The sequence below is a fragment of the Cervus elaphus genome, chromosome 11, assembly GCF_910594005.1.
Source record: "Cervus elaphus chromosome 11, mCerEla1.1, whole genome shotgun sequence".
Lineage (NCBI taxonomy): Eukaryota > Metazoa > Chordata > Mammalia > Artiodactyla > Cervidae > Cervus > Cervus elaphus.
In genome coordinates this window covers 99232958-99521315 of record NC_057825.1, presented here as the reverse complement: position 1 = coordinate 99521315, position 288358 = coordinate 99232958, and the positions used below count along the sequence as shown (strand labels likewise).

General features: G+C 43.4%; 4 protein-coding genes, 1 non-coding gene and 1 pseudogene across 8 annotated transcripts in view; 2 read left to right on the top strand and 4 right to left on the bottom strand.

Moving 5' to 3' along the window:
* Positions 1-39157, top strand: part of C11H2orf92 (chromosome 11 C2orf92 homolog) — a 53762-nt gene extending 14605 nt beyond the window's left edge. Inside the window, exons 3-10 of the mRNA XM_043918678.1 lie at positions 4165-4227; positions 16426-16509; positions 22448-22540; positions 23622-23693; positions 28151-28228; positions 34842-34955; positions 37202-37352; positions 38733-39157. Of these exons, the coding sequence (XP_043774613.1) occupies positions 23681-23693; positions 28151-28228; positions 34842-34955; positions 37202-37352; positions 38733-38865 (489 nt within the window). The 5' untranslated portion in view covers positions 4165-4227; positions 16426-16509; positions 22448-22540; positions 23622-23680 and the 3' untranslated portion in view covers positions 38866-39157. The remainder of the gene's footprint in view (positions 1-4164; positions 4228-16425; positions 16510-22447; positions 22541-23621; positions 23694-28150; positions 28229-34841; positions 34956-37201; positions 37353-38732) is intronic.
* On the bottom strand, positions 8273-8379 carry LOC122704080. The gene has a single exon (XR_006343713.1). It is a non-coding gene; the product is annotated as a U6 spliceosomal RNA (small nuclear RNA).
* A 14026-nt stretch (positions 39158-53183) lies between the features above and the next one.
* LOC122703995 (tyrosine-protein kinase ZAP-70) lies at positions 53184-83370 on the top strand. Of its 3 annotated transcripts, none has more exons than XM_043918671.1 (13): positions 53184-53337; positions 67431-67881; positions 68632-68792; positions 74732-74870; positions 74972-75053; positions 75139-75185; positions 75386-75437; positions 76336-76528; positions 77044-77250; positions 78964-79156; positions 79233-79373; positions 79472-79584; positions 81338-83370. In XM_043918671.1, exons 2-13 carry the CDS (start codon positions 67480-67482, stop codon positions 81459-81461), a joined length of 1854 nt encoding a protein of 617 aa, XP_043774606.1. In that variant the 5' UTR covers positions 53184-53337; positions 67431-67479; the 3' UTR covers positions 81462-83370. The 3 variants fall into 3 exon arrangements, with proteins under 3 accessions (XP_043774606.1, XP_043774607.1, XP_043774608.1); XM_043918672.1 differs by lacking the exon at positions 53184-53337 and adding an exon at positions 53390-53665; XM_043918673.1 differs by lacking the exons at positions 53184-53337; positions 67431-67881 and adding an exon at positions 68074-68219.
* On the bottom strand, positions 62064-63708 carry LOC122703996 (annotated as a pseudogene).
* LOC122703997 (short transmembrane mitochondrial protein 1) lies at positions 76675-91118 on the bottom strand. The gene is made up of 3 exons (XM_043918674.1): positions 90713-91118; positions 76748-76754; positions 76675-76685 (listed from the first exon to the last, which is right to left on the bottom strand). The coding sequence occupies exon 1, from the start codon at positions 91111-91113 to the stop codon at positions 90970-90972; it is 144 nt and encodes a 47-aa protein (XP_043774609.1). The 5' UTR covers positions 91114-91118; the 3' UTR covers positions 76675-76685; positions 76748-76754; positions 90713-90969.
* A 25561-nt stretch (positions 91119-116679) lies between these two features.
* Positions 116680-281375, bottom strand: TMEM131 (transmembrane protein 131). 2 transcript variants are annotated; one of them, XM_043918669.1, is made up of 41 exons: positions 280629-281375; positions 230522-230583; positions 218824-218864; positions 210522-210590; positions 193420-193543; positions 182609-182725; positions 180020-180142; positions 175119-175199; positions 172532-172682; positions 172384-172440; positions 171423-171484; positions 162594-162702; positions 159443-159551; positions 158468-158621; positions 158206-158376; positions 157121-157231; positions 156893-157027; positions 153817-153921; positions 152433-152519; positions 150718-150870; positions 150542-150617; positions 150268-150385; positions 148107-148245; positions 147883-147992; positions 146936-147002; positions 141826-141977; positions 141278-141420; positions 140653-140839; positions 138872-139057; positions 137915-138073; positions 136735-137303; positions 132004-132179; positions 128744-128871; positions 124322-124446; positions 123989-124138; positions 121580-121745; positions 120759-120880; positions 120563-120659; positions 119671-119768; positions 118917-119077; positions 116680-117729 (listed from the first exon to the last, which is right to left on the bottom strand). In XM_043918669.1, exons 1-41 carry the CDS (start codon positions 280810-280812, stop codon positions 117445-117447), a joined length of 5619 nt encoding a protein of 1872 aa, XP_043774604.1. In that variant the 5' UTR covers positions 280813-281375; the 3' UTR covers positions 116680-117444. The 2 variants fall into 2 exon arrangements, with proteins under 2 accessions (XP_043774604.1, XP_043774605.1); XM_043918670.1 differs by having other exon boundaries at positions 121580-121700.
* Positions 281376-288358: the final 6983 nt, after the last annotated feature.

Below are 288358 nucleotides of genomic sequence, written 5' to 3'. Positions count from 1 at the left end.
TAGTGGAGGACAGGGAAGCCTGGTGTATTGTAGTCCATGGGGTCGCAGAGAGTTGGACATGACTTAGGGACTAAACAACAACAACAATTCTATTATGTGATGCAATAAATAACGATACTTTTGTAATGTGATATGTTGATTTGTCCTAAGATTTTTCTGGCTACTGTAGCTATTTACAGTTCAGTTAAGTTGATTTAATTGAGTTTTTGTCACTTGCAACTGAAGAGTTCTGGTTGCTTCCAGGAGGCGGTGCCTGGGGATGAAGGAAGGCAGTGCAGAACCCAAGAGTGAGTGGAAAGGCTGTTGCCTTAAGGTGGCCTCTCCCTTTCCCGTGCTGGCCCACAGACACCACCCTCCCCCTTCCCACTGTGGACCTGCCCAGCCCCTCGCTTCCGTTTCCGTTTCCGGGTGTGACGTCACAGACCGTCGGTTCTGAAGTATCCTGGAGTTAAAGGCTGTTCTGTCTGAAGTATTTTGGGAGATTGCTTCTCAGTAATGGTACACAGACTATGGCAAAGAAGAGAGGAGCAGAGACCCTCTTCTTTGTTCTCTTCCTGGATTATTGGCAAGGTGCAGAGCCTCACCCTTCCCATCTGACCAGAGGTACCGCCCCAGGTGTATTGTGGCAGGTGGAGATGCGTGTGAAGACTCGTCGTGAGCCTGAATCAGACAGGAGACGGTGCTCGCCTCTGATGGGTGCGGGAGTGACCGCAGGGTTTCTCCTCGCTCTACCTGCTTCACCTCCCCGGATCTACCTCAGGGATTCTTTGCAAAGGAGAAAGAAATTTTATCAGTATTCCTAACTTTGTACACTACTCAAAATCCAGAGCTCCGTGCGAGAGTAGCATGCTTGCACATTTTAACCTTTCCTTGTGAAAAATTTCAAACATATACAAAAGGAGAGGGATTAGTATTAATATAATGAACCTATATGCGCTAATCAGTCACATCTTGTTTTGTCTATCCCCTCCTATATATACACACACACTATGTTTTATTTTTTAATGTTTTATTATTTTTCACACTTTTTTTTCTTAATTAACTTACTTTTGATTGAAGAACAATTGCAACATTATGTTGGTTTCTGCCATATAGCAACATGGATCAGCCATACGTCTACATTGTCTTCTCCCTCTTGAGCCTGCCTATGGCTTCTCATCCCATCCCACCTTTCTAGATTGTCATGGAGCCCGAGTTTGAGTTCCCTGAGCCTTATAGCAAATTCCCACCGGCTCTTCACACTCTGTACTTTAAACAATAGCTTGGTATATTAGTTACATAACATAAGATACACCCTTTACAGTGTATATTCATGGGGTTGTGAACCACCACTATCTAATTTTAGAACATTTTCAGCACTCCCCAAAGTAATATCATACCCACTTGCTATCAATCCCCATCCCCCATTTTCCACAGACCCTGGCAACCACTAACCCACTGTCTGTCCTACGGATTTATCTATTCTGGGTATTTGTATATGGAATCACACACTGTATGGTCTTTTGTGACCAGTTGGTTACATCTAACACATTTTCAGGGTTCATCCACATGGTCGCATGCCTCAGGAATTCATTCCCTTTTATGGTTGAATGATAGTCCATCACATGGACGTGCCCCATTTGGTTGATCCATGTGTCAGTTGATGGACGTTTGGGTTGTTTCCACCTTTTGACTATCTGAATAGTGCTGTTATGAACATCTTATGAATGTGGCTTTTTCAAAGTGAACATTAGATTTCCATGCTCTACTTTTAGGATCTTACTGCAATTGGAAGCACTTGTGCTATTTACTAAACTGATTGGCTGACCACATTCTTGGACATTCTCTCAATGTAAAGAAATTGGGTCTATGGAGAAAAGCAGTAGACGCAATCCTTATGATAGAGGAAACTATAGTACTGTTTTCCAAAAATTCAGCAGACCAAGAGTACAAAACAGTGTCATCTGTCATGAGGGACAGAGGTACATTATACAGCAGTCCACCAGGGATGACTTCAAGGAAAGGGAAGATAGTAACTCTTCTTGTCCTTGTTATTGTTTTTTTTTTTTTTTCCTTGTTATTGTTTAGTCACTGAGTCCTGTCTCACTCTTTGTGACCCCATGGACTGCAGGCTCCTCTGTCCTCCACCATCTCCTCAAGTTTGTTCAAATTTATATCCGTTGAGTTGCTGATACTGTCTAACCATCTCATTCTCTGCCAGCTCCTTCTTTTGCCTTCAATCTTTCCCAGCAGTAGGGTCTTTTCTAATGAGCCAGCTCTTTGCGTCAGGTGGCTAGAGTATTGGAGCTTCAGCTTCAGCATCCATCCTTCCAATGAATATTCAGGGTTGATTTCCTTTAGGATGGACTGGTTTGATCTCCTTGCAGTCCAAGAGACTCTCAAGAGCCTTCTCCAGCGCCACAGTTTGAAAGCATCAGTTCTTCAGCGCTCAGCCTTCTTTACCGTCCAACTCTCACATGCATACATGACTACTGGAAAAACCGTAACTTTGACTATAGGGATCTTTGTTGGCAAAGTGATGTCTGCTTTTTTTTTTTTAATGTCTCTGCTTTTTAATACACTGTCTAGGTTTGTCATAGCTTTCCTTCCAAGAAGCAATCATCTTTTAATTTTGTGGCTACAGTCACTTTAAAAACCAAGAGTTTTTGTGAACAAATATTTTACTTCATGGGGCTTACTTACACTTTCACCTTATTGATTCTTAGTGATTCACAACTGTCTCAGCAAGAGAAAAATTTTTGTTCTGTTCATACACCAAAAAGCCATCATATCCATGCACTATTAACCACTAATTAGCAATTTCCCTGTGGAGTGGGAACCTGTCGTGCACATACTACTCAATGTCTCTGCAGACTGAGGAAACCAGTGTTGTTTTGACTTTGAGGCAAAAGTCCAGATTCTTGAGGAAACTTCATGAATACTCTGTGGAACTTACAACTCAGGGGGAACTCAGGGGGCAGGGGGTGGGGCACTGTGGCCTAAAACGCTTTTATTAAAGCACAAGTTTCTCCTCCCTGATGGGTTTGCCCACTCCTCAGGGGCCAGAAAAAAGGGCTGACTTTGAATCAGGAAAATGTGTCACAGACATCATGACCTCCAAAAAGAAAAGCCTGATATTGTAGCTCAAAGGGCTTCCACAGTGGCTCAGTGGTAAAGAATCCGCGTGCAATGCAGAAGACGTGAGTTCGATCCCTGAGTCTGGAAAATTCTCTGGAGGAGAAGATGGCAACCTATTCCAGTATTCTTGCCACAAAAATCCCATGCACAGAGGAGCCTGGAGGGCTACAGTCTGTAGGGTCGCAGAGAGTCGAACATGTCTGAGGGACTGAGCACCCACACACATAGCTCAAAATTTTCCCAGATCGCTACAGTCTTTTTGCACCATTAATTCATGTCCTTGATGTAGCCACATGTGGGTCAACAGGAGTCTTAACACCCATCCATGCTGTCCTAGGGGAGATGGCTGACCTGGTTCATCTCTGTTTGCATCTTCATTTTTTTCAATCCTGAGGGACAACATCAGGAATTCCTTGTATTTATCAAGTCAAATCAGGATGACTTAGGCCCTTAAGTCCTTCCTAAATACAAAATCCTCAGTGAGGATCAGTGCAGAGCATGCAGCAGGATTGTTCCCTTTATTCCAAAACGAGAAAGCATCACATTTCCAGAATGGTCAGACACTGCCCATTGACCTCATTACCTGTGGAGGGGAGAGTTTTTGTTGAATATCTCCCGAGACGTGTGTCCATCTGTCTCCGTTCCTCCCACAGCTGAGTACTGAGCATACCCTTGCTTGGAACCAGCTCTGTTAACTGTGGTCCATCATAGATAATAGCACTGAGTTGGAATGAGGGGCGAGCATTCTCAGTCTGAAGGTCACATTGGTGAATTTCCTCCCCCTCCCCACAGCCCTCCTCTGGTCTGTCCATATCTTTCCCTCCAGCCTCAGACGAGAAAACCACATCCCACAGAACCTCACTGCCTGAGGTCACGCAGTGTTCAAATGTCCTACCAGAACCCAAGCCCAGTGCTCTTCCCCTCGAGCAGGCCAGGTGCAGGATGCTCCTCTCAGAATACCATCCAAGAGAGTGTTGATTTCAGAAGAATCACACACAGCTCCTAAGTGAAAGATTGACTCACAGCTGAGGCTTATCTTCCCCACAGGTTCAAATGCTGAATTTTCATCAAATTCAAAAATTTTGGACAAAGGTCTGGCTAAACTCTTTGGTAAGTACCTCTCTCACGTGAAATGGTCAGGCTGTGTTTGAAGTCTTGTGCTCGTCCGTGGTGGTCTCCTAGATAACCTGTCCCTGCTGCTGCTCTGACGGGAAGGAACGTGCTTTGCCTTGAGGCCAGAACAGATTTTCTAGATGTCAGAATCTCAAGAAATTAAATAAATCATTGAAGATAAGTAGTTGGAAAGGATTGTGCTCCTTAAAGAGGGGTCTGTGTAGCAGCAGCAGGGCCCCCATCTGGGAATGCTACTGGAAATGCAGTGTCAGACCCCAGCTGAGACCAGCTGCGTCCATCTGTTCAGAGGATTTTTGCTTGTGTTAGGGATGGGCAGGGCTTCCCAGGTGGCACAGTGGTAAAGAATCCATCTGCCAAGCAGGAGACACAAGTTCAATCCCTGGGTTGGGAAGATCCCCTGGAGAAGGAAATGGCAACCCACTGCAGTATTCTTGCCTGGAGAATCCCACGGACAGAGGAGCCTGGCGGGCTACAGTCCATGGGGTCACAGAGAGTCGGACGCGACTGAGCTGAGCACACAGGGATGGGCAAGGCCCCAGCTAAGATAATCCTTCTTGGAGGTACTCAGCCTTACTGCACATGAGAATCCTCTGGGGAGATTGTTAGAAAGGGATACCCAGGCCCGCCTCCAGTAATCAGATTCCTTGGTGTGGGGTGAGACCCTTGCATAAGTAGTTTTCTAAGCTCTTCAAGGGATTCTGTGCTGGGACTTACTGGTCTACTCCAAGCCTCTCACTTAATATTTGAGAAAATCTGAGGTCCAGGGGGGTCATCTTTAGCTGACGAAAAACATTAAAAATCAGTCCTCTGCTGAAAGAAGCCATCTAGATTCTAGAGAAATATTTCCTTTCTGGTGGCTGTGTCATCGTGAGTGGACACTGAGAGTCGTCTTTGGTCTGAGAAAGAGCTCCCAGGTGTGTAAGTGTTGATGCTTCCTCTGGGTTGGGAGCTGTTAGATGTTCTGATCACAGCAATGCCTTCCAGCCCTGCTTGGAAGGAGGACTTCTGTCTACACGAGATGTGGATTGTTTTTCCTGTCTCTTGTCAGGAATTCTCTGAGTTTGGCCTTTTTCCATGTATGCTATTAAAGAAGCTTCATTAAATCTTCACCAACTGTCTGGCTGACTGATCAGTGGTCTGTGACCATGATTGAGGGGCTTTCCCCATGGCTCAGCGGTAAAGAATTCACCTACCAATGCAGGAGGGGGGGGTTCAGTCCCTGGGTTGGGAAGATCCCCTGGAGGAGGAAATGGCAACCATCTCCATCTCCAGTATTCTGGCCTGGAAAATCTTATTGACAGAGGAGCCTGGCGGGCTACAGTCCATGGGGTTGCAAAAGAGTCAGACATGACTTAGCAACTAGAAAACAACATATATGTACATATACACACACTGTAAGTTAGGAGTATGGAATTAACAGATACACACTATTATATATTAAAATAAATAACAAGGATTTACTGTCTAGCACAGGGAACTATTGGACTAGGAAATGGCAACACACTCTAGTATTCTTGCCTGGAGGCTTCCATGGACAAAGGGGCCTGGCGGACTACAGTCTTTGGGGTCACAAAGAGTCGGACATGACTGAGCGACTGAGCACACACATGGGGAACTATATTCAATATTTTGTAATAATCTATGATGGAAAAGCATCTGAAAAAATGTGTATAACTGAATCACTTTGCTATGCACCTGAGACTAACACAATGTTACAAATCAGCTATACTGCAATTAAAATTTTTTAAAAGGGAAGGAGAAGTTAATGTACTTCCAATATGTAGCTATGAAAGAGTAGTAACATTTTATATCTGTGGGGACTCAGTAGGGGCTGCCGTATCTGACTGATACCTTATTCTATGGACAGGAGAGGCCTTGAAGGGCATCTCACTAAATATCATTGTCAGTTGGATTCTGAGCTCAGCCTACCCGACAGGGCCCACTGCTTGCTCCTGCAGGCACTCAGCCTAGTCTGTCCCCTGCTGCCTTGGCTGAGCTGACTGTCCTCTCCCACGTGCTGCCGGCCCTGGCCCATTGCTTTTGGGCGGCTGTGTTGGTGTGTCTGGTCATGTCTTTGTGTATTTATGGCTCTCCTTTGTGTCTGAGGGGCTCAGGGACACAGACCAGGAGGCAGATCTGTCCTCTTTGTTTTGTTTTCTTTAAAATATTTAATCATTCATTCAGTGCCTACTATGTATGTTATACAGAGTTGATTTGTCCAATTTATTATTTTTTTATTGTTTTTAAAACGTTAGTCATTTTATATATTTTTATTTATTTATTTACTAATTTATTTGGCTGCATGGGGTCTTAGTTGTGGCGTGTGGAATCTTCCATCTGCGTTACAGCAGGCAAACTCTTAGCTGCAGCACACAGATTTAGTTCCCTGACCAGGGGTTGAACCCGGGCTCCCTGCGTTGGGAGTGCAGAGTCTTAAGCACTGGGCCACCAGAGAAGTCCTATTTGTACAATTAGATTGCAAATGTTTATTTTGACCTTGTTAGTTTTAAAGTTAGACCACATTTTACCCCCAAACAGTGCTACTAATAGTAAGCCTTTTCCCACGTAGGTTCATAAAAAGACAATCACCTTATGCACTTCCAGCTTTATGAGCTATAACTGGTACATAATATCATGAAAGTTTAAGATGTAAATGTGATGATTTGATACACTTATACATTGCAAATTCAGTAACACCATAGTGTTAGCTAACTCCTCCACCATGTCACATAATAACTATTTCTTTTTTGTTGTGAGAACATTTAAGATCTACTGTCTTGGCAACTTTCAAGTATCTGATATAGTATTATTAACTGTAATGACCACACTGTATATTAGATCCCCCAAACATACTCATCTTATCACTGGAAGTTTGGACTCTGAGCTATATCTCGCCGTTTCCCCCACCCCTGATTCCTGGCAACCACCATTCTACTTTCTGTTTCTGTGGAGTTTGACTTTTAGATTCCACCTATAAATGAGATCATATAGCATTTGTTTTTCTATCTAACTTATTTCACTTAGCATAATGCCCTCAGAAATCCATTCAGGCTATTGCAAAAGGCAGGATTTCCTTCTTTCTCATAGCTGAACAATATTCCATTGTGTTGTGTGAAAAAAACATATTACCTCTTCTTTGTCCATTCATCCACTGACGGCCACTTAGATTGTTATTGTGAATAATGCTGTAATGAACATGGGAGCGCAGCTATCTCCTTGAGATACTGTTCTCGTTTTCTTTGGATGTATACCCAGAAGTGGGATTGCTGAATTAAGGTAGTTCTATTTTTAATTTTTGAGAAACATCCATATTGTTTCCCACTGCAGCTGTACCAATTTACATTCCCACCAATAGTGCACAAGAGTTCCCTTTCTACACATCCTTGTCAGCACTTGTTATGTCTTGTCTTTTTGATGAGAGCCATTCTAACGGGTGTGAGGTGACATCTCATTGTGGTTTTGATTTGCATTTCCCTGACGGTTTGTGGTGTCAGGCACTGTTTCATGTATCTGTTCATCGTTTGTATGTCTTCTTCAGAAAAATGTCTATCCCATTCCTCAGCCCATTTATTTATTTATTTATTTTTTCATTTATTTTTACTAGTTGGAGGCTAATTACTTTACAATATTGTAGTGGTTTTTGTCATACATTGACTTGAATTAGCCATGGATTTACATGTATTCCCCATCCCGATCCCCCCTCCCACCTCCCTCTCTACCCGCTCCCTCTGGGTCTTCCCAGTGCACCAGGCCCGAGCATTTGTCTCATGCATCCAACCTGGGCTGCTGATCTGTTTCACCTAGATAATATACATGTTTCGATGCTGTTCTCTCGAAACATCCCACCCTTGCCTTCTCCCACAGAGTCCAAAAGTCTGTTCTGTACTTCTGTGTCTCTTTTTCTGTTTTGCATATAGGGTTATCATTACCATCTTTCTAAATTCCATATATATGTGTTAGTATACTGTAATGGTCTTTATCTTTCTGGCTTACTTCACTCTGTATAATGGGCTCCAGTTTCAAAAATATGGAACGCTTCATGAATTTGCGTGTCATCCTTGCGCAGGGGCCATGCTAATCTTCTCTGTATCGTTCCAATTTTAGTATATATGCTGCCGAAGCGAGCACTCCTCAGCCCATTTAAAAGTCAGATTGATAATTTTTTTTTCTATTGAGTTGTATAAATCGTTTACGTATCTTGGATATTAGCTCCTAGCAGCTCTGTGACTTTCATGCATTTTCTCCCATTCCGTGGGCCGCCTTTTCATTCTGTTGGTTGTTTCTTTGGCCGTGCAGAAGCTTTTTAGTTTGATGAAGTCTCATTTACTAATTTTTGCTTTTTTGTTGCCTATGCTTTTGATATATCCAAAAAATTGTTGCCAAAACCAATGTCAAGAAACTTTTATTCTGAGATTTCTTCTAGATTTTAAAGATTAATGAGCTGACCGGTTGATTTTTGCCGCCTCAGGCCTCAGCTGCGGCGTGCAGTGTCGTGTGTCGCAGAGCTCCGTTGCGCTCTCTGGCTGCTCTTTAGCTGGGGTGCGTGTGCTTGGTCGCCCATGGCTCTAGCAGCCATATAGTTTTAGCTCTCGTGTTTAAGTCTTTAATTCATTTTGAGTCAAATTTTGTGAGTGGTGTTAGTGATCAAGTTTCAGTCTTCTGCTTGTGATTATCCAGTTTTCTCAACACCATTTATTAAATGACTGTCTTTTCCTTGGCTCCCTTGTCAAATATGAGATGACTGTATATGCTAGGGTTTATTTTGGCTCTTGATTCTGTTCCGTTGGTCTATGTGTCAATATTTATAATAGTACCATACTGTTTTGACTGCTAGAGCTTTATAATGTACTTTGAAATCAGAAAGTGTGATGCCCCTAGCTTTGTTCTTACTTCTCAGGATTGTTTTGGCTATTTGAGATCTTCTGTGGTTCCAAATGAGTTTTAGGATTGTGAAAAAATGCCATTGGAATTTTGATAGGGCTTGCACTGAATCTATAAATGGCTTAGGGTTGTGTGGACAATTTAACAATGTTAATACTTCTCATCCATCGACACAGGATATATGTCAATTTGTTTGTGTCTTTCAATTTGTTTCATCAAAATCTTGTACTATTCACTGTATAGATAGATCATTTACCTTGTTGGTTAATTTATTCCTAAATGTTTTATTGTCTGTGATGCTGTTGTGAATGAGATTTTTTTTCTATATTTCTTTTTCAGATATTTCATTGTCAGTGTATTGAAATGCAACATAATGTTGATTTTGTATCCTGCAACTGTGTTGAATTTGTTGATTAGTTCTAACAGTTGTGTGTGTGTGTACGTGGAGTCTTTAGAATTTTCTCTATATATGATCATGCATGCTAAATTGCTTCAGTCATGTCCAATTCTTTGCAAGCCTGTGGACTGTAGCCTGCCTGTCTCCTCTGTCCGTGGGATTCTCCAGGGAAAAATACCGGGGTGGTTGCCATGCCCTCCTCCAGGTGATCTTTCCAACCGAGGGATCCAACCTGTGTCTCTTAGGTCTCTTGCATTGATAGGCAGGTTATCACTAGCGCCACCTATCAACTGTGAAAAAAGAGATGATTTTACTTTTTCTTTTATGATTTGGATGCCTTTTATCTCTGTCTCTTGCCTGGTTGCTCTGGTTAGACTTCCAGCACTATGTTGAGTAGGCACGATAAGAGTGGGCACCCCTGTCTTGTTCTTAATCTTAGAGGAAATGTTTTCAACCTTTCATGGTTGAGTATGGTATTAGCTATGTGTTTGCCATATATAGCTTTTTATACTGTTGAGGTATGTTCCTTCCATACACGATTTGGTGAGTGTTTTTATTGTGGAATGATGATGTATTTTTTCAAGTGGTTTTTCTGCATCTGTTGAGATGATCATGCAATTTTTGTCTTTCATTCTATTCTAAACATAATATATCATGTTTATTGATTTGCGTATGTTGAACCATCCTTGCATCCCAGGGATAAATCCCACTTAATCCCCTTGCTTGATCCTTTTCATTTGCCGTTGAATTCAGTTTAATATTTTGCTGAGAATTTGACATTTGTATTCATTCATCAGTGATACTGGTCTATTGTTTTGTTTTGTTTTTGTTGTAGTATTCTTATCTGGCTTTGGTATCAGGATAATGCTAACCTCATAAAATAAGTTTGGGAGGGTTCCTGCCTCTTAAATTTTTTGGAACATTTTGAGGAGGATTGGCATTAATTCTTCCTTGTTTGGTGAAATTCAACAGTGAAGCCATCTGGTCCTGGGCTTTCCTTTGTTGGAAAGTTTTGATTCAGTCTACTTATTCATTATTTGGTCTATTCAGATTTTCTATTTTTTTCATGATTCAGTCTTAGTAAGTTTATTGCTAGGAATTTATCCATTTCTTCTATGCTCCAGTTTGTTGATATATATTGTTCATAGCGATTTCTTATTATTCTTTGATTTCTGTGCTATCAGTAGTAGTGTCTCCTCTTTTATGATCTTGAGTCTTCTCTATGTTTTTCTTGGTTGGGTTAGCCAGAGGTTTGTCAATTTTGTTTATCTTTTCAACAAACTGACTCCTATTTCTGGTAAAATTTTCTGTTATTTTTCTGGTGTCTATTTCATTTACTTCTGCTCTGATCTTTGTTATTTCCTTTCTTATTCTAACTTTGGGCTTACCTTGTTTTTCTTTTTCTAGTAACTTAAAACAATTTTTAAAATTATTATTTAAAAATATTTTGGCTGTGTCATGAGGCTCGTGGATCTTAGTTCCCTGACCAGGGATTGAACCTAGGCCCCCGGCAGTGAAGGGCTAAATCCTAACCAATGGACTGCCAGGGAATTCCCCTTTTCTAGTTTCTCGATATGTAAAGTTAGGTTGTATTTCATTTCATTTTATGTCATTTCCCCTTTTATGGAGCTATAATTGACATATAGTGCTGTATAAGTTTAAGGTATAGAGCATAATTATTTGATTTACATACATCATGAAGTGATTATCATAAGTTTAGTGAACATCCATCATCTCATAGATACAAAATTAAAGAGATAGAAAAATTTTTTTCTCTTCATGAGAACTCTTGGACTTGCCAGGTGGCTCTGTAGTAAAGAATCTACCTGCCAATGCAGGAGATTCAGGAGACACAGGCTCCATCCCTGTGTCGAGAAGATCCCAGAGAAGGGAACAGCTCCCCACTTCAGTATTCTTGCCTGGGAGACCCCATGGACAGAGGAACCTGGCGGGCTACAGTCCATGGGGTCTCGAAGAGCTGGCCATGACTGGGTTACTGAGCAAGCTGTGTATGTACATACACACACTGCGTCTTCTTTATCCATTTACTATTAACGGGCACTTCGGTTGTTTCCACGTCTTGACAATGAACATGGGGTGCATTTATCTTTTCTAATTAGTGCTTTTGTTTTCTTTGGATCAATACCAAGTGTGGAGTTGTTGGATTGTACAGTAGTTCTATTTTTAATTTTTTTCCCACACTTTTTTCTGTGGTGACTACACAAACTTGCTTTCCCATCAACAGTGTACGAGGGTCCTTTCCTCCACATCCTTACCAACACTTGCTGTTTGTCGTCTTATTTATTTGTTTGGCTGTGTTGGATCTCTGTTGCTGCGTGCGGGCTTTTCTCTAGTTACGGCGAGCAGGGGCTACTCTCTAGTTGTAAGCAGGGGCTTCTCACTGTGGCATAGCGCAGGCCCTAGAGCTTTCAGGCTTCAGTAGTTGCCTACATGGGCTCAGTAGTTGCAGCTCCCAGGCTCTAGAGCACATGCTCAGTAGTTGTGGCACACGAGCTTAGTTGCTTCATGGTATGTGAGATCTTCCCGGACCAGGGATCAAACTTGTGTCTCCTGCATTGGCAGGCAGATTCTTTACCACTACACCACCAAGAAAGCCCTTGTTGTCTTTTTGACAATAGCTATTTTGACAGGTTGAAGTGATAGCTCATTGTGGTTTTGATTTGCATTTCACTGATGCTTAGTGATGTTGAGCATCTTTTCACATGTCTGTTGGTCATCTGTGTGTCTTCCTTGGGAAAAAAGTCTATTCAGATCCTCTGCCCATATCTGCTCTCAGGACAGGAGGTAAAGGGGGTGTGGAAGTGCAGCCTCAGCATTACCTTTGCATCCATCTGGAGGTCTAAGAATCTTCCAGGGTCCCAGGGGTCTTTGGAAGAGATGTGCATGTCCCACTGCCCTCCCTCCTGCCAGGGAGCGTGGAAAGGAAGTGTTTTTCTGAGGTCGGGTCCCTTTGTTTCTGGTCACAATTAGGCATGAAAGGAGGTGAAAGTGGCTGGTGATGGAATGCTGTAGAATCTGTGGCAGATATCTCTTTTTTCTGTCACATACTAACATCTTTGTTTTTTGTGTGTTTTATGTCTTTCTTCTTCCTGCATATCATTCCACTTGCACAGGGTTCCAATGAGCAGAAAACAAGCAATTAATACTAGCTGATCAGGGGGTTCTTTGTTTTTTTTTAGAGTTTTATTGATTGATTGATTTATGGCTGTGCTGGGTCTTCATTGCCTCGGGGGCTTTCCTTTAGTTGTGGAGCGTGGGGATTACCCTGGAGCTGTGATGTGCAGGCTTCCCTTTGCAGCGGCCTCTCTCGTCGCGGAGCACAGACTCTAGGGTGCGCGGGCTTCGTTGGTTGTGGCACCTGGACTCGGTACTTGTGGCTCCCGGGCTCTAGAGCACCGGCTCGGTGGTTATGGTGCGTGGGCTTAGGTGCTCTGCGGCATGTGGGATCTTCCCAGATCAGGGATCGAACCTGTGTCTCCTGCATTAGCAGGTGGATTCTTTACCACTGAGCCACCAGGGAAGCCCTGGGGGTTTTATAAGTAAGATGATGATCAGTAGTTTCCAAATACTCGGCCTTTGTTGCATGGTCCTCACACTGGCACTGTGTGTTGAGCGCTTTTACAAACATCGTTTTATTTACTTTTCACAAACATTCTATGTGCTCAATGATCATGTGCCCATCCTTCCAGTGAGGCAATTCAAGATCAAAGAGGTGGAGTTATTTGCCCAAGATCACATCTTGGTAAACAGTAAAATCAGGATTTGCTTCTGGGTCTTTGCCAAAAAGGATCTCACTGTGAGAAGCTTTCTGGGAGAGGCATTAGGTTTCAGTGGCAGAAAATGATGTGTATCTTGTGGAAACAGGGAAGAGGTTTGTTCTTATAAAGGGACAGCTTGGGGACAGTCTTGGAGGAGGGGAGAATGGCAGCAGCAGGAGCAAGAAGAAAAATTATGATGTTAAATATTATGAGATCCGGGGCAAAATTTGTAGTTGCATATTTACAGAAGGTAATGTTTCCTGAATCAACCATCTAGTGTAATCACAAAGATTCAGAAATGCTTTAGATAGACCAAGTTCCCCTTTTTAAGACAAGGTATTGTATTGCATTTGCATAATTTATTCACCGTATTTGTAGACTACTTGATACAGAACAGAATATGCTAATCCTAGACTACTGGTATTAACATGCCTTTTGTTGCTTCACTTGAGATGAAATTCTACTGCAAGTGTTTTCCAAAGTTCCATTAGAAGAAACAAGAAGAACAGCAGACAGATCAATTACAAAGAGAGACATGCAAGAAAGCAAGTATATGTCTTTAAACTCTTAAGTACACATATTTCTAAAGGCTGATGTACAAGCCAGACCTCATATTAGTGCGCTGTGCTTTATTGCTTTTGGCAGATACTGTGTTTTTACAAATTGAAGGCTTGTGGCACCTCTTCACTGATCATGTCTCTTGGTGCCATTTTCCCCAACAGCATGAGCCCGCTTAGTGTCTCTGCATCACATTGTGGTAATTGTCACGATATCTCAAACTTCATTATGATTGTATCTGTTATGTAATCAATGATCTTTGATACTATTACTACAACTCACTGAAGGCTCAGATGATGGTTAGTATTTTTTAGCAATGAAGTTTTTTAAAATTAAGTACATGATTTTTTAGACAATGCTACTACACACTTAATGGATTACAGTGAAGACATAACTTTTATACACACTGGTAAACAAAAAATCCTGGTGACTCGCTTTACTATTATATTAGCTTTATTGAAGTGGTCTGGAATAGTTCAACCTGCAATGTCTCAAGATGTGCCTGTATTGTATTATTTTTACTACTCTATCATTTTAGCATTCCTTAAACCAGGTAGGTATGGGGCAAAAACAAATTGAGATATGGAAGAAAGAATCACTGCCTATGGAATTTATGGCCTAAAGTATGAAGAGCCCTGTATTTAAGGGTGATCCCTGAAGTTTAAAAGTCAGACAGGTTCTGTCACTCTGGAGGCTGTTCAGGGGACAGGAACTAGACTTTCCAGTGGTGTCCTTTATTTCTGGTAAAATTTGTAATGACTCTTTATTCAGCGACCCATCATAGTTTAGGGTGCATGTGCTCTCCTCACTGGCTTCTGAGAAGGAAGCCCTCCCACATCCCTTCCCATCACCTGCCCCCACTGCAGCCACTGGAAAACATCTGCACTGGAAGCCGAGCTGATTTCTCTGCTCACACTGATGCTCAAATGCGGAGGCTGAGAGAAAGAAGCTGGTCACAGATGCCCAAAACATGGACATTAGCCCAGATCACACAAGGGACTGAGAAGTCCTTTAAGGTGACACTATGTGCATTAGGATAATATTAAAATTAGGTAATTATTTATTGGGATGAGCCAGGCACGCATGCCATGTTGAAATTGCAGAGCTGTTGGCAAACCTGTTTTATAACTAATAGCCCTCCTGGTGCATTTTATAAGCCACATGATTAAAACAGTGAATTTTGTACTATGTAATAGTGATGGTGTGTCCCGCACAATATCTTATTACGCCATTGACTGACACTGTGTGTTGAACACATTTTAGAAAGTGCTTGCTTCCCAAAGTGATTAAGTGTGTCTGTTCCCAGTAATTCACCAGCGTCTCATTAACAGAGACATGGGCGTTTGTCATTTACTGGATCACAGTAGTCACACTTTAATCGTGTGGCATGCACGAGGTCGGCCTTCCTATCAGTTGTTTCTTTGAGAGTTGAGAGTTGCCAAGTGCACAGATTACTCAGTGGCTATGCAGATTATGAGGAAACCATGAGAAAACTGGTGTTATTGCTGGTTTTGAGTTAAAAGTTCAGATTCTTGCAGACACTTCATGAATGCTCTGTGGCATTCAGAATAGATGGCTTCTGTGGTCTGAAACACCTTCATTAGGGCACAAATATAGCCTCCCTGATAGGTTTGCCCTCTCCCCAAGGGCCAGAGAAAAGGATTGACCTTGATCTTGAATCAAGAAAATGTGTCCAGACCCTGAGACATCACAACCTTCATTAAAAAAGCTTGATAATATAGCTCAAAATCTCCACAGGTCGCCACAGTCTTTTGGCACAGTTAGCTCATGTCCTTGATGTAGCCACATGTGGGTCAGCAGAAGTCTTAACACCCATCCATGCTGTCCTAGGGGAGATGGCTGACTCAGTCCATCTCTGTTTGCAACTTCATTTTTTTTCAGTCCTGATTGACAACTTTAGGAATTCCTTGTGTTTATCAAATGAGTCAAGTCTGGATGAATTCAGGCCCCCAGGCCCCTCCTAAATGTAAACCTACAGTGAGGATCAGTACAGAGCATGCAGCAGGATTGTTCTCTTTCCTTCAAAGCGAGAAAGCATCACATTTCCAGAATGGTCAGACACTGACTGTTGGCCTCATTGCCTGTGGAGGGGAGAGTTTTGGTTGAAGAGCCGCCAAGACGTGTGTCCATCTGTCTCCGTTCCTCCCACAGCTGAGCGCTGAGCATCCCCTTGCTTGGAACCAGCTCTGTTTACTGTCGTCCATCATGGATAACAGCACTGAGTCGGGGTGAGGGGCGAGCACTTTGAGTCTGACGGTCACATCGGTGTATTTCCTTCCCCTCCCCATAGCCCTCCTCTGGTCCGCATCTTTCCCTCCAGCCTCAGATGAAAAAGTCAAATCCCACAGAACTTCATTGCCCAAGGTCACACAGTGTTCAAATGTCCTACCAGAACCCAAGCCCAGTGCTCTTCCCCTAGAGCAGGCCAAGTGCAGGATGCTCCTCTCAGAATACCATCCAAGAGAGTGTCGATTTCAGAAGAATCACACACAGATCCAGCAAAAGATTGACTCACAGCTAAGCTTTATTTTCCCGTAGGTTATCCTCCACAAAAGAGCTCAAGAGAAACCGACTTTGCATTGAGTTCAAATAAGCGAGATGAACATTTGGCTAAATTGTTTGGTAGGTATCCCTTCCATGTGAAATGGTCAGGCTGTGTTTGTAGAATCTCGTACTTATCCATGGTGGTCTCCCAGATAACCTGTCCCTGCTGCTCTGATAAGAAGGAAAGTGCTTTGCCTTGAGGCTAAAACAGATTCCCTTGATGCCAGAATCTTAAGAAATTAAGCAAAACATAGAAAATAAACAGCTGAAAGGATTCTGCTCCCTAAAGAGGGTCCCATGTAGCAGCAGCAGGGCCAACCATCTGGGAGCTACTGGAAGTGCAGTGTCAGACGCCAGCTTGGACCAGCTGCATCACACCAGTCTGGATGAGGTCCCCAGGTGATTTCTGCACATGTTAGAGATGGCAAGGCCTTGAGGCTAAGACAGACTTTCTCCCAGGTCTTCAGCCCTAACTGAGCATGAGAATCTCCTGGGAGTTCATTAAAAAAGAGACAAGTGATCAGGTTACTTGGGGTGGGATGAGATGTTTGCATCAGTAGTTATTATAGCTCTCCAGGTGATTCTAGTCTGGTACTTATTGATCTCTTCCAAGCTCCCCTGTAACATTTGAGAAAAACCAAGGCCTAGGTAGAAGATGGTGGGGGTAGGAAGTTCTAGGAATACATCTCTTAACCGAAGCTACACCTAATCTGGGAAGAACTATCTTAAGCAACTAATTTGGAGCATAATCTATCAATTGAACACTTGCATTGTCCTGAAAAAGCTTGATGAAGAGACTAATAAATTTTAGTGAATTTTAGTGTTCCATTTAGAGTCTACCATTCTCCACCCTCCAGCTCCACGGCAGGTAGCCAGGTGGTTGGAAGCCCACATTGGCAGTGTGCTTGCTGGTGCCAGAATGGGCAATTGGGAACCTTGTCCTTCAAAAATTTGAGTGTATGTTGATCACTGCCTTTGATCACTGAGGGCTGGCACTGAGGCTTGTCGTTGTTTCACTTTCATGAGCTGAAGAGGCTTCCAAGAAACTCTGTCAAGGATTAAAGAGATGGTGTTTTTTGTTTTTCTCCTTTTGAAATACAGACACTTAAGGAAACCTTTGTCAGGTTGCTGAGTGACAGCAGACATAGGGAACTAGAAATTCAGAACCCATACACAATAAGGAATACACACTTTGCCAAAACAGTTTGGAAAAGCCAAACTAAGCCTTAGCCAAACGAAGGCTGTAGCCCTTGAAAGCAGAAATTGGCCATCCCTGAGGACTGGGAGAAGTAGATTTCCAAATTTACCAAAATATAATACTCAGCATGTTTAGCTCTCAACAAAAAATTTTACAGAACATACAAAGAAACAGGACAGAATGGCCCATTCACAGGGTAAAAAAAAGAAATGGATAGAACTCATCCCCGAGGAAGCCTAGAAATTGGAATTATTCATCAAAGATATTAAATCAACTGTCTTCCATATGTTTAATGAGTAAAGGAAATGATGGACAAAGAACTTGCAGAAATCAGGAAAACAAAGTAGGAATATCAATAAGCAAATAGAAATTATAAAAAAGAGCCAAATAGAAATTCTGAATTTGAAAAGTACAGTAACTGAAATGAAAACCCCCCTGGAGGGATTTGACAGCAGATTTGAGCAGGCAAAATTAAGGATCTTTAACTTTGACCTGGGACACTTGAAATAATCCAGTCTGAGAAGGAGAAAGGAAAAGATGAACTGAATACACAGGGCACAGGGGACCATGAGACACCATGAAGAGCAGCAGCATCAACTAACACATCTTAGAAGTCCCAGGAGGAGAGGCGAGCAGGAGACAAAAAATGTCAGGAAGCAATGCTCTAACAAAACTCCCCAAATCTGATGACTATTCACATCCAAGATGCTCTACAAGCTCCGGGCTGGGTAAATGGAAGAGAGCCATGCTAAGGCACATTAGAGTCAAATTGTTGAAACCAAAAGACAAAGAGAATCTCGGAGCATCAAAGAGAGAAGCAACTCATTATGTACAAGGGATCCTCAATAAGATTAATGGCTGACTTCAACATAAAAATCTAGGAAGCCAGAAGCAGTGATATGACATAATTGAAGTCCTAAAGGAAAAGTACTGTCATTCAAGAATTCTGTAACAAAACTGTTCTTTGATCATGGAGGAGAAATCAAGACTTTTCTGGATAAACATAAGCTAAGAGATCTGCCCTGATAGAAATATTAAAGAGAGTGCTTCAGAGTGAAATGAAGGAATACTGGACAGTAACTCAAAGCCATAAGAAAAAAATAAAGAACACTGGTAAAGGTGACTATACAGGTAAATATAAAAGCCAATATTATTGTCATTTTGGCTTGGTTTGTGACTTTTTCTAGTATGATTTAGAAGACAAGTGCATAAAACAATCTGTGTAATAGATTTATAACAAATATTTGTGACATAGATTTATAACAAATCTATGTTAATAGGCATGCAATGTCCATAGATGTAATCTAGGATAATAATAACATAAAAGAGGAGGGATGGAGTTGTATTAATACATGAGCAGTATGTTTGTATGCTATTGAAACTAAGTTGGTACTTTAAACTAGGTTGTTATAAATTTAACATCTTAATTGTGATCCTCAAGGTAAATATGAAGAAAATTTAAAAATACAGAAAAAGGCATAACAGAGGCAATCAAAATGTAACATTGCAGAAAACCAAAAAACTCCCAAAGAAAAGTCATAATGGAGGAACAGAGGAATAAAAAATATATAAGTGGAAACAAATAGCTAAATGGCATTAGTAAATTCTTCCTGATCAGTAATCACATTAAATGTAAATGAATTAGATGCTTATTAAAAGGCAGAAAGTAGCAAATTGGATAGAAAAAAAGAGGATCTCTTTGCTGTGTACAAGAGACTCACTTAGGGTAAAAGGATACAAAGAGGTTGAAAGTAAAACAATGGAAGAAGGTATTCCATGCAAATATTAACCAAAACAATATAGCTGGAGTGGCTAAAAAAAAATAGATTTCAAGTAAAAAAGTTTACAGGAAACAAGGAAGCACATATATTGATAAGAATTTCAGTACAGAAAGAGGGCATAACAGTTATAAACACATATGCACACAGCAACAGAGCCCGCAAATATTTGAACCAATAATGGACAGAATTGAATGAAGAAATAATTCTACAATAATACTTGGAAACTTTAATATCCAAGTTTAAATAATAGATAAGACTATATAATCAATAAAAAATAGAATACTTCCCTACTATAAGCCAATTAGACCTAACAGACTTATGCAGAACATGCCACCCAACAACAGCAGAAAATACATTCTTATCAATTTCACATATAATATTCTCCAGGATAGACCATATGTTGGCCACAAAACAACACCTTAATACATTGAAAAAGATTAAAATCATATAAAGTATATTTCCTGATCACATTAGAATGAAACTAGAAATTTATAACAGAAAACTGGAAAATGCACAAGTATACAAAAATGAAACAATGAAAAACTGAAGAGGAGGGAATACTTTCTAACTCATTTTAAAAGGCCAGTATTACCCTGATACCAAAGCCAGATAGAGACACTATAAGAAAACTACAGAGCAATATCACTTGTCCATGTAAATGCAAAATTCTTCAACAAAATGCTAGGAAACCTAATTCATCATCCTATTAAGAGGATTATACACTAGACCAAGTGGGATTTATTCCTGGAAGTTAAGACAGTTCGGCTTCCCATGTGGCTCCCTGGTGCAGAGGTAAAGAATCTGCCTGCAATGCAGGAGATGTGGGTTCGATTTCTGGTTTGGGAAGGTCCCCTGGAGAAGGAAATAGCAACCTACTCCAGTATTCTTGCCTGGGAAATCCTAGGGACGGAGGATCCTGGCCGGCTACAGTCCACAGGGTCACAAGTGTCCCATGAGACTTAGTGACTAAACCACCACCAAGACAGTTCAACATAGGAAAATCAATCAATCAATGTAACGTACTACTAAACATTAACAGAATGAAATAAAAAACCACATGATCATCTCAACTGATGCAGATAAAGCATTTCAGGAGTTTCGGGTTTGTCCTTATTCCATGTGTGAGATAAGGATCAATAATTCTGGCTAATTGATCGTTGGTAAGTGACCATGATTGAATGATTGAGTAGATGCAGATAGCTCTTGGAGTCACTCTATCCAGGCTTTCAGAAATTCCCATCTAGGAATGAAAGCACATTTCTCTTCTTAGCAGCTCCCCTGTGTCTCTGAATCCAGCCCCGCATATGTGAAAGGGGAGTGGGTACATCTGAAGATGGTGTCTGGTTCAGAGTTGGGAGGGATCCCATCACCCCCTTGGGTCGACTGACATGCCCACTGCCAGGCCAGTGTTGACCTTGGCATTGGTGGGCCACCAATAAACTTGCCAGAGTCTCTCTGAGCAATCGTTCAGGAACTGGTAGGTCATTGCATTCATCAAGGAAGGGGCTGTGAGAACTCCCCATCTTGAATGAGTGAATGTGATGGCTAAACTTTGTGTCCTTATTGTAAGCATTTAGTCCATCAGGTGAGTAGACCCCTCATCAATGTGCCAATGTACCAACAACTCTTGAAAAAGGATTCAGAATATACACAAAATAAACTGAATTTGTGATAACTATTTTCTGTGGCTTTGCAAAGTCAACCTAGAAGGACAAACAAAGCTGCTGTCCCCAGGGAAAAGTAGAAGACTGAAAATTTTTAAAAGGGAAGGAGAGAGACTTCCCTGGTGGTCTAGTGGTTAAGAATCTGCCTTGCTATGCATGGGACATGGGTTCAATCACTGGTTGGGGAACTAACATCCCACATGCCGAGGAGCAACTAAGCCCATGCTCCTGAATTAGAGAATCTGCCTGCTGCAGCTAAGACCCAATGCAGCCAAATAAATAAATAAATATTTTTTAAAAAATAAGGGGACTTCCCTGGTGGCGCAGTGGATAAGAATCCACCTGCCAACGCAGGGGGCATGGGTTTGATTCCTGCTCCGGGAAGATTCCACATGCCATGGAGCAACTAAGCCCATTCACCACAACTACTAAACCTGTGTTGCAACTACTGAAGCCTGCATGCCCGAGAGCCTGTGCTCCACAATAAGAGAAGTCACTGCAATGAGAAGCCTGTGCACCACACCAAAGAGTAGCCCCTGCTCGCTGCAACCAGAGAAAGCTCTTGAGCAGCAACAAGGACCCAGCACAGTCAAAAATAAATAAATAAAATAAATAGTTTAAAAAGGGAAGTGTGTTAGTCACTCATTCTTATCAAACTGTTTGTGACCCCCATGGACTGTAGCTCACCAGGCTCCTCTGTCCATGGGATTCTCCAGGCAAGAATACTGGAGTAGATTGCCATTCCCTTCTCCGAGGAATCAGCCCAACCCAGGGATTGAACCCAGGTCTCCTGCATTGCAGGCAGATTGTTTATTATCTGAGCCACCAGGAAAGCCCTAAAAATGGAAGGAGAAATGCAGATATTAAAAAAAAAACTGTAACATTAAAAATTTGGAACAGTTTATAAACAGATTTCTTTTAAAAAACTTTTTATACACAGAGGTTTTTCTGGCTTAAAGATCTATTCTGCTTTATTTTTACCCTCCAGACTTCACCCATTGTTATGGGCTGTCCTAGGGAAAGTGTCAGAGGTGGGTCAAAATGACAGGAAAAAGAAGGAAAATTATGACACTCCGTATTATGAGATTTGGGAGAAAGTTTCTAGCCACATATCTTTAGTGGACAATTTTTACTACCCAGGACATCTAGTGGAATCACAATTTTTCAGAAATGATTTATGTCATTAGAAGTTCCCTTCCAAACAGAAAGACTTTGCGAGTGTAATTTCATGTATTTGTTGAGTTTGTATTATTTATTCACTGTATTTACAGAGAAAAATTGTAATTTTTTACAAAATTTTTTTACAAAAAATTTTTACAAAAAATTGTAACACCCCTGCTGATATGAATACGCCTTTATTTACTTCTCTTGAGATGAAATTCTACTGCAAGTATTTTCCAAAGTTCCATTAGAAGAAACAAGAGCAGCAGCTGGCAGATCAATTACAAGGAGAGACACAAAAGAAAGCAAGTATACGTGCTTAAAACTCTGAGTGTGTATTTTTCTGTTGGCTTATATTCTGTGTTGTAGGCACTGTGCTATCATCTTACCATTCTTTAGAATAGCTACTTGTGCGGCAAAGACAAATTGAGATATGAAGGAAAGAACTGTCTGAAATTCCCTCTATAAACCTCCAAGATGAAAGTGTGACTGTCCCCCTATTTGGGGGAAATCCCTCAAGTTCATGGGTCAGACAAGTTCTTACTTTCTGGAGGCTGTTCAGAGGGCAGAGACTGGAATTGCGAATGGTGTTTACTGTTTCTCACACCCAGAGCCCTGAGTGGCGTAATAACTTTCTGCTGAACATGCTTTGTAGTTCCGCGTGTGTGACATGGCTTGAGGGTAATCCCAGCCCTGGGTGAGAGCTGGTGCAGTCATTAGAGCTTCATTCCATGGATAAGATCAAGGACAAAAATCACTTGCCCTAGGGACATCCCTTTAAAGCAGCTTCATAACATTATTATTATTTTTTTTTTATTAGTTGGAGGCTAATTACTTCACAACATTTCAGTGGGTTTTGTCATACATTGATATGAATCAGCATAACATTATTATTTTTGAAGGAACACTTTGAGGATTAGGCAGATCACAGGTCACAAGGATGGAACTGTGTGTCAGGAACTGCCAGCAGAGCCACAGAGCAGTGAGCGCTGTGTTGAAATTTTTGCGTAAAGATGTGAACTTCGATTTCTGAGGTTCCATTCCCATGGCCTCTGCAATCAGCAACTGGCTGGTGCTTCTCTCCACAATGACATACAAACTTCCAAACACACATTTCCAAGTACAATTTGCTTTCTATATTAGCATTTCAGCCCTGGATTGGGAGCTGCTTGGGATTAGTAGGTGCAGACTAGTATATATAGGATTAATAAAAACAAGGTCCTACGGTACAGCACAGGGAACTATATTCAATATCCGGTGATAAGCCATAATGGAGAATAATATGAAAAATAATTTTAAAAACACTGAAAATATGGGCCTAAGGTGCTTTTAAGGATGTACTGATAAATTTTTTTTAAATTTTTTTCATGTGTTTCATCATCACAGGAGCAACCGTTGATGGGAATTCTCATGAACCAGAACTTTTCTTTGATAGCACAGACAGAATGTCCAATAACGGTAAATGCAGATGGATAAAAGTGGAGTTAGGGGTCAAAAAGTAATACATCTTCCTTTTGCCCAAGTTCAGAACAAAGTGTGACACTAAGCTAAAGCCCCAGCAGATGGCGCTCAGACCATCTTCTCCAGGAATACTTGGCTGGCTTCACCTGAAGCTAGGAGGGGTGCTGTGATCACTGGTAAGGTTTAGGATGCCCTTGCCTTCTTCAGTTCCCTCCACGAGAGATGTGGCTTTGTAAAATTCATAGCATAGAGGAGCAGATCAAAATGTCTGCTGACTGCAGAGAGAGAGAGGTAGAGAGCTAGAGAGAGAGAGGGAAGGAGAAAGGAGCCAGTCCCAAGCACCTGAATCCTCCCAAACTCACCAGTGAAGTCCCTCCCCTACCCCGGGGGGCGGGGCTAGTGAGGGGCTGAGCACTTCCTGGAAGGGGTACCCAGAGGCCTTTCTCCACCCCTTCAGAGGATGAGCAGACTCATCTCAGATCCAATTAGGATGAAAGCAAACAGGGTGAAGACAGGATAAGGAACTAGAATCTCATGCAGCATTTCTTACCTTGACAGATTTAAAGATTTAAAAGGAAAAATAAGGACTTCCCCTGGCAGTCCGGTGGTTAGGCTCAGCACTTCCATTGCAGGGGGCACAGGTTTGATTCCTGGCCAGGGAACTAAGATCCCAAAAGCTGCGTGGTGCAGCCAAGAAAGAAACAAAAACAAAAAAGGCCAAATATGTCACTGTCTGAGCTGGCAACTCTGTAGGCTTTTCTGGGTGCAGAAATAGAAACTAGGTCAGTGGTTCCCAATCCCAACTATGCATCAGCCACAGGGAAGAGGCTGTGGAATGGAAAGAGCTTATTAAATATCCTTCTTCTGGGACTTTCCTGGTGGTCCAGTGGTTAAGACTCCATACTTTGATGCGGGGGACAAAGGTTTGATCTCTGGTCAGAGAACTGAGATTCCCACATGCCGCCCCCCACCCCCGACCCCCAGCCAAAAAAAAAAAAAAAATCCTTATCTCCAGAAAGTAGAAAGTGTTAGTGGCTCAGTTATGTCTGACTCTTTGTGATCCCCTGACCTGTAGCCCGCCAAGCTCCTCTGTCCATGGGATTTTCCCAGGCAAGAATATTGGAGTGGGTTGCCATTTCCTTCTCCAGGGGATCTTATTTCCAGAAGTGACCAGGAATCTCTGGACGTGGAGTCCTGGTTCTGCACATCTTTTCATATTCTCTGAGTGACTTGGCTTCAGTCGGTCAGACGCCAGCCCCTGGCATTTGGAACCATTGGCTTAGATGGTTTTCGAAGATAAATTTACCACAGAATTCTCTTTAAAATAAATAGTTCTAATATCCCTGAATTTGCCCTACACATTTCCTTCTGTAAGTTGCATGATAGTCATAAATTAGATATGGTTGGACATCTCTTTGGTATCTGGGTCTCAACTGAAAGAAGCGAGAGGATGTCTTTGTTCTGAGGACCACACACGGGCGAGAGTGGCTTTATCAACACAGTCCACGTCATCTCATTTTTCTGTGACATGACTACCCAGTGTCCCTTTTAAGGACACCCGGAAGAACTTTTAGGCAAAAGAGTTTCACAGACACCACAATGAGCATTAATTTGCCATTGCTCCTGACTAATCCTTACATTTTCTCACTAGACCAGCTGCCCAGTATTCCCAGGGCAAGACCTCCTTCTGTCTTCTGCTGAGTGGGCTCCACCCATGCTGCTGATGTGCCGGAAACATTACCAGTGGAGAACAGTGAGGGCAGCATTTTCCTCTCAAGTAATTGCCATATGAAAGAATTGGCAAAACAAACAAACAAAAAAAAGAATTGGCAAATACAGCTACTGACAGTGAGCACTTGCTGCCTCCCTGTTATGACACAGGAGGGGGCCAGGAGTCCCTGGTGCCCAATTAAGCTTGGTCCCCTGGGAAAAATGTGCCGCCCCCCTCAGACCTTTGCAGCATATCCCTACTGGTCTTGTTGGTAGATTTCAACTTTTGCATATTACCAAAAATGACATCACCTCTAAAACTGTGGATCGATCATCAGCTTTATTGCTTTTTCTCCTTGAGAGGAGCTTGACAGGATGTTTGACCACTTTCTAAGTACAAAATGGACTTCTTTTCCTCTCTCTTCCCAGATCCCCAAGGTGTGCAGTGATCAATCTAAACTTGGTGTGAAGCCAATTCTGTATTTTCTTTGTAAACAAAGGATCATATTACAAATTGATCATCACACTTATCTTGGTAATCCATAATGTTGGGTTTCTAGGAGTCTCAAAATTAGAAGAAATATGTAGACTAGAAAACCTCCCTTGGGACCAAAATTAGAAGAAATATGTAGACTAGAAAACCTCCCTTGGGACTCTAATGTTAGGTTGAATCATTTGAACTTACTGTTTTTGTAGGTCAAAAATTGTCAAAAATCTCCAGTTTCATGCGGTTCAGTCTAGTATCTTGGGAATCCTTCAGGGGTCTCTGCTTAATGGTACAGGTTGTATACCTAGATCCTGGCTTCCGGCAGAGTGTAGACGCCTCTGTAAGGGTGTCACTTCTCTCCATCCACAGTTCTTACACCAAACCAGAGGCAGCTGATTAAAATCCTCATTTATATGGACACAAGTGAATGCTCCTTTTTTGTTCAACTGTTTTCCTTGGAATTTCATTCTTACTGTGATTTTAGGTAGAGCAGTGATAAAAAGAATCTGCCTGCTGATGCAGGAGACGCAAGAGATGCCGTTTCAATCCCTGGGTCAGGAAGATCCCCTGGAGAAGGGGATGGCAACCTACTCCAGTATTCTTGCCTGAAGAATCCCATGGACAGAGGAGCCTGATGGGCTACAGTTCATGGGGTCACAAAGGGTCACAAAAACTGCAGTTTTAAAATATGTCCATAAATTTTTTGGTACCCCTCCCTTCAAAAGATGGAGCTTCATCTCCATTCCCTTGTTGTGGGCTAAGCTTAGTGACTTGCCTCTGATGACTGAGATTAGGTCAGAGAAGACACTGGGGTTTCCGCCCGGCTGTGTCTGGGATTGCCTGCTCGCCTGAGGGCAAGTTGGTTGTCATGTTGTAAGGACACTCCAGCAGTTCTAAGGAGTCCCCTGTGACAGGGACCTGAGTCCTCCTGCCTACAGCCGGTGCAGAGGTGAGACCTTCTGCCAACAGCTGTGTGAGCCATCTTGGAAACAGAGCCTCCAGTACTTTTCAGCCTTCAAACAGCTACAGTCTTGGCCAGTAAGACAGGTGTAACTGGTGATTCTGGCTCAGTGTCTTTCATGAGGTTGCTTGCAGTCGAGATCTCAGTTAAGACCTATTTGTTGCTGTCCTTCTCAGTGGTCAGCATTGTGCCAGGAATTGGAGAACAAGAGGGGGCGTTCTTGTCTTCCAAAATCTCACAGCTAGTAAGAGAATCAGTGTCATTAATAATTGCTGGACAGAAATCTGCCACATTTGAAGGTATTTAAAAAATGTTTTAGGGTCTTCCGTGGTGGTCCAATGGTGAACAGTCCACCTTCCAAGGTAAGGGACTCGGGTTCGATCCCTGGTTGGGACAGCGATCCCTCATGCCCATGGGGCAACTAAGCCTGCTTGCCACAACTAGAGAGAGGCCGGGGCGCCACAGCAGAGACCTAGCACCACACACTCCCTGCCACCAAAACAAGTGTTTTCGGTTGTGCTTGCATGGAACTTTGGAAGATCAAACGAGAAGGCGGGGGTGAAGAAAAAAGGGGTCCGAGGAGCCCCTGCAGACAGTGGTGAAGGTGACACCCCGCAAGAAAAAGAGGCTGACTGGACCCCTTTTCAGAGGCCAGGAGCCACTCTGTGCTACTCTGTGGGGACCAGGAAATCCTAGACCACACTGTCTGTATCTCTTCCTTAGCAGACCTTTCAAAAAACCAGAATTAATGGTAAAAAGTAAGATGGCTGGCTAGAAAGAGGGGTGAAGAAATTATCCTTTTGAGAAGTGAAGTGTCTTGGAAAGAGTGTGTCCAGGTCTGTGGAGAGTTCAAGCCCCTTAATGATTAGTAGTAGTTCCACTGAAGTGAGTTTAGTCTTCAATAACAGTGTAGCAATAAAGTGTTAACACAACCAAAGGCTCATTTCTATGCTAGAGCCTCCTGAGAGTAAAACAAAACCCAAAGAAATTCTAAAGATGTAAAACTTCAGCTTTTCCTTAAGCACAAAGCCAAAATTTCTTGGTTCTGGGCTCGTTCAAGACGATCTTACCAGGTCTAGGATGTTACTGAAGGACAACTAGGATCGAGTCTCCATCATGGAAATGCAGCCATCGGCGGGGGCGGGGGGGGGGGGGGGGGGGGTTGTTCCTTGTACTTGCTCTTGTAATGGATTGCTGCTTTTCTCATAGTTAATGGCTTTCTAAAGTTGAAACAAAGCTTGAAAACTGACCGTATTTGGCGAACCTTGGTAATCGTGCTTATTTTTTTTCTTACAGAAGATGTTCCAACAGATGATCAAAATCACAACCCACCACACGTGGAAAACATCTCCCAAACTCTCCAAAGATTGTCAGGTAAATGAGAGTTTATGACCTTATTGGTGATAAGTGTAGATTGTGGCTCCTGATTCTGCTTTTTGTTTTTGTGTTACAGAGACAAGGAATGTCAAAATTTGTGTTTAAGTGGCAAGTCCATCTTTTTTTTTTTTTAAACAATGCTATGAAAGAGCAAGGCAAACACAACCCCTTAGTAGATTAAATCTATGTTATCCAGAGTTTTCTGTCTGTGGGGTTAATTTCTCAACTCTCATTGGACAAGCTGGCATTTCTAAAGTCAAGTAATTACCAGTCATTAATCTGCACATTTTCTCTCTTTTTCTAAGCCAAATTGAATAAAAAACAAGTTTCTTTCTTTCTCCAGAAATAATTTAACCACGTGAGGCTGTTCTCACATACTTCCTAGACAGATTCATCTGCAGAGCTAGCTGCAGGTTTTCAACCCTGTCTGTTTCTACTAAACCATTCTGTTGTCCCTCTACCAATAAATGAATATTTGAGTGTATTTAATCTTCTGCATTGCCCTTGCAATTCAGGAAACATTCTTTTTAAAATTGAAGTATAATCGACTTAAAATATCATATTAGTTTCAGGTATAAAATATATGTGGTTCAATATTTTTATACATTACAAAATGATCACCATAAATTTAGTTACTGGGCTTCCCAGGTGACTCAAGTGGTAAAGAATCTGCCTGCAATGCAGGAGACCCAGGTTCGATCCCTGGGTTGAGAAGATACCCTGGAGAAGGGAATGGCTACCAACTCAGGTATTCTTGCCTGGGGAATTCCATGAACAGAGGAGCCTAGCGGGTTATAGTCCATAACATCGCAAAGAGTCAGACACGACTGAGCAACTCACACTTTTCAAGTTTAGTTGCTATATGGCATCATACAAAGTTACTATATAATTGACTATATTCCCTGTGCAGTACATTACATCCTTGTTACATGTTTATTTTATAACTGGAAGTTTGTTCCTCTTAATCTCCCTCATCTGTTTCATGCCTCTGTTTGCGTGTGTGTGTGTGTATTTGTATTATTTTTTAGATTCTGCATATAAGTGAGATCGTATATTTGTCTTTCTCTGTCTGACTTACTTCACTTAGTATTATAATCTCTGCTGCTGCTACTGCTACTAAGTCGCTTCAGTCGTGTCCGACTCTGTGCGACCCCATAGATGGCAGCCCACCAGGCTCCCCCTTCGATGGGATTCTCCAGGCAAGAACACTGGAGTGGGTTGCCATTTCCTTCTCCAATGCATGGAAGTGAAAAGTGAAAGTGAAGTCGCTCAGTCGTGTCCGACTCTTAGCGACCCCATGGACCGCAGCCCACCAGGCTCCTCCATCCATGGGATTCTCCAGGCAAGACTACTGGAGTGGGGTGCCATTGGCTTCTCCGATTATAATCTCTAGGTCCATCCATTTGCCACAGATGGCAATATTTCATTCTTTTTTTCCATACAAATTTTATAATTATTTGTCCTAGTTCCATGGAAAATGCCATTGGTATTTTGATAGGAATTACATTGAATCTGTAGACTCCAATTGTTTATTTGAATTCCTCATTTCTTTTTCTTGTCTGGTTTCTCTGGCTAGAGCTAATACCTTGCAGAATAAAAGTGGACAGAGTAGGCATACTTGTCTTTTTCTGATCTTAGGGGAAATTCTTTCAGCTTTTCACCATTGAGTATGATCTCTTAAGTTCGAATGCATTCTGATAGTCCTGCATTTCCACTTCTGCACCCTCACCATATTTAATGTTTTTGACATCAGAGTTTAAACCTTTTTGTTTTGTGTATCCCTACTTATTGTGGCTGTAGATGATTTTACTACTTTTGTCTTTTAACCTTCCTACTAGCTTTATAAGTGGTTATTCCACTACCTTACTATATGTTTGCTTTTACCAATGAGATTTTTCCTTTTGTAATTTTCATATTTCCAGTTGTGGTCCTTTTTCTCTTTTCCCGCTTAGAGATGTCCCTTTAGGTTTTCTTGTAAAATTGCTTCAGTGTAGCTTTCACATGTCTGTAAAACTCTTTATCTCTCTCTCAAATCTGAGTGATAGCTTTGCGGGGTAGACTATTCATGGTTGTAGGTTTTTTCCTTTCACCACTTTGATCATCATGCCGCTCCCTTCTGGTCTGCAAAGTTTCTGCTGAAATGTCAGCCGATAGCCTTATGGAAGTTTCCTTATACATGACAAATTGCTTTTCCCTTGCTGCTTTGTGGATTTCCTCTTTATTTTTTTCTTTTAAAATTCTTGTTATTAGAGTATATTCTTTATCTTTAATTTTTGCCACTTTAGATCTTGGTGCAGACCTTTTTGGATTCATCCTGTTTGAGACTGTGCTTTCTGGACCTGGATGTTTATTTCCTTTCCCAGATTAGGGAAGTTTCAGCTATTATTTCTTCAAGTAAGTTCCCTGCCCCTTTCTTCACTCTTCTGCTTCGTGGTCTCTGCAGTGTGAATGTCAGTTTTCTTGATGTTGTCCCAGAGGTTTCTTAAACTATCCTCATTTTTTTTAAACATTTTTTAATTTAATATACATATTAACATATTCCAGGCTTCCCTGGTGGCTCAGTGCTTGTGATGCAGGAGACCTGGGTTTGATCCCTGGGTTGGGAAGATCCCCTGGAGAAGGAAATGGCAAACCACTCCAGTATTCTTGCCTGGGAAATCCCATGGACATGGAGTCTGGTGGACTACAGTCCATAGATTTGCAGAGTTGGACACACACACACATTAGTATATATTAAGGGCTTCCCTTGTGGCTCAGCTGGTAAAGAATCTGCCTGCAATGAGGGAGACCTGAGTTCGATCCCTGGGTTGGGAAGAGCCCCTGGAGAAGGATACACACATTAATATATTAGCATATTATATTTAATTTAACACAATATATCAACATGTTATATTTTAAAATTTAATATCCTCATTTTTTGAAATGTTTTTTAACATATTAATATATTAACATACCCTCATTTTTTGAATTTTTTTATTTAACATGCATATTAATATGTTAACATATCCTCATTTTTGGAAATATTTTTATTTTACTTTATTTTTTAAAATTAATTAATTAATTTTAATTGGAGGCTGATTACTTTCCAACATTGTGGTGGCTTCTGCCGCACACTGACATGAATCAGCCACAGGTGCACACGCGACCCCCGTCCTGAACCCCCTCCGACCTCCCTCCCCACCCCGTCCCTCTGGGTTGTCCCAGTGCACCGGCTTCGAGTGCCCTCTTTCATGCATTGAACTTGGACTGGTCATCTATTTTACATATGGTAATTTATATTTCAATACTATTCTCTCAAATCATCCCACCCTCGCCTTCTCCCACAGAGTCCAAAAGTCTGTCCTCTAGATCTGTGTCTTTTTTGCTGTCTCACATATAGGGTCATTGTTACCATCTTTCTAAATTCCATATGTATGCATTAATATACTGAATTGGTGTTTTTCTTTCTGACTTACTTCACTCTGGGTAACAGGTTCCAGTTTCATCCAGCTCATTAGAACTGACTCAAATGTGTTCTTTTTAATAGCTGAGTAATATTCCATTGTGTATATGTACCACAGCTTTCTTATCCATTTGTCTGCAGATGGACATCTAGGTGGCTTCCATGTCCTGGCTATCATAAACAGTGCTGTGATGAACATTGGGGTACACTTGTCTCTTTCAATTCTGGTTTCCTCGGTGTGTATGCCCAGCAGTGGCATTGCTGGGTTGTATGGCAGTTCTATTTCCAGTGTTTTAAGGAATCTCCACACTGTTCTCCATAGTGGCTGTACTAATTTGCATTCCCACCAACAGTGTAAGAGGCTTCCCTTTTCTCTGCACCCTCTCTAGCATTTACTGTTTGTAGACTTTTTGATAGCAGCCATTCTGACCGGCATGAGATGGTACCTCATTGTGGTTTTGATTTGCATTTCTCTGATAATGAGTGACGTTGAGCATCTTTTCATGTGTTTGTTAGCCATTTGTATGTCTTCTTTGGAGAAATGTCTGTTTAGTTCTTAGGCCCATTTTTTGATTGGGTCATTTATTTTTCTGGTATTGAGTTGTATGACCTGCTTGTATATTTTTGAGATTAATTGTTTGTCAGTTGCTTCATTTGCTATTACTTTCTCCCATTCTGAAGGCTGTCTTTTCACCTTGCTTATAGTTTCCTTCATTGTGCAAAAGCTTTTAAGTTTAATTAGGTCCCATTTGTTTATTTTTGTTTTATTTCCATTACTCTGGGAGGTGGGTCATAGAGGATCTTGCTGTGATTTATGTCAGAGAGTGTTCTGCCTATGTTTTCCTCTAGGAGTTTTATATTTTCTTGTCTTACATTTAGATCTTTAATCCATTTTGAGTTTATTTTTGTGTATGGTGTTAGAAAGTGTTCTAGTTTCATTCTTTTACAGGCGGTTGACTGCTTTTCCCAGCACCACTTGTTAAAGAGATTGTCTTTTCTCCATTAACATTAATATATTAACATATTATATTCAGTTGAACATAACATATGAACATTATTTAACATAACATATAAGCATGTTATATTTTTAAATTTACTATCCTTATTTGTTAAAATTCTTTTTTCTTTTTTGTGCTCAGCTTGGGTGATTTCCACTCCTCCATCTTCCAGTTTGTGGACCTGTTCCTCTGTATTACCTAATGTACTGTTGGTTCCCTCTAGTGCATTTTTTATTTCAGTTATAATTCTTCAAGTCTGTTTGTTTCTTCTTTATATTTGCTGACTCTTAGTTAAACTTCTCACTGTGTTCATCATTCTCCTAAGTTCATTGAGCATCTTTATGATCCTACCTTGACCTCTTTTATCTGCTAGGTTGCTTCTCTATACTTTGCTTAGTTCTCTGGGGGTTTTGTTTTATTCCTTCGTTTGAAATATCTTCATATGTGTCCACATTTTACCTAATTGTGTTTATTTCTAAGTGTTAAGTAAATCAGTCATATTTCCTTTTCTTGGAGAAGTGGCCTTATGTATGAGGCTTGCTAGGGGGCCCACAGCCCACATCCTGTGGTCACCCAAGCTGTGTGCCTGCTCTGTGGGCTTGATGGGCTCTTCTTTTGTGACAGGGCTGGCTCCTGTGGGTGCTGGTAGGTGAGGCTGGCCCTTAGTCGGCTGCCAGGCCCTGCCCTGTGCCCTCTCGTGTTGCGGCACTGGGTCCTGGTGTGGCTGGCTGCACAGCCCAGGAGTCCAGGGGCTGGTGCCAGTCCAATGGTGGGCGGGCAAGCCCCCGGCACTGATAGACTAGAGGAAGGACTCCAAGACTCCAAGATGGTGCTTGCCAGTCCCAGAGTCCTTGTGGAAGAACAAGTCACCCAAAATGGCTATGCCAGTGTCCGTGTTCTCAGGGGGAGTCCCTGTTGCCTCCTCTCCCTCTAGGAGCCTCTCTGAGATCAGCAAGAGTCCTTTCAAATTATTGCCTCTGTGCTGGGACTGAGATTTTGGGTGTATTCTATAAGAGCAGGGTCTCTGTTGGTTTTTGTTTATTTGTTTTGTTTGTTTTTTAATATTTGTTTATTTGGCTGCACCAGGTCTTAGTTGTGGCAGGTGAGCTCTTAACTGTGGCATGTGGGACCCAGCCCCTTACCAGGGGTCAAACTTGCCTTCCCTACATTGGGAGCATGGAGTCTTAGCCACTGGGCCACCAGGGGAGTCCCTGGTTTTCTACAACCATTTATCGCTTCCATTTGCAAACCCTGCTGGCCTTCAAAGCCAGGAAGCTCATCTTCCTGGTGCAGGAGCCCTGGGCTAGGGAGCCCGAAGTGGGGTTTGAACCCCTGCTCCTTGGGGAGAATATCCACAGTTGTGGTTGCCCTCCTGTTTGCAGATCACCTTGCCTGCAGAGTAGGTCCTGATTATGCCCTGTCTCACCGTGGTTTCCTCTTTACATCTCTAGTTGTGGGAAATCCTTTCTACTGGTCTTCAGGTCATTCTCATAGATGGTCGTTCTGCAAATAGTTGTAATTTTGTTGTGCTCGTAAGAGGAGATGAGCTCAGGGTCTTCCTATTCTGCCATCTTGGCCACATACCTCAAGAAACATTTTTTTAATAGTATTTTGTGGTTATGATTTGTTTTCACGAACATCATACTATCAGGGAGATAGGTCTTATTATCTCTTGTTTTATACTAGTTGACACGGGTCAGAGAGGCTCGGCAACTAGTTGAAAGCTCTTGCTAGGTCCTGTAGGGGTGGTCCCTGATGAGTAGCACCAGCATCACTTGGGATGCCACACCCCAAACTTACTGAATCAGAAACTCTAGGGTGGGGCCCAGCAATCTGTGTTCTAACAGGGCCTCCTGGTGATTCTGATGCACACTCCACGGTGAAAACCAGGGCCTGGATCCATCCAGGAATGTGTTAGATTAAAAAAATAAACAATGCACGCTCTGGAGCCTGTGTTTCTGTTAGAGAAAGCCCACATACAGCAACAAAAACCAAGTGCAACCAAAAATAAATAAATTAAAAAAACCCCAAAACACTGATGTACATTTGGACCTTTCTGCTGACTCCTCACTTTGACTCTGGAGGCATTTACTTTCATCATGAAAACAGAACTAGTCACAGGCCGCTGGATGTTTTCAGATGAACACGTTGTATGTTTTGTCTTTTGTAGATCACATTGCAGGGGAGCAGAGGGATCAAGAATCCTCTCTCTTCAACAGGGATGTGAGTGATACGCAATTAACGACTATTGATAAGGGGACGCATCAAGAAGCAGTCAGTCCAGGTATTAATAATAATCTGCACAGAATGAGCTAAAAAAGATGCCTCAGTATGGATGTCTTCAGAAGGCATCTGTTTGCCTTTCATGGTATTTTAAGGGAACAGACTAGATGTCAGCACACCTTTAATTTACTCACAAAAGCGTACAGACAGCAGTTAAAATTATGAATTAAATTAACTCCAGTAATTTTTTTAAAAAAATCTGTCTGTGGCCATGGCACGAGGCATTCAAGACCTTAGTTCCCTGACCAGGGATTGAACCAGTGCCCCCTGCAGTGGAAGCACAGAGTCTTAATCACTAGACTGCTAGGGAAGTCCCTAACTCCAAGAATTTGCCCCTACCCTTTCAAAAAGATGGTCTTCCATGGTGGCTCAGATGGTAAAGAATCCTGCAATGCAGGAGACCTGGGTTGCATCCCTGGGTCAGGAAGATCCCCTGGAGAAGGGAATGGCAACCCACTCCAGTATTCTTGCCTTGAGAATCCCATGGACAGAGGAGCTGGTGGTCTGTTGTCTGTGGGGTTGCAAGAGTCGGTCATGACTGAGTGAGTAACATTTTCACTTTCACTTTCAGAAAGATGCTACTTTGATGTTGTTTCTACACAGCTAGGGTCACTTGTAACACAGACATCATGTTCACAGTCCTTGACATTACTGAGCACTGATGCTTTCTAACAAGCAGGAGGGATTGCATGCCAAAGGTTAACCTAGTCCTTGATCTTCACCTTGGATAGCCTGAGCTGGGCCCATTCAGAGTGGATAGAAACTTACCCATCATGGCCATGTGCTGGTACCAAGTCCAGGACACTCCCTCCTCATAGCCACCCACTATCAAAATCATAGCTGGTTGTTACTTCCTAACTCTGAGGGATTAAATGCTGAATCATCCCAGCAGAGCCCTTAGAGCTGCTTGCTGCTGCTGCCTCTTGACATACAGCTGATGAAGGTGGGGAGTTGGAGGTGCCCCAATTGTCTCCCTATATCCCAAGAAGGCCCTTGGCCAGCATCCTCCTGCCTGCATCACTAAGCTCCCCTCAGCAGCTCTCCACATCTGATCCCTGTCATTGTACCTCCATGCCCTGTTTCCCTGGTTCCTGTGTCTGTTTGGGGTCACGTTACAAATGGGGTGACAGAAGCTCTGAGTCCCCAGTGTCAGCTGAGGACACCTTCCTTTGAGCTCTAGCTAAGATTGCCTTGTAGTCCCCAGCCCACATGCAGGGGCATTCCAAATCTACCCTCAAGCTTTCTGCAAGTCCTCAAGGGTCGAAAGAGCTCGGCATCATGTTTGCCTTATGTCACGAAATTCCCCCAAACCCACAGGCGCACAAGGCAGATAGTGTGCATGGTATTATTTCCTGAAGCTGGGAGTGGCAGGCAGCAGAGAAGAGACTGTATCTTTGCCCTGTGCAAGCCTTGGACTGAATACCTGACTCTGTTTTTCTTTTTTTTGTTTATTGAAATATAGTTGATTTACAATGTTGTATCAGTTTTTGGTGTACAGCAAAGTGATTCAGGATATAAACATACACACACACACACACACACACACATTCTTTTTCAGATTCTTTTTCATTACAGTTTATTATAGGACATTGAATATAGTTCCCTGTGCTATACAGTAGGACCTTGTTGTTTATATAGTTCATATATAGTAGTTTATATCTGCTAATTCCAAACTCCTGGTTTATCCCTGCCCCTCTTTCCCTTTTGGTTACCATAAAAGTTTGTTTTCTATGTCAGTCTGTTTCTGTTTTGTAAATAAGTTCACTTGTATCATTTTTTTTTAGATTCCACATGTAAGTGATAGCATGGTATTTGTCTTTCTCCATCTGACTTATTTCACTCAGTATGATCATCTCTAGGTCCAATCATGTTGCTGGGAGCAGCATTATTTCACTCCTTTTTTATGGTTTTGACTCCATCTTTCTTAAAAGCCATCGCAGCAGGACTTTCACCCCCAATGGTGGCCCCACCTCCTCTCTGCATATTCACTCTCACCTTTTTCTCTCCTCACCTGCTCCAGACTGGTCGCTTGGCTCCTCGCTAGCTCATACCCTCAGCATCTCACCTTCACCACCAAAGAGGTCATGAATGTCTTTCCCTAAACATAGCCATTTCTTCCCCAAGAGGACCCCTGGAGCCAGCAGCTGAGGTTTCCCTCCGGGCTGCAAGCAGAACCAACAGGCCGTGCTGCGGATCTGTACGGGATGGCTGCTCCCTGTTGACTGGGCTGTGTGTCTTCTCACTTAGATGTTCCAAGCAGGGGCATGCCGTGCTCACAGCTTCTGCAGTTCCTCCAGAAGAACATCATCGTCGCTGCCGTCTCGGTGGTGGGGATCGCCGTGGCCGCGGTGCTGCTGCTCCTGGCGCTGCTTGTGTCCGTCAGGAAGAGACAGTTGCTGTGAGTGGCTCTCAGCCCCGCCTGCTCCCAGGAGCCCACAGGCGTTTGTACCAGCATCGGCCCAGAGCGTCCTCTGGCCCCGGATCCAGCAGGAGAGCGGGGCCTCCGGGCCTGGCTGTGTGTCGGCATTGGCTGGCACGGTTCCTGGACACCCTGCCTTTGGTTCCGATGCACAGCTGGGTCTGGGGTTTCCTGGTCTGGGCCGTCCTGCCCTCTGAGGGCTACCACAGATCAGGCCACACCGCTTCTTACACTGAGGGCCCCGGATGGCGGAGATGGGACAGCCTCTGGCAGAAGGGTCAGAAAACAGGAACATGGGGTAGAAAGGAATGGAAAGGCCCAGCTCTGCGAGTGTGGGGAGGGAGGCTCTGGCGGAGAGGAGGAGGGCTGACGTTCAGCTCGCTCACGCTCCTGCAGCAGCGCTGATTGGTAAAATATTGAAAGATGCTTCTACTGGTTGGTAAGCAGCCCCTTCTCCAGGCCTCTGTTCCAGCTGTGGCCATCTTGACTAGTCAGTGTCCTCCTGTACTAGCTGTTAAATACCTCAGTTATCCCCCTGAAGGGAGAGCTCAGGCACAGTGGCTCTGATCAGGAGCAGGCACAACACAGCGTTTACAACATTGTGCATTTGCAGTAACGGTACCTCAAAATTATGTGCCTCCATCTGCATCCCTCGGGACACACACGGGGAAGAGCAGCTCCCTAGGACCACTCAGCTCCTGCCCACCACTGTGTTGGATGCTCAGCCTGTCCACAGGGAAAGGGGCACGGTGTGTGGTGATCCCACCTGCCCCCATCACTGCAGTATTTACATTTCCCTACAACAGTGGCATGGCTTTCCCTAAAAGTGTCCTTTAAAATGCCAAGGCTCCCAGGACCAGTAACTCTTTCAGGCCAACCACCACCACCTCACACCCAGCTTTCTCCTCTGAGGCAGCAGTTGGTCTCTTGAAGTGAAAGAGGAGCCCTGGATATGGCAGATGTTAGAGAGAGAAGGTTTAAAGAGCTCCTGGGAATAAACTTGACCCATTTCATGGTTCTGACGGGGGCCTATCCATCAGAGTCACCATTTCCCTCCTTGGTCTTTCAGAAGTATCAAAAGAAGTAGTGAAGGCTGCGACTCCATTCCAAAGACAAGAATCAAAGCTGTGAAGAGCCTGGGTTGGTTATGAGAAGGTTGAGGATGGGGGAGGACATTTCCAGAGGCTCCATAATTCTCAGAGGCAAAATGAATTTCACACATGACACACCTTCCTGATAGGTAGTACTCAGACTCCTCCCCGCTCAGAAATGTCAGCCTCTATTGCCTTCCAAGGAATAGACATTAGGAATTGCTACACATTTAGTTGTGGAGTACAGCTTCTGTGTCTTTCGTTTTAGACATTCTCCGGCAGACATGACATACAATATTTTTATAATGAATGGAAAGACTTGGTGGCAAAAGTCTCAAGACAAGAAGACCAAAAAACATGCAGGAAAACAGAAACAGCTGAAGTTAAATTCCGGTATCTAAGCCAGGTGGTGAGGCCAGCCAACCAGCACCTAAAGCTGTGATGTGAGGCGATTCTCCATCCAGACGCGTGGAAAGGCATTTGGATTTCTGACTGTGAGGTGCACCCTAAAAAGTGTACCTTTTCCTCTCAATTTTGAATGGACCAAGAAAACAGTTTTGACCACAGATTGCTCATAATGTTAACAGCATTAATGGCTAATACAGGAGACTTAGCACATTTCCCCAGAGACTAACCTGACAAAACAATGGATTGATTTATTTATTAATAATATTGATTCGTTTTTTTCAGCCATTCATTGAACAGATATGAATCGAACAACTAATATACAGGCGATATTAAAATACATGAGGCAATCAAAGATATTTGAATCAGGCATGGCTATCACAGGTTTCTGAAGACATGGCAAACAGCCGGCTGAAGCTCTCTGGTAGTCAATTTATGCCTCTGTGTCTCCATTGCTAAAGGGGCCAAGGGTCTGAGGCTTGGGGTCCAGAGGAGAAAGGAGGGAAAAGGAAACTTATGTTGGTGTTGCAAGAGCAAGAGAGTGGCCATTATAGCTCAGTCAGTTCTTGCCCCTACATTGGAAGGCAGGGTCCGGAGAGAAGGATGCTACCTTCCTGTCTCCTGGAAGGGGGTTCTTGAGGCTGGAGGAGGTTGCCCTGCAGCTGCATGTGTGACCACAGGGGTCCCTCAGGTGCACATGCTCCAGGTGCCATCCATGCCTTCCCATATCACTTGAAGGGGACGCACACCTTCTTATGTCTGGGAATGTGAAAGGGGCGATGGAGGAGCCCAGCCACAAGCACATTCTTGGGGGTGGGTCTTAGTCATTCTGGGAAGGGCAAGGACAGGAGCGAGATCTGAGGTCAGAGGTTCAAGAAAGGACTGTGGCCTAAGCAGAATTCCCAGTCAAGGGATGGGGGGACCTGGCCCAAGACATCTATGAGGAGCATGTTATTTGTAGACATTTTAATGATGGCCATTCTGACCGGTATGAAGTGGTGCCTCATTATAGTTTTGATTTGCAGTTCTCTAATGAGCCATGTTGAGCATCTTTTCGTGTGCCTGTTGAAAGTGAAGTGTTAGTCACTCAGTCATGTCCCACTCTTTTCGACCCCATGGACTATAGCCTGCCAGGCTCCTCTGTCCGTGGAATTTTCCAGGCAAGAGAAATGTCTACTTAGATCTTCTGCCCAATTTTCAATTCGGTTGTTTGGTTTTTTGTTGCTGAGTTATATGAGCTGTTTATATATTTTGGAAACTAAGCCTTTATCAGTCACATTGCTTGCAAATATTTTCTCCCATTCTGTAGGTTGTCTTTTCATTTCGTTTATGGTTTCCTTTGCTGTGCAGAAGCTTTTAAGTTTAATTAGGTTCCATTTGTTTATTTTTGTTTTTATATCTATTGTCTTGGGAGACCTAAGAAAACATCAGTATGATTATGTCAGAGAATGTTTTGCCTATGATCTCTTCTAGGAGTTTTCTGATGTCATATATTTTGGGGTTCCCAGGTGACGCTAGTGGTAAAGAATCCTCCTGCCAATGCAGGAGATGTAAGGGACACGGGTTCAATCCTTAGTTCAGGAAGATCCCCTGGAGGAGGGCATGGCAGCTCACTCCAGTATTCTTACCTGGAGAATCCCACAGACAGAGGAGCCTTGTGGGTTGCAAAGAGTTGGACACGACTGAAGCGACTTAGTACGCACCTTACATTTAAATCTTTAAGCCATTTTGAGTTTCTTTTTGTGTATGGTGTGTAGGAGTGTTATAACTTCTTTGATTAACATGTGGCTGTCCAACTTTTCCAACACTACTTGCTGAAAAGACTTTTCCCACATTGTATATTCTCACCACCTTTTTGAAGATTAACTAACCATAGGTGAGTGGGTTTATTTCTGGGTTCTCTAGACTGTTGCATTGATTCATGTCTGTTGCGCCAATACCATACTGTTTTGATTATTATAACTTTGTAGTGCTTTCTGAAGTCTGAGAGAGTTATGCCTCCTGCTTTGTTGTTTTTCTTCAGGATTGTTTTGGCAATTCTGGCTCTTTTATGACTCCATATGAATTTTAAGATAACTTGTTCTAGCTCTCTGAAAAATGTCATGTATAATTTGATAGGTATTGCATTAAATCTGTAGGCTACTTTGGGTAGTATGACAATTTTAGCTATCATTATTCTTCAAATCCAAGAGCATGAGATTTCTTACCCTTTCTCTGTTCAGTTCAGTTCAGTTCAGTCACTCAGTCATGTCTGACTTTTTGCGACCCCATGGACTGCAGCATGCCAGGCCTCCCTGTCCATCACCAACTCCCAGAGTTTACTCAAACTCATGTCCATTGAGTCGGTGACGCCATCCAACCATCTCATCCTCTGTCGTCCCCTTCTCCTCCCACCTTCAAGCCTTCCTAGCATCAGGGTCTTTTCAAATGAGTCAGTTCTTTGCTTCAGGTGGCCAAAGTATTGGAGTTTCAGTTCAGCTTCAGTCCTTCCAATGAATATTCAGGACTATTTCCTCTATGATAGACTGGTTGGATCTCCTTGAAGTTCAAGGGACTCTCAAGAATCTTCTCCAACACCACAGTTCAAAAGCATCAATTCTTCAGCACTCAGCTTTCTTTATAGTCCAACTCTCATATCCATACAGACTACGGAAAAACCATAGCTTTGACTAGATGGACCTTTGTTGGCAAAGTAATGTCTCTGCTTTTTAATATGCTGTCTAGGTTGGTCATAACTTTTCTTCCAAGGAGCAAGTGTCTTTTAATATCATGGCTGTAGTCACCATCTGCAGTGATTCTGGAGCCCAAAATAATAAAGTCTGTCACTGTTTCCCCATCTATTTGCCATGAAGTGATGATGGGACCAGATGCCATGATGTTAGTTTTCTGAATGTTGAGTTTTAAGCCAATTTGTTCACTCTCCTATTTCACTTTCATCAAGAGGCTCTTTAGTTCTTTGCTTTCTGCCCTAAGTGTGGTGTCATCTGCATATCTGAGATTATTGATATTTCTCTTGGCAATTTTTTTCAGCTTGTGCTTCATCCAGCCCAATGTTTCTCATGATGTACTCTGCATGTTAGTTAAATAAGCAGGGTGACAATATATAGCCCTGACGTACTCTTTTCCCTGTTTGGAACCAATCTGTTATTCCATGTCCCGTTCTAACTGTTGCTTCTTGACCTGCATACAGATTTCTTAAGAAGCAGGTCAGATGGTCTGGTATTCCCATCTCTTGAAGAGTTTTCCACAGTTTGTTGTGATCCACACAGTCAAAGGCTTTGGCATAGTCAATAAAACAGAAGTAGATGTTTTTCTGGAACTCTCTTGCTTTTTTAATGATCTGACAGATGTTGCAATTTGATTTCTGGTTCCTCTGCCTTTTCTAAAACCAGCTTCAACATCTGGAAGTTCATGGTTCACGTATTGCTAAAACCTGGCTTGGAGAATTTTGAGCATTACTTTACTAGTATGTGAGATGAGTGCAATTGTGCGGTAGTTTGAACACTCTTTGGCATTGCCTTTCTCTGGGATTAGAATGAAAACTGACCTTTTCCAGTCCTGTTGCTACTGCTGAGTTTTCCAAATTTGCTGAGTCATCTTTAGTTTCCTTTATTAATGTTTTATTCTCAGTGTATAAGTCTTTAACCTCCTTGGTCAGGTTTATTCCTAAATATTTTATTTGTTGGGGTATGATTTTAAAATGTATTTTTTTTTAATATTCCCTTTCTGATATTTCATTGTTGGTGTAAAGAAATGCAACTGATTTCTGTATGTTAATCTTAAATCCTGTCTACCTTGCTCAATTAATTGTTCAGTTTTACTAGTTTTTGTGTGGCTTGCTTAGGATTTTCTGTATATAGTATCATGTCATCTGCATATAATGACAATTTTACCTTTTTGTTTCCAATTTGAATACTTTTTATTTCTTTTTCTTGTCTGATTGCTGTGGCTAGGAAGGACTTCCAATACTGTGTTGAATAGAAGAGGCGAGGGCATCCTTGTCTTATTGCAGATTTTAGTGGGAGGGCTTTCAGCTGTGCATCATTCAGTATTTTATTGGTCATGAGTTTGTCATAAATAGCTTTTATTATATTGATATATGTTCCCTCTGTACTCACTTTGGTAAGAGTTTCTATTGGATGTTGAATTCTGTCAAATGCTTTTTCTGCATCTATTGAAGTGATCATGTGGTTTTTGTCTTTTGTTTATGTGGTATATCACATTTATTCACGTATGTTGAACCAACCTTGTGAACTTGGGATAGATCACACTTGGTCATGGTGTATGATCTTTTTCATGTGCTGTTGGATTCAGTATTTACTAATATTTTGATGAAAATTTTTGCATCTATATTCATCAAATTTAGTGGCCTATAAGTTTTTTTTTGGTGGTGTCTTTATCTGATTTTGGTATCAGTGTTATGGTGACTTCATACGATGTCTTTGGAGAATGTTTCCCCCTCTTCATTTTTCTGGGAAGTTTGAGAAGGATCAGTATAAGTTCATCTTTGTATGTTTGGTAGAATTTCCATGTGAAACCATCTGGTCCTGGACTTCTGTCTGTAGGAAGCTTTAAAATTACAGATTCTTTTTTTTTTTTTTATCCACAGTGCATGGTTTGCAGGATATAAGTTTCCTGGTCAGAGACTGAGCACAGTCCACAGCAGTGAAAGTGCCAAGTCCTAACCGCTGGACCACCAGGGAGTTCCCTAATTATAGATTCTGTTTCACTTCTGGCGATCAGTCTGTTCAAATTATCAGTTTCTTCTTGATTTTGGTGGGCTATATGCTTCTAGAAACTTGTCCTTGTCCATTTCTTCTAGGTTGTTGAATTTTTGGCATATAATTGTTCACAGTATTCTCTTATGGTTTTTTATATTTCTGAAATATCAGCTGTTATGTCTCCTTTTTTGTCTCCTATTTTGTTTATTTGAGTTTTCTCTTTTCTTCTTGGTAAGCTGGCCAGAGGTTTGTCAATCTTGTTTATCTTTTAAGCGTGATAGTCCTCATCTTATTAAGAGAAAAGAAAAACCCAGACAGATAAATTCACTAGCTAGAGGTCATATAGCTAAGGGGGTATCCTGGCCTCTAATCTGGATCCAGAGATTGTGCTGTAACCATTGAGTAGCCCAGCCCCTGTCATCTCCTGAGTCTCCAGAAGGACCCTTGGGACCTGTTGAGGAGGAATGAATAGGAAGGATTCTGATCTCCTTTTTTTGAGAGGTAGAGTGGGTGAAGCAGCCCCAGGGGAACAGAGGTGGTTCTGAAAAAGCAGGCCTGGTAGATGGTTTTTCCAGCTTTGTGGTTTTCCTCGTTTGCCCTCCAAAACTGGGGAAGCCCCCAAAGCTTTTAGCTATGGGGAATGGGGAGGGTCAGGGCCAGGTTGGGTATGAGTGGGACACTCTTGACACCTGTGTCTCTCCAGTGAAATATCAGCCCACTTTCTTCTGTCTGCATCCTACTGGGGCTGCCCAGGCCTTGGCCTGGAGGATGGACCAGCTCAAGGAGTCATTGTGACCCTTTAGGTCCAGGTTAATATCTCTGGATAAACTCCACTGACTTCAGCTATGGGAGAACTCTAGACTCTCTAACCTACGTCTCAGTCCAATTCCACAGGATTTCCCTTTGGTAACTGGGATCCTCTGTTCTCTTTAAAGAAAGGTTAGCATCTTTTTTTTTTTTTTTTAAAAAAAGGAAGCACCACACATGTAATCCTCCCTTTGAATCTGACCCACCCAAGCTTTGAGAGCTTGGAGTTTGACCGGTGACTGTAAGAGGGGACCCTTCCAAAGACAGTCCCTGAGTGAAACCGGCTCATGGTAGGTTTGCTGGGTTTTCTTCAAATCTGCTCCTTCACTCCTGTTCCAAAAAGTCCCTGATTTCTGCCCCCTCACGCAAGGCATTTCTTGGCTAAAATCCCAGTCTGTTTTTCTGACTTCACTTGGCTGGTGTCCCCCCAAGTATTTCTAAAGATGTTAACCTGGCCTGAGATCCCACTTTTGGCACCTCATTCAAGACCTGACTTATCCCAGCTCTGCCTTAGGCCCCCTCTCCACAGAGAGGCACTGTGATGTAACTAGATAAACCTTGGCCACTCTAGGAGACCTCAGCTCGTCTCCCCTCTGTGGGCCTTTTCTCTTCTACACAATGGACAGCCTAAGGTTTGCCTTGTTTACACTGCAAAGCTGTGACAAGCAAGTGTCAGAGTCAACATAAAAGTCAACATTGCCTAAAATGAGTAATAATGACCACATCTCTGTGGATCAGACACTAGGCCCAGCACTTTACATCTATTAACCAGCTATGGATAGTAAATCATTTCCCCCTTTGCTTTTAGGGACAGAGATGTTTCTTCAGAAGATAAAAGAAAGACTGAATTCAGTATGGTGCAATACCCACTGTACGTGCCAAGCTGTCTGTGCTTGGTTTTCTTGCCCCCCTGAAAGCCCCTCTCTTTTTCTGGGTATCTTAGCATTATCATCAGTGTTAGGGTAACCAAGGCACAGTAAATGCTTGGGGGTAGCTTCAGAACTCTTTAGAAATTCATTAGGAGGCTCAGTGGTTACCAACCAAGTTAGGGTCAGCAGCAAGCATGGAATGACAATTAAGTATAAATTGTTCCAGAGTTTGTCCCTCACCCAGCCCCCAACCCCACTGGCAGCTGCTGAACATTTGTGAACAAAAAAAATGAAGAGAGATTTCAACAGCTGCTCTGTCTCCCTTTCAAGTTAACATAATTCTAGCTCGGATATAGCCTGAATATGTTTGAATGGTGATCCCTAAAAAGATATGTCCACATCCAAATGCCTAGACCCCCACAGTATTCCTTTCTTTGAGAAATGGGTTTTTATAGATATAATTAAGTTCAGGGCCTTACTAATTTATTTTTTATTGAACTATAATTGATTGACAATGTTGTATTAATTTTTGCTATACAGCAGAGTGACTCAGTTATACATGTATATACATTCTTTTTTATATTTGTAATTAAGGATCTTAAAATGAGATAATCTGGTTTGCCTGGGTGGGTCCTAAATCCAAGGACAAGTGTCATGAGAGACAGAAGAGGAAAGACAGACTTGCGGAGAAGACAGGCAGAGACTGGAGTGATGTGGTCACAGCTGGGGAAGCCAAGGCCTGCTGCCAGCCACCAGAAGCTGGAAGAGGTAAGGCAGTGTGTCTGTTCTAGAGCAGGGGTCCCCAGCCTCCAGACATGGACCCGGGCTGCCTGCCAGGTCAGTGGCAGGTCAGCTAAAGCTTTAGCTTAGAAATAAAGCACACCGTTAACGTAATGCGCTCGAATCATCCCCAAACCATCCCCATAAACCAGTCCATGAACATCGGTCCCTGGTACCCAAAAGGTTGGGGGGCCACTGTCCTAAAGCCTCCAGACCCGCTGTGGCCCTTTTTTCTTAAGAAAACCGACCGACTGGTTGTGCTGGGTCTTCGTTGCCGCTCAGGCTTTTTTCCAGTTGTGGTGAGTGGGGGCTCCTCTCTCGTTGCAGCTCCCGTGCTCTAAGAGTGGATAGTAGTTGTGCCACAGGAACTTACTTGCCCCGAGACTTGTGGGATCTTCCCAGACCAGGGATCAATCCCGTGTCTCCTGCATTGGCAGGCAGATCCTTTACCACCGAGCCACCAGGGAAGCCCCTGATGACACCTTGGTTTTAGACTTGTGGCCTCCAGAATGTGATGATAAATTTTTGAGGTTTTAAACTACGCAGTTGGTGGTGACTTACTGTGGCAGTCCTAAAAAACAGATACATGGCCATACACACTGTCTCTGATACTTCAGTCTTGAGGGCACGTAGGACTGGCCTTGGGGGCCCCTGGAGATTGAGGCGGTGAGGAGCGTGCAGCGTTATGTTTAGGGCAGCCGGGAAAGTGCACAGTGGCGGCACAGACCCTGCGGTGGGCACTAGCAGGTTTGATGTTTCCTGGGTTTGGCTGGACGGGAGCCCTGGGCCCATCCTCTGCTGGCCTGGGCAGCATCACCCCAGCCCCCCCAAAGTGTCACCACTAGGGAGGGAGGAAGTGGGGAAGGAGGTGAGGGGAAGGCACTTCCTGAGGGCCTTCCATGAAAACTCCCTGCCAGCCAGGCCTGGTGCCCCTGAGGGTTGGGGGGGGGGATGGGGAGAAGAACTGGGTGCAAACAGGATGGGAGGATAAGGGTGGGGAAGGGTACAAGGTAGAATAGGGTGGAGCACTGGGGCACTGTCGGGGAAAAGGAGGGTTAGGGAAGAATGATGTGGGGGGAGGGGAGAAAAAATAGAGAGGGATGGGTGGGGAGGAGAAAGAAAGACTGGGGTTCCAGGGAAGAGTAAAGATTTAAATGGGGTGATGGAGGAGTTTTTTATTTATTTAATTTGTATATTGTCAGGGGTAGTTTGAGTGGAGGAGTATGGGAGTAAGGAGGGGAAGGAATAAGGAAAGGGAGACAGGAAGAATTGGGGAATCTGGGTGAACGCAGCAGAAGGGTGGGAAGGGGCTGTCCCTAGTTGGCATCAGCAGCATCATCAACAACAATATTATTTATTGAGCACTTCTCCCCATTGAGCAAGTGTATAGTGGGCACCTCCCTGTGCCAGACACAGTTCCCCGGCGGCAAATACCGCGCCCCCCCCCCCCCCCACTTCCCCGTCTGTCCTCCTAGAGCTCACGCTGGAGATGGCGTGGCCCTGGTCTTTGTGTCAGTGAGTTAACCCTTTCATCACGGGGTGGGTGTGATTGTTCCCATTTCACAAACAAGGAAACTGAGGCCAGGGAGGGGAAGAGCTAAAGTTTAGTGAGAGCGGGGCCCTGGTTACCCCACAGGTCTCTGGGTGCCTGGCCAGCCACTTCCACCTGACGTCCATCTGCCCCCAGACCTCACCGCTGCAGCATTTCCCATGCATGCTGTCCTGGGAAGCGGGGCCCAGCTGGACCCCCATACTGGCCCTGCTCTGACCTCTGAGCCTCAGTTTCCTCGTCTTGGCAGTGGGGTAGGAATTTGTCTCCTTTGCGGGGTTGTTGGGGAGTTCATTCAGCAGCACATGTTTATTACCTCCCTCCCTCCCTGCGCCAGTTGCTGTGAGGCTGGGTGCCGGAGATGTGGGGAGAGCAGGTGGATCAGCTTCCTGATAGGCTGCCAGTGCCCTCCTGAGCTTGGAAGGAGATGTGGCTGTCAGGCTTGGGTATACAGCAGGCACCCCATAAATATCAGATTCTTCCTGAGCTCCCGACAGGTTGCGCCCCCGCCCTCATCCCACCCTTATCCTGACTTCTCGGGACCCCAGCCCGGAGAGGCAGCCCACCCTCCCGCTGGCCTCCTCCCCCATCTGCACTTCCGTTGGAGAAATGAGCTGGGGTCACGTGCCCCTGGCCTTCACCCGTGGCCTCCCCATGCCCGTGGACCCGCTGGAGCCTGCCTTGGACCATCTCTCTCCCTCTTTCTGTGCAGGGAGCCTGCTCCCTTTGTGTTCTGTTTGCTCAGGGCTCCCACCTCCAGCTCAGTGGTTGGTCCAGACAGCCTGGCCCTGGCGTGATGAGAGGGTGTCAGCAGACAGCACCGGGGATTTCAGAGCAGAGCCTTGGAGAGGCTCTGGGTTCCCTTTGAGCCAGGAGACCTCAGGCTCTGCCACTTTACTAGCTGTGGGATCTCAAGCTTCAGTTTCCTCTTGGCCTCAGTTTTTCTATCTGTAAAATGGGGCTAACCTGCTCTGTGGGGCTGTTGTGAACATTAAATGCGCTTTAGCTGGGTCAGCACACAGCTGTGCTCAATATAAAGAAATAAATCTTAGCTGTTAGGACTTTTAAACTTGTGTCGTTTTTGACTGCGTTGGGTCTTCATTGCAGCAAGAGTGCTTGTCTCTCGTGGGGGCTGCTTTCTGTGGTGTGCGCGGGCTTCTGTCCGCAGTAGCTTCTCTTGTGGAGCACGGGCTCTAGGTCATAGGCTTCAGTAGTTGTGGCTCGCAGGCTTCAGAGCGTGAGCTGTTATGATTATTCTGCGAAAGTTTGACTCTTCACCTGTCTAGCATCCTTCCAGTCATAGCCTCCCACTTCCCTTTGGGTTCTTCTCCCCACCTCATTGAGGTGTGGATGGGCTTTGTGACCAGTTCTCATTCAATCCGGTGGTTTCAGGGGCTGACTGGGGGAGGAACATGTGATGCACTCAGCCATTGAGCTTTTGCTGAAAAGGGGCTTTTGCTGGGAATACTGAGAAACAGATGTTTGCTCCTGAGTGGGGTTTGAGGCTGGGTTGCTACCTTGGAGCACAGAGAGAAAGCTGTCTGAGAGTAGAGCCAACGGGTGGAGGACGTGATAACCCTGAGAGCATCACATGAGCCTCGAGCAGGCTGTTCCTGAGGTCCACGCCAGGCTTTTCATCCAGCGTGCTGTATTTGTTCAACTCTGCTATGTGCCAGCTGCCATCCCAGTTGCTGGGGATGGAACCAGGAACGAGACAGTCTTCACCTCACAGAGGTCCAGTGCCCAGGGCCTTTGTGCTCGCCTGGAATGCTCTTCCCCCAATATCTCCATGGCCCCCTCCTGCACCTCCTTCTTCAGGTCTTGACTCAGAGGTTACCCCTCGGCGAGGCCTGCCCTAGTCTCTCTGTTCAAAATCACACACTTGTGCACCTTTTCTACCCTTTTCTGATTTATTTTATTCTATAGAATACTGGATTATTTTGTTACTTCTCTATCTCCTCCACTAGAATGTCAGCCTCATGAGGGAAGGGGTTTTCTTTTTTTTTAATTTTTAAATTTATTTTATGTTTAAAAGCTTTATTTTGTATTGGCTATAACCAGCTAACAATGTTGTGACAGTTTCAGGTACTCAGCCATACATACACATGTACTCTCCTCCAAATCCCCGCCCACCCAGGCTGCCACGCAACATTGAGCAGAGTTCCCTGTGCTATACGGTAGGTCCTTGTTGGCTCCTCGTTTTAAATACAGCAGTGTGTACATGTCCATCCCAAACTGCCTGACTGTCCTTCCAAGGGCGGGGATTTCTGTCTGGGTTGTTCACAGCAGCTCCATGATGCCTCGAACAGAGTGTGCCAGAGGGTGGGTGCTCAGTGTTGAATTAATAGGGAGCCCCCAAAGACCGACCTAAAGAGATGACATTGTCATTGTGGTTTGGATGTTTAATAAGAAGGAGCCGTCTGTTTGCTGACCCTCAGAGGCGGGCGCAGCACATGGCTACTGTAGCAAATTCATTCTCTTCTATTCCTGGGTAGTTCAAACAGTAAAGAATCTGCCTGCAATGCTGGAGGCCTGGGTTCGATCCCTGGACCAGGAAGATCCCCTGGAGAAGGGCATGGCAAAGACAGAGGAGCCGGGACAGAGGACCCTGGTGGGCTGCAGTCCGTGGGATCACGACGAGTTGGACACAGCTGAGCGACTTTCTGACTTAAGCCAGACTGGGCTGATTTTATTGAGGGGTGTGTCACTTTCGCCCTTAGAATCCTAAATTTCTCTTGGAAGGATGCTATACTCGAGTCCCTGGAGGGTGCGAGGAAACCCCGTCCCTGCCCTGGACGTGCAGCCACTAGCACACCGCAGAGATGCAGGTGGCGATGGTGACGAGGATGACGGTGATGACGGAGCATTGCTCTAGTGCTCGTGAGGTGGGTACCATTATCATCCCTATTCCTGAGTGAGGAAACGAAGGCACCAAGAGGTCAAAGAGCTTGCTCAAGGTCCCTCAGCTGTAAGTGGAAGAACCAGACATGAGCAAGTAGATAAAAGTCACGCTGTCTGGCCATCCAGAGGAAAGGAAGGTGCTGCACGGCTGAAGACGCCCAGGAGGGAGGGGGTTCAGGAGGGGCCCTGGGAGGACCGCTGTGCTGAGATCTGGGCCTTCTCTGGCAGCCTGAGGCCTCTGACCCACGGCCTACCTGCCGGATGTCCCCTCCACCCCCGCAGCGGCTTGGTGTCCTTTTAGCTGTGAAACTAAATTTGGCTGGCTCAGGGCAGGTGAAACCAGCCCAGTCTCATAACACTCAGTCTGAGGAGGGGAAGGCATCCTGGAGGAAGCTGCATTTAATCAGAGACCTGGAGGAGGAGGAGTCAGGTATGGGAGAAGAGGTCAGGAAAGAGAGTTCAGGCTGGGACACGGCTGGCCAAAGGCCCCGGGGAGTGTGAAAGAGAGTGATCAGGTTCTTCCGAGCTCTTCACGTGTCTCAACTGCATGTTTACCCAAACCCACGCAGGGCAAACTCACCGCAACTTTCCCAGCCCACATTTCCATCCGTTCACTCTTTCCTCTGCGCATTCAAAAGACTCATCCACCGCCCTCCACTTTGGCAAAACACATGGTCTTATCTGCAGGCCCATCTCAGAACTGTCTGAGCATCCAGCTGGCCTGGGCCCCTCAGGACGTGGTCTCTGGGACGGAAGGGGGTGAGCGGGTGGCTAAGCCAGCACCTTTCTGAGGCTGGGAGCCCCTTTCTCAGGCCTGAAGACCCTGGAATCGAAGTCCCAAATGCTGCCTTCACGCAGGTGCCCCACAGGCGGGCTGCACACCTTCCAGCTCTCGGGGCGGGGGTCGGGGGGCACAGGAGCTGCTTTACAGCCAAGCTTCCTGCCTCCTCTGTGCACCATCACCGAGGCTATGGGGCCAGATCGCCCTGCCCTATCATATCTGGCCACTTGGAGTTGGTGGTTTAACCTCTCTGGATTTCACTTACCTTACCTGGAAAATGGATTCATTCAGTGGTGTGGCACATAATAAGTGCTCAGTAAGAGTTACTATTATTGTAAATCATGTGGTTCTGATGCTGTGATTTCTCTCCTCTCCAGTTCTCTGGGGTGTTCTTTCCTCACTACCCCGGGAAAAGAGCATGCAGGATGGAAACAAAGATGTCTTTCTGCATCCTGAATTTCTCCATGTCCCTGGGGAAAGGGGAGGCTTCTAACAAAAACAGTTTTAGGGGAAATCTGTGGGTGGGGGTGCTTCCCAGGTGGCTCAGTGGTAAAGAATCCGCCTGTGACTGCAGAAGATGCAAGAGACGTGGGTTTGATCCCTGAGTTGGGCAGATCCCCTGGAGGAGGAAATGGCAACCCAGAGCTGTATTCTTGCCTGGAGAATCCCATGGACAGAGGATCCTGGCGGGTGCAGTCCATGGGGTTACAGAGAGTCTGACACAACTGAGTACCGAGCATACACACATATGTAGGGGAAGCTGGAGCTTAGAGAAAAGATTTCCTGAGTGGGGAGAGTGGGGTTTAGGGAACTGGGAGGCAGCAGAGATTGTGGAGAGGGCCCCAGGAAAGGAGATCTGGGTAAAGCATGGAGGAAGCGCCAGGCCTGTTGGGGAGCTGAGCCCAGCCCCACTCTGGCAGGGCTCAGGCACAAGAGAAGGGTTCCTGGGGTCTCAACAGTGGCCTAGGACAGCCCCACCTAGGTCCCTGAGGCCCCACGGTGATGGGCCACTGAAGAGGTCCCCACCGTCCAAGAAGGCAAGGAGGTATGGGTGAGCAAGCCCCTGAGGTCTCAGGGCACCAAGGGCCGATGGGGCAGCGTGGATACCGGGACGGGCTTGGCCTTGCCACCCGACAGCTCTGTGGGCCGCGGGAGCAGATGTGAGCGTGGTCAGAGGGCAGGCGAACGTGGGAAGAAAGGAGGAGAAGGGGCTGTGAGCAGCACAGGAGGTGGTCAGCGGCCAGGTGCGGGGCGTGGGGCGGGCGGGGGTCCTGGGGACGCTGGGGGGACACACTATCCCCCAGACTGGACAACACGAGCGATCCCTCTTAGAGTCTGTCCCCAGCACGGGGCTGCATCGGGCTCCACGGCGTACACACAGTGTCTAGGTTTCTGCCATCCCCGCTCTGGCCTCCCCGGTGACTCAGCTGCCCCCTCGTTGAGCCTGTGAGCCATCCAAGGGCAGGGACAGGGCCGTCATCATTGGCCTGATGGCTGGCACACAGGAAGTACTCTGAACCCTTGCAGTCCGGACCGACTTCTTAGATTTCTCCTCTCCAGCTTTCACCTGCTTGTGGAATAAATAACTCATATGAGCAGTTCAGCCACGGTCAGGCTCCAGGTCCACACCCCCTTGGGAGGGGAAAGTAAGGGCTTTCTAGTTTCTAGCGAGTCTGGGGGATCCCCCTCCCATTGCCACTACCCCACTGCTTCTCCAGCACACAGCCTCCCTCTTCTCCGCTCCCCAGGTCTGGGGGATGCTGTTGGAAGCACCCTACTAGTGTGAGCCCGCCTATGGCTCACCCCATTCCTCCCACTGCTGGGTGGGCTCTGCTTGGCCCAGGAAGTGCCCTCTGCCCTCCCCGGAGCACGTGGCCTCGCGATTTTCCTTGAACACAGCACTTTGTGACTTTGACGTAAACCTCAAACACGGCCCCATTTCCTATCTGCGCATCAAGGAAATAAGCCTAGTTTCACAGAAAGGCGCTTCCAGGAGCACACCAGGCCTTCCGGGCCCGTCCCTGCCCCGCTTGGGCGTGCTGACCTTCTGGGGCATCTCGGTGAGTGGCTGTCCTCTGGCCTTCAGCGTCCAGCATGGCCACCAACTGCAGGGTCTCCCGGGGCAGCTGGCAGAGGGGGACTCAGGTTCCGCCCCCACCCCCCAACCTGAGTGAGAAACCCTAGTGGGATATGACCTCTTTACACCTGGCAGGGGTGTATGAGGGGGTGGTTAGCTGGTGGGGGCCCGGGCTGGGGGTTCGGGCTGCACAGAAGCCCAAAGTGGTTTCTCGGACCCCGGTTCTTCATCTAGAACCAGTTTTCTGGTGGCTTTGGGACCTGAGGCCTTGTAGGTGGCCCGGGCCTTGGCGTCCATCGGCACATCCCCAGGTAAGTCATTCTGGATGAAGCAGCACTTAGCCGCCAGCTCTAGGGGTGGCCTGGGTCTGGTTGAGAAAGGAGGAGGAGAGAGTCAGGAGGAACTGGGGTACCAGGAGGGCTGAGGGCCTCTCGTGGGTGGTGTCCCACAGGAGGAGGAAGCAGACGTGGTCTGTGACCCTCCTGAGGCAAAGAGGTCTCTCTCCAGAGCGCCAGCTGAGTGGCCATGGACGTGTGTATCCAGGGGCCCCACAGACGCTGGTTCGGTCCCTAGCCGCCTGCAGGGCCCCATCAGTGAGACAACCTTACTTAGTTCCAGGAAGCAGAGAAATGTCCAGAGAAAGCAAACATGTGCTCTGTGCCCCAGGCTCAGGAATATGAGGGAGCATCAACAGGGCTGTAAACTGGACCATCCAGATGCCAGATGGTTTCCGTGAGGGCGTCCAGGGCAGGCTCCAACCATTGGTAGGGAGCTCAGGTTAAAGGGGAGACAGGTGAAGGAGTAAACAGCTTGAATCCTGCTCAGCTGTTGTGTGTCCGGGCAAATTGCCTGGCCTCTCTGAACCTCAGTTCGCCCATCTTTTAAATGCAGAAGCAAATTATGGCGCCCAGTATGTGCTTGGCTCTTTGGCTCCTGACTGTTGGGTGAGAGGTTGGGAAAGCTGTCCCAGGCAGGGAAGGTTCTTGGCAGGAAGGAACAGGGGTTCGTGTGGCGAGCAGCTCAAGATGAGCTTTGTTCCTTTTCTTTTTTTTTTTTTTTTAATTTTTTTATTAGTTGGAGGCTAATTACTTCACAACATTTCAGTGGGTTTTGTCATACATTGATATGAATCAGCCATAGATTTACACTTATTCCCCATCCCGATCCCCCCTCCCACCTCCCTCTCCACCCGATTCCTCTGGGTCTTCCCAGTGTACCAGGCCCGAGCACTTGTCTCATGCATCCCACCTGGGCTGGTGATCTGTTTCACCATAGATAGTATACATGCTGTTCTTTTGAAACATCCCACCCTCACCTTCTCCCACAGAGTTCAAAAGTCTGTTCTGTATTTCTGTGTCTCTTTTTCTGTTTTGCATATAGGGTTATCATTACCATCTTTCTAAATTCCATATATATGTGTTAGTATGCTGTAATGTTCTTTATCTTTCTGGCTTACTTCACTCTGTATAAGGGGCTCCAGTTTCATCCATCTCATTAGGACTGGTTCAAATGAATTCTTTTTGACGGCTGAGTAATATTCCATGGTGTATATGTACCACAGCTTTCTTATCCATTCGTCTGCTGATGGGCATCTAGGTTGCTTCCATGTCCTGGCTATTATAAACAGTGCTGCGATGACATTGGGGTGCACGTGTCTCTTTCAGATCTGGTTTCCTCAGTGTGTATGCCCAGAAGTGGTATTGCTGGGTCATATGGCAGTTCTATTTCTTTTTTTTTTTTTAATATTTGTTTATTTACTTGGCTGCCTCAGGTGTTAGTTGCAGCCGGCCCTCGAGATTGCGTTGCTTTATGTGGGATCTTTCATTGCCGTGCACAGACTCTAGTTGTGGCTCTCGGGCTCTAGAGCAAGCAGGCTCAGTAGTGGCAGCGTGAGGGCTTAGTTGCCGCTCAGCATGTGGGGGTCTTAGTTCCCAGACCAGGGATTGAACCTGGGTCTGCTGCATTGCAGGGCGAATTCTTAACCACTGGACCAGCAGGAAAGCCCCTGAACTACTGTTGTCTCAGCCAGGGCAGCCAGTACACCGTAGGTGCTTAATAAAGCTTTGCTGAGAGATTAGGGCCTGCGTCCTGTGACAGTCCTTGGGTGTCACCCGCGGGGGCTCTTCTCCTGCCCGTGCTTTTTCCTGCCGCCGCCTGGCCTGCAGCCTTGCCAGGGGGCCCGGGCAGGGATGCTGGGCAGGCAGGGGGCCCAGGCGGACGGTGGTTTGTGAGCATTCTGGAGCCAGGAGGCCAATTCAGGGCCCGACTCTGCCACCTGTACTGTGCGTGTGCCGTGCGACCTTCGGCTAGTTCCTTCTTCTCTGTCCCTCCTTCATGTCCCAAACCCAAGAATTCTCCACACACACAGTGTTCTAGTCAGGATTAGGAGACTGAATTGCTCTCGAGTGCCTGGCATGCCGGAGGCACTGTATACGCATAATGTTAAAGGCTTTATTCTTATCACTAGCTCAGGGTGGTCTCATGGCTCCTGGAGAGTGTCCTAAGGAGCTGCAACAACCAGCCTTTTCCATGCTGGCCGCTCCCCAACTGACCCCGAACATAGGGTCAGGGAAGTGCTTCTTTTTTTTTAACATTATTTTTTTTTTAAATTATTCATTTCTCTATTTGGCTGCACTAGATCTTCACTGCTGTTCTCAGGCTTTCTCTACTTGTGCCAGCTGGGGGCTACTCTCTAGTTGTGGTGTTGGGCTTATGGGGTTTCTTGCCGTGGAGGCATCGCTTGTCGTGGAGCATGGCTGTAGGGCCTGAGGGCTTCAGCAGATACGGCACACGGGCTTAGTAGTTGTGGCCCATGGGCTTCGTTGCTCCACGGCAAGTGGGATTTTCCTGGACCAGGGATTGAACATGTGTCTCCTGAATTGGCAGGTGGATTCTTAACCACTGGACCACCAGGAAGTCCCAAGGAATTGCTTCTTAACTGGAGCCAATTTTGCCTCCCCCATCCCCACTAGGAACATTCAGTACCATCTGGAGACATTTGTGGTCATGACTCGGTGGGTGTTACTGGCATCTAGTAAGACAGAGGCCAGGGATATTGCTGAACACCCTGCAATGCACCGATAGCGTGAGATCTCACAGTCAGGCTCTGTTGTCCCGACTCGTCCCACCTTTCCCATCCCATAAGCCTTTTCCTCTCTCCCTTTTACAATCACAGAGCCTGACACCCGGAGAAGGCTAGCTCCTTGCTCAGGTTACACAGCCCTTAGAGCCCCAGCAGCAGAGGTTGGAGTTGGTGGGGAGTGGTGGTGGTGGGGAGCTGGTCTTGGGGCATTATTCAGTCAGTCAACAGACAGAGTCTGTTTGAGGTCTGAGGACCTGCCTCCGACCCCGCAGCAGCCCAGCACTCTGCACCCTGACAGTCACAGGCAGCTCAGAGTGCAGCAATACCTGGGCCAGGCAGGCGTGGGAGCCCTGGGGACCCAGCTCAGAGCGGTAGATGCCACTTTCTTTATGGCCATGCACTGCAGTGGCTAGTACTGGCTGCTGGGTCAGAGAGACCTGGGCTCAAATCCTGACTGCCACTCTTAGGCCACATGACTCTGAACATGACCTTACCCTCCCCAAGCCTCAGACTTTTTATCTGAGGAATGGGGATAACAGTGAAGATTAGATTAAAGAGATCATGCTCAGAAGAGGTGTCATAAAGTCTCCAGCACACAGGATATTGTTATTGTTGCTGATTTGACAAATCTTCATTGGGAGGCAGTGGGAGCCACAGTAAAAACAAGACAGTGTAGGCTCTGCCTTGGGGAGCTCACGCTGGTCAGAGACTGTGAGGCAAACGGAGACACTGATCACACCTGGCCATCAGGGCTGTGATGCGGGAGGATGGGGCCCTGGGAGAACAGAGTAGGTGACTCAGCTGGGGAAGAAAGGGGGAGTCATGGAACACCTCCGCGTGGAAGGGACCGCTGAGGGGACCTGAGGCTCGTGGCTAGGAGAAACGTGGGTGGCTTCCCGGGTGATGCAGTGGTAAAGAATTCACTTGCCAGTGCAGGAGACCCAAGAGAGGTGGGTTTGATCCCTGGGTTGGGAAGATACCCTGAAGGAGGAAATGGCAGCCCGCTCCAGCATTCTTGCCTGGAGAATCCCATGGACAGAGGAGCCTGGCAGGTCCATGGAGTCACTTAAGTGTCGGACATGACTTCATGACTGAGCATGCAAGCTGTTCCAGCAGAGGGAACAGCCTGTGCAAAGTCTGCTCCAGTGGGTCCTCTCCTCTTCCACCCTCTGTTAGTGAAGGACGCCTCTAGATCCGCCATTCCCTCTTTTTCCCTAGGGAAGCCCGCATCACCTCTCCTCCCTCATCAGACTGCTGAGTTCTAAGAACCTGCAGAGGTGTCCCCGCCCACCACAGCAGGCTACATACCCTCTCAGGTGCCTGGTATCAGGGTAGCCTCTGCCCACCAGCAAAGTTTATTGGGCACCTACTCTGTGCCTCCTTGGTAGAGGCAGGAGAACAAGACAGTCTCCACTCTCCTCAGCCTTACATGCTAGCAGGGGACAAAGGTCTTGTGTCAACAAGTTGATAGAACATCACAATTTCAGTGGTGAAGAACAGTAACACTGGGTCAGTGGTAGAAAAGGGGAGGTGATTTTAGAGAGGCCAGGGAGGGCCTCTTGGAGGCTGAGACCCGGATGAAGTGACAGATGTTAAGGGAATGGTGTTCAGGCAGAGGGAACAGCCAGTGCAAAGGCTCTGAGGTTGGACCAGGCCCAGTTTGTTCCAGTTTTCTCAACAAGTAACATAAGGAAGCTGGTGTGGCTGGTGGGGAGTGAGTGAGGACAAGAAGGTGGCAGGGCAGATTGTGCACGGCTTCGGGGGCTGCTGTAAGGACCGGGGCTTTAAGCCTGAGTGAGGTGGGCGTCCTGGAGGGCTGCAAGCAGAAAAGGAGGTGATAGGACGAGAGTGGGCTGGGCCCGTGCTCAGTGCTGGGCAAGCCTTACCTCATGGGATCCTCACAGCCCCCAGCACTGGGCACCTTCTCTGGCCCTGTCTTCCAGGTGGGTCTTGGCGAGTGTACTTCCCCATCCAGATGCACATTGCGGCTACCCGTAGATCTGTGATCCCATGATCAGATCGCATGCCGTGGTGTCAGAAAAAGAGAGAAGGAGCCTGTCGCCATCCACGGCACAGTGGTCACTACTGTCCTGGTGACTCAGGATGGAACAAAGTTGGTGTTTTGTTAGTTGACAAATGTCTGTGCTGCCTCTGTTGTTGGCCTGTGGGCTGGGGAGCAGGAAATGTGGCTTCAGGGGGGACTTGGCATCTTGGGCAGAGGACTGGGGTCTGTGAGAGGGGGCCTGGGCAGCTGGGGCTGTGCCTCCATTCCAGCAGCGCTGTGGGTGGGAATGCTGTTGACGCCGGGCTGCGGGTGGCGCACAGGGCCTCCGGACCTGACTGCTGCCCCTGCCCCCTGCCTCCCTGCCAAATCCAGTTGGATCATCTCATTCTGTCGGCAGCCCGATGCCCTCAGTCTCCCCTCTGGTGTCTCAAGGTAAACATTTAACTGGGGCTTGGGACGCTCAAGGCCTGTTCTATGCAACAGCAGTGCTTCCAGGCTCTGCTACCTAGTGTGGGGACTGTTGTTGTTCCGTCTCTAAGTCACAGCTGACTCTTTGCAGCCCCGCGGACTACAGCACGCCAGGCTTCCCTGTCCTTTACCGTCTCCTGGAGTTGGCTCAAATTCATGTCCATTGAGTCACTGATGCTGTCCAACCATCTCATCCTCTGCCGCCCTCTTCTCCTTTTGCCTTCAATATTTCCTTCCCAGCATCAAGGTCTTTTCCAAAGAGTGGGCTCTTCTCATCAGGTGTGGGGATTAAACATAGCTAAAGAGGGTCCTTCCTGGCAGGTCTTCTCAGGGCCTTTAATATGCAAATATGCTCCCCACAACTTTTCAAAATGCAGTTGGTCCCTTGACCTTTTTTCCTTTCAAATGTATTTGGACATCCTGTGCCTGGAACAGATACAGTTTAACCCTACCTTTCCCCAGAAAGGAGGCTTGAAGGGTGGAATTTCAGACAGAACTGTCTAGCCAAGGATCATAGTTTCCTCCCCTCCCCACAGGGCCTGGGCTGTGAGAGTCAGCCTGGTGGTCTCCTGATGGAGCTGCAAACTCTGGGAAGGCCAGAGGAGCATCTTTGAGCTCACAAGGAGCTCGCCAGCTCAAGGGGAGGCTGGGGGGAGTCAGCCTGGGCAGGAGCGGGGTGGGAGAGTATGGTGGGCACGTCTCCTGGGAAAGTCATGCAGTCTGCGGGGACTTGGCTCAGGACTGAAACATCTGGTCCTCCAGGAGGCTGCAGACCAGCCAGGCTCCTTTGGAGCTGCTGTGGTTACCGCTGTCTGTTATTGACAAAGAGACAGGGAAGTGGGGATACAACTGAGGATGCACGGGAAGGCTCTGGCCTCTGGGACACCTTGGACTCAGGTCCGAGGTGGGCCATCACAACTTCTGGCCCTGGACGGGGTCCCCAGGGCCTGCCTCTCCCCACTGCCGCCTCCGCACCAACCTGCCTCTGGCTACCCAGTCTGCACCTGTGGCCACCGCGGGGCGGAGCCTCTCAAACTGTGTTGTCGACAGTTTCCTGCCACAGCTTCCGGCCCCAGAGACCAGCTCCACTACCCCCACCCCTCCCCGCTGTCCCTGGACAATCCTCCACTTTGCTGCCTTATGTCAGGTTCTGATCCCCTTGAGGAGCAGGGCTGTGAGCCCGCCAGGCGGGGCTGGCTGGATTGGGGGAGCAGAGAGGAGTGGGGAGGGGGTAGCCAGTGGAGGGCACTGCATGGATTCAAGCGGGGAAGTGAATTTGAAGAAAGGCTGATAGCACAGCCTGACTGGAGCAAAGGAAGGGCCAAGGAATTCAGTTGTTAATAGATTCAGTGATGTCGGCAGAAGGGAGCCACAGTAGGTCCTTTTTACTTTTTAAAAGGTTTTTCTTTTTTTTTTTTGACGTGGGTCATTTTTAAAGTCTTTATTGAATTTGTTACAACATTGCTTCTGTTTTGTGTTTTGGGTTTTTGGTCCCCGAGGGATGTGGGATCTTAACTCCCCCCCACTAGGGACTGAACCCACACCCCCTGCATCAGAAGGTGAAGTCCTAACCACTGGACCACCAGGGAAGTCCCACACAGTAGCTTCTTGAGCCAGGGAGGCCCTGGGGGAGAACTACCTCAAAGCAACTTGCAGACCCCAGAGCTTCAGCTCATGTGGGAAACAGACTGTGGGGTTCAGCCAACCACAGGCACTATGTGAGTTAGATCTGGATCTCGGGTTTTATTAATAGAAAACAGCTGGTGGAGATCAAAGGAGGTGATAGCAGCAGAGAGAGACCACAGGGGAAGAGATCTGGACCAGACAGGTGGGAGCAGCTGCGTGGGTAGGCAGACAGAATGGCCTGAGTTGGGAACAGAGGATGGGGAAGGAGAGAGAACAGGAGCCATCAGAGAGGAAGGAGGCAAGCTGGGGGGTTGGTGAAGGACTCAAGAGAGCTGCGATGCTCAAGCAGGAGTGGGGGCAGTCACAATGTCCATCGCTCAGGGGACCCAGCCTCAAAGAGGGTGCCTGGTGCCCATCTGGTGGTGATATCTTGGCAGCTGGAGGGTAGCCAGGTGGAGGTGGGGGGAGCAGATAATGACAGGAGTGTAGAAAGCCTGCTCCTTCCCTTTCTAATTAATATTTTAGTGCCTGCTATATCTATATGTGGGCTTCCCAGGTGGCACAGTGGTTAAGGAATCCGCCTGCCAATGCAGGAGACTTGTAGATGCAGGTTCAGTTCCTGGGTCTGGAGGATCTCCTGGAGGAAGAAAGGGCAGCCCACTCCAGGATTCTTGCCTGGAGAACCCCATGGACAGAGGAGCTTGGCAGACTACCGTCCATGGGGTCACAAAGTGTTGGTGACGACTGAGCACACACACGCACATCATGTTTATAGTTCCCTGCTGCCTTTCCTCTATTTACATTAAAAAAATAAAGTATCATTTACATACAGTAAAATTTACCCCTTTTAGTGAAAAACTCTGTAAGATTTGACAAAGGCATACAGCTGAGAAACTATCTTAAGATACAGGCTATTCTTCTGAATTCCCTCTTACCCCTTTGTAAGCAGTCCTTATCCCGACACCCCCACTTCCCAGCAGGTCTGGAGCCTTGGCAGCCTCCACCTGTTCTGCAGTTCTGAATGGAATCAGATGGTTTGTAGCCTCTTGAGTCTGGCCCCTTGTTCTCAGCATGATGCCTTTCAGGTTCATTCATGTGTGTGTATCACCATGTCCTTCCATTTCATGATAGAGTAGGATCCCATGTGGGATGTACTCCCACTTTCTTCACCTGCTGGAAAACGTTGATCTTCCCAAGCCAGGGATCGAACCTGGGTCTCCCTTACTGCAGGCAGAATCTCTACCATCTGAGCCCCCAGGGAAGCCTTTGAGTTCTTCCTACATGTTGGCAATTGTGAACAGAGCTGCTGTTAACATCCTGTGCAGGTTTTTTTTTTTTTTTTTTAAGGAATATAAAACTATTTATTGACCACTGTTCACCAGTATTTACAATAAAGTAAACAATATACAGTTGAATAACATTCTGATTACTACAAAGTTATTGTTTTTCTTGGCTTATGCTGAACTAGTAACCCAAAATACTGAGAAAATTGAGCCTTCATGTAAGGAATGGATTGGAGTCAAGTCTGAAAAAACATGCAGGTCAAGCATAGATTAGAAAAGTTTGTTCACTCATTTATTCCTGTAGATTGTAAATTGCCAATATTTATCTGATTAGGTTTCCATGAACAAATCTGAGACATCCCATGTATCACAACCTTTCCTAAATATAGCACAAAGACTTCAATTTCTTGTAAAACAATGGTTCACCAAAAAGAACCATCAAGTGTCTGTTTAAGTTTTGCTTTGCTATATTAAAACATACCAGAATTTTTCTGCTTTTTTATTTGGTTGGGAAGGTTGTTGATGGTGATAAAAATTTTCCTTCCAGGGTTTCTGCATATAAAACTACATTTATATGCAGATATGGATGCAGATTCTGATAGGGATGCTTTAAAAAATTACCCAATTTAAACTGCTTAATTTGTCTAATTAATTACAAAATTATTTAATTTGAAAGGTTCAGACTTAAATTTTCAATCTAAGTTGAAGTTATTTCTTATATTGCTCAAAATGATGTAATTCCAGAACATGGGCTTATCCATCGTTATGAAAGGCTGTTGTTTAAATATATTTACCAAAACAAAAACCACAACAAAAAATTAACTCCCAACCATTTACATGTGTCTTTTATGTATACACATACAAAAAACTTAGAATGGTCCTCAGGCATATATGAGTTAAATGCTAAATTCTGACTGAGTAATGACTATGGAGATTTCCTCGAACATTTAGAAAAACTGTTCTCTAATGCTGAGGAAATAATATACCATGGTATCAAATTCTTTCCTACTGAAGGAAGCAACTACAGAAAGCTTTTATTTGTTCAAAGTAACCAGTGCTACAGATGGAAAAAAAAAAAAACAAAAAACCCAATGTAACTTCCCCAATATTACTTTAAAACAAACATATCAAACCTGATTGTCATTAGAGAATGTAGTTATTTCTTCACACTAATAAATCAAAAAACCAAGACCCACATTTTTTATATATATATAAATATATATAAAAGGCAATGCAAACAATTATTGAGCTTCATCTTCTGGACAAGAATGCCAAGTTAGTCTCTCTTCATAAAAAGCAATTACAATTTGAGGACACTTCATATTTGCCTCTTTTGCCAGTACCAAGTCTGCCTCATTGGAATCTTTCCATTTCATGAGGAACATTAATTCTCCACTGCTGTCTGTGGCACCAATTATTCGTTCTGGATCAAGACCTCTGGCAAAACCTCTCGGTTTATCAGCAGCATCTCTTTTCTTCTTTGATTTGCTATCATCAGATTCACTGTCAGACTTGACAAACAAAAAGATTTTCTTTTTGTTCCAGCTTTTTCTTTACCAGCTTTTTGAGAATTAAGAAATGCTTCAATTAACTCTGGACAATCTAAATTTTCTTCAGGTTCCCAAGTATTGTCTGCATCTGTAAATCCCTTCCACTTCAGGAAATACTCCACCTTCCCATTCACTACACGGCGGTCCAGTACTTTTTCTACTACAAATTCTTCAGGTTCTGCCTCTTCAACTTTTTTACTCTTTCCATTTTGTTTCTTTCCCATTTTTTGCAATGTAGTTTTATTGGAGGCCATTTTTTATTGCAGACTTGAAGAGCTATTATTCACCGCCTCTGAGCTGCTCCGTGTCCCGGGTCTGCCCCTGTGCAGGTTTTTGTGTGAACCTAAGTTTCCATTTTTCTAGGGTGAATACCTAGAAGCCATCCTGACTCTATTTTTTTTTTTCAAACTTTAACATTTTTATTTTGTATTGTGGTGTAGCCGATTAACAATGTTGTGGTAGTTTCAGGTGAACATTGAAGGGACTCAGCCATACATATACATGTATCCATTCTCCCCCAAGTGCCCCTCCCATCCAGGCTGCCACCTGATATCGGGTAGAGTTCCATGTCCTATAAAGCTCCACGTCCTTGTTGGTTATTAATTTTGAACTGATGCTTTTTATTTTATTTTAAAATTTTTATTTATTTATTTGGCTGTGCCAGGTCTTAGTTGCTGCAGGATCTTTAGTTGAGGCATGTGGGATATAATACCTCGACCAGGGATCAAACTCGCCGCCCTCTCCCCCCCAACCCTGCATTGGGAGCTCGGAATCTTAGCCACTGGACCACCAGGGAAGTCTTCCAATCCTTTAAACACTCTTAAGGGATGATGGGGGCTTTCCTGGTGGCTCAGTGGTAAAGAATCCTCCTGCCATTGCAGGAAACATGGGTTTGATCCCTGGGTTGGGAAGATCCCCTGGAGAAGGAAATGGTTATCCACTCCAGTATTCTTGCCTGGAGAATTCCATGGACAGAGGAGCCTAGCAGGCTACAGGCCATGGGGTCAAAAAGAGTCAGACACGACTTAGCAACTCAACAAAAACAGTCAATGGGATGGTGACTGCCTCTCCTGGTCCCCAGTTAATCACCTGCCTGTAACTATTGGGACATCCAGGACCTGCCCCGTGACTCTGGCCCTCCCAACCCCAGTGCCGGAAGCCTTCTGGTTCGAATGCTGGATCTGGCCCCTCCTCTGGCTGCCCCGATTCAGGCCTTGGATGATTCGCGCTCAGTCCCAGCGCCATCTCTGCGTGTTCCTGAACACCAGGGAAAGGCAGCCTTTCTCAATCCACAAAAGCTTTCTTCCCACCCCTGCTCATAATTGCTGAACTAAGAAGGGTGCCCGAGGACCCTTCCTTGAATGCAAAACTATGCCCGGGTGGCCTTAACTGGACCCATCTTAGTAGAGAAACGACCAGAAACTGTTATGGGCATACTTTTTCAACATTATATAAAAACTTACAAACATACAGAAAATGAGAACAATTCGTTGTACAAATTATCTACCTCTTAGATTCTACAGTGGAATTTTGCTATATTTGCTTCATCACATCCACTAGATCCTCATTAGTATTGGATTCTGTATCTGCCAACTTGCCTGCTTGCTGAAGTTTATTTGTAACCTCCAAGCTCATGCTCGCTGCACTTTTACGGTTGGAAGGCATGTGCAAAGCAGTGTGAGATTTGTCAACCCACATGCTGGTTCCTGCTGAGGCTGAACAAGGCAATGCTTTGCTTTCTTGTTTCAGCTCATATTGTAAACAAGTCTCTTTCTCACAGTCTATTTGGTACCACATTTTGTGCTATTTGTCCGTAATTTCACTGTGTAAATGGTCCCCAAGGGCAGCACAGAGGTGGTATTTAGTGTCCCTAAGTGCAGGAAGGCTGAGCTATGCCTCCCAGAAAAAGTACGTGTTGAATAAGCTTATAGTTACAGGGCTGTTGGCCAAGAGTTCAATGCTAATGAGTCAGTATAATTATGTAAGGTGTCTTTAAACAGAAGTAAATAAAACAAGGTTATATACTGATCTGTTGATGAAAATTTTGTGATCAGAGACGTAAAGGAACTTAACCCTGAATTTCTTCTAGAAGCAATGGCTTAGTACTTCCTCATTCAATACCTTATAGAAATATTGCAGACAGCAAGACTTAACTATATCAATCTACTTATCCATACATCAACTTTTGTTTTTGGAGGCCTTCCTTTCAAAATAAATTACAGTCATCACTACCCATCACACCTAAATATTTCTGCACACAGATCATTGACTGGGGTTCAATATTTTATGGTGCCTTTAAAAAATATATTTTAAAATTTATTTTAAATGTGGCTGCATCGGTCTTAGTTGTGACAGGCGCTCAGCGTCTTCACCGTGCAATGTGGGCGCTTTCACTGTGGCGCATGCTCTCCAGTTGTGGCCCTTCGGCTCCGGAGTGTGTGGGCCCCGTAGTTGTGGCACACGGGCTAGGCTGCTCCACGGCATGTGAAATTTTAGTTACCCAACCAGGGATCGAACCTGTGTCATCTGCATTGCGAGACGGATTCTTAACCACTCAGCCACCAGGGATGTCTCTTATGGTGCTTTGTAAAATTGAGAGGCCCAAATACAATGAAATGAACAAGTTGGTACATCGTCTGAATTTTGAGCGATTCAGACACCTGTGTAACCCAGTGCTTCTCAAGATATCAGACATCACCATCACTGTGGAAAGTTGAAGGTGGGCAATTTTAAGTTATCTGCCTCTCCAGATATCTATCTATTTAAATGTCCTTAATTCCTCCTCACCACAAGAGGTCATACTTTCCAGTCACACACTTTATTTTGTTTAATGGCCATATCAAAGTTCACATTGATGTTAAATCCTAATATATTTTTATCTGAACTAGTTTATGTGTTGCTCAATGGCTCAGTCTGACTCTTTGCCACCCCATGGACTGCAGCACGCCAGGCTTCCCTGTCCTTCACTATCTCCTGGAGTTTGCTCAAACTCGTCCATTGAGTCAATGATGCCATCCAACCACCTCACCCTCTGTTGCCAGCTTCTCCTCCTGCCCTCAATCTTTCCCAGTATCAGAGTCTTTTCCAGTGAGTTGGCTCTTTGCATCAGGTGAACAAAGTACCGTAGCTTCAGCTTCAGCATCAGTCCTTTCAGTGAATCTCCAGGGTTGATTTCCTTTAGCATTGACTGGTTTGATCTCCTTGCAGTCCAAGGGACTCTGAAGAATCTTCTCCAACACCACAGTTCGAAAGCATCAATTCTTCGGTTGTCAGCCTTTTTTATAGTCCACCTCTCACATCCGTACATGACTACTGGAAAAGCCACAGCTTCGAGCTAGTTTCTGCTTTCTACAAACTCAGTTTCGTGAAGGGAGAGGGGGCAGGGCAAAGGGACATTTCTCAGGTTGTGGAAGGCTAATGGGGCCAAGCTCCTTTGGTGAGCAAAGGTTGTTCCAGCTGCAGGGCCTTTGTACTTGCTGTTCCCTCTGCCTGATGCTTTTTGAGAAGTGGGTTCCTCTTTATCCTTCAGATCTCAGCTCACGTGCTACCTCCTCAGAGATTGTGACCACCCTGGCTAGAGTGGCTTCTTTCTTGGTCTCACTCTACTTCCTTTAAAACACTGACCTCAATCTGTAATTATTATTTTTGTTTCTTGTTTATTGCATCGTCTCTCCCTCAGACTGTCATCTCGGGGAGGGCAGAGACCATGTCTGTCTTATTCACCCATATCTCCAGCCTGAAACACAGTAAGAATCCAACACGTGTTTGGGAGATGGATGTGTCCGATGCGTGTGTGTGCAGGCCAGTGAGGGGTGCCTCGGTGCTCCGTACTAGGCCTGAAAAGTCAAAGGCTGGTTTGGGACTCCCCAGTCCGAGTCCAGCAGGGTAAGGCTCTTTTCCAATTTGACTCCGGCACGCGTCAGGCTCTAAACAACTGGCCCACAGTGCTGCAAGGATGCCCTTTAATGAGGGGTCTCTCCTCCTATCTCTGGGTCAAATGGGTGGGTTCAGGAAGGGAAACCAAGGCCCTGACGTGCCCTCAATCCCGTTTCGAACCCACAGGGTCTGGAGAGGCGCGAGGCCACGCACCCTGCACAGGGCGCCGGCGGCGATGCCGGACCCCGCGGCGCACCTGCCCTTCTTCTACGGCAGCATCTCGCGCGCCGAGGCCGAGGAGCACCTGAAGCTGGCGGGCATGGCCGACGGGCTCTTCCTGCTGCGGCAGTGCCTGCGCTCGCTGGGCGGCTACGTGCTCTCGCTGGTGCACGAAGTGCGCTTCCACCACTTCCCCATCGAGCGCCAGCTCAACGGCACCTACGCCATCGCGGGCGGAAAGGCGCACTGCGGCCCGGCTGAGCTCTGCGAGTTCTACTCGCGCGACCCCGACGGGCTGCCCTGCAACCTGCGCAAGCCTTGCAACCGGCCGTCGGGGCTCGAGCCGCAGCCCGGGGTCTTCGACAACCTTCGCGATGCCATGGTGCGCGACTACGTGCGCCAGACTTGGAAGCTGGAGGTGAGAGCGCGGGGTCCGAGGGGCAGGCCCTGGGGAAGCTTGGCCAGAGAGGAGCAGTTTTAGGAGGGGGCGGGTCTTTTGAGAGCGGAGCTGGGGGAGGGGCTTGGGGCGGAGCCGGAGGGGCGGGCCTTGAGAAGGTGGGGTCGGGGAGGGCGGGACCTGGGGCCGAGGGAGCTGTGGGTCTTGGTGAGACCGGCACTCTTTGCCAGCCTGCGCTGTGCTTTGCTGCGCCCGTTTTAGATGCTTAGAGGGATGGGACCTGGTTGGGGGCAGGACCTAGGAGGAGACCTCGGAGGCAGGGGCCTGAGCGATGCTATGGTGCTTATCCGAGGCAAAGTGTAAGTCGGGGAAAGTTGAGGTCGCTCTGAGTCTGGGACGGACGAGGTTGGGAGCGGGACCCAAGGAGCGGGGGTTTGGGCTGGGAGCAGCGCCCTGGGGTAGGCTGGCCGGCAGGGGCAGTGGCTTGTGGTCTTCGACAGCCTGCACTGCCCGATTACCAGTGTCAGGTCTTTAAGTGGGAGATGAGCGTGGGGCCTACTAGAAGGCGGGGCCTGGGCCGTGGCCTATGCCCGGAGCCTGGATGGATTGGAGCGGGACCACGGAGATGAGAGGAAGGATGGCTGTCCTCATCAGCCTAAAAGACTTAGGTCCTAGGCGCGCCTGAGTTGGGAGTGTCCAGGAGATGGAAGAGGGGTCCTGTGGCGGGCACTTAACGACACTCACACGTCTTCTTCACCCTCCCTTCCCCAGGGCGAGGCCTTGGAGCAAGCCATCATCAGTCAGGCACCCCAGGTGGAGAAGCTCATTGCCACAACAGCTCACGAACGGATGCCCTGGTACCACAGCAGCCTGACGCGCGAGGAGGCCGAGCGCAAACTCTACTCGGGCTCCCAGACCGACGGCAAGTTCCTGTATGTGGGGCTTGGGGCCTGGGGTTTTGGGGAGTGAGGCTGGGGTGGGCCTCAGTGTGCAGGTGGGTATTGAGGGAGTGTGCCTGTGCTCACAAGTGCTAGTGACTCAGAGTTGGGTGGCCTGGGTTGAAAGCCAGCGTCTGCTACTTAGCAGCTGGGCTTGCTGGGCAAGTATCGTAACTGCTTGCTTGCATTAACTCTTCTGCATTCACCAAATATTTCACTGAACGCCTACTATGTGCCAGGCACTGTTCCAGGCATTGAGGACGTGGCAGTGCATAAGACAGACACAAATCCAGTGTCCTTAAGGAGCAGGCAGACAAAAAACGAGGAATCACTGAAACATAGAGTATGTCAGATGGTGTCAAGTGCTGCGTGTGGAGTTGGGCAGGGGGTTGCAAGCTGAGCTTAGGTGGCCAGAGAAGGTGACATTTGCGTAAAGAACTGAAGGAGGTGGTAAGTGGGCTGTGAGCTCTCTGGGAGGTGTTCCTGGCAAGTACTCAGACCAGGAGGAGGTTCTTGGCATGTTCCAGAAGCAGTGAGGAGGCCAGTGTGCTTGGAGCTGAGTAAGTGACAGCTGGAGTGGGAGGGCTTCCCGGGTGGCACTAGTAGTGAAGAATCTGCCTGCCAATGCAGGAGACATAAGACACGTGGGTTCAATCCCTCGGTTGGGAAGATCCCCTGGAGAAGGAAATGGCAATCCATTCCAGTATTCTTGCCTGGAGAATCCCATGGCCAGAGGAGCCTGGCAGGCTACAGTCCATGGGGTCACACAGAGTTGGACACAACTGAAGCAACTTAGCACCCATGCATGCATGGAGTGGGAGAGGGTGAGGCCAGGGAGGTGACTTTGACTTTGACCCTGAGTGAGGTAGGAGCCCTGGGGAGCATTGAAACTGCTCTGTGGATGACGATAGTACTAACTCAAGGATCTGTTAGGGGAAAACACCAATTAATGTGTTAAGCGGTCTTAAACAGAAGCAGGCGACAGAAGGTGAGATGGCAAGATGGCATAACTGATGCAATGGACATAAACTTGGGCAAACTCTGGGAGATGGTGAAACAGGGAAGCCTGGTGTGCTGTAGTCCATGGGGTTGTGAAGAGTCGGACATGACTTGGTGACTGAACAACAATAAGCAAAAGTCAAGTATCTGGCATATACTAAAAGTGCACTGAATGTTAGTATATGTGGGTAAATGCGGTATCTCTGCCTGGGCCTGAGCCGTGGCTGAGCCATGTGGCTGTCAATGAGTTAGTTATTATGAAAGAGTCTGTCTAAAGCTATTTACAGCCCTGTGCTGGGGCTGCTCTTTCTGGTCAGGACCTGGGTTCCTCTATCAAGCAGGTGTTATCCAGATGTCAGCTGAGGTCATATAGAGAAAGTTGATGCCTGTCTCTTTCCTGTGGCCTCAGGAAGCACAGCATCCTCCCCTAAGATGTGAATTCTTGAGGGCCTCCCTTTTCGTGGTCTCTTCTTGGCCTGAGATCCTGCCTGGCTGAATCCTTGCTCTCACCCACCTCCCCCAGGGCTGTTCCTCTCCCAGGGCCATCCCACTTGGAGGAACTGACCTTTTCTGCTTGATTTCCCCTCCCCTGTGAGGCCTAAGCATATGCACCAGATTATCTGCAGGGATTCCTCTACAAGATTCTTGTAATAATAATAAAATATTATTGTCAAATAATACAAAAATTTTTTTTCACCCTGCGTAAAAAAGCTAGGCTGTAAATTGAAGTGGAGTTTGCAAAGCTTCTGAGGGAGTTCTTCAGTGCATGTTATAGATAATACTCAGCTGCAAAGATGGCTTCTGAACAACTTAAGGCTATTTTCTAAGACTGAAGCTGAGGGAGCTAGGATCTGGATACAGTATAGACTGAGGCTGATGCTGGGGTTCAGAAACAGCTGGGGCACTGACATTATGAGGGCCATGACTCAGGGAGGGACATGTTGAGACGAAGAGCCGCTACAGTGAGCCAGACTCCTGGACAATTAGGCAAGGCATGCTCTGGACAGAAGCTGTTGTAGGCTCTTCTTGTGTTTCCTGTCACCAATAACTGCTTTCTCAATATGTGGATGGTTAGGGACTGAAGGTCAAAGCTGTAGGCACAAAATCTCATGGAGGAACACCCCTGGCTCATCATGATGCCAGGGATAAGCCCAGGACTGGTCTAGTTCTGCAATGAGGGTGCAGGTGTGATGGAAAGTCACAGGCCCCTGTGGCCAGGAGTCAAGACCAGCGCCATACTCATCACTGACCACTGTTCAGAGCTGCTGGCAAATGGATGGAATTATACCGACTGCTCTTTGCTGCCAAAGCTCACTTCCTTTCTGCCTATTTGCAGCATTCGTGGTCCTGATTGATTCAACTGAAAAAGACACCTGAACCCTGGAAAGGGCCTGCAAGACTATATCATTAAGTGTTTCTTAATGGACCACAGGCCCCTTTGGAAATTGTACTGAAGCTGAACACATAATCCCCAATACATGTTTACCCCCAAAGATTTTGCAGACAGCTCTGTGAGATCATGGGCTTCCCTGGCGGCTCAAACAGTGAAGAATCTGCCTGCAATGCAGGAGATGCAGGGTCAATCCCTGGGTCGGGAAGATCCCCTGGAGAAGGGCATGGCAACCCACTCCAGTGTTCTTGCCTGAAGAATCCTGTGGACAGAGGAGCCTGGCGGGCTATAGTCCATGGGGTCACAAAGAGTCAGACACAGCTGAGTGGCTCACACTTATAGGAGACCATGGTTAATCCTGAACCTCATTTTTGGAGCCCTTTTCAGGATAAGACCGTCTGAGTTAGCTTTGTTCTTTCATTTTACATGTGAGGCAACTGAGGTACACAGAGGAGAAGCAACTTATTGGAGGCGCACAGAGAATCTGTCAGACCCAGGTAGCAATCAGTTGTAGGGTCAGAAATGGGTTTACATCCTGGATCCATCCCAAGCCAACTGTGCAGCTGAGGCAAGAGATGTGATCTCCTTGAACCTCAGCTTCCTCGTGTGCAAAATGTGGGTAATTAGAGCACAGGGTGGGTATCTTGTGGAGAACGTGGTGAAGATGAAAGGACACATATTGACGAATTGAGCAAGTATAGTCATAAATGGTAGCTTATTTTTATCACCATCATCCAGTTCCATGTATTATTTTGTAAATATTTATCTATTTTTGGCTGTGCTGGGTTTGCATTGCTGCATGGGCTTTTCTCTAGTTGCAAAGAGTGGGGGCCACTCTCCGCTGTGGTGCATGGCCTTCTCATTGTGGCTTCTCTTGTTGCAGGGCACAGGCTCTAGGGTGCCTGGGCTTCAGTAGTTGCGGCTTGTGGGCTCAGAAGTTGCAGCTCCCAGACTCCAGAGCACAGGCTCAATAGTTGTGGCACATGGGCTTAGTTGCTCTGTGGCATGTGGGATCGTCCCAACTCAGGGATCAAACCCGTGTCTCCTGTATTGGCAGGCGGATTCTTTACCACTGAGCCACAGGGTAGCCCTCTATATTTTATTTTAAAAGTGGAGATAGAAGTTGATGTGTTAGCCTGTACCTCTAGTTTTTAAGTTCAGGTTTGAACTTCAAGGACAGAGAACTGCCACCAACTGGTGGATTTTTAGTAAACAAAGTAGAATTTGTGGTATTGAAATGTATTTGGTGAACACACCAGTGTCTTTGCCCATATGGGACTGGTGGCTGCTCTTTTGTGAACGCTCATGTCTCATCCCAAAGACAGGGCATCAGTCAGCCTTTGCTGTGTAACAAACCAGCCTAAAGTGCTGTAGCTTAAAATGCCAGTTATTTATTCATCCTTGATTCAGTGGGTTGGCTCTTTGGGCTTAGTTCAGCTGGGTGGCTCTTCAGCTGGTTTCCTTTGCACTTGTTTGTGGGATCACAACTGGAGTGTTGCCTGGGGCTGGAAGGTGTGGGATGGCCTCACTCACAAGTCTGGCAGTTGGCAGGCTGGGGTGCCTGGGTTCTCCTTTGTGTGGCTCCCCCAGCAGGCTAGCATGGGCTCATTTGTGTGGTGGTTGCAGGGTTGCCAGGAAAAGCAAAAAAGGGCAGGCAAGCCCCAGTGCTCAACCATTTCTCAAGTCTCTTCCTGTGTCCTCTTTGCTAATGTTTTATTGGCCACAGAAAGGCATATGGTCAAGCCCTGATTCAAAACATACAGAACTAGAGTCCATCTGTTGATGGGAAGAAATGCCTGATATTGGGGCTGTGTTGTTTTTTTTTTCAATATTCCACACACATTTGCAGGTGAGTGGCAGGGCATTGAGTTTTTGTTGTCAGTTCAAAAATCTTAGAGTTTGAACTTATGAGGTATTTTCACTTCTCAAAAGGAGAGAACTAGAAATTAGAGGTCGTTACCTCCAGGTCAGCCTACCAGTCTAGTTATGGAAGCTCCTTCCTTTCTGTGGGACATCTGCATTTCTTAGTTTGTTGTAGGATTCTCTTCCTTGACTTTGGTGCTCCCCTGTTGCTCCCCAACATACCCTGTTTCCTGTCTCTCCAGGTGTCCCCGAGTGTTGTGAGCTGGCCTGGGAACCATGTCAGCCTTCATTGAATTGTTCTTTTTGGAACTTGCTATCTGGAAATGGATGGGATATTCACAGTCACCCCTCCATTCTTCACTCAGGTTTTGCCATGGAGATTTAAGGGATATTTCTCTGTCCCTTTGGCCTAAGGAAGGGTTGCAAGGTGAACTCGCATCTGTCCTGTTCACCACTGGACTCCTGCCCTTAGAACAGTGCCTGGCATGTGCTCAACACTTAGTAAATATTTGCCCATTGAATGGATATCCATGGGCAGGACCCAAGCCCTGAGAGTGTATGGTCTGAGGGTACCCACATGGGTTATCCCATGACTGTTTCCTGCTGCGTGCTGCTGGCCAACTCTTGTGTAAGTCAGTTCAATCCTCTAGATTATTGGTCAGTTGTCTGCAACTTCCACAATGCTAGAGACCCCAGGAACAGCTGCCCTCCCTCCTCTGCTGGAAAGCTACACTTAACCTTGGAATAGAACCTTGTGCCAGGACGCTGACTGGTTTTGCCATGGGATGGGAGGGTGCGGGGTGCCTATACTGGCCTGTGTGTCTGTGTGCGTCCATGCACACGCATTTGTGCGTGGTTGGGCAGGTTCTTACTGCATGAAGTCACCATCTTTGAAGGGTTCCATGCCCATTCATAGACATGAAAGATCTTAACATTTACTTTGGCAAATTTCCAGAAGAGTACAATCAAGGGTCTCATTCTGTTAAAGGTCATCTGTTATGGTAATTGATGAGTCTATTTTGATGATGAGGTGACTTGTTCTGATTTGTATGAAGGTGCCCTATGATCTAGCCATGGACCTGTGCTTACCTTTATCGCTCAATGTATAGAAATAGCTTTGCCTCCCCAGGAGAATGGTCTTAATGCTGTGTGTCCCCCATGAGTGGCTCTGTGTCCACCACAGATGGAAAAATATCCCACCATGTGTGGCCAACTGTCTTCCCCCACCCACCTGTGGCCAAGTGTCTAGCCATGGGTGGCGAGATGTTGAGCCACGGAGAACCAGGTGTCCCCAGTTTATAGCCAAGTGTTGCCCCCTGAATGGCCAAGTATCCAGCTGAGGGTGGCTGAGTATTCGGCTATGTGGGGCTGAAAATCCACCACAGGTGGTCCAATATTCCCCTGTGGATGGCCCCATGCCTGTGCTTGGACGACTGTGAACATGGTCCTCCTCTCTGGTCGCCCTGGTGCCCCCTCCCCCAGCCCTACCCAGAGTCTGTTACCAGTAGGTCTGGAGGTCAAGTGGGGCCTGACCTTGGTTCCCACAACCCCTGCCACTTCTCCATGGGGCTCTGGGGTGCAGAGCCCGTAGGGTATATGTGTGGGAACTGAGTTCCATTAGGAGGGAACCCCCAGGGGACCAGGTGGTTGTCGGGGTGACACCCCCTCCTCCTTGTGCCAGGCTGAGACCCCGGAAGGAGCCGGGCACGTACGCACTGTCTCTGATCTATGGGAAAACTGTGTACCACTACCTCATCAGCCAGGACAAGGCGGGCAAATACTGCATTCCCGAGGGGACCAAGTTTGACACACTCTGGCAGGTAAGCCACCCACCCGCCCTGTTGTAGTGGAGAGACTCTTTGGGGGGTGCTCAGGCTCCTGGGGAAGAGGGGAGTCCCAGCCCTGACCCTACCCCCCACAGCTGGTGGAGTACCTGAAGCTGAAGGCTGATGGACTCATCTACTGCCTGAAGGAGGCCTGTCCCAACAGCAGCGCCAGCCCAGGTGAGTGGGATGGCAGTGGGGGCCAGGGCAGGGGGAGGCAGGAGACCACGGCTCCACCTCCTCACTGTCCCTTCTGCTCCCCCAGGGGCCGCTGCTCCTACACTCCCCGCCCACCCGTCCACTTTCACCCAGGTGAGTCAGGGGCCTCGGGGATGGAGCACGGTGGGTGATGGGTCCTGTTCCCAGGGTGGGACAGGCAGGGAAGAGTGGGGCTGCCATGGAACAGAAGAGGGTCCCCCTGAGCACTGTCCCTGGGAGTCCTCAGAGGAGGTGGGCCCGTGAGAGGGGCTGGGTGCCCCCAGCCCAGGCCCTGCTGACCCCATGACCTTTAGCCTCAGAGACGGATCGACACTCTCAACTCAGATGGATATACCCCTGAACCAGGTGAGCCGGCAGAGGTGAAGGTGTGTGGGGGTTCGTGTCAGACTGAGATCGGGCTCCTGGCTAGGCCCTGGGGTGTGTCGGGGAGAGACCTAGGCCAGGCCTGACCTCTGGCAGTGGCTAGGTTGCCCTGTGCAGAGTGTGCCCGCAGGTGTGCACATGGGCATGCGTATCACGCCTGGCTGCGTGCATGTGCCCGGGGCATGCTGACACACGGGGGGTACACCTGGCCGTGCCCAGGCAACCCCGGGGGTAGAACACATCCATAAGCACCTGCTGTGTGCCATTCACGCTCTAGCACACTGAGCGTGAGAGCTTTGCAGAGTCCTCCTGACAAACCACAGGAGGCGGTCGTGGTCATTATTCTCATTTCACAGAAGAGAGAGGGGGGCAGGGACTGTCAGGTCCCAGAGCGGGCCGGGGGTGGAGCTGGGGTTTGACTCCACAGCCCACATGCCTCACATGCCTGCCGCAGACGCTCGTGTGTTTCATGTATGGATGCAAGCCTGGAGTCCTTGTACACATGCTGTGTGGCTCACACATGGACAGGGGTGGGCATGACTCGTGTGCACATGTGTCAGGGTGCACACACGCACAGATGTGCGTGCTGCAGCTGGCACACTAATGGTTGCTTGTGTAGACACACTTTAGGACCCCTATCACACACGGAGACATGGGTGAGAGAATTTGTGGGTGCACACATGTTACACGTGCACATTAGATGTGGCTTCACAGTTGGTGCGACCAGGAGCGCACACAAGTGCACATGCACACACACGCTCTGCATGGTGCGCCTTGTGGCGTGTGTGCCTGGTGGGGGCCAAGGCTGCCCTGTCCTCCTCCCACCCCTGTCCCCTTCCCTGCTCCTGACTTGGGAGTGCACGCCTGTGTGTGTGCACAGCACGGTTAGTGTCCTCAGAGAAGCCGCGAACGATGCCCATGGACACCAGTGTCTACGAGAGCCCCTACAGCGACCCCGAGGAGCTCAAAAACAAGAAGCTCTTCCTGAAGCGTGAGAACCTCCTCATGGCTGACATCGAACTTGGCTGCGGCAACTTTGGTTCAGTTCGCCAGGGCGTCTACCGCATGCGCAAGTAAGCCCCCACCTTGGCTGGGAAACCACTGTGGGTGGGATGGAGGGGGCGTGGCCTCTCCAGGCCTTGTGGGGTGGAGCCAGGATGAGACTTCAGATTGACTGTGAGGGGGGCTTACCTGGGAGAGTTCAGGACAGTCCCGAGAGGGAGTGAGGAGCTGGCCAGGGGCAGGGAGAGTTTGGGCTAGCTGCAGTTGCAGTGGAGTCCTTGGCTGATCACAGGGGAGCTGCTGAGGGGCCAACCCTCGTCTCCTCCATTGATTGGCCTTTGGATACACGCTGGTCATTGGATATAGGCTGCGCCTGGGGAGGGTGAAACTGAACCGGTTCTTTTTGGTGAGGGGCAGTTCCTGGTGAGGGGCTTGGCTGTGAGCTCTGAGTGATGGGGAGGTCTAGGCGGCAGACCACAGTATCCGCTACACAAGTCCGGGAGGGAGAGAGGCAGGTCTGGTGGGGATGAGGGAGTGGTCCAGGCCCGTGCGGGTTCAGGCGGTGCCCCTCCATGTGTCACGGCAGGAAGCAGATCGACGTGGCCATCAAAGTGCTGAAACAGAGTACGGAGAAGGCGGACAAGGACGAGATGATGCGGGAGGCACAGATCATGCACCAGCTGGACAACCCCTACATCGTGCGGCTCATCGGAGTCTGCCAGGCCGAGGCCCTCATGCTGGTCATGGAGATGGCCGGCGGCGGACCCCTGCACAAGTTCCTGGCCGGGAGGAAGTGAGCCCCTGGGCTGGCGGGGCGTTTGGGACTGGGGGCTGAGCCTGTCCACCCAGAGGTGTGCGCCACACTCATGTCCCCATGTTTGTAGACACATTTACACCTGCCACCCACACTTACACCCCTGGCAGATCTGATCTCAGGTCTGAGTTTCAGCTGTCACTAACTCTTGTGACGCCAGGCGGGTCTCTTAATTCGTCTGTATCTCAGTTTCTTCATTTGAAAAACTGCAATGCCCCCTTCAGGGGCCCTTGAAGTCAGATGAGCTGATATTTATAAAGTGCTCAGAACAGGGCCTAGCACTGCTTGTAGGAGCTTTGTAAGTATTAGCTCTGTTGCTTCTGCCACCCCAGCTCTCTCCGCCAATTCAAGATCCACTGTGATGGTTGACTGTCTTTGACCTAAAGCACGGTCGGAAAACTGCAGCCAGGTTTGTTTACTATAGCCTGGTTTTGCATCTTCAAAGGTCTCAAAAAAAAAAAAAAAAAAGACTATGTAACAGAGACCATGTGTGTCCTGCAAAGGCTGAAATACTTACTCTCTGGCCCTTTAGAGAAAAAAAATTTGGCCGACTTTTAATACAAAGAAATTGCAGTTTCATTTGGTTTCTTCATGCCTCAAACTCTTATCCTTATGACAGAACCTTTTACATTCATGGAGGCATGTGACCTTGAACCCAAGCGCTCACGGGAGCACGTGCCTTCACGGGTCCCAGCTCAGGTACTCAGTTATTCCACAGGTGTTTCCTGGGCAATTTCTCTATGTTGGGGACTATTACCAATACTTGGGATTATCATTGAAGAGAGAGACAAAGCTCTTTGCCCTTATTCTGGTTGAGGAAGAGAGGCCTTAATAATAGTTATAATAAAGTATATAATGTCAGGCTGGGAGGTGAGAATGTGAGGTTTCTGCAAACTGAGGGAGGCAGCCAGGTGCAGCTGTAGGGGAAGAGTGGGCGGCTGGTGCGAAGCCCTGAGGTGCCTGGAGTGGTGGAGGAACCGTGAATTGGGGCCCTGAGTGCAGGAGGGCGGGGACGTGATATGGGCAGGGGTGTGACAAGGTGGATGACGCATGACCTTGTCGGCTCTGGGGAGGACTTGGACATTTACGCTGAGTGAGGTGGGAGCTGTGGGGGCTGTGAGCAGAGGAGAGCAGGGCTTGAGGCCAGTGTGTGAAGGACAGGCTGTGGCGGGTGAGGACAGAGCTGGCTGTTCAGGTCTCGGCTAGTGATGATGGGGGCTGGTCCAGGGTGGCAGAAGCAGACATGGAGAGAAGTTGGGGGATACTGGAGGAATTCTGAAGGCAGAGCTGCCAGGGTTTGCTGATGGATTGACTATTGTGTGTGAAAAAGAGGAGCTGAGGGCAAGGCTTGAGTACATGACAAGATGAAAGGGGAGTGTGTGTGTGTGCACCTGTGAACAATCAGGAGCTTGACTTCATTATCTTAGGGATGGCCAGGAGACGCCCTGAGGGCACACAGGGGATGCATTAGGTTTGGGGATCATGGTGGGTAGAATTTAAAGCCTGAATGAGGGCAGAAGTTTGTGCCTGTTTTGTTCACACACTGGGTGTGTCCCCGCCCCATGCCTGGCACACAGCAGGTGCACGATAAGCTCCTGTTGAACAGAGGCTCAGCTGGGTCAGACTGGGGCTTTGCCCCCTTGGGGACTTGGGATCCTGTCCCAGCTGCTCCCTTCTTCCCCCTCCCCCTAGGGAGGAGATCCCCGTCAGCAATGTGGCGGAGCTGCTGCATCAGGTGTCTATGGGCATGAAGTACCTGGAAGAGAAAAACTTTGTGCATCGTGACCTGGCGGCCCGCAACGTCCTTCTGGTCAACCGGCACTACGCCAAGATCAGCGACTTTGGGCTCTCCAAGGCCCTGGGTGCCGACGACAGCTACTACACCGTGAGCCCCTGGCCCTGGGATGCCCAGACGGGGGAGGGTTCCTGAGCCCTGTCTCAGCATTATCTCCCGCCCCCAGGCCCGCTCAGCCGGGAAGTGGCCGCTCAAGTGGTATGCGCCTGAGTGCATCAACTTCCGCAAGTTCTCCAGCCGCAGTGACGTCTGGAGCTATGGAGTCACCATGTGGGAGGCCTTCTCCTACGGGCAGAAGCCCTACAAGGCAGGCGTGGGCAGAGGCGGGTGGTTGGCCAGGTGGGAAGGGGGGCTGGGGAGGGGGCCCTGATTACTCACACGTGCACTTGACTTTGGCTTGAGCAGAAGATGAAGGGCCCAGAGGTCATGGCTTTCATCGAGCAGGGCAAGCGGATGGAGTGCCCACCAGAGTGTCCCCCTGAGATGTACAAGCTCATGAGCGATTGCTGGACCTACAAGTGAGTGCCAGCGGGTGGGAGGGTACCTGGCTGAATTGACACCTGGGCCTGGGGCAGGAGGTTGTGTTGTCCAACAGTCAAACATCACTCTTCCCACCCAGAGACCCACTCGATTCATGGCCTTTCCAACCCACAGTACCTTTACTCCCCTGTGTCTGTGCTCAGCTCTTCAACACACTGGCCCTACAATGCTCTAGCACCCCAACACCCTACCTGTGGACACCCAGGGCTCCAGCATCTAAAACCTCAGTCCCCCTCAGCCAGCACTCAAGCGATCCTGCAAGATTCAAACAAGTCAGTACTGTTACCCAAAATATGCGACCAGTACTCAGGGCCTGGGGTGATATTCCACTGTATAATATAATAATATGACACCTGTACTCAGGGCCTGGGGTGATATTCCACTGTATAATATAACAATATGACACCCATACTCAGGGCCTGGGGTGATATTCCACTGTATAATATAATAATATGAGACCAGTACTCAGGGCCTGGGGTGATATTCCACTGTATAATATAATAATATGACACCCGTACTCAGGGCCTGGGGTGATATTCCACTGTATAATATAATAATATGACACCCATACTCAGGGCCTGGGGTGATATTCCACTGTATAATATAAAAATATGAGACCAGTACTCAGGGCCTGGGGTGATATTCCACTGTATAATATAATAATATGACACCCGTACTCAGGGCCTGGGGTGATATTCCACTGTATAATATAATTCCTTTTCCCCATCAGCCAACACCTAGTTGCCCATTAAGGCAACATTGAAGCCCCCAAATATTCAATATCCCCCACCTTCATGTGCTTGAAGTCCAGTGCTTGAACACCTAACCCCTAACACCATCAGTGTCTCCACTTCCGAGCACAGGTAACGTGCACCCAAACAAGCTGTCGCCCTTCACTAACCATGCAATGCTTAGGCATTCCAATATTTGATCCCTTTACTGCCGCAATGTCAATTATTCCACTGGACAACACCTGTCACACTGATACCCAGACATCCAAGCAATCCAATAAATAGACACCCTATTTATGTTGGGTGATGGTAAAGGACAGGGAAACCTGGCGTGCTGCAGTCCATGGGGTTGCAAAGAGTTGGACAGGATTGTGTGACTGAACAACAAATTTATGATAAATTAATAAGAAATGATCAGATCATTCCTACTCCAATATATATTAAGCCAGCCTCTATCAGGAAACGCTCAATACACCAACACCTCAATATCCAAAGAGACTAGTGTCTAACACTCCAACACAGTTCATGGATACTTCACACACGGTTCCATTAACACCTGGAATCTCCACTAGATGAACCCAGCCCCCTCCTCACCCCAATACGGTTCCATCCCGGGCAGCATACTTGCATCCATGTGAGCCCACACCTAGCACCCAAGTACCCTGCCCAAATACCCATGCTCAGTACTTCAGCACTCAGGGTCCCAGCTCCCTGGAGTCAAGCTGTCACCCCAACCCTCGGTGACCTCTCCAGTCTAAGTCCTCAGCAGTCAGGACTCAGTATAGGCTTCCTGTCCATCCTGAAAGTCCGCCCTTCTCTTAGGCCGGAGGGCGACCCCTGAATTGCAGTTGTCTTACACGCAGGAGATTCCCACCCCCCACCCCCATCACCCAATAACCCCTGCCCCACTGCTTTCTGAGCCTCGTGCATGCCCACCCACTGGCTGCAGTTGGGTTCTGGGGGTGCGGTCAGCCGCCTGGATCTCCACTACCCCTCACAGGTGGGAGGACCGCCCGGACTTCGCCGCAGTTGAACAGCGCATGCGCACCTACTACTACAGCTTGGCGAGCAAGGCGGAGGAGCCCGGCGCTTGTGCAAATGGGGTTGAGGCTGCGTGTCCCTGAGCTCCACCCGGCCCAGGGCCTGAGGCCCCCACGCCCCCAGCTTTTCCTCCTGTGCCCTCAGCTCTCTCCCGGGACCTTCAGGCTGGGCCCGGCCCAGTTTCTCTCTGGCCCACATTGGTCTGGTATTCCCAGCCCGGGCACCTGGCCTCTCTGGCTGGAGGAGGAAGCAAGACCTGAAGAAGATGGTCCTGGACTGGAAGCTACAGAGGAGCCCTGAGCTGAGGGGGGTTGCTTACAGCTGGGACCCTCCTTCCTCTGGGTCCAGAAAGGCAGACTCTGGGAGTCCTCAGGCTGCGAGACCTGGAATCATTGGAATAAACTCCAGCCTCTCCCTTGTTTGGGATCCCTCATCTTTCTGGGGTGGGGCTGGGAGGACCAGGAAAGGGTCAATGCAAGGGGTCCATGAGAAGTGCCTGAAGAAGCTGTTTTTGTGTGGGTCTGGGGGCTGCTTTTCCCACCCCTCTGCCCTGGGAACATGTTCCTGTGAGCCTGGGGGCTGAGGGGCCAGGGTCACTGCTGACCCCAGCTGCCAGACCTTCGTGGTCGGCGTGAAATAGATGCTGCCCATGTTCACTGCGTGTGAGCCATCACCTGCAGAGACTTAAACACCCTGCTGGCACCTCCCCCCAGTCACGCCCCAACCTGTGCTCTTAAAGTCTCTTCAGGTGATTCCGGCATTCTGTCCCACCTACTCGGCTGCCTCCCCCTCTTCCCTGGGCCCAGGCAGTCGCAGCTGGGAATCTTTATCAACCTGATGCCCCGTTGCGGACTCTGTCCCGGCTCAGTCCCGCTCCAGAGAAGACCCGTCTCCAGGCCCTCGCTGCCTCAGCTTCCCCGCGCGGAAATTTGGGGTGCTGAAGCTCAGAACCCAACCAGGCGGGTGAAACAGAGCCAGGTCCCTGCCTCTCTTTTCTGGACTCACTCCCCCTTCCTCAACTGCAGTTAACCCCGTGCTCTGTTCCCTGGCCTCAAAGGGCCGAGGGCTCCAGGGCAGCTATGAATCCCCCTCAAAACCAAGGAGATGCCAGGAGATTTTCTGCAGCTTCAGGGAAGGTAGATTTTCTTTCTTTTTGTATGTGGAACTCTAGAAAGTCAGAGGCTCTTTTGTAGAACTATAGGGTGCGGGTGGGGAGACAGGGGCTTTCGGGATTGTGTGGAGGCTGAGCACGAGACCTGGGTGGGCGACCGGGCAGGGGACACCCAGGAGGAGGCCCCGGAACCTGGGTGATGTGGGTGCTTTGTCAAAACCAGGAAATTGATGTTGGGATTATTAACTTAGGTATAGACCTTACTCTGATTTTTACCGCTTACGGAGTTATAATAATTTACATGTAAGCTTCATGTTAGCATATTCTTTCATGAACTTTGCATTCTACCTGCAAGGTAGTTGAGAGAACGCCCAGTTTTATAGTCAACCCCAGACACACAAACTCTCAGCTCTGTGTTTGGAGAGTAAATCTGTCATGGTTTGGAATTGTTTGAGGGTTTCTAAGCGCTGCCAGACAGTATCTTCCTGCAAAGATTGACAACAGACAAGGAGAGCACAGCTGTTGTAAAGATAAAGACACAAACTTGAATTACCTCCATTTTGTGCAGCCACTTGGAGATTTTTATTTGTCTTTAAAATTTAAAGCTGTGAAGGCTTGCAAACCATGCGATATTCTTTTATTTGGTAAATGTACATATTAGTTTGTAAACTGTATTACTGACTTTAACACCATTAAAATGCAAAAATTGTTTTTTAACTTTTCAAGTGAATGAACAAATCAACAAAAGTTACATCAATAGTACTGTTTTGTGGCTTCCCAAGTTGTACTGTTTGCAGGTATTTTAGTTTTGTTAAACCACTTGTTATTCCTGGATAATTATTTACATTGTTACATAAAGTATTATATCAAAAGGGAAAACATTTTCGCTGTCTGCATTTCTTTTATGGGCATTACTATTATTGTTTCATGTTATAATTATTGCTGAAAATACTTTATGGGGAGGAGGTGTTTAAAGTGATCGCTCTGGGTGTCAAATACACTGGAGAAAGCTGATGTCATTCAGTTGCTAAGTCGTGTCTGACTCTTTGCGACCGCATGGACTGCAGCAGACCAGGCTTCCCTGTCCTTCACTATTTTACAGAGATTGCTCAAACTCATGTGCATTGAGTGGGTGATGCTGGAGAAGCTTGCACTAAAGGACCGTTGGAGCCAGTGACAGAGGGTGCAGTTTCAAAAAGATACCACGAGATGGCGGTGTTGTTCCCCAAGCCGCGGTGGCTCCCGCCTGCTGCCCCGTTTGAGTTATCTTTTTGCCCGGAGCAGAACCCACGACTCACCCTGGTCTCACAGCCCCTAGGCCGTGCCCTGCAATCCACTCACTCCACAGCCACTTGAAGAATCTTTCCTGTGAGCAGCTCTGACCTCTTCCAGGGTTCCCCAAACATATTCATGTTAATGCTGACCTCTGGGCCTTTGCAATTCCTATTCCTTCTGCCTGAATGGTTTTCACTATTTTACTAATGTCCACAAAATTCATACTGTATTTAAAATATGAGTAAGTTACTGGGGGAGGTTACCTAATCTCTCTGTGCTTCTGGTTTGGCCAGAAAGAGAAGGTAAATCCAGGTTGAAGAATTAGAAAACCTGAAAGGCAGTGGGGAGACACAGAGGGTGTTTGAGCAGGGGAGAGTCCTGGGAAGTAAAAAGGGAGAAAGGCCTCCCCTCCCTCCAGCCCTTCAGGTGTAGGGGGCTCTGGCTTTGGCCAACCCAGGCCTCTTCTATGGGTCCAGCAGTGTCTGGCCCAGAGGGTCTTCCTCTCTCTTTGCTTTCCCCGGTGGGGCTGTTGCCCTCTGGTGACCTCCTCTGAGCCTGAGCTGGCCTCTGGTCCCTGGAAGACACCAGGTGTGTGTGCGGGGTCAGTCCCGGTGGGGAAGCTGCCAGCTGCAGGTGGGACCTGGGTGTCACCTTTCTGGAAGTGTTGGTGACTCCCTCCAGTACAGAGGAGCTCGGAGGCCACGAGAGGCTCACAGGATTCAGCGAGACAGCCGGGAGCGAAGTCCCGTGTGTAGGCGCGGACCTGGCTGAGCCCGCCGGCATTCTGGGGGCGTGGGATGTTCTTGGGGTGGCATCCAGCGTTGTCTGCCTATGTCTGTCTCTCTGTCCTCTCTCTGTCCCCTCTGCCCCGTCTCAGTTTCTCTGTCTTAAGTCCCTTACAGCCTCCGCCTTCTCTTTCGGCCCCATCTCTCTGTCCACTGCTGTCTCTGTTGATTCCCATCTTTGGGCTTCTCAACCCTGAGGGTCCCTCCTCTCTCCTCTTGGGTTCTACTTCCTCTGACCTCAGTGCCCGCCCTGGGAGGAGAAGGAAGGGGCTGCCCAGGGAAGGGGCCGGGGCCAGGGCCAGGGCCAGGTGGCGAGCACAGCTGCTGTGTGAAGTCACACACCCCATGCTGAGCTCCACTTTGGAAGGGCCTTACCCATGACCTCCTGATCACTGTGGGCTGCCTCTTCCCTCTTCGCGCCCTTTCTCATCTCCGGGCTCTGACCTCTGTCCTGTTTCTTTGCTGCTTCTGTAGGTGTCACCCCCGCCCCCCGACCCCCACCCATGGCTCAGCTGTCTGCGTGCTGCAGCTTCTGGGCTTTCCTGTCATCCACTACCACGGCCTTGACACTGACCAAAGGGCCAGGCCTCGGCTGCCTGCACCTCTGCTAACGCTCGGTTATCTTAGGTCCTTCCACGACCACTGGCTGGGGGTGGGCTGTGCAGTCTGGCTCGGCTGGGGCGGTGCTTGAGGACTCAGAAGACAGCACTTTGGAGGCCAAGGAGGGTCTGGCCGTTGAGTGGCTCTAGGGGTACTTGTTCTTGGGCTTGGCTGTAGAGGATGTGGGGCTTCTTAATGGGGAGACTGGCATTGCTGTGGAGGTCTGACTGTCCTGGGGAAGCAGTTGTAAAGATCCAGGGTAACTGTGCTGGTACAAAGCTCTGGTTGCTGGGTGGGGTGGTTCCATGGGCTGGTACCTTGTGTTCATGGGCTGGGCTGTTGAGTCAGTGGTTGTCATCAGCTTTGGTAGGTCAGTGTTGCCATCAGTTTGGGGAGGTCAGCGTTTGCCCTTGGCTCTGGGAGGTCAGAGGCTGCCCTTGGCTCTGGGAGGCCAGCGTTTGCTCTTGGCTTTGGGAGGTCAGAGGCTGCCCTTGGCTTTGGGAGGTAAGTTTTTGTCCTTGGCTTTGGGAGGTCGATGCTTGTCCTTGGCTGCTGGGTGTTCATTCGTTGCCTTTGGTTTGGGGAGCCTGGTTGCTGTTGGGCCTTTTCCCCTCATAACTGGTGGTGGGTCTAGGGGGTACTGGGGAGTTCCAGCTTCTGAGTCAGTGGATGAGTGCGTGTTGCAGGCAGTCACTGCTTATAGGCCTCCGGCTGTTATCTGCTGGAGTCTGGGTGTTGTGTGTGTGTCGTCTTGGGGGTGTAGTTAGTGGAGATCAGCTCCCTCAGCTTTCCTTCTTCCTATGTCATCTCTCTGTTCTGCCCACATTTCTGTTTCCATCTCTCTCTTTGCACTTCTCTTTTCCATCCACACGTGTTGAGCACTTCCTGTGTGTGTAGATCAGCTGTAGCAGGGCTCTGGACCCTGCTTATAGGGGAAGAGGTGGGACCCATGCCATGGAGCCTGGTCCTTGGACTGAAGTCATAGGTTTATATGGGGTGAAAGAGCTGGATGCGGTGTGCCAGAGAACCCTTGATCAAGCTCCTTGCTTTGAACCTTAAGGCTGAGTCCAGGGGGTGCTTGGACTGGCCTTGAATGTATGGGGTCGGGGGTCTCAGTCACAGACTTTGGGCAGGTGCAGGGTCTCTCCCCTGGGAACTGAGAGGACTGTGAGCATCAGGGGAGAGGCTAGCCATGCTGATATCTGGGCAGGTAGGGTGGGAGGAGAGTGTTCCAGGGGGAGGGAAGAGCTTGTGCAAAGGCCCTGGGCCACGACAAGGAGGCCAGTGTGGCTAAGCAGAGTGGGTCAGGTGGAAGGGGTGGGGCAGAGTGTGCGAAATTTTGCCCTCACTCCAAGTGAGGCGGGAAGCTCTGGGGTTGGGCACACAAGGCTCCGAGCACAGACTAGCTCAGTCTGCAAACGCGGCTCTCATGTGATGCCCGCTGTCACGGCGGATAGGGGCTTGGCTGGGCCCAGGTGGGACTCATTCTAAGGCTTTCATGCATGGGAACCTTCTCATCATGAGTCAGGGCTCTCGAGGCCTTTTGAGGAATGGGCTGGGCTGCCCAAAGCTGTGGGAACAGCCCCTGTGACCCCTTAGCCCAACCCTGCTGGGTAGCCTTCTTCACAAGAGGAGGGAGTACAAGGCCCATGGAGCAGCTGGGGGCAGAGGGCGCTGGACAAAGACTGGAGGGAGGATGGGCCTTGGCAGAGGCTCCCTGGGGGTGAAGGAGAGGGGCTGCGGGAGGCAGTGTCTGACATCTCATTGTGTGACTTCTTGTGATGAGCAGCTCATTACCTACCAAGGCAGCCAGGCTGGCCCATGAGCTAGAATTCTTGGAATGTTCTTTCAAATGCTGACCCCAACCTGGACCTCCACCCCTCCCCTGTGGTCCCCTAACCACACCAGGCTCACCTCTTTCTCTAAATATTTCACTCCTCCAATACTTATTGCATGCCTGTTGTGGAGATGTGTGTCCCTGGTACACAGACCCAGAGTCTCGCTGCAGTGATGGTGGAAGGCCAGGAGACCCCGGGAGTCCAGAAGTGGCTCCTGACCTAGTTGAGAGGAGGTCAATCTGGTGGATTTCATGTATGAAGTAACATCTAACCTGAGTCCCCTGTAGGATGAACGAAATTTGGCCATGGAAGAGGTGAGGAAAGAGTGTTCCAGGCACAAGGAACAGCATGTGGAAGGCAGAGAACATCCTTTTGGAAACCAAAAGAGGTTTGGAATGGCTGGAACACTGTGTTTGAAGAGGGATGCTGAGGCCAGCAAAGGGGTCATGCTGGAACTGTGACCCCATGGGAGACAAGTGACCTTTTCTTTTGTATTTCCTGGTTGCTCTGCCAGAAAGCAACTTATTCCCTGTCTTCTCCCACCCTCCCATGGTGCATGAATTATATAGTTTTTTCTACTTTCTTTGAATTTGAAGTATAGTCAATGTGTAATAATATATAAGTTACAGTTGTACAATAGTGATTCACAATTTTTAAAGGTTACCTCCATTTTTAAAATATTGGCTATATTCCCTGTATTGTACAGTATGTCCTTTTAGCTCATTTTGTACTTGAGGACCTCTTTTTCCCCTCCCCTATCTTGCCTCTCCCCGCTTCACTCTCCCCGCTGGTAACTACTAGTTTGCTGTTTATATCCTTGAGTCTGCTTCTTTTTTGTTACATTCACTAGTTTGTTGTATTTTTTTTAGATTTCACGTATGTTCTATTGTACAGTGTTTGTCTTTCTCTATGTTAATTACTTCACTTACAATGCCCACCACGGCCGTCCATGTTGTTGCAGATGGCAAGATTCCCCTTTTTTCCCCTGTGGCTTAGTGGTATTCCATTGTGTGTGTGTACGCACATGCTAGTTGTGTCCAGCTCTTTGTGACCCCATGGACTTGTCATCTAAAAAAACACAACTTGAGAGTTGCGAATTAAGTTTTATCTGGGGCAAAATGAGGACTGCAGCCCGGGAGACAGCACTCAGACAGCTCTGAGAGACTGCTCCAAAGAGGTGGGGGGAAGGTCAGGATATAAGACTTTGGTAAAGAGGGCACTCAGTGCAACCAAGCACTTACTTTACAACAGGTTTTCTCCTGGTCACAAGGAGCCGATGTAAACAATGATGCTGTGGACACTGGAACACATGCCTCTTTTTAAAATTTGTTTTTCGATTCCACCTAGGAGTGGAATGCCTGGGTCGTATAGTAGTTCTGTTTTTAGTTTTCTGAGAAACCTACATATTGTTCTCCATAGTGTTTGTACCAAGTTACATTCCATCCACAGTGTACAGGGTTTCCTTTCTCCACATCCTCACCAAGACTTGTTATTGGTGTTCTTTTTGATGATAGCCCTTCTGACAGGTGTGAGGTGATATCTCATTGTGGTTTTTACTTGCATTTCCCTGACTAGCCCTGTTGGCCATCTGCATTTTCTCTTTGGAAAGTTATCTATTCAGTTCTTCTGCCCATTTTAAAATCAGGTTGTTTGTTTTATTGATGGTGAGTTGTACCAGCTGTTTATATATGTTGAATAGTAATCCCTTACTGGTCATACAATTTGCAAATATTTTCTTCCATTCAATAGGTTGACTTCTCTTTTTGTTGATGGTTCCTTTGCTCTGCAAAAGCTTTTAAGCAAAGGGATAATGAGCACCTTGGAGCAGGTGCCCTCATGGGACACAAGGGGCTTTGTATTTTCTAGTTGCTCTGCCCAGAGGCTCCTTACTCACCCCCAGCCCCCTCCTACCCAATTCTCTGCCCCTTGCCATTCCCATGTGACTGCATCCTTCCTGGCATGGGTTTTATAATTTCAGAAATCTTCTCGAACTCCAGATGGGAAAGATTATGTCTTATTGTGTAAATGAAGACAAATCAACATTTCTTGCATACGTGGCATGGTCAGACAATGTTTTCAGAAATGCCTGTAATATGAGGCCTCAAACCTAGCAGAAAATGTGCGTCATCTCAGGAGCAAAAGCAAAGCTCCATGCTCTGGCCCCATGGGTGGGGAAGTGGTGCAGCAGCCTCCCTGCTCTCTTTTGATTCCTATTTTTTCTTCTCCTTTTATGTCCCTTTGCAGTTTTAAATACCTCTCTTCTATGATGGAGGCTGGGGTCTCTCTTGGTGCCTGTAGCTTTGTTCTTAGTGTCTGGGGGTGTCTTTGAGCTCAAAGGACAGAGCTGTGAAGCCCCAGGAGATGTTCCATGTGAGAAAGCGCAATGTGATAAAAGTCTGATACATCCCCATTTAATTTTCATGATGGTGGTAACCCTCATACCCATTTTACAGATGAGGAAACTGAGGCTCAGGGAGGTTAAGATACAAACCCAGCATCCGATGACCAATGTAGAAGAGACAATTATTTTTTAATTTTAATTTTTTTATTGAAGTATAGTTGATTTACGATGTGTTAATTTCTGCTGTATAGCGAAGTGACTCAGTTTTATATTTATATACATTCTTTTTTTATATTTTCCATTATGGTTTATCCCAGGACATTGAAAATAGTTCCCTGTGCTACACAGTAGGACCGTGTCCTTTCATCCTGCATCTACTGATCCCAGTCCATCCCTCCTCCACCCCCTTGGCAACCACGAGTCTGCTCTCCACGTCTGTGAGTCTCTTTCTGCTTCATAGATAGGTTCGCTTGTGTTATATTTTAGATTCCACATATAAGTGATACCATACAGTATTTGTCTTTCAAAGAGGCAATTCTGTTGGTGGCTTTTGTAGGCTTTTAACCAACTTCTCTTCAGTAATTAAGAATTCTGTTTGATTTAACTCAAGTTCCAGGGGAGAGGGCTGCTAACTCTCCACCCCAAAGAGAAACTTATTGTCTCCCCAGCCCAGTCTGGGAACAGAAGCCCTGTCTCTTAACTAGAAAGGGGCTATGGAGTTCAGCCCTTATAGCAAGGAGAGAAAAGAGAAATGAGCAACAAGAGAGAGGAAAACAGAACATCCACTCTCCTCAGAGAACCTCGCGCCCAGAATCCAGTCTTGGTTCTAGTTCCATACCTGCCACTGAACCCTGATGTGACCTCGTTCAGCTCCTCCCCAGCTCTGCATCCATTCCCCATCTATTGAGTTTTTATTCTATCAATTATACTTTTTCTATCTAACTCTGAGTCTTTTATATCTGCCTGTTTATATTTCATAGTCTCCTGTTCTTTCATGGCAGTTATTCCATCCTTTATCTCTTTGAGTAATTTAATATATTTGATGTTAAGCCCTTTTTATTTATTTTTTTTATTTTTTGGTTAATGAATAGTAAATTGATTTATTGGTGAAATTAGCAACTACAGAGCTTCCTGATGATATAAAATCAGTAGATAATTCACAGAAATTAGCTTCCAGATTTTCATTTTAATTACTACTGTGAAACAACATAATTTAGTACCAAATGTTTAAAAACCCATTATAATTACCAGACTCTGAAACATGCCTTATTTGTATCTCATCAACTACACAAAACTCATCCATTTTTCTTTTGAAAAAGGTAGTAGAAATCTCAAAGAATAATGGAGAGACTACTAACTAAAGGTATGATAACTAATCGAGCACCATGATTCCATTCTCAGGACCTCCCAAGAGGCTGGAAGGAGGAAGGGAAGAAGTGAGGATGTTGGAGAAATAAGGGTCATTCTTAACTTCTGGTCCCTTTTGTGCTGTAAGGCAATGCAAGGTCTAGCGAAAACGAAAACTGCTGAGGCTGGAGATTAAAACAAAAGCTTTTGGTTCAGACCCTGAACCTCCTTTTGGTAAAGGAGGCCCTGGAGAACAGTAGACAGTTTATCCAGAAGGCAGTGTTGGAGTTGGCTTCAGCAACTAGGGGGTTTCTTCTTAGCGTCCATGTCTTTTTTAATTTCTTCAAGTTTTTTAGCCAGGTTTGGTATGTCATAGTTTTGAGCCAGATACATTCCCACCACGTTGCCAAGAGTAAATCCAAGCAAGAACTGGAGCATAGTGTTGGCAAGCTTATTTTTTTAATTTACTGGAGTATAGTTGCTTTAAAGGGGTTCCCAGGTGACTCAGTGGTAAAGAATCTGTCTGCCAATGCCGGAACCGCAGGAGACACAAGAGACATGGTTTTGATCCCTGGGTCGGGAAGATCCCCTGAAGAAGGGAATGGCTACCCTATCCAGTATTCTTGCTTAGAGAATCCCATGGATGGAGGAACCTGCTGGGCTACAGTCCGTGGGGTTGAAAAGAGTGGGACACAAATGAATGACTAACATTTTGTATGTGTGTGTGTGCCTTACAGGGTTGTGTTATTTTATACTATAAAAGGGAATCGGTGTGTGTGTGTGTGTGTGTGTATACATATCCCCTCTCTTGGATTTCCTTCCTAATTAGGTCACCACAGGCATTGAGTAGACTTCCCTGAGTAGGTTCTCATTAGACCAGGTTTGATCTCTGGGTTGAGAAGATCCCCTGGAGAAGGGAATGGCTACCCACTCCAGTATTCTTGCCTGGAGAATCCCATGGACAGAGGAGCCTGGTGGGCTACAGTGCGTGGGGTCACAAAGAATCAGACACAACTGAGTGATTAACACTTTTTTATCTATTCTATGCATAGTATCAAATGTGTATATATGTCAATCTCAGTCTCCCGATTTCATCCCGCCGCCCATCCCCTCCTTGGTGTCCATACATTCGTCCTCTATGTCTGTGTCTCTGTTTCTGCTTTGCTAAAAGGTTATCTCTACCATTTTTCTAGATCCCACATGTATGTGTTAATATGGGATATTTGTGTTTCTCTTTCTGACTTACTTCACTCTGTATGACAGTCTCTGGGTCCATCCACGTCTCTAAAAATGACCCAGTCTTGTTCCTTTTCATGGCTGAGTAATATTCCATTGTATACATGTACCACATCTTTTGTCCATTCCTCTGTAGACGGACATCTGGGTTGCTTCCTTGTCCTGGATCTTGTAAACAGTGCTGCAGTGAACATTGGTGTGCATGTGTCTCTTGGAGCTATGGTTTTCTCTGGGTGTATGCTCAGTAGTGTTAAGCCTCTTTTAGACTGTTCTTTTTCTCTGTTTCCTTAGATGTAAAATTCTTCCAGTTGGGGAGTTTGGGGAAACTCCATGAAGTGGTTGTGACTCCATCGCGTCTGGGTAGTTCTCTCATGTACGTCTGGGCACGTGTCCTTGACGTCATATATGAGGTGCTCCTACACGGGTCCCAGCCTCCCATGGGTGGGTGGGGGCCTCCACCCTTGCCACTGGCACCTCTGCTGTGGTCTTTTGTTCACGTTGTATTCCCTGTCATTTCTGAGTGTTTGGAGCAGAATGGATAGTTTTCAGTGGGTACTGGGTTGGCCACTTTGAATGAAAGTTCAATTGCATCATCTGCAGACAATTCACAGGTGAGGAAATGGAAGCCCAGGGAGCTAGCGTGACTTGCTCAAGCACACACGGCTGGAAAGGAGGATTATAATCTGGTTAAATCCTCTCCACTCCTCTGCATCTGGTGGCCTCAGTGCTCACCTCAGCTCTGATTAATTGCTGGCAGTGTGTTCTGTAGACACAATTTTTTTTTTTTTTTTTGCTCTGTGAGCTGAAGAGACTGACCTCTCCCCTTCAGCATGCAGAACAAACTCAAAACTGTCCTTGGTAGAAGTGAAATAAAAACTGATAAGGTTTAACCTGGTATATCGGAAAAGGTGTGAGACCTGGAGTCTGACCTCAAGTAGGTCACTTAACTTCTTGGAGCCTCAGTTTTCTCATCTGTAACATGGGGATAATAATCAAATGTATCTCTCTGGGTGGTGATAAGTGTAAAGTGGTGAAAATGCATGAGTTTCAAACATAGTAGCTGCCTAGAAAATACTTTTTCCTCCCGTGGAGGAAAGCACACTAGTGCTTTCACACACTAGTAGGGGAGCTGTGGACTGGGACCGCTGATCTAAGTCCCTCAGGGTTTTGAGAGTACATGGGAGGAGAGGTTCTCCAAAGACAGAATAGAGACGATCAGGGAAGGGTCCAGAGAAGCCAGACTTTAACTCCGTTTTGGGAAAATGATGAGAGTTTACCTGATCTGAAAGGAGTAGATTTTAGAGGAAATGAGCTCCCCATCACTCAAAGAGAGTTTAGAAATAAGCCCATTCATCTATGGACAATTGATTTTTTTTTAAATGTGAAGTGTGGTTGATTCATAATATTGTGTTAGTTTCAGACATATAGCAAAGTGATTCAGTTATAGGGGTGTGTGTGTGTGTGTGCGCGCGTGCATTTGTTCTTGTTCAATCATGTCCAGCTCTTTGAAACCCCATGGACTGCAGCATGCCAGGCTTCCCTGTCCTTCACTGTCTCCCAGAGTTTGCTCATACTTATGCCCCAACCCATACGGTTGATGCCGTCCAACCATATCGTTCTCCATCATCACCTTCTCCTCCTGCCTTCAATCTTTCCCAGGAGGGTCTTTTACAGTGAGTTGGCTCTTCACATCAGGTGGCCAAAGTATTGGAGCTTTCAGCATGAGTCTTTCCAGTGAATATTCAGCGTTGATTTCCCTTAGGTTTGTCTGGTTTTATCTTCTGGCTGTCCAAGGGACTCTCAAGAGTCTTCTCCAGCACCACAATTTGAAAGCATCAATTCTTCAGCGTTCAGCCTTCTTTATGATCTACCTCTCACATCCCTACATGACTACTGGAAAAACCATAGCTTTGACTGTACAGACCTTTGTTGGCAAAGTGATGTCTTTGCTGTCTAGGTTTGTTATAGCTTTCTTTCCAAGGAGCAAGCATCTTTTAATATCATGGCTGCAGTCACCATCCATAGTGGTTTTGGAACACAAGAAAATAAAGTCTGTCATGGTTTCCATTGTTTCCCCATCTATTTGCCATGAAGTTATGGAACTGGATGCCCTCATCTTAGTTTTTTGAATGTTGAGTTTTAAACCAACTTTTTCATTCTCCTTTTTCACTTTCATCAAGAGGCTCTTCAGTTCCTCTTTGCTTTCTGCCATAAGGTTGGTGTCATCTGCGTATCTGAGGTTATTGATTTTTCTCCCAGCAATCTTGATTTCAGCATGTGCTTCATCCAGACCAGCATTTTGCATGATGTACTCTTCATAGAAGTTAAATAAGCAGGGTGACAATATACAGCCTTGACATACTACTTTCCCTATTTGAAACCAGTCTGTTGTTCCATGTCCAGTTCTAACTGCTGCTTCTTGACCTGCGCACAGATTTCTCAGGAGGCAGGTAAGGTGGTCTGGTATTCCCATGTCTTTAAGAATTTTCCGCAGTTTATTGTGATCCACACAGTCAAAGGCTTTAGCAAAGTCAATGAAGCAGAAGTAGATGTTTTCCTGGAATTCCCTTGCTTTTTCTATGATCCAACAGATGTTGGTGATTTGATCTCTGGTTCCTCTGCCTTTTCTAAATCCAGCTTGAACATCTGGAAGTTCTCAGTTCATTATACCATTAAAGCTTAGCTTGAAGGATTTTGAGCATTACTTTGCTAGCATGTAAAATGATAGCACAATTGTGCGGCAGTTTGAATATTCTTTGGCATTGTGCTTCTCTGGGATTGGAATGAAAACTGACCTTTTCCAGTCCTGTGACCACTGCTGAGTTTTCCATATTTCCTGGCATATTAAGTGCAGCAATTTAACAGCATCATCTTTTAGGGTTTGAAGTAGCTTTCCTGGCTATTGTAAATAGTGCTGCTATGAACATTGGGGTGCATGTATATTTTCTAATTCAAGTTTTTGTCTTTTCCGGATATATGCACAATAATGGGATTGCTAGATCAAATAGTAGCTCTGCTTTTAGTTTTCAGGGAACGAAACTTTCATACTGTTTTCCACGGTGGCTGTATCATTTACACTCCCACCAACAGGGTACCGTGTGTCTCCTTTTTCTAACACCCTCTCCAGCTTTTGTTATTTGTGGACTCTTTGATGATGGCCATTCTGATTGGTGTGTGGTGACCTTCCCTGTAGTTCTGATTTGTATTTCTCAATTAATTAATGATGTTGAACATGTTTTCATGTGCCTATGGCCATCTTTCTGTCTTATTGGAGAAATGCCTGTCTTTTGCCCATTTTTTGACTGGATCACTTATTTTTTTGATAATGAGTTGTATGAGCTGCTTATATATTTTGGAAATTAAAACCTTCTTTGACCGAATCATTGGCAAATATTTTCTCCCATTCTGTGGGTGTCTTTTCACTTTGTTCATGGTTTCCTTTGCTGTGCCAAAGCTTGTAAGATTGATCAGATCTCATTTTTGCTTTTAGCTCTTTCTCCCTGGGAGACTAAGAAATATTGCTATGATTTATGTTAGAGAATGTTTTACCTACAGTCTCTTCTAGGAGTATAATGGTTGCCATCTTAGAGTTAACTCTTTAAGCCACTTGGAGTTTTTGTGTGTGGCGAGAGGGTGTGTTCTAATTTCACTGGTATACATGTGGCTGTCTAACTTTCCCAGCACCAATTATTGAAGAGACTGTCTTCTCAATTGTATAGTCTTGCCTCCTTTGTCAAAGATTAATTGACTAAAATGAAAAGAAAAACTAGAGAAAAAGATTAATTGACTCTGGGTGCGTGGGTTTGTTTCTTGGCACACGATTTTGCCCGTTGATCTGTGTGACTGTTTTTTGTGTGTGTGTGTAGTACCACACCACTATGTCTTTGTAGCACTGTGGTGTTGCCTGGATAGACAAAATTTTTCTCTTCTAAATTATGAAAATAAGTTAATACATTTACAGGAGACTTGGAAAAATACAGAACAAAGTTCCACTACATATTACAATTATTTTTAAGAAGATAAATTGATTTTTAGTTGGCTGTCAAACTCTCAAAAATTAATAGAATAAATATACAGGAAAGTAGAAGGATATAGGACACAATGAACGATGGATTTCTTGGAATCTAGAGCCAGGTGTAGGAATGTCAGAGCCTTGGCTTAGCCTCTCTTGATAGTTTATTTTGCAGATTTTTTTTGAAGCTGTCCTTTATGTTGAGTGTCAATAGTGTCTATTACCTCGAACAGTGTAGTGCAGTTATTGTTTGTAGCCCCGTGAGGATGACAGATTGACTACTGGGATTTCTTCCTCATCTTTCTGATGGACATGCCTGCATTCATTAGGAACAAGGAGCATCTTGGTTTGTAGTTGAGGGTTAGATTTAGTTTTATTTTTTCTTCAAAGTTAAGAGGATAATTTACCATGGCACTTGGCTTCCTGAAATTCCATTTTGGTTAAAATTTATTCCTGTAATAACCACCCCAGTACATATCCTAAGCATAGCTGTTATCATTGACAGCCCCCTATGATCATAGAAAAAGCAAGAGAGTTCCAGAAAAAACATCTATTTCTGCTTATTGACTATGCAAAAGCCTTTGACTGTGTGGATCACAACAAACTGTGGAAACTTCTTAAAGAGATGGGAATACCAGACCATCTGACCTGTCTCTTGAGAAACCTGTATGCAGGTCAGGAAGCAACAGTTAGAACTGGACATGGAACAACAGACTGGTTCCAAATAGGAAAAGGAATACGTCAAGGCTGTATATTGTCACCCTGCTTATTTAACTTCTATGCAGAGTACATCATGAGAAACGCTGGGCTGGAAGAAGTACAAGCTGAAATCAAGATTGCTGGGAGAAATATCAATAACCTCAGATATGCAGATGAAACCACCCTTATGGCAGAGAGTGAAGAGGAACTAAAAAGCCTCTTGATGAAAGTGAAAGAGGAGAGTGAAAAAGTTGGTTTAAAGCTCAGCATTCAGAAAACTAAGATCATGGCATCTGGTCCCATCACTTCATGGGAAATAGATGGGGAAACAGTGGAAACAGTGTCAGACTTTGTTTGGGCTCCAAAATCACTGCAGATGGTGACTGCAGCCATGAAATTAAAAGATGCTTGCTCCTTGGAAGGAAAGTTATGACCAACCTAGATAGCATATTTAAAAGCAGAGACATTGCCAACACAGGTCCATCTAGTCAAAGCTATGGTTTTTTCAGTGGTCATGTATGGATGTGAGAGTTGGAATATAAAGAAAGCTGAGTGCCGAAGAATTGATGTTTTTGAACTGTGGTGTTGGAGAAGACTTTTGAGAGTCCCTTGGATTGCAAGGAGATCCAACCAGTCCATCCTGAAGGAGATCAGTCCTGGGTGTTCATTGGAAGGACTGATGCTGAAGCTGAAACTCCAGTACTTTTGCCACCTGATGCAAAGAGCTGACTCATTTGAAAAGACCATGATGCTGGGAAAGATTGAGGGCAGGAGGAGAAGGGGACGACAGAGGATGAGATGGCTGGATGGCATCACCGACTCGATGGACATGGGTTTGGGTGGACTCCGGGAGTTGGTGATGGACAGGGAGGCCTGGCGTGCTGGTTTCATGGGGCCTCAAAGAGTCAGACACGACTGAGCGACTGAACTGAGCTGATGCCTTGTGTACTCCCGGTGGCCGTAAGCCCCGGTGATCCCGTCGTAGTTACAGGTATGTCCACAAGGCAGCAGCACTTTTCCACACCCTCCTTTGGTTTCTCCTGCAACCAGAGCCTTAGGGAATGTCAGGTTCCTCGGTTGTGCACTGGAGTGGCATGTGTGTGAGTAAACACCAAAGGTCTTGTGTCCCACTATTTTCTCTCCCTAAAGTTTTACATCCCCAAATTTTAATAAATCCCAACAGGGCCAGAGCACCCAGCTTTAGATGCTAAGGTGCCTAGGAGGCTGCACTCTCCGGAAGGGGCTTGTGCTGGGAAACTTAGCACCAGGAGAGGCAGAGAGTAGTTGACTGTTGCCTCCGAGATCCTCCAGGCCTGATCCCACTCCCGACTCTGGTCCCAGCCAGAGCCAAGCAGACACTAGAGGTTTCAAAAGGGTCTCAATGAAGGGCAACCTGCCAGGCTGCCTCATAGGATGAATGCTAAATAAGGTAGGTTCGGGGGAATAAAATAGGCCTTGCTCTTCTTTGTTTTCCTTTAACATCATGGTCTTGTTACGTTGCAGTGGAGTCAACTGGCGGTTCTGTGTTGTCAGCGCACAGATGCCTGCTTTAGGTATGACGTAACTATGGGGTGTATCTGTGTTTCCGCTTGTTCATTTTTTTGTCATAGGGCTTATTGCAGAGTGTCAGGCAACCTGCTGAGCACTAGGTCCTTGGTGATTGTCTATCTCAGACCCGGTTTTCAGTGTATATGAGGAAGGAAAGAGAATCTCTGTGGATTATCTTTACAGATCGACATTTCTGTGGATAAGTCAGAGACAGAGGTTTCTGTGTGTATGCTGAAAAATGAATGAAAGATTAAAGTAAGAAAGCTGATAGTCCTGGTGGATTATCTATGACAGATACAGATTCCTCTGTTTATGCTAGCCTCAACCCCTTAGTCTGTCCCCATCCCTTCACTTTTGTTTTTTCTGGAACCCTCGCTCTGAGTTAGAATTCTCAGTGTCTCTCTTGGGTGTAAGTTCAAGCCTATGTTTCTGGTTTTTCTTTTGCCCAGAAGGGACACCATGTGGTCCTATGGTCTCCGCTGTCTGGCTGAGCCCCTTTGGTGTAGGATCCTTCCATTTCATCCCTGTGGCCACCAGGGGCGTAAGATCCATCTTTCAGTGGCAGCTTTCTGTGGCTGAGTAACAGTCCCTCCTGTGTATGTACCACATCTTGTTGAAGCTTTAACGTGTCGGTGAGGGTTTTGCTGTTTCTGTTCCCTGGCTCCTGTGAGTACTGCTGCAGTGCATGTTGAGGTGCACGTCTCTTTTCGAGTGATGGATTTCTGGGGATTCAGGCCCAGGTGTGGGAATGTCAGGGCCTAGGCTTTGCCTCTCTTGATAGCTTTTTTGCAGGCGTTTGGAGACTGTGCATTTTACTGGGTGTTGCCAGTGTACGTTCACACTGACAGTATAGGAGGTTCCCTTTTTTCCAGCCTCTCTCCTGCATTTATTGCTTGTAGCCTCCTGAGGATGCCTAATCTGACTGGGAGGATTTGATGTCTCATTGTCCGTGTGATTGGCATTCCTTCTGTCATTAGGGACATGAGCATTTTGTCCTGAGTGTGGTATTGTGCTTTTTGTCATTCCTTAAAGTTTGTGTTGATGTACCTGCGCCACTAGCCACCTGAATGTCCATTGTGTTTGGAATTTATCTTTGCAACATGCGCTGCAGAACAGGTCCTGAGGGCAGCTGTTGCCATTCACAGCCCCCTCTGCCTTGTGAATTAGACGTGCCCATAAGCAAGGGTGGTGCCATTGTAGTTATAGGCTGTGTCCACACGGTGGCGGCACTGTTCTCACCCACCTCCGGTTCCTGGGTCACACGGAGCCTTAGGCAAAGCCAGCTTCCTGGGTTGTGAATTCAAGCGAAATATGCCTGAGCAAACATTTATGGACTTGTGCCTCACCATTCCTTCCATAAGGCTTCACACCCCGAACCGTCAGACTAATGTAAGCCCCAGCCACGGCACCCAGCTGAGGGTGCTATGGTGCCTAGGAGGTTGCACTGTCAGGAAGGAGGCTTGTACTGGGAACTCCAGCACCAGCTCACTTGCAGGCCAGCTGACTGTTGCCTCCAAGGTCCCCAAGGCCTCTGTCCCTCTTGGGAGTCTGGTCCCAGCCAGAGACAAGCAGACAGTATAGATTTAAAAGGGGCTTAATTGAGGAAACGCTGCCAGGCTGTCTCCAGCCCTCTTCAGTCCAGCCTTTGAACCCAACCCTGCTCAGGGTCCTGGCATGTTATTGAAATCAATTCAGGGTCATCCGAGGGATATAAAAAGCACGATTTTTCTTTCCTTTTCTTTAACAATAAGCCGATACCATGTTGGAGCATAGTCCATGGGCCACGCCGTGCTGCTTGTCCATGTACAACCCCCTGATTCAGCAGTGAGGTAACCATGGAGTGTATCTACTCTTTCCTGGATTCTTTGGCAGGGAGAGTTTATTGTACAATATCAAACATTGTGCTGAACATTAGGCCCTTGCAAAGTTTCTGTCTCACAGACAGTTTTTGGTGTATGTGCAGAAGGACAGAATAGATGTCCTTGCACATTATCCCTTAGAGATCCACATTTCTGCAGATAGGTGGAGGATAGAAAGTTCTTTGTGTATGTGGAAGGAAGAAAGGAAGGATGCTGGTAATTTGTGAGCATTATCTATTACAGATACAGATCTCTGTGTCTCTGTTAGTCCCCACCTTGTAATTGATCACTGGCCCTTAAGTTTTTTTTTCTTCTTTTGCAGACCCCTTGTTTGAGTTTGAATTCTCAAGTTCTCTCTGTGGGCTGTGAATCTGTCCCTTTGTTTCTCTGTTTCTCTTTTGCCTAGAAAGGACATCCTGTGCTGTTATCTTCCTGTGTCGGCAGAGTCCCCTTAGTGTTGACCCTTCAAGGTCCTTCCCTGGGGCACCAGCGGCATCATTTCCTAGCTTCAGTGCTGGTTTCCTGTGGCTGGGTAACAACCCACCATGTAGATGTAGCACATCTTGTTTACGCTGTAATCTGTCGGTGAAGATTTTGCTGTTTCCCTCCCTTGGCTTTCCTAATAGGAGGTGCACTGCTGGTTGGGGTGCCCGTGTTTTCTTGAATGATGGATTTCTCGAAATGTAGAGCCAGGTGTAGGAATGTCAGATCCTTGGCTTAGCCTCTCTTTTTAGCATTTTTTCAGATGTGCAGACGCTGTGCTTTATACAGAATGTAGGCAGTGTGTATCCACGGACAGTGTAGGGGATCCTTGTCCTCCAGGCTCTCTCCCAGAGCTATTGCTTGTAGCCCTGTGAGGATGCCAGCTTGACTAGTGGGATTTGATTTCCCTTTGTCCTTCTGATGAACGTGGCTGCAGTCATTAGGATTGCGGAGCACCTTGGTTTGTCGCTGAGACTTAAGGGATTTTTGTTTGTTTGTTTTTCTTCAATGGTTTGAAGATAATTTTACTATGGCACTTGGACTTCCTGAAATTTGTTAGTCAAAATTTATTTCTGCCACACCCACCCCAGGACATATCCTAAGGGCAACCATTATCATTAACAGGCCTCCGGGTGCCGTAAGCGCTGGTGGTCCAGTTGTAGTTATATGATATGTCCACAGGGCGGCAGCACTTCCCATGACCACTCTGGTTCCTTGCGCCTTAGGGAGTATCAGGTTCCTGGGCTGTGCATTTAAGTGGAGTGTGTCTGAGCAAACACCCAGGGGCTTGTGTCCCATTTCTTCCTCCCGCTGTAGCTTTACAAATCTTACCTAATCCCAAGGTGGCCAGAGCACCCAGCTCTAGACGCTACGGTGCCTAAGAGGCTGCACTCTCTGGAAGGAGGCTCGCGCTGGGGATCTCAGCACCAGGAGAAGCGGAGGTTAGTTGACTCTTGCCTCCAGGATCGTCCAGGCCTCGATCCCACTCTGAACTCTGGTCCCCGCCAGAGCCAAGAAGACACTAAAGGTTTAAAAAGGGTCTCAATGAAGGGGACCTTACCAGGATGTCCCGACCTCACCCTGTCCAGACGTGGAACCACAAGCCTGCACACAGTCCTGGTACAGGATGCCTCAAATAAGGTAGGTTTGAGGGAAGAGAGTAGGTATTGCTTTTCTGTCTTTTCTTTTAACACTGTGCCCATGTATGTTGCAGCAGTTGATTGTCCATTCTGTGCTTGTTGCCAGTGTACAGACGCCTGATTCAGGGGTGACATAACCTTGGGGTGTATCTATGCTTTTAGTTTTTGTGCTAGGGCTTATTGCAGAAGGTTGAGCAACCTGCTGTGCTGCGGTTAACAGTCAGCCACCTGTTGCTCTGGCTAAGCCATGAGAAAATCACCATGGGAAAGAATAAAAGCAAAATATAACAATACAGCATAACCAAATAAAAGTACATCGGGTTGATTAGTTGGGCTTGTCATGCCCTGCTAAGCTAAGGGAAAACACAGTGTGGACCTTGGAACGCCGGGTCATCACAAGTTCAGAACGCTGCCTGTGCACACACCAAGATGTTTTCCCATGACATACGCAGGCCTATGACCTCCAGCTAGGTGATAGCCCTTGCACAAGAAAATAACAAATAGTTTAAAGTAATCAATAAAATGGGAGACGTGACTGGGGACACAGGCTGACTTCATCGTAGCGCTACAGATACTTCCTGCTTGCCAAGACACTAAATAAAAGTGGTGTGGCTCCAAGGAACAGGACTCTTGATCCAAGGGGTCTTGAGTCCCCCGGTCCCATCTTTAAAACCCCAATTCTGTTTCTAGTTTCTTTTCCCCAAACTGTGAGTGAACCACTTTCGATCCCTGCCTGCTGCAGTGGCCGCAGCACTGCTGAGTGCTTGAGGATCCTCTGTCTCCAGTTTTCAGTGTATCTGAGGAAAGAAAGAATATCCCTGTGAATTGTCTTTAGAGATCGACGTTTCTGGGACGGGTCAGAGATAGAGATTTCTATGTGTATGTGGAAAAACAAATGAAAGAAGAAAGAAGCAAGTAAGAAAGCTGATAATCCTGGTGGATCAGCTATGGCAGATACAGATTTCTCTGTTTAACTAGCTGTGATCCCCTAATTGGTCCCTGTCCCTTCACTTGCGTTTTTTTCCCCTGAACTCTTGGTATGACCTAGAATTCTCAGTGTCTCTCTTTGGGGTGTAAATTCAATCCTATGTTTTTCCTTTTTCTTTTGCCCAGAGAGACATCCTATGGTCCCATGGTCTCCGCTGTCTGGCTGAGCCCCTTTGGTGTAGGATCCTTCTATTTCATCTCTGTGGCCCCCAGGGGCATACTCTCCGTCTTTCGGTGGTGGTTTTCTGTGTCTGAGTAATAGCCCCTCCTGTATTTGTAGCATATCTTGTTGAAGCTTTAACGTGTCGGTGAGGGCTTTGCTGTTTCTGTTCCCTGGCTCCTGTGAGTACTGCTGCAGTGCATGTTGAGGTGCACGTCTCTTTTTGAGTGATGGATTTCTGGGGATCCAGGCCCAGGTGTGGGAATGTCAGGTCCTAGGCTTTGCCTCTCTTGATAGCTTTTTTGCAGGCATTTGGAAACTGCGCATATTACTGGGAGTTGCCAGTGTACGTTCACACTGACAGTATAGGAGGTTCCCTTTTTCCAGGCCATCCCCTGATATTATTGCCTGTAGCCTCCTGAGGATGCCTAACCTGACTGTTGGGATTAGATTTCTCTGTGTCTGTGTGATTAGCATCCCTTCAGGAATTAGGGATACCAAGCATTTTGTCCTGAGTGTGGTTTGTGTTTGAAAATTTACCTGTGCAGTAGGCCACCTGAAAGTCTGTTGTGTTTGGAATTTATCAATTCAATACCCAGATCCCGAGGGCAGCTGTTATCATCCACAGCCCGCTCTGCCTTGTGAATTAGAGGTGCCGTAAGCAGGAGTGGTGCCATTGTAGTTACAGGCAGTGTCCACACGGTGGCGGCACTGTTCCTGTCCTCAGTTTCCTGGGTCTAACAGAACCTTGGGACAAGTCAGCTCCCTGCGCTGTGAATTGGAGTGGAATATACTGGAGGAAACCGTCACAGGAGGAAACAGTCACAGTCTCACTATTCCTTCCGTAATGCTTCGCGCCCCGGTCACCAGACTAGTGTACGCCCCGGCCACACCACCCAGCTGAGACTGTCCTGGTGCCTGGGAGGAAGCACTGTCAGGAAGGAGGCTTGTGTTGGGAGCTCCAGCACCAGCACACTTGCAGGCTAGCTGGCCATTGCCTCCAAGTTCTCCAAGGCCTCTGTCCCATTCGCGAGTCTGGTCCCAGCCAAGACAAGCAGACAGTATAGATTTTAAAAGGGTCTTAATTAAGGGCACACTGCTAGGCTGTCTCTACCTCACCCCACCCCAATCCAGCCCTGGAACCCAATCAGGTTCCTGGCATGGGATTAAAATCAATTCAGGGACGTCTGAGCAAATGCAAAAGGCCCCACTTTTCTTAAGTTTTCTTTAGCAACAAGACGATGCCATGATGGAGTGTAGTCCATGGGCCATACTGTGCTTGTTGTCTGGGTATTGCCCCCTGATTCAGGATGGATGTAACCATGGAATATATCTTCTCTTTTTAAGATTCTTTTGCATGAGTTTATGGCAGAAGGTCGAACAATGTGCTGAGCATTAATTAGCTCCTTGCGAATTTTCTATCTCACAGGCAGCTTTCGGCGTATATGTGGAAGGACAGAAGAGATAATCCTTGTGGAGATCCACATTTTTGAGATTAGGTGAGGAAAGAATGCTCTGTGGGTGTGTGGAAGGATGGATGGAAGGAAGAAAGCTGATAATTTTTGAGAATTATCTACTACAGATACCGATTTCTGTGTCTACGTTAGTCCCGACCTTCTAATTGATCCCTGGCCCTTAACTTTTTTCATCCTTTGGGATCCCTTGTTTGAGTCTGAATTCTCAGGGTGTCTCTTTGGGCTGTAAATCTGTTCCTTTGTTTCTCTATTTTTCATTACCTAGAAAGGACATCACATGCTGTTGTCTTCTTGTGTCCGGCTGAGTTCCGCTAGTGTTGATCCTTTGCGATCCATCCCTGTTTCTGCCAGTGGCATTATTTCCATATTCAGTGCCGGCTTCTCATGGCTGGGTAACACTCCGTCGTATGAATGTAGCACGTGTTGCTGAGGCATTAATCTGCTGGTGTGGATTTGCTGTTTCCCTCCCGTGGCTTTCACAGTTAGCGCTGCAGTGCATGTTGCGGCGCCCGTGTTTTTTGAATGATGGATTTCTCAGAATCTGGAGGCCAGGTGCCGGAATCTCAGGTCCTTGGCCTAGCCTCTTCTTTTAGTTTTTAGCAGGTATTCAGCTGCTGTCCTTTATACTGTCGACAGTGGATGTTCCCTCGGACAGTGTGAGGGGGTTCCTCTTCTCAAGACTATTTCCCACAGTTAATCTTTGTATCTCCCTGAGACTGACAGCTTGACTAGTGGGGTTTGATTTCTCCTTGTCCTTCTGATGGACGAGCCTGCAGTCATTAGGAATGAGGAGCATCTTGGTTTGTCGTTGAGGTTTAGGTGTTTTTTTTTCCCCAGGGTGTAAGGATAATTTACCAATTTACTGTGGAACTTGGCTTCCTGGAATTCCATTTTGGTCAAAATTTATTTCTGCAATACCTTCCCCAGAACATGTCCTAAGGGCAGCTGTCTTTAATAGCACCAGATGCCTTGTGAGCTCCAGGGGCCCAGAAGCACCGCTGGCCTGATTGTAGTTACGGGAAGTGTCCACAAGGCGGCAGCACTTTCCCAGGGCCACCTTTTGTTTCCCATTCAATAGAGTCTTATGGAATGCGAGGTTCCTGGATTGTGCATTCGAGTGGAATGTGTCTAAACAAACACCTCGGGGCTTCTGTCCCACGACTTCCTCTCCCTAAAACTTTACACTCCGGAATTTTAACTAATCCCAAGGGGGACAGAGCACCCAGCTCCAGATGTGAAGGTGCCTAGGAGGCTGCACTCACAGGAAGGGGGCTTGAGCTGGGAACCTTAGCACCAGGAAAGGTGGAGGTGAGTTGATTATTGCCTCCAAGATCGTCCAGGCCTTAGTCCCAGTCCGGATGATGGTCCCAGTCAGGGCCAAGAGGACACTAGAAATTGAAAAAAGGTCTCAGTGAAGGGCAGCCTGCCAGGCTCGCTTGTGCCCACCCTGCCCAGGCCTGAGACACAATCTGCACACACTTCTGGTATACATAATGCAAAGTGAGGTAGGTTTGAGGGATACCGGGGGTCTTGCTTTTCTGGTTCTCTCGCATCGTGCCCGTGTTGTGCTGCCGTTAGTTGACTGGCCATTCCGTCCTTGCTGTCAGTGCCGCAGACGCCAGTCAGGTGTGGCGTGACCACGGGCGTATCTGTGTTTCTTTGTTTTCCGGTCACAGAGTTTATTGCAAAAGGTCGAGCCTCCTCCTGAGCACAGGGTCCTTGGGGATTGTCTATCTCAGACCCAGTTTTCAGTGTATGTGAGGAAGGAAAGAGAATATCTATGTGGATTATTTTTAGAGATCGACATTTCTGTGGACAAGTCAGTGATAGAGGTTTCTGTGTGTATGCTGAAAAACGAATGAAAGAAGAAAATTAGAAAGCTGATAGTCCTGGTGGATTATCTATGACAGACACAGATTGTTTTGTTTACGCTGGCCTCGACCCCCTAACTCTCCCCATCCCCTCACTTCCCCCCCACCCCGGAACTCTTGGTATGAGTTAGAATTCTCAGGGTCTCTCTTTGGGGTATAAATCTGATCCTATGTTCCTCTTTTTTATTTTAACCAGAAGGGACATCATGTGGTCCTATGGTCTCTGCTGTCTGGCTGAGTCCCTTTAGGGTATGATCCTTCCGTTCCATCCCTGTGGCCCCCAGGGGCATACTCTCCATCTTTAGGTGGTGGTTTTCTGTGGCTGAGTAATAGCCCCTCCTGTATATGTAGCATATCTTGTTGAAGCTTTAACGTGTCGGTGAGGGCTTTGCTGTTTCTGTTCCCTGGCTCCTGTGAGTACTGCTGCAGTGCATGTTGAGGTGCACGTCTCTTTTCGAGTGATGGATTTCTGGGGATCCAGGCCCAGGTGTGGGAATGTCAGGTCCTAGGTTTTGCCTCTCTTGATAGCTTTTTTGCAGGCACTTGGAGGCTGTGCATTTTACTGGGTGTTGCCAGTGTACCTTCACACAGTATAGGGGGTTCCTTTTTTTCTAGCCCCTCTCCCACATTTATTGCCTATAGCCTCCTGAGGATATTTAACCTGACTGGTGAAATTTGCTTTCTCATTGACCATTTGATTGGCTTTCTGTCAAGAATTAGGGATACTGAGCATTTTGTCCTGAGTGTGGTATTATGTGTGTTTTATTTTGCCCTTAAAGTTTGTGTTGGAAGATTTACCTGAATGTCCATTGTGTTTGGAATTTATATTTGCAATACCCACTGCAGAACAGGTCCTGAGGGCAGCTGTTACCATTCACAGCCCCCTCTGCCTTGTGTTCAAGGTCAGGAGGGGCGGCTGTGAAGAGATACCCCACGTCCAAGGTAAGAGAAACCCAAGTAAGACGGTAGATGTTGCAAGAGGGCATCAGAGGGCAGACACACTAAAACCATAATCACAGAAAACTAGCCAATCTGATCACAGGACCACAGCCTTGTCTAACTCAGTGAAACTAAGCCATGCCGTGTGGGGCCACCCAAGACGGCTGGGTCATGGTGGAGAGGCCTGACAGAATGTGGCCGACTGGAGAAGGGAATGGCAAACCACTTCAGTATTCTTGCCTTGAGAACCCCATGAACAGTATGAGAAGGCAAAATGATAGGATACTGAAGGAGGAACTCCCCAGGTCGGTAGGTGCCCAATATGCTACTGGAGCTGGATGGCATCACCGACTCAATGGGCATGAGTTTGGGTAAACTCTGGGAGTTGGTGATGGACAGGGCGGCCTGGCGTGCTGCGATTCATGGGGTCGCAAAGAGTCGGACACGACTGAGCAACTGAACTGAACTGATAAGCAAGGGTGGTGCCATTGTAGTTACAGGCAGTGTCCACACGGTGGCGGCACTGTTCTCACCCACCTCGGGATCCTGGGTCAAACGGAGCCACATGCAAAGCCAGCTTCCTGGGTTGTGAATTGGAGTGGAATATGACCGAGCAATCATTTCAGGCTTGTGTCCCACTAGTCCTTCCCCCAGTAGTTCACATTCCAGACTGTCAGACTAATGTCAGTTCTGGCCACAACACCCAGCGGAGGGTGCTATGGTGCCTAGGAGGTTACACTGTCAGGAGGGAGGCTTGCATTGGGAACTCCAGCACCAGCACACTTGCAGGCTAGCTGAATAGTGCCTCCAAGGTCTGCAAGGCCTCTATGCCACTCAGCACTCTGGTCCCAGCCATAGACAAACAGACATTATAGATTTTAAAAGGGGCTTCATTAAGGGCACGCTGCCAGGCTGTCTCCAGCTCACCCCAGTCCATTCCTGGAACCCAAGCCTGCTCAGGTTTCTGGCAAGCGATTGAAATCAACTCAGGGACATCCGAGGGAATACAATAGTTACCACATTTCTTTCCTTTTGTTTAACAAGCCAGTGACATGCTGAAGTATACTCCATGTCCATGTACAGTGCCCTGATTCAGCAGTGACGCAACCAAGGAGTGTATCTACTCTTTCCTGGATTCTTTGGCAGGAGAGTTTATTGCAGAATGTCGAACATGGTGCTGAATATTAGGTTTTTGCGAATTTTCTGTCTCACAGGCAGTTTTCGGTGTATATGCGAAAGGACCGAATAGATATCCTTGTGCATTATCCCTTAGAGATCCACATTTCTGTGTATAGGTGGAGGACAGAAAGCTCTTTGTGTATGTGGAAGGATGGAAAGATGTTGCTAATTTGTGAGCATTATCTATTACAGATACAGATCTCTGTGTCTATGGTAGTCCCCACCTTGTAATTGAGCCCTGGCCCTTAAGTTTTTCCTCTTTGGGGGGACCATTGTTTGAGTTTGAATTCTCAGGTTTTCTCTTTGGGCTGTAAATCTGTTCCTTTGTTTCTCTGTTTCTCTTTTGCCTAGAAAGGACATCCTGTGCTGTTATCTTCCTGTGTCGGGCAGAGTTCCCTTGGTGTCGACCCTGGGACACCCGTGGCATCATTTCCTAACTTCAGTGCCGGTCTCTAATGACTGGGTAACAATCCACCGTATAGGTGTGGGGCATCTTGTTTAAGCTTTGATCTGTTGGTGAAGATTTGCTGTTTCTGTCTTGACTTTTGTAATTAGAGCTGCAGGGCATGTTGTGGTCCGACTCTTTGCAACCCCAAAGACTCTAGCACGCCAGGCCTCCCTGTCTTTCACTGTATCCTGGAGTTTGCTCAAACTCATGTCTATTGAGTCAGTGATGCTACCCAACCATCTCTTCCTCCGTCATCTCCTTCTCCTCCTGTCCTCAATCTTGCAGCATGCGGGATCTTAGTTCCCGACCAGAGATTGAACCCACGTCCCCTGCAATGGAAGCATGGAGTCTTAACTATTGCACTGCCAGTGAAGTCGCTGAGGTGGCATGTTATTAATTCATAGGAAGCTGACTTGGGCCCTGGAGGTGACAGATTTTATAAACTATGCTAATGGTGATCTTTAAATTTTTTTTCTTAATTTAAAATGTAATTTTGTTTATTTTTGGCCTCACTGGGTCTTCGCTGCTTTCTGTGGGCTTTCTCTAGTCGTGGGGAGAGCAGTGCTTGGGCTTCTCACTGTGGTGCCTTCTCTTCTTGCGGAGCACAGGCTTAGCTGCTCTGTGGCATGCAGGATCTTCCCGGACCAGGGATCGAACCTGTGTCCTGTGCATTGGCAGGCAGATTCTTATCCACTGCACCACCAGCAAAGTCTTAGTGTAATCTTTTTACATTAAAATTTTTTTAAGGTTTCTGAGAGGTTTTGTATTTATTATTTTTAAAATATCATTAGTTCTATTTTTTTTTTTTAGAGGATTGTAGACATAAAGAGAGTGAAGTTTCTGGATTAAAGGCAAAACAGTGTTTCTAGTAACAGTACTAGAAAAAAGATACTCTGATATTAGACAGGTAAGCAGGAATTTTCCAGGTTGGGAAACACAATTAAGCACTGTCTCGGGTTTTTTTTTTTTTTTTTTGCCTTAGTTAGGTCTGTGGTGCCCTCACAAGGAAAATTTCAATCTACAGTTGAAAATAAACACCAGTCAGAATGTATTTATAGTCCCTGGCAGGACACATGTGTTTGACATCCCCATGGAGGTGTGTAAAGTACCTTCAAACTTCTGGTTTTGCCCCTGGTCTCCTTTACATTTTGTCAGGATTGTTTTATTTTGGGGGAGGATGTAGTTTGGAGACATCCTTGTAATACCTCTAACATTCTGTGAGTGATGGATGAATATTGTCACTCTATGTCTGCTCTTATGGATAATATCATGAAAAATTTTGTTCAACTCCATTGTAAATATTTTTGGTGCGTAAGTCAGCTATCCTAAGATATAATGTGCATCGTGACTTCTCCCATCTTTCTTTCTAATCTTTTCTGCCCCGACAGTTAACATATAGCGTCTCCGAATTTCTCCAGCTTTTCTCACCAGTGAGATGGCAGGCGTACTCCCCTTTAGCCTGGCGGCCAGCCCAGGCCTTACCAGGGTCTTTGTGACTTACACTCTTGTTTTGTCACTCAGTCGTGTCTGACTCTTTCGTGACCCCCATGGACTAGCCCACCGGGTTCCTCTGTCCATGGGATTCTCCAGGCAAGAATACTGGAGTGGGTTGCCTTTTCCTCCTCCAGGGGATCCTCCCGACCCAGGGATTGAACCTGAGTCTCCGCATTGCAGGTGGATTCTTTACACCACTGAGCCGCCAGGGAAGCCCTCTTTTACTGTCACTGTAGGTATTTTCTTAAACAGCAGAAAAGCATCTAAAATGTCTTTGTCATTCAGCTGTCGACTTAAAAAAAAATGCACGATGTGAGAGTGGTGAGCTCAGTTTTATCTGGGGCAAAATGAGGACTTTAGCCCAGGAGACAGCACCTCAGACAGCTCTGAGAAACTGCTCCCAAGAGGCAGGGGCAAAGGGTCAGTATTTATGTGATTTTGGTGAAGGGGGAGTACATGCAATCAAGCACATATATTTTCAAAAGGTTTCTACTAGTCTCATGAAGTTTTGCTAGTCACAAGGAATAATTGTCACCATGAAGGATTTTAGTGGTTTTCTAGATATGGGGAGATACAAGAATTGGGCTCATAAAGTCAGCTCCCGAAAATATCTAACTGTCTGAAGACCTATCCTGCCAATTTTTCCCCTTATCACGGAGGCCTCATTTCTGCTCTCCACCCTGAATTCCTTCAGCGGGTTGAAGGTCAGCAGCTGCAGCAGCATGTTATTTAATCTTTGTAGAGGTATATAGGTAGATGACAAGCACCCATGGCAAGTACCAATTTGTAGTTGACACAAGTTTTATAGGCTTTGCCAAACTTAGAAGCTTCTCTGTGGGAATTACCTGATGGAACAGTGGTCAGGACTGAGTGCTTGCATTGCAGGGGTCCTGGTTTGATTCTTTGTTCAGGGAATTAAGATCCTGCAAGCCATGTGGTACAGGCAAAAAGGAAAAAAAAAAAGCCTCTTTGTTTTTAAACCATTCAAATTTGGTGGACTGACACCCTTTCCTCCCCACCCCCATTTATTTAAACAATTAGTATAAATATTTGTTTTTAGGGGTTTTTTTTGCCAACTTTTCCAGGTATAAGCAAATATTTCAGTCATCAGTATGATTTAATTTCTTGGATAGGTCTATATTTTAAGAGTGAATTTAAGTCTGTGATAGCCTTTTCTTTTAGGAACAAATAAAATTAAGTCAGGGCTGTTCAAAGGACTCCAACAAAATTATATATTGTTTAGTTGCCAAGATGTGGCCAACTCTCTTGAGACCTCATGGACAGTAGCTTGCCAGTTTCCTCTGTCCGTGAGGTTCTCCAGGCAAGAATACTGGAGTAGGCTGCCATTTCCTCCAGGAGATTTTCCTGACCCAGGGATTGAACCTGCATCTCCTGCATTGGTAGGTGGATTCTTTACCACTGAGCCACCTGGGAAGCCCAACAAAAGTCAGTTCAGTTCAGTTGCTCAGTTGTGTCTGACTCTTTGCGACCCCATGAATCGCAGCACGCTAGGCCTCCCTGTCCCTCACAAACTCCCGGAGTTTACACAAACTCCCGGAGTTTACCCAAACTCATGCCCATTGAGTCGGTGATGCCATCCAGCCATCTCATCCTCTGTCATCCCCTTCTCCTCCTGCCCCCAGTCCCTCCCAGCATCAGGGTCTTTTCCAGTGAGTCAGCTCTTTGTATCAGGTGGCCAAAGTATTGCAGTTTCAGCTTCAGCATCAGTCCTCCCAATGAACACCCAGGACTGATCTCCTTCAGGATGGACTGGTTGGATCTCCTTGCAGGCCAAGGGACTGACTCTCAAGAGTCTTCTCCAACACCACAGTTCAAAAGCATCAATTTTTCGGCGCTCAGCTTTCTTCACAGTCCAACTCTCACATCCATACATGACTACTGGAAAAACCATAGCCTTGACCAGACGGACCTTTGTTGGCAAAGTAATGTCTCTGTTTTTTAATATGCTATCTAGGTTGGTCACAACTTTCCTTCCAAGGAGTAAGCATCTTTTAATTTCATGGCTGCAGTCACCATCTGCAGTGATTTTGGAGCCCCAAAAAATAAAGTCTGACACTGTTTCCACTGTCTCCCCATCTATTTCCCATGAGGTGATGGGACCAGATGCCATGATCTTAGTTTTCTGAATGTTGAGCTTTAAGCCAACTTTTTCACTCTCCTCTTTCACTTTCATCAAGAGGCTTTTTAGTTCCTCTTCACTCTCTGCCATAAGGGTGGTGTCATCTGCATATCTGAGGTTATTGATATTTCTCCCAGCAGTCTTGATTCCAGCTTGTGCTTCTTCCAGCCCAGCGTTTCTCATGATGTACTCTGCATAGAAGTTAAATAAGCAGGGTGACAATATACAGCCTTGATGTACTCCTTTTCCTATTTGGAACCAGTCTGTTGTTCCATGTCCAGTTCTAACTGTTGCTTCCTGACCTGCATACAGGTTTCTCAAGAGGCAGGTCAGGTGGTCTGATATTCCCATCTCTTTCAGAATTTTCCACAGTTTGTTGTGATCCACACAGTCAAAGGCTTTGGTATAGTCAATAAAGCAGAAATAGATGTTTTTCTGGAACCCTCTTGCTTTTTTTGATGATCCAGCAGATATTGGCAATTTGATCTCTGGTTCCTCTGTCTTTTCTAAAACCAGCTTGAACATCTGGAAGTTCTCGGTTCACGTATTGCTGAAGCCTGGCTTGGAGAATTTTGAGCATTACTTTACTAGCGTGTGAGATGAGTGCAATTGTGTGGCAGTCTGAGCATTCTTTGGGATTGCCTTTCTTAGGGAATGGAATGAAAACAGACCTTTTCCAGTCCTGTGGCCACTGCTGAGTTTTCCAAATTTGCTGGCATATTGAGTGCAGCACTTTCACAGCATCATATTTCAGGATTTGAAATAGCTCAACTGGAATTCCATCACCTCCACTAGCTTTGTTCCTAGTGATGCTTTCTAAGGCCCACTCGACTTCACATTCCAAGATGTCTGGCTCTAGGTGAGTGATCACACCATTGTGATTATCTGGGTCATGAAGATCTTTTTTGTACAGTTCTTCTGTGTATTCTTGCCACCTCTTCTTAATATCTTCTGCTTCTGTTAGGTCCATACCATTTCTGTCCTTTATTGAGCCCGTCTTTGCATGAAATGTTCCCTTGGTATCTCTAATTTTCTTGAAGAGATCTCTAGTCTTTCCCATTCTGTTGTTTTCCTCTATTTCTTTGCACTGATCGCTGAGGAAGGCTTTCTTATCTCTCCTGGCTCTTCTTTGGAACTCTGCATTCAAACAGGAATATCTTTCCTTTTCTCCTTTGCTTTTCACTTCTCTTCTTTTCACAGCTATTTGTAAGGCCTCCTCAGACAACCATTTTGCCTTTTTGCATTTCTTTTCCATGGGGATGGTCTTGATCCCTGTCTCCTGTATAATGTCACGAACCTCCGTCCATAGTTCATCAGACACTCTGTCTATCAGATCTAGTCCCTTAAATCTATTTCTCACTTCCACTGTATGATCATAAGGGATTTGATTTAGGTCATACCTGAATGGTCTAGTGGTTATCCCTACTCTCTTCAGTTTAAGTCTGAATTTGGCAACAAGGAGTTCATGATCTGAGCCACAGTCAGCTCCAGGTCTTGTTTTTGCTGACTGTATAGAGCTTCTCCATCTTTGGCTGCAAAGAATATAATCAATATGATTTCGGTGTTGGCCATCTGGTGATGTCCATGTGTAGAGTCTTCTCTTGTGTTGTTGGAAGAGGGTGTTTGCTATGACCATTGCGTTCTTTTGGCAAAACTCTATTAGCCTTTGGCCTGCTTCATTCCATACTCCAAGGCCAAATTTGCCTGTTACTCCAGGTGTTTCTTGACTTGCTACTTTTGCATTCCTATCCCCTATAATGAAAAGGAATCCGAAATGCAGTACTTGGATGCAATCTCAAAAACGACAGAATGATCTCTATTCATTTCCAAGGCAAACCATTCAATATCACGGTAATCCAAGCCTATGCCCCAACAAAATTAAGTGTATGTTAAAAAAGTACTGAGAGTTAACAATTTAGTCTCTTCATTTGATATACTTACCAAATCATCTCACATTAAAAAACCCAAATATTAATTTTATTCCTTTGGTACATTATTTACATAAGCCAAATGTAAAAAGGATTAATATGCATTTATTTGTATGCATTTAAGTATATATAGATATATAGATACTAGTGGTAAGGAATCTGCCTGCCCGAGGGTGGGATGATTTGAGAGAATAGTATTGAAACATATACCTTACCGCTTCCCTGGTGGCTCAGCTGGTAAAGAATATGCCTGCAATGCAGGAGACCTGGGTTTGACCCTTGGGTCAGGAAGATCCTCTGGAGAAGGGAACAGCTACCCACTCCAGTATTCTGGCCTGGAGAATTCCACGGACAGAGGAGCCTGGCGGGCTACAGTCCATACGGTCGCAGAGTCAGACATGACTGAGCGACTTTCCCTTTCATATACGTTACCATATGTAAAGATGACCAGTGTGTGTTCGATGCGTGAAGCAGGGTGCCCAAAGCGAGTGCTCTGGGAGAACTTAGAAGGACAGGGTGGGGAGGGAGGTGGAGGGGAGGTTCAGGATGTGGGGAACACGTGCACATGTGACCGATTCATGTTAATGTATGGCAGGGGCCATCACAATGTTGTAATTATCCTCCAAATAAATAATTAAGAAAAAAAAGACTGCCTGCTAATGCAGGAGATGTAAGGGACTCGGGTTCAATCCCTGGGGGGAATACCCTCTGGAGAGGAAATGGCAACCCACTGCTGTATTCTTGCCTGGGAAAGCCATGGACAGAGGAGCCTGGTGGGCTACACTCTATGGGGTCACAAAGATTTGGACACAACTGAGTGAGCACACACAGACATAAAGTAGATAATTTAGAGTTTTTCTGTAGCTTTAAAATATTAACCTTTCAGTATTAGCACTGTATCAAATTATTAAGATGAATTTTAACTTTAAAAAATCAAGACAATCACATCTTCTGTTATCCTGTGCATGTAACTTGAAGTTTCTGTATTATTGCACCTAGTATCACTATCTACATTAATTATGACTCATAACAGTAATCAACCTGTACTTTTTCCTTCAGACATAAGACTTCCTTCTAGACAGAAGTATAAAAATTGTCAAGTTAATATTTTATGAGTACTTATTTCAATTACTCTAAAATTTTGAGATGGCAAAAACATACTATCATCGAAAACTATCTGCATGTTTTGTTCTCCACTGACATAAAATAAGGGTAAATTAAAATTCTTTCTGTATCAGGGGATTCCAGGGGGGATCTTCCCAACCCAAGGACTGAACTCACGTCTCCTGCCTTTACAGGTGGATTCTTTACCTTCTGAGCCACCAGGGAAGCCCCTGTTACAAACTTTTAAACTCAGCCTTGGCCTAGTACAAAGCAAACTGCTATGCTACCCGGTTTTGCAGGTAAATTGTCAGGCTGGATCTGGTCAAAGGTTTGGGTTTGGTTGATGAGTAGGGTTGCCTCTCAAATACCTGCCCCAAATTATCTGAAAAACCCAGGTAACAGCAAACTCTTTGTGCTTTTCCCCTTTCCACGTGTTTCTCAAGCCTGAGGATGAGGGCCCTGTGGGGTCAAAGAAGGCATTTGGGAGTTTCAGGTGATTCTTCCAAAGGTGCAAGTTTAGGATCCCTGAGATACTGACTGAGGTAAGGTTTGCCAACAAAACTTTTCTTTTCTTTCTGTAAACTAGGGTTTGTGTGAAGCTCAGTGGTTCAGTGGCTTTGTAACATCTTATGAGTTGCTTTGGTGTAGAAAGAACCCCAAGCCTTAACTGTGTCTTGATTTTGCACTTGCACACAGAAGCGCCTGCTAGGCAGACGCAGGTCCAAGGCCCAGGTCTTCTGTGAGCCTGACACGCCTGAGCTCTGAATGGACAGGAAGCTGGTGTCGAGTCTCAGACAGAGGACAGAAAAGGTCAGGTTCAAAATCTCTCCGGACGATGCTTCAGCTCGGCCACTCTGACCTTCATGGGGAAGGCTGGATTTCTCTGTGGTTCACAGAATGTTCACGTTTAGCATCTCTGGTTACCCCAGCAGAGGCTGGCTTTACAGGCCAGGAAAAGGATGACGAGAAGGCTGCTGAGGCAGGCAGCACTTTCTGAGAAATTAAACCAAACTCGTGTGTTACGGCCCGGGGAACTGGCCTGGGAACTGTGTGGTCTTTCAGGCACCATCTGGAGGAGCTGCGCGAATATGAAAACTGGAAAAGGGTCGAACACTTCTTTTTAGATGTGTGAGCTTTTTTTTCTCAAAGTCCTTCAGGGAACACTATGGAAATACTCAGAATTTAATTGGACCACAGAGCTTACAGCCACAGTAAGCCCAACTCCACAGAATGAGGCACTGATAGAATGAAACATATGCATATTCTGTGTTTAAAAAAAAAAGACACACAACAAATTCAAGGCTTTTGAAAAAAGCATCATTTATTTCAAAGTACAACATAAAGTTGTATTTTTAAGAAATACACCTTCAATCTTGTATCTCAAGACTTGGCGATGTGCATTTCAGTTTATCTTGAAAATAAATTCAGGTATACAAATGTTACATACCTCAAGTACAAACAGCACAGAAAATGCATATGGTCTCAACCGAATGCTTTAACATTCATTCACTGTTCTTAAAGTTGACTTAACATTTCTGTAATCTGCTTTTAAACCGAGACAGCCTTATTTTAAAAAAATACTCTGTATTTTTCAGCACAAAGTCCTCATACGTTTTTAAAATTAGATCTTGGCATGTAATATTGTGAAATTATTAAAAAACCAACCTTGGTAATTTAATAAAACTGTCACATGCCAGGACTTCTGAAATCAACTCGAGTTGTCACCTTAGCTGTAATATCAAATTGGTGTTCACACAGATAGATGAGGTGGGAGGAAGACAGGTGGTGGACAGTTGATAACAGGTAAGGTTTTCAGATGTACAGGGCTTACTGGAGTTTGTGGCTGAGTCCAGACTTTTCTCTAAAAGCACAACAGCAAATCTCGTATTATCATAATTGCAAGAAAGATCTGAAAGAAGCGAGTGGTATAAGCCTGCCCTGCGAGATGGGGAGGGTGGGGCGTGGGCAGCGACAGCGGGAGAGCCTTCGAGATGTCTCGGAAACGGGCACATCATGATCTAGACAAGGGGCCACCACCGTTTTCTTTTTCTTTTTTTTTTGCCTAATTTCAATTCTCGTGAGGGAAGTGTGAATTTGACCAGGGGTCTGAGCTCCTCCGTCCGATGGTGGGGCTCCATATCCGCCAGGGGTTGTAGGTCTGGCCCAGGTCGTCGGTGGGGCTGGTGGCGGAGGGCGCGTGAGGTGCCGGGGCGCTCTCGGGGCCCATGAGGCCGATGCTCGGCAACGCGCTGGCGGGGCTGGTGAAGGGCAGGGTGCTGTGCAGGCTGCTGGACCAGATGGAGCTGCTGAACGGAGTGGACGACCACAGGCTGCTGGTGCTGCCAAGGATGGGCTGACGAGACAAGAGAGACGACACTGAGCGTCAGACATGAGGGGGGCGGACGGCAAAGTGAAGCTGATGCCAAAAACGGGCTAGAACACAGGTTCCTCTCACTGTTTCCTTTAAAACGAATGTTTTATACACGTAGCCACCTCAGCAACTGAGCAGATGGTTCTGAAATTCTAAAGGGGCGCCCACCACAGCTGGTGGGCTGAGTCCAGCCCGCCGGTTTCTGAAGGTGAAGTTTACAGGGCCGTGAGCCGCCCCTGCCACCTTTGCACCACATGGAGGAGCTGGACAGGCTGCACCAGCAATGAAAAGAAAGCGATAGTGTTAGTTGCTTAGACTCTTTTGTGACCCCATGGACTGGAGCCGGCCAGGCTCCTCTGTCCTTTGGATTTCCCAGGCAAGAATACTGGAGTGGGTTGCCATTTCCTCCTCCAGGGGATCTTCCCAACCCAGGGATCGAACCCAAGTCTCCTGCATTGCAGGTGGATTCTTTTGCCCTCTGAGCCACCAGGGAAGACCCAGCAATAATGGCCTGCAAGGTTTCAAAGAGTTCTACCCCATTTTAAAAGAATGGTTAAGATGCTTGTAAAACTGAAGCCAGAATGATTACGAGTGAAGACAAACTTTGGAACTAGTGAAGTTAAAATATCTACTGTTAAACCTTGCACATCTAATTGAGTTTTCCTGAGGATGAAGAAGTAATCACAATGGGATCCTATTTTTCTGTCATGATTTTGTAAAAGCTGAAACCAGGAATCATTTACTTTTTGTGGCGCATGATCTTTGCAGAACCATTTAGCTGAGAAATAAACAGATGCACCTAGAAAAAGCTCGAGACATGGGCCTCTCAGGAGCCGGTACGTGCCATGCTCAGGCACCGTCTGGCCTGGAGGTGGGGGGACCCGAGACGGGCCCTCGGTCACCCTGTGGTCTGACTGACAGGCTGGGAGAGGCTGAAATGAGAGAAGCCTCTCTCTCAAGCCTCAGCGTCTCAGCCTCCCTCCTGTAACTTCTGGACCATCTCGGCTCTGAAGAGTACTGCCGGTCACTTGGGCAGACATGAAGACAGAGCAGTGGACACGGTGAGCGTGCTGACCCACGCCTTCATGCTGCTCTTGTCATTCATCTCTGTCAGCATCACCCCAGGGACAGCTGCCTGAGCAGGCAGGCGGAGCAAGCCCAGGACTCACCGTGGCCGTGTGGGTCGGGGAGCCGGAACTGGCTGGCCAGGAAGGGCCGGGCTCTGTGGCCGGCGAGTCCCAGAGGTAGGAGGGGCCGCCGCTCAGCTCATTCCAGCTCCTCTGCGAGGCCTGATTGCACGATCGCGCCAACCCGAGCTTGCTGAACACTTCTGCAAGTGAGGCAGCAAAGGCAAGTGTGTGCTGGATCCAGCCGTGCTCCCGGGGCGGGTCGCGTGTCCTCTCAGGGGTCTGCATCCCACCCAGTCGAGCAGCCCCCACCACTGAAAGTGGGGTGTGGGGAGGTTCCCCAGACTCCTGCCCATGGTCTCTACACCTCACCCACACTTTTCACTGGATCGTCAAGTGCAAACACCATCACAGCTGATGTGAAACTCACATCACTGCCTCTAATTCTCAACAGCAAGAAAAACAAGAAGCTCCAGCGTAGCCAGGAGTCACCTCTCAGACACAGAACTTTCTTGAAGCTCTTAAGTCAATTCTGCAGAACATAAGCCAGTGGGGACCCCCACGGCATGGAGCAGACCCACTGCACCTTCGGGCAGGGGTGTGGGGAGGGACCCGTCCGAGGGCCAGGACAGCAGAGACAGACCCGCCTCCCGGAAGTCAGCCCCATGCCCTACGGCTGCCTGATAGCGCTGACGTGGAATGCATCTTTCAAACACGTCCACCAGATGACCGCCACAGTCTCCTCCCTCCGTCTGTCCACGGCTCATCAGTCACGGTCCAGGGCTTAAATACTCACCACCAGTTAAGTTAAAAGAATTCCCAAAGGCTGAGAACGAGTTGAGGGGTGTGAAGTCAGGGCTGCTGGGGTTGCTCACGGGGCTCCACAGACCCGAGCTGAATGTTGGGAGAGAAAAACGCAACACACAAGAATGTGATGGTCAATGGAGACAGATCCATCGCTCATAGCTGCACACGGGAGGCCCTGCTTCAACGGGCGCTCGCATGTTAAAACGCGGAGAACTGGAGGCCGCTCCATCCCACGGAGGGTTCAGAGCTCAGGCCACTCTGTCACAGGCTGGGAGCCTGGCTCAGAGCAAGTCTTCTGCAGAGAAAAGAGCTATTGCTGCCTTGTTTACCTTTTGGTGATGGAAGATTTATTAAACTATTTCAAATCTAGGATTCATTTTGTTAGTATCAAGCAGGTAAAACTGGGAGTCTACTTGCAGTTTTTATTATTTTACTGTTGGAATTTTATCCAGGAAAGTGAACCGAGGCAATCCCTGCATGCCCCCAGGCCACCGTGGCCACTTTGGGTCAAAGAGCGACAGTGTACAATAACTGCCTGGAATCTTCCAGTGTCATTCCTCTCAAATACGTTTTGGTTCTTGTTTCTCATGATGAGGTCACAGCCCTTCCACAATGACTGTGACAACGCAGAGGGATGAAAAGAGACTTAGATGGAGGAACACACAGCTGTCCCCCTCCGCGGGGGTGGGCTGTGTTGCGGGTGCCTCCTCCCATCAGGGGGCCTGGGGGGAACAGAGCCCCCCACCTAACAGAGGCGCCTGACCACCACCAAACATCTGCTTGTCACCGAGGGGCCCCAGAGCACACGCACAGCTAGAAGATGTCAACCTGGCCCGAGAAGCCCACCTGCCTCCACCCCGACTGAGGCAGGCCGACCATACCTGTCGGAGCCGTCGCTGTCAACGGGAGTGTGTGAAATGCCAAGGCTGCTGGAGAAGTCTGTTTTGCTTGAAGAGACTTTGGCAAAGCCGTTCCCACCTGTAATAACGGACTCCGAGTCAGCTGAAGGCAGCCGGGCCACAGGTGTGCCCCCAGGTCGAGGCCAGGGGTGCCGGGTGTCTGAGGCCAGCCACTCACCTGGGCTCTTGTCGTACCCAGCCGTGACTGCGGCGAAAGTGGGGTTGCCATTCTTGCCCGGGAGGGAAGCAGCTTTGGTCAGCTTGTGCTTGCTCCCGCTTGGCTGCTTTGCTTTAGAGTCACTGGGGGGAGGAAGCGAGGCGACACCCCTCAGTCCTCGCTGGCACTACCCCCCACCCCAGTGGCCCCGGGGACTCATGTCCCGGGGGCCGTGGCTCCAATAGGCCAGGCCTGAGACTGTGCGGTCAGGTGGAGAGCCAGGGACGTGGGGAGAAGGGAACGAAACGCGGCGGGGCAGCCCCTTATAGACGGAGCGCCGGATGGCTGACCGCTGCTGCAGGGTCCCCGTGCCGCCCGCGGACGAGGAGCCCCGGCCACCCCGCATGGGGCCGGCGGGGGCGAGAGACGCTGGGAGGGCGGCGCAGTGCGCCGACACCGGCCCGTGGGGGCAGCGCAGGCCCCCGGTCTGTGAGCGGCACACCGCCAAGGCCCCGGTCACACGGACGGTCGGTCGGGCTCGGTGCCTCCCGTCTGCGCGGCTCTTCCAGGCCCTGCCTGGTCACCGCGACCTTCACCTGCCACAGGGTCAGAGCAAATGACCCGTAAACCTGTTTCCTCGACTCTCAGCACAGCTCCTGGGACTTCATTCAGGAAGGATGTGCTCTTGGACCAGGAGCTGACTCCTGAACCAGACTGTGACTCTATGGGGCCGCCCTGAGGTGAGGGGTGGGGAGCGGGGCTGAGCCTGCGCAGGGCGGGACGGCCGCCTGCAGCCTCTGAGGGCCCCCCGAGCGGGTCCCAGCTCGGCGCAGGGAGCCCACCTGCCCGGGCTGCCGTGGACGATGCTGCTGTAGCTTCCCCGGGCTGTGAACGGGCAGGGTGCGGCGGGCGGCGACGGGGAGGCGGGCGGCGGCGAGGTCTGGTGTCGTTTCAGGAAGATGTCTGCGTTGAGGGTTTGCAGAGAGAGTTTATAAAGACTATCTGCAGCTGCAAATTAAAAATAAAAGTGTCTCAACTGTGACTTGTCAGTTTTTACTCTTCAAAAATAGTTGCTTTTGATATTCTCATAGCAAGGCACTAACTCAAGTGCTTCCGCTAAGAAAAACCGACAGCTCACATGTGTGTTCTGTTCTCTGCCTTTCCCGGAACGCCCGCTGTGCCCCGGCTCTGCAGGCCCTTCCCGGGGGGTGAGGTCCCCTCCCTCCTCAGGCTGGTGGATGGGCAGGTGGAGTCTCTGCCTGGACCTGGAAGACCCTGGACTGCCACACAGGCCCAAACCTCACAGGCGTGGGGCCAGGAGAGCACCCCCAGCTCTCCCAGGGGCACCCTTGCACCCTGAGGGCCCGCCTGGTCCCTGTCTTACAAGGATACAAACTCCTACTCTATTCCTGCTGCCCTTTAAAGCACAGCTGTTTTAAAATTTTTAAACAGAAAATAAGATAGATTCTGCATTCACTCAGTGGAAACACACACCTTTTCAGAAACAGGTACCACCTTGCACATCTGTCAGGTGTCCCTGGTGCTGTGACACGAGGTGTGAGCAGAGGGCGTGGCTCCGCAAGCTCAGTCTCTGGGGGGCCCTACTCGCCCAGTTACCCTGGCATGACCCCCTGGCCTAGCATCCCCCACCCCGTTTCTTCCCTGGTGCAGGAGGCTTTGCACAGCTCCATGCGTTGGCCCCCTGGTCCCTCTGGCCGGCCTTTCGAGCCTCCAGAGCAAGGACAGTCTGCTCTGCTCCCCTCCCACCCGCAGGGCCTGTACCCCTCACTTTCAGAATCAAGCTGGCTCTGCGGGTGGTTCCCCTTCCCTCTAGCACTGCATGCTTCTCCCAACAGGCAAGGGGCTGGGGGGCCCAAGTGAGCTCAGCTGAGCCTGGCTGTGGCCAGGCCCTGGATCGGAAGCCCCACACCAAGCCCCTACCCTTCAGCCCGACTTAGTTTTCCCATCTTCAGCTGTGCGCTCTGCCCGCGCTTCCCCAGGGGGCCGGCACCTGTTCACCCACCGTCCCCACCTGCCCCTCTCACCCTTGCTCACTGGAAGAATCTCCCCTCCTTGCCTGCTGACCTGACACCCACACCTCCTCCTTGCAGAATACCCCCAGGCCTTGCTGGGCTTCACACAGCCCAGTGAAACCGGCTCCCTGGGAACATGGAGTTTACTCCCTACACTGAAACGCAGCTTCCTCTGCGGGGAAATGGCCCCTGTCACAGGGTAAAACCCAAGCACCAGTGTTCTGCTGAAACCTCAGAGGGGATCTAAGGGCCTGAAAGCAGCAGCCTGGACCCCGGGACGACCCAGAGACTCGTTCAACTTGTTTCTTGAATGACCAGGGATTTCGGACTTTCTCCCTCATCTCAGGCAAGAAGAAAGTACTAAAAAGGCTCCAGAAAGTTTCACAGCAAATATGGGGCTGCAGGTTTTAACCCAGGAAGTGTCTCTCTCCAGGGCGAATGTACACAGGCTTGTGCTCAACGCCCACCTCACCCAAGTTCTTCGCCCTCATTCAACTCACTGGCCTCCAACCACCCCTCTTCTCTAAAGCCCCGTGACCTCAAACCTGGTGCTCACCCCCGATTTCCCCCTGGCACAAATGGGCCCAATGGAGTCACTGCAATATGGTGGCTGAGTGTAGACAGATCACCGCTGCAGGACTGATCACCAAGGCCCTGCGCCCAGGCCCTTGCTGCGCTGGTCTCTCCTCTTCCAGGTCCTATGTATCTAGAGCCTGAGGGCCTCCACCCTATTCGAGGAGACAGTGCTCCTGTCATGATTTCCTGCAGGCCAGACCCGGGGGACAAGGTCAGGAAACTGGTGAGAAAACTCACACACCTTCACACAGGTTGTCTACGGAGAAGATGTGGTAAACTGGGAGCAAAGTGAATCCTTACAAGAGTGGTTACGCTGTAAACATATGAGAAACTAGTCAGGTACTGGGATGCTGAGCGCCTCTCTGGATGGTTCACTGCCCCACTGGAACTTCCCGTGTCGTACAGAGGGAAGCCGGGGGTGATGAAGCGGCTCCTGAACAGCCTGCTCTGCTGTGAACATTCACTCTACGGCCGATCACATCACCCCAGTTTAACTACTCGCAGACTTTTACCAGTGTGTCTGCTGGCTGCTACACACCGGCTCCAGCACACAGACCCTCGGCCTCCTTTGGAGGCGAGATGCCCTGCAGGTTTCCCGCCCAGACCCGGATGCGCTGCGCATGTGGGGGGCACCATACTTACAGCTGCCGGGCTTGTGAACAGGCACGGAATCCCACTCTGGTGGGGGAGAGTCTTTTTCGCCTTCTGAGCTGCTGGTGTTGCCTAGTTCTTGACTGTTTGGGAGGAACTTTGCAAGGGCAGGTGGCCTGCTATCCACTAACTTACTTGTACCTGTCCAGAATTCAGAAAAGAAAGCCATGATGGAGGATCATCCCATTCGGGCCAATTTCAAAAAACCTGATGAGAATAAGAATCCATCTATGCCTGACGACTCCTGATTACTGTGAACTCACAACCAACAACTACTAATACAATGAATCATTAGATCACCTGTACGATGAGAAAGGAAAATACCTTTTGTTTTCTGGGAGTTTCGTGGTTTGGATCCACTGGTCAATGTAGTTGGAAGAGGAATCTTGGTTGGGAGATTTCGGCGCTGTTTACTTTCCAAGGGGGCAGTATACGGTAGCTCTAAAGAACTGAAAGACAACCACGGATGGGACATTCAAACACAAGGCTTTGTTTCAGAGCTGAGAGGAGAAGTCACTGATCCGGCTACAATTTCAACGGCTTCTTTGACTCATCTGGCCTCCTGATGCATCATCCACCCACTGTCCTGAGGGCTGGCCGCCTTCCAAGCACTTCTAATGCTGCTCAGAAGACATGGACAGATTTACCCTCTGCTATTCTGACAGCAGACAGGGAACTGAGGTCCATTGTTTAATAATATGTAACGGGTTGGAGCACCTACCTTAGGTAAGATGTAGGAAACTGTTTGTACAAACTAGCCTTGTAGGAGCTGCTAAGTGTAGTCATTCTGCTTGTGAGCGAGTCTCACCCCACCTGAAGCCTCCTCACCCAGCACCTAGATCCTCACCCAACGTGTGGACTGCTTGCAGGACTCTTGAATATGGAGACTCTGAAAGGTCTCAGACTTAGAACTGTCAAAGGTTCAGTGACTCAAAACTCTGAACCCATTTTCCCACGGACACCATGCAGTGAACCAGGGCTAAGTTCACCAGGGCTAGTTCCTGGGTGACCTACCAATCCCTCGAAGCCCATGGCAGGGCGGCAGGGCTCTTATTTGCCTAAGGTCTAGGCCAAGTGGGTAGGATAAATATTCTCTATTCTTGAACTCAGGGTTCATCTTAGGCCAAAACTTAAATATTATTTTCACTGATCTATTTAGAGTATACTACTTCTAAAATATTAAAAGGTAAGCTTAACATAATAAACATGTATAAATAGGACAATTAATTGGCCCTGAACTTCCTGTCAGCAAGGCAAAACGGGAGACAACTTTAAGTTTTAAGGGCTATTTTTAAATTTTCACAGCCCAATGAAGAAAACATAGAAGTCTGCCGAGAGAGAAGTGATCTTTTTGAGAAATGACCCAGGGCGATGGCCCACATAAGGCAGTACGGTGAACAATGGAAACGCATGAACCATAAAAACCTCCACAAAGTCGCCTCCGTGCTGCCCACCCAAGATCAACGGAGGCCTCTCCATTGACAGGAGCTAGGCTGATGCGGCCCAAGAAAAGGACGCCTTTCAGCTGAGGGAACCCGGTGGCCCCTTACAAGAATTACTCCAAAAATCATCAGTGGGCTCCTGGTGACGGCCGCAAAGCTGCCGGTTCAAGGCTGAGCTGATAGCTGGCTTTCCAACAGAAAACTTCACAGAGCTCACCGATCAATACAAATGCTCTTAAAGTGGGCAGTGTCTGGTATTTTCCACCTTAAGTGCGCTTGCGGCCCCAGCCTCCGGGGGTGTCTTTCCAACCCAGCACTCTGCCCCCTACCCCCTCCCAGCCCCACCTTCAGGTTCTTAAAGCGACACATCCTCCTTCCACTACCCCTCTGAGCTCACCCTCCCAGGGGGTAGCAGATTTCTGCTGGGCTCTGGGCCTGGCACCATTCACCAAGCTAGTTCACATCAGACTGCAAACGTGAGGATAGCTCAGACTTTCTATATCTAATGGCACCCCAGTGTCCATCACTAGCACATGCCCCCCTCCTTTCAAAAAGGTAAGCAGATGATAGAACAGTAGCATATAAAGCATGATTTCATAAACAAATTTTAACAGAGGTGCTTTATAAGCATTATATAAGGTAGTTGGTCAAAGGTCACTTTCTTTTCATTCTTTTGTTTCTTTGTATTTCACAAATTTTCTATCATAAATTGTTGTTACATTTGGAATTAGTATAAAGGCTAACCCAAAATCCAAAGGGCTCAGTTCACCCAAATGAGTAGAATTTTAGGTGGGCTAACAAACTGACATGAAAAAATGCAGTGTTTATGGGTGAGACTATTAAGGCTACAGTTCTATAAACCTGGCTTTCTATTTATGATTGACAGACAATTTAAAAAGACAATTTAGAGCATACTGCGTAAACTGCCTTCTGGTAATGATCGCTGTTAACTACACACATCAAGAGGACATGAGCTGAGACTCCGCTGGTGGTCCAGTGGCTAAGCCCCTGTGCGCCAATGCAGGCAGCCCGGGTTTGATCCCTGGTCAGGGAACTAGGTCCCACATGCTGCAACTAAGACCTGGTGCAGCCAAATAAATAGATAAAATCTTTAAAAAATGTGAGTTCTCACTCTGCCTCCTGACTGGGGGCTGGAGAGTGGGCAGCTTTGGCTCTGGGAATACCAGAAAACTCCCTCAATACCCCCCCCCTGCAGAGTCGAGGCATCAAGTGAAGTCTTTCACAAATCCTCAAAGTCAAATCTGCTAACAGTCAACTGACTTCCTAAAAAGATCAGAATACAACAGAAGTCACTGGAAGAAGGATGAGAAGATTAATGCGTATGTACAATCTGTTTTAAATATTCTGAGCTCGGGTGTCAAGGAGAATGAACGGTGTCCCTATGGTGACAGTCACCTCTGGACTGATTTCACTAAGATAATCCTCAGAAGCTGGGCTTTTAAACTTATGGTCCTAACAATGACAGCACAACACTCCATTCTCACAAGATCTCAGGATGTGTAAAAATTAGGGTTTTTCATAATTTGGATTTTTTAGCCTCATTTACTTTAAAAACATAGTGAGGACAGGGAAGCCTGGCGTGTTGCAGTTCACGGGGTGGCAAAGAGTTGGACATGGCTTAGGGACTGAACAACACTTTAAAACATCTGATCAGTCAACTAAGCCTGAAAAGGGCCTAGAAGAATAATTTCTAGTCACTTGACTAGGGCTGTTATTCCTGTCTTGGGGCGCCAGAATATGAGCACCAAAGTGCCTCAGGCTGATTTCCCCTCAGGGCAGTCAAGTGCACGAGCCACTATTCCGCAGGTCAGATGGTTCTCAACAAATTGTGTAGTTAGGCCACTTCAACTAACATTTTGCACAAAAGGGTAACTTTAAGTATAAATACTCCATTACTAATATTGCCATGTACTGTGTTGCTTCTTAAGTTCAGGGACAAGGTTAAATTTTTCTGCAGTAATCACTAATTTCTGATTAGCTTCTGGTTCTACAGGACAAGCTGGCCCTGTCGAGTTAAGCTGTATAATCTAGGGACAGAGTCCAGTTTACTGGTGTCTTTGCAGAGTTCAAGCTTTATTCCTAGAATCCGAGTTAAGAACAGACTTTCTGCAAAGCTGCGGTCAGTTCTGATGACAACAAACCATGTCTTCCTTTATTAATTTATACATAATTCCCTCAACTTCATGGGTTGATGCCCACTTATCAGAGAAGAAGGTCAATACTGGCTTCCAAGCAGATGGCCATCTTATACGATGAACTAGTAGGGCACTGTTAACAACTCTAACACCAGGATTAGTTTATTAGACCCAAAGTTTAATCAAAGTATGAAGTAACCTTAGGAAATAATAACCCAATAGTTCAAATCATTCATTTCCTTGGGAAAACATTTTGTAGGGCGCCCTCCCTGTGGGGCCCAAGGACTCCGGCCCAGGGAGTGGACGGGAGCTATTTCGTGGCAACTGTCTGGTGGTCATATCTGCCCTGAGCAGTTTTTTTTTTAAGGTAAGAATGTATGTGCCGTGTGTTGCGTCGCTTCAGTTGTGTCTGACTCTTTGCAACCCCATGGACTGTTGCCCGCCAGGCTCCTCTGTCCGTGGGATTCTTCAGGCAAGAATACTGGAGTGGGTTGCCGTGCCCTTCTCCAGGGCATCTTCCTGATGACTCTTAAGTCTCCTGCGTTGGCAGGCAGGTTCCTTACCACTAGTGCCACCTGGGAATCACAGGTTAAGAATAAATTTTTCCAAGTTTCACAGCCTTGGAGTCCAGATCCCCATGACAGCCCTGGGTGAGCAGCAGACCCAGAGCTCCTAGGAGAGAAATTATGCTCATACCTGCGGCTGGAACATCAAGTCCATCTTTGGGCAGAAGTGAAATGGCTCTCTGCCCGGGAGCAAATCACCAACTGTATTTTTCTCCTCCATTCCTCCCCACCCCGCCCATATTTTGGCTGAGCCACGTGGCATGTGGGATCTTAGTTCCCTGACCAGGGGTTGAACCCATGCCCCTCGCAGTAGCAGCATGATGTTTTAACCACTGGTCCTCCTCTGTTTTTACAAGTTTTAACCCTGCCTTTTATATATCTGACCTCAGAGGCATGTGCCTGTCGCTCCCCAGTGACAGTGAATGTTGGGCAGCAGAGAAAACCCAGAGGAACATGAGTTACACAGCTTTCATTGCAAAAACCCCAGAAAAACCAATCAAGCAGGCAAAACCACTACCGGGTTCTCACCAGTACCTTCTCTCACTTACACCTCATTTCTCTGAAATCACATACTTTTCTTACCTGGGTTTCACATCTGCTGGGATTTCTTTCTTAACATTTAAGAGCTTTTTGCTTTTTTGTTTCACTTGAGACATTTCGTTTTCATGTTTTTCAGGCATGGCTTGTTTTCCCTTTTGCTTTTCTGTATCCTGTAAAAAAAAGTATACTTAATTGCTGAGTAAGACTAAAAATGCCAGATATAGTCCTATTTGAAGGCAGAGACATGACACCAAAGATGGAGAAGATACATACATCACAGGTACACAAACGATAAGCTCCTTTCTTCAAATCTCTCTCGATCGTGGTTCTGTTCAGTTTTCCAGCCTTTATTATAATTATGTTTTACTGAGTCTGAATTATAAGGCATGTCACTTAAAATCATACTCACATCCTGGCTAGAGTAGGAGCTGACAGTGGTAGCAACAAATTGATAGCTTGTTTTTAAGCACTGGGGAGCAAAACCTTGCCCTTTTTACAAGAAAAGTTAAGCAGGACTGCAGGATAAAGTGACACAGTCCTGGTGATGTTCCTAATCGGGGGGCGGGGGGGGAAGACGGCACAGACCACGCGTCAGCGTGTCCCTCCCGAGTGCCCACGGTAACACAGGACTGTCAGCAGTGTCATGGCGGCTGGGATGCCAACAGAGGCTCACCATCCAGGGGAGGGCCACGGCTATTCATTCACTTATCCAACCGTCCTTCCCTGGTCACCCCACTGGTGTCAGGCAACGGGGTTACCAAGAGGGCCCAGTCCCTCCCCTCAAGGATGGTGCGGTCTAGCAGGAGGGAGACAGCGGACACAGACCAACTTGCGTCTTCATGCGGAAACGTTCACTGGCTGGGCCTGGAGCCCAGAGGGGCTGTTCGCTCGGCTGAGAAGGCCGCAGCCCAGGCGCTGCTCAGAGCTGTGCTGCTCGGCCAGCCCAGCAACGCTGCCCGGGTCCTAGTTCAGGCGCGCATGGGAACCACGCCTGGCGCTGCAGAGTAAGGGGAAGCTGCTGCTACACCCACACACGAGCCTGGGGCTTGTCTCTAGACAGGGCAGGCACCACCCAGGCACTGCTGACCCCGCCTGGAGCCACCTGGAAAGCGGGCGTGCACTGCTCATGTGCAGAAGACCACACACAGCACAGACGGGGATTGAAAAAAACAGAAACCTGGCTCTGCGTCAGGGCGCACAGGGCCAATTGTGGGGAGACACCTCGGCTGAAGGGCAGAGCTGCTGGGAGGGGTGGAGAGCTTCCACCAAAGGGCAGATGAGTGTCCACCCGACAGGGTCAGGCTGCAGTTCAGGCAGCCGGGACGGTAACAGGTCACACAGACCCACCCACCTAACGGCAGAGAGGCACACAACACCCTCCTGCCCCAGCGCCTTCTGAGACTGTGCTGGGTCATGTAGGAAGTATTCCCGGACTACCCAACTCATCAACAACTTTGCCGACCACGAGCCCCTTGGGACAAGAACCTGGCCTTTCTGTCCATGGTTGTTTCTTAAGCACCCACTACACAGGTTCTCAACACGTGTTTGCTGAGTGCATGGGGAGAAGACGGTTGGAAAAGACACACATGCAAGAGAAAATGACTTTCCAGGTTTGTAATCTAGTTGGGAAGAAACTAGAGTGTGTGTTTCACACACACGACAGGCGAATGCGTCAGTCACAGAGAAACAGGAGCGTAGGAGCTGTGCGCAAGCACACTGAAGGGGCGCTTTCCTGCTGGTCCAGTGGTCAAGACTGAGCTTGCACTGCAGCGGGCACTGGTTCAATCCCTGGGCAGGGCAGGAAGATCCCGCATGTGACTGAAAGCAACAACACCGCTAAGGGGAGCAATCACAACTGCTCAGCAGGGAGAATGCCAGCAGGCCAGGAGGCGGCCGGTCCTGAGCAGTGTCCGTGAGAAAGCACCTGATGGGGCAAGGTCGGACGGCCAGGAGGAAATGAACCGCGGAGAAGGGAGAATGATGCCGGGGGACGGGGGCGCACAGAGTGCTGGCCGATGGGGTCAGCTGGAGACGAGCACCCGAGGAGTGGTTAGGAAAATGCTGGAAAGGCAGAAGGAAGGTGCAGCAAAGTTGGGGAGCAAGTCTGTGCTGAGAACGCTTCCCAGACGCTTAAAGTTCCTGCACTCCTGTTCCTTTGTGACTGACGCATTCGCCTGTTGTGTGTGTGAAACACACGCTCTAGTTTCTTCCCAACTAGATTACGAACCTGGCAGGTCATTTTCTCTAGCACGTGTGTCTTTTCCAGCCCTCTTCTCCCCATGCACTCAGCAAACACGTGTTGAGAATCTGCATGCTGGGTGCTTGAAAAATAACTGAGGACAGAAAGGGCAGGCTCTTGTCCTCAAGGGGCTCAGAGCCGGCCGAGACCACACTTGAGGACCGTGAGCTGGCCTTCTGCTCCTCTGCAGCAGCTGGCACAGAGGAGATTCAGGACAGAGTGGCAGCCCCAGCCGTGGACGGCACTGAGTGGACGGACCCAGAGCACCTGCCAAACCTAGGGAGGCACAGGCGAGGGCAGCTGCCAGAAGAGTCACGTGTAAACTTTGCTTTAAAAATTAACAGGTGAAGATGACACTGCTGGATGTCTTTAGGCCACTAGATTAAGACTGAAACAGAAATTCAGCTCCACAATATTAAAGGCTCTATTTGGCTCATTTTAAATTTGAAGTATGGTCATTTAGAAATAAAAAGGCCCAAAGGGAATTACACCCTCACTTTTCCTCATACCTTATAACGCACGCTCTCTGACAGAGTCACAGCAGTAACATCACCCTCCATCTACCGCGCGGCCACAGTGTCCAGGCACTTGGCAGTATGACTCCTGATGGCCACGACCCCCTTGGGGCTGAGCGTGGGGCGTGAGGAAGCCTTCCCGGTGTGCTGGGGGAGTGGCAGAGCTTGGGGACCCCTGAAGCCTGGGTCACAGCCACCGCTGTACCTGCTCCCAGGGCTTACTGGAGCAGTGGTGATACAACAGGACATGGCCAATATAGTCAGAACAAAGTGGTATAATTCCTTCCCATCCTTTTTTTGATACTTAAAATCTGAGACAATTTCATAAGCCAGAGTGGTTACTGCTCCAGACAGACCCTAACTTTCAAGCCGTGTTTCCAGTTTCTAACTATCCCACCGTATTAACAGGCCTCCTGACTTGTGCCCGGGGGAAAGGACCACTCTCTCGCCGGGAGCTGTGCTGCCTGAGCAGGAGACAGAGGTCACCTGGGTGTGCCTGTGCTGAGCATGTCATCCTGCGTCCACCCCGCGCCACGGGGCTGTCCTACCTCCTTGAGGAGAGGCTCTGTGTCTGGGTTGGAGGTCTCTGTGGTGGTGGAAGAGCTGTCGTCGTCAGCCAAGGAGTCCTTCAGCTCGTCTTCCAGGGGCTTCCCCTTTCCCTTCTTCTCCTTCTCCTCCTGCTTCTTGGGGGGCTTCACCTTGCGCTGAGGAGGCTTTCCTTTCCCTGGGGGCGAGAGTCAAAGTGAAAGAACCCTTGATAGTTAAACAGCTTGGAAAACACAGCCGTTTAAACTTTTTTTTTGAAGAGGCTGAACTCTGATTAGTAACGGTTTCTTTCTCTGTTTCTTCTCTAAAGCTTCTCAGATTAACGTTTGACTTTCTGATTAGAATATTTCACAAGATCAACAATTTTTGAGGCATAAGTGATATACAAAAAGATATGCCCATTTTAAGTGTACAGTTCAATGAGTTTTGGCAACTCAATAGTTTTCACAAATCTGTGTGTCTCTAGAAGACAGCGGACCCTTGAACAACAGGGGTTAATCCGTACACAGGTTATAGAGGGCCCTCCACATCTGTGGCTCCTCTGCAACCAGAGTCACCCAACCGGGGACCCTGTGGTATTGCAGTCGCTACTGTTGGAAAAAACCCACATCTAAATGGACTTACGCAGTTCAAACCCTTGCTGCTCAAGGGTCACCTGTACTTTTATATCCCAGGGCTGACATAGCTTTGAGAAGTCAGAGAAGTGAAAACCAGAGATCCCGTCAAGTCTCTCTGGAGATGGGAGCCTGACGGGACACGGGACACGGGACGAGCTGCCACGTGTGTCACTTGTGGGATGCCGAGAACCTGGTGGCTCAGGACAAATCCCGGCCCTCCTGTTGCTGGCTCCTCGACCTCGGCCTCTCATCTGCAGACTCGGGAGACGTCCTCACAGTGCTGCGAGGAGGAATTACAGGAAGCCACGGACAGTGTCCAGCCGCTGTTATATGTGGGCAGAGGGTAAAACAGAGCGATAGAAAACCTATGATTTTAACTAACGTGGACGCTCCCAAGACAGACAAGAAAACAGCCCGCTGTGCTGCAGTGCTGCATGTCCTGGGAATACGGCCATGAAAACCAACAACATAATCCCTGCCCTCAAGGAGTTTCCACCCTAACCAGAACAGAGCAGTGAGAAGTCCATGGGCAGATTCCAGCCCCTCGGACTACGCCCATTAAGCCACCTGGGCAGGCAGGCTGGGTAGAGCTGCAGAAGCCACATCTGCCACCGCTGAACCCATTCTATGTCATTAAAAATATAACTCCTTAATACACCTTATTTAAAACCCTGATGCCTTACGGTGACTGTTGATGGATGCCAGTGACTCAAAGTTTGAAGTAATTTTCTCTAAATCACAGAGTTAGTAAGTGGCAGAGCCAGGATGTGATCTGGGTCTGCCTGAAGGCAGAGCCTGGCCTCGCCACCCCATGGCACTTGGCGTCCCCCACCTGAGACAAAACCGCCCCTCAGACTGCCAACGGCAGACGGACACCAGGGTGGCGACAGATTCTGCAGTGAATGCAGACACTGCAAGTGGCCGCACCGGGCTCAGCGCAGTCTCAGGTTTTAACCCTCAATCCAGCAATGCTCCTGGCCAGTCCCCAGGGCTCACATGTTACGGGAGGAAAAACCAGAGAAATACAGAATCTAGACTGTCCAGTTGCAGAGGCCCTGCCCAGGGCAGCCATGAAAGGCAGGTATTTCTGGGGCCCCTCTTCCATGAGGGACAGTGACTGCAGGGGTGACAGAGATGAGATGGGATGTCTAACTCCAAGCTGTCTAACCCAGAGAAGGCGAGGGCTGGGGAGACCCTGTTCCCATGACAATGGGTCATTCTCAACAGTCTACAAAAGCCAGACATCGCTGAAGCTCATTACAAAAAGATTTCTTTGAGATTTTGGGGAGGGCCGGGGAGAGAACAGGGCACTACTGGAAAGAGAAGTGCCGAAGAATGGGAAGAAACATTACATATTTAATGTAAACACACAGGCTTTTTGGCAGGGGTGTTGGGGTAAGTTTTAGAGACATGATAAAGATTCCACCAGCTGATGGTTTTATGATATATTAATACCACTATTCCTCAAGAGCTTCCCGGGTGGCACTACTGGTAAAGAATCCACCTGCCAATGCAGGAGACACAAGAGATGCAGGGTTGGGAAGATCCCCTGGAGGAGGAAATGGCAACCCACTCCAGTATTCCTGCCTGGAGAACCCCATGGACAGGGGAGCCTGGTGGGCTACAGTCCATGGGGTTGCAAAGAGCTGGACACGACTGAGCGAGTGAGCACTACGGCACTATTCTGCAACCCTAAGACCAATGCCCATCTTTTAAAGTTCATTTGAAAGACTGATTTTCTATAGGTATGTTGTGCTTCAATAAAAACACTTATTGAAGAAAAAAACAACACAAAGACCTGGCTCATTCCTTCTTTCCCAACAGCAGTGCTGGGAAGGACATCAAAAGGGGTGGCTGCTCATGTGTAGCCGGCAGTCACCGTCTCTTTGTGGCCTCAAGAATCATCACCTCCATCATTAAATAGCTTCTAGCAGGTCGACTCTAGGACCACTGTGAAAAGTAAAGAACATTTTTTAATTTTAAAGTTTATGTTCTAGATGAATGACCCTGAAAAGACGGGTCCATTGTATTGGTGTCAGAGGGCTGTCTTAGACCAAGGAACAAGGGGTTCACTTTGCCACAGCCTCTCTTTGTGCTAAGAAAGGATAATATATATATATATATATTAACCAAATCTAACTTTAAAAAGAGGAACCTTAAGCATCCATTTAATATTACTGTAAAAATTACCCTAAAATATGTAAGCTCTGTTTACTCGTTATTGACCAGGGAATTTCTGCAGAAATGAAGGCCAGTGGCTGGCAATTTCTTATGTAAGTGAATACTGAAACATCTCTGGTCATTAATGTTCAGGTAATAAAAGACGTATTACTATATCTCTGGCCAATAATGTGTTAGAAAAATGAGATAACAACAAAGAAGATTTCTGTGGAAGAAGTTAAATATTATTCAAGACTTTTGACTATTTTATAAACCCAAATGCAAGTAATTCTATGAAGACTGTACAGAACCAGTCTTCATATCACTGGAAATAAGAAATTTTCTAAAACTCCTGGACTCTGCAGGGTCAGGTTTCTTTTGGCCTCTCAGGGCTGCCAAGTACCCTGTTCAAACCAAAGGCAAAACTTCTTGGTACATCAGTGAGGGAGGTACTGAAACAGGCTCAGAATAACATATTAGCATGGCTGCCACAGAAGACAGTAAGTCACAAAAAAGTTCAGGCTGTAAAGGGAATAAACTGAAATACAGCCAGAGGCCATTTACTGTTTTTCAGGTATGGACTCTAGAAGTTACAAATCAGCCCGCCTGTGCGTGTGTGGTGTGTAGACTTCTATGAAGGCAGCCCCACATCATGCTCTCATGGAACTCTCTTAGTGTGGCTGAACTCACTCCTCATGAGGACACCGCAGAAGTGATGGGAGGTCACTTCCAAGAGCAGGTCACAGAAGATCGAGACTTCTGTCCTGCCAGCCTGTTCTCTCTCTTGAATTTCTGCCTGCTTGCTCTGGTAAAATCAACTGCTCTGAGCTGCCCTACAGAGAGGACCCAACAGGCTGCTGGCCACAGTCAGCAAAGAACTGAGACCATCAGTCCAACAGGCCAAGAAGAACAGAATCCTGCTCTCAGCCACCTGAGTGAGCCTGGAAGCAGGTCCACCACCAGGTGAATCTTACAAAGATTTTAGCCTCAGGCAACACCTTGCCTGCCGTTCTGTGAGAACCTGGCAAAGCTGTACCCAGATGCCTGACCCCCAGAAACTGTGCATTAGTAAATGATGGGGGTTTAAGCCACTGGGTTTTGGGGTAATCTGTTGCTTAGAGACAGATGATTAATACAGCACGTATGTATGCATGCTCAGTAATGTCCAACGCTCTGTGACCCATGGACTATAGCTTGCCAGGCTCCTTTGTCCGTGGGATTCTCCAGGAAAGAATACTGAGTGGGCTGCCATTTCCTTCCTCCTCCAAGGGATCTTCCTGACCCAAGGATGGAACTCACGTCTCCTGGCATTGGCAGGTGGATTCTTTACCACTGAGTCAGCCGGGGTGAAAACAGCATGAGGAACTCTAAAGCAGGAGTCAGCACACTTTTTCTGGAAGGGCCAGACAGTAAGCACTCTCAGGTTTCTGCCCTTACAGTCTCTGCTGCTATGGCATGAAAGCAGCACAGATAATGTGTGAATGAACAGGCACTCTGGTCCCCAGAGGACAGGTGACGACTTTGTCCAGGGGCTGTGGTTTGCCAATCCCTGCTCTAAAGCGCAGGTTGTACAGAAATCCTATTTTTGGGTCAAAAGGCAGATGACTGCCATTTTACCACTGTGTTAAAAACTATTTTAATGATGGAAAAAAAAAAAAAGCTCAACCTACCGCGGTAACATAGTCATCACAGGCAGTGAAAATGAAAACAGTAGATGTCCAACAAATTCCTGAATTTGATAAGTGTTCTAAGAGAGAAATATGGGTATCTTTTATGACACTTGGATACTTCTGTTTGCATCTTGATGCGAAAGAGCTGAAGTCCAGGGGCAGAGATGAATGTTAGCCAGAAGGACACCTGCTAAACCAACTGCTCATCACAATTACGACTGAGATAGCCCCGACACACGTGGTGGCTGTCCCCTTGAGTGTCCCAGAAGTGAGAAGATATGGTTACCTTTGCTTTTTGACAACGGTGAAGGCGGCTGCTCTGTAAACACATCTAGGGGTGGGGCATCGTGGTGCTCGAAGTCCTTGTCCATGGCTTCGATGAGACTGGTGATGTCCGAGTCCTCGGAGCTGTGCCGGGAGCTGCCGGGGAGCTCTGGGGGGGGCGGGGGCGCGGGGGACAGCCTCTCGGGCTGCGGCCCCTGGTGCTGAGGCACTGGCGGCGGCGGGGGCGAGTGCTGCTCCAGGGGGCCGTGGCCGTGGGGCTGGCCGCCGTGCTGGCCCTGCCTGGCCCCCTTGGACTTCCGGCCTGCGCTGTGACCCTGGGCCACGGAGTGGGACTCGAAGACCAGCGGGCTGGCTTTGCTCGCCGACTGGGCGTTAGTCCTGCCGGAGGCACTCGCGCTGTTTTTGGCTCTGACGTTTTCCACGTCAGCCGAGCTTCTACTGCTGTGACTGCTGTGCGGGTGGACCGACGGGCCACACTGCTTGTGGCTTCCTGCGCCGGGCCGGGAGGCCGAGCCGCCTGCTCCACAGAAGCCCCGGCTGTGACCGGGGTCACAGCTCAGCGTGTTCAAGCTGGAAAAAAGCATCAGTAACAGCAACCTATGAGATCTAAGATTAAAAGAAAATTATAGGACATCCATGGTGGTCCAGTGACTAAGTCTCCATGCTCCCAATGCACAGAGGGGGCCCAGGTTTGTTCCCTGGTCAGGGAACTAGATCCCACACACTACAGCTAAGAGTCTGCATGCTGCAACCAAAGATCCTGCATGCCTTCAGGGACGAATGAAGATCCCATGTGCCACAACTGAGACCTGGTACATCAAAATACAGAAGTAAATTTAAAAAAAAATTATAAATACTTCATCAGTAGAACCACTGCAGATATGAACGACCCTCGGGTAGTTCTACTCACGACAAGAAATAGGATACCTTTCACAACTCTACTGGGTCTGTTCTGTCTGAAAATTTAGGCATCAAGTCACTGGCCTCAGGTAGAAAGTTTAACCCTCATCAATATAATAAAACATGGTATCTTCTAAGAGTTCTTAGAAACTGAGAGTGAAACACAGTGTATCACAATTTTTTCCCAGAGCAAAGACGAAAAGAAGAAACTTATTTTTCTTTTAATTACATCAGCCAAATCTATGCATATCAGAGAATTTATTTCCAGCAGGTGCACATACTTTCCTTCAGATGAAATGCCAACGATTCTCCTGAGATCAAATGGTCTCCCCACATCAAAGGGTGGGTTTGAGGCCTCAAAGGACAGCCGCCTTCGGAAGGGCTCCCAAATTCCTTGAGCTTCTAAATAGGCTGTTCCAATTACCAAAAGAAACAGTGCACTGCAGGGGTAGAAAAGGTGGAGAATCCGGGTTCATGTGTTAGTGCAAGAGCAACAGGATTTAATACTAAGGGCAGAGTTTCTTGGTAAAGTATACGACAATATAAAAAAAACAAAATGCCTATGACAAGACAAAGGCATTCTGGATGAAAGTTTGCCCACGGACTTCTGTAGTGTGCTAACATACCAGGAGGCTTGTATGGAGGAAATAACCCCTTGAATCAGAACAGACACTGGAGGGTACCTTTCCTTCTGCCCAGAAGCAGCTTTTAGTTCTAACTCTCTAGGCCAGCTCTCTTCCCTTAGGATGTGTTGGGTAAACATGTAAGTTAATTAAGAGGCGAGTATATCTCATTCTTAAAAAATAAAGAAATAGACTGAAAGGGAGATGAGGATGCTGAGGGTTTAAAAAATATTTCTCATCAGTTTTATGTTGTTTAGGTATGATATGACTCAATTAAAATAAACTATTATGTTTGAGTACATTTCATATGCCCAAATCAAGTAATTTCATGGTAAATTATGAGGTCTTTTTTTTTTCCTTTAAGAAATTAACCTGTAATGTATGTGTGTAACAAATTTTATAGGTAAAAAAGACTCTGGTTTATTGTATATGTCACCCAAGAAGGGTTTAGGTCTGATTGCTCCCACTGGTCTATGTAGCCTGACTAGGGAGGGGTGCCTCTCGTGTCTGTTGGTGGATCCCCGGCAATCAGAGCTGTGACTGGCACACAGGGGGAGTCATGATCAACAGTGTCAAGTGATACATACACATCAACCTTGAAAGAAGACACCGTACCTCATTATTCCTGAGATGATGATGTACAGAGCCAGCTCCCAGTTGGGCCTGGGCAGGGCTTCTGCACAGGTTGCTAACATATGGTAAGGAAGGGATGCATTCAATACAAACACAAACTCAGAGCCACTGGCTGTTATAAACTTCAGTTCACGGATGACTCTGGAAGCTGTGAAATCAGGAGTAAACCTAAAATGCAAAGGTGACAGTGAGACTAGGTTTTTAAAAACATACTGCAAGCAGTTCAAATATAATACCTTTGAAACAGAGCACAGAATTTTAGAGATTGGCACTTTTATTCAACTTTCTCATTTTCAGATGGATAAAGTATTGTCCTATGAGGTTAAGTAATAAAACAACTTAATTTTGTGGATAACTAGAGAAACTGCATAGAAAGAGAACAATGGTTGACTTCCCATAATTATTAATTCAGAGAGAAGTCTCTGAGCTTCTTTCCTTTCTTGGCTTTTTTCTGTATTTAATTCACTCTCCTCTCCCATGATACACTCGCAATAATGCCTTTTTTCCCCCAAGAAACCCATCCTAGCCCTATTGATGTTCATCTCCTCCAGCAGTGCTTTCTGTCCTAATGATTTTATTTTTGTGTTAACTGTATGCGCTCCAACCACATGATCCGCACCCTGAGGAAAGGTGTCTTACTCCCCACTGTACCTTTAGGTGCCAGGTGTTATGCCTTACATGGAGTGATATAGGTGCTAACCAAGTAAATGTCCACTGAAGACCATGAAATTGTCATTCAACTAAGGGACAGTGGTTACATTTTATTATGCAAAACTTTATAACAAGTTATCAATTGTTAAAACTTGCTGCAACTATTACCCATGTAGGCATTAACGTGGAGGAGGCAATGGCACCCCACTCCAGTACCTTGCCTGGAGAATCCCATGGACGGAGGAGCCTGGTAGGCTGCAGTCCATGGGGTTGCTAGGAATTGGACACGACTGAGTGACTTCACTTTCACTTTTCACTTTCATGCACTGGGGAAGGAAGTGGCAACCCACTCCAGTGTTCTTGCCTGGAGAATCCCAGGGACGGGGGAGCCTGGTGGGCTGCCGTCTATGGGGTCACACAGAGTCGGGCACAACTGAAGCGACTTAGCAGCAGCAGGCATTAACACTGTTTTCTGACCAAACTATCATGTGACATGGAAAAACTGCACATGCATGACACAGGTGTCTGCTCTACTGCTGAGAATGATCTTATAGTTGGTTCTCTACAAGACCTTGAAAATTTTTTAAAATATTAAGTATTTTTTAAATTATAAAAGCATGATGACACATTTACAGGAGACTTCGAATAAAGTTATAGTTCCACTATATATATATATACACACACACGTATATATAATTCCAGTATATAATTATTTTTTAAGTAGATAAATTAAGAGTTTTAGTTGGAGTTTCAATATCAAGTGCTCAAAAATTAATAGAAAGAATAGACAAAAAAGCAGGAGGATATGGTAGGCCAGAAATGCACTATGAACCAATTCAACATAATTAAAATTTATACAATTTTTACACAACAGCAGGATACAAATTCTATTCATGGTTCCATAGACTATGAACCAGGAGACACTGGAACATATCCAGGGACATAAAACAAGGTGCAAAATTGAAAATAATTTTGAAACTGATTTCTAAGATTATCTGATCTACTTTGGAGTTTCCACAATTTTGAAAACAAAGAAATGAAGAAATAACCAAAGACTAATTGGGGGAAAAAAAAAGATTTAGTGATTCATCATCTCATGAGAAAATACTTACAGAATGACTATGTCTTTAGAGGCATTGGCGCTTAGTGCAAACTCTTGACAATTGATGACTTTAAAGCCATATCCCTCACAGGAGTACCCACTGACTTCAATGGTTTCTATGTGAATTGGAAGTTGTCCTGTGTTCTCTACTTTAAATGTTCTCTTCAATGTGAAATTGGGTTCCCTTAGTCTCATACCTAAAGGAAAAAAATGAGGAGTATAAATCTTGCTGTCCCGTGCACCAGGTCCAAGTGACGATAACACATCCTTCACGAATGTATCCCAGAGATTATGACGGAGCTTCTCAGGCCAAAGGCATGAGCCACTGCTCAGGTTTCATCAGGAAGTTCTCTTCTTTGTTAAGTCATTTTAGATGGCGGAAGTTTAATTAGGCTTTATATTTCACATTCAGAGTAAATCAGCTAAGGTATGCAATGAATACTGATACTTCAAAACTTGTAAGATCCAAATGAAACAACTCTGAAAGCAAGTGAGGGTGTTTCCTTAAAGTCTTAAGTACTCATCAGTAATACACGCATATGCCCATGTAGAAACATTGTTCCTGTGTTTGGAACTACTTACTGTTGAAAAGGAACGCTGAAACTTGTGCATGTGCGTATGACGAGAACACTCACCCTCTGTACAGTCTTTCAGCAGCGCTTCTGTGACCTTGAAGCGTAAGGAGCTCCCCGGGCCCGGAAGCTTGCCCGCCACCCTCAAGTTCTCGGTTGCCCCCTGTCCTTGGACCATCACAGCATCCATCACAGTCAGGTTATTCCTACGTAAGAAGAAGCAGCCCAGATTGTCCTCTGCTTAACTCTGCACAATCTTTTGATCTTGAATTTTACTGCTACTTTATAAACAATGTGAAGATTAATACCTTAAATTTAATGGTCAAACATTGGCACGTTAAAAATTTAAACATGCTTACACGATGAAGACCAAGAGTTACACTGTCAAGCGTCATACATGGCACAGTAAGACACCATTCAAGCCTTTTAGCTAAAAATATAATCATAGTGTTATGTTTCATGAGGCGCGGTGTGCGTCTGTGTGCGTATTTTGGACAAAATGAATACCCTGTTTCATAAATAAATTAATGCAAATATTAATATTGAAACATATCAAGAAAGGACTCATGTAAGCACTAGAAGTCAACCCACACTTAAGTCACAGAACATACCTGATTATGATTAGGGAAGAAACAGTTCTATTGTGAACTGGAGTAAACTTTACTTTGACAGATTTCTTTTCTCCAGGTTTTAAAATTAAGTTTAAAACTAAGTGTCGGGAGAGGCCCTCTGTGAATCCTGTTGAACTCTGCAGTGGGTGAGCCTTGAATCATTGGGCAAACAAACAAGAGTCATTAGTATATTTTCTGGAAAATTTTTTCCCCTTTACCCCATCCACAGCCAAGTATTAGTGTCTCAAAATGACTAACTACGAAAACAAGTTTATCCCTTATGATTTAGATTCTGGATGGCTGGCAAGCAGAGCAACCAATGACGACAACTTCATATTCTGCATTAAGTCCCCAAAGGGGTTTTATTCCGCAGGTCACCAGAGTCTTCATGTTTGTACTAAGCACTTGTTTTTGTGTATGGATCTTTTAACTTTAAAGGTTCTGAAACATGACATAAAAAACCAGAGAAAGACACACACCTAAGGGAGGAGCATCTCAACCTTTTAACACAGAGCAGACAGCTGTGTCGCCAGCACCCAGCACCCCGAAGTCCTGCTGGTGCTGTCCTCTCACCTTTCAGCCACGGTCTTCCTGCCTCTCCCCTCAGAAGGGTACTGGCTGGAGAGTCTTAAGGCCACATCATTTTATTTATAAAGGTATTGCCAACTCATATCAATCTACCTTCAATTTTATTTTGAAAGCTAAGCCCATTATTATTGTTTCATAAACACTTGATGATTTAAAGTTCAAATAATAAGTTCAGTTTAATAATCAAAATATGACTTCTTGACAGTTACAGGTAAGGTTAAAAAGATTTGTTTTTTATTAAAAAAATCATAGTTAATACTGCTCTGATTTTCAGTAACATTAAACTTTTTTGGGGGCGGAAGGGCTGGTAGTACTTGGGTATAAATGTCCATGGCACTCTGCTGCTGCTGCTGAGTCGCTTTAGTCGTGTCTGACTCTGTGCGACCACAAAGACGGCAGCCCACCAGGCTCCGCTGTCCCTGGGATTCTCCAGGCATGAACATTGGAGTGGGTTGCCATTTCCTTCTCCAACGCATGAAAGTGAAAGGGAAGTCACTCAGTCGTGTCCGACTCCTCGCGACCCCATGGACTGCAGCCCACCAGGCTCCTCCGTCCATGGGAGTCTCCAGGCAAGAGCACTGGAGTGGGTGCCACTGCCTTCTCCCCATGGCACTCTATCTACCTGCTAACCTGTGGGAAGAGAGTGAATTTTCTATGATTTTCTACTATACACAAATCTATTTCAACAGCATGATTCTATGGACATAGTTTCTTTTTTTTTAATGGACATAATTTCATAGCTAATAAACTCTGTGAAGCACACTACTTTTCAACTCTCTCTTCTGAGGCAGCTCTTCTTTTCCTGCATCGAAAATTCTTCTCTGTAAATGTCTACTAGGACAACAATGTTCTGACTGTTCCCAAATGGTTGGTGAATAGGTTTCCTTTAAATAAACTGTTCTGAGTAACTGGCAAACACGTTATAAACTATACCTATATTCCCAACAAACAACTAACTTAAATTCTGATGACATGGAAAATACTTTAGGATTCTGTGATACCTCTGGGGTATCACTCAGTAATTTTCATAGTGGTGGTTCTTGAAGAGAGATTCACAGACCCTTGGGGATCTGAGAGGTCTTTTTAGGTGTGTCAAAACTACTTTCACAACACAGACCAAAGTTCTTGGCCTTTTTCACTATGTTAACATTGGCACCAATGGCCAGCAAAAGCAATGGTGGGTAAGTAAAACTGCTGACCCTTTAGCTAGAAGGTAAAGGTAGCCTTATCAAACCTCCCTGGTAGCCACAGTTTTTTCATCACTGCCAGGCACTTACAGCTAACAAAAACCAAAACCAAAACCTGTGACTGATTAAGTAGTAATAAATATTAATCTTAAATCTCAACCCTTGAGCACGAGGCTTTTTAATACTGTGTGATAGAACGAAGTATGCCTGAAGTGCTCCCCGCAGCATGCTGGACTGTGCTGTCTGGAAGAGCTATCGTTTGAGATGCCAACAGAATTAGCTCCTTCCTCAAGGGACTCCATTTATATTTGAGAAATGACTGAGAGTCAATATATGACTACTCAGACTGGAGTATTTAGTAGACATTTTCACAAAAATGAAGTCCATCTGTTCCTTTAGGGAAAGCAACTGAAGCATTTGTTGACAATGGTAAAATTCGACTGTTTTGAGTACAATCTAGAATTTTGGCCTTGTGAATTTGAGAGCTTCCCAATAGTTAAAAGAATTCCCTGATAAGATTCATGGTTACAGGGATAAACGTGATTTTTTGGATACTGCAGAGTGAATTGTGTCAACATTTGGAAGCTCTGCATATCTTAGTGAACCAGTATTTTCCAAATGATTGATGTATATAGTATTATAATAGCTAAAAAGGCAATTAAGACATCCTTTCTGCAACTACATGAATGTGTCAGGTCAGGTCAGATCAGATCTTTATCATATACTTCAACCAAAACAATATATCGTAAGAGGCTGAATGCAGAAGCAGACATGAGAATCTATCTGTATATTAAGTCTGAGAGCCACTGAACAGCTCTGTAAAATGTAAAACAATCTGCTCTTATTGCAAAACCATTTTAAAAAATATATGTCTATTTTTTCATTTTTATATCTGTCAAACAGAATGGGCTTATCATTATTTTAAATGAATTAAATCACTATTTTAAGGATCTCAGTTTTCATTTCTAATATGGTCAATATTGACAGATATAACCCACACAAACAAAAAACCTCTCTGCAGTCCTTAATAATTTTTAAAAATTGAGATAAAGCAGAAATCCTAAATAATTTTTCAGATTGTAAAGGAATCCTGAGATCAAATAATTTTAGATCCACAGTTTTACAGCACTGTTGAGAACTGTTAGAGAATTTATTTGAAGCTGACCCGAAGACCTCCTCCAGAATTTCTTCTTTAGAGTAAATTTCTGGGATCCAGGGCATTCTTATTCATATTCCTACCTCTCACAATACCTACATCTTAAAGGTACCACCAAAGATTTGGTAAGATAAGAAAGGCAAATACTATGTCATTTACTTCTTATGTGAAAATATCTCTCTTTATAAAAGCAGAGTGAATGGAATTTGTGGTTACTGAACTTTCTAGGTATTATCATCTAGATATCTGGATAATATCTAGATATTTGGATAACCCTGAACTTATTATTTTTATGGCATTATTTTATGGTATTTTTATGGATGGAAACAAAGAAAAATGATTCCAAGAGAATGGCATGGATTAGAATATGAGACTCTAAATTTCAGTCTAGTGTTCTACCTCTTACTCAGCAGAAAAAAAACATTGAAAATTACTTAGAAAAATAACTTTCTTATATAAGACTGACTTAAAAATAGATCTATAAAAAGTATTCCATAAAGGTCTGGCTAATATATGTTTTATAGATCAAAACAATAAAACTATGGGAAAGAACACAAATACTTCAAAAACTGTAAAACATGTGGTTGGAGAGTGATTAGTGACTCCTAACCAGTAGTGCCCATGTGTCACGTAAGCCTGGGCGAGGGCTCCCTGACTCTGGGAGAACTACACGTGACTTGGCCCTGACAGCCACCACAGGTGTGAACGCGGGCAGGTCACCTCCCCTCCCTGCGCTTCGTTCCTCCCCCACCACCAAAGCATGTGAAGCGCTTCTCTCCCAGGGAGGTCACTGACAGCCAGGCTGTTGTCACGGCTGTGGGGAATCACACGTGTGAACGCAGCTGTCATGACGCTGGCGCACACCAGGCGCGCAGGGAGCACGGAAAGCCCTCGTTCTGGGAGCCACAGGCTGGCTCGTGCAGCCCACGGGGGCTTCCCACGCGCCCAGCGACTCATCTAAGGGCTTCCCTGTGGTTTGTTTCATCTGTTAAAACCCTGTAACATCCAGACTATTAAGTTCGCATTGCAAGAGAAACTGAAGTTTGGAAAGGCTGACACACTCGGTCGAGGTGACCAAGCTAGTAGGTACACAGGCGTGATGATGCCAGGAGCTGACCTCCCTTGTTCCAAACGGGAAGCAGCCGAGTCACAGCTCCTTGACAGACTGGGACCTGCGTACTGCAAGAGCCCACAGCGAGAAGAGAGAGCAGGGGCAGACGACTGTTTCCACTCAAAGTCATTCAGATTGTGGGAGGTTAACTAGATTCTCACTCGTATTCACTCAACACCTTTTGTTTTATAAATGTGAGAAAAACTAAGATAAATAGAAGACAAGCCCTCAAGGAGCCTACCCCCAGATTTGGGAAACAGGGCACCACAAATGAAAAGACAAACAAAACCCAAAGTTAACACGGGTGTAAGTGAAGAGTCAGGGAAAACCAGAGAGCTGAACTGGTGGAGGGCTCACAGCCAGCGGGGCTGTGTGGACAGGCTGTTTAAGGCTGGACGAGACGAGCTGGGCGGGAGGAAGGGCGCTGAGGCCAAGGGACTTGGGCCGATTTGCAGGTGGCATTGGTGCCGAGTGGGAATGCCCTGACTGACACAAGAGAAGTTTTAAGTTCTTACATAATCACGAGTGGGTTAGTGGCTGTTCAGTCTGGCCTGCATGACAGAGACTATCTGCTCCTAGAACAAATCAGCTTGTGTATACACTCAGCAGTTCAAAAATTCTGTTGAGGGAAAACTGTAAGTGGTACTGTGCTAAGTATGAACACAGCTAGCCATGGGTCTGGCCTTCATGGAGTTTACAATTTTATTAGAAGGTTTCCAAAATAAAAAATTTAAATGACCAAGCTCAATATTTTGAGGCTTAATAAAAAGAAATCATGTATTAGTCTATACACTTCATAGGCATCCTCTCAGAGGTTCTGGCAGCTATTACTATGGGCTTAACATTTAATGCCCACAAATAGGACCTTCTACACAGCATGACTCCTGGTGATCTAAATCCCATCCACTCCTCCTGGGCTTTATGCCTCTGAAAGAATGACTGGACTCTTCTGAACTTCAGTAACCTGCCTTTCAGGCAGTTTAAGGATGGTCAGTGTTTTTCTTCCACATCGCATTGGTCATATCATAAAATTACTTCTTTGCAATCGTATGAAGTTCGAATACTTACACTGTTTCTGAAGACTTGGAATTCTTGTGTTCTTAAATCAATCTTTGCCACCTTACTTAAATTAAACCTGAAATTTAAAAACACACATATTTCTTTGTGAATAGCATCATAGTTAAAGGGGTTGTAGAGTAATTACCAAGGTTGTGTTTACCTTTCAGCAGATTTTGAGATCACTATTATCAGGTCAATAGCCTTCAAAAAAGCAGCCACAACTTAGTTTATTCTTCACCACCTGCTTCCTCTTTACACTGTTTTAGGAAGGAGTTCTACATGATTTCTTCTTGTCTTAAACTGGAAGCTTTTCCAGATGCTTAATGTAATATCTATTTCTCTCCCTAGAACTTTCTCTCAACTTCAATTATAGATGCAAGATTTCTCTAAGCAAATCTACTATTTAAGAGCTGCAATAAAGCTCCAATACTTTGGTCACCTGATGCAAAGAGCCAACTCACTAAAAAGACCCTGATATTGGGAAAGATTGAGGGCAGGAGAAGGGGGAGAAGGAGGATGAGATGGCTGGATAGCATCACCGACTCAATGGACATGAGTTTGAACAAACTCTGGTAGATAGTGAAGGACAGGGAAGCCTGGCGTGCTGCCGTTCATGGGGTTGCAAAGAGTCAGACACGACTTAGTGACTGAACAACACCTACAACTTTCTATCAGACGAAAGATTTGGGGGTAAATGCTCATAAGACCCCAGAACACCTTCTATGGGAGACCTACAATCCAGAGTGCTGTGGCCATAAAGGAGTCAATCCTGTATAATCATTAATTTAAAAACATCCTGAGATTTCTACTTCATAGACAATAGTAACGCCTGTAGTCCATGGGGTCACAAAGAGTCAGAACGACTTAGCAACTGAACAACAACGAAGTTTTAAATGTGTAAAATGATCATTCACTGTCTATATGGAAACATTTTGATGATCTGAAGCAATGCTTACCTTGATATTAACTTATCTACAAAGATGGAAGGGCTGGAATATAAAGCCAGGGGGATAAACTGAATATAGATGGGAACATCTGCAGGGTTTTCTAACATAATCTCTTCTTCCTTAAACAAAATAAAGAGGTGGTAAGTGAAAGATCTGCCCCGTTAGAAGGAAGAGCAGATACTTCATCACATTAGGACACACTTCCAAAGGCCCATGGCACTCTGGATACTTACTGAAGAGCAGTTTGTATTAGTGAGGGGGAACCTCACGAGCCGGGGGGAGCTGAGGAGGGACGGCCAGGAGAGTTCGGCAGAAACTTTTGACAGGATGTTTTTCTGAAGGTCTGTATTTACTTCAAACATAGCACTCAATCTAGAAAACACAATTTGTAAGTCACTATACTGAATGGAAATGCTTGAGTTTACTCAATACAGGAAATTCTATTAGGCTTGTGTACTTGAGAAATTTTATTCTGGCCTTGAATAAACACAGGTTTACCTGCTCCTAACATTTTACTCTGTTTTCACAGACACATATGAAGAGGTCTCTATTTCGGCACAGAGGGCAAACTATCTATCACTGATCACCTGCCCTGTTTTCGTACTGAATGTGTAAGTGACAAACCAGGCATATACAGATGACAGGATGTAATGGGGATCCTAAAGGATCCTGCGTGTTTAGTGGAAAGATCTAGATGTTAACAGCAGGTGAATATTGTAGTTGAACTAATGAGAAGGTGGTGCACTGCTTGACGTACGGCTTCTTTCCCACTTGAGGAAAAAAAACACAAAATCTTAATATGCAATGAAGACGTCAGTTGAAGCGATAATACATACGAGGGTTTTGTGTAGACATATATATGTAGCAATATTCAGGATCTCATTTGACTATTTCCCTACTTAAAACCAGCTGTTTAGAACTCAGAACACATTTCCTATGGAAACGATATTACAGATGGGGTTAAACACTGAAGCCTATTTGATACCACAAGAGCAGTGAATTATGATACCATAATATTGGTGAGAGTACCAGTTTTATAAGACTGGTAATGAATTTTCTGTGACATGCATGTTGACAAGGCAACACAGAGGCAGGAGCAGGAAGAACACCACATCCACTATGCAGCTTGTGACCTGGTAGCTCAGGGCAGGCAGGAAGTCTGGGTCTTCAGTGGGGAATGCTAGGCTCACAGAGAGGAAGGCAGCGGTTTCGGTGGGTGGGAGGTGAAAAGGTTCCTTGGCAGGTGAGCCAGGGGCAGCACTACCAGTCATTTATTCATAATTGGGTGTTAAAATACAGAGGCAACCTGTACATTACAATGTCTACCATGGAAACTGGAGAACCAAAGAGTGTCTGTATTAGTGTTCTCTTAGTGAGTTCATTAGAAGTCTCTGTACTAATTTTAACCATTTTAAAGGTAAAATTTACCTCTCTTTTTGCCTTAAGAAAACTTTTCACAGCAAGTAGTTCAGATATACAGAAACCTGCAGATTTGACTGTTCACGGCTTGAAAATACTACATTAGAATAAACTGGAAGATTTTGATGACGCTGACAAATACATTTCAAATTAGCCAATGGAGAAGAACAGTGTTCATCAGTTTTCAAGTCAAATTCTCTTTGGAAGTACACAGGAAGGTCAAATTTTTAAACTGCCACGTATAAATGTGCCATTGCTTCTGAATCCAGGTACGGTGCTGATTTGTCCATGTGAACACTTTCCACCTGCCAGGGATATAAGGCTGAGCCCTGTGAATCATGCCCTGTGCATCCCTAACAGGCTCAGCACTGGAAAGGGAGGAGGCAGTTCTTTTCACCAGGAGCAGAGACACTCCTCCTATGGTGAGCTTCAACTTCTAAAGTGCCTTGAACACAGGTCAGAGGCAGGTAGATTCTTTCTTACGCAAATGACTGTCTGATATGGAAGCTGGGCTTCCCCGGTGGCTCAGATGGTAAAGAATCCACCTGCAATGCAGGAGACCCAGGATCAGTCCTGGGTCTGGAAGATCCCCTGGCAAAGGGAATCGCTACCCACTCCAGTATTCTTGTTTAGAGAACCCCACGAACAAAAGACCCTGGCAGGCTACCGTCCATGGGGTTGCGGAGTTGACCATGACTGAGCTACTAAGCACAACACAGCAGTCATCCTACACCGAGTTTCTGTGACCTTCCATCTAGAGCACTGGAAATGACACAAAAATGGGAGCGCGTGTCCTTCTGAGAAATACACAATCACAATGGCCATTCAAGACGCCTCACGATGGTTTTCTGAAGATTAGGCACATTTTCTGCACTACAGAGAAGTAAAATAACCAAATATAGGGATAACTTTAGAAAATCATGTTTCAAACCCGTAAAGGTAGCTCAAATACTTACATACAGCAAAACCACTTACCTGTGACCTGAGTTTTCCTTTATTCCCATCCATCCCTTGAACAGGCTTTGATGCAAATCCCAGTCGGTGTCCCAGGCATCTTCCTGCATGGCTATGCCAGGCTGGACTTTGGGTTCAGCTAAAACACAGAGACAAATGGTATGACGTACTCTGGCCCGCAAATGATTTCTACAGCATTGAGATGCAGGGGTGGGCTTTAGAAGCAGCAGCCTATCATTAATGGGAGTACCTTGGGAAGGGAGTGAGGGTGAGAGAGAACAGTAAGATGACTTACATTTGGACAGAAAAGGCAAGCCGACATAGCAATGATCCCCGCACTGCAATCCAGGATCAAAGTAAATGTTTGCAATCTATAAAGGGGCACAGGAGAACCATGAATCCCCAATCCACAGAAGTTCACAATAACAAAGGACAAAAAGATGGGAATCTGCAAATACAACGCTTTCAAACCTTTGATTTTTTCCCTGGCTCCAAGTCTTCCTTATTGCCCCGCAATCGTTTGTAGTAAAAACGCACGTCTTCTGACAAAGATCGTATCTGTTGGATCTTTACCTTCTGTGAGAAGGAATTCATAATATTTAAACTCTGATGAACTATTTTCCCCTGAAGGAAGAAAACAAACAAATTCATTTGTAAATGGTTGTATTTTCTTCAGAACTGACAGACATATTTACAGAAGACCAAAGCTCAAAGGACATTCAGACTGTTCAGAAGTTGATAAGCTTTAGATCTGTAATCAGAGCCCCTCCTCCAAATATATGTATTTCGTTGTTGTTTTTAAGGCCTGTTACAGAGAAATTAGCAGGACAAATCTCTGCAATCCTGTAAAAATGAATTAAAGTGTTCACATAACAAAGGTACAGAACTAGCTTTGAATAAAGAAAACAGTTACTATCAGTTTGTTAAGAAAGGTTTGTTTATACCAAGGCCAGGCTACCTTAAAAGTTTCCAAATTCAGGATGAGATAATTATGAAACCACTGAATTCTAAAAATCCAAAGCTAAACAAGAAACGAAAAAAATCAGACTTATTTTTCTCAGAAAAAGTATTTTCTTTCTAAAAAACAAAAACAAAACTCTTTGTGCCAAAGAGAAATTAGTCCTCTTTTAAAAACATAGGTTATCTGGCATTGTATTAAAATGAAGCATACAGATTAAATCATTACATTACCAATGACGGTGCTTATCAGCTGTATGTCTCTTCCTGTGATAGGGTACCAATTTTATTTTTCATTTTTTTATAAAGAGATTTATTTTTCTGTCATGGAGCACATCATGTTCCCTCAACAGGGATCAAACGCATGCCCCTGCATTGGGAGTGCTGAGTCTTAACCATTGGACTGTCAAGGAAGTCCCAGGGTGCCAGATTAAGAAAAAAAAAAGAATTATATGACTGAAATAATCATCAATAAGAATCATATTATAACCTTTTCCTTTTTTTGTTGTTGAATATAGAACCAGAATCTTATAACCTGATTCCTAGACTTTTAAAGAAGTCTAAAATGATCAGGGCTTCCCAGGTGGCACTAGTGGTAAATAATCTGCTTGCCAATAAAGGAGATGCAAGAGACTGATCCCTGGGTTGGGAAGATTCATTGGAGTAGGAAATGGCAACCCACTCCAGTATTCTTGCCTGGAGAATCCCATGGACACAGGAGCCTGAGCACCTAAAATGATCAGACCCACTGGTCGAAAATTTGTTATTAAATGACAAAGAAATTAACAGAATGCACAGCAAAAAGAGTTCAATGATGGTGAAAAGTGAAAGTGAAAGTCGCTTGGTCGTATCTAACTCTTTGTGACCCCATGGACTATAGTCCATGGAATTCCCCAGGTCAGAATACTGGAGTGGGTAGCCTTTCCCTTCTCCAGGGGATCTTCCCAACCCAGGGATTGAATCCAGGTCTCCCGCACTGGAGGTGGATTCTTACCAGCTGAGCCACAAGGAAAGCCCAAGAATACTGGAGTGCGTACCCTATCCCTTCTGCAGTGGATCTTCCTGACTCAGGATTGAACCGGGGTCTCCTGCATTTGCAGGAGGATTCTTTACCAATTGAGCTATCAGGGAATGACGGTGAGGTTAAGTCTAATACTTATTACATACAGTCTAACTAGAGTAAAAAGTAGTAGAAAGAAAATTAGCAAGAAGTCTACAAACTGTCTTACTGGAAAGGAAGGTGGAAGAACCATGTGCTTTGGGAAGCAAGTCAGAGAACCCACTGCGATCACAGCCTTCACGGGAATTGTTAGGATCTGTGGAGGGAAGAAGCAAACCACAGAGAAATAAGAGTCCAAGTCCTAGACCGACCTGACGGTTGTTGCACTATTTTAGGAGATTTAAAACAACCAATCTTGGGACTTACATGAGCATTAAACAACTGGCAAGCAAAATTAAAATCACCCATGGATACTGTTTAATCTATCCATGTACTGCACAAAATGCACTGAAATACATTTCCATGTACTTCTCAGTGGTTCACTGAAAACAAGGTAAACAAGACTAAACAATGGGGAAGTAATGAAGAACAGATTTTTCATAATTAGGTAATTTTGCAGATTATTAATTTAAAAAGGAAACTCCAACTATACTCTTAAAACAAAGCATGAAAAACCCAGCATTTTTAAAAGATACATAGCTCTCTACTTTTTGTACATAGCAATACATTAATGTCAACCTGATTTTTTTAAAAATGAGCTGAATATTCCAGGTTTTAAATCTCAACTCACACTCTATTTGCAACTCACAAGGATACTTTGCTAAGGAAATGTACTTATTTCTATCAAAAGTGATAAATGTGGATTCCTCACTTTTGGAGATAATTAATTTGACATACTCCCAACAGATCATTTATTACTAAAAGACCAATTCTGTTTATTCTGAATGACTTTACTTTCAGGGCGGCAGGGGTTGTATGAGCTGAAAAGAGGTAGGAGAACAAAGGTGGCTTGCTGACTTCAGCAGTGCTCAACTTTCCAAGAGCTTTAAAAGAACACATCAAAATATTTACATGTGGCAGAAACACATCCCTTCAAAATCTCACTGAATGCAACATGTCAACCCCATAAAAAGTCTTTTAAAAGTTCACTGATTTTCATTTGGTTCCTGACTTAGAATGACTCATGTAAACATAATTGTGAGAACTCAAATTAAGATGTGATTTCCTGATTGTATCTTCCTTTTTGGCAATGTTACACAGGAGGATATTGGTGACTGTGGAAAGAGAGAGATCTAATCTCAAGAATTTCAGCCAGGGTCCATGTAATGCTACAGGCATTTGTGAACCATTCTAACAGCAAATCTAAAAGTGCCAAGTGTATTTTTCTGAAGTTGCTTTTAGTCAAGAGATTCAGGTTTTATCAGAAAACTATGAGCTAATGTAAACCATTATTCTGTAAACTATTCTCAGAAGCTTAAGTTTTTAAAAGTATCAAAGTGGTAAGCTGTAACTTTTTGAACAAACTTAGTTCTCTGTTTCTATAAAAACCAAAAAAGGTCTGAATTTTTCAGAAAGACTCCACTGACCTGAATCCCCATAAATAAAGTCCTTACCTCATAGTCTGTCGTGATCTGTATAGCCCCATCATGAATTCCTTCCAGTTTTTTTGCGGTAAGTTTGACTCTGAACACTGCAAAATATCCTGAAGCTAGTATTACCTGTATGGAGTAGAAATGACATCCTTCATTAGCCTTGCTAATTGAAGTTTTCTATTAAAATGGAAAAGAAAGGTACAAAAATCCTTCAGTTTTAAATCAGTGTTAACTCATATTGGTTAGGACTTCAAAATCCTAACAAGCTAACATAGAATTAACACATCATCACGTACAAATGTCTCAAAATAAATAATGCCCATCTCTGGATGTTTATCTATTAAACTTATTCCATGAGCTACTGAGAAAACTGGTTCCCCAAGGAAGAGCTGAATTATCAGCTGCTAAGTTGGGGAAGGGTGTGCCTCATCCCCCAACCTGCATGGTCAAAGCGGGTGCAGGCTACAGCAGATGGACACAGCCTTCCCCTAACCCTTCAGAAGCCACGTCAGGGCACAAATACATACAAAGTTGGTTCTGCTTCCAGTTCTGAATTCAGTTTTGTCGTGTTAATACCCATGTCTTCAGATCAACTGAGACTGGGTCACACGAAAACATCAAAAAATCAAGGAAAGAAAGAAAAGTTAAGCAAAGCAATTTTGAAAGAAAGCAGAATGCAGAATGTGGATCTTGCTTGTTTTCTCAAGCTACTTGCTGATATTTCTGGTGCTTAATCTTTTCAATCGAGAAACTTCCAAAAAACCATGAAATTCATTTTGTGAGGTTGTACTTTAGTTAGTAGTAGTTACACTTTACCTGGAATTTACATTTACCTCAAAATAACAAAAGGGGGTATACCAAACATACCCACTTTCCCCTCTTTAGAACCATTTCTATTTTGGTTTTATGCAATTCTAATGTTTTCATCCTGACTCTGACCACCCCAATCAGAGCATGTGTCTGAAGAGCACAGAGTTGTTGACAGTGTATGTTTCATAAGGAACAGGATGCTAATTTAGTTCCTAGGTGTGGCTTTTTGGAAAATAGCTGGACAACAGTTGAAAGTTTAGGCATTACAAACTTAAAAAAAAAAATCCACATTTTGTGGTGTTGCTATTTTGAAGCTGGCAACTCACTACAACTTCCTATTTTAAGTAAGGAAGGGTTCATACAAATGATCTCCTCTTTCTATCCCCTGGTTCTTTTATATTTATATAGTTTTTTTATCTTGTACCAGGTACAGCCCATCAGCAATGCTGTGAGAGTTTCAGGTGCACAGAGAAGGGACTCGGCCACACACACAGAGGTATCCATTCTCCCGAGACTCGCCTCCCATCTGCCAGCCTCCCCAGCTGCCGCAGAACAGTGAGCAGGGTCCCCTGTGCCGTTCATCAGGCCCTTGGCTGGCTATCCACTTTAAACACAGCAGTGTGTACATGCCCACCTCTTATATTTACATAGTTTTACATAAAAGTGAATTCTAAAACCCCAAAGTTTACAGCAGGTTTCATGTTACTGAGTGGGCCTCTCAAATTTAAATAGTAAGTGTTAACATGTGCTATTTAGTAGGAGGAAATGATCCAGAGTCCTAAGATTATTAATTTATAATGTATTATGAAAAACAGTATAATTCAACCATCTCGGATTAGATCTACATACAATTTTACTTTAACTTCATTGTTGAAATGAACAAATAGCTGGTCTCATTATTATCCTTTTTCAGCATTGTATTTGTATCAAAAATAAAACCTCGGCTGGAGTGACAAATATTACTTGTCATGGGCATATTCTTTTTTGTTTCAAAAGGAGACTTTATTTATGAGTCAAATTTAAAACATTATAAATTATTAAAATGCAAACATCCAACACCCATGTATCCATCACAATATCTGATTATGGAACTTGAACGCCACACATCTGCAATTAGAACACACATTATCCAGTATACACATTATCCAGTACTGTTTCCCACTTTTTCATAAATACTTTTTCAAATTTTTTACATACAATCCTACTTACAGCTTATCTGCTTTAATATTCAATCATAAAATCACAACTTTATACATTTGGTTGTTTCTGGTTATTTGGAATTATTAATATTGCTATCACAAGCATCTCCCTTTTCATAGCTTCTGGCTCTTTAAATGACTTCCAGAGGAAGAATTCCCCAGAGTGGTATACAATGCCAAATTATTCTCTAAAAAACCTGTTTTGGGGACTCTTTCTCATAAAAAATGTTTAAATCCGTTTTTATGGCCTATGGCATTCCACGGAAGGGTCTTTGTCAACAATCTCTGTGCAGAAGGACATCTGCTTTTCCATCTGTAAAACTGCCATGAGAAGTTCTATCCTAACCTTCAGAGGAGCTTATAGTCTGCTCCTTCCAGGTCGCACAGGTGATTCTACTAACTCTGCTCTGAGTCAGTTTAAACTCTGAGATCCCTTTTCAGCAGTGGTGGGGTCCTAGACTGATACATTCACTTGCTCTTGTCTCATGTACTTTTATGATCAACTGTACGTAAGACAGAGTAAAAGTGTATGGGGAAAGCCACATAGAGATCAAACAAATGATGTTTGTCTCACTGATACTTTCTTCTAGTCAATCAGAAATATTACTGTAGAACTGAAAACAACTTCTACTAATGTGCAGGGCTCTTTCTTTTGCGTAGTGAATTCAATGAACAGAGTTAGTTTAGTACCCGTGGAAATTTCTCCTGAAATGGTACCTGTGTTTTATCTTAACTTCTTTGAGTCTCAAGTGCTCTCATCATGAAAGGAGTGAGTTTAAGTAGATTACCTACTTAAGCTCCTTTACACATCAAATAGCGGATGCTATTATGAATCTCATAATATTCTGAGGACAGACCTCCCTGGTCATCTCTAAGACTCTGTGCTCCCAATGTAGGGGGCCTGCGTTTGATCCCTGGTCAGGGAACTAGATCCCACTTGCCACAACTAAAAGTTCACAGGCTGCAACTAAGACCCAGCACAATCAAATAAATAAATAAATATTAAAAATAATATCATGAGGAAAAGTATTCTAGTGAGATTTAGACATACATCTAAGTTTAAGGAAACAACAGAAAAGTTTACTTACTGATGACTGGTCTGATAGAGAGGATTTTTCAAACTCTGGAAGGCTTGAAATGATTGTAGTTCTATTGCCTCTTTCAGTAGCTACGAGTTCTATTGATAAACCATCTCCTATAATATGCCAGCTTTTTATAGCCAACTTAAAAGAGAAAGATATGGAAGCAATTATTGCAGCACTCGCATAAAATCTCTAAATGTGATTTAGAATAACAACAGATTTTTCTTTTCTTACCTCAATTGGATTGCTGTTTATAATGGCAAATAAAATATTACTTGCTTCTGTTGCACTCAGTATACCAAAATCTATGAAACGTTCTTCTATTTTGGGGGGTAATACAAAGTACTGGAAAGACAGAAAAGAACTAGATTAGATGTAAAGTAACACTTATGTAACAGTAACACTTGAAGAAAAAGTAACTATATTAAGGTACACTAAGGTTCCTACATTTTATGTAAATATACACATACATAATACATAATTAAGAACTTTGTATAATGGAGGTGAGATTAAGTGGAGCCCTGGAGATTTAGGCAAAAAGTCCCCAGTCTCAGCAAACTTCACACGTTCATGAAAGCAGCTACAAGCCAGTAATCATTTAAGCAGAAGAAATGCTGAAGGAGTGTCAGTGGTACAATACCAAAGGTCCCTCTGATTCTAAAGTTCTTAATGATGATAGGTTTTTGGAGGACCACACTTCTATCTTTTCGCTTTCTTTTCATCTTTTACATCTTTCTATCAGTTTTCTTTCTTTCCCAAACTTCTTTCATGGATTACCCTAACGACAGCTTTGTTTGGACTTTTTTTCCCCTCTTGGCTTATTTTCTGTATTAGAAAGACTTCTCTTTCCTTCCCTGCCGTTATTTAGATGACTGTCCCATCTGTGTCTTTCTACCAAATTGCCTCTTTCTTTCTGATTCTTCTCTTCAGTCTTGGGTTTTCAGTTTTGGTCACCTCTTCCTACATAGTTCCCTTTTCATTTGCCCTGTAGTTATTAAAAAAAATTTTTTTTTGCTTATTATGTTTCTTCTGCTTAGTTTTTAGCTTGCCCATGACTGTAACAATTTAAAAGCAAAATCAAGAGGAGTGGACCTGATCTAAACAGAAGCGTAGCTAGAGAAGTCAACTGTGTCATGAGAAGGTATGGCTGCTGGGAGGGTGAACATCTTGGAAGCACTGACTAGGGAGGAATTAGAACAACTTGTTAAGTACAGAAAACAGCAAAATTTAAGTGTCTGCAACACAACTACTTAATAGTAGCTGAAAACAACAAAGATGTGGAGGGAGTTTAAATTTTAAAAGGTAGATAACATACTTACATCTAAAAAACCTGTATATACCCGCACAGGTAAGTGAAACTTAGAGGCATTGGTAATAAGTAAAATATTGTTATCTATGTGCATGGATGATGTGGATGGCATAAAAAATAGAGTAAAAATGTAGCCTGATCCATTTGGAAGAATTAAGACTGGTTTGCTGAAGTTGTGAACCTAGGAGATGATGGGAGAGAAAAAAAAACATATCAGTACCATTTGCTTGGTAGACTGGTAAAATCAAAAGAATGAGGGCTCAGAAACATACTTTAAACATTGTTTTGGCTTCTTCTGGTAGCAACACATCATGAATGAGGATCGCAAAGCTGAAAGTGTTAGTAAGGTAAATTGGCCTTTCCACAGGATCAGCAGGGCTGTCTCGAATGTGAAATAATGTTGCAGCGTGATCAAATCCCAAATAACTATTTGAAAAAAACAAAAACAAATCATTTTTATTTTCACATGTTAATTGATAATGCAAGTTCTTTAGCGGTGAGTAATAATTTACGTTTAGCAGTAAGGACTGTTGTTAGAGAATTAAGACTATAAATATTTTAGTGATTGACCATATGATTTAAAAGAAAATTTATTATAGTATAATAAAGAGAGCTATTTGCCACTGCATTATATGTAACCAAACAATGACCATCAAGAATGTACTAACAAAAAAAAGTTTTAAGCTATTTAAAAAAAAAAAATCATGTTTATCATTCAGTTGCAACCAGCTTTGTTAAAACAAGTCCCTAATAAGCTGGATATGAAACTATTACTGGTTAAAGTAGAAAATGAACTACACATATTATTACCTGTTTGTAAAAAGCTATAATTTTAGAAAAGTGTTTAATGAGTTTATAAAGGAATAAAAATGATTTTGTTTCAAGTGACAATGTACTTTAATAAACAAGCCATAGCCATGTGCATGTTACAAAAATAATTACAGAAACGAAATGCTTCAAGTGATTTAAAAATCACAGATTCACTTTTCTATTGTATTATGGAATCATTAGGACTTCATTTAAGCCCAAATCATATCATCCCATTTACTTCTTTCTTCTAAAAGTAAAAAAAAAAAAAATGAATAAAATACAGAAGATTTTTCTCCTTTATGGTTGAAGTTTTTCTAATACTCATCCCATGGAGTTTATGTGAATTTGTCTACTACTACTGCTAAACTCAGAGAGTAGGAAAACAGAATTTACTGATTAGTAAAAAGTTATAAAGTTTATTTAAAACAGAAACTCACCCATCTAAAACCTCTGCTTGATAAGGTATTTCAAGTTTAGAATAACTCTTTTCCTTTGCTTTCACAGTTATTTTCCCAGAAAACTGAGATGGTTTTTTTGCCTTTGATGCTGAAAGGAAGCACAGAAGATAACCTGTCAGCTTCCTCTACCACAGGGTTTACACAGAGGAGGATGAGAGTGACTTTGCGCGGACGGACTGAAATCTTAAAAAGAAGGTAACCTTTCAAACTGGCACACAGAATACAATGACAACATTTTACGTCAAATATCACATTTTCCATTCAAAAATGGAAAGAGATTTCAGTTTTCCTGTAATGGGATAAATAGGTAAGGGACTAGCAAGTGAACACCATTCAGGAGGGAAAACGCGATAATCTGAGCTACTTCTCTATCACCATGAGCTTTGGCTTTACGTACAACAGGGATTCTCAGCCTTGGTGCTATGAACACTTCAGGCCAGGTCAACTCGCTGCTGGCGGGGTGCGGGGGCAGTGGGGTGGCTGTGCTGGGCACTGTGGGATGTTGGGCGGTGTCGTCAAGACAGCCTCTATCTGCGAGGCATCAGCTGCATTACCCAAAAGTGTCTGCAGATGTTGCCAAACGTCCCCAAACTGACAACTGCTGGCTCACAGCTGATTAAGAAATAACATTCCTTGTGTGGTCAGAGTCTTGCTATAAATACCGATAAAGTAGCCTGGTGCAAGTAATACCAAGAGTTATGAGACACATACTCTCCCTGCCATCATACTGTTCTCACAGATGAAGTTAAAACCTTTAAATTTTGGATCACTTCTGATTTTCCTTCTGGAATTATAGAAATAGTCAGTTGGATCCAATCTGTGTACCCATTAGATGTTCCTTTCAAAGCAAATAAAGAAGCTGTTTATGTTTATCTCCTTTAAAGTACTTCAGGAACACTTCCACTTATGCGAAGAATTTTATATGTAGGTTCTGCAAATGTGTGTTATCCAACTTTAGCATAAAAAAGGAACAAAATAATGGTATGACATCTAGTATGTGGCTATGTACAGACAGTGTGAATTCAGATTTTTAAACCTCCCATTAAGCCCCATTTCTTTCTGCTGACTGTACAGCCATTTCTGGATGCTTATTTTTTTTGTATTTATTCTGACATAAGGCTGATAACAAGGGCCATAATTTAGGCATTTCATAGTACCTTATCAAGTTATATTTTAGCAAATGAAGTGGTCAAAGTGTCAAGAAAATTCAGTTAAAAATCATAAGGAATCATGACTTTATGAGACAAATGATTACATGGTAAGTCAACACTGCACAGTGAATATTCACGGCACGTTCTGAAATTTTTTAATTAATTTGGCTGTGCTGTGGGGCTTGCGGAATCTTAGCTTCCCAACCAGGACTGAACCAGGGCTATGGCAGTGAAAGTGCTGAATCCTAACCACTGGACCGCCAGGGAATTCCCCCTGAACATTTTCAAAGTAAACGTTTCTTGATTGATGATTTTCACAGGAATCTCAGTGGTAAAACCATTATATTGTAATCTAGGGGTGGTGGTGGGGGAGGAGGGAGCAGATGGGAAGTGGAGGGATTTTTCCATGATAATAAAGACCACTTTTAAAGATGAGGGGGAAAGGAAAATGGGAGGAAACCTCTCCTCTCCCACCTTCACCTTTAGCTTCTTGAAAATGGGCCCTTGCAGAATAAATCTGCCAGTTTTTATAATAAATAAATAAATAAAAAGCACTTTTAAGAAATGTAGCACTTACTTTAAAAGATGCCTTCTCTTGTCTTTGTGCTAAATTTTACATAATTTCTTTAAGAAACACTTATTTTAGACTCTGATCTCAGAAGAGCCACCATTCCTGACATTCATTTATCTGAGTGGGAACAGTCAGCGGGCTGTCAACACAGGAGCTGGGGAAGGGTGAGGGAGAACCACAGAGCACAGCTGCCTTGCCCTGCTGTGTACCCTGGACTTCTTGGACTTATCAGACCTGTCTGTCCCCAGGGTCAGAAGCGATCATCAGTCACCCTCTTTCTCAGTAAGGGAAGACAATGTACGTGCTGATACTGACACTGATAACTGGTGGTCATGGCTGGTGTCTCAGCAACACAGAAGACCACTCATCACACGTCTGGAAACATCCGTGCCATCAGGCCTTCTGTGATACTGATTATTTTTGGCAGCTGGTTTATGAAAGCGTGCCATGTGTACAATCTCAGTTTCTTCAGGAGCTTTCTCTGAGCTCGTGGGATGAGTGCTGTCTTGGCAGCCAAGTGTGCAGCTGCTCCAGACCCTCCATGTGAGAGGAGCGAGCGCAGACGCCTCACAGACACTGGGCCACACTCAGAGGGTCCGCAGCGGCCGAACATTTTCTCCTGATGAGGAGCTTAGCTGTAAAATGTGGATTATGAGCAAAGATGGCTTTATCATGAGGCCAAAGCTTACGCTTCAGGGCTCCTCACCTGGATAGGCCGATACGAGAAAAGCCCCATTTGGAGTTTCAGCTTTCATTAAATTTAATCACACATTTAGACAGCCATTAAGTTACTACTCAAGACGTTTTATGATAGCAAATGCAGTACATCTTCTAATTAAGTATGTAAAACTGAATAAAAACATGCTATTAAAACAAGCTAAAGTCTGAGTTAACATTTCAAAAGTCAAAATACACAATATACATGCTTGAAATAACTTATCTAACTTGACAATTCTATCATAAAGGCTGTCATTTTAGTTTAGATAGGACTGCTTGCCTTGTTTATAAAAGACAAAATATGGAAATGTTACAGAAAATACTTTATTTCTGCTCTAAAATCCAAACATGCTTCTGAAATTCAAATATGTATCACTGAATTACAAAAATTAATGACTTCATAATTAAGACAAAGCTTAATAGATACATATATGAAAGAGCCTAGATTAACAAAAATTATTTGCAATCCTAATGTATTTTCTAATACTAATTCAGGCTTATGAAATTATAATATTTGCTTTCAAGAATCAATCAAATAAGAGTTCATGATGGTTTACAAGAAAAACCAATCTGACCAGTATTACAAAATCTAACTGGAAAATGGTCTGGGTTTTTATATTAAGATGTCAACACAGATATTGTCTAAGTTATCAAAATAAGACCACTCTATTAGAAAAAGTTGAATACTTACCATCAAAACTAATACTTGCTACCTTGGTATATTTACTTTCTGAAGCTTTTAATGTAATTGGTTTAAAGTGTACCGTGATAGCATCATTTTGTGGGGTAGGTCGAACACTCTGCAAAGAGAAAATTTTACACTGCATTATTTTAGTCTAGTGGTCCAGTTTATACTGAAAAGTGTACTGAAAAAGTAAAGCAGAATCAAAATCTGAAAAGTTTAAGTGGTCGCTTTAAATGGAATAGGCTAAACTGATAAAATCTCAATTTCAATAGACAGTCTTTATGAAATAAAATGATGGCCAGAAGGAAAAATGTGTGATAAATGAGTATTAAAAAGTCTAAAGTCAAACTAGTGCAATGAGTATAAATACATAATAAAGAAAAAAGGTATTTTTTTCCTAAATGAATGTCTAATTCACATCTAAGAAAAGAGGACCTTCAGGGTTTACAACAGGGGCTGTGGGGCTGAATGGTGAAGGGGATGGCAGGAATGTGCAACCTGTAACAGTTGTGCTTTCAACTTAAAAGAGCTTTTTATTCAAAAAGCTAGGCTTCCCAGGTGGCTCAGTGGTAAAGAATCTGCTTGCCAATGCAGGAGAGCCAAGAGATGCAGGTTCAATCCCTGGGTCAGGAAGATTCCCTGTGGTTTGCAAAAGAGCTGGCGATGACTTAGTGACTAAACAACAAACGTGCCTGAAGAGAAAGAAGGACAGTCCTTTAAAGGCACAAGAAGCATCTTAGGAGAGTGAGAGGAAATGCTGTCTCTTGCACAATGTTTCAATCACAGGAAACAAAGCTGGCTACCTACAGAGAGATGACAGATACTGCTTCTTAGTTCCAGTTAGCAGGGAACCGCCCCTCCCCGGTTGCTGGTTAGTGACTCAGCTGTCAGGGTGTCTTTACTGGGCCTGGGATGATGGTCCTCAGGAGGACCCTGTGGTTTTCTGTGCTGGAAATTCTAATTGCCTTAGCTCTTGGCTGCAGGCTCTCCCAGCATTTTATCTATCTTTCTTCTTCTTTGAGAACTCTTACTTTGCTTCTGAATCTCTAATGGGGAGATGGAGGGGCTGACGGGTTCATATCAATATATTTGCTATCAATAATCTGTTGTTACTAGCAGTCATTTAAAGTATGAATCTTCCTTCCTTGAAGGGTATGCATGTGTATATGTAGTGATATGTATTTTTAACAGTAAAACAAAGCAGCCTGACTATAAGATAACTGGAGAAAGTTCATTTGGTTTCATCAAACTATGCTACCATATTTTTTCTGAAGGAAAGGAAAGCAGTACAGAAACCCAGAGTGATGAGTTCAGAACAAAAGGATTTTAACTATTTAACCGGCAGTGTAAACTTCTGTAAGCTGCAATCTTCTCTGGGCCATGTCTCTTCCACCTGTAAAATTGCAGGGGATTGGATTAGGTATTTTCTAAGTTTCCATCAGGGGCTTCCCTGGTGGCTCAGTGGCAAAGAATCCACCTGCCAATGTAGATGCGAGTTCAATTCCTGGGTCAGGAATATACCCTGGAGAAGAAAAGGACAACCCACTCCAGTATTCTTGCCTGAGAAATCCGTGCCGGGCTACAGTCCATTGGGTCGCAAGAGAGTTGGACATGACTTATCAACTAAACAACAACAATAAAGTTTTCATCTATCTAAAAAATGTGATTCTATTAATTTTGCTGTTTTTCTTCAAGCCAGCCATATTTATCCTGAGGTCAGGATTTATTTTGAGAGACGATCATGTAAAGCTTTGCAGTTTACAGAGGACACATTTGATCCCTAATTCTTTCACTTGCTCTGTTGACTGTGATACAGCAGCGATGGAACCTTGACCATTTTCAAACACGCTCAAAGGCTGTGAGCTGTGGTTCATCAGTAATAAGCACGAGTCTATGCCAGAAACAGCTAAGCAATAGTATTTCTTACCATATAGTCACTGTTGAGTAGTAAGAACTTAGTTGATGGAAAAAAATGTTTTTCTTATATGAAACACACTTTAAGACTTTCCTTACCAGAGGAAAAGTTTATGTCCATGTTATTAATATTACCTTAAAATAACAGTCATGTTGTTTTACCAATAGTAGTATTACTAATAGTAATATTATTTACACTAATAATAAAATAATATTCAATTCACTCACGTTTTATACACATGGTCTAAAGTGCTCACTTACTACCATTAAAAGAAAAAAATATCCCAATCAGTTAAAACCCATTTTCCAAGGAAACAAAAACAAAGCAAAATAAACGAAAGACTTAAACAGTTGGCTTATTCTGGTGGCTTTAAATGAAAAGTAATAAATAATCAGAAACTTGTAATAAGCATATTTATACTAACAATATATTTCAGCATCAGTCACTAACTGTTGTTTACTTAAAGATAATTGAGAAGCGGAAAAAATGTGGCAAGATTCCCAGGAAAGGCAGCTTGCACAGGCTCTAAATATAGTTCCAGTCTTTCTCACGACATTCATACCCAACTATGCTCAGTAACTCTCAAGTGAGACACCAGGCCCAGGACATTCTGAAACGACTCAACTGCTTTAAGCAAGCAAAAAAAAAAAAAAAAAAACCAAACAAAAAAACCTTCTGGTATACAGCGATTGTATTTTTAATAGTAGGTGCAGAGATTTTCTAAGACTCATGTCAAGTTGACACAGGTAAAATTTAAGGACATCTGTGATCTCTTATTAATTAGCAAGGAAACTTCATACAAAGGTGTTTTAAGACATCTCAAGCAAACTTACTGCATTATTTATAAAGCATTAATGTTTTATAAATGTTGAGGAAAACTATATTTTCAAAGTTGCACTATAGACAAGCTGTGTCAGGAAGGCTTGAAGCTGGGTATCTTGCTCACTGATGGTGAGGAGCTTATATTAGGAGTTGCTTGCTTTAGTGTGTGTGTGTGGTCAGTCATGTCAGACTCTTTGTGACATCACGGACTGTAGCCCATCAGAATCCTCTGTCCATGGAATTCTCCAGGCAAGAATACTGGAGTGGGTTGCCATTTCCTTCTCCAGGGGATCTTCCCAACCACATCTCCTGCACCAGCAGGTGGAATCTTTACCACTGCGCCACCTGGGAAGTAGTCTTATATCTTGAAAAATGAAGGGACAGTGAATTCCCTGGAGAGAGGCAGGCAGGGACCTTTCTAACATGCACCAGTCTGTAGGTCTGGCATACTATGGAAAAACCTTGGGAAGCTCTCTTAATACTCAGTTTCCATGGCAGATGGGTTCATCCCCTGGCTGATAAGGTAAGAAGTCCAAGCTATCATCATCTCTCAAGTGGACCATTGCAATAGGTTTTTTTTTTTTTTTTTGCAATAGGTTTTTAACCTTCTTCAGTTCATTCTCTAAAAAGCAGTTACAGTGACTTTAATAACACATAGATCAAATGACATCACACCCTGGCTTAAAATTCTGTAATTTTCCATTGCTCTTATAGTAAAACCAAAACCCCTCCCAGGAGCCAGGGAAACCTTGTTCAACCCTCCAGACCGTCTTTTACATCTAAGCCCAGTGAGTTTCAACATTCGCAGCTGCCCCTCAGGTCTTTGCACTTGCTCATCCCTGTGATGGAACACTTGTCCACCAGCTTTGCTTTCCTTACGGGTGTCTGCTTCTCACTCTTCAGTTATTACCTCAAATGTCAGCTCCTCAGAGACAGCTCTACCTAAACCAACTCCTTCCTCGACTTGCATGCCATTTGGTTTATTTCTCAGTTGAAAGTAATGTTGCCTATCTGTTTGTCTGTCTCCCAACTGAAAAAAATGAGCTCAGTAAGGGCAATGTTGCCTATCTGTTTGTCTGTCTCCCAACTGAAAAAAATGAGCTCAGTAAGGGCAAGACCTTGGTTCTCTGAGTCCCCGCTGTATCCTTAGTACTCAGCACAGAAGCTGGCATATAGCTGATGCTTACAGAATATTTACTGAATGAGTGGATGAGTGAATGAATGAATGAATGAGAAATAAATCTTCCATAACACAATCAAGAGTACAGGCTTCAGATGTTAGAAGAAAATACACATAGGTAGGCACAGATGTAGATCTAGGACAGGTACATAAACCAATAGGTTTTTAATAGGAATACTGAATATACAATTAAAATGATATAGTCATAAAAACTTGATTGATAAGTATACCTAATATACTTTCATGAAACTTTTGCATTCAATGTGCCAGCAAATTTGGAAAACTCAGCAGTGGCCACAGAACTAGAAAAGATCAGTTTTCATTCCAATCCCAAAGAAAGGCAATGCCAAAGAATGCTCAAACTACCACACAATTGCACTCATCTCACACTCTAGTAAAGTAATCCTCAAAATTCTCCAAGCCAGGCTTCCACAGTACGTGAACCATGAACTTCCAGATGTCCAAGCCGGTTTTAGAAAAGGCAGAGGAACCAGAGATCAAATTGCCAACATCTGTTGGATCATCAAAAATAGAGTTCCAAAAAAACATCTACTTCTGCTTTATTGACTACGTCAAAGCCTTTGACTGTGTGGATCACAACAAACTGGAAAATTCTGAAAGAGATGGGAATATCAGACCACCTGACCTGCCTCCTGAGAAATCTGTATGCAGGTCAAGAAGCAACAGTTAGAACTGGACATGGAACAACAGACTGGTTCCAAATAGGGAAAGGAATACATCAAGGCTGTATATTGTCACCCTGCTTATTTAACTTATATGCAGAGCATATCATGTGAAATGCCGGGCTGGATGAAGCACAAGCTGGAATCAAGATTGCCGGGAGAAATATCAATAACCTCAGATACGCAGATGATACCACCCTTACGGCAGAAAGCAAAGAAGAACTAAAGAGCCTCTTGATGAAAGTGAAAGAGAGGAGTTAAAAAGTAGGCTTAAAACTCAACATTCAGAAAACTAAGATCATGGTATCTAGTCTCATCGCTTTATGGCAAATAGATGGGGAAACAATGGAAACAGTGACAGACTTTATTTTTTGGGGCTCCAAAATCACTGCAGATGGTGACTGCAGCCATGACATGAAAAGACGCTTGCTCCCTGGAAGAAAAGTAATGACTAACCTAGACAGCATACTAAAAAGCAGAGACATTACTTTGCCAACAAAGGTCCGTCTAGTCAAAGCTATGGTTTTTCCAGTAGTCATGGACGGATGTGAGAGTTGGACCATAAAGAAAGCTGAAAGCCAAAAAATTGATGCTTCTGAACTGCGTTGTTGGAGAAGACTTTTGAGAATCCCTGGACTGCAAGGAGATCCAACTAGTGAATCCTAAAGGAAATCAGTCCTGAATATTCATTGGAAGGACTGATACTGAAGCTAAAACTCCAATAGTTTGGCCACCTGATGCGAAAACTGACTCACTGGAAGAGAACCAGATGCTGGGAAAGATTGAAGGCAGGAAGAGAAGGGGACGACAGAGGATGAGATGGTTGGATGGCATCACCGACTCAATGGACATGAGTTTGAGCAAGCTTCGGGAGCTTGTGACGGACAGGGAAGCCTGCTGCAGTCCATGGGGTCCCAAAGAGTCAGACACGACTGAGTGAACTGAACTTTTGCATTTTATATAGCTGAATTTAGTTACTTTAAAAGGTCTGACTCATTTTCCCTATTTGGAAAAGAAGGACCTGTGTACTTTACAGGAGAGTTACATCAAATAAGATAATCCATGTAAAGAACTTAGCATAAAGCCTAACTCATGGTATGAGCAAAAATGTACACTTACAATGTATTCTAAAATCCTTAATAAAAGAGAAAAATAGGAACATGGGCCTATTTATACTTATATTTAATTACTATAAATGAATTAAATAGTAAGTTTTTTTTAATTCACATTCTTAGAATTGCTGATTTCATTTTTCTAGAAAATGTTTATTGAAAAAGACATTTGGGTCCATTCATTGTATGTAAAAAGTTAGACCAGAATGTGTGGGTTAAGAAAAGGCACTTTCCCAATAAATGTCTGAAGTGAAATGAAATTCACTGAGTTGTGTCCCACTCTTTGTGACCCCATGGACTGTAGCCAGCCAGGCTCCTCTGTCCATGGAATTCTCCAGGCAAGAATACTGCATCTGGATCTCCTGCATTGCAGGCAGATTCTTTTACCATTTGAGCCACCAGGGAAGCCCCCAAGTCTTCCTTGGGGAGACAGGACTTCAGGAGACAGGACTTCAGATCTGAAATCTGCCCAACAAGCATGAGAGCTCCTGCCCTGCGTGAGACAATCCACAGGATCAAAGAAACTAGTAAGAAACAAACAGCAGGCAGCACACACACAAAATAGTAACAATTATGTGATGTCTCAAACTGAGGCAGCAGCAGGCCATCCACCCACAGCCAAGAGTCTGACCTATAGGCATGTGCATGACCGACTTGAAAGGGGCATCCTAGAACGAAGCCAGACGGTGTGTTTCAGGAGGCTGTGCAGAGGGCATGCGGGCAGGAAAGGGAGGTGTGCGCACATCATCACGCATGCGGTAACTGTGCTCCTTGCTGCCAGTCGGGCTCCAGGAGAAATTCTGGACCAGGAAGTTCAGAGAACAAAAGCAGGCTGTAGCCAAGGCAACCTGGAGAGACTGAGCAGGAGTCACATCCCATGACGAAGGAAACTCTGATGCACTAAACTAGCAAAGTCTGAGCAAAGAGAATCCAACTCCAAGTACACAGTGAGATTCTGAGATGTTATAATAGAGCGGTGATTCTTAGGCCTTTTCATTTCACTGGTAAAATCTGAAATATGTGTGTGTGTGTGTGTGTGTAAGGAAGTCTAACTTCTTATTTTTGCAAATGTGAGGATGTTGGGGATGAGGGGAAAAAGGAGAAATTCCTACTCTCTTCTACCTTTATTCATAAAACAAAGGGTAGTTTAATGTTGAACCAAAAAATAACAAAACCAAAGGTTGGTCCTCTGAAAGGGTCAACAAAACTGAAAAACCTTTCGCAAGACTGACTGAAAAAATTTTTTTAAACAGAGAGGAGACTACAATTGCTAAAATCAAGAATGGAAGATGGGCCATTACTATCTACCTCACAGAAAATAAAAGTATTGTAAGTAAACACTGAACAATGGTATGCCAACAAATTAGCTAACTTAGATGAAATGAAAAAATTCCTAGAAAGAAGATACTGAAACTGGCTCCAGAAGAAACAGAAAATCTGAATAGGCCTACAGCAAGTAAAGAGATTGAATTAATAATTTTGAAATGTCCCATGAACAAAAGTTTAGGTCCAGATGAGTTCACTGGTGAATCCTACCAAACATTTAAAGAAGAATTAACACCAATCCTTCGCAAACTCTCCCCAAAAATGGAAGAGGAAAGAATACTTTCCCACTCATTCTATTAAAAAACAAAACTCCAAACAATTCTCCCCAACTATGTATTACCTTTATTTATAGAACAACAAATATTTTAATGTCAAAGAAGCAAGTATATTATCTCAGAATGGTCCTTATCCAGAAAGAGTGTTTATAACTTCATGTTAATTATGTTAACATACACACACACTCATATTTTTATAAACATTTACATTGCTCATTTTTCTATAGACTCGTGAAAACTTCAATACAGATTAAAGAGCCAAAAACAATCCCTAACCCCTCAATATAGCAACAATAGTCAGCATTATGTTTGTTTGTTTTTTAAAGAAAAATACATTATCATGGTGGCAGGGTCAAAGGAGCTGTTCCTTGTCATCTAAGGAAAGATCCCGGGCCCTTGAAGACCTCCCTGAGGAGCAGGGGGATGACCCCCAGTATACTTAGCAGGTCTAACACTGGAGTGGTAGGAACCTCAGGCTGCGGTAGTTTCATCTCCACTGCATCCCAGGGGAAGCTCTTTACAGACTCCATTCTCCTAACTCACTCCCAATTCTCCTACCAAGCAGGAAGAAATACTAGGTCATATGTCTGATAGGACACTGCTTAATCTACAACTCTCCCAGTAAGCAAGGTCACTGTGCATTAAAATGTGGCTGCCTGGGGTGACCATCTCTTCCATTACTTGGGGATTGTATACCTTCTTCTCCTTGGTCTCTACTCCACCAGTTGGTGCAAAATTCTGGGTTTGGGTGGAAATGGACAATGGTTTCTAGGTCTCCAGGCCCATCTGATCTATCTCACTATTATCAGAGTTCTCTGAACATAGGTTTTCTGACACCAGCACAGGTTATAATAAAAATACACTGCTTTCCTCTTCCATTATTCTGTGTGTAACTTGGGGACCTCACCTCTATGACCAGGAGGTGAGGTCACAGACTAAAGCAAAATCTGGATACTCAAGCTCCCTCAAACCATTGCATGGCACTCCAATTCCACTACAAGGCATCAAAGTCACTTGTTCCATGTGTATGCCTGAGACAGTGAGAGGACCGTAGTTTCAGCGTGCTACTGAGGATAACTATGGCAGATGCTGGTTAGAAGGGGCCCCTGTGTCACAGGTTAACAGCACTCGACCACTACCTATCACATCTCTCTGCTTCCTGATTTCTCCTTCCAACTCATCTGAATCTTATATCTCTTTTTTAGTTAACTATACCTTAAGTCTAACAACCTGTTTTTCTTTATACACAGCACACAGATCCTAGGATTCATCAGAATCCACAGGCCTAAATCGGAACCTCATGAACTCCAGTTGAGAGTCCTTGGAGAAGACTGTTCACATGCCCTTCTCATCCTTAAAATCTGATCAGACAGGCAGGCAAGTTTCCTATATTTTGAACCAAAGTGGCACCAGGTCACCACAAAACAGATATCCTTTAGAGCAGGAGTTTATTTTATAACTTTGTCATAAGTTTAAAAACAAAGAATATATAAATTAGGAAAAAATATAAGCAAAAACTTACAGTTATTGGCACATCTTTTGTTCCTGAATTTAATAAATGAAGATTTAAAACTTTTGGTAGATCTGTTAAAATTGAGGAAAAGAAACATTTCTTAAAGTAGTATGTTTTCTATAGCAAGTTATAATCTTTCTCTTATATCAGTTTAAATATATTTTAGAATGTGAAGTAGAATGACAATCACATTTATAAAAAAAATGTGACAATCACATTCCTAGACAGGAACTGCCTTACTTTTAAGGACAGTGAGTACTACAAGAACTAAACAATCAGATCAAAAAACAAACTTTTTCAGTGAAATTGACATCACCAATCTTTTAGTTTTCCAGCAAAGCACAATGAAGCAATTCAATAAAGTACAATATGAAATTATTATATTAAAACCAAATCTAACCTTCAAGAATATGTCTTCAATCCTAAACAACCAAATTTCAATTACATATGGCCCCACAGAAGGAAGCCTGTACTACATGCCTTCTTTTCTTCTTTTAACAAATCCTCTGGTTATTTTCAATTTTAGAATTTGAATTCTTTCTCTGACCTCAGGGACTGATTTCTAACATTACATTATTATAATGCAACTGAATTAATCCATATCTAAACAAAAATTCAGAAGTAAATCTTTTTATTTCCTTTATTTTACAATTAAATGATTTAGCATAATTAAATAGGTGAGAAACTGGATTAAGAAACTACTTTCTGCCTCAATCTTCCATTTAGAAGACTTAAGTTATCCATGACACTGCTTTCCCATCTGGTAAGCAATGGCATCCCTCAGAAGAATGGGATGTAAACCCCTAAGGGTTCTGACTTCCCAGAAGCAGACTTCTACAAGATCATGTAATAGGCTGAGAAATAACTTTCAAAGCTGAACTAATCACAGAGGAATTAAAGGAGAGCCACTTAGTAAGGAATATAGGGATCTTTAAAAAAGGCTTATAATGACACTCTCTTTTTTTTTTACCTTGTGTTCGCAGTGTACCAAAATCTAGCATTTCAGTTGAGGAATAAATTCCAGGAGCTTGGAAAAAAGAAGAGTAAACAATTATATTTTATTTTGCCAGAGTAAGATGTGCTGAAGACAAACTACGCTCCTTCAGTTGTTCACTCACCTGTTGTAACTTCCACTTCAACCGGAAGGATGATAAACTCTGTGCTGTCTGAAGCATTTGTCTTTATTCTTATGAAAGCTGTGTGATTATCTGCTTCTCTAGACGAAAAACTGGCTCTCATCACTCCCTTGGTTTCATAAGGAGGAATTTCCTGACAAGTTAACAGACCAGAAGGTAGCAAAACCACTACAGTTTACTGAATAAGATGACATCACCTAAAAGACGCATTATTATTTTATATAGAAAAAAATACTGCCAATTAAACAAACACATTCATTTCACTGATTATACTGCATAGTCCAATTTTGGAGGATGTTAAATGATAAAAACGTGTGTATCTTAAAATTGATGAAATTTGGTATATAAAATTGAGCAAAACAAAAAAGATAAAATTAAATGAAAAAAACTGTCAGCTGCAAAGTCATCATTAAAAGGTAGAGTCCAATTTTTTGCTGTACTGGTGTGCTTGTTTAGAGGATTTCAGTCCAAATCCTCTAAACAATAAACACATCACCATCAAACAGAAACTGCTTTTCCAGAAGTTCACAGGATTCTCTTTAAATGATAACTAAGGGAACACAGACTTGGCTCTCCTTCAGTTTAAAACCTAACAGAACAAGCTTCCCAAGCAAATCCACAGTTCAACAAATGTGTTCAGTAAGGCTCTTAGCATGTAAAGTAGCACAGCTTTTTAGGTTCATAAAAATGTACATATACATTAGAAGGAAGAGTCACTGGAAAAAAAGATTTTTTTTTTTTGAGGTATAAATCTTTTCCTGGTTTTATAATAAACTGGCTTCACTGGGCAGAGTTCCAGAGTTTCTCTGTACACACCTTTTGGCCTATTTTAGGAAATCCCTGTGGTTCAGAATGTACTGGTCTTCATTTGCCTCTATTCTCTTAACTTTTTAGACTCAAAGTAGAAAAGAGGTGAGTGGAACCCTCTCGGAGCCATGAAAGATGGCTCACCCACATCCCCATCTCTGGGAGCTGACTTGGTCTCTGGGGTTTGCTCATGTACGCTGAAACAGGCTGGGGGTGAGGTCAAGGCCAACTGCCTTCTCTAGGCCAATCTCACTCTAGATTTGTAGGAATAAGAATCACTATGTTTTCTTGTAGCTGCTAAGAATATTAAAACAATTTTCCATGTCTGCTACATTACAGTTCTTAACTAGAAATCTGAATTCTCTAATGTTTATTAGAATCCACTTCAGCATGTGTGCCAAGTCACCTCAGTCCTGTCCAACTCTTTGCGACTCTATACACTGTATACACCAGGCTCCTCTGTCCATGGGATTCTCCAGGCAAAAATATTGGAGTGAGTTGCCAAGTCCTCCTCCAGGGGATTTTCCCAACCCAGGGATTGAACCTGCGCTTCTTATGTCCCCTGCGTTAGCAGGCGGTTTCTTTACCACTAGCGCCACCTGGGAAGCCCATCACAGTACATTCTTAGTTCTTCTATTTAGAATTATAACACAAATTTAATACCTTATAATTAATTCTATAAAGCACTGCTTTATACACAATTTCTCCCAAAGTCTTTTCAAGCAAAATCATAATTTCAAGGCAAAACACTTTTGTGAAAGGATATAAAAAGGCTGTCCATTACATACCTTTCTACCAGCTAGAGTGTTTCTAAGTCTCAGGAGTTAGTCACTGACAATTTGGTTTCTAAATGTTCAAGCTAACATTCTAAAAAATGTCCCCGCATATCCCTTCCTTCCCTGGTTGAGACTGGTCAGATGACAGAATCAAGAGGTGAGGTGTTTTTAAATTAACAGAGCAATTAACAAAGAAACTTTGATCTTCAGAACTTATTCATGTGGTCAAGTCTACATGTCTTCAATTATGGATACGCAGTGATTTTAGTGACAAGCACTGCATATTCTATGCCTTTCCCTTCTCTGATTAAAGCTGAGTAGACAACATTAAAGAATGAAAACAATCCTCCTATGGCAGGAACCTTTATAAATTAGGTAACAGCTACATATTCATTAATCTGGTTAATATTTGCAAATATTCTCCAAGAGAAAGTGGTTCTCTCACCACTTACACAAACTACTGATATATCTTCAACAGCATTAAATGTGGATGTATTGAGAGATCACCTAAGAACTTAGTTTCTAAGTCATCACAAGGGCCTATGTTCCCTCTGCAAACGCCATCTCTGCCATCAACAATAAGTTTGAATGTTCAATTATGTACCTTCAAAAATACCATGAATCGCTTCCACAGGTTTGTTTTTTTTTTCAGTTTTAGTGTAAAGCATATTATGAATGATTAGATTCAGAGACAGCTTTACCAATATTGTTCTGTAGAAGAATAGTTAAAATCTCTTCCTTTCCACACAGGGGGTTAAAGGTTCCACCAGTTTTGTTCACTACTCTTTCCAAAAATTATTAATACCACTCTACTACTCTCTCAGTCTATCCAGTTTTCAAATATATTTGATACGCATTTAATGTTAAGACAGTAATTATGGAAACATCATCCATATTTCTTTGGGTGATGAGAAGTGTTTTCTGGTGTATGTAAGGAAGTAACTGGTTTCGAGTGATGGCACATGAGAGGACATGTCTGCACTCACCCACAGCTTCCTGGTGCCTCCCTGCTGCCCTGTGGGAAGTTCAAGGTGAAGGTCTCCTCCACTAGAGTACATTTCTACAACCTGAGACAGAAGAGTACACGACAGTTAAGTTAAAATCATATTCTCGATGCAAGTGATTTGCTATTATGTAGAAATGTTTGATGCCTTAATTGCATCTATCAGAAAGAATTTAAAAGATGTTTATAGATACGAAGGATGAGCATTGGTAGGATAAGTATGGTGTCACATCACCAGAGGCAGTGCCCATATGTATAAGCAATGGTGCAATATTTAATTAAACAGGTAACTTTGAAATATCAAACTCAGAAATAGTATAGCTGTTTCAGACTGGATTTTAGAAAATCCATCTGGAGGACATATATTTTTGTATTTTCCTAAGGAAACAGTTCCAGGAAAGGATCAAATTTTAGAAACACACGTTTTGTATTTCTTCTAGTAATACAAGTTCTTCTTTATTCGCACATCTACAACAAGATCCAGTAGCAGATCTAATAACTACTGTAACTGTTGACACGTGCTCAGTCGTTTAGTCGTGTCTGACTCCGTGACCACATGGACTGCAGCCTACCTGCCAGGCTCCTCTGTCCATGGTATTTTCCAGGCAAGAACACTGGAGTGGGTTGTCATTTCCTACTCCAGGGTATACTCCCCACCCAGGGATTGAACCCATGTCTCCTGCATTGGCAGGCAGATTGTTTACCACCAAGCCACCTGGGAAATCCTAACTGTGACATAGTGAAGAGCATATCATATTGATAGGCAACAGTATCAATGCAGGATGAAAATATCTGATGTCTTCTGGGAACAAAATCACAGGTACTATTAATATCTCTGTGGCTTGTACCTACACCCATTTTCTTTTTTAAGCTAATAATCTCTTTAAATTTTTTTTCTTTTTATAGTGTTGCATTGGTTTCTGCCACACAACAATGCAAATCAGCCATAACTATACATATTTTTTAAAAACAGCTGTAGTGAGGTATGATTAATGTACAATAACACTCTACATTTTGAAAGTGTATGACGAGATAGATTCTGACATGTACGTGAAGATGGAATGAAGTTACCATCACAATTATTATATTAAATAAACCCTTTGCCTCCCAAAGCTTCCTCACACCCTCTACAATCCACCTGCCACTCTATGTCCTTTCCCATCCCCAGGCACCACTGAGCTGCTCTTGGCCACTCAAAATTAGTCTGTGTTTTATAGCACTTTATATAAATGGGAGCATACAGTGTATACTCTTATGTCTGGTTGCTTTTATTCAGCGTAATTAACTTGAGATCCACTATATTGTTTTTTTACTAACAGTTCATTTCTTTTTTGATTTTATGGATATGCCACAATTCTAGATCCATTCACTTGCTGATGAACATCTGGGTTGTTTCCAGTTTTTTGGTCATTACAGATAAAGCTATTATGAACACCACATGTTTGTGTGGACATCTGCTTTTCTTTCTCTTGGGTAAACAGCAAGGAACAGAAGGGTCATACACCTCTTTGCCCATATAAAGAAAAGGAGACTTTTCTTTAAAGGAAGGTTATCCTACCTCTTAAAAATAAATATATTTAATTAAACACAAATCTGGGGTGAAGAATGAGAATGGGTGGAAAACCTCCATTTGTCTTTATCACAAACCAGGAGTACATAAAAAAGGACAAAGCAGGAGAAATAGCAATACTTTAGTATACGCTTAGAGGCTTTTGTGTTTGGTGTGTGGTGTTGTTACAGTAATGAATTTACCCAAGACTAAGGAGCTATGATCTTGTCTGCATATTATTACCTGCCTTCCAATGTATTACTGTTCCCCTTCAGTACTGACTGTGCTAACAGGAACAGCACCTTAACTGATGGGGTGACTTATAGGACTTTTTCTGTAAAACCAGAAAATACCATGTGTTATTTCATTTAGAAATCTCCCAAGGTATTAAGGAAACAAGCCTAACAATGTTTGAAAACAAGTTTAAAAGGTTGAGTCCTGACAAGAGGGAAGGGAATATGGAAATGGGGACAGATAAAGGCTAAATATTAAAATCAAAGGGAAGATAACATTAAAACTAGAACAATAGGCTCCTGATTTTCAGTCCACTGCTAGTTATTTCTAATTTAATAAAGTTTAGGGGAAAAAGGATGCCAGTGATACATACAAATGATAATTTATGTAAAAAAAAAAAAATCCCACGAGGAACGCTAACTTCAGCGTGCCCCCGTACCTGTACACAAGAACACAGAGAAAGGCCTGAGGAGACACTCCGAGATTACACGGAGGCTATCAGTGAGGAAGGGCTTCGGGCAGGAGCTGTGCTAACACAACAGTTACATGTGGTTACTTACATTTAAATCAATTGATATAAAGTAAAACTGAAGGTTCAGGCCCTCAGCCACCCTAGCCACAAGTTCACGTGCTCACCAGCCCGTGTGGCTGGTGTACTGGACAGAGCAGACACAGAACTCTCCCACAGCACCAGAAAGTTCTGCTGGACAGTACTGGACTGGAAGGCAGCAAGTTCAAGGGGACTTCTGCCTCACACGTTAGAACTGTTAACAGTTTTTAGTGAGAACATACTCATGTGTTAGTGTTATATAAAGAACAAATGAGGTGTAATTTCTTGCTTTACAACACTTTCTTAAATTTGAGGACAAGTTCATGACACATAGGACTATCAGGTTAAGAGTGTCTGCCACACAACCTTCCAGTTATAGAAGCAATTAAGCCATGGGAATGTGACAGACAGGACAGTGACTGTAGTTAATAACAACACTATAACCACACATTTGAAAGTTACTAAAAGAGCAGATCTTAAAATTTCTCAGCATAAGAAAAAAATTTTTGTAATTATGTGTGGTGATGTTGCTAATGAGACTTACTGTGGTGATCATTCTGTGATATATACAGATACTGAATCACTATGTTGTACACCTGAAATTAACACAATGTTATATGGCAATTACACCTCAAGTAAACAGTGTCCATCAGGAAGGGACTTGGATTTTTTCTCTCAAAAACAAACAAACAAAAAAAAACTGCCTTCCAGAGACAATCTATTTGTTCTTTTTTTTTTTTGACAGGACCCTGCGGCATGTGGGATCTTAGTTCCCAGACCAGGGATCGAACCAGTGCTCCTGCATTGGAAGCTGAGTCTCAACCACTGAACTGCCAGGGAGATCTCAACCTACTGGTTCTGAGAGAGCAACCTCAGCTTTCCATTTGCTCTCCCGTGTGTTGATGAAAAGTGCAAAATAAATGGGGGGAAAAAAAAGTGCACTGTGATAAATCCTGAACTGAAATGACACATGACTGGAAAACAACTAGACAAGCCAAAGAAAAAAAATTCAATATTGAATTCAGAGATAGTTGTTCTCGATGGGAGTCTGATGACTCAAAAGGTTGAGGAGCAAAGACACAGACTGTAAGGCTACTTAAGTATTACAACTAGGCTGGCCAGCATCTGCTGAGTTTGTAACCTCCATCTCTCCCAGCAGAAAGCAAGACCCTCAGTCCGCCGTGGGGCAACCATGGAGGGGGTGCATCCCTGACGCTCTGTAACACTGCTGCTGCAGCTGTGTGTGGCAGCTCACACAGCAGGGCCTGAGAGAACGAGAGGACGATTCTTATTTCTTGGACTCAAAAACAGTCAAGAAAAGAAAGCAGCAAGAATTTACAAGGTTCCTGTATAGTTTTGTGATAAAAGTTAGCTGAAACAGGGAAAGCACACCATTCCCCAAAGCAGCAAAAGGATGTAAATGAAGACTGATGATGGAGAGAAGCTCTCTCTCATTTGTAAAAGCAGGAGACAAGGCACTTTCCTCTTTCATGATGAAGATACTCAGCTATATGTAACCAGGATTTAGGGGGACTGTTTTTATCAACGGCTATCCTCACCCAGTGGCAGCTGAGTTTGCAGCAAACGCTTTCTTGCTACCTCAGCATACAATTCCCAGGCATTTCACAAACCCAGATCTGAATATCTCATTGTATTCTTCCTCGTTTTCCTCTTCACCGTTTATGAGCCTTTCTACCAGGGAGTGCTAGGTTGACAAAACCCACTTTCGTAGTCAAAGCTCAGCGGCTCACACAACACACAGTGTTTATCCTCCACCTGCCATTTTCAAGCTACTGCTCAGTTCTTCAGCGTTGGTCCTGAAGAACTCCATGGGCCCTGGGAGTGAACATTATTCTGGAAAGTATCCACATATCCCTCCACACAGACAACACAGCCAGAAGCGACAACGGCAACAAACGTCCACGGCTGGAAGTCACTGGGGACCTGGGTGGGGATCTGAGGAAATACCTGAAGGAGCGACACCAGCCACTTCTACCATGTTGGAGACAAGGGATGAGTGAGGAGGGGTTTCAAAGGTGGAAATAATGATTACTAAAAGACTGGGTAAGATAAGGAATTGGATTTCTCAAAATTAAAAAATGAGTTGGCTTTTAATCAATGGTTCTATATTATCCTTTCCTTGGATTTTAATTTCCAGACTGTCATCACCAAAAATTTAGTATTACTAGAAATAAATACAAATAGTGAATTTAAAATTTTAAACTGGGCCACAGGAGCTCAAGCAAGAAAAGTAGGGGCCTCATATAGATGAAAACTCTCCTTAAATTAAACGTAGAGCCACTTAATACTAACACCAGAGAAACCAGTCACTTTAAAAATGGTTCCAAAAATTCAATAACCAGACTGATATAACCTCAGGTTCAGACTACAAGCAGCATTAAAGGAATATCTTGCTTCAGTACTACATACTGGCATATATTTAAAAAACCCGTTTTTGGTAGTCTAAAAACTGTAAAAGACTGAGATTTCACGCTAAGCATTAATTTCCACTGAAGTGAAACATGTTAAAAAATCACTGCCATAAACTCACCTGTAAAGGCTCACTGTGAGGATTGTGTATGTTTATTATAGGTGAGAAACTGCTATTCACAGGGACTCTGGCCCCAAGGAATGGCCTCAATCGGTATGGATTTGGAACTCCAACACCAAATACCTGTTTCCAAGTAGAAAAAAAAAAAAGCAATCTGAGTAGCTTTTATAGTTTTAGATAACATTTTTATAGTTACAACTGACTGATTTACGGAAAACTGGTGAGTTTACTTATGGCAAAATCTTAATTCTTTTAAAAAGGAACACACATGTAGTTTCTGTACTTGTTTGACTATCAGTTGATTTGAGATACACATATATCTCAAGAATATATATATTCATATTTATATACATATCTCTAAATAACATACATATACATTTGGAATGATTTCATAATATATTAGAAATTAAAATGCTAGCAGTCCTTCATGAAGTCATGGGAGAGACAAAAGAAGAAAAACAGAGTCATAAGATTTCCCTGTTTCAATCACCTGAAGATGGCTCTAGGGCCCAGACAATCTCTTAATGACCAAGCCCAGTCCCAGGTCATTCCTACATGGGAATGTGGGTTGACCAAACAGGGCGAGCCAGTCACTCAAATGACAAACATTTATTAAGTGCCTATGATGTGCTAGGCAGAAGCATACACAGTTGTGAATAATTCAACAGTGAACAAGATGCATAATATGCCTGTCCTTGTGAAACTTAAATTCTAGTATGAGGGGCAGGTAACAATAAAAAAGTTTTTTAAAAAAATGGATAATGTGATATAAAGCAGCTAGCTGGAGTGAGGATGGGAAAATTCTTTAAGAGAGGGTGGCCAGGGGAGGTGACATGAGCTGATGTCACCTGAAAGACAAGAAGCAACGCTGACTCTTCAGCAAGGGGAAGGATAAAGGCAAAGGGCTGGAGGCAGGAAAAGGCCTGACTTGTTGGAAGACACAAAAAAAAGATGAGAACCACAGTCAAATGGGATGAGATGGGAGAGCTAATGTGGGAGTCAGATCCTTAGAGCCTTGCTGGCTTTGGTCAGACGCATGCATTTTGCTCTAAGAGCAGTATCAAAGCATAAAGATTTACATGAGGGGCTGACTGGATGTGGTTTATGTTCAGTGAAGATCATCCTGGCTACAGCATGAACAATGGACTGTGGCAGGGGCTGTGGAGGAGAGGGAAGATAGCCAGGAGGCTCTGTGTCACCCAGGGAAAGGCAGGGACAGACGGCCTGGGAGACAGCAGCGGCGCTGAGGAGGAGAGAGACGTTTAAGAACAAGACGTGGTGAGAGACTAGGTGTGGGGAGGTGAAGATGGAGGGCAGTGGGGCGCGCCTTGAGAACAACCTGACCACAACCTCAGGTTGCCCATGGTCAGTTGGGGGTGCCTCTGGAGGGCACAGGACTTTCCAGTCTCATGGAGGTCTTTTCATTTACTCAACAAGTATATGCCAAGTGCTCTGCACAGCACGTCAAAGTCACTCATCCGTACTGGCTTCCCAAGTTTACTGAATGCCTACCAAATGACTACTAAAGACTTACTCACCATAAATAAGCATAAGATATGATGTCTGACTAATATGAATGTTTACTCTGACAGTGATTTCCAAAATACACAGATAATTTACAAAATACATGAAGCATTCTGGGTAGCTGAGAAGAAACGTCCAAAAGCAAGCATAGAAACTGTCAAGTAAGATACGAGCTGAGGAAGTTTTGAGTTCCACGGGCAGGACAGCTCAGTGGTTAACAGGACGGTCTCTGTAGCTATAGACACGGAGCTGAATCCCTGCTCAACACTTACCAGCAGCATAAGCGTAACTGTTTACCCTTTCTAAACTTCACCTTCCTCCTCTAAAAAAACGAGGACAGTATCTGCAATGGAGGCAGAAGCGCACGTAAGGTGTGTAGAACAGTGCCAAATAAATGATTTCTTTGTAATCTTGCTATATAAAAAATTCTGATTCAAAAAACACTTTCTTTAATAATCCAAACAATGATTGTACATATAAAGTGTTAGTTGCTCAGTTGTCTCCAACTCTTTGAGACTCCAGGGACTGTAGCCCGACAGGCTCCTCTGCCCATGAGATTTCCCAGGCAAGAATACTAGAGTGGGTTGCCACTCCTTTCTCCAGGGGATCTTCCTGACCCAGGGATTGAACCTGGGTCTCCTGCATTGCAGGCAGTTTCTTTACCAATTGAGCCATCAGGGAAGATGAAAAATTTAAACAATATAATTAGCAAAGAAAAACAGGCACCCATCTTTTAATCCTGAAACTATTATCACTTCATAAGTGTGCAAAAAGTAAAAATCTTAAAAAATCTAGAGGCACTGTGAAAATATTTTTAACTGTTCTTCTGCCAACCAATCTTACATTAACATTTTAGCTGTAGCTTTTAAAGATCATTTGTTCAGTCTGATTTGAATAGGGATATTCACAAATGCAGTTGTAAAGTATAAAACTGCTCTAACTCTAAACTCTTACATTTTCCCTGATCATGAGTTTTTGAAAAGAGTTCCCAATATGTTGTCATATGATAGAATGAAGATGGAAACTGTATTTTATAAATAATAAAGATTTCATTCTGATTCTTACCTGGTAAGTGAATACCCCATGATTAGATGTATTAATAAATAAAGTATTTTCTACATTTCCCACTACTCTTGCAAGAAAAACTACATCAAATGATGTATTTCCTCCTGGAAGAATTTTCTGAAAAAGAAAAGAAGTTAAATTAGTTAAAAAAAAAAAAGTATCAGGTCATAGTGACTACAAGTAGACAGCTAAAATTCTCTAAAACATCTTAGAATCATTTCCATAAACTAGCTTTTTCCTCCCAAAGGTTTACGTTTTAAATTAGCCAAACTATTTTGCAATGGAAAAAAAAAGATGTCTTCATATCGGCTTTCACATATCTTTGTCAATCACAATTCTAAAACCCTGTACAACAGATGGTTCCCTTGGATTCTGTTCATTCAGTAACCACCAGGCTGGAATGAAGTGCCTAATTACAGGCTCTTTCAACATCAGACGATCAAGGAGGAGATGAGCTGAAGCTGAGCTTTTTATAAGATGTTCTACTCTACTACTAAGCAGCCACTTGAACTAGTCTAATAAGTAAACAAGCCCAGCCTCAACCCTTCGACCTCTGTCACCCATTCACACAAGGCACAAAAAGTGCCAGCAACTTACATTATAAAAGAAAGGAGAGGGGAGGAGACCCCTCCTCTGACCTTGAGCAAACTGAGAATGTCACTGTGGTTTGCAAATTAAAATTTTATTACAGCAGAACAATGGGGCTGCTTCACTGAAGTCTCTGAGACTGTGAATGAAGTTCTGTCTGCAGTGAAGCCTTAGAATGCATTTTAATATGCAAAGTCCTTAACTTCTCTCATTCTGCCTCTGTGGCTAGAACTCTAAATGCTCCCCAAATTATAGCTTAAAATCTATGGCACTGAGACTTCTGTTTTCAGCTTTGGATGTAGAAAGCTGGGAAGAGCATCTTTCCTGTATTATAAAAAACAAAAATCATCTGAAAAATGGTAAGCTTTCTTGTGTATCAACCAGCCCCCAATTTAAGGAAAGACAAACACCTTCAAGAAGAGATGGGAACATGAGTAAGGCAGATAATGGGAAGAAGGTGAGGTTAGCATTCAAGACAGTAAAATGAATTCAGCTAAAATTTTTATGCATTGCTAAACATTGAGTGTGGGCTACACAATATGGTACATAGAAACTTTGGAGTTTGTAGATGCTAGATGGAGGTCACACTTGAGCCAAAAATCAGTAATAGGAAGATATATGGTAAACCCCTAAGCAGTTTGAAATGAAACAATACACTTCTAAATAACCCACCGGTTAAAGTAGTAGTCACAAAGGAAATTTTAAAACATTCAAAGTCAACTGGAAAAGAAAACACAGCATATCAAAATTTGTGAGCTGAGCTAAAGGAAATACTTGGAGGGAAAATTATAGCATTACACGCTTATCTTGAAAAGAAATGTCTCAAATTAATAATCTATGTTTCCACCTTGAAAAACTAGAAAAAGAATAAATTAAACCCAAAATAAGCAAAAGAAGACCAGAACAGACAAGAGCTGAAAATAATGGAATAGAAAATGGAAAAATCAGGAAAACCGAAAGCTGATGCGTCAAAAAGTTCTGCAAAACTGATCAAACCCCAGATAGAATGACCAAGAGTAAAAAGGAAGGTGAAGTTTTTACTTCACGATGTCATTTTACCCTAGGGGGAAAAGGAGCCTGGATACAAGCGTATAGGTTCTCTGATAGTTCCCAATATCCAATCAACTCTTTATCACTTAAAGACTTGAAAACTGGACACAAGGGAGGAAGAAGAGGGAGGGAGGAATTGAGAGTAGCAGTGAAACAGATATACTACTGTCTGTAAAACAGCCAGCCAGTGAGGATTTCCTGTATGATGCAGGGCGCTCAAACCTGCTGCCCTGAGACAGCCCAGAGGGGTGGCATGGGGTGGAAGGTGGGAGGGAGGTTCAAGAGAGAGGGGACATATGTATATCTGTGGCTGACTCAGGATGATATATGGCAGAAACCAACACAATATTGTAAACCAATTACCCTTCAACTAAAGAAAAAAAAAGATGCCTCAAGAAACACACAGAACAATTATTTCCTTTTTTTTTTCATTTTCTAAATAACAGGGAAAATCTACTTCCAAAAGACACTTAAGGATGTAACAAAACAGTGATGAAACAGAACAATAAACTCAGGTTCAGGAACGTAATCTTCCTGTAAAAATTCATCAGATTTGCTGCAATTTATCTTTTTGTTCCCTTTGCTGCAAACTTAAAAATAAATTTAATTTGACTACAAAAAAAGAAAACAGTAGGAAAAGGTAATGAAGGTAGCCCAACACGTGCTAACTTTGGTTTTAAATTATTTGCAGTGACGTTTTTCACCTTTGTACCACATCAGTCCCTGACCACCTGCTCCCCTGGTAATCTCACCTAGGTCTGGGCTTCACATATTTACCAGCGACTCCGACACTTCTTTTTTCTTTTTTTTTTTTTCAGATTTCTTGATTTTATTTTAATTGGAAAAACCCAAACCAGAATGTGAAAGCAAACCAACAAATGAAAGCGTCTGAACAGTCCTCCGTCCTTCAGTGAATGCTTCTCCTTTTCCTTTGAGAGCAGTGGCTACGGCGGGGTCACTGTTAAGCTACTTTTTTTTTTTAATTGATTTTTTAATTGAAGTACAGTTGATTTACAATGTTGCCTACACTTCTGTTTTAAGCCTAGTCCTTTCCCTCACAAACCAAACTTAAATACCAATTGCTTACTTGGCACCTCCACCTGGACGTCTAGGAGATAATGCCAAATCTAATCCACCCAAAACTGAACTACTGGCTACGCTCTTGAAACCTGCTCTCCTCTCAGCCTTTCCCATCTCAGCTGATGGCAACTCTGTCCTCCCAGCTGCTCAAGACAAAATCTCTGGAGTCACTCTTGATGCTTCTCTTCCTATCAATCCCACCTCAGAAAATTCTGCTGCTGTCTTCAAAATACATCCCAAATCTGACAGCTTTCTTCATTTTTTCTCTCTGCTTAGAGCAATCTTGATATTCTGATATTAGTTTATTATAATAATGATTAAATAATAATCTAAAACTAATAACAACCCTGATATTCTGCAACAGCCAATATAACTAGCGTCCTTTACCCTCCCCTTGCTTTCTTGAGTCTATTTCTGATAAACAGTGATCCTTATAAAACATAAAGCTATCATTCACTCCTCTGCTCAAAACCTGAGAGAGCGTCCCATGCCATTCAGGATCAGCTTACAAGGCCCTTCAGAGTCCGTCCCCCACCACAGCCCCTTTACTTCTCTCACCCTGCTCACTCTGGGCTAGCCACACTGTCCTCTCTGTACACCAGTCACGCTTTCTATCAGAGACTTCGCCATCCATATAGTCCACTGCCCTGCATGCATCTCCTTCAGTCTTCAACTGTCACCTTCTGAATGAAGCCTTCCCTGACCCTCCTATTTAAATCTGGTGGTGTAAGACATTCCTCCCTCTTGTTCCCTTTAAAATAACATATTAGATATCCATCCACAGCAGAAGTGCCTCTGTGGGACTTGTGGGATCTGGTGCCATACACTTGGAGACCTGGGAGGCATCTTGCCCACCTGTGTATCTGGAAACAGGCGGACAGACTTCTGCACAGGCTGCGGAACCAATGAACCCACCCCATCCCGTCTAGTTGCAGCTAGGAAAGAACCTGCAGAGTGCGGACCTGGGAAGAAACCACTGGACAAGAGATAGCTTGCCGAGTCTACCTTTCCCGAGGAGGTATTCCAGCATGCCATGGAATTCAAAAAAAAAAAAGAAAAAAGAAAAGAATCTGGTTGCAGGGGAGATAGTAAGAGGAATTTTCCTGGGTCAACTCCCCAACCCATGCTAAGGCAACACCACATGAGACAGTGACCTCTCCTGGGTTGGGGGGAAGAGAGGAGAGCAGCCTGGTGGATTAATTCCTAGAAACATACAACCTACCAAGACTGAATCAGGAAGAAACAGAAAATCTCAATAGACCAATAATAAGTAAGGAAATCAAATAAGTAATCAAAAACCTCCCAAACAGAAAACTCCAGGACCAGATGGCTTCTCTGGTGAATTCTATCAAATACTTAAAGAAGAACTGATGCAAGTCTTTCACAAATTCTTCAAAAATTAAGAGAAGGGAACATTTCCAAACTCATTTTATGAGGTCAGCATTACCTTGATACCAAAGCCAGACAAGGACATTACAAGAAAACTATAAACAATATCCCTGATGAATACAGATGTAGAAATTCTCAAAAATTATTAGCAAAGTAAATCCAGCCACACAACAAAAAAGCACTTGATAAAATATATCTCTTCATGATAAAAACCTTCAACTGAGTACAGAAGAAGCATACCCTGATACAATAAAGACCATATACAAACACCCAGGGCTAACGTCATACTCACTGATGAAAATTTGAAAGTTTTTCTTTAAGATCAGAAACAAGACAAGGGTGCCCACTCTTAGTCTTATTCATCCAGTACTGGAAGGCCTAAGTTAAAGCAATTAAGGCAAGACAATGAATAAAAGGCCTCAGAAGTGTAAAATAAGAGAAAAAGTTATTTGCAGATGATACGATATTACATACAGAACATCCTGAAGACTCAACCAAAAAACTACAACTAGCCAACAAATTAGAGAAACCAAGGGAACATTTCATGCAAAGATGGGTTCGATAAAGGACAGAAATGGTATGGACCTAACAGAAGCAGAAGATATTAAGAAGAGGTGGCAAGAATACACAGAAGAACTGCACAAAAAAGATCTTCATGACCCAGATAATCACAATGGTGTGATCACTCACCTAGAGCTAGGCATACTGGAATGTGAAGTCGAGTGGGCCTTAGAAAGCATCACTAGGAACAAAGCTAGTGGAGGTGATGGAATTCCAGTTGAGCTATGTCAAATCCTGAAAGATGATGCTGTGAAAGTGCTGAACTCAATATGCCAGCAAATTTGGAAAACTCAGCAGTGGCCACAGGACTGGAAAAGGTTAGTTCTCATTCCAATCCCAAAGAAAGGCAATGCCAAAGAATGCTCAAACTACCGCACAATTACACTCATCTCACATGCTAGTAAAGTAATGCTCAAAATTCTCCAAGCCAGGCTTCAGCAACATGTGAACTGTGAACTTCCAGATGTTCAAGCTGGTTTTAGAAAAGGCAGAGGAACCAGAGATCAAATTGCCAACACCTGATGGATCATCAAAAAAGCAAGAGAGTTCCAGAAGAACATCTATTTCTGCTTTATTGACTATGCCAAAGCCTTTGACTGTGTGGATCACAATAAACTGTGGAAAATTCTGAAAGAGATGGGAATACCAGACCACCTGACCTGCCTCCTGAGAAATCTGTATGCAGGTCAGGAAGCAACAGTTAGAACTGGACATGGAACAACAGACTGGTTCCAATAGGAAAAGGAGTACATCAAGGCTGTATATTGTCACCCTGCTTATTTAACTTATATGCAGAGTACATTGTGAGAAACGCTGGGCTGGAGGAATCACAAGCTGGAATCAAGATTGCCGGGAGAAATATCAATAACCTCAGATATGCAGATGATACCACCCTTATGGCAGAAAGTGAAGAGGAACTAAAAAGTCTCTAGATGAAAATAAAAGAGGAGAGTGAAAAAGTTGGCTTAAAGCTTAACATTCAGAAAATTAAAATCATGGCATCCGGTCCCATCACTTCATGGGAAATAGATGGGGAAACAGTGGAAACATTGTCTGACTTTCTTTTTGGGCTCCAAAATCACTGCAGATGGTGACTGCAGCCATGAAATCAAGACGCTTACTCCTTGGAAGGAAAGTTATGACCAACCTAGATAGCATATTAAAAAGCAGAGACATTACTTTGTCAACAAAGGTCCATCTAGTCAAGGCTATGGTTTTTCCAGCGGTCATGTATGGATGGGAGAGTTGGACTATAAAGAAAGCTGAGAGCCGAAGAGTTGATGTTTTTGAACTGTGGTGTTGAAGACGACTTTTGAGAGTCCCTTTAACTGCAAGGAGATCCAACCAGTCCATCCTAAAGGAGTTCAGTCCTGGGTGTTCATTGGAAAGACTGATGCTGAAGCTGAAACTCCAATACTTGGCCACCTCATGTGAAGAGCTGACTCACTGGAAAAGACCCTGATTCTGGGAGGGATTGGGGGCAGGAGGAGAAGGGGACGACAGGATGAGATGGCTGGATGGCATCACCGACTCAACGGACATGAGTTTGGGTAAACTCCGGGAGTTGGTGATGGACAGGGAGGCCTGGCGTGCAGCGGTCCATGGGGTCGGACACAACTGAGTGACTGAACTGAACTGAACACTCAAGAGCCTGTGCTCTGCAACAAGAGAAGCATCTCAGTGAGAGGCCTGTGTACCACACTAGAGAGCAGCCCCTGCTTGCTGCAACTAGAGAAAGCCCATGTGCAGGAACAAAGAGCCAGCACAGCCGAAAATAAATAAACAAAAGTATGTGCAAACCATGTAATGGGTAAGAGTTAATACCCACAATATATAAAGAACTTACACAACTCAGTGACAAAAAACCAATCTGATTTAAAAATGCGCAGAGGAACTAAACTGCCATTTTTCCAAAGAAGACATCTAAATGGCTGACAGACACATGTAATGATGTTCAATATCACTGATTACCAAGGAAATGCAAATCAAAACCACAATGAGATATCAGTTCACAACTGTCATTAACAGAAAAATCTTGGTGAGGATGTGGATATAAGGCAGTCCTTTCATGCTGTTGGTAAGACTGTAAATTGTTTCAGCCACCATGGAAAACAGTTTAGAGATCCTCAAAAAAAAATAGAATCGCCATATAATCCAATAATCCCACTTGGGTATAAAGCCAAAGGAAATGAAAACAGGATACTGAAGAGATACATGCACTTTCACGTTTACCGCAGCATTATTCACAACAGTTAAGATATGGGAACAACTTAAGTGTCTGGCAACACACGAATGGATAAAGAAGTTGTGGTGTATATTCATATCCAATGGAATATTATTTGGCCATAACAAAAAAAAATCCTGCCATTTGTGATATGGAGGGCCATGAGGATACTATGCTAAGTGAGATAGATGGTGAAAAACAATCACTTCTATGTGGAATCTAAAAACACAAAATTTATAAAAGCAGAGAGCAGAATGGTGGTTAGCAGACTCTGGGTGGTGGGGAAATTGGAGAGATGTTGTTTAAGGGGATGAATGCTGTTTGAGGGAAGATTTTCTACATTTTATAAAAAATGGCATCATATTCTATTCTACAATGTGCTTTTTTTACACATTAACATATTATTCCATATAAACAGATACAAATCTGATTCTTTTTATCATCTGTATAATAATATTTGCATATCACTGGCTCTACCATATTTTGTTCAATTCCCAATAACATGCATGGATATCAGAATTTAACCTGAAATAGAATTAAAAATGTCCAGGTCTTTATATATAATTAAAAATTATCATTAATAGCCATTAATGACCTTCAACCCATGAAAAGAGATTATTATATTACGCGTACTAAAATAAATGAGTAAAAACTTCATTTTAGCCATGGGTTGAAGCAAAGTTATCCTAGTTAATCTTCAATTAACCCAAAAAGGTAATCAAACAAAAGGTTCTATACGACCAAGGAAAAATACTTTTTGTTTGCTTACTAATAAGGGATCCATTTCTACAATTCTTATCTTAATCAAAATTTGACTATTACAGAGTATTAAAAATATCTATATTCTTTGTAACAAGCCATATATTATGTATTTTATGGCCAATATGCAGTCTAGCCATGAAGATGAATAGGTCTAAACTGCAGTTTTAATATTATGTAATTTTAATTAGACAATTATAGTTAATCAACATAATTATAACCACAAATAATTATTAGGAGTTATATATAGAAAAATATATTGTCACACAACCACATTCCTTTTATTACCCTTGTTCTTGACTTCCAGGTAAGATGCATTATTTATATGTGGTTAAAAAAAAAAAGGTTATGTAACACTTGGCCTTTTAAATAATGACTACTCTTTTTTGTGTTTCCTACTGGTTAGTTAATGCATGTATGATACTGGTTAACAATCAAAAACTTAAGTGAGTTACAGAAAATGTTTTATTCTCAAAGAAATATGATCTGACCAGGAATTCTAAAGATGACAAGACAACTAGACTTAGGATAAATATAGAGAAAGGGCCTGCTCTCTTGGACATGAGAAACTCTTTTTATTTTTCCCCAACGGCTCCGATGATAGGCATAAAATTAAGTGGAAGAGAAATAAGGTTCCCTCTTCTCAAGAGTTAGTTCCACCTTTCCACTTCTTGAGCTTCTGAAGTCAGTATCTTACTGTAGGGAATAAAGATGAAAATCAAGAAGAATAAGAAAATAACAACTTACAGCACAGATTTTGGCTATCTCCATTCACGCTAAATCTAGAGTACCTAAACGTAAATTCTGATAGGTGTACATCATTTTATTGTTTAATTCCATATCCTGACAGTGGAAAACACAGACTGGCTTTTAACTTGTTCTTTGACTACATACACATTGAGTTTATCTTTTGAAGAATTTTCAGGGAGACTATTCTGTTTGCGTAAGATTCACGTGTTGAAACAAGTCCCTAGGAGAGCCAGTCCAGAAACATCAAATTGGTGACCTTTAACTTGTTTTCTTTGGTCTACACTGTCTTTCAAAACTGACTTCATTTATCATTTGTAAATATCGGGAGATTTTCATATGCAAGTCCCTATTTCTGACTCTTCCTGGAAAATCATGACTGTGCATGAGCTTACAAGCCCATGTGGCCACCACTGGCTACAGTGGAGTGAGGGCTGGTCCCTCTGGACGGGCCACGCGCTCTGCCAGCCCCTCTCAGTCCACTTGGTCTGCACTGTCCACACGGCCCCGTAAGACTCTATCTGTAACGCTGCTATCTATTTGCTCTGTTGTGTATTGTGACAGGAACATTAAAAATGTAAAAACCCTGGCCTTTAACAAGGATGAAGCCTGATGCTTAGAAACAACAAAACATTGCTTGAATTAGCAAATTAAGTTAACAAGATAAAAATAAAATTTGTAGTGTAGTTGTAAACTACTTTTAAACTGTTTTCATGTCACTTCACTGTTTTACCTTTTAACCCAACATGTCTCCACACTTTGGCAATGCCTGAAAGCTGGATGATTCCATCTGTACCTAAGTGTGTCTCCATACACAGACTAACGTATATGAGCCACACCGTAGCTTCATATGACACAAATCCCTGGGGAAGCCAACAGTATACCTAGACCTTCACCTTGGTTCCTGTCACTAGCTGCATGACGACGACCGGCAAAGCCAACTGTGGTTCAGCTCTTCATAGGCAGAAAGAGGGTACGAGGCTAGCTGCATACACACACACGTCTCTCCTAGCACTGGGATTCAACTGTTGAGACCATCAGTCCATTTACAAAAGTAAACAAAGAACAACTCAGCAAAATAAGCAAATTAAAACTTTATCATCAAAATATGCTGACTTATCCATTCCTTGTTTACAAGATAGTTTTCAATTTTAAAAATGTCAAAGATTATATGCCTTGTTTTTACACTAGAAGTTGCTACTTAATGACAACATGTGATGAAACAGGATTTTAGAAAGAAGCAATGCAAAAATTGAAATAACTGATGAAAATTTATACACTAAAAATTAATTACTTAGTTATATCTCTTCAAAGGAGTCAGGGAAAACCCTGGGAAGATGAAATTAGACTTCGTTAATTTACTTTCCTCTGATATTTGCTATTTAGGTAATTATTTTGGAAGTCAATGTATTAAAGCTTAATGCATTCTCTCAAATTCAAAATTTATTAAGATCAATTTTTTGTCAAAGTTTTTTTTATAGAAACAAGTTTGCATAGTATTTATAAAAATGATTCTAAGTAAAATTTTAGAGGATGTATGTGTAGATAGAATCCTAGACAGGCCCCCAAATTTCCTGCCCTCACTTTGTGACTGTGAATGAGGAGATATCATACCTGTGATTTGCATTATTTGATAAAAAGGATTCTGCAGATACAATGAGATTATTAGTCAGCTCACTCTAAGTTAATAAAATAAGGAGACTACCAGGTGATCTTGACCCAATGACATAATGAAAGCAGAGTTTTCTCCACTGGTGGTGGAAGAGGAAGGCAAAGATTTCTGAAGCATGAGCAAGATGTGACACACAAGTGCTGGTTTGAAGATGGGGACGAGGAGAGTGGGTGCCTCAGGGAACTGGGAAAGGTCTCTGGCCAACAGCCAGTAATGAAACCTCAGTCCTACAAGCACAAGGAACCGACTTCTGCTGACAACGTAAATGAATCCAGAAGTGGATTTCCCGAGTCTCAAGTCAAGGACTCAGCCCAGCTGACATCTTAATTAAAACCTCACTAAACCTGGAGCAAAGAACCCACCGAAAGGTGACTTACAGAACCACAAGCTAACAAGAGGGTGTTTCTGGTGTCTTATTACTCAGAAAAAGAGAACCAACACAGCGCTGAGGATTTACCTATTATTAGGAAGGAAAAGAAAACCAACTGAAGACATGAATGCTACATTTTTCAGAGTGCTTAAGTTTCAAAGTTGATTTGTTAGGTTGTTTCATGTTAAGAAAAACAATGTGTGCTGAAGAGGAGAAGTGGTAGTTTTCAGGAAATGGGGCAAACTGAAGTCCAGAATAAATATGAAACATTCAAATCAGATTTTAGTTACAATAAGATAAAATTACATAAAAAAGATTTAGACATTTCACCTTCAATCTCAAGAAACATCAAATGTAGTGGAGAAACTTACCCTATTTTGAAAAAATGATGCATGAAAATGTGATGTTGTAGCAGATATTGATACTAAAGTAATAGTTTCTTCAGAACTAGGATTATGTAAGTAAACTTTTTCCATTTTTGGCATTCCAACTGGTCTGTAAAAACAAAGAGAAAATGGTCACAAATATTCAAAGACAATTTACAGTGCTAGAGTTAATTTCTGGTTGTTAAAAAATTAATCATCAAAATGATTTAGACAAATACATAACCCAAAGATACAGACTTACTTATTACACTGATTTATTTCTAAAGTTACACATAAAACGCATTCATTAGCTATGCAGCAAATAAAATTTCTGAGTGCCAAGTGTATGTCCCACACCGAGTCAGGTACTGGGAGGTAAGGCGGCCAGTCCCCACAGTCTAGGAGGAAGCAGGCAAGGAACCAAATGGTCAGAACCCTTTCTTCCTGCAACACTACCTGCCTCTCTAATTCTGAAATCTTCTCCTTCTCTCCCCAAATTCCACTGATAAATGCTCTTCAATTTAGAAGGTGAACTTTCGTGGCAAAGGTATGTGATATATCTGCCTTATGAGTTAGGAGCTATTATCTTCATTCTACAGGCAAGGACACCAAGGCACAGAAAGCATAACATGCCTAAAGCCACACTTGGAACCTCATCTGAATCCAAGTCATCTGGCTCTGGTCCCTGCTCTAACAACAGAAAGCACACACTCAAGATCCGACATCCACAGGTGTATTTTCATGTTCTCCTTAGGATCCAACGTATAGTTTGTCTAAAAGTGAAACCTCCTCAGCATGCGGGCCTTAAGTACTTCTGTTGCTAACCATGTTTGCACAGGCTGTCTCACTCGACGGCTTAAGAGAATTCTATAATATAATGCAATATAAATGTAAATGTAATATAAATTATTTTTTTTAGAGTGATCTCTACTTATTTGACACCTGTCTTACTTCCCCAACAAGATTATCAGTACTATAACAACAAAGGTTATGCTATACACGCACTGTGTATTCCTCATATAGCCCAGCACAGAACCAGGCATGTGGTGAAAGTGTGCGTGGCAGAGCCTGCCCACTCTGCCCCACTCTGTGACCTCAGGACTATGAAGGTCCCTGTCACCTGGCATCCGCCTAAACAAGTGACTCCCTATGTCTCCACCAGTTGGGTCAGGCTGGCTCCATGTTCACGACCTCCACCCTTAACATCTCTGCTCTGCGTTTTCCTGCCTACCCTCTATGTGAAACAAAATCCTCATGTTCTAAATCAGTTAAAACTTTTACAAGATCCTCTTACACAGTCATTTTGGCCTATGTTTTCTGAAATTTTATTTCATTTGTATAAACCTCAAATTATAAGTAGCTGACAGAGATACAATTGCTTTATATGTGGAATAGTGCATTCCTGAAGCTGGAAAAGTTAAACCAAGAATTAAAAATAAGCATAATGGAGTATACATAGAGAGATATGGCAAGATACCAGCAAAATGAGATAATCATATAGAAAACCAGAGAAAATATTAGCAATAAACATAGGTAACAGATTGGCTAGGGAGACAAAAATCTGTTCATGGCTGAGAAGATGAGATTGACAATTTAGCTCAGAATTCAGCATGAAAGAATACATATTTAGAACACTTTAAAAGGGCTATAAAAATCAAAAGAAAAACAGATATGTAGGGCATAACTAGAAGTGGCAATATTTGGAAAATAGAGTGTAGGAATATCTGAAGTATGGACAAAAAGTGGGCAAAACCCAAAATTTAAAAAAAGAAATAATTCTCGATCATGAAATGTCAACAAGGAGAGATGAGGAAACCCTGTGCTTATGCACACAGTAAAATTTAAGAAGCTGTAAGAATTCTTCATACATGATGGATATAAGTTTCTTAGGAGATATTTGCAAATATTTTCTTCCATTCTGTGAGCTATCTTTTCATTTTCTTCATGGTATCATTTGCAGCAAAAAAGTTTTTAATTTTTATGTAATCTAATTTGTATGTTTTATTTTTTGGTCACTTTCACTTCTGGAGCCGTATCTAAGAAACCACTGCATAAAAACAACTGCAAAATGGAGATGTATTCCAATGTCTTCCTCTAAGGTTTTATAGTTTAGCTTTGTTACATTTACATTTAGTTCTAGACACACTTTGTATTCACTTTTGTGTAGGGTATGAGGTAGAGATCCAACTTAACTCTTTTGCATGTGGATATCTAGCTATCTTAGCAGCATCACCATCTGTTGCAAAGATTTTTTCTTCATTTAATGATCTTGGCACCCTTGTCAAAATCAATTTACAATACATGTAAAGTTCTATTTCTGGAATATAAATTCTTCCCCACTTATCCACACTGCAGAGTTACAGGGTCTTGATTACTAAAGCTTTGTAGAAAGTTTCTGATATTGGGAACTGTCGGTTTTCCAATGCTGGTCTCCTTTTAAAACATTGAGACTGTTTGGCAATTCTGGATCCTTTTTATTTCCATGTGAATTTTAAGACCAGCTTGTCAATTTCTGCAAAAAAGTAAATTGTGATTTTGATGGGGACTGTGTTGAATCCATAGATCAGTTTAGGGAGTATTGCCATTCTCATTTCTGTTTTCTGATTTATGAGTATGGGACAGACTCTATATACTTAGTTCTTTAATTTCTTTTGATAATGATTTTTCATTTTTAGTTTACAGTATTACTTTTGTTAAGTTTGCATATAAGTATTAAATATTTTATTATTTTTGATGCTATTATAAATGAAATTGTCTTAATTTTAAGACTGTTCATTGTTAGTATATAGAAATAAAATATTTTTGTATCTGATGTTTAGTTGCTAAGTTGTGTCTGACTCTTGAGACCTCATGGACTGTAGCTTGCCAGGCTCATCTGTCCATAGGATTTCACAGACAAGAACACTGGATTTCCAGGGGATCTTCCCAACCCAGAGAGTAAACCCACGTCTCCTGCATTGGCAGGAGGATTCTCTACCACTGAGCCACAATGTTCAAACTATCATACAATTGCATTCATTGCACATGCTAGCAAGGGTATGCTCAAAATCCTTTAAGCTAGGCTTCAACAGTATGTGAACTGAGAACTTTCAGATGTTTCAGCTTTCAGATGTTTTAGCTGGCTTTCGAAGAGGCAGAGAAACCAGAGATCAAATTACCAATATTCACTGAATCATGGAGAAAGCAAGGGCATTCCAGAAAAAAAAACATATAATTCTGCTTCACTGATTGCATTAAAGCCTTTGACTGTGTGGGTCACAACAAACTACGGAAAATTCTTAGAGATGGGAGTACCGAAACACCTTACCTGTCTCCTGATGAAACCTGTATGCAGTTCAAGAAGCAATAGTTAGAACCAGACATGGAACAACAGTCTGGTTCATAATCTGGTTCAAAACTGGCAAAGGAGTACGGCCAGGCTGTATGCTGTCACCCTGCTTATTTACCTTCTGTGCAGAGTACATCATACGAAATGCTGGGCTGGATGAATCAGAAGCTGGAATCAAGATTTCTGGGAGAAATATTAACAACCTCAGACATGCAGATGATACGACTCTAATGGCAGAAAATGAAGCAGAACTAAAGAGCTTCTTGATGAATGTGGAAGAGGAGAGTGGAAAAGTTGGTGTGAAACTCAACATTGAAAAAAAAACAAAGATCATGGCATCCAGTCTTATCACTGGAAGGGGGAAAAAATGCAAGCAGTAACAGAGTCTCTTTGCTTGGGCTCCAAAATCACTGCAGATGGTGACTGCAGCCATGAAATCAAAGGACGCCTGCTTCTTGGAAGGAACGCTATGACAAACCTAGACCCTGTGTTAAAAAGTAGAGAGATCACTTTGCCAGCAAATGTTTGTATAGTCAAAGCTATGGTTTTTTCCAGTAGTCATCTAGGCATGTGAGAGTTGGACCATAAAGAAGGCAGAGAGTCAAAACATGGATACTTTAGAATTGTGGTGCTGGAGAAGACTCCAGAGAGTCCCCTGGACTGCAAGGAAATCAAACCAGTCAATTCTAAAGGAAATCAACACTGAATATTCACTTGGAAGGACTGTTGCTGAAGCTCCAACATTTTGGCCACCTGATGTGAAGAGCTGACTCACTAGATGCTGGGAAAGATGGAAGGCAAACGGAGAAGGGAGTGGTAGAGAATGAGATGGTTCAGTAGCATCACTGACTCAAAGGACATGAATTTGAGCAATCTCTGAGAGATAGTTGAGGACAGAGGAGCCTGGCATTCTACAGTCCATGGGGTTGCAAACAGTCAGACATGACTTGGCAACAGAACAATAACAACATATTGATATGATATCTATATCATATCATTGATATGATATGATATCCTACAACCTCCCTGAATTCATTTATTCTATACTTTTAAAAAGTGGACTGCTTAGGATTTTGTATGTATAAGAAGATAACATCTAAAAATAGATAGTTTACTTCTTTCCAAATGCCATTATCAAAAGTGGGGTATCTAAGTCCCCAACTATTACTACTAAATTGTCTGTTTTCCCTTTAGTTCTGTCAGTTTTGCTTCCTGTATTTTGGATTTCTGTTGTGTGTTTAGTTTTGTCTTGCTCTTTTAATCTGACAATCTTGGTCTTTTAACTGGTGTGTTTAGCCTATTTATATTAAATGCAATGTTTTACGATTAAAGTCTATCACCTTGCTAGTTATTTTCTATTTGTCATATCTCTTCTTTGTTCATAATTTTTTTAAAAAATAATTTTTATTTGTCTTTGGCTGTGCTGGGTCTTCACTGCTGTGCTGGCTTCTCACTGCGGTGGTTTTTTGCAGAGCATGGGCTCTAGGGCATGTGGGCTCACTAGTTGCGGCTCCCAGACTCTAGAGTACAGGGTCAATAGTTGCTCTGTAGCATGTGGGATCTTCCCACATCAAACCCAAGTTTCCTGCATTGGCAGGCAAATTCTTTTTACCACTGAGCCAAGGAAGCTCCCATAATTCTTTACATGCAGAATTTTCTAGTCCTGGCCCAATTAAATTAGAAATCAGATAAACAGACTGTCTACAAATAAACAGAGCAACATGTGTAAGCAACTCACGGATCAAAGATGAAGTCTGAATAAAAATTAAAAACCACTTGCAAATGAATCAAAATGAAGAAATTAACTATTAAAATTTTGTGGTATACAGTTCAAGTTGTGCTTAACATAAAATTCATATGTGTAAATATACATATTTAAAAAGAAGAAAGCCTGAAAATTAATGAGCTAAGCAACCATGTCATTAGAAAAAGAATAGCAAATTAAACAAAAGAAAGTTGAAGAAAAGAAATAATAGAAGTAAGAGTGGATATCAATGAAGTAAAACACATAAAATGGAGATGATATGATATATGAAGTCAAAAATTACCATTTTGGGGGTAAACTAATAAATTATTAACTACTTGGCAAAACTAATAAAGAAAAAAGAGAAAGCATAATATCAATATCAGCAGTGATGAAGAAGACATCACTACATCTAAAGTTGTACATTAAGTCACATTTCACTTAATTCTCATATACCGTATCACCTAAACTAACATCAAATGTAACATACCACCACTTTATTCATTTCTTCTGCAGGTTCATCTACAGTTGACTGGGACTGTTTTACACATTTTGCCTTTTCCAGGATGGGAGAACACCACCTTCTTTCCATATTAGGGCTTTGCTGGTGGCTCAGTGGTAAAGAATCTTCCCACACTACCCTAAAAAGTCAGGTTCATATGCATATGGTCCACAAATTACATAAATAAGAACTCTTCACTGTCTTCTGTCAACATTTAACACATTTTCTAAGAGTCTGATGACGATTTGTGCTGCTTTTCATTTTACACACCATTGAGAATTTCTTTATAATGCTGACATGAAGTTTTGTTACTGTTGATGTTAAATGCCTTCTGGTGTCTCTAAAGCTTAAACCTAGATACTCCCCACTCTCAGAGCTCAGCACCGCAGATGCTGCCAGCTCTTGCCCAAAGTGGGAAGGCTGCAGAGAAGATGCACGCCATTAGCAGTCCCTAGGAGGCTGTGCCCACAGATGGCCCTTGAGAGGTGGGTTCCCACAGAAGAGTTTCCTGCTTTGCAGGGAAGCAGAAACCTGGTCCAAAACTTCTCCATGGCTTACAGCCCAGCCACGATGAGGCCCTAAATCTTTCTGTAGTTTAAATCTGAGCCACGAGGGAAAGATCCAAAGGTGAACCAAGGTTTGTTCCTGAGGCAGGGATGGAGGGCACCCAGAGACAGGTCTGGAACAACGCATTATGCTGAGGAAGCAGGAGGCCGAGTGTCCTCAGGAGCCCCAGTGCATGGGCTTCCTCCTGCCTCAGGAACCAGACCTCTTAACCAACAGGCTCACTGATCTCAGGCAGGGGTCACAGAACCACAAAATAGAAGTAGGTACAGATGTAGCTGGGGCTTCAAACTTTGGCCTTGTTGCGACAAGGAGAAGCTTTACAAAGACAACATGGAAGGGAGAACTCTTCTTCCTCAAGCCTTACGCACACATGTAAGTGAAATGAAAACACAGGGAAATAAACATGTCCTCCTTACACCCTCTAAGCTCACCAATTACACTTTTTTCAACAAATGTGTGTGTGTGTGTGTGTGTGTGTTAGTCGCTCAGTCATGTCCAACTCTGTGATTCCATGGACTGTGCCCGCCAGGCTCCTCTATTCATGGGATTTTCCAGGCAAGAATACTGGTGTAAGCAGCCATTCCCTTCTCCAGGGGACCTCTCCAAACCAGGGATTGAACCCGGGTCTCCTGCACTGAAGGCAGATTCTTTACTGCCCGAGCCATCAGGGAAGCCCTTTCAACAAATATGCTCTTAAAATTCAAATATTTTATACACTACCTGGCAACCAGTGTTTCTCCTATGAATTTGTTCTTAATGTTTTCCTCCTGTGACATCAGTGCAATCAATCTCAGTTTAGATCAAACAGACATGGTGAAAGACAGACAGGTAATCTGGAGGATCCCTGAAGAAGACTGGACTGAAGATGGCCAGCTATAGGAGAGGACGTGGGTAAGGAAACAAGCCTAGAGGTGCCAGGAGCGTGGAAGTGGGGGTGGGTCAGAAAGCTTGCTTTGCAGTGCTGCTGAGGTTGGCCATGCTCTTTTTCTAGTGATCAAAGAGGGGAGGCCCCGGGCCACACCCTCCAGAAATGAACCCTTGCTCAGGGGAGAAGGGTCATCTCCTTATGTTGCTCAGAGACATCTGGAGTACATCAGCGGGCTATCCCAGTCACACATCGCATGGGAGCAGGCTTTCTGCAGCTACAGGTCCACGTCATGGAAGCAGAGGGCGTACTCCTTGGATGGACCTGCCTACAGAGCTCATACAAACAGCTCTCCCTGTCTCTCCCTCACCTCAGTTTCCTCAATAAAGTAGGAGGCTAAGGAGAGAGGCCACACTAAGACCATGGAAAACTATGGTCAAGTACTAATACAAACTTACTTGTAAATAAATAGGCAGTGCATCAGCTTTGATGTTGCCTAACAAAGTACCACAAACTGAGAGGGTGAAAGTGACATCCATTTATCATCTGACAACTCTGTCAGGCACAGGTCGAGGCAGAGCATGACAGGTGGATCTGCTTAGGGTCTCGGGCATCAAAGTTCAAAGTTCATGCAGGTTGTTGGCAAAGTTTGGGTTGCTCTCAGTATCTTGCCATATGGCCGCTTCATTTTCAAAACCAACACAAGGAAAGTCACTTGCATCAAATACCTCTCAAGCTTCAAACCTCTGACATTTCTGTCTCTGACTGCTACAGCCAGATTTAGAGGGCTTGTGTGATGAGGTCAAGTACCCAGATTACCTCCCCAATCTTAAAGGTCAACTGATTTGGGACTTCAATTACACTTTCAAAATTCTTTACAGCAACATCTAGGTTAGTGTTTGCTTGAATATGATTGGGAGGAGGTGTATGTACTCCTTAGGGACCAGGAATCTGGAGGCCACCTTAGAATCCTCCTGTCACAGACATCACGTGTGACTGCCTGGCGAGACAGGTAAGACGTGAAAAAAAGACAAAAGATTTTCAAAGCTCTGCTAGTGCTGGTCCTGCTTGTTTCCATTATCAGCTGCTTCAAAGTAGGGCCAAGGGGGTTACTGTGAATTATTTAGAGATAAATCAAGCTGAATCATACAGAAGTTCTCTGTGCTGACAGGGCAGAGCTTCTGACTAACTGCCCATATTTTACAAGAGTCTGAGACCTGAAAGAATTAGGAAGAAGCACTCATGAATTAGAGACGAGCTTGGAAAGTAAGCTGCAATTTTGTGGTTAATGGCAATTTTTCTACCCACAGAAAGATGACAATGCAATGCTGCAGAATAGCTGAAAAAATGGCTGAGCAGCTGCCCTCAGACAAACTTTATGAATGGCAGTGACAGAGGGGTCTATTAACATCACTTCTGGCAGGAAGTTGCGCCAAATCAATATGCAGTACTCTGTACCACTCAACTACCACAAAACCTGACCATCGTCTCAAGCACATCTGGTAAAGAATCTGCCTGTCAGTGGAGATGTAAGAGATGCAGATTTGATCCCTGGGTGAGGAAGATCCCCTGGAGGAGTAAATGGCAATCCATTCCAGTATTCTTGCTCAGAGAATCCCAGGGACAGAGCAGCCTGGTGGGCTACAGTCCATGAGATCACAAAGAGTTGGACACGACTGAGTGTCTGAGCACAGCGCCCTCAGGCTGAACTGGGGTGCTGGTAGAACAGCAGGAAATTGGAAAGCTAAAAAGCACCAAACAGCCCTTAGAAAAGACGGCCTACTTGATTTTCTGGGAATACCAGAAAGTGATTAGGGAGAAATGGCTGTCATAAACTGACTTTAACTTGACAATAAAGACCTCCATTTACAGCAAGTTTATTCAATTTCCACTTTTTTAGAAAGCCATTAAGTCTCTACTTTAGACTTCAGACTTGAAACCAAGATTTTCTGCACTTAATTACATAAACCAAAGAACTCAATGAAACAAGTCCTCACCCAAAGAATCTTTTAAAACTACAGTAAATGTTTGAAAAAAGGAGTTGTTATGGAAACAGAAAAATATTTAACAGCACTGGCATAAATAACTAGGGGGGTGAGTAAAGGGGAAGGGTGGTCATGTCCAAGATTTCTCCAGGCTAACTGTTACAGATAGAGAAGGAAAAGGGGAAAGAAAAGAAGGGGGGAGGGAGAAAAAGGTAAGGGAAAGGAGAAAAAAAGGTAGAATTAAAGAATACATTTAAACAAAATGGATGAAAACAAAGAAAGCCTACTTTTGACGAAAGTTAATTTGATCAAACATCAAAGACCTAGAGGACAGTAGGGATGAGCAGGGTAGTGAGAGGACTCAGGCCATGGAGGTTTAGACAGCAGCCACAGAACTAGAGTTGTGTCTCTGCTGAAGGACGGGAAACCACCTTGGAGACCCTGGTTGACAACCTGGAGTGGTAAATTTCATCCAAATCAAAAGTTCTTCCAGATATCGTAAAGGGTGTTTCAAAATGAACAGTGACTTCTGGTTTAGCAAAAATGACCACAAGCAGTAGAAACAGTTCACAGAAAACATAAGGCAAAAACTTTAGTGCATAAGTAAAAGTACAGTATAGTGAGCAATGATTTCTGATTACTTAACAATTTCTGGAAAAAAAATAAAATGTTCGGTTAAGGGTACTTCTCAAGTCTTAAAATTACTCAGACATATGAAGCTAATGAAACATTTATAGCATGGGCATTAATTAAATCTGCACATAGCTGGATCAAGAAGAAAAGGTATAGCAAATGTTTACTGAAGTCCAGCAAAAGCACTTAAGAACAAAACAGATTTAACTGTAGCAGAAGAAATCAGCAGACAATCTTGTTGGACTTGAAGATAATGTATGGCATGTATTAAGTATGAGATATGTGCTAAATATGTAAAGATAAATAGTGTGTATCATGAATTTGAGCAAACTCTGGGAGATGGTGGAGGACAGAGGAGCCTGGCAGGTTATAGTCCATGGGGTCACAAAGAGTCAGATACAACTTAGCAACTGACCAACAACAAATTCATCTTGATAGTCTGGTCTAGGAGGAGAACAGACATCAAAAGAAAGAATCAGAACAATAACCAACGCTTTGACAGAAGTTAGTAGAGGATGTCAAGTGTAATGAAGAATTCAACTCTAGTTTTGATGCCTGATTACAAACAGTCTTCAAGCCCTACAATGTCCCTTCACCTTATGCCCCACATCGGGGTAAGCCCACAGGAAAGCCTGTATACTTTCTCTCTTGGATCTATTGAGAAACGCAGACTATGTAAGTCCACCCAGCCTCACCCCCTAACCACAGGATTCAAGCCAGTCTCCTTTCTCTGCTCTCTCAAGCCATTTTTCAGACTTTGGGAGCCAACCCTACTCTCCAGAAAGTTTCACTGCATGCTCAGGTGCTAAGTTGTATTCAACTCTTCATGACCCCAAGGACGGTAGCCTCTGAGGCGCCTCTGTCCATGGAATTCTTTAGGCAGGATTACTAGAGTGGGTTGCCATTTCCTCCTCCAGGGGATCTTTCCAAACCAGGGATGGAACTCACGTCTTTTGCATTAGCAGGCGGATTCTTTACCACTGAGCCACCTGGTGAATTAGCCTTGACACTAAACCAGCTCTGGGGTGGGGATCCAAGCCAGCTCGGTGGAGGGAACACAACAGCACAGAGGCAGTGAGGGGGGCAGTTCCTACTTCTGCTAGGCAGGGTGGGGAAGGTATGCTCTAAAGAGGATGAAGGTCATCAGGGGTTCTCCAGGCCATGGAAGTCGTGATGACTTCAGCTGGAGCTGCTGCCCACAGCGGACTACTCTTTCTCTGAGTGAAACCCTGATAATTACAGAGACACCCCCTGGAAGATACATCCACTACCAACCACTGTCCTTGTCTGAGGGGCAGGGTGGGTTGGCTCCTTCACCTATGCCAGAGTGATGACTGTTCTACTCTGAGACTGTTCAAACTGAAGTAAATGAAGCTTTACTACTCCCTGGCAGAGGGAGGCTACAAGAGTGTGGGTCTGAAGGGCAGTCAGTTGATTTGTTCCCGTCATCGCAGGAAAAAGATGCGGGCAGAATCAGAAGCAGCTGCCAGCATGCGAGGGGAGGCAAGAGACAGGGAGAAGGGCCTGGGGTGCTGGGTAGCATGCATCCTGCTGTTCCCAGACCCCACTGCAACTCTGAACTTTCTGTAAATGTATGACGGTCCTTGGAATTCCTTTTCGTATATCCTCATCTTGGCCTTAACTCGTTGCAGTTAGATTTCTGTCACTTACCAAACAACTACAGCACCACAGTTGACCAAAATAGAGGAATTACGGCACTCTGTAATTACTGTTCATTTTCTTAGAATACCAATAATGGGCTTTCCTGGTGGCTCAGATGGTAAAGAATACGCCTGCAGTAGAGATCGTAGAGAATACGCCTGGGTTGGGAAGATCCCCCAGAGTAGGGCATGGCAACCCACTCCAGTATCTTGCCTGGAGAACCCTGATGGACAGGGGAGCCTGGTGAGCTCGGTGCTATGGTAATGGAGAATGCCCTTATATGTGGAGATGTTTGCCAAAATCTACGGGAATGAAACATTATGTCTGCTACAAGTGATTTTTAAAAATCAATAAAAATATGAACATAGGGAAATTTTAAATTACAGAATTAGTTTAAGAATATATTTACTATCTGTTCTACTTTTCTGTAGAACAATCCCAAAGAAAGGCAATGCCAAAGAATGCTCAAACTACCGAATAATTGCACTCATCTCACATGCTAGTAAAGTAATGCTCAAAATTCTCCAAGCCAGGCTTCAGCAATATGTGAACTGTGAACTTCCAGATGTTCAAGCTGGTTTTAGAAAAGGCAGAGGAACCAGATATCAAATTGCCAACATCTGATGGATCATCGAAAAAGCAAAAGAGCTCCAGAAAAACATCTATTTCTGCTTTATTGACTATGCCAAAGCCTTCGACTGTGTGGATCACAACAAACTGTGGAAAATTCTGAAAGAGATGGGAATACCAGACCACCTGACCTGCCTCTTGAGAAACCTGTATGCAGGTCAGGAAGCAACAGTTAGAACTGGATGTGCAACAACAGACTGGTTCCAAATAGGAAAAGGAGTACGTCAAGGATGTATATTGTCACCCTGCTTATTTAACTTATATGCAGAGTATATCATGAGAAATGCTGGAATGGAAGAAGCACAGGCTGTAATCAAGATTGCTGGGAGAAACATCAATAACCTCAGATATGCAGATGACACCACTCTTACAGCAGAAAGTGAAGAGGAACTAAAAAGCCTCTTGATGAAAGTGAAAGAGGAGAGTGAAAAAGTTGGCTTAAAGCTCAACATTCAGAAAACTAAGATCATGGCATTCGGTCCCATCACTTCATGGCAAATAGATGGGGAAACAGTGGAAACAGTGTCTGACTTTCTTTTTTTGGGCTCCAAAATCACTGCAGATGGTGACTGCAGCCATGAAGTTAAAAGACGCTTACTCCTTGGGAGCAAAGTTATGATCAACCTAGACAGCACATTAAAAAGCAGAGACATCACTTTGCCAACAAAGGTCCGTCTAGTAAAGGCTATGGTTTTTCCAGTAGTCATGTATGGCTGTGACAGTTGGACTGTGAAGAAAGCCGAGGGCCGAAAAATTGATGCTTTTGAGCTGTGGTGTTGGAGAAGACTCTTGAGAGTCCCTTGGACTGCAAGGAGATCCAACCAGTCCATCCTAAAGGAGATCAGTCCTGGGTGTTCACTGGAAGGACTGATGCTGAGCTGAAACTCCAATACTTTGGCCACCTCATGCGAAGAGTTGACTCACTGGAAAAGACCCTGACGCTGGGAGGGATTGGGGGCAGGAGGAGAAGGGGACAACAGAGGGTGAGATGGCTGGATGGTTATCACTGACTCAATGGACATGAGTTTGAGTAAACTCTGGGAGTTGGTGATGGACAGGGAGGCCTGGTGTGCTGCGACTCATGGGGCCGCAAAGAGTCGGACACGACTGAGCAACTGAACTGAACTGAGCTACTTTTCTGTATGGTTGCATGAAACCATCCATGAAAAATTCCTTTCAGAGAGAGGAGCCTCTTAAAGTATGTATAACACACCTGGAGCTTTCAAAGACAGTTTGGCCCTTGCCTTAGCTAAGAGACTCCCAACAACAGCTGGATCTGTGATTGCCCTGCTTCCTTGAAATGCAGTCTGAGGCAATTATCCCTTCCTGAGTACCTGCCCTTGTACACTGAGGGCCTGCTTAACCAGCTCCCGCAATTATATTAACATAAGTCAATTCCTCAAAAACTCTACATACCGAAACACACACAGTCATATACTCTCTCTCATACATACACACACATATAAAAGTCTCTGACTGGATCTATTCCTCTGACTGAACCCTAATACACCTGTTCACATTTGCTCCCAACTCCTACTTCTACTGATTCACTTCTGTGAGATCCACTTTATGAGATAAAAACAAACTGTTCAGTGCTCTCAGGTTGGACACAGAAAAGTTTAAATTAAGGACAGAATTTGTTTTTCACTTCGACTTCTTGCAGCAGCATATAGATTTGCTGCTTTGGGAAGCAGTCCAGTGTGACTATGCTGTCCCTAAGAGCACACATTCGGCTTCAAGCAATCTTCCTCACTGTAAGACCCGACCCTTGTCTGTCCTGGGGTTCATTTGTCTGTTCGCACATGTTCAACACATCATCCACAGCTGCTCTCAGCTCAGGACATTTCCAGTTCTCTGGGATCAGCACCAGTCTCTTAAAGAAATCTCATTTATTTCCTCTCTGGTTGTACATTAATTCACTGATTCCCATCAGTTCTCTTTGTGCATGATACTCAACTATTCTCTAGACTAAATCTTAACTAAAAATGTTTCACGTTTTGCATATCTTTTCATATCATAATTTTGGACTCTCTTCTGAAAGTCATGGCTGTGTTTAAAGCATTAGTTTCAGTACTGATTACAAAACAAAAAGTTTAAAATAATAAATGAATTTTTAAAATGCATACATACAATTTGCCGTTCTTTTATACTATAAAAAAAAACATAATATCTTTGATACTATAACAAAATTTGATGGAATCAAATAAGGCATGGAATATTATGTTTAGAAAGCAGGTTATGAAATAGTTTATGTTCAGAAAATATTGTCATGTTTCTGTAACTCAATAAATAAATACAGGTACACAGAGAAAGGACTTAAAGGATAAAAGTTCAGTGTTAGTGTTTCTGAGTGGCTGGATTACTGGTAATTTTTTTCTTCTTTCTCTTAAGCATTTTCTAAGTTTACTACAGTGAACATGTATGACTAGCCCATCAGGCAAAACCCCAACAAATTCTGTAGTAGTGATTTAATAATCTGTGGTCTAGAACAGGAATTCCTCACTAGCTCTTAAGGATCTAGATATGGACTTGGAGGAAAATGGCTATAAAACCCTTGAATTTGTATGCAAAATGTTATTTTGTGTGTATGTAAGCATTGGGGAAAGGAAGGGAGAGGCTGCCATAGCTTTCATCTGTTCTTAAAAAAAGAAACCACCATGATCCAAAAAGGGTTAAAACTAGTCTAGAATTTTGCTTGACTTTACCTCAATTTCTTCTATTTGGGGGATGGTGCATTTTTTAAAGTGTTGAGTGACAGATAATTTGAAACAGGCATTACCAATTCCAATTCAGATATTTAGTATACCTGAACACTTCTTGATCTTAAAGGATTCGTTAAATTTTTAAAACTGTTTAAAAAATGAAGTGAAAAACACTGGGTATAACTTCTGAAACAATCTCTCTAGAATGTTATTGCTAAGCTTTTTAAAGTAAGAAAACTCACTACATTAGATTTTAAGTTCTGCTACTGTCCATTGATCTCCTCTGTCCCCAGGCTCATGGTGTCATCATAAACATGGCCCATGCCACAGTACCAGACTGGAGCTCATCAGCCTCTCTTCTGATTCACTCAGGATGAGAACAAACTTAAAGACAATTTTACTCATCATTGTTTTTAAAATAATGAACTTTCTTGCTGAAGATCAAAGTGCATGGCATGTTTCACTAAATATCTTGCATTTGACAGAAGGAGACTGGGTGATACATTACTGTGATCACATTAAGAACTCTATGTTTTCTTGCCTCAACACTGTGCCTCAACCTTTTTACAGGACAAGAACAAGAGCAATGTATTTCCTATCTGAACATTATGGTCTTTAAATCCAATACCCACAAGTCAGTTTTACTATTCATATAACGACTATTTGCAAACACAGATTCCATCTACCGGTACAGAAGGAAGCATACAAACTTCTCTTTAGCCCCTCCAAAATCCATGATCTTTGTAAGAATATAAACACCCAAGAAGATGGAGTTGCTAGCAGATAGCTCTTCTGCTGACTGCTCTACCATGGTTCTATACAAGTATGACTGATATATTCGACTATTCTAGGTTTGAGATTGTAAAGAAATTATTTAATGTCTTTACTAGCAGAAAATGGTTAACGACAACTCTGACAAAATTTAAAAGAAATGACAGTTTTCATTTATTGACTCAATAGATCTGCATACAGTTCCTATTACCTTTCCCTTTAAATTATTTTCTTCTCATAAATGCTGGAGAAGGTACAGAGGAAAGGGGAGCCTCCTACACTGCCGGTGGAAATGTAAATTAGTATAGCTACCAGTAGGTTCCTTAAAAAACTAAAAATAGATCTACCATATGATCCAGCAAGTCCATTCCTGGGCATACATCCAGAGGAAACCATAATTCATAAAGATAGGTGCACCCCAATGTTCACTGCAGCACTGTTTACAATATCCAAGACATGGAAGCAATCTAGGTGTCCATCAGCAGAGGAAAGGATAAAGGACATGTGGTACATATATACATGGCATATTACTCAGCCATAAAAAAGCGAAACAATGCTATGTGCAGCAACATGAATGGACCTAGAGATTGTTATAGATTGTCACACTGAGTGAAGTCAGAGAGAGAGGAATATCATATGGTATCGCTTATATGTGGAATATGAAAAAATGGTACAAATGAACTTATTCACAAAACAGAAACAGAGTAACAGATGTACAAGAAAAACTTACAGTCACCAGGGGGGAAAAGAGGGGTTAGGATAAATTGGGAGACTGGGACTGACGAATACACACTACTGTGTATAAAACAGATGATAAGGAATTAATAAGGACCTACTGTATAGCACAGGGAACTCTACGCGATACTCTGTAATGGCCTAAAAGAGCAAAGAATCTAAAAAAGAATGGATATGTGTACATGTGTAACTGATTCACTTTGCTGTACGCCTGAAACTAACACAATATTGTAAATCAATCTTACTCTAATAAAAATTATTAAAAACAGAAGGGCAAACAAAAAAATTTAAGTTAAAAAAATCGTGTTCTGTTAACTTATCACAGTAGCATTACTCTAGTAGTTATATCATTTAAGATGTTCTCTTTTCCTAACTGCTAAATTGAGTTGGAACCAAATATGGGTTGAAGACTTGTATTCCCCTTAGGGTACCTGAGATGTGCAAAACCTGAGACCCAGAGGTAGAAGAGAAGCAGAACCATGGTTTGAGGAAGTAATTCTGTGGTTGATCCACAGCTTCCTATAGGATCTGCATTTGTTTGGCTTCCTGGGTTGGTGATAATATTATTTATTTGATGATGTATAAAAGTGTGCACCTTAAAAGTATATGTATCAAACAAATTAATATATTCTTCTATATCCACAAGGAAAAAATGTTAAATAATAAAGATGGAAATTAAGTGCTAATCAGAAAGGTAACCCTAAGTTTAATGTTGCTTCTAAAGATAGGATCCTCTGAATCAGAGACTCTAAAGTGTAAGTATTTTTTCGAACTTCAAAAGTTAAAGAGTATACGATACGCTAGACTCATGATAGATACTTCCCATGTTCAAACTGTATTCAAGGTTATTTACTTTCCTGATGACTTGAACATGTAACTTTCTCATACAAGATATCACAGGCAAAAGGCAAGACACATGCATGCATAAAATACATATAATGGTTTAATGGAAAACTGTGGTTAAAAAAAAAACTTTGAACCTACTGTTCATGGAAATCCAGCATCGGTGGCTCAAACCGTATAGGTCTGCAATTACCCCGGTACAGAGATATACTGTAAGTAAAAAGAAAACAGTGTTAAGAAGCAATTTTTCAAACTATATATCTCCCCAAACCAAAGTCAGACACTTGAGTTTTTTTATGACAGAGTATCTAGAAAAACGGAGTCTAATGTATTAGAAATGTTTTACTTTTTCTATTAGAATAAATCAATAAATGCATGGTTTTAAAAAAGAAAAAAACAAGTATTTTTCCTATTCAAAGGTACATGGAAACAGAAAATACTCCAGTAGACTGCTGAAATTTATTTGGCTGATGTAACTGATAACTATATACCTTAATATGTTCATTTGGATTTTCTGATAGATGTACAATGAACAATAGTTAACACAACTAACTGTACCTGGAGGCAATATATATAGAAAAAGCCCTGCGATCCCATTTTAACTAAAGTGGCAAAGAACTAAATGAAAATCAATTTGGGGATAGAAGTTTCCAGGAACTGAAATATCTTTAATCTGAGAGTTCAGGACATACTGATCTATGACATCTTGGCCCAAATATTTGAGTATCATTTCTAACTATTTCACTTGATATTAGAACTTCTCACTAAAACAGATCCCTGACTAGCAAACCTACTAGACATCACCACAACCAAATATTGAAGCAAAGTATAAATGACTTTGGTGGGGGAGATCCACATACCTACAGCCATCTGTTTACAAACTAAGAAAGTGAGAAAGTTGGCCACTAAAGTTTCTAAATAGTAGATTACCTTTCTGTTCCATTTTAAGAAATGATGGAAGAGCAAAACTGATTTTTGCAAGACTACTTTATTTCATTACCTCCATAATTCAGAAGAGCACAAGCTTCAAATGATAGAGTAATTTCATTTAGGAAATACATTAGAAATTAAAAGGACATACAGAAAATGTAGAAAATCTAGCTTTAATTCAATTCAATAAAGGTTAAATATTCTAAGTAGTGGAATAATTGAGCTTAAAGAAATAAGGTTTAAAGGTGTTTTCAGTCTCACCGATTAAGACCATTACTCTGTGCTGCTTGATAATCTTCTATATATGTTGAACATTAAATATGAAAAACACAAGAAGGAAAAGACCAAATTTAAGATTATACTTTACCAGAGCACAAAACTAAAGACACTGGGACAATGAAAGCACAATTCCTCGCAAGATAGCTGCCACGTTATAGCCAGAGGTACAGAATGTATTCCCTGTTGACTTCTGCCCTTCTCAAAAAACATACTATTACAAGGATACTCTTCTGCTCCTTTAAAATAATGATACTTATCAGTTCACCAGTTTTAACAGTATGAACCTCAAACTTATGTAAATCTCCATCCAATCAACAAAAAGGTACAATGTAAAAAGTAATGATGTATAAGTCATTAATTCATATATATTAACACTGTGTTAGAAGCTAGAGATACAAACGAGATTAAGACATTTTTTTTTTCCTTTCACAGAACTGAGAACTGCAAGTGGAAATGTCTAAAGTGGTCAGGGAAGGGGGGCGGAAAAGTGCACACCCCACTCACTTGACACAAACACTGAATGTCAGGGGCTGTCTAGTGGCTGGGGCTATGGGAACACGGCACAGAGCCTGTTCTCATGGCACTAACATCCCAGTAGGAAAAACAAAAGCAGAACCTATCATGTGATGATGTCCAACATATAAAGACAAATCAAACACAGCAGGAAACACAGTCAGTCTCTCTGAGGAGGGACACTGGGATTGAGACTGGAGAGGAGAAGATCAGAGGAAGAAAGCAGGGATGTCCTTGGCATGCTGAGGAACAGGGAGGTTGAAGTGGCTAGAGTGCTGGAAGCAGGGAAAAGAGACCAGAATTGAGATCAGAGAGGTACAGAGGCCAGGTCTCATTGTAGGAGTTTGGATTCTATTCTCAGTGTAACAGTAAGCCTCTACAGTGTTTGAAGCAAGGAAGTAACATGACCTTTAAACTAACACATTTAAAAGGTCAATTCCAGCTGCTGTGTGAAGAAGAGACTGCAGGAGCCCAAGAGGCAAGCCCTGTAGTTGTTCAGAGAGGAGGGGACGGTCACTGTGGCCCAGGGAGACAGCAAGATAAGGTGGTGGAAGCTACAGACATCATGCCGAGGGACTGACTGTGGAGAGTAAGGCAAAGGAGACAGGCATCAGGATGACTTAAGATTCTGGCCTGAGAAACTGGATCCTCAGCCATGACATGGGAGTGGGCTGGAAGCAGGGAAGGGCAGTGGGTAGGGATTCAGGAGTACTGTTTCAGACATCTACACCTGTCTTATCTAGATGGATATGTCCAGTACGCAGATAATAATAGATATACATGGTTACTGCTTTATACTAAAAAGTTACTGACTGAGGGAACTGATCTTAAATCTAGTCATTTTGGTGAGTCAATTCTAACGATCTACAGATTCTCTTAAACTTTCCCCTGCCATTGTATGTGGTGTTGCTAAAATGACCGTTATCTTGGATTATCTCTATAGACAAATCACCTGCAAGTAACAACAATTCTATTTCTTCCTTTTAAATCCTCAGACCTTGTTTTCCTTTGTTACGCCTCACCTGGGCTAAGACCTACCATAAAATGTTACAAAGAGGTGGTGTCCAGAAATTGTTATTGTGACATTTACAGGATGCTCCCAGAATATGAGATAGAGGGAACAATATATAAAAGATGATTACCTCATAAATAAATGTGTATTTTCAAGACAACAGGAGATCTGCATCTAAGGAACAATTTAACAGTTGAGTGGGTACAAGACAAATTGTCATAGGCGTATAAACTTATTAACAAAACCAAAAATCCAACAACATAGCTGTCGTGTACCCAGAGCTGATTGAAATGGTTGCTACTGTTTATTTAGAATGGCCATGACACTGTTGAGTGCTTTAAAAAGCAAATGTCTACGAATCCATAAGGTTGAAAAATCAAGTGGAGAAGCAGTAAGAAAAATGGTACCTGCTGTCACTTCCAAAGAAACAGAATCTGAGACGTTAAAAAAGTAATACATGATCTTATGCTTTCTGGAGTGATTGCATTTGTTTTGGAAGCCTCAATATTTCTATTTTCATGAAAACATTAACTGCTTATTTTGAGATAAGGAGATGAATAAGGACTATTTTCTGACTTCAAGTGAGAGAACAACTGGAGAGATACAAGAAATCTATGTTTCTTGGTGAACTGTCAAGGTCAAAGTTAAGCATACAGTTCAGTTCAGCCGCTCAGTTACATCCGACTCTCTGCGACCCCATGGACCGCAGCACGCCAGGCCTCTCTGTCCATCAACTCCCAGAGTTTACCCAAACTCATGGCCATTGAGTCGGTGATGCCATCCAACCATCTCATCCTCTGTAGTCCCTTTCTGCTCCTGCCTTCAATCTTTCCCAGCATCAGGGTCTTTTCAAATGAGTCAACTCTTTGTATCAGGTGGCCAAATATTAGAGTTTCAGCTTCAACATCAGTCCTTCCAATGAACACTCAGGAATGATCTCCTTTAGGATGGACTGGTTGGACGTTCTTACAGTCCAAGGAACTCTCGAGAGTCTTCTCCAACACCACAGTTCAAAAGCATCAATTCTTCGGTGCTCTGCTTTCTTTATAGTCCAACTCTCACATCCATACATGACTACTGGAAAAACCATAGCCTTGACTAGACGGACCTTTGTTGGCAAAGTAATGTCTCTGCTTTTTAATATGCTGTCTAGGTTGGTCATAACTTTCCTTCCAAGGAGCAAGCGTCTTTTGATTTCAAGCGTCTTTTAATTCCAGTCACCATCTGCAGTGATTTTGGAGCCCCCAAAAATAAAGTTAGCTACTGTTTCCCCATCTATTGGCCATGAAGTGATGGAACCGGATGCCATGATCTTAGTTTTCTGAATGTTGAGCTTTAAGCCAAATTCTTCACTCTCCTCTTTCACTTTCATCAACAGGCTCTTTAATTCTTCACTTTCTGCCATAAGGGTGGTGTCACCTGCATATCTGAGGTTATTGACTTCTCTCCTGGCAATCTTGATTCTAGCTTGTGCTTCCTCCAGCCCAGCATTTCTCATGATGTACTCTGCATATAAGTTAAATAAGCAGGGTGACAATATACAGCCTTGACATATTCCTTTCCTGATTTGGAACCAGTCTGTTGCTGCACATCCAGTTCTAACTGTTGCTTCCTGACCTGCATACAGATTTCTCAGGAGGCAGGTCAGGTGGTCTGGTATTCTCACCTGTTTAATAATTTTCCACAGTTTATTGTGCTCCACACAGTCAAAGGCACATAGTCAATAAAGCAGAAATAGATGTTTTTCTGGAACTCTCTTGCTTTATTGATGATCCGTCGGATGTTGGCAATTTGATATCTGGTTCCTCTGCCTTTTCTAAAACCAGCTTGAACATCTGGAAGTTCACAGTTCACATATTGTTGAAGCCTGGCTTGTAGAATTTTGAGCATTACTTTACTAGCATGTGAGATGAGTGCAATTGTGTGGTAGTTTGAGTATTCTGTGGCATTGCCTTTCTTGGATTGGAATGAAAATTGACCTTTTCCAGTCTGTGGCCACTGCTGAGTTTTCCAAATTTGCTGGCATATTGAGTGCAGCACTTTCACAGCATCATCTTTCAGGATTTGACATAGCTCAACTGGAATTCCATCACCTCCACTAGCTTTTTTTGTAGTGATGCTTCCTAAAGCCCACTTGACTTTGCATTCCAGGATGTCTGGCTCTAGGTGAGTGATCACACCATCGTGATTATCTGGGTCATGAAGATCTTTTTTGTATAGTTCTTCTGTGTATTCTGGCCACCTCTTCTTGATATCTCTGCTTCTGTTAGGTCCATACCATTTCTGTCCTTTATTGAGCCCGTCTTATGAAATGTTCCCTTGGTATCTCTAATTTTCTTGAAGAGATCTCTAGTCTTTCCCATTCTGTTGTTTTCCTCTATCTCTTTGCATTGATCACTGAGGAAGGCTTTCTTATCTCTCCTGGCTATTCTTTGGAACTCTGCATTCAAATGGGAATATCTTTCCTTTTCTCCTTTGCTTTTCACTTCTCTTCTTTTCTCAGCTATTTGTAAGGCCTCCTCAGACAACCATTTTGCCTTTTTGCATTTCTTTTCCATGGGGATGGTCTTGATCCCTGTCTCCTGTACAATGTCAAGAACCTCCGTCCAAAGTTCTTCTGGCACTCTGTCTATCAGATCTAATCCCTTGAATCTATTTCTCACTTTCACTGTATAATCTTAAGGGATTTGATGTAGGTCATACCTGAATGGTCTAGTGGTTTTCCCTACTTTCTTCAATTTAGGTCTGAATTTGGCAATAAGGAGTTCATGATCTGAACCACAGTCAGTTCCCGGTCTTGTTTTTGCTGACTGTATAGTTTCTCCATCTTTGGCTGCAAAGAATACAATCAATCTGATTTTGGTATTGACCAGCTGGTGATGTCCACGTGTAGAGTTTTCTATTGTGTTGTTGGAAGACAGTGTTTGCTACAACCAGTGTGTTCTCTTGGCAAAACTCTATTAGCCTTTGCCCTGCTTCATTCTGTACTCCAAGGCCAAATGTGCCTGTTACCCCAGGTATTTCTTGACTTTCTACTTTTGCATTCCAGTCCCCTGTAATGAAAAGGACATCTTTTCTGGGTGTTAGTTCTAGAAGGTCTTGTAGGTCTTCATAGAACCATTCAACTTCAGCTTCTTCAGCGTTACTGGTTGGGGCACAGACTTGGATTACTGTGATATTAAATGGTTTGCCTTGGAAACGAACAGAGATCATTTTGTCGTTTTTGAGACTGCATTCAAGTACTGCATTTCGGACTCTTTTGTTGACTATTTGTTGACTACTTCATTTCTTCTAAGGGATTCTTGCCCACAGTAGTAGATATAATGTTCATCTGAGTTAAATTCACCCATATCAATTCTTACTATAATGCCTGGTGTATGTGAGGATCCCAGTAAATATTTGCTGAATGACTGAACAAATACGTTAGCAAACACCCACAACCTACATTCATATAACGTTTTAATGTTTGCAACTGCTGATGCCGAATAAGTCTTCTCATTGGATCCTTACAGCAACCTTACATAAAGCATAACCTTACATCACATATAAGATATATCAGGCCAAGAAACGATCTTCCGCAGTTTGCAAATGAAAGTTGTGTTCAGAACTTGAGTAGTTTCTCTCAAGGATACACAGCTGGTGAACACAGAACTCAAGTCTCTTTGATTTCTAATCTCCCAACACATGGCTTCACAATCCTAGGAGAAGGCATTATAAAAGGTGGCCTCATGTCAATAATTTAAACCATTACTGATACTCATTCACAACATTCTGGTGTTCAGCTGAAACAAACACTGATAAAACACTATAGGCACATTATCCACCATTATATTATGTAGTCAGCACATTTTTAAACAAAACATTATCAAGCAATTGATAACCATATTAAAAGGGTGAGTCAGGAAGGAGAAAAATATAAATAAAAGTATCTTGGAAAATTCTGTCTTTCATAGTTCTACTCCCATGATCCTGAGATCAAGAAAGCAGAGCTCAAGTCTTTGCAGAAGATCCTGCAAGTCCTTGGGGCTGAAGCAGATGAAAGCGGAAAGGGGGACTAAGCTTTTCATGTGATAAACTTCCCTGGAGCAGGGGTTAAGCTTCACTTCCAGACTGAGGGTTTTCACTCAGGAGAGCAGTACAGGTGCTACAAGGAAGGATGGGGCCGAAGCTCTTGGCTTACTAGAAAAGTCACAGAGCAGCACATGGGCTACACAGCCGGGGAGCACAAAACGTGAGAGATCGCTGCAGAAGTGACTGCTGCTGTTTAGTCGCTAAATTGTGTCCGACTCTTTGCAACCCCGGGCTCCTCTGTCCACGGGACTTCCCAGACAAGAATGATGGGGTGGGTTACCACTTCCTTCTCCAGGGGATCTTACCGCCCAGGGATCAAACCAACTTCTCCTGCATTGGCAGGTGGATGCTTTACTACTGAGCCATCAGGGAAGCCGCAGAAATGACTACAGGAGGTCAAAAGACACAGTGTTCACCTCAGCAATCTCTCTGCCCAGTGGAAACTGGGGGGTTCCCCCAAGGAGAACCTGGGGGAGGCAGCACCCCAGGAGTGGACACCGGAAGCTGCAGTCAGAAGCCAACTTCACCTCAGCTGTGACCTGGGCCTTGTGGACTGATTTGATGATGAGGGTAAGATGCCACATGAGGCACACAAATGTGTCTTAGGCCCGCTGATCCCCTACAACTAAGCCCCAAGGCTTCTATCATCTGATTATAATATACTCTGCAAGTAAGCTGTCTTCTTTCACAAAGCGGATGCGTTTTGTCATTTCATCCATACCTATGCTTTATAAGCTCATCAGAAGTAGTGTCTCCACTGTCCTTCAAGATGTCTTGAGGGAGGAAGTGTATCCTCGGCCCCAGCACAGAGCAGCCTATAAGCCGACTGTGTAGATGCTCGCCCCGCTTCCCTACGGTATAAACTCCCTTGTGACAATTTGCCTTCACTGGCTCCTCTGCTCCTCTCTCAAAGCATTTCCCCCTCTAATTCTTAACTAACTCTCTATATTTCTCTTCCAGCTGAAAGAGAAAACAGTGAATGCTGAACGATTCCATTATAAGAATATCAAAGAGAAAGTAATTCAGGGCTAGTAATCAGAAGATAAGGAATTCGATCTGAAACTCTGCCAGTCTAACCTTGGTTAGCACATCCCTTGGTTCTAAGACTCTTAAGAATCCTCATGTATCAAACAAGGGGGCTCAACAAGACAACCAGTTAGGGTCTCCTAAGATGAGAACTCTCTCTCATTATACGATAACCTCTTCCTCTAGGGGCCTGCAGGCAGACCCTTGATGATAACTGAAGACAGAAGTGCAGTCCATAAAAAGTGGCTGGACCACAGGAGACGTCATTAGGGAGCTGTAAAGCTGAAACTCTTCCAAAGTGAGGGGTGTTTCAGCTACAAGTAAACCACTCTGCATGTGATGACATGCAAGTTCAGATTTAAACCTGGTTTTCCATATGCAATACTTGAAAATACATGATACGAGGTGATTTATAATCTGCTTTTCCCTCCTCACCAAACAAGTATGAGAAAAAAGGACAGCAGGAATCCCCCCATAAAGAACTAAAAGTTATGTCGGTATCTTAGTAAATATATAAAACTTTATTTATTAAAAAAATAAAAGCAGCTATCATGCAGTTAAAAATAAATCTTAAAAGGAGGAAGAAGAAATGCACGCATATTACCACCTTACCTCTTCTGTTGGTGTGAACTGAGTCCAAGAGTTGTCTCAGTCTGTGAAGGAAGAAAACCATGGTGAAAACACGGAAACCAGATCTTTATACTACAGACATACAGAACACCCGCATGTTTTACTACAGCTTCAACTGTGATTTTATATGCACTTTCCGGTTACATCTGATCCCGAAATCATGTGAAATCAACTGTCACACCGTTGTTATTCAAATGAGAGAACAATTTGGATTACATTTTAAACAGACATGGAAATAATACAAAGTACTGATAACGGATTTTTAGAAGTTTGCCAAAGCCATACATCCTATGAGACAAGCCCCCTGTGCGGCTGCACGCGTCTCTCCCTGTTCACTGCTTCCCAGCTGTGTTTAGGGCCTGGTGTACTACGGTTCCTGCCACCACGGAGCGTGAGGTATGTGGGGAGTCAGTCATTTTAAAGCTAAACAAATACATGTTTGTACACTGCATCAAGGACTTCAGAAAGTTGCTATGAAACTCGAAAGACAGTATGAAAGAAAATAAATAAGTAACAGGCTTAAATATGTCACAAGGGAAGGCCTGTCTGAAGAGATAACATGTATACTCTCAAGAGCGGGGTGGTATGGCAGTGGAGAAAACAGCCCCTGCAAGGGCCCTGGTACAGGGGAGAGCATGGGTGCTCGAGAGAGATGGCAGGCTGATCTGGCTGGAGCTTAGAGAAGAGGAGGGGAGCAGAAATGAGCTGCAGGCAAGGCAGCGCCCTGTCATGCTACGCCCTGGTAAGAAGGCGGGGTTGTGTTGTCCTTTAAGTGCAGACAAGGGGTCTGAAGTTGTGGGAGACAGACAGAGACAGACCTGAGTGCTAAAGACATTACTCTGGCCGTGGTGTAGGAAATGGACCGGAAGAGCCAGCAGTCACAAGTCCAGGTGCACACCCGAAAGAACTGAGCAACAGAGAGCGGGCGCTGGGCAGGCCTTTAGACACCCACATTCAGCAGCAATGTCCACAGCTGCAACGCGTGGGAGCAACCCATGTGTCTGGTGATGTGGGTAAATGAAAAAACAAAACAAAACAAAATGTGGCTTACACATACAGAAGAATACTGTTCAGCCTTGAAAAGGAAGGAAATTCTGATACACGCTTCTACCTGGATGAACCTTGAAGACTAAGTTGACACTTAGGCTACATGAAATAAGCCAGTCACAAAAGGAGAAAAACTACATGATTTCACTTACATGAGATCCTCAGAGCAATCAAAGTCAGAGACAGACAGTGGAATGCTGGTTGCCAGAGGCTGCAGTAAAGGGAACGGGGAATCATTTAATGGGCACAGTTTCAGTGCAGAATGAATAAGAAAGTTCTGGAGCTAGATGGTGGTGATGCAGAAACAAACATATACGTACTTAACACCACTGAAATATACATCTAAATATGGTTAAAACTGTAATTTTATGTTATGTATATTTTACTACCAAAATAAAAAAAGCTACAGTAATCAAACCAGTGTGGCACCGGCAGAAAGACAGACAAACAGATCAATGGAACTGGAGAAGGGTCAAAAGTGAACTCACACATTTATGGTCAACTTGATTTTCAACAAAGGCATCAATGTAATTCAACAGAGAAACATACATCTTTTCAACAAATGGTGCTGGGACAACTGGACAAAGCTGTGTGGAAGAAAATGAGCTTTTTAGCTGTGTATTGGGCTTTCCTGTCACTCAGATGATAAAGAATTTGCCTGCAATGAAGGAGACCTGGATTTGACCCCTGGGTTGGGAAGATCCCCTAGAGAAGGAAATGGCAACCCGATCCAGTCTTCTTGCCTGGAGAATTCCCTGGACAGAGGAGCCTGGCAGATTACAATCCATGGGGTCACAAAGAGTCGGACATGATTTTCACTTTCCACTATCCTTGTATCAGACCATGCACTCAGATTAATTTTAAATAAATCACACTTCTAAGCATAAAATTATAAAGCTTCAAAAGAAAAGCATAGGAGATTATCTTTGCAATATTCTAATAGGCAAAGATTTCCTGAACAGTATGAAAAAATATCACTAGTCATCAAAGAAAAAAAAAAATCACACATTGGACTTCAGTGAATTTTTGAAAATATGCTCACCCAAAGACACTTACAAAAATGAAAAGGCAATCCACATACTGAAGAGAAAATATTTGCAAATCACCTATTTGATAAAGGACTTGTATCCTGAACATATGATGAACTTATGAAGCTGAATAATAAGAAAACCACTCAACATTTTTAAATGGGCAATTCTACAAACGTCAGTGAAGCACATGAGATGATGCTCAGCGTCAGTTATCAAGGCATGGTGACCTACAATAATGTCCAACACAGAAAAGACTGTCCATACTAAGGGTTGGCAAAAACATGCAATAACAGACTTTCATACACTGCTGGTGGGAATGTAAAACAAAATCATCATTTTAGAAGAAGCTTGGCAGTATCTGAAGTTAAAACACCTATAAGTGTGACCAACCCACTCCACTCCTAGATTATTGCCAAAGGGAAACAAAAGCATATATCCAAACACAAGAATGTTTATAGCACCTTTATTCACAGTAGGTCCAATACTGGAACAATCCAAATTTTCATCAACAGATGAACTGACGCATGGACTATGGTATGAACAATGGAAAACTACACAGCAATAGAGAGTCAACGTAAAGACTGGAAACCTTTCTTTTTTTCTATTAAATATTTCTTTATGATTTTGGAAAAAATATTTTTATTTTCAAAGAATAGAAAATAACATTTGAATGGGGAAAAAAGCATAAACTATTATACATGCAACACTGATGACTCTTAAAATAATTATGCTCAAATTCCCCAAAAGTATATTCTATGTGATTCTGTTTATACAAAATGATTTAAAATATAAACTGATAGTGTCAGAGAGCAAGTGAGTAGTTGCCTAGAGACGGAGAGTGAGGCTGAAGAGATTACCAAGGGTCACAAGTAAACTTTGGGGGCCTTCGATACATGTATTTATTATCGTGATTGTAGTAATGCTTTCACATGGGTAAAATATGTCAACCTTTCCAAACTGTACACTTAACAGTTTACTATATGTCACTTTTACTTCAATAAAAAGTACAACCTAAGAATTCCAGGTCTGTGGCCCCCATCTGGAGTCGACAGAAAAGAGACTCAAGAAGTATATCATCCATGTATACTTTCTGAAGGGGAAAAAAAATATCTTCATGAAGAAAATCTGGCCAAGAAGATTACTCATGAAGAATTGCAAATAAGGAAGCTGTCTTGTGAAAGATAAGCAGATACAGTAAAGGAACTGTGGAAATAAGGTTTGCAAAGCTGAAAGTAAATATTGTTTTTGAAGTATAAGACACAAAATAGAAAAATAGAAAAGTCATTTAACTATAATAAACAAGAATAAAGATCTCGGCACATGCCAATAATAAAACTCCAAATATTGAGAGAAAAGAGAAAATCATAATAGACACTATTGTGTGTCTGAAGTAACTTAAGAAATAAAGGTTTAAAAATATCTTAAATACATATTAAAATTAAGCCTCTAAATCAAGAGATAAAACAAAAGGCAAGTATAAAAATTAGATGGACTACATTAAACACATAATTAAATGAAATAAACTTCTCTATTAAGAAAAACAAAAGGATAGTGTCAAAAAAGCAAAGTCCAACTATGAACTGTAAATACCTAATACAAAATGATGCAGAAAATCTTGAAAGCTGAAGAATGAGAAAAAATAAACAGGGTAAATATCTCCACCCTCTCTCCCCGAAAAGAAGAGAAAAATCAAGCAAATAAGCATTATATTAGCAACAATGAAAAGATCTTGCTACCGTGTGCAAGTATTTTTATAACAGCAAAAAGAAAGAAAAAAAAAGAAACTGGGGAAAAGAATACTGTAACTGAAACGTAAGCAAAGAGCAAGAGGCAATTCACTTAAAGAAAAACAAATGGCCACTAGTCATGATGAAAAAGACGGCTAGCAAACTAAACTGTGAAGCAATCCCTACAAGAAACTCAGATTTCCTGTTTCACCGTGTGATTGGCAGAAACCTCTGAGCTTCATGCTCAGAGATAAGGGTCTGCCAGGAGTACTCAGGGCCCAAGAAAATGCCTGTGCCATATATTTCTGTACCTTCTATCAAATAGAAGACATACTTACAATATTGCAAAGTAAACTTCACTGAATCACAAATACATGAAGTTGGTGACGCTTGATATTCCGCAAACGGTATCTATCTACAAAGATAAGCACAGACTCCTTCCTGCCCACAATTCAGACTCCAACTCTTCCACAGCATTTAAGGGCTCCGATCTCGGCCTACCTCACTGTTAGGCCCCACATTCCAGAGGAGTCTGAGCACTCTCTCTCTCTCAGAGAGCATCCCACAGGGATATAGAGGAGGAAATTCTCCCAATCAAACGGAAAAGACTCTGCAAACATATATATGTGCTGTTTCAAATATTATTAAACTCTCTTCTCACAAAAATAATATATGTTTATCCCTGTAACCTAGTGGTTCTCAACTGGGGGCAATTTTTGTCTTCCAGGGGCATTTGGCAACATTCAGAGACTTCACTTTTCTGGCTTGCCAGGTGGCATGTAGGGTCTTGGTTCCCTGACCAGGGATCCTTGCAGTGGAAGTGCAGTCTGACCACTGGGCTGCCAGGGAATTTCCAACATATCCTTTAAAGACTCTGTATACCTAAAACTGACTTCTTTTAGCTTAATTGTTTAAGCTTAATTTTTCAGCTTGTGCTGAAGCTGGCCACTCATTTCCTTTTACACATATTTTACGCTATTTTCTTAGCAGTTACCCTAAGTGGAGATTGTAATTTGTATGTCAAATTTGCAACAAACTTGTTTGAATTAATACCAGTTTAGCTTCAATAGTCTATTCAATTCTGTCATTTTGCTATTTGTTTTCTAAATGCCCTACACTGTTTTCATTCCTCATTTCCTTTAATCCTGTCATCTTTTGTCTTAGGTGACTTTTTGGAAGTGAAATGTTTAAATTCTTTTTGGGTATTTCCTATATAATTTTCTTTGTGGTTACCATGGGTATTAATCAAATATCCTAAAGCTGTAACACTTTAATTTGAATTTTTATCAGCTTTAACTCAATCACACTCAATGTGTACTTCTTTTCAGCTCCATCCCTGCTTCTTTCAGTTGTTGATGTCACAAAATTTATTCTTTATATACTTTGTATCCAAAACCAAATAATTATTTTAAGTATATTAGTCTTATGTAGAAACCAAAAGGTGAAGTTACAAACCAAAGTGGCACTAATCATTGCTTTTAGACTATTAGGGTTTGTTTTTTTTTTTAATGTATTAGTCTCTTAAATAACGTAGAAAACAAAAAGTGGAGTTTGAAACCACTGTTCCAATAATACCAGCTTGTAAATTGCCCATGTTTTTACTTCTGTGATCTTTACTTCTTCACGTGGCTGTACGTTGTTTAGTGTTCTTTCATTTTTACCTGCAGGACTCTCTTCAGCATTTCTGGCAAGAGTTACATCTAATGGTAATGAGCTTCCTCAGCTTTTATTTATCTGGGAATGTCTTAATTTCTCCCTCACTTCTGAAGAACAGGTTTGCCAGAAATAGGACTCTTGGTTGATAGTCTTTTCCTTGTAGCACTTTGAATATGGGGCCCACTGCCTTCAGGTCTCCAAAGTTTGTGATAAGAGATCTCTTAATAACTTATTGAGGATCCTTTTCACGAGATGAGTCCCTTTTCTCTTGTTGAAGATTTTGTCTTTTAAAGGTCTGATTTAACATGTCCCAGAGTGCACCTCTGAGTTCATCTTACTTGGAGTTCAATGAGCTTCTTGGATACTTACATTCACATTAATTTGTGACATTTTCAGCCATTATTTCTTCAAGTGTTCTCTCTGTCTCTCTTTTTATTTTTTAGGACACTGCATATGTTGGTCCACTCAATGGTCTTAGGATCCAGTGACTTTTCTTTAATCTTTCATCTTTCTGTTCCTCAGAATCAAGAGTTCTTCATTTCAGTTACTGTACTTTCAGCTCAATTTTCTTTTTGATTTCTATTTTCCCCAGCTTCACTGAGGTATAATTGGAAAATAAGAATTACTTATATTTAAGGTGTACAATGTGATGTTTTAACACACATATACATTGTGAAATGATCACTTCATAAAATTTTCTTTTGTGAGAACAATTAAGAACTACTAGCCGAGCAAATTTCAAGTATACAACACAGTATTATTAACTACAGCCATATTGTACACTAAATCTCCTGAACTCACTAATCTCCCCAAACTGAAATGTTGTACAATAACTGAAATGAAAACGTCATTAGAGAGATTCAAAGGCAGATTTGAGCAAGCAGAAGAAAGAATCATCAAACTGGAAGATAAGACTATGGAAATTCTTGATTCTGAGGAACAAAAAGATGAATGATTAAAGGAAAGTCAGTATTACTCTTAACAGGAACACCCAACTGCTCTTGGCTTCTGCCCTTCTAGGGGTGCTTGTGCTTCTTATACGGATTCTAATTTCTCATCAAAGTGTTTTGGTATCGATAGTTACTGTCATGTTAGTGTTTCTGAACAAGAATGAGAGCTACAGCTGCCAACGTTGCCATCTTGATAACATCACCCTCTTTCAATTGTTTTTTTTTCTTTTCCTCTTTTACTTTTTAGGCTTTCTATATTTCTATTGATATTTTCATTTTGTTCACATGTTGTGTTTTCTTGATTTTCTCCACATCTTCCTTTAGCTCTTTGAGCATCCTTAAAATGACTGCTTTTAAAGTATTTCTACTTTAAATTTATACAGCAGATCTGCTATCAGGTCTTTTTCAGAGACGGTTTCTGTTGCTTTATTTTTTTTGTTTGAATGAGTCATTTTTCACGTTTTTTTTTTTTTTTTTACACACTGTGATTTTTTTTCCATTTATTTTTATTAGTTGGAGGCTAACTACAATATTGTAGTGATTTTTGTCATACATTGACATGAATCAGCCATGGAGTTACATGTGCTCCCCATCCCGATCCCCCCTCCCACCTCCCTCTCCATCCCATCCCTCTGGGTCTTCCCAGTGCACCAGCCCTGAGCACTTGTCTCATGCATTCAACCTGGGCTGGTGATCTGCTTCACCCTTGATAGTATACTTGTTTCAATGCTGTTCTCTCAGAACATCCCACCCTCGCCTTCTCCCACAGAGTCCAAAAGTCTGTTCTGTATTTCTGTGTCTCTTTTTCTGTTTTGCATATAGGGTTATCGTTACCATCTTTTTAAATTCCATATATATGCATTAGTATACTGTATTGGTCTTTATCTTTCTGGCCTACTTCACTCTGTATGATGGGCTCCAATTTCACCATCTCATTAGAACAGATTCAAATGAATTCTTTTTAATGGCTGAGTAATATTCCATGGTGTATGTGTACCACAGCTCTCTTATCCATTTGTCTGCTGATGGGCATCTAGGTTGCTTCCATGTCCTGGCTATTATAAACAGTGCTGCGATGACATTGGGGTGCACGTGTCTCTTTCAGATCTGGTTTCCTCAGTGTGTATGCCCAGGAGTGGGATTGCTGGGTCATATGGCAGTTCTATTTCCAGTTTTTTAAGGAATCTCCACACTGTTCTCCATAGTGGCTGTACTAGTTTGCATTCCCACCAACTACACACTGTGATTTTTGTTTAAAACTGGATATCTGAATCTAACAACATAATGACTCTGGATGTCAGTCTCCTCCTTTTCCAGAGTTTGCCACCTGCTTGTTTCAGTTTATTGTTTTTGGTTTTATGATTTTTTGCAGGCTGTATTTATGCCAAAGATAAGCCTGAGGTCTAACCTTAAGGTCTTCTCAGGTCTTCTATGAACCCAGGTCCTTCCCTGAACATTCAAAATGATTTTTCCAATTTCTGCCAATTATGCAATAGCTTTTTAAGGTTGTTAGACCTTTAAAAATCTTCTAGGTCACTTAAGGATGAAAGTGAAAGTAAAGTCGCTCAGTCATGTCGGACTCTTTGCAACCATGATGAACTTTTTAACAGTGGGGGAGCTGCGACAACAAGAGCCACCTGCCTCTTTGTCTAACCTCTGAGATCAAAAGCAGCAGTGAGGACAGGGCTCCCCAGTACTTGGAGGACGGAGCCCCCTTTCGGCCACCCAGGCTCCTGCAAGCTGCGGGCAAGCAGTTTGACGCACACTGCACAGTGGCCCTGCCATGGGGGCAGCGGGTGAGGGTGGGTAACTGCTCTTATGCTAAGAGCTGAAACGGGCCATATTCTACTTTAATTTACCTCAAGCCTTCCCCTTGAAGTTACAAGCCTTCAAAAGACTCCAGGGTTCCAAAATAGTTATACTATTTTGTTATTGGTGAAAGGTCATATAGATGACCTCCCACATAGATGTTTCTCCCATACAGATGTTCACTTGTTCCAGCACCCTTTACTGAGTGTTCCCCAATATTCTTCAGTGATTCATAAATCACGTATCCGTATATGTATGAGTCAGGCTGGACTCTGTTGCCTTTTCTGATCCATAAAAGTGGTTTAATTCATATGGTTCAACATAAAATGTAGAAATGCACTTGTGTTTTTACATGTCAACTGTTAACCAGAAAACTTGCTAAAGTGCTTACTGAATCTAATAACTTATCTCCAGACTCTGGATTACCTCCATAAACTTATCATAATCTGAGGTGAATAACATTTTGTTTCCTCCTTTCCAATCCTTTTAAGTTTTTGATTATTTTTCTTGCCTTACTGGCTACAATTAGGATGATGTTGAGTATCAGTAGTATTTAGTGGGCATCTCTAACCCAGTCTTCATCTCAGAGATAAAACTTGCAGCATTTCACTGTTAAGTATGCTCTCTACTATAATTTTTTCCACACTGCTCAACAGATTTTTTTTTTTTTATGATTATGTGTCAGCTGGAATTCTCAGCAAGTTCCTGAGGAAGAATCCTCAAGTTATTTGTGCTCATCTTGTTCTCATCTAAGAAATGAATTTAGCTTCCTTGTTGTATACACCAAAGCTTAGTAGCCCTGTCAGCCAGGAATGACAACAGCCAAAGCACCACCTACAGAACACGTAGGCTAAGAGGACTGCTACAATTTCTAATCATACCCTGGTATCACCAGTGGTAACAGGAGGAACGCACTGGAAAGAACTGCACATGTGTCCTACTGTGGAAAGAGCTCTGATACCAGGAAGCTGTGTAATTATTAGATGCCAGATTCTTGCTCTAACAACTGAATACTGAGCAAATTATTTAACTTCTATGAGCCTTGTCTTCCTTATCTTTAAAAAACAAGGAAATCAACTCCAATTATCCTAGCAAATTTTTTATGAGTTGGAACAATTTTTGTTGATGTATCATCAATTAATTTTTAGGACTTAAAAAATCACTATGAGCCAAAACACAAAAATATAACATAAATTCCACTATCTGGGAGGGAATGCTCTCAGGCAAAATTCTAACTTTAAATCATGTCAAACAAAGCTGCTGTTTTGACTCTCTCCTTGCACCAGCTTTGGTTTAATTTGGAGAAACCTGATATGCATTCTGCCACAGAAATACTACGTGTACATAGTGTTGTTCTAATCACAAGGAACCAGGAGCTGTTTAAGAAACAGCTGAACTTAACGGCAAATTATTGCCAGAAAGAATGACATTACGTCAAAATCAAAACTGCCGTTCCTAGGAAATATCCTTCAACATTAAAATGAATGATTCTTACACATTTCTATTCAAAGGGTCTAATATTCTGTTACTTGAAGATATATAATCCATTATAATGCACAATCCAAGATATAGCACCCCAACATCAGGCACCCTGTAAGAGTCTCAATGAGGTTTCACTGTGGCTGATTTTACCAATTTAGTACTACCTGCCCTTAACATTCCAGTCTAAAATTATCTTTGGTATAGAATTCTGAGGTCACCCCCAAGCTCTGGTCCAAGCATAGCAGCAGACCCAAAGAGTATGAGCAAATGACATCCCAGGTGATAAGTCCTTCCACACCCACGTCCTTTTAGATATGGATTGACAGCCCCCCACTCCCACCACCAGCAAAACACGTCAAGCTTCAGAATTTTCAAAATGGGTTTTCCACTTGCAACCCATATGTCTAGTTCCTAAAAGCCATAAATCCATCTTTAATCAGTAATACATAACTACACTTGGAGAATTGTTTTTAGAAATTCAGTACTGAGTTGCCTGCTCTCTAGAGCCTACAAATCACCAAAAGTGAGATTTTTTAAATGGTCATTCCTATAGGTTCTCCAAGTTCTTACCCTGCAAGAGATTAAAGAACTAGAAAAAAGGAGACTAAGATCATTTTCTCACAAGGTGGCTTTACAAACCCAGAGATCATTATATATCTTGTTTTATTCACTTTTAAAACATAAAAAGCCACACAAAGACGTTTTGTAAGTACAAGGTAGCCAGTGCCTGATGTATGTGCTTCTTAACATCTCTTACATACAAGTAGAGTAAGCTAATCTAAAAATTTAGAAGCAGGGAAACAGTTGTCATCCAAAGCATCTATTTGCTTCACTGTCAGAGAAAAAGAACCTTACGACCCATCACTTTTTTCCTTGCTTTTTTGTCTTAGTGTCTAAAACCTAAATTTACACTACAACACAAATCTTACAAATCTTACTCCAGGCCCCTAGCAAAATTATTTCTCTACTGCCTTGATCAAACTTTAATTTTTACTTTCCTGCCCTCATTATGAGCTTCAGGAAATGTTTTTTTTTCAGAACTATATTTAAGTCATGTATTTAGTTTATAATTAAGTAAACAAATACATCATTGGCAGCATCATGTAACAGAGATATGAACAATCACAAATATATCTCTACCACACCTGAAGTGAGAAGAACAGAATTCTAATACGAGTCCCATTACTGCAAAGTCATGAAATTTTGAGCAACTTTCTAAATCTTTTAAACCTTGATTTCCCTTGAATATAAAAAGTAAAAAATTATCAGTCATGTTACCAAATAACATGACACTTGAAAACACATGTTCTTATTATTATGAAGGTGGTAATACTATAGGATAAGCATAGAATACGGTAAAAGTTTTGAAGAAAGGAGAAAATCAGCTATGAAAATCAGGAGTGGTTAAAATGTCATTTATTGTCTCTTTCAGTTCTGAAATCCTAGAACTCATTTTTGAGCTGGGAAATCTAAAGACAGGCTTCATGCTGATATGTGAGCTAGATCTGAAAGGAAGGATAGGGTTTTTATCAGATCACACTTTCTAATTTTATGCACAATGTATTTAAAGACATGGCTTAGGATGGCTAGGGGAAGGATGACATAGATGTAAATCCACAGTACATATACCCTCTGGAGTTCTCTTCCAGATAAATATCTAAGGTCCAGCATCCAACTTCATGTGTTTTCCTCACTGGTTCCATACTCATAGAGTTTACCAGCAATTCCACTGCTCCTGATCTGACACTCACCACCTATCCTCCCAACATCCCCTACAAATATTTAATTTAAAAGATAATTCACACAGCTAAGAAGGCTTGTATTATTACTCATGACTCTACTGACCTGTCTGCATATAAAGCTCATAAAATATATTTCATTTGAACCAGTTACATTTTAAAAGAAAAATAATAATCAGATTTTATTCAAGGCTTGATAATGAGCCTTGAATAATTCTTCAAACTTAAAATAAAATTACCTGTAGAAGCCCTCCATCATCAAAACGCAGCACTTCTATTATGCTCTCCGACTGAATAAATGCTGTAATGGAAACAAAACAGATAGTCACTTAACAGGAAAAGAAATTTCATTTAAACAAAATCTTTTAATTTAATAATTGCTACAAGCTAATACTTTTAAAACATACTACTGCTTGATGGTGATGGTTAAAGAGGAAAATGTAACTAATACTTCAGGATTTTAGTAACCATGAAATGCTTGAACTAAAACAATCCAGTTAGAAAGTAGTTTTAACAACCTACAAACTATGTAAGCCACTCACAAAATATTTATTCCTGCTATACTGCCAGAAAGCATGAAATAAAGTTCAACTAGCTGTAGTAATTGTGCTCCAAGTATTTACCTAACTGATTTGAAAACTTACGTCCACAGAAAAATCTGCAAGCAACTTCTTATAAAGCAGGTTTGTTCATAACTTTCAAAAACTGGACACAATCAAGATGTCCTTCAATAGGTGAGTAAAGAAAAAGCTGGCCTGAAATTCAACATTAAAAGAACTAAGATCATGGCATCTGGTCACATCACTTAAGAGCAAATAGAAGGGGAAAAAGTGGAAGCAATGACAGATTATGTTTTCAGGGGCTCCAAAAAATCACTGCAGATGGTAACTGCAGCGATGAAATTAAAAGACACTTGCTCCTTGGAAGGAAAGCTATGACAAATCTAGACAGCATATTAAAAAGCAGAGATATCACTTTGCCAACAAAGGTCCATATAGTCAAAGCTATGGCTTTCCAGTAGTCATGTACAGATGTGAAAGATGGACCATTAAGAAGGCTAATTGATGCTTTCTAATTGTGGTGCCGGAGAAGACTCCTGAGAGTTCCCTGGACTGCAAGGAGATCAAACCAGTCAATCCTAAAGGAAATCAACCCTGAATATTCACTGGAAGGACTGATGCTGGAGCTGAAGCTCCAATACTTTGGCCACCTGATGCAAAGAGCCAGCTCACTGGAAAAGACCCTGATATTGGGAAAGATTGAAGGCAAAAGGAGAAGGGGCCAGCAGAGGATGAGATGGTTAGATAGCATCACCTACTCAATGGTCATGAATATAAGCAAATTCTGGAAGACAGTGGAGGATAGAAGAGCATGGCATGCTGCAGTCCATGGGTCACAAACAGTCAGACACAACTTAGTGATCGAACAACAACATTAGTTATGATACAACAACCATCACGTAAGATTCCATCAACAACCAAGGTCAGACCTTTATCTAACTGATGAGAGCTTTCCTAAATATAGAAAAGTAGTAATATAATTTGGGTATATAATACCTAATATAATAATATAATTAGGAGCTTTAAGAAAAAATACATGAGATATCTTAGGTGGAAAAAAAAGAAAAAGAAAAAAGACCAGCGACTATTATAAACTCCTAAAAGGAGAATATTGTGTTATACATCAATAGTTTTCCTTAAAGGATGTAGAAATGAACAGGATTCAACTCTGACATAAAACAGAGTATTTTACTTTAAGTGATCAATCTTAATAACTTTAAATTATATGTCTAGAAAAGCAGAAGTGACACTAGATATGTACTTAATCATTTAATGTGTTAGCAGTTACTAAGGTATAAATTACAAAAAGGAACCCAAGCAAGTCAAATTCCCATATCGCCACATCTCTAGATTGGAAACCACAAAGGACAGCTACTTCCTCTCTTTAGAATTTCTGTCCCTTATTTTATACGCTAATGGAATTCTAAACTGTCCCAATGTTTTCCAGTTAGAGCAGCAACCAGATGTAGAAGAAAGAATGATGTCTAGGGGACTTTCCTGGCTGTCCAGTGGTTAAGAATCTGCCTTCCAGAGCAGGGATGTGGGTCTGCTCCCTGGCTGGGGAACTAAGACCCCACATGCCGCATGGCTACTAAGCCAGCACACTGCAACTAGAGAAACCGTGTGCGCTGTAACTAGAGGAAGCCTGAGTGCCACAACAAAGACCTAGTGCAGGAAAAAACCCTGATAATGATCAATCACTGTGTTACTGAACGTCAAACTCATTCTATGACATAGATATTATGGATTCCGTTTGAAGATAAAGATTCAGTGAGGTTAGGCTCAAGGTCACTCAGCAAGAAAGTGGCTTGAGAGGGGCCATAAATTTCAACCATGGGACCTCAGAAACTAAGCTTCTACACCCATAACTGTTTACTTTCAAAATAAAGTGATGCAAATGCTCAAAACCAGCAGTACCTTCAAGCGACCTAACTTTTAAAATCAGGCCTATATTCCTATACAAAGGGAGGAAAGCAGGATACATAAACACAAGGGTTCTGGCTTTTAGGATCCTACTAGCATTCACTCTATGAAATTGAGCTCAGTAAGATGTACTTTAAACTTCTCACATTCACCTACATCACTATGATATCTGAGAGTAACAAAGATATTTATTTTCTGTGGGAAAAAGTCTGTCAGTTATTTAATCACTTATATTCAAAACAGAAGATCAGAAATTGAGTTTACTTCCCCAATGCATTTTAGTAAAGAATAAGACAAAAATATCTTCACTTTAAAGATAAATCTTTCTCTACTATAATAGGGATAATTTATAACAATTTTTTTTCCTTTTAGGTAGAGATTCTTTTTCCTGAATATAGCAAATGATGACTAGATACAGTGCTTGTTTCTAGACATCTTCTATAAGTCATTGAAACAATGAATGTTGTAAATAAATATGTCATCACCAACTCAATGGACATGAGTTTAAGCAAACTCTGAAAGACAGTGAAGGACAGCAAAGCCTGGCATGCTGCAGTCCGTGGGGTCACAAAGAGTCAGACACAATTGAGCGACTGAACAACTATCGACTTTACAGAAATAAAAGGCACCTGCCAACCTTACAGAAACAGATAAATAAGAGAATAACTAGAACAACTTTTCACCAGCGAGTTAGATGCATGGACAAACACCTGGAAAAACACAAACTACTGAAATTAAGTTGAGAACAAACCTGAATGGACCTGGAACAGAGACTGAATTTCTAACTAAAATTCTTCCTACAAAGTAAAACCTAGGGACAAATGGTTACATTCCACCAAATGCTTAAAGAAGAAGTTATACCAAGGCTTCACAAACTTCCAAAATAAAGCAGAGGAGGAAAACACTTCCCAACATATTCTGAAGCCTTAATACTGATACCAGAATCAGATAAAGTTATCACAAAAAAAGGAAACTATAGCTCAATATCCCTTATGCATATGGATATCAAGTCCTCGAGAAAATACAAAATACACTTCTAGCAACATATAGAGGCTTATACATCATGATCAAGTGTAAGACTAATATACTTTACACTGCAAAGCTTCAGTGAAAGAAATTAAAGACCTAAATAAATAGAAAGACATAGGCTGGAATACTTAACAATGTAAAGACTGTAATACTCCCTAAATTATCTTAGATTCAATGCAACTGTTATCAAAATCCCACTTTTTCCCCCCAAATTGATCCTAAAGCTCTTAAGAAAGTGAGAGAAATCCTTAATAGCCAAAATAACCTTGACAAAGAAGAACACAGTGGAGAACTCTTAACTTCATGATTTCAAAACTTCCTACAAAGCTACAGTAATCAAGACAGTGTGCTACTAGGAATAAAGATAAACGTGGAGATCAACAGAAGTGAGAATCCAGAAAGAAACCCTCATACTTACGATTAATTCATTTATGGCACAAAGAAGAATGGATAGTGTTTTCAGTAAGTAGCGTTAGGACAACCGGGATCTACATGTGAAAGAATGAAGCTGGACCCTACCTCACACTGTATGTAGAAATTAACTCGAAATGAGCAAAGACCTTGGTGTATGAGCTAAAGTTCTAAAACTCTTAGAAGATAACGTGGGTAAATCTTCATAATCTTGAATTAAACGATGTTTCTGAAGCCAGGATAGCTAAGCAAAGAAAAACACATAACTTGGACCTCATCAAAATTAAAATTCCTGTGGTTCAAAGGGCACTATCAAGAAAGTGAAAAGACAACCTAGAGGACAGAAGATTTTTGCAAATTATTTATCTGTTTAGGGTTATGTACACAGAATATATAGAACTCACCCCCCTCCCGGCAAAGACGAATATTTCAACTTAAAAAAAAAAAAAAGAGATCTGAATAAACATTTCTCTAAAAGAAGACAAATTGCCAATAAGCACATAAAATATTCAGAATTAGTCCTCAGGGAAAAACAAATCAAAACCAAAACAAGGTACCACTTCACACATACTAGGACGGCAATAATTAAAAAGACAGACAATAATAAGTATTGGTGAGGGTGTGGATAAATTGGAAAGCTGTAAGTTGCTGGTTGGAGTAAAAAGTGGAAAACGTGGAAAAGTGGGAAAAAAGTGGAAAACTAAAAATAGCCACTTTGGAAAATAGTTTGGCAGTTATTCAAAAAGGTAAATACAGAGTTACCATAGACAAAGCCATTCTACTCATATATATAAACAAGAGAACTAAAAACACATGTACAAAAACTTACCCACGAATGTTCCAACAGTACTATTCACAATAGCCAAAAAGCAGAGACAACCTGAGTGTCCACTGACAGAGGAACAGCAAACAAAATGTGGTGAGTCCACAGAATGGGATAGTCCTCAGCCGCGCGTGCGCGCGCGCGCACACACACACACACACACACACACACAATGGGATAGTTCTCAGCCACACACACACACACACACACACACAAAATGGGATAGTCCTCAGCCACACACACACACACAATGGGATAGTCCTCAGCCACACACACACACACACACACACACACACACACACACACAATGGGGTAGTCCTCTGCCACACACACACGCACACAAAATGGGATAGTCCTCGGTCGCGCGCACGCGCGCACACACACACACACACACACACACACAATGGGATAGTTCGCAGCCACACACACACACAATGGGATAGTCCTCAGCCGCACACACCCACACACACACAATGGGATAGTCCTCAGCCACACACACATGCACACAAAATGGGATAGTCCTCAGCCGCGCGCGCGCACACACACACACACACAATGGGATAGTCCTCAGCCGCGCGCGCGCACACACACACACACACACACACACACACACACACACACTGGGATAGTCCTCAGCCGCACACACACACACACACACACACACAATGGGATAGTCCTCAGCCGTGCGCGCGCGCACACACACACACACACAATTGGATAGTTCTCAGCCGCACACACACACACACACAAAATGGGATAGTTCTCAGCCACACACACACACACACACACACACACAATGGGATAGTTCTCAGCCACACATACACACACACAATGGGATAGTCCTCAGCCAAACACACACACACACACACACACAGTGGGATAGTCCTCAGCCACACACACACACACATGCACACAATGGGATAGTCCTCAGCCACACACACACACACGTACACACACGCACACACACACAAATGGGATAGTTCTCAGCCACACACACACACACACAAATGGGATAGTTCTCAGCCACACACACACACACACAATGGGATAGTCCTCAGCCACACACACACACACACAATGGGATACTCCTCAGCCACACACACACACACACACAACGGGATAGTCCTCAGCCGCACACACACGTACACACACACGCACACACACACAATGGGATAGTCCTCAGCCACACACACACACACACACACACACACACACAGTGGGATAGTCCTCAGCCACACACACACACAATGGGATAGTCCTCAGCCACACACACACACACATACACACACACACACAGTGGGATAGTCCTCAGCCCTCCCCCACAGACACATGTGCACAATGAACAATGAACTACTGACACATGCTACAACATGGATGGTTCTTGAAAATATAATGCTAAATAAACTAAGCCAGATACAAAAGACCACATATATTATATGTAATGTCCAGAATAGGAAAATCTATAGAAATAAAGGTAGATTGAACAGTTGCTAGGGGCTAGGAGGAAATGGGGTGTGAATCTAATGTGGATAAGGTTTCTTTTTGGGGGTGTTGAAAATATTTTGAAATTAGATCATGGGGATGGTTGCACAAAATGTGAATATACTAAAACACTCAATGGTACACTTTAAAAGCATGAATTTATGATATGGGACTATATCTCAAAGAATTATATCTCAATATTTTAAAATTCAACACAACAAAAAGACAGTGCATGGTTTTGGTTCTATTCCCTAATTTTTTACTTAATAGTTTGCCTGAATGGCATTTTAAATATTGTGGAGCCATGGGACACAATACTACTCCAGAAGATCTTTAAGCTGTGTAATTCTTTCATGCACAGAAATTCATTTTTTGACATACACATGTGTGTGTGGAAGGGGAGAATACATAGCAAATGAAAAAGCAAATAGGGCAAACTGTCAACAATAGGTGAAGCTCCGTAAAGGTATATATTTTTTTTATTCTATTTTTATCCTTAAAAATTTCCTGAACGTTTGAAAATATTCCAAATAAAAAGCCTACAAAAAAGGAAATAATTTATACAAGACTTATAAAAATTTGAATGTTTAAACATATTCACTTTTAAATAAAACCACAATAAAAGTAAGTAAATCTAGTTACTTATGTTCGTTGGAAATACTGGTTGTAGAGGCGTTTGGTATACCAACTGCTGCCACAGGTTGGGACCAAAATAATAAACTGCTTAAGTGTCTATGACTAAAGTGATACTGCAGCCATCTTAAACTCTCAATCAACATGCGACCTCAATTACTGTGCAGGGATTCTACCTTGTGAGTACGTCCAACATGCAGTCATATGAGATATATGGTGTATACATGTGATACCTGCACTCCAGACATGTATACAGTACACATTATATTCTAAGCATTAGAGTCATAGTAAGAATCATGCATGTCTTACCAATATAACTCTTATTCCACATGCCCAAAGAACTGACCAATATAAGAAGTAAGAAAATGAAGAGCAAATTAAACCTAAAATAAATGTAAATCAAAACAGCAGAAAATAAAGAAAAATCAAAGAAATCAAAGTTTTGTTTGACAAGATGAATAGAATTTATACACCTCTAGTCAGATTTGACAGTAAAGAGGAGTCACATATTAGAAATGTAAGAAATGAAAGACCAGACACAACTACACTTCCTATAGTTATAAAGCCAGTAAAGGAGTATCATTAAAAATTCTGTCAATATAGTCAACAGTTCAGACTGTAATATGGATAATTTCTTTAAAGACTCAAAATGCGAAAGATCAGTTTTTTAAAAAATTAACAGTTAATGTGAATAGCCCTATATATATTAAAGAAGTTACTCTGTAGTTAAAAATCTCACAAAGAAAACTGTAGGCCCACTCACATAAATTGATGAGTTCTCCCAAATATTTAAGGAAGAAAAAAATACCAATTCAACACAAACTCTCTCCAAACACGGAAGAGGAAAAATTTCCAAACTCATTTTAGGAAGCCAACATTACTCTGATATCAAAAACAAAGACATTAAAAGAAGGGAAAAAAATACAAATCAACATTCTTCATTATTACAGATGCAAAAATTCTCATTAAAATTTCAGCAAATTTAACCCATTAATGTATAAAAAGGATAAATACACCATCACCATATAGGGCTTATCCAAGGAATGCAATAGTTCTTTAACATTCAAAAAAAAGGGGGGAGGGAAATCCAACCTATAAAACTAAAAAAACAAAGACAAACAAACAACCCCATCAAACTTTAAAATAATAATAATCTCTTAAATCATGCTTGATGGTTGACATAAAATTATAATGACATCAGTTGAGCAGAATGTATAGAGAAGAAATACTTTAGGAAATTATGTTTTTTAAAGTGGTAAGGGTGTTATTTAAGGGGAAAAAAGGTGGTAGGGCCATGGAATCTCAATGAAATCAAGGTTTTAATACTGTAGTCAAAGTTGTAAAACAACGCTATCAGGGGGCTGTGTTAAGTTAAAATATAACAATTTAATGTTAGCAACTACTTAAAAATACACAAAGTGACATACTAAAATATATATATATATATATATAACAAGATGGATTCTAAAAAATGTTGAAGTAACTCAGAGAAAGACAAGAAAAAAGAAATAGAAAAATAAGAAAAGAAGAATTAAGCACTGATGTATAAAAAATCACTTTAAAGTAAATGGTTTAAACGCATCAATTAAAAGGCAGGAAGTGACAGAATGATTAAAATGATTATCCAACCATATACTTCAACACAACAGAAACAGATTTTGTATTAGAAAGAGATTTATCATGCTAACTTTTTTTTTTAAAGGTATTGCTATGTAAATATCAGATATAGCAGACTTCAGAGCAGGGACAAAGAGTAACATTAGATAAAGGAATCAATTCACCATGAAGAAATACTATCCCCGAATGTGTATGCACCGAACAACAGAGTTGCAAAATGATGAAACAAAAATTGGAAAAGCCAGAAGGAAAAGTAGACAAATTCAGTTATATTCAAGGACTTCAACATCTCACTGCCATCAAACATCTCACTGGTAAAACTAAGAGATACATAAGATATAAAAGAATATATACATATAACTAAAAGATACTAAAAAACCCAAAGACCATCAACCAACAGGATCTAACTGACATTCATAGGCCACATAGCCTTTGTCAACACAATACACATTCCTTTTAAGATACCTTGGACAACTCCTCAAGACGGGACAATTCCCTGGACGACTCCTGGGTCATAAAACAAACAACAACTCTAAAGGCATTGAAATCAGAGTATGTTCTCCAATCACAATGGAATCAGACAACAAATCAATAATAAAAGTGCAACATAAAAACATCCTAATACTTCTACATTCAACAATACACTTTTAAATAAATCATGGGCCAAAAAGGAACATAACTTTAAAAACACAGAGAAATGAATAAAAACAAAAATGTAATACTCAAAAACAGGAAAAAAAAAAAGAGAACACTTTTATGGCATTAAAATGCTCACATTAGAAAAGAGAACAAGGTCTCAAATTAATAATCTGTATTCCCACCTCAAGAAACCAGAAAAAAGCAGAACAAATAAGCCCAAAGGAAATAAAAGGAAGGAAATAAAAAAAGAAGAGCAGAAATCAATGAAATTGAAAATAGGAAAATAACAAAAAATGAATGAAACAAAAATCAACAAAACTGACAAGGCTGTGAAAAGACTGAAACAAAGAGAAAACACAAGTCATCGACAACCGGAATAAAGCAGGGCATGGCACTGTAATTGCTGCAGCCACTAAAAGATTAATAAGAGAATACTGTGAACTCTATCTTTGCATGAAATGTTCCCTTGGTATCTCTAATTTTCTTTTAGAGATCTCTAGTCTTTCCCATTCTGTTGTTTTCCTCTATTTCTTTGCATTGATCGCTGAGGAAGGCTTTCTCATCTCTCCTTGCTAGTCTTTGGATCTCAGCATTCAAATGGGAATATCTTTCCTTTCTCCTTTGCCTTTCACTTCTCTTCTTTTCACAGCTATTTGTAAGGCCTCCTCAGACAACCATTTTGCCTTTTTGCATTTCTTTTCCATGGGGATGGTCTTGACCACTGTCTCCTGTACAACGTCACGAACCTCCATTCATAGTTCATCAGGCACTCTGTCTATTTCTGCTTTATTGACTATACCAAAGCCTTTGACTGTGTGGAGCGCAATAAACTGGAAAATTCTGAAAGAGGCGGCAATACCAGACCACCTGACCTGCCTCTTGAAAAACCTATACGCAGGTCAGGAAGCAACAGTTAGAACTGGACTGGTTCCAAATAGGAAAAGGAGTACATCAAGGCTGTATACTGTCACCCTGCTAATTTTACTTATATGCAGAGTACATCATGAGAAAAGCTGGGCTGGAAGAAGCACAAGCTGGAATCAAGATTGCCGGGAGAAATATCAATAACCTCAGATATGCAGATGACACCACCCTTATGGCAGAAAGTGAAGAGGAACTAAAAAGCCTCTTGATGAAAGTGAAGGAGGAGAGTGAAAAAGTTGGCTTAAAGCTCAACATTCAGAAAACTAAGATCATGGCATCTGGTCCCATCACTTCATGGGAAATAGATGGGGAAACAGTGGAAACAGTGGCAGACTTTATTTTTTTGGGCTCCAAAATCACTGCAGACGGTGACTGCAGCCATGAAGTTAAAAGACGCTTACTCCTTGGAAGGAAAGTTGTGACCAACCATATTAAAAAGCAGAGACATTGCCAACAAAGGTCCGTCTAGTCAAGGCTATGGTTTTTGCAGTGGTCATGTATGGATGTGAGAGTTGGACTGTGGAGAAAGCTGAGTGCCGAAAAATTGATGCTTTTGAACTGTGGTGTTGGAGAAGACTCTTGAGAGTCCCTTGGACTGCAAGGAGATCCAACCAGTCCATCCTAAAGATCAGTCCTGGTTGTTCATTGGAAGGACTGATGCTGAAGCTGAAACTCCAGTACTTTGGCCACCTGATGCGGAGAGCTGACTCATTGGGAAAGACCCTGATGCTGGGAGGGGTTGGGGGCAGGAAGAGAAGGGGACGACAGAGGATGAGATGGCTGGATGGCATCACTGACTCGATGGGCATGAGTTTGAGTAAACTCCGGGAGTTGGTGATGGACAGGGAGGCCTGGCGTGCTGCGATTCATGGGGTCGCAAGGAGTCGGACAACGACTGAGCAACTGCTGAACTGATGAACTGTATGCTTAGAAAATCAACAACATCAAAAAAGGACCAATTTCTCAAAACCCACAAGCTACCGAAACTCAGTGAAGATGAAATAGAAGGCCCACATACACCTGTACCCATTAAACACCTGAATTTGGCAATAGAAAGATTCCCTTAAAAAAGAAATTCTCAAACACAGATGGCTTTACTGGATAATTTTATCAAACATTTAAAGAGGAGTTAGCATCAGTTTTACATAATCTATTCCAAAAAAAATTGAAGTGGGAATACGTCCCAACTCATGTTATAAAGGCTAATATTACCCTGATACCAAAGCCAGACAGATATACAGATTAAAAAATTTTAAATCACAGCCCAATATCCCTCATTAACTTAGAACAACTCTCAACAAATACTAGCAATCTGAGTCCAGCAATATGTAAAAATAACTATATGCCATGAACAAATGAGATTTCACATATGCAAAACATTTGAAAATCAGTCAAGAGAATTCACCATACCAAGAGTTAAATAAGAAAATCATACGATCAAAACAACTGATACAGGAAAAGCATGTGACAAAATCCAACACCCATTCATGATACAAATTCTCAGCAAACTAGCAACAGAATGGAACTTTCTCCACTTGATAAAAGAGCATCTGCAAGAATCTATGGCTAACATCAATACTTAATGGTGAAAGAATCAATGGTTTTCCCTGAAGAATGGGAAAAAAGTGAGAATATTACTTTCACAAATCTTATTAGAGCACAGTACTAGAAATTACAGTCACCGCAATAAGGAAAATCAGTAAAATGCATACAGATCAGGAAGGAAGAATGAAATTGTTCCTATCTGCAGATGACCCGATAGTTTACGTACAAAACCCAAAGGGATCTACAGAAAAAAAAAAAAAAAGGGAAAAAGAAAAATCACCAAACTCCTAGAATAAGTGAGTTCAGCACGGTAGCTGGATATGAGATGAACATACAAAAATGAGTAACATTTGAAGCAGCTTTTCCCTTCTCTAGGGCAACTTAGAGCCTGGCAGTACCTAGAGATACCAAACTGGGAAAGGGGCCACAAGCCAGGTCGGGGCAGGAGTAGAATGCGGCCCCACCACATGAGCAGGCCCGTCTGCCCCACAGGTGAAAGGCTTTCAGCACACACAGAGGTGCTTCCCTTTCTCACTCACTGACCTTGTTCAGTGTGTTCTGACATTAAAAATCCTAGCAGTCTGTGTAAACTTCATCAATATCTACAAAGGAGAACGCCCCTAATTGGGCTCTTTATTTTACTAAGATGATTATCCTGGCATCTTAGGTAAGAAAATAGATAGATATCTCAATTCCCCAAACCCATTCACTATATCTGAAGTTTCATTAATACTAGTCAGCAAAGGTAACTATAGCAAGAATTCCATTAACAGTAACACATTTATTTCTTCAAGTTTTAATTCTTTCCTATTTTAATAATGTTTAAGATTAATCCTTACTCTGAATATAGAGGAAAAGACGATAACCTTAATACATTTAAATTAATGCTTTTAATGACAAATATTTGTGTATTCTCCAAGATTGTAACTTTATGTAAGTATACACCTTCCATTTTCTAAAATATGCCTCAAATCTTATTTTATAGTAGTGTCATAGTTGGAGAAAGGAGATAATAGACATTAATTTAAAATCAATTTTAATAAAAAAAATAAAATCAATTTTAAGTATCAAAAGGAGAAGACAAAAAAGAAGGAGGGGAGGAGGAGAAAAAGAAGAATCAATCAGAACAATTGCAAATAATGTTTTCCAATAAATATCTCTGTATGAGAGGACTATTTTAACATACACATAATAGAGTTCTTTATTTCAAAAATACTCCTAGCACACTCTCAAGATTGGAGTGATTTAAAACTGCATGTTTTTAATAGTTGTATCCAATAACTGCATGTAGAAACAACTAAACTCATTTTAGAAGCAATCAGTAAGCAGATGAGGAATACAGATTAGCTACCTCTGTTGCAGACTCTGATCCTATCAATATTTTAGCCAATTTCGCTTCCTGTCTATCTCACATCCTATCCAATAATCACTGTTTCTCAATGGTCAGAATCCTTGACAATGTGGTATTAGATGTCTGTATCCCAAAGTTCCCTGAGGGAAACTTCTGGCCAACAGAAGAACAGGGTTTTTTACCCGTATGTTGTGATTAACTTTATAGTTAACAGCTTTTCTATGTGTAAACAATCAAGATGACTCTACTTACGCACTTGGGGCAGGTACACTCCAGTTTCTGCAGGACTGACATCTTTATTCTCTCTCCTGTCCTTATGTTCTCTCCAGACTCTGGGAGTGGGGCTGAAGACCCCGGTCCTCCTGGGCTGACATATATCACACCCTTCTGCTGCAGAGAGTGGGTATCATCTATCGCCCTTTATAGCACACTCATCTCCCTTAAGAGTGATCAGGGGGCTTCCCTGGTGGTTCAGTGGTAAGGAATCTGCCTGCCAATGCAGGAGACTCGGGTTCAATCCGTGGCCCGGGAAGATTCCACATGCTCCAGAACAACTAAGCCTGTGAGCCACAATTATTGAGTCTGTGCTCCACAGCAAGAGAAGCCACTGCAATGACAAGCCTGCACACCACAATGAAGAGCAGCCCCTGCTTGCTGCCACTAGAGAAAATCCGCAGCAACGAAGACCCAGCACCGTCAAATATAAATAAAAAAAATGATCAAGCCAATTGTTCTTTCCCTCTATCTCATTTCTCAGGTATATTTTAATCTAGAATCTTTGTCTTATGCTACTGAGATTTAACTCATCCCCTGGTTGTATGGTATTTTTTAAGAAATATCTGCTATATTCAGAACTGTTTTCTTCTATTTTGCTTAATGTTTTGCTTCCTCATTCTTCGCTATAAAGAAGTCCCAAGTCAGTTAAATTTTTCTTCACATTTTTGCTCTGAGATCTCATTGTCATCATTTTCTCACTTTCTGTTTCAATGGATTCGTCTACTTACTACTTGAATGTTCTGCCTTCTATTTTAGGCTCCAGGATCAGAGCACAAACTAAATTAGATTGGGGCACTGAAGAGAAAAGTGTATCTTCTGACAAAGTGGGAATTAAGAGACTTTAGAAACTAGAAATCTATTAAGTTTAAACTCAGCTAAGGTTTTCCGTAGACTACAGAAACAATTCATGAAAGAGATAGCACGAAAATTCTCCATGTCAGTGGAAAGCTGATCCTAGTTGATCAACGGAACTAACAAGTTTCATTTACTCAAGTCTCTCACACAGCACTAAATTTTTATCTTCAATAAGCACACTGCTGGTGCTGCTGCTAAGTCGCTTCAGTCGTGTCCGACTCTGCGACCCCATAGACGGCAGCCCACCAGGCTCCCCCGTCCCTGGGATTCTCCAGGCAAGAACACTGGAGTGGGTTGCCATTTCCTTCTCCAACGCATGAAAGTGAAAAGTGAAAGGGAAGTCGCTCAGTCATGTCTGACTCTTCGCGACCCCATGGACTGCAGCCTACCAGGTTCCTCTGTCCATGGGATTTTCCAGGCAAGAGTACTGGAGTGGGGTGCCATTGCCTTCTCCGCAATAAGCACACTACTCTAGTAAAAATCTATTCTTAAGTATCATTATCTAGAGTTGTGAACAAGTGAAAAATAACCCACTTTTCTATCAGAGAACTGATTAAATGTTTGTTTTCCGGGACAATAACTTGCATAAAATTCCAGTTTCCCCACTGTATGTGATCTTAAAAATGTACAACCCCCCCCTGCAAACCTCGGTTTCCTCCTCTATAATATGCACACAAGGACACAGTGTATATCCTCAGGTTTTTGTAGGTACAGCAGTGCACACAAAATGCTAGTTTCAAGCACAGAGTAAGATTTATGATATTAACCTTATAATTATTTTATCATTATCATTGATGCTGTTGCTATTTTTCTTTCAGATTTCTAGAAGACTGGATTTCCTCCCATCTTCCAAGTCATTTAAGGCAAGAAGGAGGTGAGCACTGGAGTCAAAAGAGTTAATTCACATAAAAAGAACTTGTTTATATATAAAATGTCAATAGTCATCTATTTTGTGTGTTGGTCTTAGAATCTAATCTTCTAGGAGATGAATAATTTAATTTTTGCAGAAGGTATATCTAAGTAATGTTTTTTCATTAAAATTTAATTTATACTACTTTTTAAAATTAAGAAAAATCTAATTTCAGTGATGAAAAAATCATGAACACTGATGTTTTTGTTATCCAGCAAGCAACCAGAGCCATCTTCTTGTTTTAAAGACACTTTTTTTAAAAAAAAAAGACAGTGGAGCTTCCATTTAGGTTTCCCTCTCACTCCTTTCTCTCAAGATCATTTGGCCTGCTGTCCTGCTAACGCTTTTATTAGCTCAACTGGCAAGGGAGAAACATCAGGGCTTTATATATCAGAACTAGATAAAGAAAAATTAACCAAATGGATTTTTTAACTGGACACTCACAGTTTCAAAAAGAATCTAGAGTTGAGAGAAGGAAAAAAGGAAATGAATATGGATGGAGTCAAGTCTCTGGGGCAAGAGTAAGAGCCCCATAATTTAACTACAACACTTACAATTTCTAAAGAAAGGAAAATATAGAGCTAGTGGTACTCCAGGTGGATTTACACAAAAGGCTCTTCTTAAACGTATGGCTAAGAAAATATCGGAAATGAAAAGGAAGACGGCGACTCAACAAGCAATACTGTGTCAGGCTGCTGAGGTTACAAAGGAAAGTATTGTTTAGGTGAACCCATCTCAAGGGCAAATAAAAAGTAGTTTGAGCTAATGTTAGCCAAAGGCCTTAGAAAACAGATGATGTATTTTCTTCAAATGTTCTATCACACAAAGGAACATACCACGGTAAAGTAAGTTTGCTAATAAAGCAAGAGAAACATTAAATTTTATATTAATTCCCTTTACGATCAGAGGGAGCGTTTCTGTTTACCTGAATGTGTAGAGAATTATAATGCAACTGCTTCAATTTATGTGAAAAAAGTGTGCCCAAAGAGACTAATTCACTTACCAAAAGCCACAGAGATAGTTAAGGTGGGAGAGGGGAAATAATCTGTTTTCAACAAGCTAGAAAGTTTTAATAACATTTCATGGGAGAGAAGCATGGCAGACACTTAAGAGCTCTACTTCAAACTCTGATTCTGGGATGTTCCTTAATGTTCTGATAGAGGGCAGGAAAGACACAGATAGGTCTGATTCGCTCTATGGCATTCCTGGGAAGTTTCTGCAGAATGGATTATATGGATATGCTTCAAAAATACATATGTATCCTAGTCCACTTGTCCCTAACTGACCTAATATTAAATTAAGCATCAGGAGGCTTCCCTGGTGGCTCAGTAGTAAAGAACCTGCCTGCCAATGCAGGATACATGGGTTCGATTCCTGATTTGGGAAGATCCCACATGCCGGGGAGTAACTAAGCCTGTGTGCCACAATCACTGCACCCAGGAGCCGCAACTACTGAAGCCCGCCCACCCTGGAGCCTGTGCTCCACGAGAGAAGCCACCACGACTGAGAAGACCACTCACCGAAACTTGGGAAAGGCCGGTGCAGTAACGAAGACCTACAGCAACCGAAACTAAGTAAAATTGTTTTTTAAAATTTTTAAACAAATTCAGCATTAGAAACTGTTAGGTCCTTGAAGGCAAGAAGTTCACTCTTCAGATGCTGAGCCAAAAGGAAAGCTAAGAAGGACACGAGGGCCTCTATCTCTGGCCCCAGCATGACAGGCGTCAGGGATCCAGGCACGTTTAAGACTCTCATCAGAGGTGACAGCGGCCTGAGTGACTGTCTCTGAGAGCACGTTGCTACTCCAGGTAGTTGCAGCCCATCTCTTGGACCGGTTATCCTTCATGTGTGCCTGCCATGTGTTCTATCCCAAGCAAGGAAAAAGGAACAAATCTGGATATCAGGAAGTCAAGGGACAGAAACAGTCAACATTTTTGAGAAAACTGGGATGCAGACATGTTAAGTAACTTCTCTGAAATAGCTTCCCTTTTCATACCTCAGGCCTAAAGACCTGACAATCTTAACAAGAATTTAAGATATACAATAACTATCAAAATAACTGTGACTATTTCAAGGGCTCCAAACCACTCCTACTCTATTAGGCTCCAGAAATTAACTTGATTTAAGTCAGAATAGTTTAAATAACATTTATTAATGTGATTGTCTCACCATCAGCAAGGGGAATGCACGATATGAAAACAGGGGTATTTTGCCAGTCACTCCCCTTAATGAGGTTACTGAGTTTCAGCTGTAGGTTTTTACAACTCTTAGAAATTTTCATTATGAAACAACATGAACGGTTTAAAGATTATTAACAAAGCCATCAGTATACCCACCATCCAACTTCAGAAGTGTATTAGAAACCACTTTGCCATCACCCAGGTGTTCTCTCCCACTGATACTCCTTCCTACCTGCACCACCAAGGTAATCACTACCCTGCATTTTATGTTTCCCATTACCCTGCTATTCTTTATAGTTTTAACATATGTAGAGAGAGCTCTAAAAAAACATCATTTTTAGTTTTTCCCATTTCTAAAGTTTTCATAAATAGTATCTTGCAGCAATATTTATTTTTCCAACTCACTCTCTTAACAGTATGTTTTGAAATTTATCTATGCAGCTGAAGCTTATGCATTATAACATATATTGTACTCAAATATATGAATGCATCATTGTTTTTACCTACACTTCTGCCCATAGACACACACAGCTTTTGATTATGTGTGCTGTTACATACAATACTGCCAGGATCATTCTCAGACATGTCTTCTGTTCTGCATGTGCATGAATTTCTCTTGGGTATATACCAAGGGTAAGAAATGGATCCAGGTTTTGCAGATCAGAAGTTTTTACAACTGCCTGCCAATGCAGGAGATTCAAGAGACTTGGGTTCGATACCTGGGTCGAGAATATCCTCTGGAATAGGAATTGGCAACCCACTCTAGTATTCCTGCCTGAGAAATCCCATGGAAAGAGGAACCTGGCAGGCTACAGTACATGGGGTCATAAACAGACACAACTGAGCATGCACGCACACAGTCTTTAATAGCTTACTGCCCACCTCCAATTTAAATTCTAAGTTTAAAAAATTGACCAACAAAATTAACTTTAAAATAAAATTGGATGTTAGAATAAATGTGAAGCTTTTTACAAGAGTAAAAATTAAGACACCAATTTGGCAGGTTCCAAATTAAAAAAAAAAAAAACCTACTGTACCCAAGTATTATATATTTTACTTAAATATAAATTTTAATATTACTATGAATTTTTATATATTTTTATATTTATTCATGTATGTTTTACTTTTGATTACATGACTATAAAAATGTCATTATGCCTATTCTCTCCTCTCAAGTAACCAAGCACAAATCTTAATTTACCTCTATTCTGCCCGGCTTGCTTCTAAGCTAGGGATACCATTTTTGGCATTTTAACTACTCGCTATAAACAGAAAACACCAACTAACTCCTAGGATGGGGAGGGGCAAGGTTAATTTATGATCTCATTGTGGGGTGAGTCAATTACAGACTCAAACAAGAAACAAGTTAACTCTTCAAAACTAGGGGGGGAAATGTGCTGAAGTTGCTAAAACGTGTATTCCAAAAGGGCATACATTTTCTGTTTCAAAAATGTACTGAAAAGTTTTCTGCCTGTTCACAAAGCTGCCAAGTATGTTGACAATCAAATGAGGAAGAAAATTTCAGAACAGGGCCTCCAAAATACAATTAGCTAAGTGATAGAAGGTACTATGACAATTTATTTAAAAGAAAGAAAGAAAGAAGACTTCTAACAGGAAGCCACTACCGCAGGCACTGCGCGAGGGGAGGGCTACACGCTGCCTGTGCCCACGGAGCTCACAGACTCGGAGGGGACAGGAGCGATCCGAGAGCCCGGGGGCCAAACGCAGCCACAAGGCTCCGCACACGCCTCCAGGCAGCAGTTCCTGTGAAGAGCCCGGGAGAGAGAAGGCTCCGGCAGGCCCCACCAGAGAGCACCATAGGGCACAGGCGTTAGATGTGTAAGAAACGATGACACTCTCAGAAAACGCCATCTTCATGGGTCTGCATTTAGGCAGCACTGGAAGGAATCAGAGAAGAGACTGGAAAGGAAAGCTGAGGCTGAGCCACACCCCCATGCTAAGCCCTGAAAGTTATGTGCTATTTTTCCCATGGGCCTAGTAATCGCTAAGGTCACACAGCAGGTAAACGACAAGGTCAAGCTGAAAGCTCAGGTCTCCCCGTCTGCAGAGTTTAAATTCAGGCTGCTTCTCAACAATCTTCCACACTTCCAGGGTATCCCTCAGCAAGACTGGCTTCTTGAAGAACCTACTGAATAGCACAGGGAACCCTGCCCAGTGTCACGTGGCAGCCTGGAAGGGAGGTGAGTTGAAACTATCACAACATTGTTTATTGGCTAAGTTGTGTGCTAAGTCTTCAGTTGTGTCAGACTCTCTCAGACCCCAGGGCCTGCAGCCCACCAGGATCCTCCCGGCGAGAATACTGGAGAGGGTTGGCATTTCCTTCTCCAGCGGATCTTCCCGATCCAGGCATTGAAACCACATCTCTCGCGTCTCCAGCACTGGCAGGTGCGTTCTTTACCTCGAGCACCACCTGGGAAACCCTGTGGGCTTGTGCTCTGCTCAGTCGCTCAGTCGTGTCTGACTCTAAAGAGATCCCACGGGCTGCAGCCCGCCAGGCTCCTCTGTCCATGGGATTTCCCAGGCAAGAATACTGGAGTGGGTTGCCATTTCCTTCTCCAGGGGATCTTCCCCACCCAGGGACTGAACCTAGGTCTCCCACATTGCAGGTGGATTCTTTACCGTCTGAGCCACCAGGGAAGCCCTATACCCCAATGCAAAATAAAAAGTTAAAAAAAAAAAAGACTCACTTCTTGAAGGTAGAGGAATCCCATGGTGAACTAGTACAAGAACTAACCTTTAAATTAATTGCTGAAACAGCAGTTCTCAAAGTGGCATCCTTGAATCCCTGCATCAAAATGGCTCAATATTCAGTAAGATGGAGATCCTGGGCCTACTTCTGAAGAATCACATTCCTGGGATTTTGCATTTTATAGTATTACACAGAAGCTTTGCAGGATGGTGACTGAAATGTCTGTTCAACTAAAGCCAAGTGATGACCAGCTTTGAGGGGAGTATGATGAAAGGAAAAGGCTTAATCCAACTTTGGGCATAACAGGACTTAAGATTCTTAACAATGGAACATACATGTGAAAACGCAGTCCGAAAAAAGTGTTATAACTGTGTATGTTTGTGAAACTAATCACTTAAAACTGGTGTATTTTATTACATGCAAATTATACTTCAATACAGCTGCTTAAACATAAAGAAAGGGAAGCTGGCGCAAGCTCAGTGAAGTTTACAGGGCTGTTTTGGTGCCTATCACTACAGCCGCATTGCTCTAAATGAATACCCCTGGGGCATACAGCTTCACCTAATTTCTGTCTTAATCTCTTCTGTGTCAAGTGGAGAGAAAAGGAGTTGTGCTGCTTCTCACCGGCTTTTTTTTTTTTTTTTAAGGTCCCAGTAAGCAGTCAGCTCTAAAAAGTTTTAAGATGCGCTAGAACAATATGATTTTCACTAAAAACTAAATGCTTGTACTACACCAAGTATAACAAGGTTTTCATTTTATGCAGTGCACTGTGGTAAATTTCTATTAAGAGTACAAGCTGTTCAGGCACGGAATTAAAGTTTGAAAGAATAAGTTGTCCTTTCAAATATAAACATTTTCCTCAATCCAGTTTTCTGACCCACAGGCTTACACAAAAGTGACACAGGTGTAATCACGTTCTGCAATACTCCAACTACTTCCAAGAACACCAGTAAACGAAGTGCTCACACTCCTGACGGGCCTGCCAATGGGGTGGCAGCAATCCTTGCACACCCATCACCACATACAGCTGCGTCAAAGGTTTCCTCTTCTTTCTCAATCAGAACTCCTAGGTCCCCAGAAAAAAAGAAAAGAAAGGATACCACTGCTGACAAGTTCAAAAATACTACTGTTAAATTTAAGAAATTGGGAGAATTGTTATGACACTATTTTTACACTGAGTTTTTTCACAACTGATCTTTGACCTCAATTTCCTTGCAACTTTGCTCATGTCATTTCCTATTACTGACATCAGTATGCAAGTCACATACCTCCCCTCTAGAGTATATTTAGTCCTACACAGGGGAACACAGTTAAGGAAGAAGTCAATATTTTCCATAATTTCCTTAAAACAGTCATATACATGTTGCCGAGGAAAGCAAAGATCACAGGTAACTCAGAATGGAGCTTGTTAAATACATACTTAAGAAATAATGTCCCTGACTAAATCAATCCTTTTGCAGTCAGATTGTGCTGCCTTACACACCTTCACTTCCAGACAGAAAAACACTGGAAGATAAAAATAACCAGAGTAAAATATCTAACAACTTCTACTGAATGTCTTGTACATACTGAGAACTGAGCTAGACAAATGTGCACGCACTATTCTTATGTAATCCCAACAAATCCAGGGAAGGAAGATATTAGTCTCTAAAATAGGAAGGCATGATTAACTACTATCAGGAAAGTTTGGGAAAACACTGACTCATGGTCTTTAAAACCCAGTTTCCTCATCTATAAAATATGCATTTATATTTTTTGTTTAAACAGGCACTGCTGGGTACAGTGCCCAGCACATAATAGCCTCCACCTACTAAGCACCAACTATCAGGGCCACTTCTGGGGCCACTCAGCTGAGCACCCAGTGGAGACCAGGAAGAATGAATGTGGATGGTGTGACAAGCTCTATGACTGGGCAACAACTCCTCTGGTCTCACAAATAGCACAGGTTGTTTAAATATTCCCCAGTGTAATGAAAATAACTGCTTCTGGACATCTGAAGAAATTCTCCAATGAATTTAGACTGTAACCTAGTTAACTCTGAAAGCTAGTTTCTACCTTTCTTGAGTCTGCCCATGGAGAAATGTTTTAAACACAATTCTGAAAAGATAGAAACAGACGGCATTAACCAAGTTTCCTGGTGTGGCTTTTTCAACTGGATCTAAAAATCTAAACAGGCAGAGAAAGAAGAGCAATGTAAGGAAAATTCTGTAAAGCATGAGAGAGAATAAAAAAAGAAAAAAGTGAAATTAGAAACTAAAGAGAAGCTTTATAAGCAAGACTATTAATTTTTAATTGAACCTGTCATCATTAAGTTGACAGGGGTATATTTTTCTTCCCTTGTCACAAAAGAAAATTCTACCATGGATATCTAGTATGTCAAACCACCTGATTACTAGAGCTGACAGAATGCACATACTGAACACAGAAACCTCAGAGGAAGTTCACTGATTTTCTGCCCAATGCAACATTAATTCGGCAAATGTTAAGCCTGCATAGTGTCTGGCATCCAACTCAGATGAAGTCCTTCTGGGGTGGTTAATAAGGTCTGGAAGGAACAATTTTACTGACATTACTTGGTATTGTCCTTTGAAAGAGAGAGTATTTTGCTACTTTTCTTATTTCTTCCACTTTTCAAATCTAATTCTTTGAGTGTCCTGATCTCAAAAGTACTCTGGCAGAGTCCACTACTAATGAAAAGTGTAAAGTATCTGAGGCTAGAAATCACCTCTTATTCATCTCCACAGCCTCAATGACCAAGCCAGTGTTTGACACACTCCTTGGTTCTCTATAAATGTTTGCTGTGCTGAATACGAGGACTACCTTGAGACCAAGGAGTCAGTCTGGCTCTCTTGGGATTACCCAAGTCGTCCAGGCTGGTGCACAATAGGAATGTGTGGCAGCAACAAGGGCCAGCAGTCACCCAGCACTTACTGCATGCCAAGATGACCCAATGCAGCCCTCGCACCAACCTAGAAGGGAGGTACGCCAACCCTGCTCATTAAAGCAGAAGAGGAAGCCGAGGCATGAGGGCTAGAAAATCCTCTCAAGGTCATGGTCAAGGCGGTACTCCCAAGTCTAGTCTCTACACAGGCAGCCAGGCTCCTCAGGCAAGACGACAAGACTGATCACTTACCAGAAAGATGGGCGCTTGCTGTGGCGGACTTCTCCAGGGGTGTTTACAGGCTTGAACTCAGCCACACCTGCCCACAGCGCGAAACAGCAACAAAGGTGCACATGGCCCGACAGGGGACAGGACGGGCGGGACGGAACTACAGAGCTGTGTCCTGAGTCACCGCAAACCCGGGGCCACCAGACCAACAGCCTCCCTGGCACTGTTCTCTCCACTGCACACGGTGAACAACACAGGCCTATACACACGGTGCACCCAAGCCCCTCCTGTCACACACACAATCCTGATACACAGCTCTAACCTTATACTGTACTTCTTTACGCCTGTCTCTCTAGCAAGACATTCTTGGAAGCCAATGACTACGTCTTACTCCCAAACACACTCCCAGAGCCCAGCTGCATGCTCACTGAGCGCTGGTTGCAAGACAGATGTATACTGATGGAGCAGGAAGCACTGCTGAAAACTGGACGGTGTGGGAACGTTCACATGTGTGACGACAGGATGGGAGGCTTGAGAGGGCTCCCTTACTTATATTTTCTGGGCAGAGACCAACTGGCAGAAGAGGAAAGGGAATAAAAAAATTAAAGTATTAAAGACCACATGGAAGTAAGGAATTTTAACAGGTAACTAACAAATTACCTACAATTAAAGACTGGACACGTGCTAATCCAGAGCTTACAGTGGGGAATTCCTCAGGAGGGAAAAAAGGTGACGGTAGACAGGTCTATTAAGCAACCTCACACCACAAGTTTAATCCCTTCAACCTCTCCTAACAGGAAACAGGGTTAGGAAGCTGACCAAAGTCACAGGAAGAGTTAAGAACTAGAGCCTGATTGCTTCTCATCAAATCATGCTGTGTTCCCATATGAAACATCCTGTTGGGATGTCTTACATCATTTTTCAGGGTTGTTTTTTTTTTTAAGTTGGAAGGAAGCGAGGAGGAAAGAGAAATCTAAAACTTCCTCTGGGAGACACATCGTAACGAAGCTACAGTGTCAAGCCGAAGACCCTGAAATAAATTACTTATTCTAAGCAAGGTCAGTTCAAAATGTGTTGATTTAGAGACCCCAAAAGCTCTACTCAAAACTCAACATTTTGCTTATGAGAAGCAATGGTCCTGGTAAGAGATATGTAAACTGGACCACAATGAGCATCTTTTCTCACGGTTCCCAGCTGAGGTCTTCTGTCATGTACACTTGGACAGACCTACCCAAATCAATTGCCCTGGCCTGAGCACCTGTAACCTGGAATGTGCGTGTCTGTCTGCAGGCCTGCTCACTCCTGACTGGAGGCTCCTGCAGGACCAGAACTGTGTCTTTATCTTTCTAGACACCGAGCACATGGCACCCACTGCATAAAAATTAATAAATGAATGTGCCGGTGTTCAGCCTAATCTGGTGATCAAAAAAGAACTGAGATGTGACTACCAGGTAAAAGCGGTGTTTAAAAACAAACCAACCAATGTGGTGTTTGAATATTTTAAGTACGAATCTTTTAACAGATTCCTAAAGGAGATCAACTGAGTACTCACTGGAGGGACTGATGCTGAAGCTGAAGCTCCAATACTGTGGCCACCTCATGCGAAGAGCAGGCTCACTGGAAAAGGCCCTGATGCTGGGAAAGACTGAGGGAAAAAGGAGAAGGGGTGACAGAGGATAAGATGGTTGGATGGCTTCACTGACTCAGCGGACATGAGTCTGAGCAAGCTCCGGGAGACGGTGATGGACGTGGGACCCAGTGTGCCGCAGTCCATGGGATCGCGACGAGCTGGACATGACTTAGCACCTGAACAACAGCCACAACTTTAAAGAGATCAACATGAAGTTCTGAGATGAACAGAGAGGGCTGTGAACTGGCCTGTCAGCTTGTGATTCAATTTCCCACTGAGTCACATGTACTAAGCACGTGTCAGTTCATGCACAAGGCAGATAACAGTGGGCACTCCTATCTCCCTGCGACCAGACCTTGGAGAAGGAGTTCCAGCCCAGAAGGGAGATGTTCAGACGAAAACATAAATCAGAAAGTCTGCCACTCAGTGCTGGCATGTGCCTGTGAGAAAGCCTGCATAAAGTAAGAGTGATTCCCAACAGCTTCCACTGGCCTGTGTGTGGTGAAGACAGAGAGCAGCCACCACGGGGGACGGGACCCCTCCCCAACTCACCACCAGGCCAGTTTCCTAGGTGTAGCCTTCCCATGAGAACAAAAAGGAAATGACAACACTTACGCTGCTGAATTAGCTGACTTAATTTGATAAAGTGTACTTTGCTGATGTTATGACCAGAGAGTATGTATAAATTAAGACTTTTATTTTCAATCGTACAAAAGCTATGAAGAGAAATCACCTCAAACATCTGAAGACCAGCACCCCCCTGTCGGTGGGGGGAGGGAGGTCAGACAGAGAGTTGCTGCTTTGTGACCACTTTCTTCCGGGCCCCAGGCCAAGCTCATCTTGTTGAGGTCTTTCTGCTACCCACCCAACTCCTTCCATGGACCACCCTCTGCCAGCCTGTTATTTCTTTCTTCCCCTCTGTCTGTAGACACCCAAATGCCTATTTTATGTTTCCGAAAACACTTCCTTTTCAAAATCTGATGAAAGACACTTTCAGGCCTTCTCTGATGTTTCTGGATGTATCTTTCGGCACAGATATGAAAGGGCTTAGAGCACTCATGCAATGATTCAGAAATCTATCAACATACCCATCTGATGAAAATCACCCATGTATCACTATATACAACCTGCTCAAATTAAACAAAAAGACAAACAGAAACTGATGTAGGAAGAATCTATAAGAAAAGAGCCATGAAACTGAAAGCCAAACTCCTTTTCCCACAAGCAGCTGGTGGCCACCACACGCCTTCACGTCCAGAACAATCCATCGTGCAACACTGGACTGCCTGAGGTCACTGTAAGGGATGCAGAATCGCCCACTTCTCTAAACTTTACCGAGTCCCTCATGACTTGCCCAATGGTGAGTTGTGCAGGAAACGGAAGGGTCCAGGTGATACGCCACTGCAAACCAAGGTCCTGGTAACATTCCATTCCTTGCTCTGTGTTGACTGAGAATCACTTTAAAATAGTGCTGCTGTAGCCAGTAAAGAAGTGCTCCCAGGAATGTACAGCTGTGAACCAGAAGTAGGAAACAAGAAACATCTTCCAGGAACATTCACTTAGGAAAAGGTGTTTTCAGCATAAAATAGAATGCAAAATTTGCATTAAAATATAACTCAGTACCTTAAAGAAATCACCACCTCTGTGGGGTGTCCTTGGGCTTCCCTTGTCCCCAAGGAACTGCTCAATAAGCAGTAAGAGGGAATTAAGATCTGACCCAAGAGACAAATCCTACAGGCACAATTTCTTTTTTAGTACATGGGGGAAAGGGGTGGGAAGATGAAAACAGAGACAAAGGCCAAAGGAAACAGCTTAGAAAAAGAAGAAAAAAATGTAAGAAAGTAGGAAAGATACAAAAAACTAACATTTGAGTACCTCTGTAAAGTGTCTTAACAACTCTATTAAGCATGTGTGTGCCAATTTTACAGTTGAGAAAAGCCCACAATTAAATAATTTGTCCCCAGGACACAAACAGTTAGTAAATGATAAACTAATATGTGAAGAAGAAGTCTGCAAAGCCTTCATCCTGTCTATTTACCAGGCACCAGACCCCAGGCAGAACCCAGCCAGGTGGAAAAACAGATTGTTCAGTCAATTGAGACTGCTCTGCATGATAAAAAGCAACATCACGAGGAGTTAACTGTGTTAAGTGTGTATTGGGGAGTGGGGGGTTGGACAGATATATTATTATGCGATTTTAAGAGAAAAAACACTGCTGTATAAGGTAGGTTGACCCCTGCTTAAAATTACATTTGTGGCAAGAAACTAACTTCACAAACTTGAGAAGCTTCTACAGATTGCCACATACAATGACCTGAAAAGTTCTCAATTCACAACTTGAGCAAGGGATCCATACAAATTAACATACGAATTGTACCTGAAATTAAAATAAATTACCTTTAAATATTATGTATGGTAGACAAGCTATGTACAACACAATTTTAAAAGTGTAGGTTTATGGAGTTCCACTGTTTCTTCCCAGGTGGAACTAGTGGTAAAGAATCCACCTGCCAATGCAGGAGAGGCAGGTTTGATTGCTGGGTCAAGAAGATCCCCTGGAGGAGGAAGTGACAACCCACTCCAATACTCTTGCCTGGGACATCCATGGACAGAGGAGCCTGGCAGGCGGCAATCTGTGGGGTCGCAAAGAGTTGGACATGACTGGGCACTCACTGTTTCTAATAACTGTTTTTTAATGTATGTAGGTTAAGGAGAAAATCCTTATTTTTCTTCACCATAAAAAGAAAGAAAAATGTGTGAGGCAGAGAAGGATGCTGAAAGCCATCTATCTGTGGGAGAGAGAACAATGCACTCCCAGCCCGGCCTCAGACGCCCATGTCCTTACTCAGGAAACTGTGAATATGTTAGATCACAAAGCAAAAGGGAATATGGTTGCAGATGGAATTAAGATGAAGTCAGCTGTTTCAAGATAATAAGGTTATTCTGGATTATCTGGGTGGGTCCCCCTCAGTATCCTTAAAATTGTAAGAGGGAAGCAGAAAAGGAACAGAGAGATGGCAGCATAAGAAGGACCTGGCTGAAGCCAAGGTCTGGGTGGCTTCAAGAAGCTTGAAAAGTCAAGCAAACAGTTTCTCCCCTTGAACCTCTGGAAAAGACACAGACCTACCAACACCTTGAGTTTCTCCTATGGTATCCATTTTAGACTTCTGATCTCCAGAACTGCAGGATAATTAAGTGTTCTTTTAAGCCACTAAGCTTGCGGTTATTTGTTATGGCAGCAACAGGAAACTAATACACTACTGTTGTTCAGCCATGTCCAACTCTGCAACCCCATGAACTGCAGCACGCCAGGCTTCCCTGTCCATCAACAACTCCCAGAGTCTGTTCAAACTCAATGTCCATTGAGTCGGTGATGCCATCCAACCATCTCATCCTTTGCCGTCCCCTTCTCTTCCTGCCCTCAATCCTTCCCAGCATCAGGGTCTTTTCCAATAATTCAGCTCTTTGCATGAGCTGGCCAAAGTATTGGAGCTTCAGCTTCAGCCCTTCCAATGAATATTCAGAGTTGATTTCCTTTAGAATTGACTGGTTTGATCTCCTTGCAGTCCAAGGGACTCTCTAGAGTCTTCTCCAACACCACAGTTCAAAAGTATCAATTCTTTGGCACTCAGCCTTCTTTATGGTCCAACTCTCACATCTGTACACGACAACTGGAAAAACCATAACTCTGACTATACGATCTGATATTAATTGTTGTTGTTCAGTTGCTAAGTTGTGTATTACTCCTTGTGATCCCAATGGACTGTACCCCACCAAACTCCTCTGTCCATGAGGAGAAGACAAGAATACTGGAGTAGGTTGCCATCTCCTTCTCCAGGCGATCTTCCCGACCCAGGGATCAAACCCACATCTCCTGCACTGGCAGGCATGTTCGTCACCACTGAGCCACCTGACATTAATTATCAAAATTTCTTCTGTAGTAACAGGCTTGGGAACATCACCTGAAAGTAATAATACTGGCTACACTGGAGAATAACTAACACAGATGTCTAGACCTCTATCTCTGGGCATGAAGGAGTCACAGGAACCATATCCTCTCACCTAAGACAACCAAACACCCAGATAAAATACATGAAAAGACCCTGAATATCAGTCAACAGAGAATGACGACCTCTAAGAAATGGGAAACAAACAAGGTGACCCTACGACTGGCCCAGCTCACTGCTTTGAGTTACCAGGCCACAACGAGAGGAATCTGTGACGGAGCCTGGTGGACTCTCTGAGTTGATAAGACAGAGATGAAAGTCCAAGGAAACTAAGGCAGTGAGCGTTCACAGAGCTCTATGAGAGTTCATACCAGGAAGGAAAGAGCCTCGTAGAGAACTACAGAGGGTCTCCCTCCGTCCTCAGTAAAGTACGGATCAACACCTAAGGTGGGAAAGAGCCACCCAAAGTATTTGAAACAGTGCTGGGCAGCTCACAGAGCCACTTACAGCACCTGCTCCCACCAGTCAAACCAGAAAACACACATCATGGGGTTCTGTGTTGAGGACGCAGGAAGGTCTCGCCTCAGCTGTGGAAAATGACCAGTTGGAGCCTGAACACTGCTCGTGACCCACCTAGCAAATCTTAGAAACAAGACCCCAAAAAGATCACAAACTGTTCCCAATGAAGTTAACTGCATTAGAGAACAAAGCTCTTTCAAGAATACTCCTCAGAATCCAAAAAATCGCACCCAACAAAGTAAAATCTGAAACGTCTGGCATCCAGTTAAAGATTACCAAGCACACAGAGAGGTAAGAAAACATGAACCGCTGGGATAACGACCAACTGAAACCAACCCAGAGCTGGCACAGATGTTAGAATCGGCTGACAAGACCATCTAAAAAGTATTGTAAATGTGTTCCATAAGTTCAGAAAGTTAACAAGCAGAGAAGTAAAAGATATAAAAAAAACAAACACTTTTAGAGATGAAAACAGCAATGTATGAGATGAAAAATACACTGGATGGAACAAAAGGCAGAAAAGAAAAGACTGATGAACTTGAAGGCACAGCAATAGTACCCATCCAAAATGAAACACAATGAGAAATACAGAAACTGTAGTACAGGGAGCTGTGGGAACGACTTCAAACTGCCTGATGCATGAATACCTGGTGTCCTCAAAAAGTACAGGAAAAATGTTTGAAAAAATAACACCTGAAATTTCCCCAAAACCTAATGAAAAACAAAGCCAGAGATCAAGAAATTCAACAAACACGGAAAAAATAAAACAAAACTATACTAAGGGACATCAAGTCAAACTGCTTGAAACAAGTTACAAAAAGGAAATCTTAAATTCATCAAAAGAAAAGAAATGTTTCATACATAGGAACAAAGACAAAGAGGAACATCAATAGGCACAAAGTACTAAAATTATTTTGCAGAAAAAAAAAAGATGAACATCAAGGTTCTCATGGGAAAGGGAGAAGAAAGTGAAGGTCACTCTACAGTACTAAAAGAAAGAAACATTTCAACCTACAATTTTATACACAGCAAAAATAGTTTTTAAAAATAAAAGCAAAGTAAGGACATTTTCAGACATACAAAGATCAAAGAAATCATTATTAGCAGATACACTTCAAGAACTGTTATAGGAAATCTTTCAAGCAGAAGAAAATGATACCTGGTGAAAATACACAAAAGAATGAAAATCACTAGAAAAGGTAACTATAGGTTAATTATATAAATTAAATTATATAAACTAAATGTAAATAAACATATACAAATAAATGTATATATGCATATGCACGTACATACATATGCAAATCTGTCTAAAAAATCATTGACAGTTTAAATGAAAATCAAAAATGGTAACAATGTATTGTTATAACAAAAAGATCCCTGGTAAATCCCCAAAGGCATCAAAACAAAGATCTCAGTTTCCACCTTAAAACACCAGAAGAAATGAAGTAAGCTGAAAAAAGGAAACAATAAAATCTTAGCAGAAATAGACTTTTAAAGATTAAGGGAGAGAGAAAAAAGGTGAAATCTATTTTTAACAAGAATACTGAAATCAATAAACTTTAGCCAGATCAAGAAAAATTTGAAAAGACACAAGTTAAAAATATCAGGAATGAAAGAAGTGTCACAGCACAGACTCTACAAATATTCAAAAGATAACAGGAGAACACGACATACAACTTTTTAATAAATCTAATGACTTAAACTGAAAAATCTCTGGAAGATTTTAATTATCAAAGCTCACTAGAAAAATACAGATAACCTAAATAGCCCTGTGTCTTAAAAGTTGAGATTATGGTTTAAAAAAAAAAATTGAAAGAAATTCCAGGCCCAGACAGTTTCAATGGTATTATTTGATTGGTAACCACATACTATGGGCAAAATCACCAATTCTATGCTGACTCTTTTTAAAAATTAAAAAGGAAAAGATACCTTTCAACTATTTCTATGAGGCCAGTATTACTCTGATACCAAAAGCAAAGATATTACAAAAAAAAAACCAAAAAAACACAGAATACTATTCCTCATGACTACAGACATAAAAATGCTAAACAAAATTCTAGCCAAAAAACCCAATAATATATTATAAGGATAATACATCATGGTCCAGGTTGAGAAACTCAAGGTTAGTGATTCACTGTATTATTAAAAACAAAACAAAATCCGAACAGCTACATAAAAAGCTGTTTGATAAATGCAACGTACACCCCTGTTAAAACCGTCATCTAACCAGACATCAGGGATTTCCACTCTTTCTATTAAACACTGCACTGGAGGTTACAGCCAGTACAATCAGGCAAGAAAGATAAAAAGTATACAGACTGGGAAAGAGGGACTGCCTTTATTTGCAGACATAATCATCTATGTAGAAATTTACAATGAAATCTACAAAAGACCTATTAGAATTAATAAGTCTTTTAGGAGGATTAGAGAATACAAGATTAATATATGAGAATCAGTTTATGTCTATACTCTAGCAATCAACAATCAGAAACAGAATTTAAAATACCATTTAGAATAGGATAAAAAATATGAAATGCTTGGAGACACATCTGACCAAAGAAAGATATTTAAGACCTTTAAACTGCAAACTACAAAATATTGCTGACATATTCACACATACACACACACATCTTTATTCATTCATCTACTGATGGACATTAGGTGGTTTCCATGTCTTGGCTATAGTCAACAGTGAAGCTATGGATACTGGGGTACATGTATCTTTTCCATTTAGTGTTTTCTGCAGATATATGGTCAAGAGTGTGATTGCTGGATCATATGGCAGCTCTATTTTTAGTTTTTTGAGGAACCTCTATACTGTTTCCCACAGTGGCTGTACCAATTTAGTTCAGTTCAGTCACTCAGTCATGTCTGACTCTTTACAGCACGCATTCCCTGTCCATCAACAACTCCCGAAGCCTGCTCAAACTCATGTCCATCGAGTCAGTGATGCCATCCAACCATCTTATCCTCTGTCGTCCCCTTCTCCTGCCTTCAGTTTTTCCCAGCATCAGAGTCTTTTCCAATGAGTCAACTCTTTGCATGAGGTGGCCAAAGTATTGGAGCTTCAGCTTCAGGATCAGTCCTTCAATGAACATTCAGGGCTAATTTCCTTTAGGATTGACTGGTTTGATCTCCTTGCTGTCCAAGGGATCCTCAAGAGTCTTCTCCAACACCACAGTTCAAAAGCATCAATTCTTCGGTGCTCAATTTTTTTTATGGTCCAACTCTCACATCCATACATGACTATTGGAAAAACCATAGCCTTGACTAGACGGACCTTTGTCAGTAAAGTAATGTCTCTGCTTTTTAATATGTTGTCTAGGTTGGTCATAGCTTTACTTCCAAGGAGCAAGTGTATTTTAATTTCATGGCTGCAGTCACCATCTGCAGTGATTCTGGAGCCCAAGAAAATAAAGTCTCTCACTGTTTCCATTGTTTCACCATCTATTTGCCATGAAGTGATGGGAACGGATGCCATGATCTTAGTTTTTTTCTGAATGTTGAGTTTTAAGCCGGCTTTATCACTCTCCTCTTTTACTTTCATCAAGACGCTCTTCAGTTCCTCTTCACTTTCTGCCATACAGGTGATGTCATCTGCATATCTGTGGTTATTGATATTTCTCCCTGCAATCTTGATTCCAGCTTGTGCTTCCTCCAGCCGACAATTCGCATGATGTACTTTGCAAATAAGTTAAATAAGCAGGGTGACAATATACAGCCTTGATGTACTCCTTTCCCAATTTGGAACCAATCTGTTGTTCCATGTCCAGTTCTAACTGTTGTTTCTTGACCTGCAATACAGATTTCTCAGGAGGCAGGTAAGGTGGTCTGGTATTCCCATCTCTTTCAGAATTTTCCAGTTTGTTGTGATCTACACAGTAGAACACTTTGGCATAATCAACAAAACAGAAATAGATGTTTTTCTGGAATTCTCTTGCTTTTTCAATGATCCAACGGATGTTGGCAATTTGATCTCTGGTTCCTCTGCCTTTTCCAAATCCAGTTCGAATATCTGGAAGTTCTCGGTTCACGTACTGTTGAAGCCTGGCTTGGAAAATTTTGAACATTACTTTGATAGCGTGTGAGATGAGTGCAATTGTGCGGTAGTTTGGCATTGCCTTTTTTTGGAATTGGAATGAAAACTGATCTTTTCCAGTCCTGTGGCCACTGCTGAGTTTTCCAAACTTGCTGGCATATTGAGTGCAGCACTTTCACAGCATCATCTTTTAGGATTTGAAATGGCTCAACTGGAATTTCATCACCTCCACTAGCTTTGTTCATAGTGATGCTTCCTAAGGCCCACCTGACTTCTCATTCCAGGATGTCTAGCTCTAGGTGAGTGATCACACCATCGTGATTATCTGGCTCATGAAGATCTTTTCTGTATAGTTCTTCTGTGTAGTCTTGCCACCTCTTCTTGGTATCTCTACTTCTATTAGGTCCATACCATTTCTGTCCTTTATTGTGCCTATCTTTGCATGAAATGTTTCCTTGGTATCTCTAATTTTCTTGAAGACATCTCTACTTTTTTCCATTCTATTGTTTTCCTCTATTTCTTTGCATTGATCACTGAGGAAGGCTTTCTTATCTCTCCTTGCTATTCTTTGGAACTCTGCATTCAAATGGGAATATCTTTCCTTTTCTCCTTTGCTTTTTGCTTCTCTTCTTTTCTCAGCTATTTGTAAGGCCTCCTCAGACAACCAATTTGACTTTTTGCATTTCTTTTTCTTGGGGATGGTCTTGATCACTGTCTCCTGTACACAAACCTGATCACAAACCTCCATCCATAGTTCTTCAGGCACTCTATCATATCTAGTCCCTTAAATCTATTTCTCACTTCCACTGTATAATCATAAGGGATTTGATGTAGGTCATACCTGCATGGTCTAGTGGTTTTCCCTACTTTCTTCAATTTAAGTCTGAATTTGGCAGTAAGGAGTTCATGATCTGAGCCACAGTCAGCTCCCGGTCTTGTTTTTGCTGACTGTATAGAACTTCTCCATCTTTGGCTGCAAAGAATATAATCAATCTCATTTCGATATTGACCATCTGCTGATGTTCATGTGTAGAGTCTTCTCTTGTATTGCTGGAAGAGGGTTTTTGCTATGACTAGTGTGTCCTCTTGGCAAAACTCTGTTAGCCTTTGCCCTGCTTCATTTTGTACTCCAAGGCCAAATTTGCCTGTTACTCCAGGTATCTCCTGACTTCCTACTTTTGCATTCCAGTCCCCTATGATGAAAAGGACACATTTTTGGGTGTTAGTTCTAGAAGGTCTTGTACATCTTCATAGAACCGTTCAACTTCAGCTTCTTCAGCATTACTGGTTGGAGAATAGACTTGAATTTCTGTGATACTGAATGGTTTGCCTTGGAAACGAACAGAGATCATTCTGTCGTTTTTGAGATTGCATCCAAGTACTGCCTTTCGGACTCTTTTGTTGACTATGAGGGCTACTCCATTTCTTCTAAAGGATTCCTGCCCACAGTAGTAGATATAATGGCCATCTGAGTTAAATTCACCCATTCCAGTCCATCTTCTTTAGTTCACTGATTTCTAAAATGTTAATGTTCACTCTTGCCATCTCCTGTTTGACCCCTTCTAACTTACCTTGATTCACGGACCTAACATTGCAGGTTCCTATGCAATATTGCTCTTTACAGCATTGGACCTTGCATCACCAGTCATATCCACAATTGGGCGTTGTTTTCACTTTCGCTCTGTCTTTTCATTCTTTCTGGAGTTATTTCTCCCCTCTTCTCCAATAGCATGTTGGGCAGCTACTGACCTAGGGAGTTCATCTTTCAGTGTCCTATCTTTCTACCTTTTCATACTGTTCATGGGGTTCTCAAGGCAAGAATACTGGAGTGGTTTGCCACTGCCTTCTCCAGTGGACCACGTTTTGTCAGAACTCTCCACCATGAGCCGTCTGTCTCGGGTGGCCCTATGTGGCATGGCTCATCGATTCATTGAGTTAGAGAAGGCTGTGGTCCATGTGATCAATTTGATCAGTTTTCTGTGATTATCCTGTCAGGGACAGGATACAGCTCTTTATTTAAACTGGGCAGTGTGGAGGTGTGTCGCAGAAAGATGTAGTACTTAAATTTAAAACAGAAATATACAAATATATCTGTGAAGAAAAAAAACCCCAGAAAATCAAGAAACAGATCCAAAATTGCAATACAATTTACATGAAAAGGAAATACTGTGTATAATTCAATGAGTGGTGTTAAGACAACTACGTACTTGAGAAAAATAGCAACAAACTGTGAAGAAATAGAGATCTGCATTTAAAAATAGAAGCATGAAGATATAATACTGGTGAACTTATCACCTTTATGCACAGAGCTTTTTAGACATAACAACAAAAGCAGAAACCAAGAAGGAAGAGAGTGACATATTTGGTCAGTAAACTTTTAAATAATAACAATAAATAGAAAATTAAAACAAATAATCCAAATGTTAATGGAACTGGGAAAAATATGAACTCCTTAAACGTTCATTTAAGTCAAAAAGAAAAATTCAAACACCAATGGAAAGATGTGATTAAACAACAGAAAAGAAATACAAATGGCCAGCAAATGTGTAAAAGTGTTCAGTCTTACTAATTTTTTTTTTTTTTTAATGTGCTGGGCACTGTGCTAAGGGCTTGACACCCAGTACCATGGTAAATTTCTGCAGTAACTCCATGAGCATGCATGCTAAGTTGATTCAGTCATGGTTGACCCTTTGCAACCCCATGGACTATAGCCTGCCAGGCTCTTGTCCATTGGATTCTCCAAGCAAGAACACTAGCATGGGTTTCTATGCCCTCCTCCTGGGGATCTTCCTGACCCAGGGATGGAACTCGAGTCTCTTAGACTCTTACATTGGCAGGCGGATTCTTTACCACTAGCGACACCTGGGAGGTTCAACTCCACGAGAGAAGTACTATTTTCTATTATTACCCTGATTGATTGGCTCCAGCTTAAAGTGAAAGTGAAGTCACTCAGTCATGTCCGACTCTTTGCAACCCCATGGACTGTAACCTACCAGGCTCCTCTGTCCACGGGATTTCCCAGGCAAGAATAATGGAGTGGGTTGCCATTTCCTTCTCCAGGAGATATTCCCAACCCAGGGATTGAACCCGGATCTCCCGCACTGTAGGCAGACGCTTTACCATCTGAGCCACCAGGGAAGTCCAAAAGATGAACTTGAGACAGATAGAGATTATCTCTACTTACCTGCCCTCACACAGCCAGAAAGCAGGAGATGACCAGAGCCACACTCTGAATCACTGTTTCTATCTTCTCTGGACTTCCCTCTCATTAATGTAGATAACTCACAGAGTGAGTCTGGTATGTTCTTCCTAGCCCGTCTCCTTGCCATGCACAGTGGAATGGTGATTCCCAGAATTCCTTTCTCGTGATACACTTCAACTTGGGTTCATAAACAGAATCCTGCCATGGGTCACCCAGAATTTCGAGCCTATGTGATCTTGGTATCTCAGCTGGAGCTCTATCCCTCCTCTCTCTGAACCTGAACATCTTATACCTACTCCATCACTCAGCCTGATAACCATGGTTAAGAAACACTAGCAATTTTTAAAAATCAACTAAACAAAGGGGTACCTTTTACTGCCAAGTGAGCAAGGACTTTAAAGAAGTGCTTCCCCAGTGGCTCAGTGGTAAGGAACCTGCCTGCCAATGTAGGAGACACAGGTTCAATCCCTGGATCAGGAAGATTTCTTGGAGAAGAAAACGGTAATCCACTCCACTCCAGGATTCTCTTCTGGAAAATTCCATGGACAGAGGAGCCCGGCAGGCCACAGTCCATGGGGTTGCAGAGTCAGACATGACTGAGCACACACATAAGAGCTGATGTGGGAAAACTGGCACCCTCACATGTGTTGTTGAAATGTACCAAGTGATACATCCAAGACAACACGACAGTATCTGTTTTTTTAATGGGGAGCAGGGGGAGGAAAAGGGGGAAGAAGGAAGAGAGATTATGACTGATACTGGCTCTTTCTACTTGATAGATTATAGAAATTTTCTCCGACTCTTACAACGCCATGGACTGTAGCCTGCCAGACTCCTTTGTCCATGGAATTCTCCAGACAAGAATACTGGAGTGGGTTGCCATTTCCTTCTCCAGGGATCTTCCCGACCCAGGGATCGAACCTAGGTCTCCTGCATTGCAGGCAGATTCTCTACCAACTGAGCTACAAGGGAAGCCCTTTCTCAATTTACTCATCCATATTTTACAATGCTTCATTTTTATAACCAACATCAAATTTTTTGTGAAATTAAAAATTTTCCAAACTGATCTCTAAGTTGTATGCACAAGAAGGACCATTACATATTATACTGTCTCATTTTACTGGAGATTAAAATTCTGTTTTATACTATCACAAATAAGCACACACACACACCACAACCACCTCCTTCCCCCCCAAGCAGTACTGACAGCAACCAGGAATTGTAGTCAAGAACAAACAGATTTAGGGAAAGTAGGAAGAACAACTGTGGTGGTCCCCACACGGCACACACGTGAGGATGAAAAGAGATAAGGCTTGTAAAGCAATCAGCACAGTGCTTGCCACAAAAAAAGTACTAGATAAACATTAGCAATTATCATCAAGTAACTCTAGGCATCACCAATCACAGGCAATAACTGCTTACACTAATATGCTCCTGAGATGGTACACAGCATCATCTTTCAGGATTTGACATAGCTCAAGTGGAATTCCATCACCTCCACTAGCTTTGTTTGTAGGGATGCTTTCTAAGGCCCACTTCACTTCATATTCCAGGATGTCTGGCTCTAGGTGAGTGATCACACCATCGTGATTATCTGGGTTGTGAAGATCTTTTTCATACAGTTCTTCTGTGTATTCTTGCCACCTCTTCTTAATATCTTCTGCTTCTGTTAGGTCCATACCATTTCATACCATCAAGCCCACCTCTGCATGAAATGCTCCCTTGGTATCTCTAATTTTCTTGAAGAGATCTCTAGTCTTTTCCATTCTATTGTTTTCCGCTATTTCTTTGCATTGATCACTGAGGAAGGCTTTTTTATCTCTCCTTGCTATTCTTTGGAACTCTGCATTCAAATGGGTATATCTTTTCTTTTCTCCTTTCCTTTTCGCTTCTCTTCTTTTCTCAGCTATTTGTAAACCCTCCTCAGACAGCCATTTTGCTTTTTTGCATTTCTTTTCCATGGGGATGGTCTTAATCCCTGTCTCCTGTACAATGTCACAAACCTCCATCCATAGTTCATCAGGCACTCTATCAGATCTAGTCCCTTAAATCTATTTCTCACTTCCACTGTATAGTCATAAGGGATTTAATTTAGGTCATACCTGAATGGTCTAGTGGTTTTCCCTACTTTCTTCAATTTAAATCTGAATTTGACAATAAGGAGTTCATGATCGGAGCCACAGTCAGCTCCTGGTCTTGCTTTTCCTGACTGTATAGAGCTTCTCCATCTTTGGCTGCAAAGAATATCATCAATCTGATTTTGGTGTTGACCATCTGGTGATGTCCATGTGTAGAGTCTTCTCTTGTGTTGGAAAATTTGGGAAACTCAGCAGTGGCCACAGGACTGGAAAAGGTCAGTTTTCATTCCAATCCCTAAGAAAGGCAATGCCAAAGAATGCTTGAACTACCACACATTTGCACTCATCTCACACGCTAGTAATGCTCAAAATTCTCCAAGCCAGGCTTCAGCAATATGTGAACTGTGAACTTCTAGATGTTCAAGCTGGTTTTAGAAAAGTCAGAGGAACCAGAGATCAAACTGCCAACATCTGTTGGATCATCAAAAAAGCAAGAGAGTTACAGAAAAACATCTATTTCTGCTTTATTGACTATGCCAAAGCCTTCAACTGTGTGGATCACAATAAACTGTGGAAAATTCTGAAAGAGAGGGGAATACCAGACCACCTGACCTGCCTCTTGAGAAACCTGTATGCAGGTCAAGAAGCAACAGTTAGAACTGGGCGTGGAACAACAGACTGGTTCCAAATAGGAAAAGGAGTACGTCAAAGCTGAATATTGTCACCCTGCTTATTTAACTTATATGCAGAGTACATCATGAGAAACGCTGGGCTGGAGGAAGCACAAGCTGGAATCAAGATTGCCGGGAGAAATATCAACAACCACAGATATGCAGATGACACCACCCTTATGGCAGAAAGTGAAGAGGAACTAAAAAGCCTCTTGATGAAAGTGAAGGAGGAGAGTGAAAAAGTTGGCTTAAAGCTCAACATTCAGAAAACTAAGATCATGGTATCTGGTCCCATCACTTCATGGCAAATAGATGGGAAACAGTGGAAACAGTGGCAGACTTTATTTTTGGGGGGCTCCAAAATCACTGCAGATGGTGATTGCAGCCATGAAATTAAAAGACACTTACCCCTTGGAAGGAAAGTTATGACCAACCTAGATAGCGTATTTAAAAGCAGAGACATTACTTTGCCAACAAAGGTCCATCTAGTCAAGGCTATGGTTTTTCCAGTGGTCATATATGGATGTGAGAATTGGACGGTGAAGAAAGCTGAGCGCCAAAGAATTGATGCTTTTGAACTGTGGTGTTGGAGAAGACTCTTGAGAGTCCCTTGGACTGCAAGAAGATCCAACAAGTTCATCCTAAAGGAGATCAGTCCTGGGTGTTCATTGGAAGGACTGATGCTGAAGCTGAAACTCCAAACTTTGGCCACCTGATGGGAAGAGTTGACTCATTGGAAAAGATCCTAGTGCTGGGAAGGATTGGGGGCAGGAGGAGAAGGGGGCAAGAGAGGATGAGATGGCTGGATGGCATCACCGACTTGATGGACATGGGTTTGGGTAGACTCCAGTAGCTGGTGATAGACAGGGAGGCCTGGCGTGCTGCGGTTCATGGGGTCACAAAGAGTTGGACACGACTGAGCGACTGAACTGACTGAAATGGTACAAAAGCAAACTTGTGTAAGAATTATCATTTCATATATACTTTTTATTCATTCTGGTTCATCTTTATGAACCATCTTTACGGTTTACTGCTTCTCCTACCAAGTCAGAACTCAATGTGTAGAACTCCCTAAGATGCTAGGTCCAGGAGGACTATGACCCTACCCCTTAACCTCCAGAAGCTCAAGATCCTATACAACTATAAATAAACTCAGATGCAGCCGGGAAGAAATTGACAATCTTCAGAAATTATTTTCTATTTACAAGAATCTTCAGGATTCCAATAAAATAAGATTTTATTGCCAGCCTGTTCTCTTCTTACTCTCGTGTCTTATCAACACTATTCTCAGTAACCTATTTCTGAGTCCAGCCATAACCCAAGAGAAGTCCCCAGCATGATGAGATCAACTTATAAACATGAAATAACTTCCTTACCTGTGAAACATAACTACTGCTGCACTAACCCCAAAAAGAGACATTACCTCTTGACGGTGCTAACTGCTATTCCACTCTCCATCTGCATCAAGGAGCAATGCTTCAACATGAGCCCATGTCACCAACTCATGCAAGTATTTTTTAAGTGATCCAGGGCTTCCTTGGCGACTCAGTGGTAAAGAATCCACCTGCCAATGCAGGAGACACGGGTTTGATCCTTGATCGGGGAGGATCCCACATGCCCAGGAGCAAAACGAAGCCCGTACGCCACAACTACTGAGTCTGTGGTTCTAGAGCCCGGGAGCCACAACTACTAAGCCCACGTGTGCAACAATGAAGACCAGGGCCTGCGCTCCCCGGGGCCTGGGATCCGCAAGGGGAAGCCACGGCCGTGAGAAGCCCAGGCAACACTAGGGGAGAGCAGCCCCTCCTGCCACACCTAGAGAAAGGCCTGAATAGCAAGAAAGACCCCTTACAGCAAAAAACAACTTTTTCTATTTTTAAAAGAGCCACATCTAAAAGTTTAGTAAGGCGATCCAGTCTGAAAAGCACACTGCCCTCTCTCACACATCGCTTAGACACCAAGAAAAATTTTAGAATGACAAATGTAAACCATATTTCAAAGCTCTTCACATAATACAGGTAAGTTTTAGAAAGCATCTTCGTACCAGAAACAATTCCCTAGGAAAATCTGCTGCTTCCAGTGTAATCATTCCCCCCAAAGAAAATCTAGGTAGAGCCTGTGCTATACCATGAATGCAAACTGCAAATTAATTTGTATCAGCAGAGTTTGCTTAGGCTATTTCTCAAATTTACTGCTGAGATGGGTTTTTACTAGTGCACGTTTTGATTCAAATGTATACTCCAAGTACACAGGAATAAAATTAGTTGTTAAGAATCAAAGTTAGAATGTCATATCATTTTATAATCATAACTGATTAAAAACACAGCCACAAATTGTTAAAACTTGAGAGGGCTTAAAATATATTTCATTTTATGGGCAAGTAATCTAAGGAAATAACTTAAGCATGCATAAGTTATGTCTCAAAAGCAGAGCATAATTCTTTTAATCAAAAACTAGAAGTTCACAATTCTTAATCATACAATGCACCTCTGATTTAGAGTAGCATCAAAAAGAATGAAACATCTAGGAATAAATCTAATAACCAAGGGGGTGAAAGACTTGCACACTGAAAACCACAAAACACCGCTGAAAGAAAACAAACGGGACACAGACAAGCGGAAAGACTATCCCATGCTCATAACTCCAAGATGTAACACTGTTAAGGTATCAGTATTACACAAAGCCATCTACAGGTTCCATGCGAACCTACCAAAACCACAACAGCAATTTTTGCATAAATAGAAAAATCCATCCTAAAATCCATATGGGATTTCAAGGGAACCCAACAACCAATCTTAAAAGAGAACAAAAGTTAAGGTCCCACACTTTCTGATTTCAAAACACAGTTACAGTAATCAAAACAGTGTGGTTGGTACTAGTAAAAAGAGAGATATATATATCAGTGGAGGTAACAGAGAACCCAGGAATAAGCTCTCATGTACATGGTCACAGGATCTTCACACAAGGGTTTTAAGACCACTGAACAGGAAAAGGACAGTCTCCTCAACATATGGTGCTGGGAAAACTGGACACCCATGTGCAAAAGAATGAATCTGGTCCTTTATCTTATATCATGGAAGAAATTAACTCATAATGAATATCAAAATGTTAAGACCTCAAACTGTAAAACTCCTATAAGAAAATACTATAGGGCAAAGCTTCATGACACTGGACTTCGCAATGTTTTCTTGGAAATGGTATCAAAAGCACAGGCAACAAAGGCAAAAATAAATAAATGAGACTACGTCAGACATAAAAAATTCTGTGCATCGAAGACTACAATCCTAAAAGGCAACTTACAAAATAGGAGAAGATACCTGCAAATCATCTAACTGATAAAGGATTAATATCCAGAATATATAAAGAACTCCTACAACTCAACAAAAATAACCCAATTAAAAAATGGGCAATGGACTTGAACAATTATTTCTCCAAAAAAGATATAGAAGTGGCCAACAAGCATGTGAAAAGCTACTCAATATCAATTATTACAGAAATGCAAATCAAAACCACAATGAGATATCACCATATATACATTAGGATGGCCATTACCAAAAAAAAAAAAAGAACAAGTTTTGGTGAGGATGTGAAGGAACTAAATCTTTGTGAGCTGCTGCAATGGAAACCAGTATGGCAGTTGTTCAACAAATTAAAAATAGAACTATCATATGATCCAGCAAGCCCACTTCTGGGTATATACCTAAAAGAATCAAAACAGGATCTCAAACAGACATTTGCCCACATATTCACAGCAATATTATTCAGAACAGCCAAGAAGTGGAAGCAACCCAAATGTCCAATGTCCACTGATGGATAAATGGATAAACAAAATGGAAAAATTACACACACACAAACGATTAACCAACCTTAAAAGGGGAAGACATCCTGTCACGTGCTATGACATGATGAACCTTGAAGACAATATGCTAAGTCAACTAAGCCAGTCACAAAAAGACAAATTCTCCATGATTCCACTGACACTAGGTATTTGAAGTAGTCAAATTCATAACAAACAGAAAGTAGAATGGTGGCTTCCAGGGGCTGGGTGGGAGACACTGAGAGTTGTTGTTTAATGGGTACTGAGTATCAGTTTTGCAAGATGAAAAAGTTCTGGAGACCAACTGCCCACTGATGTGAATTTAACTTAAAATTACTGAACTACGAGCTTTAAAATGGCTAGGATGGTAAATTTTTTTTTTTTTTTTTTTTTTTTTTTTAGGATGGTAAATTTTATGTGTTGTTGTTTTAACCACAATTATACAGAGAAATAAAGAAAGAAACTGGGTCTGACGCTCTATCATAACAGATCATGTCAAGGATCATCTTAGACCTTAGACATTTTTCAGACCTTTGCTCTAAGTGCTATATTCAACAGAATGAAACAAGCAAAGAATAATAGTTTTCTAAGTATCTTTCTAAAGAAATCATACAGGAATGAAAGAAAAACTGACCTACTACAGATAATAATGATCACCTAATCCAAAAAATCCCTTCACCAGAATGAACAAAGCACCAGGAATAAACTTCTGGAGTCCCTTCCAAGACTTCTAACAGAAGTCTGAGGGATTTCCCTGGTGATCCAGGGCTAAGACTCTACAGTCCCGATACAGAGGGCCCAGGTTCAATCCCTGGTCAGGGAATTAGATTTCACATACTGTACCTAAGGTCTGGTGCAGTCAAATAAAGAAAGAAGTCTGAACGAGATTTCACCATTATCAAAAACTGATGCCACTACTAGCCTTTGGATCATCTCCATTTCCTTTTAATACAGGTCCAGCTTCTGAGACTATCCACATGTCTTGACTAACTGGTCATACCAATCTAGAACTAAGGAGTATGTGAATCACAGAATGCAATGTCTTTTTTTAGATTTCTTTTTTTTTTTTTTTAATGTGGACCACTTTTAAAGTCTTTGTTGAATTTGCTACAATACTGCTTCTATTTTATATTTTGGTTTCTTGGCTGAAAGGCAAGTGGGATCTAACCCACGACCCCTGGGTTGGAAGGCGAAGTCTTAACCAGGGAAGTCCCATATGCAATGTTAATTTTAACCTAAGCAATATACCGGGTACCTAAATATCAAGGGCAGAGAGTCGAGTCAGTGGCTTCCAATATCAAATACGTGTTACATGGATTATTCATTCACGGGTTTTCCCTGGTTTCTTTTTAAGAATATGCACAATCCAGATGGCCTATGATCATTTTTTTTCCATTTATTTTTATTAGTTGGAGGCTAATTACTAATAACCTATGATCATTTTAATGGTTAAGAAGTTGATAGAAAGTGTTATGGATGTTTATGGTTTTCTTTCTTAAAAACTGCACCTCACTTGAATATTTAACATGCTGGTTTTGCACAAACTGGCAGGACAGTTCTTTTTTTTTTTTTTTTTAATAATTTTTATTTATTTTTATCTTTTTGGCTGCTCTGGGTCTTTGTTGCTGTGTGAGGACTTTCTCTAGGAGCAGTGAGCCGGGGCTACTCTTCATTGCAGAGCACTGACTTCAGTCAGGTGCAGCCCCAGCCTCTAGAACACAGGCTCAGTAGTTGTGGCGCATAGGCTGAGCTGTTCCTCAGCATGTGGGATCTTCCTGTGCCAGGAACTGAACCCCCGTCCCCTGCAATGGCAGGTGGATTCTTACCCACTAGACCACTGGGAAGTCCAGGACTGTTCACTAACCAGTTGGTATACAACAAAACCTACTACCTTATATACCCATGCAGGATTGAATAGCTTGTCTCAAGGGAAAGATGGCCTGCAATGGAACCCGAGCTTAAATACCTACCAGCTCTGTTACCTTGGAAACATTCCTTAATTTCTCTGTGCCTGTTTCATGGTCTGTAAATTGGGGTTTTATGAGGATATAAAATCTTAAAATCCAGAAGTAACAAAAGTGATGGTTTAGATAAGTGTATGTTACTCATTTTAGTTACAAGGGAAAGCAACATGTAGGGAAGAAAAATGTGGTGTCACTCTATGTCTTACCAGAGCAGAACTGCTAATGGTACCTGAATCCAAGTTCAAGTACAGGTTTCCTGTACTCTGGACTCTCAATCCAGAACTCAGATGTGAGAACAGGAGGATGAGGTCATTCAAGGCAAACTTCCATTTAAAATTAAATGCCTGCCTTGTCCACACTGCAGATGTTGATAGAGGTTCTGCCCCACAGAAATTCTGGCCTGGGTGAAGAAGGACCCCCACAAAGGAATTTAGGTAGCTCATTGAGGCAGTACCTGATTAAACACCAAAATGAATGACAGCTGAATAACAAAGACAATACAAATGTGGAGAAGGGATGGCAAAATGAAGGGAAGTGGAGACAGCTGGGAGGTGAGGACCCCCCAGCAATGCCCCAGCCTGGAGGCTGTGGGCAAGCTGCCCAAGGAAGTTTACAGACACTGATGCCACTTGGTAAATGACATCAGTTTCTTGGTCAGAAACGAGACCAACGTGGCAGACAGAATAATCAAGGCGTTAACAAAAACTGGGAAACTGGACGTGGCATCAAACAATTCTGCTCTGGACACAAGCAGTGTGTGCTGGTCACCAGACATGCAAGAGAGGGAAGACAGCCAACGGGCACCCAGAGAGCAGTGACTGAGACCGGGGCAGGATGACGACCAAGAAGTACAAAGTCACAGAAATGAAGGGAGAGAAGTTCTAAGAAGAAGCTATCGACAGTGCCCAATGCTGTGTACTACAGATAAGGAAAAACTCAGCCAGAGAAAAAAGGCATCTCCCATTGACGGGGCCAATCAGAGAGCCTAAGCCACAGGCAGATGAAGGAGAACTTATAAAATATCAAGCACCTGGCAATGATTTCATTTTTCTCCAAGAGTAGCTTGGCTTATGACTCTACTCTGGATGATAACAAATTAATGATTTTACACCTACTCCCCAAAAGTTGATTTTTGGGGGGCGTGGATCTCTGAGGATGGTGGCAAGGATTACAAAGAGGAGGAAAACAGTCCTCAGCAAGAGAAAGAGGGAGCATACTGTTTTCAACTACAGTATTTCATTACTGCCCAGTACAGATCTGGGCAGTAATGAACAGCTTTTAGTAAAAACCAAGTGACCAAAGTTCCTTAATGGAGCACTATGAATGAATATGGGCTACCCAGTGGCCCAGTCATAAAGAATCCTCCTGACAATGTAGGAGACCTGGGTTTGATCCCTGGGTTGGGAAGATCCCCTGGTGAAGGGAATGGCAACCCACTCCAGTATTCTTGCCTGGGAAATCCCATGGACAGAGGAGCCTGGTGGGCTACAGTCCATGGGGTCGCAAGAGAGTCAGACAAGACTCAGAAACTAAACAGTAACATGAATGAATATTCTACTTACTAGGCTCTAAATTAAAAAGTAATCACTCTACCCTCATGCAAAGGATAAAAACATCTCACTCTTTAGAAAATCACTCTTAAAAAACATGTTTACATTAGAAAGTAAAAATTCAATAAAAAGAAAGTAAATACCACTCCTGATCAATCTACCATCTAAGACAAAAATCCTCACCAAATTAGGTTTTTAATCTCTTTTCTTCTGGCTTTTATTCCTAAGCACTTTCTGTTCATATGCTTTGGAGACAGAACACTTTTGTACCCTCCTTCTGCACTTCTGTCACAAACACAGCTTAAAACAAAAATTTGTGCATGAAACAAAAGTATCTGGAAGACAAACTTAAAAGTCCTAAGAAAGACTGTCAAACTTCACCCTGCCATAAATCGCCAATTAGTGATAATAACATGTGAAATTGTCACAGACTTAAACAATCACATTTCTGAAAATTTACCCAACTTCATATTTACTAGATACAAAAAATGTAGCTTGATATTTATAAAAAATTAAAAGACAACAATGCCCCCAAAATACATTTTACAATGAAACTATATTATAGATGATATATGATGCTTTTTTTGAAGAGGGCATGGCAACCCACTCCAGTATTCTTGCCTGGGAAATCCCAAGGACACAGGAGCCTGGAGGGCTGCAGTCCAGAGCACCACAGAGAGTCATACACAACTGAGGAGACTCTGCATGCATGATGCTTTTTTAAAAAGTTTTTATTTGTTGGTAATAATGAATGGGCTGACTTACAAATAAAAATACTACTAAATGTTAGATGTTTAACATATACATACATATTTTCACTATGTTTTTAATATATTTTCACTACACCATCCCCCTATTTTCACTCTTCTCAATATCTAGATCTTAGCTTCAAGGAATGCTGGATGCCAGCAATCCAGAACAAGCAATTAAGTTGTAATAATTACAGTAACTTCTACCTTGGACAACTCTTTCAAAGTCCTTACAAACTACAGAGCACAGCCAAAACATCCTCAAAGGTCCCCTTTTCTCTAGACTAGTGAAACACACCCTCAAAGATCAGTGAAGACAGATGTTAAGATATAGGAGTGTTAAGACATATAGGAAAGCTGAGCGTCAAAGAATCGATGCTTTTGAACAGTGGTGTTGGAGAAGACTCTGGAGTCTCTTGGACTGCAAGGAGATCCAACCAGTCAATCCTAAAGAAAATCAGTCCTGAATATTCACTGGAAGGACTGATGCTGAAGCTCCAATACTTTGGCCATCTGATGTGAAGAGCTGACTCATTTGAAAAGACCCTGATGCTGGGAAAGACTGAAGGCGGGAAGAGAACGGGACGACAGAGCATACGATGGTTGGATGGCATCACCGACTCAATGGACATGAGTCTGAGTAAACTCCAGGAGTTGGTGATGGACAGGGAGGCATGGCACGCTGCAGTCCATGGGGTCACAAAGAGTCAGACACGACTGAGTGACTGAACTGAACTGAAGACATACAGGATGTTAAGACAAAGATTGCCGCATGCTTCTGACTTAAAATTAACAACACCAGGTCCAAACATGAAACCTGCATTAGGTAATCTAGGAATTTCTGCTGCTTTTCTTTAGAAGATGATGAGTTTTACTTAGTTTTGAAAATTTTCTAGTGAAATTCGGCTGCAATAGAAATATACTAACATATGAGATACCCAAAGAACCATCGTTAAAATTGCAGGTAAGTCTTAGCTTTAAAAAGTTAAGGTAGTTTATACTACCAAAATAAAACCACACAAAAAATCCTCAGGATGTAAATGGACAGAGTGAATTCAGCTGCCTTCAGAAGTCTGACCAGATTTGCTGAGAAAAAATTCAAAACAGCTCCCTTTGGGGGGGCAAACGGGGCCAAACTTGCAGTATCACATTCAAGTAAGAAAATCAATCTCACTTCTCCTACTTAAACAAAAACTACTAGAATTTGATCACCAAGGAGTCTGAAAGCACTGTCCAATTTTGGAGCTCTCTTCCTGGAATATTTGATTAGAATCAGATCCATTTATGATGGGCAGAGTCCTATGCTCTACGTAAGTACTGTCAATATCTTGAATAGCGAGTTTCTCTGTTCAAATAGTTCATATTGACACAACACAGGCCACAAAAGGTGTCTGATTCTGCCAGGACCACTGGCTGATTCAACCCCGTCTTTTCATTCTTGTACACCGGGGCGAATTCTCCTCCACTGACCCTTACATTTATGGGTATTAGAGAGATGTGCTAAAACTTATAAGCCATACAAAAGGGAAATTAGCAAATATAAATTAGTCTGATACTTCTCAAACAAAGGATTTTTCTTAAGTATACACCAAGAATTAGCATAAAAAATAGCTGCTGGAAAAATAAGCAGAAGGACAATACAAACTTAATGTTTTACTGGACTCAATCATTTTAGTTCCCTGTGTTAATAACCCATGAATATAATTACTTCCTCAAACAAATGTTAAATGCCTATCGTGTGCCTGGCACTGTGCAAAGTAATCCAAGGAAGACAAAAACCAGAACACCTGCCAAGCACTACTTTAAACTCAAGGAGACATTAACTTATTGTACCATTTCAGATTTACTGGACACACAAACTACATGCCAGGCTGTGCTGGGTGCCATGGCCACATGAGAACCAATCAACTGCAGATCTGTAACCAAAGATGAACTGTGACAACTCCAGGCCTGACTAGTCCTAAAGCAGCAATATTTCATTCAAGAAATAATCTTGCCTCTGTAGATGAATCCTTTCTACAGACAGCAATTCTTTGAATAACTTCTACCTATGTTAACCCAAACTGCTTAAGAGTTAATTGTACTGTATTGAACAACAACAAAAAACCCCCAGTAAACTGAAGCACCTGGCACTTTAACATGAATTTGCTTTGCTTTGCTGTTGCCTTCTTTAACAATAAAAGTGACTTTAGGTGTAAAGTAGAACGTCAACCCTAAACTCACTGTGGCAAGAAATTATTTTCCTTGCAGTGGCGGTTTAGTATGAACCGGAAGCTAAACTAACAAATTTTGCTTAGCTTTTTAAAAACCATTCACTTTTAATGATTTCTTCATGAAGGCTCTGTGGTCACTCATTTCCTCAGGTTCAAAAACAGGTAGTGCCAACAAAATTACAGATCTGGGCTTCTAGGTTACAAAATCATTTTTAACCCCAGAAAAGCACCGGGTTTACTGTCATACAATGCTAACGAGAGTTTTCTAAAAAATAAGACTTAGCCCTTAATTGTAAATTACAGGTAAAGGTTTGCAAGCTAGAAACTTGACATTGGTTTTTAAAGTCTTTCACATTAAAAACCATGGCACCCAGTTACGTATCTTAAGACATGAAAAACTATGAGAACTGTTAGCTAAACAATCATCAATACTGCAAAACGATACTGAAGAGGGAAGCTGAAGATACAAGATTCCTCCTCCAAAAACGTTTAAACAAATCTAAAGTAAAATTTGGCAAGCTGTCTTGAAGCCTCTCCCCGAGTCTCGCTATTTTTACAATTTAAAGTGAGCTCTGTTTGCACGCCGTTATTAAAACCGCAACGAAAAAAAAGTGTCCTGAAATTTGCTTATTAACAACAATCAAGTCTAAAAATATGCCCCTCCTACCTAGTGGGCCAAGTGGCAAGAATATACGAGAACTCAGGAAGTTTTGAAATGGCAGTGACAGGAGACAGGGGGGAAGACCGGGGTGAGACGAGGGGAAAGAATCACGGAGAACAAGAGCAACTCCGTGCGGTCAAAGCCGCGAGTTGGCATCCGAACTGCGAGTTCCCGGCTCGGGACGAGACTCGACCGAGCAACTTCGCGCCGGACCGAGCCCTGCGCCCGGCCGCCCTTCCTCCCCGGTCGCAGCCCGGCAGCGGCCTCCGCGAGGGCGCGGTGACAGCCGCGGCGCCGGGCCCGGGAGATGCCGGCCGGCTGACACCCACCTTCCTTCTCGGCCCGCGCCGCGGCCACGACGAGGGTCATCACCAGGTGCAGCGCTCCCAGGAGGCCGGCGGCTGCGCTCCGCGGGCCCCCGCCGCGGCCGGCCGCGGGCTCCAGACCGGCCACGGCGGACGTGGAGGCAGCGGCGGCGGATCCCGCTGCTCCTTCTCCGGCCCGCTTCCCCATCCCTGCCGGCCGGGGGCCGCCGCGCTCGAGGTCCGGCGCGGTCCTTGTCGGCTAGGCGGCGGCGGCGGCGCGGGAGCCGTGGTCCGGGATCTGGCCGCGGAGCCGGGGGGAGACAGCGGTTCCGGGCCCAGGGCTCGGGCTCCGGACGTGGGTCTGGGTCCGTGCGTGCGTGTGAGCGAGAGTGTCAGTCACGGCCTCCGCCTCAGCATCGCCCACGGGGAGTCGAAGCTGAGAGGCCGCGGGTCAAGCACGGCGGGCGGCCATACTGGAAACGGGCACGGGCCGCGGGCTCTGGGCGCTGGCCTGCGAGGGGCGGGGCGCGGCCCTGGGCACCGCCCCCGCCGTGCCGTCACCTGGGCAGCCCGCCGGTCCGTCTGTCCGCCCCGGAGTTGGTCGGTCCGAACTTCTCGTCCCGCTCTCAGAGGCCCACGGCTCCAAGGGCCAGACGGGACGGGTCAACACAAACCCAACCTGTCACCGGTGCCCCACCGGGGAGGGGGAGGTGGGAGGCCGGCCGGGGCCCAGCCGCCAGGACTTGTGATGGCGGCTCACGCTTCGCCGAGGCAGGGACGGTGATCACGTGGGGACGGGGGAGGCCTGGCCGCGCAGCCGCCCTGGGGCGGGGGCGGGGTTTCGGGGCGCTGGGGGAGGCAGGGCGGCAGCTGAGAACCAGGGAACAAACCCCTGCATCCCCTGTACTGCAATGCGAGAGCCTTCCAGAGAACTGAGTGCGCATCCGGACCTCGAAGTCCAGCGCGGAAAATCCATTCCAGTGACTCCTCCAGGCCGCACCTCCGCTTCTCAGCCGCTTCGAGAATACCCAGGACCTGATTCAGTTTCCCGGTGGCGCTGCCTTGGGGACGGGGACCTGCACTGTTCATCTTTGCACCCTTGAAGATACAGCACTCTGGAACGCTTCTTTGAATCCTCCTGCCTTTGGATTGTGCCGAGTTTGCTGTGGGAAAGCCCTTTGCTCTGTATGTGTGTGTGTGTGTGTGTGTGTGTGTGTGTGTGAAAGCCCTTTGCTGTGCGTGTGTGTGTGTGAAAGCCCTTTGCTGTGTGTGTGTGTGTGTGTGTGTGTGTGAAAGCCCTTTGCTGTGTGTGTGTGTGTGTGTGAAAGCCCTTTGCTGTGTGTGTGTGTGTGTGTGTGAAAGCCCTTTGCTGTGTGTGTGTGTGTGTGTGTGTGTGTACAGTGGCAGTGGCTGACTTTCTCCAACTTGGAATAATTCTTAATACATTTTATTCACCTATTTCCTTCAAGGCCTAGCACAAATCAGGAAGCCACCTCGTGCCTCTTAGATGCCCTTTTCATCTTAGATCAAGGTTCTTCGTGGGCGTGGCTGTTCTCTACAAACTTTCTCTTTAATCAATTAGTAACTTCCCCTCATTCCTTATTTAGTAACTCTCTTAGTAACTTCCCCTAACTACAGAGCCGTTCACTTACGCGGAGCTGGATTTGTCGAGTGAATGTTGTACTAAAGCCGAGTCCACCGCTAATACGCCTGAAACAAACTACGTGGGAAAAATAAAATTTCAAGAAGCTATACAAAAGAAACTCAAAAGTACTATGCTCTGCCGTCGTCTTATTTGTCAAGCAAACACTTTATATTTTAAGAACCTTCACCCTGATTTTGAAAAGCAATTTTACTTTTCTGATTTTTACAGTAAGAATTTAATTGAATTTTGTTCTTGATGTAATTAAATAGGAATGATTAGTATCATCTCTAAGTGGGCGATTCCATGTTTGTAGATCGAAGACTTTCAACTCACTGAAGAAATCGAGTTCAAAGATAAATAAGTATGTGAGTGCAGGGTCGAAACTTATCTTCAATGTGCAAGGAGTCTGTAGCTCCTCCCCCATTGCCAGTTTCAAGGCAGACAAGCCTCTTCAACCATTAAATGCTTAGGTTCTCTTACACAGAATCAACCAAGTCCTCTGATTAGCCTGAGGCTCAGGAGCCCCATGGGAACTAAGCATAGCTCTGTAATTGGAGCTTAGACATATACAGACCTGTTTGATCAGAGGCTGATTCCCATGAAGCTAATGAAGCTTAAGCTTTAGGGCCTCTCTCTTGCACAAGTTTCTTCCAAAGGTCTCTGCATCTAACTGTGTTTATAAGCTCGAATTCTTGTTATTTAAGCCCCCAAACCCCAGTAGCTGTGTAGGCATTTAGGGCCTACGATATCTGAACCTCCCTGTGACTGATGGACTTTGGGAGCCAAAGCAGTGATGATGGAAGTTTGTTCCCGGAGAAGGGCATTGAGACTACTGGGAGAATAATAATTAAAAAAGAACTGACTATACAACTTGGTAAACTGTATTGGAGAATACCCGGAGTTGCCATCTTTCTCTTTCCCCTCAGAGCCATGTTCTTTGGGAAGGAGAGAATGAAGGAACTTGGAATTCCCTGGCAGTCCAGTGGGTAGGACTCACTGGAGTCTTCACCACTAGTGGGCTCCAGGTTCATCCCTGGTCAGGGAACTAAGATTCTGCAAGCCGTGCACACATAAACACGAAAGAAAGAAAAGAAGCTGAAGGAACTATCACCAAGGGCCTTTCTGAAGTTCCAGTTAGCAACAGGCCTCCCTAATCCCCTTTGGGGAGCTAGAGAGACCTGGGCATTTGGCAGGTGGAGACAGGCTATTTAGCTGGCAGAATCAGGGAAAACCAGCTAAACCTGTGATTCTCCATGTGTCATCCCCAGACCAGCATCACCTGGGAACTTGTTAGACATGTAGACTGCAGATCACATCCAAGACATGTGGAATCAACCTCTGGGTTGAGGTCCTGCAGTCTGCGTTTTTACAAGTCACTGGGTGACACACACTCAAGTTTGAAGACTGTTGCACCAAATTGATACATGCAAGGAACAACACACTGTTGGACTTTTCACCTTCTGCTCACTTTGTTGTCTACCCAGATTAATAAACTATTATTGGAAGCAGAGTTGAAAGGGACTCAAGTGAATTTAAGGCTTAAATCCTAGTCCTGCTTTTATTAGTTATAAGAGGCTAGGCAAATTACTCAACTATTCTGGCCTCAAATTCCTTATTTGTAAAGTGATATCTAGTAAATCTGGAGAAATTATAAAACCATATTAAGCTCAGTGAAAATTCCAAGGATCATGGATTGGTTTATGGTGGTGGTGGTTTAGTCACTAAGCCGTGTCCAACCCTTGCAACTCCATGGACTGTAGCCTACCAGGCTCCTCTGTCCATGGGATTTTCCAGGCAAGATTCCTGGAGTGGGTTGCCATTACCTTCTGCAGAGAATATTCCCGACTCAGGGATTGAACCCAGGTCTCCTGTATTGCAGGTGATCTCCTGCATTTCAGGTGGGTTCTTTACTGACTGCACTGGGAAGCCCTTTTATTCGTTTATAGTCCCACTTTGTTTATATTCCCACAAAATATTTGAGGAGGCTTACAAGAATACTTTCATTGTAATAAAAATATATATGAATTAAAATTTGGGACTTGGAGGGGGAAATACTGTCGGAGTCCCCAGGGCTCCGTCTCACTGGCTCGTTGGTTGACTACACCTGGGTCTCCTGACATTCAACATCACCTATACTCTTTTTCAAGTCTCAAGTTTATATCCCCAGCCAGACCTCACTGTCTCAATTGCTGAAGCTAATGGACATCTTAGACTCACATGAACTCTTAATCTGCTCCCCAAACCTTCTCCGCCCACACTTTTTCCTATCTCTAGAGCCACTCCAACCAACCAATGGCCGTTTCTCATCACCTCCATGATACACTGTAGGATGAACCCTATCATATTCTGCCTGGATTTCTGAAAGAACTTCCTAACAGCTTTCTCTGTTCCCAACTGTAAAAGGAAAATTTTTCCACTTCAACCCTTGCCAAGGAAAGTTGATGGTATACCTCACCTGGTTCAAACCAACTGAAGCTGATAAAGGACTGTGAACTCTGAATGACCCCTAGGCCAGACTCTTGTTAGACCGAGCTGAAGGCTTGTTCCTATCCAGTAAACAAAGGGCTCTGTTTAATCTAGCACTGTTCTTTCCTATCCAGCATGCTGGTTTTCAGTCTTAGATTAGCTTCACCCCCACCAACCCCCTTTCCTCTTTCTAGCACCTCTAAAAAACCCTGACCTTTCCCAATTCATGAATTACTCAGTAAACTTTTTCACTGATATGTTTCTTTGCCTGATGAGTATATAAACTCAGCCTTGATTTTTTTTTTTTTTTAATTCTGGTGCTCTTTGCTTTCTTTTTTTGACATAAACTTATAGTCTATTGTCAACACAGCAGCAGAATGACCATCTAAAACATGACATCTCTTGTGTCTCCTGCAGTAGCTGCTATCTCAGGGTAAAAACCAGAGCTCTTCTGCTAGCCCATACGGCTCTAACACAATCTACCCCACCCCCCATCTCACCTCCTATTATCTTGACTTCAGTTTCTACTGGACTCTTCTAGGCTCAGTTAATTTCAATTGATCATGTGATAGCTCTATTTTTGGCTTTTTAAGGAACCTTCAATTCTTTGTTTTTGTTTTTTTTTTAGAGTTTACACTTACTCTTTTGGTAATTTTTATTAGTTATTTTTGGCTGTGATGGGTCTTTGTTGCTGCAAGCATTTTCTCTAGCTGTTGAGAGCAGAGACTACTCTCTAGTTGAGGGCTCTGGCTTCTCAATGTGGAGGCTTCTCTTGTTGCAGAGCACGGGCTCTAGGGCGAGAGGGCTTCAGTAGTTAAAGCACATGGGCTCATTAGTTGCAGCTCCTGGACTCTAGAGCAAGGGCTCCCTAGATCCGGCGCACGGGCTTAATTGCCCCTGGGCATGTGGAATCTTCCCAGACCAAGAATCGAACTGGTGTCCGGTACCTTGCAAGGTAGACTGTTAACAACTGGACCACCAGGAAAGCCCCCTCTGCATTCTTAAAAAGAAAAAAAAACATCAACTTATGAAACCCCAGGTTTAAATCTATTCAATTACCAGATAAATTGCTATAGCCTCAGTTCAGTTCAGTTCAGTCGCTCAGTCGTGTCTGATTCTGCGACCGCATGAATCGCAGCACGCCAGGCCTCCCTGTCCATCACCAACTCCCGGAGTTTACTCAGACTCATGCCCATCGAGTCGGTGATGCCATCCAGCCATCTCATCCTCTGTCACCCCCTTCTCTTCCTGCCCCCAACCCCTTCCAGCATCAGGGTCTTTCCCAATGAGTCAGCTCTCCGCATCAGGTGGCCAAAGTATTGGAGTTTCAGCTTCAGCATCAGTCCTTCCAATGAACAACCAGGACTGATCTTTAGGATGGACTGGTTGGATCTCCTTGCAGTCCAAGGGACTCTCAAGAGTCTTCTCCAACACCACAGTTCAAAAGCATCAATTTTTCGGCACTCAGCTTTCTTCACAGTCCAACTCTCACATCCATACATGACCACTGGAAAAACCATAGCCTTGACTAGACGGACCTTTGTTGGCAAAGTAATGTCTCTGTTTTTTAATATGCTATCTAGGTTGGTCATAACTTTCCTTCCAAGGAGTAAGCATCTTTTAACTTCATGGCTGCAGTCACCATCTGCAGTGATTTTGGAGCCCAAAAAAATGAAGTCTGACACTGTTTCCACTGTCTCCCCATCTATTTCCCATGAGGTGATGGGACCAGATGCCATGATCTTAGTTTTCTGAATGTTGAGCTTTAAGCCAACTTTTTCACTCTCCTCTTTCACTTTCATCAAGAGGCTTTTTAGTTCCTCTTCACTTTCTGCCATAAGGGTGGTGTCATCTGCATATCTGAGGTTATTGATATTTCTCCCGGCAATCTTGAGTCCAACTTGTGCTTCTTCCAGCCCAGCATTTCTCATGGTGTACTCTGCACAGAAGTTAAACAAGCAGGGTGACAATATACAGCCTTGGTGTACTCCTTTTCCTATTTGGAACCAGTCTGTTGTTCCATGTCCAGTTCTAACTGTTGCTTCCTGACCTAGGCGAGGGCCAATAAACCTATATAGCATACAGAAGTATACTCAATGTTTTGTAATAACCTCTAAAGAAAAAGAATCTGAAAAAAAATATATATGCATGTATAACTGAATCACCTTTCTGTACACCTGAAACTTAACACAACGTTGTAAACCAACTATACTGCAATTAAAAAAGAAAAGAACTTACCAAAAAAAAAAAAAAAAAAGAGCCTGTGAAGAAGCTCTCAGGGGGACTATCTAAGTTTCAGAGTTAGTCTACATTATAGTTAGCATCTGTATTCTATCATAAAGGTTTGATGCTTTGAATCCTGTTGATAGTATATAGGCCAGGGAATATTAATAGCAGACTCCTTGATCTTTATAAAATATGTGTGTTGTCACACAATAGAAAATGTGATTATAAATAAATGAACAATTCCTTTTGTTGGAGAAATTTTTTTTTTTTTTTTACAATGTGGTCTTACTCATAATGAATAGCCAGCCTCATGCCAAAAAATCCACAGGGTCTAGAACAAGAGATGGACCTTCAATCTTTCATTGAGGATGGCTTTGAAACCAACCATGGTACAAACCTGTGCCCACCTCCAGCTGCTGTTGGGCAGTTATGCAACCTCCTTAAATATATTTCCAGTTTTGTGTTTTTAAAAGCAGAACAAAAAATTATCTACTGATAGTTGTAAAGATTGAATAAACTAAGTTCCATGAAACTATTGGATATAGATGATGTCCAATGGTGTTACTATTATAATAATGACTATCATTACAGAACAGGAAACTGAGGCCTGGAAACGAAGGGAATTGTCCAACGTAATGGCAGGGCAGAGACATGATGCTCCAGGCTAGGGTTTTCATCTTCTGTTTCATTTTCAGGTTCATTTAATATTTTATGCATCTTCAGTGCTTTATTTGGCACAGTGCTCTTTTAATTATTGTATACATCTTATAATAATATAAAAACCTGAAGAATTAAAATTCCACTGCTCTAACTAAACAATAGCACAGATCAATTCAGTAAAATCATAAGAGGTGACTCCAATGACCCCTCAAGAGGGCTCTCACTAAGAGGTTATTAGCCATAGCTTGACCTTCCCTGAAATTATGAGCTCAAGCCTAAGGACTTTTTTTTTTTTGGCCATGCCATGTGGCATGCAGGATCTTAGTTCCTGGACCAGGGATTGAACCCATGCCGCCTGCATTGAGAGCATGGAGTCTTAACCACTGGACTGCTACAGTGATCCCAATCCTAAGTACTTTACATGAGTTAAGGTTGGCCAGGTTATACCTCAATAACATACAACCTCAAACTCTCCGTGACTTCAAACGACACATTTGTTTCTCTCGTCTGCTACCTGTTCATCCAGGATCCTGGCTGATGTGGTAACCTGAGTCACTCACTATAGCACAGTGAAAAGAGTGCTCCAGAGGGGCCCTTAGTGGAAATTAAATTATCTGATGAAAACTGACATTTCATTACTTCCACTCACAACTCTGGTAAGAGCAGGTCATTTGGCACATCTCACTTTGAGGGACTGAGGAAGTATAATCTTTTCAGTGACTGGAAAGAGGTGGGGGGAGGACAATTTAATAGCCCT

Bases quoted from the DNA above. Each gene is read 5' to 3' on its own strand.
- LOC122703995 (XM_043918671.1), top strand. From the start codon at position 67,480: ATGCCGGACCCCGCGGCGCACCTGCCCTTCTTCTACGGCAGCATCTCG. The intron at 75,438-76,335 runs GTGAGCCGGCAG...GTGTGTGCACAG, and splicing joins TGGATATACCCCTGAACCAG to CACGGTTAGTGTCCTCAGAG. The intron at 79,374-79,471 runs GCAGGCGTGGGC...TGGCTTGAGCAG, and splicing joins ACGGGCAGAAGCCCTACAAG to AAGATGAAGGGCCCAGAGGT.
- TMEM131 (XM_043918669.1), bottom strand. From the start codon at position 280,812: ATGGGGAAGCGGGCCGGAGAAGGAGCAGCGGGATCCGCCGCCGCTGCC. The intron at 141,421-141,825 runs GTATGTTCTGTG...CTTCTTACGTAG, and splicing joins TCTTCCCTAATCATAATCAG to GAATAACCTGACTGTGATGG. The intron at 139,058-140,652 runs GTAAGTATTTTC...TTTGCATTTTAG, and splicing joins TCTAAAGACATAGTCATTCT to GTTTACTCCTGATTTCACAG.
- LOC122703997 (XM_043918674.1), bottom strand. From the start codon at position 91,113: ATGCTCCAGTTCTTGCTTGGATTTACTCTTGGCAACGTGGTGGGAATG.